At 41.0% G+C, this 231,021-nt stretch overlaps 15 protein-coding genes and 1 long non-coding RNA gene across 22 annotated transcripts; 8 read left to right on the top strand and 8 right to left on the bottom strand.

The window, feature by feature from the left end:
• Positions 1–1,674: 1,674 nt before the first annotated feature.
• On the bottom strand, positions 1,675–21,513 carry LOC146669789 (SPRY domain-containing protein 3-like). 3 transcript variants are annotated; one of them, XM_085406361.1, is made up of 11 exons: positions 21,029–21,492; positions 19,499–19,645; positions 19,326–19,401; positions 14,253–14,377; positions 13,179–13,311; positions 12,892–13,080; positions 7,800–7,949; positions 6,006–6,063; positions 5,262–5,381; positions 5,051–5,175; positions 1,675–3,951 (listed from the first exon to the last, which is right to left on the bottom strand). In XM_085406361.1, exons 2-11 carry the CDS (start codon positions 19,624–19,626, stop codon positions 3,817–3,819), a joined length of 1,239 nt encoding a protein of 412 aa, XP_085262487.1. In that variant the 5' UTR covers positions 19,627–19,645; positions 21,029–21,492; the 3' UTR covers positions 1,675–3,816. The 3 variants fall into 3 exon arrangements, with proteins under 3 accessions (XP_085262487.1, XP_085262486.1, XP_085262488.1); XM_085406360.1 differs by having other exon boundaries at positions 21,067–21,488; XM_085406362.1 differs by lacking the exon at positions 7,800–7,949 and having other exon boundaries at positions 21,067–21,513.
• Positions 21,514–23,449: 1,936 nt separating this feature from the next.
• Positions 23,450–26,844, top strand: LOC146669788 (insulin-like growth factor-binding protein 6). The gene is made up of 4 exons (XM_085406363.1): positions 23,450–25,292; positions 25,638–25,666; positions 25,794–25,913; positions 26,028–26,844. The coding sequence occupies exons 1-4, from the start codon at positions 24,983–24,985 to the stop codon at positions 26,133–26,135; spliced, it is 567 nt and encodes a 188-aa protein (XP_085262489.1). The 5' UTR covers positions 23,450–24,982; the 3' UTR covers positions 26,136–26,844.
• Positions 26,845–28,932: 2,088 nt separating this feature from the next.
• Positions 28,933–41,664, top strand: LOC146669787 (phosphatidylinositol 5-phosphate 4-kinase type-2 gamma-like). The gene is made up of 10 exons (XM_085406359.1): positions 28,933–29,364; positions 29,453–29,550; positions 30,277–30,373; positions 30,899–31,048; positions 36,243–36,389; positions 36,696–36,734; positions 40,505–40,618; positions 40,695–40,950; positions 41,088–41,191; positions 41,270–41,664. The coding sequence occupies exons 1-10, from the start codon at positions 29,215–29,217 to the stop codon at positions 41,348–41,350; spliced, it is 1,236 nt and encodes a 411-aa protein (XP_085262485.1). The 5' UTR covers positions 28,933–29,214; the 3' UTR covers positions 41,351–41,664.
• Positions 41,665–45,197: 3,533 nt separating this feature from the next.
• On the bottom strand, positions 45,198–73,048 carry LOC146669786 (arf-GAP with GTPase, ANK repeat and PH domain-containing protein 1-like). The gene is made up of 20 exons (XM_085406358.1): positions 72,228–73,048; positions 70,437–71,667; positions 63,939–63,997; positions 63,766–63,853; positions 63,365–63,450; positions 63,116–63,257; positions 62,902–63,036; positions 62,645–62,766; positions 62,282–62,440; positions 59,606–59,689; positions 52,332–52,436; positions 52,091–52,238; positions 51,377–51,505; positions 50,215–50,352; positions 50,023–50,082; positions 49,625–49,776; positions 49,230–49,320; positions 48,367–48,589; positions 47,885–48,185; positions 45,198–47,458 (listed from the first exon to the last, which is right to left on the bottom strand). The coding sequence occupies exons 2-20, from the start codon at positions 71,581–71,583 to the stop codon at positions 47,177–47,179; spliced, it is 3,651 nt and encodes a 1,216-aa protein (XP_085262484.1). The 5' UTR covers positions 71,584–71,667; positions 72,228–73,048; the 3' UTR covers positions 45,198–47,176.
• A 2,747-nt stretch (positions 73,049–75,795) lies between these two features.
• cdk4 (cyclin dependent kinase 4) lies at positions 75,796–92,753 on the bottom strand. The gene is made up of 8 exons (XM_085406357.1): positions 92,508–92,753; positions 82,092–82,326; positions 81,881–82,016; positions 81,539–81,706; positions 79,489–79,598; positions 78,235–78,285; positions 78,014–78,149; positions 75,796–76,587 (listed from the first exon to the last, which is right to left on the bottom strand). The coding sequence occupies exons 2-8, from the start codon at positions 82,307–82,309 to the stop codon at positions 76,486–76,488; spliced, it is 921 nt and encodes a 306-aa protein (XP_085262483.1). The 5' UTR covers positions 82,310–82,326; positions 92,508–92,753; the 3' UTR covers positions 75,796–76,485.
• Positions 92,754–94,975: 2,222 nt separating this feature from the next.
• On the bottom strand, positions 94,976–113,533 carry LOC146669783 (uncharacterized). The gene is made up of 3 exons (XR_014911731.1): positions 113,400–113,533; positions 107,816–107,924; positions 94,976–96,182 (listed from the first exon to the last, which is right to left on the bottom strand). It is a non-coding gene; the product is annotated as an uncharacterized LOC146669783 (long non-coding RNA).
• LOC146669784 (E3 ubiquitin-protein ligase MARCHF9-like) lies at positions 101,667–111,924 on the top strand. The gene is made up of 4 exons (XM_085406355.1): positions 101,667–103,284; positions 106,701–106,856; positions 108,142–108,334; positions 111,010–111,924. The coding sequence occupies exons 1-4, from the start codon at positions 102,937–102,939 to the stop codon at positions 111,327–111,329; spliced, it is 1,017 nt and encodes a 338-aa protein (XP_085262481.1). The 5' UTR covers positions 101,667–102,936; the 3' UTR covers positions 111,330–111,924.
• A 94-nt stretch (positions 113,534–113,627) lies between the features above and the next one.
• mettl1 (methyltransferase 1, tRNA methylguanosine) lies at positions 113,628–120,616 on the top strand. Its single transcript, XM_085406354.1, has 6 exons — positions 113,628–113,767; positions 113,988–114,115; positions 114,211–114,395; positions 117,407–117,520; positions 119,698–119,799; positions 120,125–120,616. The coding sequence occupies exons 1-6, from the start codon at positions 113,688–113,690 to the stop codon at positions 120,248–120,250; spliced, it is 735 nt and encodes a 244-aa protein (XP_085262480.1). The 5' UTR covers positions 113,628–113,687; the 3' UTR covers positions 120,251–120,616.
• A 17,950-nt stretch (positions 120,617–138,566) lies between these two features.
• Positions 138,567–144,821, top strand: cyp27b1 (cytochrome P450, family 27, subfamily B, polypeptide 1). The gene is made up of 9 exons (XM_085406353.1): positions 138,567–139,032; positions 139,578–139,768; positions 140,053–140,243; positions 140,801–141,001; positions 141,715–141,878; positions 141,969–142,135; positions 142,241–142,322; positions 142,423–142,620; positions 143,293–144,821. Exons 1-9 carry the CDS (start codon positions 138,805–138,807, stop codon positions 143,404–143,406), a joined length of 1,536 nt encoding a protein of 511 aa, XP_085262479.1. The 5' UTR covers positions 138,567–138,804; the 3' UTR covers positions 143,407–144,821.
• Positions 144,822–145,644: 823 nt separating this feature from the next.
• On the top strand, positions 145,645–153,922 carry mcrs1 (microspherule protein 1). The gene is made up of 14 exons (XM_085406352.1): positions 145,645–145,804; positions 146,441–146,595; positions 146,781–146,919; positions 147,043–147,207; positions 147,357–147,466; positions 147,606–147,714; positions 147,912–148,050; positions 148,393–148,468; positions 148,632–148,660; positions 150,182–150,274; positions 150,391–150,473; positions 150,633–150,720; positions 153,271–153,398; positions 153,493–153,922. The coding sequence occupies exons 2-14, from the start codon at positions 146,441–146,443 to the stop codon at positions 153,577–153,579; spliced, it is 1,401 nt and encodes a 466-aa protein (XP_085262478.1). The 5' UTR covers positions 145,645–145,804; the 3' UTR covers positions 153,580–153,922.
• Positions 153,923–159,772: 5,850 nt separating this feature from the next.
• Positions 159,773–171,006, top strand: suox (sulfite oxidase). Of its 2 annotated transcripts, none has more exons than XM_085406350.1 (5): positions 159,773–159,830; positions 166,212–166,282; positions 167,098–167,263; positions 167,910–168,152; positions 168,920–171,006. In XM_085406350.1, exons 1-5 carry the CDS (start codon positions 159,798–159,800, stop codon positions 170,138–170,140), a joined length of 1,734 nt encoding a protein of 577 aa, XP_085262476.1. In that variant the 5' UTR covers positions 159,773–159,797; the 3' UTR covers positions 170,141–171,006. The 2 variants fall into 2 exon arrangements, with proteins under 2 accessions (XP_085262476.1, XP_085262477.1); XM_085406351.1 differs by lacking the exon at positions 159,773–159,830 and adding an exon at positions 161,539–161,620.
• Positions 171,007–173,231: 2,225 nt separating this feature from the next.
• On the top strand, positions 173,232–179,047 carry mmp19 (matrix metallopeptidase 19). The gene is made up of 9 exons (XM_085406345.1): positions 173,232–175,485; positions 175,666–175,751; positions 175,909–176,039; positions 176,523–176,735; positions 176,823–177,068; positions 177,237–177,362; positions 177,541–177,705; positions 177,800–177,927; positions 178,024–179,047. Exons 1-9 carry the CDS (start codon positions 175,378–175,380, stop codon positions 178,252–178,254), a joined length of 1,434 nt encoding a protein of 477 aa, XP_085262471.1. The 5' UTR covers positions 173,232–175,377; the 3' UTR covers positions 178,255–179,047.
• Positions 179,033–192,000, bottom strand: LOC146669777 (transmembrane protein 198-like). 3 transcript variants are annotated; one of them, XM_085406347.1, is made up of 6 exons: positions 191,391–191,999; positions 188,011–188,093; positions 181,487–181,732; positions 180,726–181,301; positions 180,257–180,405; positions 179,033–180,139 (listed from the first exon to the last, which is right to left on the bottom strand). In XM_085406347.1, exons 3-6 carry the CDS (start codon positions 181,632–181,634, stop codon positions 179,990–179,992), a joined length of 1,023 nt encoding a protein of 340 aa, XP_085262473.1. In that variant the 5' UTR covers positions 181,635–181,732; positions 188,011–188,093; positions 191,391–191,999; the 3' UTR covers positions 179,033–179,989. The 3 variants fall into 3 exon arrangements, with proteins under 3 accessions (XP_085262473.1, XP_085262474.1, XP_085262472.1); XM_085406348.1 differs by lacking the exon at positions 188,011–188,093 and having other exon boundaries at positions 180,328–180,405; positions 191,391–192,000; XM_085406346.1 differs by lacking the exon at positions 188,011–188,093 and having other exon boundaries at positions 191,391–191,998.
• A 5,605-nt stretch (positions 192,001–197,605) lies between these two features.
• timeless (timeless circadian clock) lies at positions 197,606–211,563 on the bottom strand. 2 transcript variants are annotated; one of them, XM_085406343.1, is made up of 30 exons: positions 211,413–211,563; positions 210,213–210,354; positions 209,970–210,123; positions 209,525–209,639; positions 209,320–209,382; positions 209,104–209,205; positions 208,860–209,015; positions 208,620–208,753; positions 208,087–208,174; positions 207,811–207,987; positions 207,387–207,604; positions 207,203–207,306; positions 205,858–206,027; positions 205,479–205,604; positions 204,920–205,071; positions 204,536–204,633; positions 204,331–204,457; positions 204,006–204,207; positions 203,465–203,601; positions 203,099–203,178; positions 202,325–202,448; positions 202,155–202,237; positions 201,851–202,005; positions 201,445–201,673; positions 201,245–201,313; positions 200,956–201,074; positions 200,492–200,729; positions 198,627–198,678; positions 198,470–198,534; positions 197,614–198,362 (listed from the first exon to the last, which is right to left on the bottom strand). In XM_085406343.1, exons 2-30 carry the CDS (start codon positions 210,295–210,297, stop codon positions 198,235–198,237), a joined length of 3,750 nt encoding a protein of 1,249 aa, XP_085262469.1. In that variant the 5' UTR covers positions 210,298–210,354; positions 211,413–211,563; the 3' UTR covers positions 197,614–198,234. The 2 variants fall into 2 exon arrangements, with proteins under 2 accessions (XP_085262470.1, XP_085262469.1); XM_085406344.1 differs by lacking the exon at positions 211,413–211,563 and having other exon boundaries at positions 197,606–198,362; positions 210,213–210,303.
• A 616-nt stretch (positions 211,564–212,179) lies between these two features.
• Positions 212,180–217,796, bottom strand: prph (peripherin). Its single transcript, XM_085406342.1, has 9 exons — positions 217,152–217,796; positions 215,690–215,750; positions 215,288–215,383; positions 214,437–214,601; positions 214,227–214,352; positions 213,881–214,101; positions 213,671–213,717; positions 213,072–213,145; positions 212,180–212,939 (listed from the first exon to the last, which is right to left on the bottom strand). Exons 1-9 carry the CDS (start codon positions 217,766–217,768, stop codon positions 212,868–212,870), a joined length of 1,479 nt encoding a protein of 492 aa, XP_085262468.1. The 5' UTR covers positions 217,769–217,796; the 3' UTR covers positions 212,180–212,867.
• Positions 217,797–222,964: 5,168 nt separating this feature from the next.
• pmela (premelanosome protein a) lies at positions 222,965–230,556 on the bottom strand. Its single transcript, XM_085406338.1, has 12 exons — positions 230,399–230,556; positions 229,146–229,241; positions 228,915–229,061; positions 228,587–228,721; positions 227,076–227,237; positions 226,682–226,966; positions 225,883–226,599; positions 225,621–225,782; positions 225,211–225,313; positions 224,617–224,822; positions 224,442–224,532; positions 222,965–223,553 (listed from the first exon to the last, which is right to left on the bottom strand). The coding sequence occupies exons 1-12, from the start codon at positions 230,451–230,453 to the stop codon at positions 223,403–223,405; spliced, it is 2,310 nt and encodes a 769-aa protein (XP_085262464.1). The 5' UTR covers positions 230,454–230,556; the 3' UTR covers positions 222,965–223,402.
• Positions 230,557–231,021: the final 465 nt, after the last annotated feature.

Here is a 231,021-nt window from a genome sequence, read left to right as displayed (position 1 = left end):
CACTGGGAGCCGCAAATACTTTTTGACATCTAAAATGAAGATAACACTGTATATATTGAGGGGTTTGTTTTTTTTTGTTGTTTTTTGTTTTTTTTTACCTTTATGCTTTGTGTGAACAACTAAGGTGTGTTGCTTAAATCCATGAAGTGCTACAGAGAGAATTGCATTTTATTTATGTAATTAACACATTTTGAACTCTTAAAGAAATATAACCAAAGGAAAGACACCCAGCTGAACTAAAATGATCCATGTAGCAAACAAAAACTGTTGTGAGCCGCCACCCTTATATCACCTTTGGGCTTTTGGAGCCTTGACCTGACTTTTAAAAAAATAATTGGAAAAAAAGCACTATGCTGCTAAAAGATGAAAAATAGATATTTGCAAAAGTCTGCCTAAATATGTATTTTACCTGGTTAATGTGTGTGGCGGGGCGTGGCCGGGAGGCGGACGCGCCTGAGCGGCACCCGCGATCACGCCTCGCCGCCTTAACGTCTGTGCTATCTCTGCTGTTGTGTTGGTATGTGTCGGGCTGTGAGCTTTAACACCGGCTGTATGCGTACAGCAACCGTGTGTGAAAAGTGGTCAATAAAGAGATGCTGAAAAGCGTTTTCATGCAAACATCGTCGGGTCTGCCGTGATATGTTTACAATAGGACTTCTGCTCCTGAACCTCTGCGCACAGCGTCTGCAAATCGGAGTTGTACGAAGTCACTTTCATCTTTACACAGGACTGTAAGCTGTCATCTGTGAGGCGTGAGCGGCGTTTGTTTTGAACATAGTTCACGGTGGAGAACAGCTGCTGACATAATGTAGATCCGAAGATCGATAATTAGCCTACCTGGGGTTGAAAGTCTCGATAAATGCACGGCGTTTCGGCGGGTATATCGGCTTCCGCAAGTGTGACGCTTATTTTGAGCGATCAAAAACTAATAGAATATAATTTTATATTTATATTTCAATATCACAGTAATCTTCCAATTTAGAACTACAAGTTAAAAAAAAACTAACATAAATAAAATACACTTCAGCTAATTAAAAAAATAATTTATTTTCCCAAACCACGCGGAGCCGCACTAAAAGGATTAAAGAGCGGCATGCGCTCCGGAGCCGCAGGTTGCCGACCTGACCGTTGTGTCATGGTCTTTAATTTTATTCTGTTGCAGACCAGTCAGAATACATCATCGTTCTTAATTTATCTCGAAATGAGTGCTATTGATGCTGGCAAGGTCATTGATTTCCATTTGAGAACTGACAATCTGTGATTCACAGTGAGGCAAAGAAAGCTCTAATTTGTGATAAATATGAACTTTATCCCTTTATACTGAATGAATAACATCCAATGTTTACTGTCATCTTACAGCTTTGCTGTTATCTAACCAGTGTGCTTAGAAAGATATTTACCTTAATCATCCCGTAAATGTTGTGCTTATCTGAAAAACCTATTAATATGATCTCCATTTAAAAAAAAAAAAAAAAAAAAAAAAAAAAAAAAAAAAAAAAAAAAGCTGAATAAATTTTTTTTAAACCAGACAAACATTTCATCTACATGAAGAAACAACTTTTTTTTGCTGGCATTAAAAAAGTGAAGTTAGTCTTAAGATTTAAAGTTAGCAGCCAGAATGCTCATTAAAATTAAACCTGAAGGGAAGAGGAAAGAGAAGAATGTAGTCAGTAGTGTGATGACTTTAAATATTTTATTAACATTTTTGGCATATTTATCTGATTGCTTTAAGAGACGACAAGAAAATACAAAAAAGTGAATTTGATATGAAAGAAGAACATATATAAGAAGGGATGTGAGGGCAGGATAGGTCTGTTGCAACAGCTCCTGCTAGACATGGTCACCAAAATGGTTTACAGTACAGGCTGATGTGACAGTATGCTAAACGTTATGTCAGCACACAAGTAGCAGCAATGGAGCATAATTAAATATTTGCTGACCAAAAAGAAACAAAAACATCTGGGATGCACAAGATCCATAAGAAGTTTCTGCCTAAAAACATCTACATGAATCAATTCCAACACCCGCATGGAGGCACTTGTTTGATATCTAAATGTGATCAATATTCTACTGTAAGGTGTTTTGACTTCACTGATTGACGGTGCAACTGCAGCTGATAAAAAGACCTAATTTACAGAACTGGACATAAAATTAAAAACTTTAAATGGTGGCGTTATCAGCAAATGAAGACCCACTGCCATATTTTTATGAACATCTCACAACCTGTAACACAAATGCACCGTCTTCTGCTACAACTTAACTATCGGCAGAGGAAATGTAGAGATTTCTTAACAAAAGACTTTTGTAATAGATTATAGTGGAAAATAATGTGACGCAAGAAAAAAAAGGGTGAACATGAAAACGTTTGGCTGAATTCAAAGTACAGCCCAAGATAACATCACTGCAGAAAAAAAAGACAACATATCATTTTCAAATTTGATTTTCAAATATACCTGAGAGCAGCAAGTAGTATTACAGTATGGCTTCTTTTTACACATTCAGATCTATAGGCCAACAGTCCAACTAGTGAGAAATTCACTTTATGCAAATATAAGGCCTTAATTCTTGCCCTGACAGAGTTTGATAACTGAGAATTGCTCTTCAGAGTTTTCCTTTGGAGACATTTGATATGCATTTCTAAAACACTTAATGATGATCCATAGAAAACACACTCAATATGAGGATTACATAATTTTTTTCCCCCCTGAAAACATCAGAAGTCTCCAATGAGTTTGGCATTTCTTTTCATTGATATAAACATCTGTGATTTTCTTGGTTGGTTGATGGAAAAAAGTAAAGAACATGTATGTAGTTACACTTTGACACCAAGCACTCAAGCATTCAAGGGAAGTGAATAAACAGGACTATGAACCTCATACTGTCACCCAAATCTATTTGAGCTTCTTCCTCTCACATGGTTTTGATTTTAATCATAGCAGATTTTCAAAAAAGGTAAACAGCACAGAGAGTTACAGAAAATTTCTGCTTATTTAAACAGCTTTCAAAAACACAGCAATTAAAGGCCATTAAACAGTTTTGATGTAATTTCAACAAATTGCTATTAAATTTAATTATCTCATAACTGTCAAAGCATGTGGCTTGAACCGTTTCCACAAAATAGGCTGTAATGCCTCCATGTCAGAACAAGCACACATACCTACAAGGAATGGAGCAGCTAGTTTTTCCTGTAAACTCACTGTTCATTTAGTGCACAGCTGTTTCTTTGGAAGACTTTCTGAGGATTTTCTTTCTAAACTACGACTCTCACCACTGAGTGTCAGTAATTCACTGTAAGTAGGAAGAAGCAGCAGAGCTGTGAGGATAAACTCAGGATGGCTGCAGGCTGTGAGAGTGCCATTTGCTGACATGCATTATTGCTGATAAGTAATAGGGTTCATTTGTTAGCTCATGCTCTTTCTGGACTTTCACATTCATTATTCTGTTGAGCCTCTTTTTGACATTTTATGCCCTTTTTTAACTTTAAGATGTTTATGTATTATTGCTACAGCATTACTCCATATTCTTAAAAAATCTCAGATTATTTTAACAATTTTTTAAGATATACAATTTTTAAAAAAGCTATTTTTTAGGCACATATTTAATATTAACTCATAATTCTTATAAAAGTTTTTGCCAGCATATTAACTTATTCTTCCAGCACGAGGGAGCCACACTCAGCTTCTACACTGGAATGACTTTTCCGGGAACATTCTGGAATTTGTTGATTTTTACCATCGGATCTCCAAAATGCACACAAGCTCATTCCCTTGTCCTTGCTCTAATCTCACCATTCAGCTCTCATTTCCTCCACCCTGCTCATCCACTGAGGGGGTGCAGGTCCACTCTGACCTTCTCCCCAGTGCTCATCATGCCAATGGTAGGATAGAAGCCTCCTACAGGTAAGGCCACTTCCCTCCGGCCCACCACTTTTCCATTCCGGGTGAAGAACACCTGAACAACAAAGAAAATATATTAAGACTATCTGCTGGGAAGATGGCATATACAGTACTGTGCAAAAGTTTTGAGCCACCCCTTATTTTTTTATATTTTGCTTCCATATGAGCCAGACTTTACTGCAGTTTCTTAAAGTGCTCTCCAGGCTTTCCAGAGTCTTTCAAAGTTTTTCTTTTTCTACTCTTATTCACTCTAGTCCTCGCACCTCACCATTTTCAGACAAGTTCAAGCAATAAAAAAGTGACCCTAACTCAAGGGATGAACCAGGGTTGTGCCTACACATAACAGATAGCTTAGAAAATAAATAGTTTCAAATGGTATCCTTTTGCACAAGAAAACTCTCACAAAAACACAACTTTTGCTCCCATTTTAGTTGAATCTACATAAAAATGCCAAAGATAACACAGTCTAACAGACATAAAATTGTATATTTGCATTTTTGTACCTACAGTGGTGTTCCCAAAGTGCCATTAGCTGAAAACGTGGCATATGCACTGTGTGTAGTGTTTACTTAAAAAAATGAGCAGATTGTAGAGGATTAAAAAGGAAATAGCAGGTCTAAAAAATATCTACAGCAGATGACCAGTGTATGAAAGTCAAATCCTTAAGAAATAGGAGGAAAAAATCCAGTAAAGACCTGACACAGGACCTGAGAGATGCATCTGACCCTTCAACTGATCCATCTACTGTTCACTGAAACCTCAACAGAAACAGTCTCAGTGGAAGGGTCGCTGTCAAGAAGCCATTCTTAAGGAAGGGAAAAGGCTGGGGTATGCCAAATTACACAAGAACTGGACTGAAAATCGGTGGCAACAGGTCTGAAGGAGTGATGAATCCAGATCATTTTTCAGCATGATAATGATCCCAAACACACTGCCATCTTATCACACTGTGATAAGAAAGAGTGCAGTAAAAGGGGATCATACCAAATACTGACTTTCAAACTCATCAAAACTGTATAAATTCTGTTTTTTCCTTATATACTGTAAATTCATTTATGGCTTTATTGTTTTAATAAACTGCTGCACCTGTTTCCCATTTTCCTATCAAAACGTAAAGAAATGATTCGAATTTTCACACTGTGAAAGGATCTCACCATGACCTTCCTCCCCTCTAAACCTTCTCCCTCATCCTCATCCTCATCTTCATTGTTTGCATACAAATCATTGTGAACCTCAAAGGGCTTAGCAACCCCATCGAAGTCCCAGTCGTCGATCTCATCTGAAAGTACCCAGTAAGAAAGCAAGTCAGAGGCTGCACGTGTGAAGGCACTTTGAAAAACGTGCGAACAATATAAACACGTTCACCTCCGCCATCAATGCTGAAGTCACGCGGAAACATGATGCCGCAGCCCATGATGTCCCCTTCAAGGCAACGCGGCCCAAACGGGTCCCCGACCCCACTGCCGTGGAACAACTTCCCATCATCTATGAAGAACAACAAGGGATCTGATTACAACTTTATTCCACATTAACAGGAGTATTACATAATAAAGAAACAAATGCCGATATCAAGATATAAAACAACATCTCTCATCTGCCAACATGTAACAGTGAACAGTGTAAAGAAATATCCATCGTTCATTTTCCAAAGAAGTGATTCTGGACAAACACACGGCCACTCCAGCAAGCAATTTAGAGTTTCCATTTGACCTGATCTGCATGATTTAGACTGTGGGAGGAAATCAGAGCAACCAGAGGAAACAGACATAGACATAAGGGAGACCATGCACCATTTACACTGAAAAAATATCACTCTGAAGTTTACATCTTTTTCCAAGTGCTGGGAGTAAAATAGAGCTACTCAGGAATCAATCAGAAACATTACGTTAATACAACTTAAAGCAATGATCAGGAATAATAACCATTCAGCCCTTTTTAAGATCGCTGGAAACATTTGTTTGGTGCCATTTTCTGTGTCACTGATGGCAACACAATGATTGTGTCCACTACAAAAAACATTGTGACAATGGGACTCAAACATGGGCTTGATTGGAGTTCAGACAGTGACACCTAATCATCCACCATCAGGATCAGACTGAGCACTCTCACCTGCATGATAAGCTATGGACCCTCTGCTCCAACCCGGATGTCTGTTTTTTGGATAGTCCTGAAAATCAAAAAAGAAATTAGCTGTGGCTGATGATGGAATAAATTACTGCTAGGCTGATTGTTTTATTATATACATTTATTTCTCTAAGATGGGATGCTTATCATGACTTTTTTAGACATAATAGACGTCCTAAAGGTGCTGTTCAGAGATGCCCAGCAGAACTCTTGTACTGTTTACAATTATTCAAAGCTGCGAGGGATTCTTTTACCTGAAATAAAACCTGCCTGACGCTGATTTTATAGGTCTATGTTTAGCCTAAATTTAGGTGGTTAAAGTATCCGCACAAAGCCACGTACACAGAGCACTGGAGTGATTGTGTGCACAGTCACAGGTAGAGAAATCGCACGTTGCAGTGAAGAAGATAAGACTGGAACAATACCACAAGCAAGTAAATAGCAGACAGTGACACCAAAAGGAATGCACTATAAACAAGTGTTCCTTTATCCAACATAAGCAATGATTGAGCAACTAGTAACTTAAGCATTTGTTACCTTGAGATAGAGAGAGAGAGAGAGAGAGAGAGAAAGAGAGACCCTTGTTTTGATTTTTGCAGCAAGAGGTAATACTTCCCATCAGCAGACTGATGCATCTCGCAGGAGATGACGGGGGATGGAACTTAACCTCAGGAATGACCGTTTGATGGATTTATAATGCTCCACTAAAACCGCAGACACACTGAGAAAAACAATTCCTGGAAAACAATCAGCACAATGACAGAGCTCTATTCTCCACGACGTCTGACCCGAGGGCACGGCGTGCCCACACACAGTAACTAACAGCAGAGGAGTGAGGGGGAGCTTAATGTCAAGGGTGTCTGCAACAGCAATCCATTACCTCCCAAGCTGAGAGCACTATCCCAGCTGGCAAAGCAGTGGTGCGATTATGAAGAGTGACGCTCAATCAATTAGCGTCCAATAACTAAGAACAGCGAGCACGAGCGAGCTGGCGGAGAACAACGACATCTGAGCCAAACTTCATTTCATATCGCTCATTCAAATGATGCAATCGCTGCAGCCTGAGCAATTATTACAGTGTTTTATTTGTATTAAACAGGATGTGCACAGAGTTCACATGAGGCCAGAGGCAGTTTGTTTTATCTCTGATGTGTAAATATTTAACAGATCTAATTTAGTTTCAAAACACAGGACATCATTTTCCACTTATGTAGGATTTACTCCACATAAATGATCCTGGATGGATGGATGGATGGATGGATGGATGGATGGATGGATGGATGGATGGATGGATGGATGGATGGATGGATGGATGGATGGATGGATGGATGGATGGATGGATGGATAGATAGATAGATAGATAGATAGATAGATAGATAAGCCAGAGGAACTTGTGCAATCATTTTTTGCTAATCTACAATGATTGACTATTTGGAAATATAGAAGAAGTAGGACTAACTTTCCTATTCAGGAGGGCAGTCAGTAAACATGTTAGCATGCATATGGAACAACCTTCTATGGAAAACCAGATGTAGCGGTAAAATGAGACAATATTTATTCTGTTGTTAGCTTTTCCTCTTTCGGTCATCCATCACTTAGACTGGAAACAGTGAGAGCAGTGGGGCAAATGAGGGAGAGCGATGACGAGGTGTTAGAGGGGCAAAGAGAAGTTTTCTTTACTGACAGGTAACCACGGTGTGTGTATAGTAAATTAACCCTTGTATCAATGTCAGTGACATGTGATCATTATCGTGATGACTGTAACGAGGAGCCTCTTACCCTGCGTGCCAGCCCCAGTGCAATATAACACTTCTCTCCAGCATCTGTGATCTCCAGCTCATAGTAGTGGAAGCGTGTGTTCAGAGGCCGACGGGCTTGAGCCAAGCCCACATCCACGATGCTCTTCCCTTTCCCTACGTACTCCAGCAGCTGCAGACATGACCCATCAGACATGTTAAACATGCACAGCTAGTAGGAGAAGTCATATAATATTACATGCAGACATTACTTTGAAAACAGTATCAAGATGAATCTGATTAGGTAGCAAGGTACTTTATACCTTTAAATATGAAAAATGTGTCTATAGGTAATTTTAAAGGATAAAATAAACATGAAGTTGTATTTCACTCTTATACATAAATCCCCAAGCACCTAAACACAATTTCTGTCAATTCACCACATTCAGGATTTGGTGCTACAGCTGACTAGAGGCGAGTTACATTATCAAGCTTCCCTAGTGCTGCAGTTACATTATGTTTAAGCACATGGCATTATCTCAGAATCGAGTAACTAAAGTCCTGCCAGATTTCCAACGTAACTTCTGTTCTGCTAATCTCAAAAACACAGTGAGGTCCATATGTTTTTTAAACAAAGGCACAATGTTGGTGCAGACATTTAGATTTGATTCAACAAAAGTTGAATGGCTGTTTGGGAAACAGCCATTTTAATACACAGTCCCTCACTTTAAGATGATAAATATTAATTTAGCATATCAAAGCAACACAATTATGAATACAAGGATTTTTTTTTCGAGGATGAAACCTCTTTGCAGTCTTGGACTGCCAGAAGTCTAGAAGCCATGGACCAAATGCCGTTTCCTTTCTTGAAATGCTCTGCCAGGCCTGAACTGCAGCCGCCTCCAGTTGCTGCTTGTTGTCTCTGCATTAAGTTAATACATTTCTTTGCCTTATGAAACTTTTGGGTTACTTCTGCAGTATGGTCATTATCCGTATCCTTCAGAATTGATCCTTTTACTTCTATCAGCAGTCAGATCATCAATAAACCCTCTCTATTTACATTCAAGTGTCTCCTGACTGTAGACTTACGTCCTCGAAAGTGTTCTTCACTTGGCTAGATGTTGTTGTTGTTTTTCTTAAACATGGATATAATTCTGTCATCATGTACTTTAGTTATCTTTGGTGGCCTTTCAGGCTTTCTGGTGTTGCTGAGCTGGTCATTCCTTCTTTTTAAGAATGTACTGTTGATTTTGGCCTCTCCTGAAGTTTTTTTTCCCATTTCTCTGCCATCTATTTTGGATTTTCAACCCAACAATGGTCTCCCTCACTTGTGCTGCCATGTCCCTGGACCTTGTATTGAGAATTTCAGAGAACAGATACAAAATGCAAATTCATCTGCGTTATATATTTTGAATATTGAGTGAACAGACTTCACCCGGCCATAAAACGGTTTATCAGTCCAATTACTTTTGTGCCTCTGTAAATGAGGGACCATGTAGAAAATGGTATGGTTAATGCCACATTTTTGCTAAACCCCTTGAATTAAATCTGAAAATCTGCACTTCACAACATCTTGGTTGTTTTGTTTATAACAGTTGTTTGTTACAAAGACCAAAATTACATAACAAAAACGTGTTACTGTCCAAAAACATGGACCTACCTTTACATGAATCACTACTTTCAGAATTTATTGCAAAAGCTTTGGAAGCCTACAGAGATTACTGAGACGTTCCAAAATAATTTCTCCAATAGTTGAATTTAAACAGCGTTGCTTTAGTCAAGTGGGTGGTCAGTCAAATTGCATGTGTAACTCTGACAGCTTAAAAGACAAAACTGGAGAAAGAAAGTTTATCCGAATGATTATAACCACTACATTATATTTGACTGCTAGTGCAAGCATGTCTGATTCTGCACCAGCTTGATTACAGCTTCTGTTTCAGGTTGCTATAAACATTCGCTAAAGAGAGAGCATGTTTCCATCTAACATTAATGCAAGAAGAAACCAGTGTTACACGAACCAGTCAAGCTAAAGTTCATATCCATATCTAAGACCTTTGACCTTTTGGATATGAAACACTACCACTTATTTTATCTTGGAAATTTTGTTAGAATTACTGAGGCCAAGTGAACATCTATACCAAACTTCATGAAATTCCCAAAGGGTATTCAGAGCTGGCTGATGGACGAGCTGAAAACTTAACGCTTCGGTTGTCGCTGGTAAAACCCAGGCTGCAACGCTGTGCGTATCTTTCTTTCTATGACAGAAATTAATTTGTCATCTCTGCATTTAACTGTCTGGGTACGAAACATCAAATGTCATCAGAGCAGATGAGGACATGTGCACATAATATGACCATCTGAAGATACCTTCATTAGTTAAAAAAGCCAGAAGTGCTCTGCCTAAAATCTCATTAAAAATAAAACAGTTACCCAGTGAACTCCTTTTTTTTTTTGTCACAACGAACAAGTGGGATTAAATTTTTATTATGATGCCATTTTGCATTTTTAAATCTTATCTAATTTATTATTTGTTAAATCAGTATTTACCCCTGATTAAGTTCTGGAGAAGTTGAATTTTTTTTGTTCTTCTTTTTTTTCCCCTCACAGCTATCATCTGGATTACAGCTGCTAGTTAATCATTCAGTAACCTATAAATACCTGTGCCGATTTCAGCTCATGACAATATTGAACTTGATGATATAATATTGTTGTGAAAAACGAAAATGAGATTCAAGTAGATAAAGAAACCCAAACATCTGAGGAATTAGTTCTGATTGAATACAATCTTAAAAGTCCTGCGGCGTTCTTACTGATACCACTGGCAATGATCCACTGTTGCTGTTGTCAGTAGCAACAAAATAAAGTGAGTAACAGAATGATACTAACGTGACACATAATACCAACAACTCCATACCTACTGCAGTAAAGCAAAAGCAAGACCCAGCAGCAGACAGACATGTGCCACAGCGGATGTCTGTCTGCGTGCCCACACACAGCCATTCAACTTTTGTTGAATCAAATCTAAATGTCTGCACCAACATTGTGCCTTTGTTTAAAAAACATACGGACCTCACTGTGTTTTTGAGATTAGCAGAACAGAAGTTACGTTGGAAATCTGGCAGGACTTTAGTTACTCGATTCTGAGATAATGCCATGTGCTTAAACATAATGTAACTGCAGCACTAGGGAAGCTTGATAACTGCCCATCTGTATATGGAGATTCACATAGAATGGCTTTAATTTAAGATAAAGGTTGATCATCTCAGTCTTTTATAGTTAGTCTGACTAATGCATGCGCATGTTAACCCATTTAGGTATTTGCTAAGCAACATGAAGACATCGCAAGATATTGTTCATATTTTGATTTTTGTGGCTAAAATGAGAAATTACTGTCACTAAATAAAAATGATATGATGCTTTTAGAAGGTGTTGTAAGTACATAAATGCTACAAATGGGTCACTTTATCACACTGACAGATGGTTGCTAGGCTCTTTGATAACATCTGATATAGATAAGAATATTTAGGGACCTAAGCTGTGCCTGTGTGCTGATTCTGATTGCTCAACTATTGATTGTGTAAGAGAAGTTCACAAACATATATTATAGTCAGACTCTATAAAGCTAAAAAGTATTGCTATAGAGCTAGGATGCATAATCAAAACGATGAATCCTTGCAATGCTGTGTGTGAAATCCTCAAGAGGCTTAGCCTTTTGCCAAAGGACCATAACATTTTTTTTCTTAAAGACCTGTCTGGTTAAATAAATTAAAAAAGAACTTTAAAACTCGTTGTGCTTTTGGCATCCTAGTGCTATCCTTAACTTGTGTTCCTGAAGGTCAGGCTGGCTGTTCATGCTGCAGCTTGCAGGCCCTGCACTTACACAGGAGAGGGCCATGTTTTTAGAAATAATGGATAAACAAATGTGCGGGTGGCATGGAGGTTACTCTAAGAGTGCAGTTTTTGTGTGTATCAACTGCTGAGTCAAACAAAAACATTGCAGCCAAGCAGTCAAGGGGGGGTGGGGGGGGGGGTGGGGGGGGGGTGGCAAATGTAGAAAGCCAGAGTTGTCATTGAACAGCTTGGAGAAAATGTTGCTTATTTTTCTATTGCTTTGTTTCACTTTAGTACTTCTTGTCTTTACAATCTTGAGTATTGCAGTCACAATTTCTGTCACAACATCAACGTTTTGGTTGTAATGTGGGTGATGATGCACTAATTCCATCAATGATATTATACATGTGAGCACATTTCTTATGTTAACTCTTTAATTCAAAGCCCTCTTTTAAAGGAATATACATGCACTGAATAAATGGTTTATAGCACAGTATAGTTTAGCTGTACCCAGCCACATGGGCATAAACGTATAGTATTTGTCACCAGTTGCTACAGCTTCTTAAAGGTTTAGAGCCGGTATTTAACCACAAAGTGAAAGTCTTTTGATTTAGAATCTGTTTTGTGAAAGTGTCCTGGGTTAAGAGCATTAACTTGTTTTATGATGACAGAAGAAACCAGAGATCCTAGAGAAAACCAGCACAAGCCCAGGTGACTATTTGGTAACCACTGAGCCATCGTAATAGTTACAAACAGTTACTGTACTGCTATAAAGTTATATATTATCCTGTTTGCCTCTATTCATGATAATTAATTAATACTTAGATAAAGGCTTACACCACATAACATTATGTTATATTTTTTAATTGATTCTCTTACTTTAAATCACTTTAAGAAGACTCAGATGGTGTCTGAACATGCTGGATCTCGCAAGGGTTAGTTAGGGTTAGAGTCATGATTCTTCCTGATTTAGCAATAACATGATGGACAGTTTGAAAAGATTACCACATCCAGTTCAGCAGAACCAGACAACACGGTATGTTTGATCTACATTTTCTTTTTCCTACATTACTTACAATACAGCTCTGACAGTCTATTATACACTATTTTAGTGTATTATGCCATTAGCTGCCAATATAGCTCCAAGCTGCTATCCTCAAGAGACATATGAAGCTCCGTTCATTTTCTATTCCACACCACCTGATATTTTTCATTATCTACGCTGCTTTGTTGCTCAGTGAAGTGGCTCATGTTAGGCAATTTAGCATCACATCCTCAAGGCCAACCTGTTCCAAAGGACTTACCGTGCCAGTGACCTTGACATCATGGAGACGAGCCCAGTCCTCTTCGTGACTGTCAACTATCATCTGTCCATCATCCTCCTCCATTCCCCATTCAGCATTCAGGTCCAGCAGCACTTCTTCACCTAAAGAGTGCATCCCCACTGCAGGGTAGAGACCATCGGGAGATGCTGGGATCTCCACATTGCCAACCTGAGCACACAATCAGACAGTTTTTAAGAGATTAGCAGCGAGAATATATGAAATCTGTGTAAAGTGATACAAAGGCACTTATGGGGTGCACTACTTACTTCGTGACCATTCTTGGTGAAAAACACTGTTAACTGTCCATCTTCACCATCTAGTGATATTCCACAACCGATTCTGTCACCTCTGCAGCATTTTGGACCAAACTGCTGTCCTACAGTGTTGCCATTATACAGCCTGCAGAGAGACAAAAAGGAGAGGCCATTTACCTCGCTACAGTCACTGTTTCTATCTTTACAAAAAAATAAAAAAAATCAGATGAAAACGCCTTAAGTCATTGATCTAAGGATCTAAGGTACTGCATTATGTGCAACTGTAAAAGTAAGAAGTTGTGTCATAATCCAGCGGTCCCCAACCCCCGGGCCTCGGACCAGTACCGGTCCGTGAGTCGTTTGGTACCAGGCCGTGAGCGTTGAGGCTCAGGTGTGAAATGTATAGTTTTCAGGGTTTTTATCGGTTTTCAGCATTATTTTGTTATCGTTTTTATCGTTTACTCTGTTTTCCTGGGTCTTTTCACGTGTGTTATGAATAAATTTTATTTTTTTCGGTACCGGTAATAGTTTTATTTTGTTGTATTTATCCGCGACACCTTAAAGGCCGGTCCGTGAAAATATTGTCGAGCATAAACCGGTCCGTGGCGCAAAAAAGGTTGGGGACCGCTGTCATAATCTATGTCTCGCTCTCTTTCTCTTTCCAATCATTTACTGTCAAAGCTCAAACAAAAACACACGATATAAAACTGAAAACTAATGATCCAAAAAAACTAAAACATGCTTGTGTACAGCTGATGGCTTTCAGTTCCAGGTCAGTGTGCCCTTGGTAAGTTTTCATCACTTTGCACTTCATTCTTTTGAAGGGAACATACAGGAAACCTTCACAAAGTACATAACCACACCTGCTCAATAAATCCTGATGTACAGATCGACTATTCTTCGTCCAGTTGCTGAAAGCATTTTATTCTGCTCCTTCAGGCTGTTCCCAAAAGTATTCAAACGAAAGTGCTATGTTTCTGGTTCCTCAATCATGACTGACACATGAGCACACACTGCTAAAAGTGCTTTAATGTGGAGCATATCCATATCATGAATGTAACTGTAAAGAAAATAATTGTCACATACTTGCCATCATCAGCATGGAAAGCCACAGAATTTGGTAGCCAGCCTGGTTGATGATCCAGTTTGTAAAACTGAGGCACCAAACCGACAGCAATCATTCCCCTCACTCCTGTTTCGATTATAGTCACCTGAAAAGACCAAAAGCACTTTTACCATCTATTAAAATCACTTTTTAATGGCAATATGAAGAAAGTGTGTGGTCCTTCTAGCTGCTCCTAAATCCAAAAGCTTTGAAACAACCTGCAACAGAATCAGTGACTTTTGTTAAACTGCTTCCTGCAACACAATGATCTTGTCTTTTTTTAACTGAGAATTATTATCATTACTCATCTTGTACTATATTTCATATTAACTTGTTGAGCTTTGCATTTTTGTGTCCTATGTTCTTATCTTTAAACTTTATCTTAAATGTGACTTATATTTTTTAGTTTTGTCTTTTTTTGCCTTTTGAATTTTCAATTCCATTTTCAAATGTGATATAGAAACAAAGTTATTATACTTTGAAATGTAAAGATGCTTTTATAAAAAAAAGTGAGACAGTGTTTAGAAGAGCTGCAGTATGAGACCAAGCAGGGAGGTTAAAGGATGAATATGCATATCTTGTCTTATGGTGGCAGTTGGAGGACAAGGCCAATTTAATCACTAAGAAAAAGACACATGTTCAGAAATAACCAGGATTTAAGCTAATTCTTGCATAATGTATTATAATGCTGATGACTAAAAGAGATGTTAATGACTAGCATGTTTAGCATGTTAATATTTGTATAATATAATACATGTAAAATATTGTATTTAGAACCAATATGAACCTGGTTCTAATGGAACGTTAGTACTTTTGCGCCAACATAAACATCTTTTGTTTATGAGTCCTTATTGAGTCATAAAGTAAAGAACAGCACTAAAACAAATGCTGATGGATATCTGATCATGTATATCCTGTTGTTATTAATACATTTTATTCAACGTGGTTTTACCTACTAGTTAAGAGTTTTTAAGTATTTTATCACAGCACAGAAACTGATCTGAAAAACCAACTGCTAGGGTCCTGCAGGTTTGTTTGCCTCTACTGCAGATTTTTTACATGCTGTTACATGTTTTCTTTTGGACTTGCACTCTTCGTCTTTTCACTTCATAACGTTTCCAAACCAACTTGATCCCAGATCTTTGTACAACCCCACACGATGGTTCAAAGTGAATACTCTTAAGTAACGAGCTGGGCTGCACCACTGTTATGATAACTAAATGGTGACCATATGTCATCATCCCCGGGGAACTCTTAAAGGACACAATGCAACTGAAGCACTGCTGGCAAATCCAGGGCAAAGAGAAAAGGAAACTTTTTAAGTTTTTCCGATGACCTCAGCACTCATCTCCTGAGAGTAAGAAGCAATATTTATTTCTTTTTTTGTTCTACTGGAAAACATGTGGGTGAACCCTAAAATCTGCAATCAGGCCAACAATTAGCATCCACTTAATCATTAATTAGTTGAAAAGCCCATTTGTGCAAATTGTATTCTTCTTCCTCCTCCAAGGTAACTCCCTGTATGGGAGTGAGTCACTAGGGTGAAGCACATGAAAGTATCAGTCTTGAGGGCTGGTTACTTTTTCACTCTACGTCAGAGCAAGCAGGATGTGTGTGTGTTGGCAAGTTTGAACATGGCAGATTCTGATACATTCACTGTCCTGGGATTTTTATGTTGTACAGTATGTAGATTACCAGAAAATGTAAAATAAATACAGGGTGCATGACTTGAAATGAGCTGTGACTATTTGAACTATGAACTGATTTGTCAGGGATTAAGTGACTGAATCATCAGACTCAACAGCTCAAAAGTTACCACCGAAACTTAAACACTGAGTATCTGTTTTTCTTTTTTTAAATTACAAAACAAGTATAATGGAGACCCAACTGGGTACTTTTGCTGGTGCTGATTAAAGAAGTTTTCAAGTAAACGATCAGAATCAGAATCTATTGATGCTGACAGTAAAATCTGGCAGCCCTACGAAGAAAGAGGCATTTTGTAGCCTTCGAGTAAACAAACATATCCTTAAAAAACTGCATGCTGAAGATGGCAAATACTAGCCTACGTAGTTAGCTGGCAAAATTGACAATCATTTGCTAGAAATGTGAAGTTTGATTTTGCAAATATTTTTCTAGAATACTCACAATAATTAAAAAAATCAGTTTTTTAATTAAATGAAATGACACTAGCTACCTTTAGATAAAGTGCGTTTTCTTCTTTGTAGCATGAATTATGATTAAATGTGATTGCTATCATGTACTGAAGCTTCAAGAACAAATATTTTGAACCATGGGATCTTTCAAGGTCCTCCCTTGATTCAAAAACATAGGTTCAAAAGAAAAAATGAATCCTCAAGTGAAACCTGGTAAACTGAATGAGCTGTGGCTGAAAATTACAGCTACTGGAAATATGTACAGTGTTGTTTCAAAAACATGCAGGTATGACTTTGAGAATTTGGCTTCAACAGCACAGAATGTAAAAAAACAAAACAAAGGAAAAACCTGCCAAGTGATTCCACAAATCACCACTGCAAGCTGAAACATCTTCGTTTCTCAAAGGCATCATTTTTCCATGAAGTTTCATGATTCATCTCTCATCATGACTCCAAAAACGAAAGGGACCTGCCAAGTCTTCTTGTGTCACACAAAATAAAGAGGGAGTGCCAAGACTGAACTTCCTATTACACAGTTTCAAAATTAAATGTACAAGAAATTAATGTTTGTATTTTTCAGCCACACAGTGACTGTGGATGTTTGATCCTTTGACAACCACCAAAATGAATCATCCATCCAATCGTCTATCTATCTTCTGCTGATTTTCTGGGTTCGGGTTGTGGGGACAGCATTATAAACAGAGAAGCCCAGATTTCCCTTTCCCCAGCCATGTCTTCCAGCTCATCCGGGTGGGGACACCCATAGGTGTTCCCAAGCAGGCAAAGAGATATAATCTCGTCAGCGAGTCCTCAGACTGCACTGTGGGCTCCTTCCAGTAGGTTGTGCTCGAAACACCTCACCTAAGAGACATCCTACTCCAAGCCACTCATGGTGACCAACGACCAAGCTCCTCATAGAAGCTATAGAAACTCTATACAGTCCAGCCACCCTTAAAGGGAACTCATTCCCGCTGCTAATATCCATAACCTCATTCTTTCAGTCACTACCCAGACAATAGGTGATGGTAGGAATCTAACGCTAACCGATGGGTAAAACACAGCCTCACCTTTACACTCATAATAACACACAATTGATAATCAATTTTTTCTCACCTTTAGGAGTCTGTCTATTCTGTTTAACAGTTCATGCGTCACTCGTGAACTCATAATCTTTTCATATATATATATTAAAAAACGACTCATTGTTGAAACTCTGCATCATTGTGCTTTGAGCTTTTAGTGTCATCTTGTAGCATTAACACTTGAGAGAGTCGATACCTGGTAAAGCACCTAGCCACATGACTACACTATTTACAATAAAGCTATCAGATTACAATCACAGGCAACCTCATACTGTATGTAAGTAATACTTAATAAAATCCTATGACAATTACAAGGTTTTATTTCTTCTAGCTACTCTTTGTTTAATGTGTACAATTACACAATTGTGCAGTTGTAGGCTCAGTGTATAAATGAGCAGTTTATAAAATGTGCTGATAACTTCTTGCATTCCCAGAAACACTGCATGTTACTATATAGTGAGTGAGAGAAAGCCTTGCTGGCTGTAAACTCCCTCTGGCGCTAACAGTCCAACAACAGGTGCAAAGCATGGAAGAGGAGAGGAGAATATTTTTTACTTTTTTTTTTACATATTTGAAAAAATAAGAATAAATTACTGTAGCAACAACCAAATCGAAACAATTAAAAATTAAACAGAAATTATTATTAATTTGTACTGTTGTCAATGTATTTTTGTGCATTCATATTGATTGAGTGGCCTGAACACAGACAGACTCTGTATGAATACTGAGAGTTTTAAATATACTGCTGAATATTTTACAAGTGCCTGATGATTAGATTCAGTTACTTTCAGGCTCAGACGGGACCACCATTTCTGTTCCTTAACACCACACAAAAGAAGTTCTTCTGTGCACAATCACTTTCATTACTTGAACGTAACTTCCACATCAATTAAACTGCATACTACGGAATGAACACATAATATATTCAAGTCTTCTAAAATTGCACTGTCATGTGGAAACAGGCCCACGGCTTTTTTATTAACGCTGAACTACAATGACAGCGCAGTAAAAATACATTTAAAACATTTTTTGTTCAATACCCAATTGGGTTTTGTGAAATGTGAAAACCTCCATTCACAGAGGTCATAACTGAGAGAAGCCTACACTAGAGAAAGTCTACAGAAGTCTTCGATTTAAAAAAAACAAACAGTGAAAACAGTCCAGCTCAGAAATGAAGAGGGTGGCAGAAAACTTGTTGGACTTTCCAACATTACATCATCAACTAATCAACAGTAAGAGTGAACTCACAGCAGTAAGAGTGAACTCACAGCAGGCAATCCACACTGTGCCTGAGCATGTTTAACCCCCCTAAGATCAGTGTGAGTGTGAGAAAAACTGGGCACAGGTACAGTTCAGTTGGCAGGGAATTAGTGTATGAGCATGGGAATAATAGTTTTATTACAAAGAGCTTGTTAATTTCTAATTAACAGATGTACAGGTAAGGTGAGAGGACAGTGTGTGACCACTTTCAAAAGTCAATTAGAGAGAGAGAGAGCAAGTTTCTGAGACAAATTGAAGCGTACACACACCCGTTTCTTTAGGTGTAGTGTGAGTGTATGACAGCAGACGAGAGGGGAAATCCATGAAATGATGCCTGATGTGAATACACCCAAGAATGGTTCCCAACTGTGGCCATTAAAACCATATAGCTGGTCCCAATTTCAGTTCTTTAATGTGGCAATCAATCCAAGATATCATGGTTATGGACACGTACATTGTGTTGCAGAATAGGCAAGACAAGTGAAAACACAAACATCAGCGAGGTTACAAAAATGATCACAATGGTGTTTTAAGTAAACGCATAAGTTGGTGCACTTACTTCAAAATAGCGGTTTCTTTTCGACAGTGGCCTGGCCGCCACAAAGCAGCCAACTTCATCTGAATTCCCATGATACCTACAAAGAGATCCGTAATAATCAGCACTTAAGTGAAATCGGATGCCAAATCAGTAGAAAGGTTCTCTTCCATCTCCCAAAGTGGCATTGCTTTTACCTGAGTACGTCACCATCTCTCAACATCCTTTTGAGTCTCTCCCGGTAACGCACAGCTCGCACCTCACGAATTTCTCGTATTCGCCTCCTCCAGTTTAGAAAGCGATAATGAAGGTTTATGTCGTCCATGTCTGAAAACCATCACAATCTAGAACACAAAGAGCACATCTGAGATAAAATACTTGGTTTTAAAACACCAAAAGTTACTGTAAAAGTGGACCACTCCACCAAATTATGAACAAGAAGTGTTGTTATGCTGACTCTATCGTTTACAAGGCACAGAGGTTTAGTTACTATATAACTGACATGAGTTTATGAGGAAAAAATAAATATAAATGCAGTCACCAAAAGTATAAGTTTGGGAAATTCAGGGGCAGCACAGGACCTCCTTAATAAAACAGTAATGATTTCTGACCACAATATTGTGCAATCAAACAATACGAAGGACTTGGGATGAATCCTCAGGCCAAACCCTTCCTGTGAGGAGACTCTGTTTTTCCGTTCACATTTAATCCTACTTTCCAAAGACAAGCAAAGGCCTGGACAGGGACTTCACCCTGCCAACAGGCACGAACGTGAGCCCCCCCATTGTGTTGGCCCGTGACGGACAGGTTTTTCCCGTGGGCGACCTACACGCTAACCGAACTGGGGCTGACTCAAGAATAGACTGTCTCATCTCAAGATTCCCATGAATACATGACTCCCAGATTCACTTTGTCTCTTGCTCACTTTTCTTTATTACGTGCTGATAATATAAAGGCAAATCACTTACTAGTAAAAGGATGCGAGTACACATATTTTTTCCTAAACTATACTTTATTCTTATAATATTCAGATTACTATCAAACAAGACAAAAAACTGAAACTGAAAAGCTTAAAAAGCAGGAGTTGAAACAGAAAGTTTTGTATTATAAATGACAAATAGATTTGCACTTCACCTGTTAGTTACCCAATCGGCTGATGTCTCAGGTCTACCTCGGTGATACTACTTTCTAATATTATAAGAATATTATAAGAAAGTAATAATATCAAGTCTATAATCAAAGCCGTGCCGACTCACGTGACATTACACACAAAGTTATATTTTTCTTTTTTGAAATTCAAATTCACCCTTTACTATAGAGGTATATTTGTCGTGAACGGTGATGTGGATATTTTCTTTTCACTGAGTCAGAGGTGGGTCATTATACAGACATGCGCAGAGTTGAAAAAGTCTAAAAATGCTGCCATACACTACTGAAACCTTTGTAAAATACGAGTCACTATCATGCATATAATATATATGCGTGCGTTTTTTTGTTTTGCCAAAGAAAATAAATATGAAAGCCGTAAGGTCGTACTATCACTTTGTTTCCTGCCTTTTAACCACTACGATTTACTAATTTACGAGCCTTCCCCAAACACGACACTGCATTTCCCAAACTACAGACAGGACTCTGTTGGCCGGCTAGCTGCTTCAGCGCCACAACATTATGTCGCTTTGTGGCTGATTATATGACGTAAACATGGATACAATAGAGTTTATACCCACACTATTCAAAGTCCTCCTGTCTTATAATGATTCCTTACTGTTTTATAACTTGTAACGCGTCGTTCTTCGGCTTTTCTTCCAATTTTAAGGAGGTGAACTATGCCACTTTATGCAAAGCCAGCGCTGTCGGAAGTTCCGCCTCCTCGACCAATCAAACGTGAGGATGAATACGGAGAGAAATATTTAACCTGCGCAGTGCCGTGAGACAGCGATGCCGTTTGTAGTTTTTTTTATTTTCCCCCTTTTGATTTTACAGTTTGCGTTTTTTACGTCTACATCCAACTCTCTTTGCATATGATAAGAAAAGAAGTAGCGTGACCGACTCAACAATACTTTAAAAATAAAATAAAATATATGTTTTACTTTATAAATGGTTAGTTTTGCTTTATTTGACCAGGTAGGTAATTATTTTGCTCCTAGGAACGGACTCTGAAGTATTGGTTTTAGAGCATACAAAACGATGTTGGGATGTAGGCTGGGTACCCTGCTGAACATTCCCCTGCAGATACAAGTGGTCCTTGATATATATATATATATATATATATATATATATATATATATATATATATATATATATATATATATATATATATATATATATATATATATATATATATATATCAAAATACCATATATATTATTGTCTAAGGAGCTTGGAAAGAAAAGCATCTGGACCTCTTTTAGTTTCTTGAAACTTCTCATCTGAGAAGCTTCTTCAGATCTAAGAGCAATTGGTGGAGAATCCCAGCTTTTTAAGCCCTATTGAGAGTGTACCTAAGAGGGTCCGGGACCCTGGTAATTCTTAGTTTTAACACTAGGAGTCCCAGGCTTCTACCTTTCTACCTTTAAAACCCACCACCAGCCAAATGGCTGGTAGGCTTTTAGCTAGGCTTTAGCTTCAGCCAAGTGGAAGCTAAATTGGCTAGTCATTCATATGTAAATTAGGTTGTTAGCTGGGAATTCTGGAGGGAGGGGAGTGGGGGAGCTGCTAAAAGCTGTGAACTTCCTTTTGTGTTTCATCTTGATGCATTCTCAATCATCCAGGGAAATAAATCTCCAAAAGTCACCAACTTGGAGTGTTCCAGTTTGCCATCTTAGGGAGAAATCAACACACATGGGTGTAGGTCCTTTGTTGCTGAGATTTATTGATAAAAACAGTACAAAAAACCAACCATTTGTACACATATTTACAAATAATAATAAAAAGTGAGTGAGTACATTTCAACATTTTCAGCAATCACTCACAATCCTGGCACTGCCATGGTATCTGTAGTCTGCATTTACCACATGTGTATCTGTAGCAGTGAACACATCGCACAGTGGCATGATTGTTCTTGCATTTGTGTTTGACCTGACACATGGCTCTTTTTCCAGGACTAGGTGTGGAGGGTTGTGTCCGAAGCAACTGTTCTTTTCTTGCCTTCTTCTCAGCTACATGACAGTGAGCCAACTCTCTTGCAAGCTCCACCACATTTACATATGAATGACTAGCCAATCCACTAGTGGATTGAGGAATTTCCCTGCGAATCTTGTTGACTGTGCCGAGGATGGTGGTTTTCAGTCTAAGAAGTTTTTGCGCAAGTGAAAGCGATGTGAAAAAACTGTCCGTGGTAACATTTCTGCCCTTGTCTAGGAATGGTTCCATCAGCCTCATTACTACATTTTCAGAAAGTCTCTCCCCAGTGGGACGATTGGGGTCCTTGCCAAGATATGGGAAGACATTGCAAATGTACTTGGATTTTAGGTCGCAGGCCACCCAAAACTTGATCCCAAACTTGTCCGGTTTACTTGCAATATACTGCAGGAAACAGCACCGAGTCTTTGATGGGAAAAGCTGTTCATCAACGGTGATATGTAGACCAGGGTTGTAGCACGTGATGCAGTTGGTGACCAATGATCCCCACACACTGGAAATTGCAGCGAACTTATCAGTCTTTGCTCGATTTGCTCCATTGTGGCATCAATCAGACCACTGGTATAATGTTGAAATGTACTCACTCACTTTTTATTATTATTTGTAAATATGTGTACAAATGGTTGGTTTTTTGTACTGTTTTTATCAATAAATCTCAGCAACAAAGGACCTACACCCATGTGTGTTGATTTCTCCCTAAGATGGCAAACTGAAACACTCCAAGTTGGTGACTTTTGGAGATTTATTTCCCTGGATGATTGAGAATGCATCAAGATGAAACACAAAAGGAAGTTCACAGCTTTTAGCAGCTCCCCCACCCCCTCATCCACACACCCCCACTCCCCTCCCTCCAGAATTCCCAGCTAACAACCTAATATACATATGAATGACTAGCCAATTTAGCTTCCACTTGGCTGAAGCTAAAGCTTAGCTAAAAGCCATTTGGCTGCTCTCCGGGTTTTAAAGGTAGAAAAAGCCAAATGGCAGTCCGTGGTGATGTAAGTGTTAAATTGAATTTATTTTTATTCCACGTGTTTATGAATTTAGTTATACATATTTCATTTTCACTTTGTAACAGATATTTTAATATTTTAATCTAGTGGATTAGTGGCTCTGTGGTGTAATAGTCAACACATTCACCAAGATTCCCAATCCATTCGAACCTCAGGGGTTCAAAAGCTCCTAGTAGTCCCAAGGCTGGATAAATAGGAGGGTTGTATTAGGAAGTTCCTCTGGCATAAAATCCGTGCCAAATCAAACATGTGGATCCATCCGCTTTGGCAACCCTTTGGGAAATAAGGGAGCAGCTGAAAGTACCTTATTTATCTCTTTTTTGGATTATTTTCTTGATTTTGAAATTTCAAGCAAAACACTGCATCCCCCTCACAGCTTCTTATGAAGTTGAACGTCAGTTTGCGAGCTGGTTTACAATTGTATAAACCGGCATGGAAAAAAATTGACATAAACACTGAACTTAAGAGTAAGTTTGCTTCTGGTGGGGAAAATGAAAGCAGAAACCTACAAGTCCTAGCAACCATGAGATATTAAACGTATCAATTTTATGGCAAAATACTTTGATCCTGTCCTTTAATTTCATGTGTTTGTGATTCACAAATGCGGAATTTACAGGGCGGGACTTTTAGCTTGTGGCTATTGATGTCTTAATCATCTTGCCTTCAGCGGCACTCCTTCAACCTTCCGGTGTCAATCAGTGTCAGCTTCAGCCCTGAGAATCGGTAAACACACTCTGAGAACACACTGTCGATTTAGCAGATAGCGCTTAAAAAAAAAAGTAGTGACAATATCAATAAAAAGGTTGGAGGTGTTGGAGTGCCAAAATGCTTTTACTGTTGTTAACAGAGAAAAACTTCTATTATTTGGAGTGTTTTTTGAGGCTATAAAGCCAGATTTATTCCTAGTTTTAACTATTTTTACTTATTTTTTTATTATTTTTTTATATTCAAATCATTTTAATATTAAATTCTGCTAGAGATTTGAATGCCATTGAAAACCGTGGTGTAATGAAACTAAATTTATGCTGCAGAAAATAAAGTGTCTTTTTCATCTTTTAGCCCTACCATGATTGACTGGCCATAATAAAGCAGCACCTCCGTAAAAATATGACGATGATAAATGATCCTCTAAGTGGGGAAAAGGCAGAGCAATGGTGTAGCAAACGCAGCATCACTTGTGATTTATGTCAATGTAGGAAACATAGCTATCCAGTGGCATGACAGGCAACAAATGGCATGAGCGTGCGTGAGCACGTGTATGTGTCAGAGACAAGTCAAATGGGGTGTGCTCAGCTGTGTGGAAATGAGAGGAAAGCTAACATTCTCCATCACGTATCCCTCCCATACCTTTCCTCTTTAAAAGCTGCTGTCAGTGGCGTCTGTCAGCTGCATTATCACTTGCTGCTCTCAGCTGGAGCAAATTATCCAAAACTGGGAACAGAGTTAGAAAAGGGAATCTTGGAACCGTTTATTACTGCTACGAGGCTGCACTGGAACCATTTATTAGCAGACAACTTTTAGTGTAAGATGTTGCTGTGTTTAAACATCCTGGTGCTGGTCCTCCTGCAGCTGGCTTGTTCAAGCCCACTGACCACACCGTCCAGAGGATGTCCTACCTGCAGAGGAAAGCACTCACAGAGGCAGCCGTCTGTAGAGGTAAATGCCACAACTTTGGCTCTTGGAGAGCCGTGTGGCGTCTACACTCTGAGCTGCGCCCACGGTCTGCGTTGTGCACCTCCAGACGATGAGCCAAAGCCCCTGCGTGCCCTGCTGGAAGGCAGAGGAGTCTGCAGTAATGCCAGTAGCACCAGCCCGACTAAACCGGTCCATGTTGCTGGTAAGTTTCAGCTTACTTTTTTGGGAGAAGCTATGATTTAATCAGTGAGAGAGAAACATTATGGATTTAGGAGTAATTGAATACTTATTATTATTATTTTGCTGTTGTTGGCTGAGATACAATCTTAAATATCACATTTATCTCGAAAGTTAAATGCTTTTAACTCACTGCTTTTCAGGTTATTATCATGTTATAATGGAAATTGGAGTATGACTAGAGAAATCAACATGTGTTACCAAGCAAAAGATCTCAAAATGTGTGAAATCTTCCTCAATTTAATGGCATAAACGCTAAAATTTTAAAAACTGATGTTCTTGTTTGTTTTTATTTGCTTTCATACACTAGAAAGTACACCTACTGAGAATCCAGATGAGGTAAAAACGCTCATCCTGTACTGTATATCTATGTTTAAAAAACAAAACAAAACAAAAAGAGCACATTCCTGACAGTGAATTAAAGTAGGCATTACATATATCTGGTTAACTCTGTTCCTTCTCTCAGGCTCCATGCCGTCAGCTGCTAACGACAATCATCGAAGGTCTTAATGCCCATTTATTTACGTCAAACCATGATATCTACATGCCCAACTGTGACAAGCGTGGTTTCTTCAGAAAGAAGCAGGTGAGTCTCCAAATTAGATGATTTATAGGAAAAAGGGCTGATCTCACATTGATTCTATAGAGACCAGACATCTTTGCATTTAACTCTTTACTATGTCTGTTGTGTTTTCGGCAGTGTTGGTCATCTCGAGGTGGGCGGCGGCGAGGAAAGTGTTGGTGCGTTGACAAGAACGGCATGCCCCTGTCTACAAACACTAAACAGAAGGGTGGTCTGAGCTGTTAAATGCAACGAGGAGGCTGAAGCTTCAGTCCCTGTGTGAGATTACGATGAAGGCACACCAGACCAGTAAAGGGACCGAACACAGTGCCTCTTATGTGACTGTGCGCCAGCAGAGAGAAGGACATCGCTATTACAAGGCTGTTTAACAATCAGGTGAAACTTTAGTGTCCATGCGCCCTCTGCTGAACACATTAAAACTTTATTGGTTTGATGTCCTTTCATGTTAACCCTCATAACACGCGGCCATTTAAAAATGCTGTTTGCTTTTGAAGGGAAACCCCATTTGTTCTAACATGAAACTGATTCTAAGTATTGTAAATGACAGCTATTGATTATTGGATTGATTAACCATAAATCAGTTATGATTTTTTTCTTGAAAAGAATATCTATGTAAGCATAGAGAGGCACATTTTCGGCATCCACCAGTGGCACATCGTGTTATTAATGCAAGTTTAGAATTTTATAGACTGACTGATCACTAGAAAAAGTGTATTTATATATATTTTCCATATTTTTTTTAAACTTTGAAACCACTGTAATTGTACAACTATCAATGCTGTAAAATATCTCAACATGTAATCCTATTTATGTTACTTCGGATATGATATTCTATTTATGTTAACACTGATAGCGCCATTAGTGATTAAGGACTTGGGGGCATTTTTAATTTTCAAGACTGATATACGGCGAAACACAGTATTACAAAAATAAATGTAAGATTTTTATTGGTTATTATATTAAAGATTTTTTAAAATAAAACATGTTTTAGTTTTTTAATTTATCTGGCCCTTTAAACAGGAAGTCTCAGCTCTTTAGTCTAGTGGTTCCTGCAACCACAATAGAAAGAATATTATGATTTGCTGCAACAAGGGTGTCAAACATGTGGTCTGGAGGCCCGAACTGGCCCGTGGAATGGTCCAATACGGTCCACCTGGTGGTTTTGTGAAGTGTAAAAATTACAGCTCCCACTGTAATTTGCACCAGAAAGTACTGTGTTACAAGTCTTAGTGGTTAACAACCAAGCAGGAAGCATAGGGTTGCACTGGCCTCACAATGCTTATGCATGAATGAGACAGTGTATATGACTGTGAACAGGGCACTTCTGCATGTGCATCATGAGTATAACTACTATCAGGATAATTAATTTACTTAAAAATTGTTCATCACAAACCAACATTTAACCTCTTATGCAGTTCAAATAATATCATCCACACAAACTGGCCACTTTATTAGGTACACTTCTTTGGTACTGGGTTGGGTCCCCTTTTGAGTTCAGGACTGCCTTAATTCTGTAATTTCTATGTTGAACATTTCTCAGATATTTTGGTCTATATTGATGTGACAGCATCACACAGTTTTTGCAGAATTGTCAGCTGCACATGATGAAACTCTCCTGGTCCACAACATCCCAAAGGTGCTCTATTGGCTTCAAATCTGGTGAATGTGGAGGAGGCCATTTGAGCAACTGTGAACTCATTGTCATGTTCAATGACATGATGCACTATGCTGCTGTAAGCAGGAATCAGAAGATGGCTTTGTGGTCATAAATGGATGGGCATGGTCAGCGACAATAATCAGACTGTGGCATTTAAACAATGCTCCATTGGGCCTAATGGGCCTAAAGTGTGCCAAGAAAATATCCCTTACACCATTACACCACCAGCAGCCTGAAGTGCTGATCCACGGCATCGTGGATACGTGCTTTCATGTTGTTTATTCTGACACTATCACCTGAATGTCACAGCAGAGATCACTGAAGCTGAGGTCACTAATATTCAAACTTGTCCAAGATTTTTAGTAGACCCACATATTGTACCAATCTGAAAGTACCATCACTTCGTTCTCGAGTTATCGTGTTCACAAAGTTGGGTATCCATGCCATCTGCCCTGACGTCCTAAAGGGAGTATGGCCATTCTCCTCTGACCTCTGAAGTAGATAAAGCATTTTCACCCAGATAACAGCCATTCAAAACTATTCTCTGTAAACCTTGTTTGGGAAAATATCAGTAGATCAGCAGGTTCTGAAATAACCAGACTAGCCTGTCCGGCACCAGCAACCATGCAAATGGTCAAGTCCCTTAAATCATCTTTCTTCCCCATTCTGCTCAGTTTGAACTTCTGCAGGTCATACAGGCCATGTCTACACGCTCAAATGCCATGGTAATGCCATGACATATTTGCACGTACAGGTGTACCTAACAAAGTGGCACAGGCTCAGCATGACCCACTGAATTCTACATCAGTTTCTCACTATTGTATTTATTTATGATAAAATATTCTGATGAGCCTGACCACACCGCACTGAGTAAGATAGATGAATGACATCAACACGTGAATACAAAATGCATATATTCTTCTTTAGAGTATTTTTGAATAAAAAAAACAAACAAACAAAAAACTGATGCAATTTAAAATTATTTAAGTAAACGGAAACAAAACACATTTCCCTCACAGCATGTGCTATTATAAACATAAATTGCTACATTTTAAAGGTCACAAACAAACAAATATATATATATATATAATTATAAAATTAACTATAATTAACAAATCACCACTAAGAGCTGTAATAATAGAGGTGGGCCAGCAGAATATGATGGATACTTTGTTTCTATAGATTCCAGGTCTCCAGAAGAAACCACATTAAAAAATACACTTCTCTCCCCTACATACAAGTTAAAAGTTTCAGTATCGACATTGGTATCGGCAATACTAGCCCTTTATTTACTTGGTATCGGATGGATACCAAACTTTGCAGAATCGTACAGCACTGGTAATTTAGATGTAATTACTGCAGTTCTGCCTGTAAGCAAGCCTGCACGAAAATGATCATTAATGTGACAGCATGTCAAATTAACAAAGCTTAAAAATGAGCCACAAAATAAGATGATGAAGGCTCAGCCCGTGTTGGGGGAGGCTCTGCACCTGTTCGTTGCTGGACTGAAGGACCAAAAGGCGCTGGGCTCGCAGGGTGTTGGATCAAAGCGCTAATAGGCTGCTGCAGGGCGGACTTTAGCCTACTTTACATACAGAGACAACAAAACGCCTGTCCACAGACGGAGACGCGGATACCTGCCTGAAAATGTCTTCTCCCAGTGCTACCTCCAACCCTCTGAACACTCTGGCGCCAAAAAGGAAGACGAAGAAGAAACACTTTGTTCAACAGAAAGTGAAGGTTTTCCGAGCGAGTGACCCCGTGTTGAGCGTGCTGATGTGGGGAGTCAATCATTCGGTAGCTATAAGGCCGTTTAATGTGCACTTCTGTCTGCCTGGGTATGAAAATGTTCATTATTAACTATTTATCCACTGATCATGCGCAGATTAATGACCTGAGCCAGGTGCCCGTACCTGTCATGCTGCTCCCAGACGACTTCAAAGCCAGCACCAAGATCAAAGTCAACAACCACCTCTTCAATAAGTACTGTGCTCTGCTCATAGGCTCTACTCAGCTCTGTCTGCATGGTTGCAGGAGCCTCGTTTTGCTTCCTGTAAACTGCACAGATTTTTGTTCCTCTCAGGATTTATTTCTCGGTGTTATTGTCTCTGCTTATCAGAATATCCAGACCCCTTTAGAGAGCAACGGTGTTTTTCTTCACCAACACTATAGCTACAGTAATGAGCGCAGTGCAATATTGTCTCGAAAGAGAAAGAATGATGTTATGGGCTAAAGTTAGAAGTGCAGCATTAACTTGTGTTTTTTTTACTTGCTGTGCAACATAATTTAAAAGGCAAAAAAAGGTTAGCTTGATGGATTTATCTGAAATAGTGGTGGAAGAGTGTCAGTCAGAGTGTGCTACAGTATAATAATCATTTATAAAAGCTGTCCTATACAGTGTCTGTTGTTAGGTTCGGTTTCTATAAGCACTGAGTCTAGAAAAGTGAAAGGCTTTCAATAATCCTTTAATCCGTTCAGGAATCCGGGTTCAGTAAAGACTTATGAACAGAGGTTTGAGGACCAATAAAATATTTTCCCAAGGTTAAAGTGCCGTTACTGTAGTGAGATTTCTCTGAACTTGTTTTGATCTGGAAGCTGTTAAGCAGCAGGATCCCTAATATAATTCAGTCAGCTAATAGTCACGAGCATAGATCTTTTGTAAAATGTTGCTGCACACTAAATCTATGCGTTATTGTCATTATTCCTCAGGGAGACTCTTCCAGGACAGTTTAAATTCAAAGAGTACTGTCCTCAAGTGTTCAGAAACCTGCGAGAGCGCTTTGGCATTGAGGATCAAGATTTCCAGGTATGATTCACAGCAAGTCTGCGTTTCATTGTGCACTAAAATATAAATATGGATAAAATCTATCGTTTCACAAAAATGTAGAGGCCATTAGAAAAAAACATAGACTCGCACAAGCAGAGAACATCCAAGGCTCTGTGTGTTTTCCTTTGATCGAAACCATGAACTTTTATGTGCATATTGATCTGCTCGCTTCTACATTTGCATTTCTTTGTGTCGTATTTTGCATGCGCCAGGTGGCACACAGCCATCCTCCAGTCTGGGAAGTGCACATTTGCTTAGCACACAATTACGGGAAACATATTGTTGCTGATAAAAGTCACATTAGCTTACTGCAGACCTGCATTCAGATCAATGTAAGAAGCATGTTAAAACAAAGCTTTTTATGGTCCGATGCTGCGCAGCATTACATTTCTGGTATATGTAAGATATTTGCATTTGTTTCAACACTTTAAAATGTGAAAGGTTTCCCAGGGCAGGAGGCTTCTCCTTCTGATCTCATGATGCTGTTCTCTCACTCACCGGCAGGTTTCTCTGGCTCGGAGTCCTCCTCTCAGACACGACGAAGGGAAATATGCGGGCCTGCTGCTGACGTCGTACGACCGCACTTTGGTTATAAAAGAAATTTCCAGTGAGGAGGTTGCAGAAATGCATAATGCGCTCTCTGCATATCACCAGGTAGGACTGACACAAGTTTATATGTCCTTTAAAGGTCAGAGAGTAGGTTCAATTTTAAAATTGGAGACTCCAGCTTTCAGGCCCCTTTTCTGTGGAACCAGCTCCCAGTTTGGATACTGGAGAGAGGCACTCTCTCTGCTTTTACAATAAGGCTCAAAACTATACTTTCTGATAAAGGTTATAGTTAGGGCTGGATCAGGTGACCCAGAATCCTCCCTTAGTTACCCTGCATTTAGGGCTAAGCTGCTGGGCTCTTCCCATAGTGCACTGAGTGTTTCTTCTTCACCTCTTTTCACTGTCTGTGGTTGTTCACCACTTTGCATTTAATCATTAGTTATTATTAATCCCTGGCTCTCTTACACAGTGTGTCTTTTGTTGTGTCTCCCTCTCCTCACCCCTAACCGGTTGCAGCTGATGGCTGCCTCTCCTGGTTCTGCTGCAAGTTTTTTCCTGTTAAAAGGGAGTTTTTCCTTCCCACTGTCACCATATGCTTGCTCACGTGGGGTCATCTGATTGTTGTGGTTTTCTCTCTTTTACTCTTTTACCTTTTAGTATGAAGTGCCTTGATGTGACTGTTGCTGCGATTTGGAGCTAAATAAAATGAATTGAATTGAACTGAACTAAGAACATAGTATTTCTAGTGTGTGCATGGTTGCAATCCTTTTGTACATGCACACATCTACCAGTCTTTTCTCTTTCCTTGTGTCGTTTTTATACAAGAAAAAAATGTGCCCTTTTTACATTAACCATGGTTGCCATGGTAAAGGTTTTACAGCATCAAAGCTGAGACACGAGTGTTAGAATTTCATGGCTCCAGTTTTACATTTAAATTGAAGCATATTAAATAATTCACATTGAAGAATGATTCTGTCAGAGCTTTTTCTGGTTATACAGATACAAAAAAAAATAACACACCAAACAGAGAAAGCTAAGTCACATGACATATTAACAAGTAGCATGATGTTTGTTTGCTTGTACTGTATTTCTTTTCTGTAGTGCCACAAAAGGCCTTCACACAGCTTTTTGTTGTTGTTGTTGTTGTTGAAAGAGCACTGATGTTACCAATGACATTTAAAAGGGCTTGCAGTAAGCCATGATACTGTTGCATGAGCCTGTCAGTGTCACGGGTCTGGGTCCGTTGGACCCAGTATGTGGAGTTTCATGTTTTTGTTATTCCATGTTTGAGGTTATTATGTTTTGGTTTTAGTTTGCATCAGGGATTGTTTTCTTGTTCTCTTGTTGTGTTTATGATGATGATTATGATGTTTATTATTTGAGTTTCATGTTTAAGGATTTGTTCTCGGTTGTATCTCACGTTTAGTTTAGTTCAGGTTCCATGTGTCATTCTGTCTGTCTCTCAGTGTCAGGTCTGCGTCTTGGTGTGGTGTTCTCATTTCCTGTTTTATTGTGAAGGTCTGGGTCTCATGTGAGTGTGTTCAGTTTTACCTCTGTCTCGTCTTGTTGATCATTCCCAGCTGTGTCCACCACCTGTGTGTAATTCCCCTGTGTTTCTCTGGGTGTATTTAAGTCATGTCCTCCGTTGTTGTAGTTGCTGGTCCGTCTGTGTATTCCACCCTGCCTCATCTGTGTTTCTACCATGTCTCACCTGTGTGTTCTCCCTGCTGTCCATCATCAGTCTCCTCTGCTCATTCAGGTTTGTGCTTTGTAGTTTTAGTTGTTTCCCAGTATAGTTTAGCTCTCCGTGTTGCCGTTTGCCTCTCCTTTTGTGTTCAATAAATCACCTTTTACACCTTCACGACTGCCTGCGTGTGGATCCTCCTTTTCCTCCTCCACACGGCTCCTCTCACTCGCCGTGACAGTCAGTGAACATCACTCCCTAATCTCAGATCACTTTAATGCATTTCCACTGAAAAGACACTGGCCCTGGTGCCAAAAAATCAATAAAAATGCCCGAAGTTGGCACCACTGGTATCAATTGATATAGGAGGGGTTACCAAAAAAAAAAAAAATTCACTGATGACTCACAGATGTAGACCACAGATTCTGTGCAACATGATTTCCTTCCTACAGATATTACTTCTGAGGCATAACGATTTTTCGCAGACCTGTCAAAATGTTTCCTTCTCATAAATCACCAAGAGAGAATCAAATACGCATCAACCATCAGAGATTTATACTACAGACCCAGGATATCTTTGCGCTATCTGGATTCACTTACCCTAACACTGGCAATCAGGATAAGCGGTCACGTGTAGCTGGTAATCATCTTGCTAAGTTAACCCAGGGTTTCCCCTTTGTGGTCACATGAAAGTGGTGGCATTAGCACTAGAGCAGTAGAGCAGCTGATGTTACACAGGAAGGTGAGAGAATACTATGGGAAAAATATGAAGAAGTTAAACAGGTAATATGCCTGAAAGCAACGTAGCTGCTGCAGACAAAGCAGTATCAGGGTATGTAAGAGAAAAAGCGCTTAAGAGTAATATCGTATTAAAATTGTATGTGTTAAGGACTTTGGTTAATAATAACGCTTAGCCTTTCTGAAGCCTGAAAAGAAAGCCAGCAACATACTGACTGTGTAGGTTAACAGATTTATCATATCAAAATGCAAGAAGATATTGATATTAATTGAGTATTTCATTAAATTAATGTTTAAAGGGCATTTTTCATTCTTATTCTCTCATCTGCAGTCCCTGTGATGTTTCATGATCTGAGAATAAATAATTCATATAAAAACTCAATTCAAACGGAGGCTTAGTCTATGTCCAACAGACCTTAGAATAAGGTCAGCAGGTACAGTGCGGGGCTCTGTTTAAGATCATATATAAATGCTTATAGAGCAATAAGATTGTTACTGATAGTCATCAGGGAAAGATGAAAATTTTAGATGCTATTTAAAATCTAAATGTTGTAGTGATGCTGACCACAAGAGTTGTGTATGCTGTGTGAGCACAGTAGATTAGGACAGGTGTAGTGCTACTGTTAAACAAACTAGAATTGTTTCTAGCTTGTTCACAACGCTAATGTGAGCCAGTACTCTGCCAGTGTAGGTATATAATCGACAGCTCAGACACGCTGTGCATAAACTCAGCCGGTCATTCTTATCATTCTAGTAATTTGGAGGGGTTTGTTTTTGTTGTGCTATATGAGCTCATAGAGGTGTTCTGTGAAGCAAGATTATGGGGTTAGTGAGCTGTCTTGACCTTAAAGTCAGAGTTTTCAGTGTCATGAAAGCGGCTCTCTTTTTACCAGGATAAGTCATCATGATAACAGGTCACTGTTTGAAAACAGCATGTTTTTTAATGATTGCTTAATTTACAACATTTTAAGGTGTGATATAGATTTTCTGCCGGAGCTATATGTTTCATATGCAGCTTGTTAAGCCTACTACTATTACTTTACTAAAACCTCTTAATAATGGGGTCTATAAATGTACAGCTGTGAAAACGGTGCCACTAGAGTGTGTATATATTATTCTGGTGATGCAGAAAATGTTTAAATGTTGTTATGCCCGATTCTAATCTGCTGCCTCTTTTACACTGTTTGAACCGCAGCTGCAGGAAGACTGAACACACACCATGAACACCTATCAATCAGTTAAATCAGATTCACGTTGGTCTGCTGACAAACTAAAGTGATTTGCACTTGCCAGTTTAAAGTTTCAGAGGTCTAATGTGCAGCCACCATATTAAACATCAACAGCAGCGCTGAGCGCACACTTAGTGGTAACATAAATATATTAACTCAAATTAAAACGTTTACTTCACCACTCTGCCAAATCCCAAGATAAATGACTTTGCATTTCGCTGTTATATTTTTTTCATTTCTTTATAGGTTTTATGACCACTTTACATCATGATCATCTGATAATGGCTCTAACTGGAGCAGGCAACAGTCACAGGGATCATTTGTGTGAGAAGAATCACTTGACATGTGAAACACGCCTTTTTATGAGAGCTTGAACTTTCTTCTGGTTCCCAGTTCAGTTTCTTTGGAGTTTGGGGCTCTTGCTTAGAACCCCAACTTATTTTGAGTTTGATATTTCTTGTGTGTTTTGTTCCCTCGCTGTCTCCTTATCTTTTCCTCCCTCAGTTTCTGTGCTTGTGTTTTTGTCCTCCAATGTCCCCATGAGTCTGTTTTCATATTTAATTTGAGTCTTCTTGCCTCCATATTTAGCATATCTTCCTAACTTTCGTTTTCTTTCATTTTTACTTGATGTCTGATTGTTCTGACATATGTTAAGTGCATTCAGGTATGCCTTGCTCCCTCAGCGTACCCGGGGGTCGATTCACTTACTGTAACACTGGCACTCAAGATAAGCCGGTTTCCTCCAGGGCTTTCATTCCATGTTCACGTGAAAGGGGTGTTGTTGGCAGAATCTGCCACATTTATTAATAAGTTAATGACATCAGACTGTTCATACAAAGAGGTTAAACACGCAATACAGACTGAAAATCTCACAGCAGTTAACTAGCTTTGTAAGGTGATAGATTTACCAATATGACAACTCTAACAATAGGACACAGGAGAATCTGATGGATTTTAACAGAGTATTTTATTAAATGAATTTAGTTTTAATTCTCCATTTGTTTCATCCTAATTAAAGGTTTGACACAAATGTCATTCAGTATATTACCAACTCCAAGTCCATCAGAATTAGCTCAGTTTCACTTGTAGATGCTCCAGTGCACAAATGCAATGCAGACAACGCTGTGCTCAGTGGCTTTGACACTTATTGTTGCTCATCACAATGAACTGTTTTCATACTTGAGGTATAACAGACGTCTCAAAATACAAAGCTGATTAAAAAATGAAGTCGAGCATTGTGTAAATCCACGTTTACTTGCTGGGACTGTACATCCTCCCTGCCTTTCTTGACATTTCTTGCTATGATGCTATGAAATGACTTTATATTACCTGTGCATTGAATCATATCTGTTACAAGAAAAACCTTATCTTACTAGGAACTCTTTTATGTTATCATACTTTACCTCTTATGCAATGTCTTAACGACGCTGTAGAGTCATATAACAATGAAGCCATCTGTTTGAAATGCAGGCAGTGTTTTCAAATGGAGTTCGTCCTGTAAATTATTCCAAGTCTAAATTACATCTGCGGTGCTGATCAGATGCCACAGGAGGATCTTCAGGAAGAGCATTAACCACAACTTATTATATTCACGTGCAGATGTTTATTCTTCATGACTGAAAATCCATGTACTGATGGTCTCTTCCAGCATATTGTCACCTGCCACGGCAGTACGCTCCTCCCTCAGTTCCTGGCCATGTACAGAGTCACTGTGGAGAGTGAGGACACCTACCTGTTAGTAATGAGGAACATGTTCAGCCACCGACTTCACGTACACAGGAAGTATGACCTCAAGGTAATCCTCCAGAGGCAGTGTATCTCATATGATAGTGTCTTATTACTTTTATCAGCTATTGAAATGCTTAACTTACCAAAACATTTAAAGACAATAGTTTAAAAAACAGAGTGTTAAATGCTTGTGAATTAAAGTTATGCTTCACCCCAAACCATTTATTAATAGTAGACTGTTGGATTTATGGCCACACGTGTATCATCTCTGAGAACACATGAGTGATAATGACTATTCTAGCTTTGAAAGTAATGAGCAAATATGGATCTTTGGCTCAACAGTAACACCGGTCACTTTCTTCTCTTTCATCAGGGCTCGCTGGTGTCTCGTGAAGCCAGTTTTAAAGAAAAGGTGAGATCAGATTCAGGTAAAGTCAGTCTGTTGTCCACAAGAGTTCCAGTGACGTTTGTCTTTACTGGAAATAAAGCACACGTGTGGCCGTGGAGTGTTTAAGAGGCAGTGATCTATTACAGATGGTTATTTTTACGTCTTCTGACTCAGGCTCAATGAAAGAGTGGCTGAATACATTTGAGCTTGTTAATTTTAATTATGATAACCTTGCACTAACATCTCCAGTAAGAAAATGGTCAAAAAAAGCTCGGCTCCACTCGATTATTATACCTTTATTTGGCAATAGCTTTATTGCGATGTCTGATGTGTTTGGTTTCTTTTTTGTACCTGTTCAAATGAAGGACCAAAGGAAAAATATATAATCTATGAGGTGGTTATTTCCAAAACCAGTCAAGTGCCTTTCTGGTCTTTAGTTTTTGAAGTGATTTAGTTCTGTGCTCACATCAAGCTGGGAGACTCGTGAGAGAGAGAGAGATAAACACGAAACGTCAAAAACAGCAGCTGACCCTGACTGATAAACACTCGTCTTTCAACTCCACGCGTCAAGCTTGGAGAGGCCTTTGCGTTTAAAAAAAGCATCTCCACAGCAGTCGAAGCCATTACGCAGCTATATTTCCATAGGATTCATTTTCAGAATTTCTTTCTAATTTCTCCTTACCAGTGCTTCCCTTGTAAAACTGCGGGTGTCCTTTTTTAATATGTTTAAATGAAAGACATATATTGAGTCACAGAAACTTTTGAAAATGCTTTTTTTTAATCATTAACATTTTCTACAATATTTTTCTACAATATTTTGCTCTTTTCTTTTTCAGAAAAGAGACACTCCAATAAAAATGGTAGAAATATCTCAGTGAGGCAAAAAGAAAAACTGTTGGGGTCCAGAAAAGAGGTTCAGTAAATAGCTCAAACTGCCTGAAGACCAAACACAGTAAAGTTTTAGGGTTCATCAAGTCCATTAATTAATAGTGCCAGGTTGACTTTGTAAGCCATTAAAATAAGCGCTTTGCCTGTTGCACAGCGATTGAATTCATAGCTGGTGTGCAGATTACAATGTATCATCGGTTTATTTAGGTATGCATCTTTGATATGGTTCATTTATTTATTTATCTTGTAGTCAGCTCACATGATTATCTGCCATAATGAGCAGGATACAACAACCTATTTATATGGTACTGTGCAAAAGTTTCAAGCCCTCGATTTTGTCACGTTTTGTTTCCTGGACCAGATTTTGTTGTGATCTTTGAAATAGTCTTGAGCAGCCCAGGCTTTCTGAAGGTCTTTTTAAATTTTTCTATGAACATTGGCTGCTTTTTCATTCATTTTCAGTCCAATCCTTGTACCTGCCCATTTTCAAAGGAATATTGTTGTTGTTTGTTAAGCTACTTAACATTGACCTGTGAATCATTCAAGCATAAAAATGCACCTAACCCAAGGGATGATCCAGTGTTGTGTCTACACATAATACACATCTTTGTTAATAGCAGTCTGTCACAAAAACATATAATTTCTTCCCATTTCTTTAGTTGAATCTATGAAAACAATAACAGAGACAGGCATAACATAGCATTTCTGCACCAACAAGGTGATTCCAAAAAAGCTTTTACCTGAAAAACTGTGAGTCTTTCAGCCTAAACTTTGCCCGTGGCACTGACCTCCCACATCATGAAGACCCTGGAAAGGCTCATCCTGGACCAGCTGCGACCCATAGTAAGACCACATCTGGATCCCCTTCAGTTCGCTTATCAGCCTCGTCTCGGAACAGAGGACGCCATCATCTACCTGCTCAATCGTGTCTACACCCATCTGGACCAGCCGGCGAGCACTGTGAGGGTCATGTTTTTTGACTTTTCCAGTGCTTTCAACACCATCAGGCCGACCCTCCTGGGTGATAAGTTAGCAGCGATGCAGGTGGATGCTTCTCTGGTGTCCTGGATTGTTGATTACCTGACAGGAAGACCACAATATGTACGTCTCCCACAGTGTGTGTCTGACAAGGTGATTAGCAACACAGGGGCACCACAGGGGACTGTCCTCTCCCCCTTCCTCTTCACCCTCTACACCACAGACTTCAGCCACTGCACAGAGACCTGCCATCTTCAGAAGTTTTCTGATGACTCTGCGGTGGTTGGATGCATCAGCAGGGATGATGAGACAGAGTACCGGGCTGTGGTCGACTCCTTTGTCACGTGGTGTGAGCAGAATCATCTGCAGCTCAACGTGGCAAAGACCAAGGAACTGATCGTGGACTTCAGGAAGACCAGGAAACACTTGACCCCTGTTTCAATCCAGGGGGTCAGTGTTGACATTGTGGAGGACTATAAATACCTTGGAGTACACATTGACAATAAACTGGACTGGGCTAAAAACACCACAGCACTTTACAGGAAGGGCCAGAGTCGTCTCTATTTTTTGAGGCGACTGAGGTCCTTCAACATCTGCCAGAAAATGCTGAGGATTTTCTATGAGTCTGTGGTGGCCAGTGCGATCCTCTATGCTGTTGCATGCTGGGGGAGCAGGCTGAGGGTCGCAGATGCCAACAGACTTAATAAACTGATCCGTAAGGCCAGTAATGTTGTGGGGATGGAGCTGGACTCCCTCAAGGTGGTGTCGGAGAGGCGGATGCTGTCCAAGATAAAGACAATGTTGGATAACACCTCCCACCCACTCCATGACATGTTGGTCAGTCACAGGAGCTCGTTCAGTGAGAGACTGAGATTACCGAAAAGCACCACTGAACGACACAGGAAATCATTCCTGCCTGTGGCCATCTCCCTGTACAACGCATCCACTTAACACACTGTTTGCTGCTACAACTACACATGTTTCTTTTCCAAATATTTATTTATAAGTGACTTATGTATGTATGTATGTATATATATGTATATATTGTACTATTCTTAGTTAGCGTATTGTCTGTCTTGTCTTAATGTTGGTTTAAAATGGAGCACTGTAACAAAAAATAATTTCCCCCAGGGATCAATAAAGTATTCTGATTCTGATTCTGATTTTAGCTCACTGAGACTTGTGTAACCTGAAATTAACAAACAATTGTTCAGTACTTGGCATAATGATAATGATAATGATACGCCACTAAAAGGCAACATTTCTGTGAAAAAAACCCATCTGATTATTGCCTAACATTGTCTGACGTTTGGACTGATAGCTACATCAATCACCGACTGCAAGTAAAATGATAAAAGCTGAAGTGAGAAAGAAAAACTTAGCATACCTGAAGTGGCTGCACGTGTGCTACTGCCCCCACAGTCTGTCTGAAGATGTGGACGTGTTTAGTATTCTGGCTGCTCTCCCCGGTTTGACAGGCTACATCTAAGACTGCAAACCAAAAATGTATTTTTTTTCTCTTTGAAATGTGCGCCTGAGGGCAGAGTGTGGAATTATTTTCCTATGTGTAACTGTTATTGTTTGCGCATTGTGACAAATGTGATTTTAAGATTAGACTTTCTTGAATCTTCCCACAGAAAAATCACTTAGCAACAGGCTGTTTTAAACATCAGAAGCCCTCTGTTTGGCCTCCAGCGACGCTGACCTAGATAAAAAAGAAAAAGATGAAGAAATATCTGGTTTAATAGAGGAAGTTTGACTAGCTGCAGAGCTGCGGGAACCTTTGATATTTCCATCTGTACTGATTCAGAAAACAAAATTATGAAAATGTTATTTGGCTTTAATCATGAAAATGGAGAAGCTATAAATGTTTTGATGAAAAGAAAAATGCTGTTGAATGAATGTTGTAATTCTTTCTATATTTTCAGGTCAAGGAATTGCCCACTTATAAGGATGTGGACTTTATGAATAACATGCAGAAAGTTTATGTGAGTGATGAAGAGAAGGAGAAAATAATGGACAAGCTCAACAGAGACACTGAGGTAAGAGAGGCGTTGCTTTTTGTGGGGGATTTTTGTGTTTCTTGTCTCTGGTGTGTAATTATTTCTCTCACTGCAGTTTCTTGTACGTATGAGGATCATGGACTACAGCCTGCTGCTCGGTATCCACGATGTCGAAAGAGCCGAGATGGAGGAGGAGGAGGAGGAGATGGAGCTGTCCGATGAGGAGGAAGAGGATGATGAAAATGGCCTTGCTCCTGCTCCCCACTCCACCTCCCCTGAAGGCATTACCGGCTACATGAACTCCTTCAAACCCATGGGTCCCGGGGATTTCGACCCTTATGTGGATGTGTACGCTATTCAGAGCGCTGTGGGTGAGTCCCGACAGCCGAGATAGGAGCCCTGCGCTTTTTCACCCACCGAAACTTCCTCTCACACTGTGCTGCACAAGATAAGATCATATGCGCAGATCAATATCGCTCGCCAAACACTGTGAATCGCTCCCTTGTAGGTGCGCCCCGTAGGGAGGTGTATTTTATGGGTCTGATTGACGTGCTGACGCAGTACGACACCAAGAAGAAAGCCGCTCACGCTGCCAAGGCTGTCAAACACGGGGTGAGAGATCAGTGCTCTGCAAAGTGTAAAGGGCTGCTTCTACTTATTTCTGATCGACTGTGTGTCTGTGTTTTGTAGGCAGGAGCTGAGATCTCAACTGTTCATCCAGAGCAGTACGCTAAACGCTTCAAAGAGTTCATCGCCAAAATCTTTGCCTAGTTCAGGGATTCATTTAATACATGAAGAATTCAGCTTTGCAGTCATCAAAGCATCACCAATAAAGCACTAATAATTTAATAGCATCCTTTTGTTTCCCTTCCTTTTTAAAAAACATCTTTACTATTCATGGGATTCTACACAGCTGTGCATTTATTCCAAGTGAAGAATTTGCGAAAAGGACTTCTTGGCAGCTCAATGTTGTTAATGGGTTTATTTTCTTTTGACGTAAAGGTTTGGCAACACTACTGTTGAGTCTAAGTGACAGCAAGAAATAAAAGATTCCTGAAAGACATCTTTCAAGTTTACACCTGTAAACATCACTAATATGAAGGTATTTGTTTTACTGGCCAAAGATGATAAAATAAGCTTTACACCAGCCACATTATTAGGTACATCTTGCTTGTATTCGCTTGGACTGCCTTAACTCTTCATGGTGTAGATTCAACAAAGAAAACAAAGATTTTGGTCAATGTTGACGTGATAGCATCACTCAGAACATCCATGATTTGAATCTTCTGTTCTACCATACCCAATCTGGTGAGTGTGGAGGGCATTTGAATGCAGTCATGTTCAAAAAAACAGCCTGAGATGATTTGAACTTTGTGACATGGTGCGTTATCCTGCTGAAGCAACCATCAGAAGGTGGGTACACTGTGGTCATAAAGGGATGGACATAGTAACAGGACTCAGACTGTGGCATTAAAATGATGCTCAGTTGGGGCTAAGGGAACCAAAGTGCGCCAAGAAAAGATCTCCAACCATTACACCACCATCATCAGGCTGAACTGTTAACACAAGGGAGGATGGATCCATGCTTTCATGCTGTTTACGCAACATTTTGATCCTACCATCCCATCGGACCAGGCAACACTTTTTCCAATCTGCTATTGTCTAATTTTGGTGATTTTGCTTTTTGTAATCTCAGTTTCCCATTCTTAGCTGACAGGAGTGGCACCGGGTGGAGTTTTCTGCTGCTGAAGCCCATCTGCGTCAAGGTTTGAAGTGTTGTTGGAGATGCTCGTCTGCATAGCTTAGAGGTTGTGTAATAATATTGAGTCCAGCCCACTGGCACCAACAACCAACAGTCACCTTAGTTTAACGTCTGGGCTATAGTAACCATGGTAAGTTCAAGGTGTGCCATATGTACCAACTGTACCAAAGTTCTTTAATGGCCTAACTGCTTCTTATATTGTTACATTTTTCTTTGCCAACATCCTGTTGAGTAAAGTAGGAACCACTTAGGATGGATCTAAGTGTCATTAGTTACTGCAAGCTGAAGCAAACTGATGTGATCCTAGCTGTACATGTGTTCCTTTAAATTGTATTCTCAGTGGTACAGCATTAATTTTTGTCTTTATTTAGTTGTCCCAGTCCTCCTGGCACACATTCCTGAAAATCCTTCAGCAGGGTTTCCCTTTGGAATAGCAGCTGTGTGGACAAACAGGAGGGACAGAAAGATGAGAAATAAGAGGAAAAGACATTAAATGTTTTTTTAAATTTATTTTTTTATTTTTGTCTTTTAACCTAAAACAAAAAGAAGTATATTAATTATTTTATGCTACTTACTTTTTGGATATTTTTCTTTCAGCATTTGCAAAACACACTATAGGTTTGTTTACATGTACTATGTTCCAGAGCTTAAGTCTGGGTCCATCTGTTATGATTTCATTGTCATGTGAACATATATTAATTATACCTGTGCTAAAGACTGTGCATATCTACTCTTGAATCTATAAACCAGGAGATCTTGATAGCGTGCTACACAGATCTCTCTTATCTTTTTTAGAGAGACCCTAACTTATAGAGAAGTCTCATAGTGGTCATTTTTATTTTTGTCTCCAAATGTTTTCTGGGAAAAAAATGGGATTTGGTATATCATGCATCCAAGAAACTGAATCAGAGATGGATATATAAATAAGCCCATGACCTACAAAGAAGTAGGGCAGACTCAGTAGAGGCCTTTAACGAGGACTTTGTTGCGCCATAAGATCTTATGGTAGTTGCGTATTGAATGATTCTGCTGAATGCCAAAAGACTCCGGCTGTCAGGAAAAAAAGGCTCTCAGCTTGTTTGAAAACAGGAACCTTGTGTCTGACCATGTACTACAAAAGTTTGTAGTCGCTGACAAATGTCCCTGTTTTTAACGATGATACACGATATGGACAAAAGTGTTGGGCCACATTTCTTAATCTTTGAATTCATGTGATTTCAGTCTCCTCGTCACAGGTGTATAAACAGAAACACAGAGGATCCAGTTCAATTCAGTTTTATTTATATGGCACCAAATCATAATAACAGTTTCCTCAAGGTGCTTTATATTGAAAGTTAATATAATAATAGAGAGAAAACCCTAAAAATCACATGAAAAACTCCCTTTTAACAGGAAGAAACCTCTGGCAGAGCCATGCTCAGAGGGGCCGGGGAGGGAGACAGGACAAAAGACACTCTGTGAGAGCTTAATAATAACTTCATAATAATTAGTGATTAAATGCAAATTGGTGTAGCCATGCAGCCTGCCTTTACAAATATTTTTGAAACAGTGGGTTGCTCTGAAGAGAGTGGTACTGTAATAGGTTTCTGCCGTTGCAACGATGAGTTGTGAAATTCCACCATCAAATGTAAATGATATTAATGCAAAGTGGATGTTTGGTACAGCAAAATGCCGGATCACATAAAGTTCTACATCTGGGTTGCTGAGTGCTGAGGCACACAGTGCTATCAAAGCTCTGTTAACTCAGTTACTGCAGAGCTCCAAACCTCCTCTGGTATTAACATCAGCACAAAAACTGTGCACTGGGAGCTTCATAGCATGGTTTTCCATGGCTGAGCAGGTCCTGTAGGTGTAATGTGTAGGAGGCCCTGTAGTGTACCGTTGTATTCTCATAAAATAACTTTTTAATTGTTTCGAAATTTTAGATAATGGCATGTAGTATCATTAATCATCGCAATCACTAATTATATTTACTAGAATAGCTCCAGAGGTTAATTTTCAGCTACTGTTAGTCCTCCGTTGATACGCTGTGTCACTTATTGTAAAGCTGACTGATCATTACCAAGACCTTTTTACAGTTAGGTTGGCACTCTTCTGATTAGTAGAGAATTGGTTAGTTCTGTGTCTGGAGCATCAGCCTTGTGGGTTCAATGATAGTTTCAAATTGCCCCATTTAAAAATAAAAAACTTTCCTCTGAAGCTCGTTAGAGTGTTCTTGTTCTAAGAAGTGAAGGCTATTCCATGTGGGAAACTGCCAAGGAAAACTTAAAGACTTCAACAGCATGCACGTCTCCCCTCACAGAGCAGCAAAACTGGCTCTAACAAAGAACAGAAAGAGAAGTGGGAGGTCCCGGAGCACAGCTGAGCAAGAGGAGAAGTACATCAGAGTCTAGTCTGAAAAACAGATGCCTCAAAGGTCCTCAACCGGCAGCTTCATTATATGGTACCTACATGCATCAGTCTCAGTGTCGGCAGTATAGCGGGGGACTCCAGAATGCTGTCCTTCTGGGCAGAGTTGACAAGAAAAAGCCATAGATTCCTTTACTCAGTGTCTTTTCCTTATCCATCTTTATCGTTTCCTTGGCCATTCTCAGATTTTCGACTAGCCAAATTTATATCTTCTAAACCTGCATTAGGGCCACAGTGACACTGACTCTATGTAGAAGTGTTTTCGGGCTTATATGATTATTTACTTTCATTTACAGTGTAATTCTAATATGTTTAACGTTTTTGTTCGATAAAAACAAGTCTTTTTTTTCGAAAAACTAAAACATTTGTAAGCAACCCAACATTTTAGTAGTGTTTATAATGCTACTAAACTCCAAGGTGTAAATTATACTGTTTATTAATAAGGGGACAAAATAAGTCAATAACCCAAATCTGAACACACACACACACACACACACACACACACACACACACACACACACACACACACACACACACACACACACACACACACACACACACACACACACACACACACAACTCTAAGCAAAAACACCACAGCTTGGGCAGTAGCCTTAGTGTATTAATAATGAATACTCTGTGAATCATTGCATGAGTAAAAAAATACAAATGGAATACAAATGGAAGAAGATGTTTAAATCACAGACATGTATAGTCAGCTGAGCCTTCAGATAAACACAAGTTTATACGTACAGTACCGCAGGAGAGATGTTTTTATGCCGTTAAAAAAAGCTATTAAATCGGGGAACATTCCTCTGGTGCATGTTTACAAATATCGAATCGTTCAAAATCCAGGTTTTGTAGATGAGAGCCTACATCTGCATCTGGCAAACCCTACTTTCCCTTTCTATTAGACACAGCAGGAATAAAAAACAAAACACCCTGACAGTCCACCAAAAACAGCATTATCTGGAAAAACATGTTAGTATTTTAAAACAGTTAACTTATCTGTTTTTTTTTCTCTACATTCGACCAAAATCAAGGCATTTCACTTGTTCATTTGCACATCTAGTTTTACACTCGCCTTGATAATGAGCTACTGCTGGAGTCATAATGCATACATCCTATACATTATTTATGTCAGACACACCGATACAAATGTAACATAAAAACCTCCCGTTTTGGATGTCAAAGAGTTAATCAGGCGGTTATCAAAGAATAACTGGGCCGGGGCGCTGTACAGTAAATCTCTGAACAGAGTAACCCTTGGATTTTTATACACATAACCAACTGTACAAATCATACAATAACACTCTGGAAAATTAGGCTTTTTTTTTTTTTTTAGAATCATAGTATTTTATCAATGCTTTTCTATACACGTACTCTGTTTATCTCTAAAACAGCCCTCCCTTTTTCATGTCGGCTTACACATCGTTTATGAGCTGAATTAGCAGCTGTGTTAAGCATAAACACACATTCACAGTCCAAATGAAAAACTGTTGCGATCTTTAACGCTAGAAATTCAAGATGCCCCTCAAATCTTAAAATTTATTGCAGCTCTTTACGTCTGGCCTGGAGATACTCTGATAAGCTTCTTTGAGGCCATTTTTAATGGAGTGGAGAATAAAGTTGAACACTGACTGCATTCTGAAACGTGAATCATACAATCTGATATAACTATGGAGGACTATAAGTGCCAAAATAAAAAAAAGTAAGAATACATTTAAATAAATAAATTTAAATTTTATTTATTTTACATTTTTTCCCTTTGCAACCTAATCCCCCTTCTATTTATTTCTGTATATTTCCCTTATTTTGTATTTATTTCTACAATTGCCTCAGTTAAAGTGGGATCAGCTTTTTGTCAATTGGTTAATAAATGCCAGTCTGACAACAGAAAAAACTGCCTAGGGAGATCATTGAAGAACTGAAGATGCTATATCAGCCTGTCACATTTTATAAATTAACCTTTGCTTATATTAATTTTAATATAATTTTAATTGTATTTCATCTATATACATTTTGTCATTTATGCGCTTATTTTTATTTTGGCACTTTCAGTCCTCCATACAGGATAAATACATTCCTTTAAACCTGAATGCAGAGGCAGAGGATGTCGTATTCCTTTTACCTTACCGTCACTTGTAAAGCGTAATGAGAAGACTTTGCCTTTTTTTTTGGTTAAATCGTTCAAGCAGATTGCATGTGGCTGTGTGATTCACAGTTTACACTCCTGATACACACACAGACACCTTTTAGAACCTCATCTGGCTCTACGAGTGCAACATCTGGCAACATGTCCATCAGTCCCGCTGGCCTGTGTGGACGCGCAATGACACTATGAGGGTAAAGTGACAAACTCACACACACAAACATATACTCTAACACACTCTGACGCACAGGCTTTATGCCACACCACATTTCGGTTATGACACTGCTCTTCTGGAGGTGCTGTAACTCAAGCTTGTGCCGCCGCTCTTGTGCGAGATCTTGAGTGTCGTGGCAACCGTCAGGCTTGGTGTCATGGCAACAGGGAAGCTGGATGTGGCTGCCGCTGCGAAACCGACTGTCGCGGCGACGGATGGGGGCGGCTCGTTCGGGCATCCGTGCTGGAGCAAGATGTCGACACACTCTTGGCTGCCAGCGCTGTGAGCCAGAGCCAACGCTGTCTGGCCTTGAGCATCCCGATACCGAACATCGCAGCCATACTGCAGGCGGGAAAAGAGAAGAAAGCAAAGTGGATTAGATTATGTAATAATCCCATCCTCCACACTTCAAGGAAGTTTTAGAATGTGTAGGAAAAAAGTTAAGCCTGAACAGGATTGCCCTAAATGATGTCAGAAAGGTGCGATTAAGAGAGCTTTTGTACCTTTCAGACATTTAGATCACCTTCAGTTGTCTGCTGAGTCATCTATTTAGACCACTTTTGTTCTTTGCTGAGTGAACGACTCAGAGGAGGTAATTTTACCATTTTTGCACAGCTCTACAAAATGGTTTGCTGTGATGAAGAAATTTATAATCATTACCTAACCAAGTACCTCCACTGCAGCAACATCCCTATATATTTTTGAGAATACCTGCTTCGTAGCTGGACCAGTGTAAGATAAAAAAAAGAGAGACAAAGGGAAACAAACCCAAATTAGAAGCTGCGTCATCACCACATCAGCCTGCTGACAGGCAGCGTGCAGGGGGGAAGCGGGCAGCCGCAGAGCTAAGAGCGACCGGGAGGAGCGTGCCAGGCTGAGAGGGGCATTAATGTCCTCCTTAGTGCAGTGGGCCAAAAGTAGCAGCAGCTTGGGGAGATTGTGCTCCATCACTGCCAACAGAAGACGGCCAGATAGAGTGATGTCTGGGCCCTCGCTCGTAGGAGGAGGCAACGGCGCCACAAACAGTTTCTGCTCGTATTTGGCTCTTATCCACGATTCCCGCTCCTCTCTAGACAAGGACAGAGAAACAAGTGAGTCATCAGCATTTACAGCTGACAGATGACAGCACTGGACTTTCCAGTGGACTCAGAGAAAGAGCTGCACAGCTCATGTGTCCATACTGTAAAAAAAGAAAACTTGTGTATATATATATATATATATATATATATATAAAGATGATTTGTCCTTACCGTGTAGCATCGGGTGCTGGTTTACGGTGGCCCATTGTGCGTGCCTCCCATATACTGTTGACCATGTGGTTGCCGATAGCACTGAGAACCAGCGTCAGCTCTCGTGGCAAATCATCCAGCGCCAGAGAGCGAACCCGTGACAGGTGAGTCCCCAGGTTTCTGTGGATGCCGGAACACTCGATGCATATGAGAGCGCCCAGATTCAGACTGGCCCAGGTCGGATCTTGAAGAGGGAGCGTGCACACAACAAATTAACTTCATTTGAAACTGACAGTCTACCAATTTCATTTGGCTGCGTGCCACTAAAATGCGCCCGATCGGCCATGGTGCACAACAGAAGAGTCTGAGAAATCAGCATAAAAAAAACCTCAGCATTAAATTTAATTTAGATCTGATAAGTCATCAAAATTCTTTATCTGGCCCTCAAACAATACAGAGATCATATGAAAAATGTGGTACGTGTGGGATGTGAAAAATACCACACAAAGGCACATACAGTAAAAATATTTGCATTCACACTCCATTGTCTTATCTCATAGCATGCGGATGAATGACTGTTTTCAAATATGCTAAATACCAATTTAAAAGTTAAAAGTACCCCGCTTTGAACGCTCTAAGGCACGGAAAGCTATTTTCAGACTGTCAGATGGAGGAGGGTCATACCCATTTTCCACGGTGATTGTCCACATTTGTTCTAGAGTCCGAACACAAAGAAGTTCAAGTCCGCAGCAAATTATTTTCTCCTCGCTCTATGCAGCTTCTTACACCAACAACAAAAGAGGTCTCGGCTCTGATTAAAACTTCCAAACGTGAAAGCAAACAGAGCAGTCAAATTAGGGATGAAATAGGCAAGCATGACTTACTGGGAGCGTCACAGTCCACACAGAAGTTGTTGCCCTTTGCATTGCGTATCGCCTGCAGAGCCACTGCATCACTCTGGCTGTTCCTTCGAGCCTGTGAGAGGCAAACAGTAACCAGAATAAATGAACTTGTATGAACTCTCCTGTTTAAATCTATTTCTGCAAAGAAAAAAGTGATGAATGACCGCAGTCATTGTACTGACAGTAACAGAAAGAAAAAAAAAAACAACTTAGGGTGGATCTTTAAAAAAAAAATCACTGTTCTTGTTTTTTCTCAAGGAGCTTTTTATCTGCAGGAAGTCTGTAATATTTACCATTTGTCACTGGCAATAAAATGAATGAATGAAAAACTAGATTGCTGTGTGTCAGAGAGTGAATGTTTTCCTGTCGTTTCTTGCCTTGTTTTTGCTGCTTTCACACAGCTGCAGGCTGGCCAGGATCTGGTTCTCGATGGCTTGGACCCAGGAGTCCCTCTCTTCCACACTTTGTGCTTCAAAATGCCACGTCTGACCAGTGCTCGACACAACGAGGAAGTCAAAGTTATCCTCGTCTGAGACAAGAAAGACAATAACACAGAGCTCAGATTTTTTTTTTTTTAATGATTTCTGGATGCAGAAATTTGAGCAGTAGGTTATTAACATCACTTCAGGATCACAGTTGTGCATAAGCAAGGTTTAGTTTTATGCTGCTGATCTGCAGGATTTAATTGATTAATTGTCAATATTTTAAATTAGAAGCTTGACTCTTAATGTGATAGCCTGGCATGTGTGGAGGCAGCGCAGCTGATTTATATTACCTGTCTTGCTTACGTTTCTTAAGCTACCAAAGCTTTTGAGTTTCCACATTTTGCGCTTAGCTGCATAAGAGAAGAGAGAAAATATCAGCGAAAAACACAAAGTCTTCGTCATGTGTAGTAAAGCTGCAAATATCATTAGAAACATCCCGATCGGTGCCTATGAAAACATATTTGAAGCTTGTAATCATTTACCATCTGCTTGGCCGGCGGTGGCATCTCCTTTCTGATTCATGCTCTTCTTTCTGCGATGCTTTTTTCTGTCCGTGACAGGGGAGGCAGAACCTACGTCTTTGGTAGAGGAAGAGCTCGAGATGCCCTCAACTGCAGAGTCTTGTAACGAGCAGACAGGATAACAAACGTAAAATTACTACAACCCTGTTTCCGAAAAAGCAGGACACTGTATGACTTATACACAGAATGCAATCATTCACAAATTGGTGGAAATAGTAAAAAAAAAAAAAATCAAATGCTGAAACTGAGAGATTTTAAGGTTTTTCTATGTTGTTTTTTTTAATAGGTGCTCATTTTAAATTTGATATCAGCAACACCTTTTTAAAAGGTTGGTGCAGGGACATGTTTACCACTGTGTTGCATCAACTCTGGGCTTATGAGAACTAAGTGAAACAAATGTTGTTGTTGTTTTAAAAGAGAAATATTTTCCCATCCTAGCTCAAAATACTATTTCAGCTGCTCAATATTTCAGGGCCTCATTTGTCATGTTTTTCTTTTCATATTGTTAAATTCGCTTTCAATACTGCAGGCGGCACCTGAGCTCTTTTGCTGTGGAGCCACACAGCTGCAGATGGTGAGGAATGTTTTGTCACGCTGAAAAAAAAAAGCAAGACATTTCCCGAAAATGACATCATCTGCATGGGAACAAACCCTTTGTACGTCTTTCAGGCCAAATGCACAAATATCGTGCCACGCCTTTATGGATGCTGGCTTCTGGACTGTATGCTGATACCAAGCTGGATGGTCCCTCTTCTCTGTTGCTGGGAGGATGCGGTAACCATGCCACCCAAAAATAATTTCAAATTGTGACTGGATGGTCCACAGAATAGTTTCCTACTTTTTCTCAGTCTAGCCTAAATGAGCTTGTGGCCTGAAAAGGTGACAGCCTTCCTAATTTTTTTTAAAGAATGTTTTTCTTTCTCTGCAAAGTAAAGATTTTTCTTGCATTTGTGGAGGCGACGTTAATGACAGTGTGCTGTGAAGTGTTGCTGAACCCATGCAGTGAGGGCTCAAAGATCACAGCCACGCTGTCTTCGTAGTTTTGAAACATTTTCAATAACATTTTGTTTTTGTTACATTTCAGAAATTTCACTGTCTTACATGTTTTTAGTCCCATACTCACCAATGCTTTGAGCGTGGTTAGATAGTGTGGAAGGACATCGCTGCACACCTCTGTTACCCCTCAGGAACAGAGCACCACCCAGCCCCTCCATCTCCTCAACTTGCAGGAGACTGCTTGCACTCATTGGGACTACAGGAAGAGTAGCAACCATATAAACAACCACATACTTAATAATAAAGCAATTTAGTCAAACACTAAATGTGAAAACAAACAGTGACGCTTTCTGACACTTGCATGCATTACTGATTTAGTTTCCCCACACACTCTTAAAGCACTTGCAAAATTCCTTATGATGCTGTTTTGTAGTCTTGCAGAGGTTTCACAGCCTGCTGCAATTTCCCCCCGTTTGCACAAATGCTTGACCCCTCCATTTACAACCGTCTTAAAATACCAAGAACAATACGTACAAAGCAGTTCTGCAGCCTTCTTTTCTACATATCTACATTTTTTTTTTATCACTGTCTCTAATAGAAAAAGGTCATCAGGTAAAATATTTCATCTTATCAGCTCCACAGAGAAAAGTACCAGCATGGAGATTTAAAATCTTGAGCTTCTTAGATTAGCCAGACCAAAATCTGTTCAATATCACAGTAACTTTAGATGACATAATTAATTTACACGAGGTTTATTTAAATATACGGTATATAAGGTTTAGCTATTGTGAGACGTCTAAAGATTTTTCCCTCTTTTGTGTACCATAGAGAACATCTTTACCCTCAGCTCCTTGAACGTCTTTGACCCGTCCGTTAAGCCCAGCTGGGGGGGCGCAGGCAGGGATGGCGCGAGGCGGCCGCTTTCCCGGCACCTTCACTGTCACTCGCAGCAGGTCCATCTCTTTCCCGGGGGCATTCAGCATGTAGTCCTGCCAAACCAGACATCAGCCATTACCATCAAACATCAGTCGTGCTTTCAGCAGCATAATGCTCTGGAGCGCTCTGTTAACACGCCGACTCACATTGACACTGGAGTGATAGGACAGTATGCCATCATTGGACAATGTCACATACTTCTTCTTCCACTCTTTGTTGAGCGAGTTCCCACTGCGCTTCAGCAAGATGCCCTTACAGAGGCGACAACACAGAAGACTGTCAATTTATTGCTAATGTCTCAAGTGTTCATTTCCAGAGGTGTGGACTCGAGTCACATGACTTGGACTCGAGTCAGACTCGAGTCATTAATTTTATGACTTTAGACTTGACTTGAAAAAATGTTGTAAGACTTGTGACTTGACTTGGACTTTTACACCAATGACTTGGGACTTGAATTGGACTTGAACCGGTTTACTTGAAAAGACTTGATATTTTACCCCAAATATAAAATTTAACATGCATATTATATAGAGATTGAAAATGTGACGTCATTCACGGGTAGAACCGCAAAGGATTCTGGGAACTCGTGGCAAGCGGTACTAGCGCATGCAGGCTTTCAATTGAAATCAGTCACACAGCGATAAAAAGAAACACAAAAATGTCAAGAAGCTGTTGTATTATTAACTGCAATAGCCGGTCGCATGACAGCCACGGGAAGCCGACGGGTAAAGAGATCGGTTGTTATCGGATTACGTCGTTGAAGAGAAATTGTTCGAGCCATGTTTCCAAAGTAACAAAGAGGCGACGGATGGTCTGGATTGCAGCCATTCAAAGATCAAATATAACGTCCTAGAACACTCCAGCTCACAGGTTAGTCTGCTCCAAGCATTTCCACAAAGGTCAGTCTGCTGTTGTAGTTAATGCGTCATTTTTCTTAACATAATTGGTGATATAGGTTACAAGCAAGTCTGGCGCTGAACAGAAATTGTCGCGCTATGCTCCTTTATTTATTGTGCATAAATAGTGAATTGTCCTGACACAATATTGCGTTTCGCTTCTGTTATTATGGTACATTGACAAAAACATATACTTTTATTCACAGGATAAAACAGGTTTTTTGTATCACTAATTGCCCAGTACGATTACAGCATACAATATTATTGTCACTGCTACATTTCTGTGATGGGTACCAGAAATTATTTCCACTACTAAGTAATTACCGTTGAGCTCAAAGGTTATATTAATAAACGGTTAATGAATGTGTATTTATGACGACAATTTGTGAGACTGGTAAACTTATGATACGTACGATGGTCTTTCGTTCTACACGGTGCATTTCAAGGTCCTGCACCCATCCGTCGGTAAACTGTACCTGGGCTTGTTGCAGTGACCGGAAGTTACTAAACTTCATGAGTGTGTGCACTCACTCCAAGAACCGTATGATTATAAATATGCATATAAATATGCTACGATGAGATAGCTGACTTCATCTAACTAGCAAATGTTTTCCAGGCTACGTTGGTGATTCAGTTTTTTTTAATATGTATGATATTTTTGTCATGCGATTTTAAAGCCGGTCCTACAACCGCATCCAAGAATAACATGCAGCTTATCTCAGAACTGTCGGTGAAAATTATTCTTGGAGCTAGGTTTAATTGAGCTGCATTTTAAAGAGGTGCAATTTCACAATTTGTGTATATTGTAACGATGGTTAAGTGTTACTGGACAGTGACATGTTGGTTTTCTCTGCACACTGTTGTTGTTCCTTTAAGATTCATGTTTGGTTGGGCTGCAGGAAGTAGTGAGGGTGGTGTACAGGAAGGGGTGGGGGGACCTGGTTGTTCTGTCTGTGTGCCAGGCTGAAGAGAGGTGTAGTTCGAGAGCGCTTCCCCCTGAGTTAACAACCCGCTGGCTTATGTGCCGAATAAACGGACAAACTGAGACCCCAACCGTCTGGTTCTTGTGAACGTTACATTGGTGTCAGAAGTGAAGAAAGAAAAAAGAACCCCAGAACGCCCGAGACCCTGTTGCCGGCGACGCTTGCCGTTACGAGACGAGGATGTTGCCGGGCAGGATTAAGAAGGAGACGGAGGAGAGGGAGGTTCGTCCGCGCTCGCCCGCCCATGGAGTGAGGGAAACGGCGCTGCGGCTGTCTGCCGAGGCTGGATTTTCTCCAGGTTTGACTAGGCTCGGGAACTGTTCGCACAGCGGCCGCGATTCCGGCGGGAAGGAGTCGACCTCGCTTGGCGCGCCGTCACGTGATGTAAACAAACATGGCGGCGCCCAGCAAGCTGCAGCGAATATAAAAACGCCTAAGTTCAGCGGCAAGACGCCATGGGAAGTGTTTATCGCACAGTTCGAGCTGTTAGCTGTTGCAGCTGGCTGGTCTGAGGAACATTAAGCTCTCCAATTGGCTTTGTGCCTGTGTGAGGATGCAGCTGCATGCCTGCTGCTGCTGACCAAGGAGCAGAGGGGAGATTATAATGCTCTGGTCGGAGCACTTCAGAGGCGCTTCGGGCAGTATAACCAACCAGTGCTGCTGAGGTCGGAGTTCCACAACAGACGCAGATTGCCAGGTGAGCCCCTCCGCATTTTGGCCCATGAAGTCGAGTGCCTTTGCCGGAGGGCGTATGACAGCATGCCACCATCAGTGCAGGCGGAGTTAGCTCGGGACCAGTTCCTGCAGGCCCTGAGCCCTAAAGAGCTCCGCATGCAAACTCAGCTTGCTCGGCCGGCCACACTCAGTGCAGCCCTGGAGCTAGCGTTGGAGAGGGAGATGCTTGCAGGATCCTCTGGGGGCGCTGACGACGCACACGTGGTGAGGGCTGTGTCAGCACCTGTGGAACAGATGGAGACGCCAGCGGGCCTGTGCAGTTTGGTGCAGACAGCTTCGCTGCAGTCGCCTTCCCCTCGGGCTGGCCCACACCGCCGACCTCAGAGCTGCTGGGGATGTGGACAAGTCGGACACCTCATCAGGCAGTGCCCCAAGCTTGCAGCGGTTCAGGGAAACGCCCACGGGCCCGTGTAGGCGGGAGTACACGGGCCTGGGAGAACGACATCCCCACACCACCGCCACCTCCACCCGGTGCGGCCATCACTGTGGGCTGGACCCAGGTTGGCGGCTTTTGCCATGTTCCAGTGACGATTGCGGGGGTGTCCTGTACGGCCCTGCTGGACACGGGATCCAATGCAACGCTGGTCCGACCCGATATTGTCCCAACCGGAGCTGCTGTACAACCGACTAACGTGCAACTTAAGACTGTGACTGGTGATCTGGCCCCAATGAGAGGGAAGGGAGTGTTCCAGTTCAAGGTGGGGGACCTCGGTGTGTCTTATGCTGCCTGGGTGGCTGACGTGCAGGACGCCTGCATCCTTGGGCTGGATTTTTTACGAGCCATTGGTGGTGTACTGGACTTAGGCAAAGGCCTCCTCGTACTCCCTGATGGGAAGAAGGTGCCGCTTATTCCTCCCCCGGTCTGCACAGCATCTGCCGCGGCGTCCATCTCCACCGCAGAGACCCCTGCAGACCCGCCAGCAGAACAGCGAGCGGAGGAGGAGGAGGAGGAGGAGAGGCTCTCAGCAGTGAGGAGTATCTGGTCAAAGAACTGTGAGGGGCTGACTCCACAGCAGCAAGAGAGTCTATGGCAGGTACTAAAAGAGTTTAGTGACATTTTTGCCCTGAAAGAAAGTGATGTTGGCTTGACACACTTGGTAGAGCACGTCATTGAGACCGGGGATGCCCAGCCTATTAAAGTGCGCCCCCGCCGCCTGCCCCTGGCTCATCAGGAGGCTGCAGACAGGGAGCTGTGTGAAATGATGAAGGCGGGCATCATAGAACCATCTGATAGCCCGTGGGCCTCCGCGGTGGTGATGGTGCCTAAGAAAAAAAGTCCTAGGATGCGTTTCTGTGTGGACTACAGACCACTCAACAAAGTGACGAAGAAAGACTCTTACCCCCTTCCCAGGATTGATGAGTCCCTCGACTTAGTAGCCGGGTCCTCCTGGTTTTCCACCCTGGACCTGCGGAGTGGCTACTGGCAGGTGCCACTGTCCCCGGAATCCAGACCGAAGACAGCCTTCTGCACTAACAGGGGACTATGGCAGTTCAAAGTCCTGAGTTTTGGCCTTTGCAACGCTCCTGCGACCTTCGAGAGGCTCATGGACAGTGTGCTGGCTGGCGTCCCACGGCAACGGTGTCTGGTTTACCTGGATGATCTTCTAGTGCACGGGAGCTCCTTTGATGCTGCCCTGGATGCCCTGAGACAAGTGTTGGAGAGGGTGGCGGCTGCAGGCCTGAAGCTGCATCCCGACAAGTGCCACTTCATGAGGAGGGAGGTGGAGTTTCTGGGCCACAAGCTGGGTCGTGAGGGCATCAGCACTTTGGAGGAAAAAATTCACACCATTACCGAGTGGCCCACACCAGCAGACCAGAAACAGCTCAAAAGCTTCCTAGGACTGGCGTCTTATTACAGGAGGTTTGTGAAGGGCTTTTCCTCCATAGCCGCACCACTCTTCCACCTGCTGCAGAAGGACCGTGACTTCATCTGGACCCAGGACTGTCAGCAGGCGTTCGACACCCTCCGCAGATCGCTGACAGAGTCCCCAGTCCTTGCCCCCCCTGACCCCGCCCTGCCTTTTGTCCTGGACACTGACGCAAGTAATGTGGGGCTGGGAGCGGTGTTGTCGCAGGTTGGACCGGAAGGGGAGAAGGTGGTGGCGTACTTCAGCCGGGTCCTGAACAGGAGCGAGCGGCGCTACTGTGTCACACGACGAGAGCTGTTGGCTGTGGTGGCGGGGGTGAGACACTTTAAATACTACCTGTGCGGCACAGCATTTGTTGTCAGAACTGATCATGCTGCCCTTCAGTGGCTGATGTCTTTCAGGGAGCCAGAGGGACAGGTGGCTCGCTGGCTGGAGGAGCTCCAAGCCTTCAATTTCACCGTGGAGCACAGAGCAGGGACGCACCATTCTAACGCAGATGCCCTCTCTCGCCGCCCATGTGCTGCAGCTGGCTGCCGTTACTGTGAGAAGCGAGAGGAAATAGAGCGGGAACTCACGACAATAGACGGAGCAGCACAGCTCGCCTGCAGGGTTCTTCTGGTGGTGGATGCAGCGGAGTGGAGGGCACGGCAGGAACAAGACACAGACCTGCTGCCGGTCCTGCAGTGGCTGGAGAAGGGGGAGCAACCCCTTTGGGATGAGGTCACTGGGTTTTCCATCTGTACCAGGGGGCTGTGGGCCAAGTTTGCAGCTCTCAGGCTGAAGGAGGGGGTGTTGGAGCGTGCCTGGAAGGATCCTGCCACGGGGGAGGAGAGGTGGCAGGTTGTGGTGCCAAGGTCGCTGAGGTCAGCTGTGCTGGGAGCCTGCCATGGGAGCACTGGCTCTGGCCACTTTGGGGTCTCCAAGACTCTTCGCCGCCTCCGCCAGGGCTATTACTGGGGTCAACAGCGGAGGGATGTGGAGGACTTTTGCCGCAGCTGTGATGCATGTTCCTCACACAAAGGGCCACAAGACCAGTCCCGGGCTCAGCTTCAGCAGCAACCAGCAGGAGCCCCAATGGAGCGAGTAGCTGTGGACGTCATGGGCCCATTTCCTCGCACAGACAGAGGAAACCGCTATGTTCTTGTGGCCATGGACTATTTTACCAAGTGGCCGGAAGCATACGCCATCCCAGATCAGGAGGCTGAGACGGTCGCTGATGTATTAGTGGAGGGGATGTTCAGCCGCTTTGGAACAGCAGAGACCCTCCACAGTGACCAGGGGCGTAACTTTGAGTCCAAGGTATTTGCTGCCATGTGTGACCGCCTTGGGACTAAGAAAACCCGCACCACCCCACTTCACCCCCAAAGCGATGGGCTGGTGGAAAGGTTTAACAGGACGCTGGCCCAGCAGCTAGCCATCCTTACCTCAGAACACCAACGGGACTGGGATTACCATCTTCCCCTTACCCTCATGGCCTACAGGTCGGCAGTGCAGGACTCCACCCAATGTACGCCTGCCCTGCTCATGTTAGGGAGAGAGCTGAGAACTCCTGCAGAGTTGGCTTTTGGGAAACCCCCGGACGCGCCAGAGGCACCACCGGGCCGGGACTACGCAAGGAAGCTGCAGGACCGGCTGGATTCTGCACATTCCTACGCCCGAGAGCAGCTGGCGAAGGCAGGCCTGCGCCAAAAGAGGAATTACGACATCACCACTAAAGGGAGGCACTTCCGTGCTGGGGAGCTGGTGTGGGTCTACAGCCCAAAGAGGAAGAAGGGACGGTGTCCTAAACTGGATAGCAGCTGGGTGGGGCCTTGCAGTGTCCTAGAGCGAGTGGGGGAGGTTGTTTACAGGGTGCAGTTGCCTCCTAGGGGGAGGATAGTAGCGCTGCACAGAGACCGGATGGACCCCTACAGAGGACAGTCCCTCCCCTCCTTTCCAGAGGGACGTGTACAGAGCGTCCATGACCCTGCTCAGAGGGGCCCCCGACCGGGGCTGCGTTCCCCCCCCTCGGACTCTTCACCCCAAAGCCCCGAAGCTCCGCGTCCTCCTCAGGGGCTCAGGAGGTCAAGGAGGGAACGTAGGCTACCGCCCCGCCTCAGAGACTGTGTCGTTCCCTCGGGGACGAGGAACTTATTGCTGGGGGGGCAGTGTAACGATGGTTAAGTGTTACTGGACAGTGACATGTTGGTTTTCTCTGCACACTGTTGTTGTTCCTTTAAGATTCATGTTTGGTTGGGCTGCAGGAAGTAGTGAGGGTGGTGTACAGGAAGGGGTGGGGGGACCTGGTTGTTCTGTGTGTGTGCCAGGCTGAAGAGAGGTGTAGTTCGAGAGCGCTTCCCCCTGAGTTAACAACCCGCTGGCTTATGTGCCGAATAAACGGACAAACTGAGACCCCAACCGTCTGGTTCTTGTGAACGTTACAATATTTTCTAAGTTCACTATTTTGTCATGTGTTGAGAAAAACACAGATTAAAAAATTACATGGTCTAATATTTACATTTAGCATAACTGCAACATTATTTTTTCGTTTTTTTTTTTTAAAGACTCGAAAGGACTTGAAATTCAAAGTTTCAGACTTGTGACTTGACTCGGACTTTTACACCAGTGACTTGAGACTCGACTCTGACTTGCCTGACATTACTTGAGACTTGACTTGAGACTTGAGGATAAAGACTTGAGACTTACTTGAGACTTGCAAAACAATGACTTGGTCCCACCTCTGTTCATTTCACATATTACGGCAGCATAATGAAAGCTGGCTGCCAAAAACACCCACTAACTATTCATCAGGGCAGAATGGGAGCTCACAGCACTTCATCACGCCACACGATGAAATTGGCTTCACACGTCTGAAGTGACTGCTGGTGAGATGTCCTCTGCTGAGGGTCATCTGATACATCATATTTGTTTCTGTATCAAGTGCAAATCGGTGCCCTACCTGTTTGATGGGAATGGAGCGCCCGCTGCCCAGATCGCCCTTAAAGTCTGCGCTCCTTCTGTTTGAGTCGCTGCCTCTCCGGCCCTAAAGGAAGGGAAGGATGGACAATAACTGCATCAGGCAGGAATGGGCAGCTTACTGCTGATTTTAATTTATATTTCCCAGAGCTTCTGCTGGAAAGTTTCTGCTGGCTGTAAAAGCTGGCTTATAAGTGTGTATTTATAGCAACTGGTTCAGAATAATTGTCTGTAGCTTTACATGAAGCTGCATTAATCTGTATTTTTATGCAAGTGTCTAATCAAATGCTTACAGCTCTGGTCACTTATAGCAATAAACGCAGAGAGAATTACCACCCTAATTCTGTAGTTTTCCTCATCTGTATGGCGTCTGTAAGACCACTGTTTAGCTTTTCTGACCCACAGCTTTACTCTTCTGGTTCACTATAATCAACTTCAGCCCCAGACACAGGAGGCTGCTGTTCTGATAATCCTCTGAATAAACTGCCTGCCCAGTGTAAAAAAAACACTGACAAAATGAGTGAAGGATTTCTATATATGTGGTGCATTTAGCAGCTTAAAAGCCAGTATGATCCATGTGATTAAACATAAGCATTAATTATTAGATTCAAATGTTGAGTCAGCCAGATGAGTAGGTCTCCAAGGTGATGCAAATATTTGTTAATGCAGGTTTTTAATGACATTTCAGATTGTTTTTCCCATAAGGCTGAATTTTCACAGCATTCAACAAAACCCCAAGTGAATATAATATTATAATTACATTATAGACATAATAGACATTACAAATATGCAATGTTTGTAATGGATATTACAGTACATGTGTCAGAGTCTGGTGGAGGCAGACTGTATATATTGTGAAGAGTGGACCCAAAATGCAGACTCCAAGGAACAGGGAACAAAACTTGAATGTTAACAAAAAGCAAGTCATTTAACATGGCTGGTAAAAAAGGTACAAACAAAGGGCAAGGCAAACTAAAGTAAAACTAACATTAACCTAAACTGGGAGAACTAAACAAACAACAAGAAAAACCTAGACATGAAACTTGGAAGCATGGCATGGCATGGCATGGCATGGGATGGGATGGGATGGGATGGGATGGGATGGGATGGGAAGCATGGCGTGGACAACAGACGACCTGACAATGAGACACTGAAAACAGAGGACTTAAATACACAGGAGGTGATTAGGGGAAGTGTGAACACATGGAGGAACAGCTGACTGACATGAGCCTAATGACAGGACAGGGGAAGTGAAACATATATTGAAACATACAATGAACAAAGAACACACGACTCCTTCAAAATAAAACAGGAAACATGAGACAGACATGATAATACAAACTTGATAACATAAGACACGCAGCATGAAACACAAAGGGTGAGGGAAACTTAAATACAGGGGAAGAAAACACAAGGAGTCTAATAACCAAATGAACTTCGCTAATCTAATGAACTTAAACATAAACAACATCCAAATAAACTAAAACTTAAAACGCTGGGTCAACAGACCCAGGAACATGACAACATGTCTCTGCCAGTGTATTGTCTTTGACTGTTAGCCCCACCTATCTCTATATTACTCTGCTCTATATTATTGCAATGATGTGGAAAAGTGTTCAGCCATCCCTCATGTCTCTATATTTCAAAATAAAGGGTGGAAAATGAGAAAAAGATGCAGTGATATACAAACATAAATGGAAATATGGTATGGCATGATATGTATTCTTTAGCACAGTTTAAACTCTCTTAGGCAAGTTTTCTTCTAATTTCTATAAGTAGTCTTCAGGAATAGTTCTCCAGGCTTCTTGACGGACATTAAAAGCTCCCCGTTGGATGTTGGCTGCCTTTTGTTTTGTTGTCTGTCAGTTTGAGCTCACACTACTTTAATAATGTTCAGGTCTGGGCTCTGAATGATGGTGATCCATTGTGTGTTTGGGATCATTACTTTTTTGAAACAGCTTGTTAGTAACAAAGTGGCTAAAGATAAGTTTAAAATATGTACTAAGAAAGTGTCAAAAAACAAACAAAAAACACATTTCTCTGAAAATCCCTTGAGAAAAACTTCAGAAACCCTGGAGAACTATTACTCAAAGCAACTGCTACAAATCCTGGCTACTTGGAAGCAAAATATAAGGAAATGAGGAATGGCTCAAGACTTTTGCCCAGTACTTATCTAAAGCATGCAACAAACTTTCAGCATCATCAAAATTATATTTTGAACCACTAAGCTTTTCCAATGTGACCGAGCCGATGTCAAGTAATAATTTGCTGCATAGTTACCTGAATTTCTTAATTCCACAAACAGAAAAACGAAGAAGTCAGTGCTTCAGCTTTGATGAGGAAAACAATTTTACTGGAATTATTTTGCATCACTGGACGCAGCTTGTGCCTACAGTTAGCTGATAATTTAGCACGCTGTAGTTAATGTAGGGTCACTTCAGCTTAATTAGCTGTCTGTATTATATAACTTAAGACCACAAGTATGTTCCTGCATTGGGTTTGGTTTGTCCTGCCAAGTGTTTACAGCTCATTTTCTAAACATGGAAACCTACCGAAGGGTTGGCTTGGAGTAAGAAAAAAAGTGGAGGAAAGAAGATTGACAGTAAAAATGCAAAAGGGTCTCTAAGCATGATTGGAGCTTGCACTGAGTAAAGTTTACCGCAAATCTCGTGGTGCGTCTTCGGACGCTACGGACCAAGACAGGTGTAGTACCGTCCTGCTTCTCCCCTCTCAGTGTTCTGCCAATCTCTTTGTGACTGATCACAGGAGTGGAGGGAAGTGAGGACGAGTAGTCGCTGCTCTGCCCACCGTTACTCGCCTAAAGAGAGGGAGAGAGAGGGAAAAAAACAGGAACAGGAGGAGGACGGAGGAGATGAAGTGATAATTGAGCAGAAGGAGCAAATAGCTAAGCCTGATACAACAGCATGCACACTTTAAAAATAGCCTGACAGCAAAATGAAATACAGAAAATAGAGTAACAAAAGCTGCTTCTTATGGACAACAGGTAAGGTGCTGGTTTTACCTGTCCTGGAAAGACACCGGAGACTGGGGTGGAGCCTCCAGAGTGGCTGGGAGAATTGGGAAGAGATTTACAAGAAGCCAGTAGGGCAGCTTGTTTCTTAGCTGCCATGATCTTCTGAGCAGCTGTGGCAAAAAACAAACAAACAAACCCAGAAGTTAAATTAAAAAATGAAACATTAGTCCCCAATAAAATTCATATTTGTCCATCCTCTACAGCACCACACACCATATGGTTCTGGATATGACGGACGTACATACCATCCGTGAAGACTCTGTTCACATTGAGGCCGTACGTCGCACAGGTTTCATAGTAAGTGCAGCGCCGCACGTCTGAGCAGAGCTGTCTGGCCCTGGCATCATCTATCACTCTGGGGTTGGTGTTGCTGATCTTATCTGGAATAAGCAAAAATCACCCAACTACAACGAGAGTTCATTATAAAGGAAGCACAGATGCTGAGCGTGAGCATCTTACCCTGAGTGCCGACGACTATGAAAGCGATCTCAGTTACGGGCCGATGGATTGCAAGCTGGTGATAGATTTTGTAAACTTCCTGGAAGCTGGCCTCATTTTCCAAACTGAAGACCAAGATTACTGCGTCCACCCAACTTGCAAACTAACAAAAGGGAAAAATAATAGCAGTCAAAAAGTACAAGAGGGAAGAAATACTTACTCTTATTAAAAATAAGCCCTCAAACAAGTTCAGCTCGATTCTCCACCCACCTGAGGATCCGGGAGTTCTGTCTCTTCTCTGATTATCAGCAGATGGCTCTGACCATCAACTAGCACATCCTTAATATACTGGCGTCCTGGCAAATATTGGAACAAACAAATGTTTTTAAAGCTTTTACATAATAACTCATTTGATATTTACAGCACTAAAATTGTGATTAAAGTGATTAAAAGAATGATCCTGGATCATCTAAATCAGAAACAGCCAGCATCCATCTGCTGGAGGAGACTCAGGTGTCGCTTGTCGGAGATCTGACTTTAATAGTGTTCAGCCTTTACCTTACATTTTAGAGTTGAGATGACTGTTGTTGTCAACTATATAAGTTAAACCAAATCAATCTGAACTGAATTCACAAAGCTCTGCTCTTAATGGGTGGAGATGTTAAACCAACCTTCTGAGTTCTCCAGTGGGAGGTAACTTCCAGTTAAATGTCTGTGGACCAGAGCAGACTTCCCACTGCACAGACCACCCAAAACACCCTGAAGAGCAGAGACAGAGAGAGAAATGATAAATTCAATATTAAATCCACAAACTGATTTGTAAAAACTATAGTCTCCTGCTTACCAGATGTAGCTCTTGCACAGTTTGGCTCATCGTCCATTCTTGACTGCTGGTGCATACAACTGAGGGCAAACGTTCGGAGCAAAAACAGGGGAAGACGGGATTCATCGGTGAAAAGTTGAGTTGAAACACAGGAACAAAAACAAACAAATATATATAACGTGATATAGGACATAAAGCACTTGGGTATTCCTCTGCTTTGAGTCTATGTGCTATTTTGGGTGGTATTGCTCCTCACATTCATTTTTGAGGGGTTTGTGTGAGACGCAGGCAGCCCAGTGACTAATAAAAACTAGCCTAAAAACAGGCCCAATATTCTAAGTTGATAGTTTTTATAGGGGTGTATGTGCTGATCTGGAGTCAGTTCGGTAGGATTTAGTATAAATACATTATTCATCCACCCCTGACCTTTATCTTACCCAAGTCAGGGTTGCATGGGGGCTGGAGCCTATCCTAGCTGTCATCGGGCAAGAGGCAGGGTACACCGTGGACAGGCTGGCAGTATGTCACACGGTTATCATGGAGAGATCATGGAGGCAACCAGTACCGCTCATATTCACGCCCATGGCTAATTTAGAGTCGTTGGTAAACCTAACATTCTGGATCGCGAGAGGAAGCCGGAGTCTTCGGAGAAAACATTTAGACTCCACGCAGAGGGAGCACTCGGCTGGCTGATGGATTCAAAGCCAAGACCTTCTTGTTGTGAGGTGATGCTAACCACTGCATTACTGTACTGCCCCCTAAATAAATAATTTGACTTAAAATATAGATTTATATTTAAACATATTCTTGCTATTTTTATGCAAAATAGCTCTACTCAACCCTTTAACACAACAATTCAACCCTTGGTAACATTTTACAGCAGACTTAGCAACCATGAAGTTGCTTTTGATGATGAGTGAAAACCACAGTTAGTTAGCCTCATTTGAAATAAAAAAATAAAAAATAAAAATATGACTTTAAGTGTCTCCAGCATTGTTACGGTCTAAAACAGTCACTGGATTCAGTTCAGAGTCAGGATAAAGCAGAAAACTATAATAATAAACCTTGAGTTTCTAAAACACACACAATGTCCCAAAAACACTTAGCAGTAGTATGATTGCTGGCCAGGTTTGGCCTAACTATCTGTGGATCCAACACAGTGAGCAGCATTAATGTTCAAGCGCCCCCATCCACCCTCTGAGCTCAAAGAGGCTGTCACTCCCCCAACTGTGAGCACCCAGAAAATTAAATCAAGTGTACAAATGGGCAAGTCTATACGAGTTAGCCAGCATGGCAGGTATCTTTACTTTACCCTAACATTGTTAAACCACCTTCTTTTCTCCCTCTTACTGTGGTTAACTGGCAAAACCAACCTTAACGAGCCATTAATTCTTTTATTCACCCTCGAAGACTAAAAGAAGAAAAAGAAAAGAGATATGAGCCAGCTGGAGTGAGATAATTCATTTTATTCCCTGTGCAGTTCCCCTCATTTCATGAATTTTATAGAAGTCAGTGTCAACTGAAACAAGACCGAGTATGCCACTCGGTGCTCTGTGGTATCGAGAAGATGAAACCTGATTCAAAAGGCTTGTGATGGAAGATCGTTTGCATAAGAAAGTCAAATAACCTAAAGTGGGTTAAGATTTGAGTCAAATATAAGTCACAGTGTTTCAGAATTATTTGTAGAAACACGTATGCTCATGCAGCATTCTGCGAAATAATGTTTTGTTGAGTAATCCTCTAACACTGGACTCAAGGAACACACAGATTTACTGCACTGGAGATTTTCCTTGTATGAAAACAATCTTGAGGGCTGACTCTGGGTGTACACAGTTTGTTGAAATCAGTTTAGAGGAGGAGAGGAGACAGAAAGTAAATGTCTCTTTATGATAGCTAACTCATAATCAGCATCATTTTAAACTTGCGGCAGACGTCGGACTCTAGAGATGAGCGCACTAAATCCTCCGTCTGTTAACGTTGTTATTGTACAGAAAATGTGTTCACTTAGTTACTACTTAGTTACTAGGCATCTATTTTTGTTCAAAATGTTGATGAGCCACTGTGAATTATAATCTCAATTCCCTGTTCTTAGCTGACAGGATTGGCACCAGGTGTGTTCTTCTGCTGCTGTAGCCCATCTGCTTCAAGATTTGAGATGCTCTTCTGCATACCTCGGTTATGACAGTGGCTATTTGAGTCACTATTTACCTCCCATCCTATATTTCATTCCTGAAGGAACTGTCTGTGAAAAACTTTCATACACAACACACCTTCTTTCATTGCATTTTTAACAATATATTTGCTACATTAACCACACTTTGTGGAATGACTAGACCCTGCAAAAACAGCTGTTTGTGTTGCTTTCCTGTCACTGCCTCTTAGCGATATGAACATCACCAGAACATTATGAACATTAATTCTCAGTCAACTATGATGACTGAGAATTATTAAAAACTGTCACGGTGATAAATGATGGCGAGAGTATGGCCAAATGTACCTAGTACATTGGTTAACTGTCATCATAATACCAAATCCTGTACTGTGTAATTCTATCACTCAGTGTAACCTACAGTCACAGGCTGAAATAATATTTTGTAGAGTGGACAAATTACATGATAAAAACTCTTTACCAGCAGCACAGACAGCAGTATTAGTGTGGGAGGTAGAGTACCAAGGCAACTGTTAAAATGTATTCTTATTCTTATTTTTGTTCCTCTGTAGCTCAGCCTTTAATTTAATTCTGAGGTCATGGATATATTTCTTTTCCAGACTCTACAGAAGTATAAATCACAAGTCACTTAATCTGAGCTGCAACATTTGTCTTGAAAGAAATGCAAGATTCAGCAGGAATATTATATAATAACCTCAACTAGTTTCAGGCTTTATACCAGTGAGATAGATCTATCTATCTATCTATCTATCTATCTATCTATCTATCTATCTATCTATCTATCTATCTATCTATCTATCTATCTATCTATCTATCTATCTATCTATCTATATATATACACACATATATATATATATATCCCCATGGGCTGAGGAATTGGCAGCCAAAAGAATTCTTTAAAACAAAGAGATTTTTAAAAACTTTAATTCATTTACAATTTTATTATTATCTGCAGCTTTTCTTTTACCCTTTAAATGCCTTTATGCGCTGCATTATAAATAAAGCATATCTTTGTAGCGAACAGGCTCTGGATCTGGTTTTATGGCTGAATTTTCCTTTGTTTTATCTTTGACAGAAAGATGTCGGTGAATGGACATTGAAAAAGAGAGAAAAAGAGGGGCAGACAGACAGACAGAGCCACAGAGGACACATGTGCAAATATGAAGCTGAAGGAACAACACAAATCCCCATCAGCGGGGGCAAAAACAATGCGATAGTGCTTACAGATGTACAGTGATGAGGAAACTGTCTCACCAGAGACAATGACACAGACATTTCTTGCACACGCACACACGCGCGCGCGCACTCTCTGAAGCTGGCAGGTCACGCTGAGCTGGGTGGAGTGAGCTGCAGCGTCGTCCTGGTTCCACGGGGACACAGATACTAACTTTAAACCGACTCCACTCTCCCTCGTCCCCATCTTTGGGCAATCCCCCCCACCTGCACCCACACTCCCCTCCATCAAGAGCGTCACACCACAGACCAAATAGCACCTCTCGCGGCTTGCTGTTGCCATGGCAACTCCATTTTCCAGAAGCCTCCATCCAAGCCTGGGTCTCTATACGATAAACGGTCTCTCTTGGATACAGCGACGTGTGTGAGAGGCATGGAGACGTGATGTCCACCTGAAAACACGAAACTGCGCGCATCTCACATTCTGCCGGTGTTGGCCAATATTTTCTGCATCAAAATCACCGAGTTTGTCCGCCAGCAGAACGCTGACATTTTAAGCTGCAATTACAGACTCATCATGACACAACATAACGCTGACAAATGAATGGACTGCATTTGAAGGCTGATTAACTCCACGCACAGAGCAGGAAGTGGCGGGGACCCGCTCCCCTCGCTCCGCCGATGAACACAGCTCTGTGTATCCCAAACCTTAATTATTCATGTCCCACTTACTCCCGACAAATTATTCAGGGCTTACTCCAAATCCTACACACCCTGTCAAAGATTTTTTTTTAAAGAAAGAAAAAAAATGAAAAATTGATAGAGTTGCATCATGAACACTGAACACATTTCTGTTTGTTTGATATCCCAAACATAGAGTCAAAGCACTCAAGACACATGACAGCATTTTCACATGAAAAAACCCCATCTTTGCTATTTACTGCTGTGATGGCCTCAGCTTTACCAAAGAGGAACAGCTTGTACACATTTGAAACACTCTTACTTTAAAAATCTCTTTGAATCTCTTCCCCTTCTCTAAGAAAGTTTGCTGTAATTTCCCCCCTCTTGCCATAGGTTTATAAATTCACAGTGACCTGATATTCTAATCACCTCTCCATCAGATATCCTGCAGGCCTACATCAGATCCAGCTTCTATTTTTAACTAAGATATTAACTTGACATTTACTTTTTACACTGCAAATCTAATGATTACCAACAAGCTTGTTTTCATCATCTATTACCATCTTAAATAGATGATTGGTCAATAAAACAAGGTGATATATTTAAATTGCTTCTAAGGTCCAAAACCGCTAAACACAAAGAGAACAGCGAATAAAAATGTGAAATGGTTGCAATAACTATCAAAATTGTTCATTTTTACCAGTTTTTGGACAGCAAGTTTTCTATTAGCAGCACAAATTCATTACTGTAGCTGTGTTTTTCCCACTTGTGCCGTGAAAGAGTAATTGAATATTGAAAGGACATATACCACTTAACCTTAAAAACAAATACTCTTCATCCATAGAAAAACACTCAGGTATTTATTTTCTATGTCCAGATACAAAAACATCATTATTTGCTTTTCGTTGTAATTCTTATAAATTCTCAAAGGTATGCTATTTCCTCAGATGTTATTATGATTGCTTCTTCTTCTTCTTCTTCTTCTTCTTCTTCTTCTTCTTCTTCTTCTTCTAGCTACTCCCTTTAGAGGTCGCCACAGCGAATAATCTGCTTCATCTCCGTACCCCTAGCATCCTCCTCTGTCACACCAACCCTATGCATGTCCTCCCTTCACTGCATCCACGAATCTTCTCTGTGATCTTATTCTTTTCCTCATGCTCCTAGCAGCTCCGTATTCAACATCCTTTGTGCAGTGCACTATCCACTATCCCTCCTCTGCACATGTCAAAACCATCTCAGCCTTCCTCTCTAACTTTGTCTCCAAACTGCTCAACCTGAGCTGCCCCTCTGATGCACTCATTTCTAATCTTATCTCCCATGATCACCTCATATGTTTATGACTACATATTTATTATTATTCCACCCTAAAACTAATCTCAAATACACCAAGAGCCCACGAATAAGTGGAATTGTTTCATCTGATCTCACTAAATAGGAAAAGTTACCTATTAGCTTTAAGTAACTGGAACATTTCTAGCCCTTCGGGTGTTACCTACCATGCAATACAACAATAGTGACAAAGCTCACTTGTAAAGGTACCACATGTTCATGTTAGCTTTTTTTATTTTTTATTTTATTTACACAAGTCTTCTATTTCCCCAGAGAAACATGCAAAGGAAACAATTACAGAAGATGTTTCACACAAATCGTTAAGCCAAACTAAAGTAATGATAATGCATTTTTTTCCACTATACTTGTGTCTGCGTGGAACTTTCACCAAGTGCTTCACATAAATTAAACGTGTGAATAAATAAGCGAGCGCATTCGAGCATAACTAAGAGGGGGCGGTTTTGTTTTTTTGAGGGGTTTAGCTCCACACAAACTCCAGAGAAGGCAATATACATGGGTAATAAATACGGGACCCTACTTAATTACACAGAATAAACTAATCATCTTAATTGGCTAATTTTTTTCCTCCCAAGGGACTGCTGTTGGGTGAAACAAAATATATCTGAAATGATTTTTTTGTTGTTGCCACTTTTACACCAGAGATCTCATTCATATTGTTCGCCATGTACAACAAACTCTGATTCTTAAGCACGTGTTAATTTAGGTCTGGGTCTGTCAAAAGAGTCCAGAAGAGTGAGACTGTCAAATAAAGGGGTGCTGGTGTGCTACTGTTTACAGCATAGGTGTCAAACTCTGGCCCGCGGGCCAGATTTGGCCTGCAGACTAATTACATTTGGCCCGCGAAGCCATACCAAATTACTATTAGAGCTGGCCTACTGGTATTATACAGCTAATATATATATTGTTTAGTATTAAGCTTTGCTTGTTCCATATTCAGTTTTTCAGCAAACGTGTTTGAGTCCATAAGAAAAGATTCATTCTTATATCTGGAGGAATAAATATATTTCAATAAATATTAACGTTAGCCCGCGACTTTGTTTCAGTTTTGAATTTTGGCCCATTGTGTATTTGAGTTTGACACCCCTGGTTTACAGCCTTCATTTGCATTTGTATGAAGAGATAGTAGATTCATGAGGTTGCCTTACCTTCCTCCTCACTCGAACCTCTCTCCACAGGTGGATACAGCGGAGGTGGAGTGTTGACGCCGGCTGGCACGCCTGCACTTTTGGTAAAAATCCCACTAATGAACTTGAGCATCTTACGATCACGAGGGGGAGGAGGAGGAGCACGGTGGATTGTTCCTCCCTGTCCCTCCTTTCCCTTCTTCAGGTCCTCGGAGAGGCAATGTAGGTCGCTGTTGTCCAGGGTACGACTTGTGGGCTTTCTCTGAGCCCTGGACATGTCGGTAGCGGATAAGGAAACGGAAACTGTCTTAAATCTCTCCCCCTGAGGGCTGTCCCGGGTCATTATGCCTGAATATCCTCCACTGACGGGAGCTCCGGGACGGATGAGCGCCCCCCTGCCATCGCTGTCGGCCCAGGACGCCCTATAAGGCCCCATGGTTGTAGCTGCTGTTAAGGGGGACTGGTCCCCAAAGCGGTTATCCCTTCTGTCCAAAGTCTTTGCAGAGTGATACAAGGTTGTTGTGTTGGTCTCTCTGAACTCCCTCCATGCAGAGTTACCTCCTGCGTGGGATCTCATCAAGACTTCAGGACGTGGGCTGACCTGTGATGGGACAGAAAAGGGGAGGCTGCAACGTGAACGACCGCTCAAGTCCGCTCCATTTTCACCCTTTAAGAAGAGCATGGGGGGCTCCCGGTAGAGCTCAGTCTTAGGGCGCAAGGCATCTGAGCGAGGTCCCTCTCTGCGCGCAGTTCCCTCTGTGGTAGTTCCTCCGTATACTTTAACCATTTGCTTGACAGGTGGGTGTTCAAAAGAAGCGTCTTTGCTCTTACCAACCGATACAGTGTCTTTTTGGTGTCCATCCCTCCTCTCAGGCTTCCCTCTGTTCTCACTAGGGCTGCCATACTTGACCCGCACCTGTTCCACTTCCTCTTTTACTTCTGTGTTTTCTTTTTCTGCCACTTCCAAACACACAGGTTCTTCCTCCCTGTCAGGAGTAATGTTCAGCTCCTCCTTCTCCTCCTCTTCCTCCTTCTTAGGGCTCCCTTCCCCCTCTGGAAGAGCCTCCGTCTGGCTTCCTGCTACATCCTCTGGCAAAGCCTCAACCTTCACCAGAGTGAGGGATATGAGGTAGGTGGTGCGTCTCTGTGGGTTGGCCGCTTTGCTCATTGGGACAGCAGACCTCAGTGCAATGACACCTGCTCTCTGACCTCAAAAGACCTGCACACCTCGGTCATGGCAACCAGGATGAGACTGAAGACCAGAAGAAAAAACAAAATCAAATACAGATCTGATCAAATGATGTGTGGCAGATTTTGGCTGATGTCGGGCTAATGCACTTGACAGTAGTCCAAGTTTGCTCTTAAAACCTTAATAAAAACAGGAAGTCAGTAATAAAAAATAGAGGAACACTTGAATTGCAAATTTATGGAATATATTCAGAAGGCTGACCCACTGGTGAAACAAGTCTAGACTGTTTTTTTTTTTAAAATGCCTCCATTAATCCTCTTCAATGCACACCACTACTACTGGTCTCTACCACTGATTCATTCATAATCCTTCTCCCTCTCTGCCTTGCTTTCCTTCTTAAATTCATTTATTCAGAGCAAATCTGACACAGAGACACATGGATGGATCTAAATAAGGTATATCTTTCCACAGAGTAGGTGTCCCTGCCTCAGATTTCAGCCTGGAATTATGCAACAGTCTATACATTCATGACTGATCCATTTCTTGAATAGGGCTAATATTAATACTAGCTGTATAATGCCACCCTACTACAATATTTGTCTCGGCTTTTGCTCATATCATACCTTCTTTTTTTTCTCTCCCCACTGAAGAGTATCCATTCACGGCTTCGTGCACATTTGATCTGACGAAGAAATCATCCTGCCGCCGGATTACCATTCATATCAAATGGCACATCAAACAAGGCTGACAGAAAAGAGCTCCAACTGAAGATGAAAACAGGTGAAAGGGGAACAACAAAATGGAAATCATTCACTTGTCACGAAGCGTCTGGCAGCTGGAGCCTCCGATCGACAATGTCATGCATAAAATTATGTATGCACAGTGCGAGGGTCACTGAGAGATGCTGAAAAAACATCTGTTGTTATGTCTCGAGAAAAGCTAAAAAAAAAAAAAAAAGAAAAAAGAAAAAAGGAAAGAGGGATAAAGTAGCCCGATTTCCACAACCCAAGCAATGCTTTCTTCTGCATGTATGCCTCCTCTGGAGAGCAGCTCCTCTCGGTCACTGCATCCTCTCCTCCGAGTGCCTCATCCAATTAGCAAGTCAATAAAATGTGTCTGTGAGGCAGAGGAAGCCCACCAGCTCACCACAGCCCCTCCTCCTTTTTTTCCTCCTTCTTTCCTCCTCTTCTCACTGCCACAGAGCCATGGAGCCCCCCTGCTTACGCGCCGTTAGCCTGCCGCACAACCACATCCACGCTGGATACGGCTCGGGCAATCAGGCTGGGGAATGAGCAGCTTGCTGTGAGGCGGTGGTGGTCCTTGCCCACCTTCATCACATTTTCTTTTTATCTGTGCCGACACACACACACACACACACACACACACACACACACACACACACACACACACACACACACACACACACACACACACACACACACACACAAAGAGAGACAGGAAGGAGGGAAAAAAAAGCCTCAGCTCTACTCCTGCCAATGCATCTGCTCTGTCTCTAGCTCTTTCTCTCCGCTCTCCTTGTGAGCAGCTCCTGCTTTCTCTCTCTGCCTCACTGCATGTCCTCTTTGAGTGAGAAAGTAAGGATGTACAGGATGGATCGTTTCTAAAGGGGAAAAAAATTAGAAAGATATAGAAAATGTTAAACAGAAGATAGGTTTTTGAGGGAGGGAAGCTATCTACAGTAACAGCAGGAGAAATGGAGGGAAAACTCCAAATATTGATGATAAGTTAGGTGGAAGACATCAGAGAAGATACAAGATGCGGAAGGACAAAAACATACTTTAGAAGTAACGCAATGCACAACCTTCAGGTAGAAGGTCCTATTTTGTCTTGTCTCTTAATCATGAACCTGTCAGCATCAACAACATGACTCAGGGATCAAGCAAACGGCTTTCTTCTCACACTTACATTTAAACCTCAGAGTCACAGTTGTTGTTGTCTCGATTAAAAACAGAAGATCGAGCCGTAAAACCTATGGGCATCCGTATGTTATGTTAAAGCCTTTGTGGTTTTAAGATATTTACTAAACATATTGTGATTTATTAAGGCTGCTGAAATTATAATAGTAGCATCATAATCAGTTAATAATGAAAAGTAGAGTTTCTTTCAACAGCAGTACAATCACACACATTGAAGCTAACTCTGGGACTAATAAAGGCTCTCATCTCATCTCATCCTATCTTATCTCATCGACTTAAATCTTCGCTGGCATTTTTGTTGCTCATTTTTTGATATGTACTTTATAATTTACTTGTTAACCGTTCACTTTGCTTTCTGCACATATCTGGAATGATATCTATTCGTTTCCATACTTAACTAATACGTAAAAGTCAAAAATGGCTATTACTCATATACAGTATGTGTCAGATATTTCAGTTGTGCTAATAATGGCGCTATTTTCAAATGCCTGTTTAATTTTCAGGTTTTTTGAGTGTTTTCTTTGTAGCCACAGGTGGTTGCCATTTAGGTGGAAATCATGGAAAGTTAAAACCCACGTTTAAAAAGCAGAACAGTGTTTAATATGTGGTTTTGTGCTTACCTGCCAAAACATTACATTCATATGTCTTTACTTAATTCACATTTTTCAGCCTTGATAACATTTAGAGCTTTTTGCTAACAATGGGAATGCTGCAAAAGCACAAAGTTAACTGTTAATGTAAATGTATTCATCTAACCAAATCAAGATAGACCTGGGGATTTAAATATTGCTTTTAACAGTCTAAAACACTCTATAAACGCATTTCTTACTAGTGCCTATTGCTATTGTATAGTACTGTGAAAAAGTCTTTCAGCCAACTCTCATTTCTTTATAGTTCACATCCAAGCAGCTGGACTTTCTTGCAAAGTTTAAAATGCTTTTGAGCAATCTGTGCTTTCTGAAGGTCTTTCAAAGTTTTCTTTACTGTTTATTTGTTAAACTACTTCACACTGACCTATGAGTCATTCAAGCATTAAAAATGCGCCTAACTCACTGGATGCACTAATGTAATGTCTACATGAGACAAATAAAACTTCATTCAAATAAAAGAAAAATATAAAAAAGTATTTTTTCCCCAAATTTCTTTAGATATAACTACAAAAATGTCACAAACAGCACAGTTTGACAGGCATAAAAATCACATTTTTTCTCATGTAAGTTTACTCCCAAAGTAGAAAACATGGCACATCTCGGCATGCTGTGCAGCGTCTCCTTAAAAAATCTGAAGAAACTGAACACGTGCAGAACAAATGAAGAAGTGGCAGGCATAAAAAAAAAAGAAAAAACAGTATCTGAAAAACCCAAATCCTCTTCAGTTGATCCATCTACTGTTCTCTAAAGCTTCAATGGTCTCAGTGGAAAGGTGGGATTATTAAGGCATCCTTAAGAAAGTGAAGGAGGCAGAAAAATGCCAAAATACACAAGGACTCGACTAAAAATCAGTGGCAACAGGTCTGATGGCGTGATGGATCTGAGACATCTTTGGTTCAAATTGTCATCAACAGGTATGGAGGAGGTGAGGAGAGAGGTACAGCAGCCATGTGTAAAACACAGTGGAGGCTCTGTGATGGTTTCAGCCAGTGTGTTGGAGTTTGTGTCAAAACTGATGGAATTATGAGTGATTATGAATTTATCTACCATGTAATACTGGAAACCTTCACCCAGTAACTTTATTTTTGAAGCATACCTAAATAGAAAAAACACAGCAAAACACTATCAGTGACGGATCTGCTTCACCAGAGCCCAAACCTCAAAATTATTCAAGCAGCGAGAGATCATCTTGACCAAAAACAGAATAAAAAGCAGAAAACATCCAAAGAAGATCATTGAATGCCCCTCAAGAAGTCCAGAGAACTATTCCCAAGACACTACTTATAGCAATGATGACGAAGCTTGCCTAAGAGAGTTCAGGCTGTGTTGATGAATAAAGGTGGTCATACAAAATATTAAATATTACGAACTCTGTTTTGCCTTAAATACTCGCACTTGTTGCACTGAATCAGTCCCATTTACCTAACAAAAATAAAGAAGTGAGGGGGGGCTTTCACAGTACCGTCTAATTGAATATGCTAACGATGGCACGATTCACAATTTTATACCTCATGTTCATTCAAGAAACACATTTCAGTCCATTTTTCGGTTTCATTCATTCCACAGACCCCCAATCTGTGTAATAAAACACAATTAAGCCTCAGTGTGGTTGAAACATTTATTTATATTTGCAGTGATGACTGATTTCAGATGGTTGCAGCAACAGAAGACAAATGTTAAACACGAAATGAACTACACCCATTCAGTCTTTCAGCACATAGAAAAATACTTTTGTTTCTTGAGCTAATTCAAGGGCAATACCAGTATTTTTATAAGGTGTGTCGTTCTTGTGTGCTTATCCACTTCTACTTGTTCCTTTTCCTCACAAATTTAACACAGCTAGCTTAAATCATTTACATACAGCTCAATGCCTGTCACAGTCTTACAATGTTATTGTTCCTATTGTATTATATTAATACAGCTACAGTAAACTCACTATCTAATGGCTTTTCTAATCTGACACGTCCAGAAATGTCGCAGGAGGAACATTTTGTCGGCGATGACACGACTTTTGTGTTTATGAGTGCCAGCTGACGATACTGATACGTGAAAAAACACTGGTACTGTCCTTTAAGACGTGACACGTTATTACTCGTTACATTTACACATTGAGAACCATAGCAGCGATCCTCATTTCATTCCTCTTTCTCAGCCTTTTACCTTTTTTTTTGTGATGCGGGAATAACAAAATAATATTCCGAAGCAGACATCGTGAAAGGCAGAGCGGTGAATGACACTGATACGTCGAAACTTCCAACACTGTTACCTCTTGCTGCGCGCTTCCCTGGACGACTTCAGCTTTTTGTCTGAGTCGACGTCGCCTCGTCCCGAAAATATTCATGTTCTAGTGCGTTTAAGGCTGATATTCGTTTCAAGGGGTCAAAGGTCAGCATTTTCTGTGGAGGAAAGAGTAGCACGATGTTAGAAGTGTATCACTGTACGTTGTGAGCTCTTTAATGGACAGTTTGATGAACTGCCAAAGAATATCTAATCAGCCAGTCACATGACAGCAACTGGCATGTAGACATGGTCAAGACAAGCTGGGCATCAGAATCAGGAAGAAAGAGGATGTAAGTTTGAATGTGGCACGGTTGTAGTGTCAGAAAGGCCAGTCTGAGTATTTCTAAAACTACTGAGCTACTGGGATTTTCCCACACAACCATCTCTAGGGTTTCCAAAGAAAAAAAGAGAAAATGTCCAGTGGGCGGCAGTTCTGAGTTTAGAGGTCAGAGGGGAATGGGCAGACTTCTGAATGCATAGCACATCAAACCTCGAAGCAGACGTGCTACAGCAGCAGAAGACCACACCAGGTGCTCCTCCTGTCAGCTAAAAACAGGAACTGAGGCTACAATTCACACGACAGAAGACTGAAAAACGTCGACTGGTCTTTCGATTTCTGCTGTGACTTTCAGATGGTAGGGTCAGACTTTGGGGTAACCAACATGAAAAGATGGCTCCATCGTGTCTTGTATGGTTCAAGCTGCTGCTGCTGGTGGCTATTTTCTTGGCATATCTTGGACTCCTTAGAACCACTGAGCACCATTTAAATGCTACAGCCTACCAGCCTGCTGACCATGACCATCCCTTTATGACCACAGTGTACCCATCCAGCTGGATAACATGTCACAAAGCTCAGATCATCTCACACTGGTTCCTTGAACATGCCCATGAGTTCACTGTACTCGGATGGCCTCCACAGCACCTTTGGCATGTGGTTAAATGGGTGATTCACATCATGAATGTGCAGCAACTGTGTGATGCTATCATGTCAATATGGAGCAAAAAGATCTCGGAGGTATGTTTCCTGCACCAGAGAAGATTAACTGGCAGATTCAGTCCTATTTACCAATTCTGCAGTGAAACCGAGAAGTAAAAGCACTTGTGTTTCTATTATTTATCACATCATACAGGGAGACATGATAAAATCTTCTGTCTACTTTAAATAGTTAGGTAACGCCTTTAATCACAGGAGGAATGAACATTTACTGTAAATCTCCTTTAAATATTCCATTTAAAATGTCAATTTAAGTCATATTTCCTCTTTAACCAGCACTCTGTAAAGCATGCGAACAAAACCCTTTTCTTAAAAGGGCACTTCCTCTAACACAACCAGCTGAATAAGCAAAAGGAGTCACAGGAATTTGTCAGGATCGCAGCAGTTGAATTCCTGAGGCTCGTGTTTAAGGCAAATGAAATTCTTCTGGGATATGAGGTTGCTTAATCTGTTAATGCCCTGATTTTAACTCGGTATGTAGCTGAGACATAAATCAACTACCAGGCAGGATGCAAAGCCGCTCTAATGATTTAATTCACGAGCCTTACCAGCAACAGTTGCGCCCCATGCTCATTTATCTCTGGGACAAAGTCCGTGATTGGGCGAGCCGTGAGAGTGGGGAAGTTTTTCCTTGATAGTGTAACATCAGTCGGCCACTCCTCCTCTGGCGGCAAGCCGATAACCCTGAAATGACGTGTAAGTTTCAGTGACAAAGGAGTTGCGAGAATGATCAGTCGGGTTAATGTGACTGAAAGTGTTTGTTACTCACTCAAAAATCTTCCCAAGTTGGTCCATTTCTGATTCTCCACAGAACAAAGGTCTAACACGCAGACAGAACAAAGACGAGTTAAAAGCTGGAAGCTGATGGTTATTTTTGACCTTTGGCCTAAAAGCTACAACATCATAACACTGTGCATTTTTGATGAATCATAAGAATCTCACCATCTTCATAGGAACTGCTCACAAAGGGATCGTTTTTTAGGCATTCATCCTTTGATGCAATGTGTCATTTGTACCGCTAGGTGGAGCTGCTGTGTGCTTCTTAGCATTTCTGATTAAACTTAAAAGCTCCTCTAATACGTTCATAAAATTGCTGCTATCACAGGATCAGTCTCTTAAATTAAACTTCTAAATCACCAAACAAAATTAATACTGAGCTGAAGTCAGTTCTTAATATTAATATTAAGCTTATTGGTTAATTACCCACCCCTGCTCTATGGTAAATTTGTATCACCAAGCATCATCATTCCCTAAACAGCTATAAAAAAAATACAGTTTAACTCAATAAACCTTAATCTTAAGTTACAGCTATAAAATGTTTATGGCAAAGACCTTTTTTATTTACTCTTTAAACCAATTTACCCTTATTAAAACTCATTTTACTGATATATGTACTAATATATGAGAAACTAAAAACCGCCCGTGCCTCAGGACCAGAGAGCACACACTGACTGCAAATGTGCCGTGAATATTTTGGTTTCAGTCAGAAGCAGAATGCAGAAATGTTCATATATCTGTAAAATGTTCAGCCTCGTTGCACATTTGCACTGGATTTGCTATCATGTCCTGTCATCTTACTAAATATTTCTTGCACGTGATTAAAACGAAGAAATGATCCACATCTATGTCAAACATGAGAAAGTCAGCCTGACTTAAACCGAAAAAATGAACAACACTTTGTAAATATTTAACTTTCTCTAACCTTAGCCAACAGTTTCAGAACCTGAACAGCAAATAAAAAGCTAGACACGAGTCCCAGGCTTGTGCCTTTGTACACACTGCTTCCCTATCACAGGTGCAGTTAAAAGATGTCATGGTTATCGAGGCAGTGGTTTCACACAGAACCAGAGCAAATCAAACTTACTTGGCACGATGGAGATGATTTAAAATCGCAATCTAATCTGTTTTCAGGAATTTAATGAGAACCCAGAGCTCACGTCACACCTCGCAGAGGATGAGTAATCAGGCCTCTGCTACTTTTTAACTTAGTGACTCAGATCACAAAAATCGAATGCTGACTCACTTCCGTCTGAACATCTCTGCAAAGATACAGCCGGTGCTCCAGATATCCACGGGTGTGGCGTAACTGGACTGCAGCAGGACTTCCGGAGGTCGGTACCACAGGGTCACAACCTGGAAGACACAAACAGAACAGCTCAATGGATACATACCAAAAAAACCTTTTATCAATATGTATATGCTGATACTAATTCATCATGATCTGATGGGAATTTCTAACTTGGGGTTGGGCTCTAACAGAGTCGCAAACAGGTCAAATACTGTTGAAGAACAAAACACTCGCACATTAGCTGCTTTTCTGCAGATGTTTCCAGAGTGTGTCATTCAGGTTGAGGTGAGAAAAAATGCTTTACTGATGTCTGAAGATCACGTAAAAGAGTTTATTCGTAGTGCAAAGACAGTGTTTAGCAAAAAACTCCACAAAACATTATCTAGTAGCAGGGGCGGGGCAGTCGACCCCCCTTGATATTCAACTGGGCCCCCATGTTGCCCCTCCAAAATTGCGTAGTCATGTCACTCCAACCATGGGCGGAAATTACAGATAAGATAGGAAGACAAGAAAGTTTTGAGCCCCTTTTTCTGTTAAAAACTGTTTTGTCCCCCTCAATGCATCACTGCACGTAAATACCATTACGTGCAGTGACAGCTATAGGGTTAAATAGCATTGTTAAAAGATGTGCTCCCCCTCATACCCCCCCCCCCCAACTCTTGAATTTGCAAACTGTAAGCAAAACGATGTGTTTTTTTCTAGCACTCAGGAAAATTAAACATACTTACTGCTGTAACCACTCTTTATTTTATTGGCTCCATTACTTTGTCGCTAAATCTGAATCTGCAGCAAGGGTGCTTTATAATTATGGGGAAGCTACGTCTTCTAATGGAGGTCTAGTGAACATTAAGATCATTACAGCTACTAAATTTAAAAACACTTTTAAAGTGCTTTTGTTTTCCTACGTATTTAATTGAATATTTTTTAGCCTCCTCCAGTACTTCCACACTATATCAGTAAAACGTCTGTGGTTTAATCCCAGGAGGGAACATAAAGTCCTTTGGGGTCGTGTCAGGAAGGTTATCTGGTATAAAAAATCTACCAAAATAAGCATGTGGAGCTACTTCCTGTCCTTGTAATTAAGATAGCAACCAAAAATAACTCTATGAGCCTCCCTCCCTGACTCATTTGACTAATTGATGGGCCTCTCCTTTTAAAAGTCCTGGAAAAATGCCCCTGCCTGGCAAAGGTCTGCATCTTCAGCAGGTAATTTTCTTTCACTGTACTCATGCTAATGCAGAAGCTAGCATTTAGCTAAAGTTACAGACATACCAGCATGGCTCTAGCCTTTTATTGTTACTTTACTGTTCATTTTTTAAACCACTAAAACAATTTTTCAGAATTCAAATAAAACAAATAATAAGCGGACACAGCCACAATCACAGCATCTTTAATTATGGGGCAAATGTGCGTGACATTAAAAGCAAAACGCCAAAACAAGGCATAGCAGTTTAAACATGAGTAATAAAATGCTAGCCAGTGCAGTAAATCTGGATATTACGTCTTTTTTTTTTTTTATAAAAATGTAGTTTTGAGGCATCATGGTTTGTCCTGGAGTATTTCCTGGCAATCTGCTAACACTCCAGGAAGTTACTGCTCCCATCCAAGTCACGGCGTGAGATTTTACACAACATCTTTACACAAAAATGTGATATAATGCATTAATTACCGAGGCGTGGGGTTACTACTTGGCAGCTTTTGTTACTTTTGGATTGTTTACCCACCATTTCCAGTCCTGCCTTACGCTAAGCTAACCATCTGCTGGTTGTAGTGTTCTTATCTAACGCTAAGCAAGAAGGCAAATAAGCATATTTTCCAAAATGTTTATGCCTGGCACCAGAACGCTGAAGACTGGAAACTGTATGTTATTTTCACTGTCTAGCTGCCTAAAACACTTTGAAGTGCTGACTACAATGAAATGGTAGAAAATCGACAATAAGAATTAATCAAAGTTAGAAAAAAAAATTACAATATCCTTTGGAAAATTACTCTATACACGTCTTACCACAGGAGTGAGGGCCATGTGGCAGCTGTAGATCCTGGCAAGTCCAAAGTCAGCCAGCTTCACCTGGCCCTGGCTGGTTACCAGAATATTCTCTGGTTTCAGGTCTCTGTGCATCACGCGGTTAGAGTGAAGGAATGCAAGACCACACAGCAACTGCTTCATCAAATCCTGCAAAAACACAAGCAGAGCTTCACTGGAACTACATATTTTACAGCTTTCAGCTTGGGAACAGGGATTTAAATGAGTAATAAGCAGAACCGTCCATGCTTGGAATGTGGTATCAGCAATGTTATTTTACTTTAGCTAACTTTTAGTGTAGATATAGCTGGAGCCAGTTCTCACTTTAATGCGGTCTGGAGATAATCCTGGTGCTGGCGCTTTCTCTAGGTATGTCTTAAGGTCCTGGTCCACGTGCTCAAACACTAGAGTGACTTTGGTCTCCTGGTTTGCTCCCTTGGTGGCGCAGACATCCATAAGCCTGCAGAAGTAAGAAAATTCATGACTCCTGTGTGAAGCATTCATTTTAATCACAAGATGAAAAGACGACACCCACCTGACCACATTGGGGTGGTCGAACTGCTCCAGCCGTTTTAACAAAGCCACTTCTCTGACTGTGGAGACCGGGAGGCCGTTTTGGTCTGTCCTCACATGCACGCTCTTCAGAGCCACAAACTGCCCGCTCTCAATGTCCCGGGCTTTATAAACAGTCCCATAAGCACCTCCACCGATTTCTGCCACCGGGTCATACTGGATGCTGGTGCTGTGGGCCATGGCCAAGTTGAAAGAGCCTGACACATAAAGCAATAATGATATTACTGGCAATCGGTTAATGTCCTGTGGAAAGTGCACTGCTTCAAGTGACCGATCACAGTGGTTGAAGATGCAAATACATGATGAGGCTAGAAAAAAAGTAATGAAATCGTTAAAGTCAGCTGGATTCACCCTCTGGGCATGAAGACTGCCTGGACCCAAGTGGTTATCTGACCATCCACTTCAGAGAACAACAACACTGGCATTGCTTAAAAATGCAAAAAGAAAAAAAAACTTATAAAAACCCATCTAACAACAGTCAACCAGCATAATGAACTTTTTATGAACTCTCTACACCGAACAAGGAACATCATCTTCCCAAAGACATTCTGTGTGGGAGAAGCTGGTGACTGTTCAGTAATAAAGAGAGAAAAGTCCTCGGGCTAACACCAGGCAGAGGCTGAAATTCATTACCACATCTCTGCAAACCTGCCACATCCAAAATGAATTGATGCTCCTCAACAGCTCTTGTGCTTGAGGATCCATTTCTAAACGAGTACAAAGTCTATTTCCTGTCACACTGCCAGCAGTCCATCTTAGAAATAACTTCGAATTGGCGATAAAAAAGCACTTTTGTGTTAGAACTTCATGCGCTCTCAATGAAAGTCTTCCTGTTCGTGTTTTTTTTTTAAACTTTGCAAATGACCTTCTATAGCAACAGTATGCTTACTTTTATCTGTTTAACTACAGCGGGGGCTTTTATAGCAAATGTTTTTGGTAGCTACCAGTTTCTCTTTTATTCTTTGAGCTTTAGCCTGTTTTTGATGTGAAAAAGTTTCTAGCTTGCTAAAATTATTCAGTTGAACTTCTTCCACTACATTACATTTTTAAAACCTTTTCCCTAATACTCCAAAGACCCCCCCACTACAGAGATCCACTTCTATCAGCAGCTGTTGGCTTTTCCCCTCGTCTAGCAGACCTTACACTTTTGCCACCAGACCAAACATCTGTAAAAATGTCCTCGTCTGTTCATTTTGCTTTCAGTTTAGTGTCTGTTTGTGAATGAATTGCTCCAAAGACTCGTGTTGTTATAGGTTATAGTGCAAGTCTTTAGCAGCACTAGTCCTTTTGACTTCTTGAGATAATTAGCCCACTCACTACTGCTGTCAGTGTTGCTGTGCAAATACATTCGACTGTCTCAGCTGTAGTTTTCAATGATGTAGTACCCCTTTAATTTTGATTCAATTCAATTTTATTAATATAGCACCAAATCACACAAACAGTCAACTCGAGGCAGTTTATATTGTAAGGTAAAGATCCTACAAAAATAAGTGAGGCTGGGGGAGATCACCTCTGAAACCCGGTCCCTCAGTATTGGTGCCCCCCAAGGATGTGTCCTCTCACCACTACTGTTCTTGTCATGATCCTGGGTCCTTTTGACCCAGCGTTTTGTGTTTTCTCTTCGAGATTTTGGTTCTGTTCACCTCTAATTGGTGTTTACCCTGTTCCCCCCCCGTGTGTTCCTGTTTTATTGTGAAGGTCTGCGTCTTATGTGAGTGTTTTCAGTTTGCCTCCCTGGTCTCGTCATGTTAATCACTCCCAGCTGTGTCTCCCACCTGTGTGTAATCTCCCTGTGTTCTGAGTGTATTTAAGTTGTATTTTCTGTCTTAGTAATTGCTGGTTCGTCTGTGTTGTTTCCCCTCGGTCTCCCTGCGTCTCCCCGTATGTATTTCTCCGGACCTCCCTGCATCCTCATTCTGGTTTGTCTTATTAGTTTACCCAGTTTAGGTTTCCGGTTTCATGTTTTGTCGCCACCGCTGTTTGTACTTACACCCCTGTCAATAAACACTCACCTGCACCAGAGCTGCCGCCTTTTGGGTCCTTTTCTACATTCCACACGGCTTGCCCCGGCAATCCGTGACAGTTCTCCCTCTACACTAACGACTGCACCTCCAAGAACTCGGCTGTCAAACTCCTAAAGTTTGCAGATGACACCACTGTCATTGGCCTCATTCAGGATGGTGATGAGTCTGCATACCGGCAGGAAGTTGAGCGGCTGGTACTCTGGTGCAGTCAGCACAATCTGGAGCTGAACACTCTTAAGACTGTAGAGATGACAGTGGACTTCAGGAGACATCCCTCAACTCTGCTCCCCCTCACCATATCAGACAGCCCTGTGTCGACTGTGAAGACCTTCAAGTTCCTGGGTACAACCATCTCCCAGGACCTGAAGTGGGAGACCAACATCAACTCCATCCTCAAAAAGACCCAGCAGAGGATGTACTTCCTGAGACAACTGGGGAAGTACAGTCTTCCACAGGAGCTGCTGATCCAGTTCTACACTGCGGTCATTGAGTCTGTCCTGTGCTCCTCCATCACAGTCTGGTATGGAGCAGCCACTAAACAGGACAGGAGCAGACTGCAGCGGACTGTACGGGCAGCAGAAAGGATCATCGGCACGCCCCTGCCCTCCATCCAGGACCTGTACCTCTCAAGAACCAGTAAACGGGCAGGGAAAATCATCACAGACCCCTCACACCCTGGACACAGACTTTTTGATCTGCTGCTGGTACAGAAGCCTGCAGACCAGGACCACCCGACACAGGAACAGTTTCTTTCCCCTCGCCATCTCCCTTCTTAACAGTTGACCTGTCACACTGCTCCCACTGCCAGACTGCAGCTGCACCTTATGTACATTTTGTAGTATTCATTCCACCTCATTCATTTCTGTATTTTATGTATATAAGTTTAGATTCGTTATTTATAGTTGGTTTACACAGCTTTGTGTATGTATGTGTAATGTGTATATATAGACACGTGTGTGTGTGTGTGTGTGTGTGTGTGTGTGTGTGTGTGTGTGTGTGTGTGTGTGTGTGTGTGTGTGTGATTTACATTGCTGTGCTTGAGAGCCACCATCTACTGGAACCAAATTCCCTGTATGTGTCTGCACATATACTTGGCCAATAAACACGATTCTGATTCTGATAAAGAGAAAACCCCAAGCAAGCGCTTTGGCGACAGTGGGAAGGAAAAACTCCCTTTTAACAGGAAGAAACCTTCAGCAGACCCAGGCTCAGGGAGAGGCGGCCATCTGCCCCAACTGTCTGAGGGTGACGAGAGGAAGAAAGGCAAAAAACACACTGTGGGAAAGAGCCAGAGATTAATAATAAGTAACGATCAATGCAGAGCAGTGTATAAACACACGGAGAGTGAAGACCACTCAGTGGGAAGCCCCCAGCAGCCTAGGCCTATTGCAGTGTAACTAAGGTAGGATTCAAGGTCACCTGATCCAGCCTTAACTATAAACTTTGTCAAAAAGGGAAGTTTTAAGCCTGATCCTAAAAGTAGAGAAGGTGTCTGCTTCCTGGATCCAAACTGGGAGCTGGTTTCACAGGAGAGAGGCCTGAAAGCTGAAGCTTCTGTCTCCCATTCTACTTTTAAATATCCTGGGAACCACAAACCAGCAGTCTGAGAGCAGGATGCTCTACTGGGGTGATGTGGTACTATGAGGTCTTTATGGTAAGGTATGATGTGGTCTGTCTTTTTATTCCTTGTCAGTGAAGGTGTTTTTTTTTTCTTTTCAAAGCCAGTTTGTACCATTATCTCTACGATGCTCCCACTCCTACCATTTAATAACCTTAAAGAATAAAAAGTTATCAAAAACGATAAATTGTACTTCACTTGAATGTTTATAACAGGTAGACCTAGGATGCTTTTTAAAATTCTTCAATTCATATTTAGTGGTAAGACATAGGGCTGGGCGATATGACCCAAAATTCATATCTCGATATTTTTTTAAGCCATAAAATAAGAACAAAAAGAGAGTTCTTAGTCAAAGCTGTGTCCCAGATGTCACACAGGCACTTTTATTAACATACAGCACAGATGTACATGAAAAATTACTCAAAATTAAATTATGAGCATTTATTAAATAATAATGCTCCATAAATAAAAGAAAACAATTTTGTTTTTGTGCTAAACAAAGAGCTCACAATTGTGCAGTCAAAATGTAAACTAAAAGACACTGAGCGTAATAACAAAGACAGACAGATTTCACAGCTGCTCTGTTCCCGAGTTTTACTGTGTGACTGATAGCCTGGAGTTTGAAATCCGCTTCATAACCACGTCTCTTACAGGTGCCATTTATGGTCCTTATACACACACAATACGGTAATATTACGTTGAAGCACAGTACGTATCACTCCGCGAAGCTCCTCGGTAGCCGTAATGCGCCGACAATCTATCAAGCGGTGCAGCTCCGTAGCTTACCAAAGTCGTACTCAAACATTTTTGACAGATTGCTGAGCGCCGTGTACCACATAAAATCGGTTCGCGGCCATCAAGCACAACCAGAATTCATACATAAGGCGCGCTATCAACTTTTGAGAGAATGAAAGGATTTTAGGGTTAGCGCGGTTAGCTCGTTAGCGCGGTTAGCTCGTTAGCATGTTTAGCTCGTTAGCACGTTGACGCCGTCCAGCCCCACGCATAGGGCGATGCGCAGTAACTCGTTAACGGAGATTTGCCGTGTCCATCTTGTAGCTGCCTGCACGTGAAGCGATGGGGGAGGAGGGGGAGTTGTCTTCAGTGAAGGCGAGGCGGAGTAACGTTGCGTAGAGACAAAAGTGGACGAAAGAGAGGCAAACTTGCGGCTCCACAACTATAATTATAACGTAACATAGACTATATCGATATAAAGGATATTGTCACATCTTATATCTCGTATAAAATTATATCGATATGTTTTAAAAACTCGATATATCGCCCAGCTCTAGTAAGACAAACAAAATTCTGCCACAGACTGGTCTCCCTGTTGAAGAGGTGATAAGGTCCATACAGATATATACACACAGAAAGGCTGAGAAAGTTCTACTAAAATGCTTTAGGAGTAGAAAAATGTCCCACATCTTGACAAACTTATGGTAAAAATGTCACTCAGCTCGTTTAATGTAGCTCCTTAAAAATGTACACATGCTGTAAATACTTTACAATTTACACATTTGTTTTTTAACCCTCTCAGGCTCAAATTAAGTTTTTGTTGCTAATGCACAAAAGAACACCTGCAGTGGTACTTCTGAGTAAAACAAACTCATAAAATATGTATGTGGAGTAATCAGGTTGTTAGCTTTTACTTGTTGCAAATCTGCAACGCTTGCCTTGAGAGGGTTAAGATTTTTCAAACAAAAAGTTACTTTGATGTTATTTTAGTGTTATTTTATATTTTACCCAGCAGCATTATTAAAATTGACTTGTGCACATAACAGAATTAACTTTGCTTTTTTTCTCACTGTGTGTTTGTAATACAAAACTATGCTTGGAGCTGCAAAGCATTTGAAGGCTAGTTAAGCCAACATCGGTTAGAGCGGAGATATATTCATCAGTGCTCTATTATATACTTATCAAATGTGAAGTGTCTTATTTGCGAAATGGGTGAAACGCATGACACAAAAAACATCTTAAGCTTGATTCCAGCCAGGAATACGTGTTGCGTATCATACTCCCCTCCGGCCGCACCTGACTTCTCCACCTCCCATTTCCTGCCTGCCCCCAACTGTCAACTGCCACATAAAGACAACTGCTACCCCCACCCCACCCTTTACCCCCCACCCATCAAATAATTTTAGGTTTTTAATCCACAAGTGGCAGGAGTCATGTGACTCAACAAATGCGGCTCCACTTTAAAGTCGAGGTCCTTTGACGAGGGACTTCTGCCCACCACTCTGCAGCACAGGAAGCACCTTCAATCACTCGACCCAAAAAATCTTTCTGTGCCGTCGCTCCAGCCCTCAGTCTCCCGACAGGAAGCAGGTACACGGCCAGAGACAACATCATCCCTCTGCTTCCTTCTCTTTGTTAAAGCCTCGGCCTTTAATCTGTCAAGGCAGCTTGGTGCACTTCCTCCGCTCAGCCCATCCCCTAACTGATTTCCATCCATCCACACCCCTTTGACCTACTACACCTCTAATGCCTGATACGGATCTCTCTGCAAGCCCTGCTTTTGCATTCTGAGCTCGCTTACTCCTTGGTAGAAGTTCTCTTCTCTTTAAAGTGTGAAAACAAAACAATGTCCCATTCAGGGTCTCTTAAGAACCTGTTGATCTTGTTTAGACCAAGACTTGTCTGCCATTATGTCAAGTCACAGAGCGAGCGATGTGTTGCTGTCGAAGAAATAAAGAAAGACCTCAAACCAAACTAGACTCCAGTGTTTTGGATTCGGCACCACTTTCGTTTAACAGTATTTATTACCCACCACAGCACAGCAAAACCATCCGTTTGGTTCATGCCTTCTGAGTAAAAGGAGTAGAGGACAAAGCTGACTGTAACCTGACATCCCCAGGCTGATGTACTGCCACCAACAAAATCTATTTTCCCTATTTTCATGTGACTCAAACTGTTAATAAAAGTAGAGCAGAAACATCACCTGACTCTGTGCATTAACGATGATCAGAGAAAAGAAAGATGAAGTAGGCCTAGAACTTACATTTTTCTGAAGAAAGGCACAGCAACAAAGGACTAGAAACACAATCCACTCAAAGTCCAACACTTCAACAAGGAATTCATTCTCTTCTGGATTTGGCTGCTAATGTCATTTTCCAAAACAGGTAATCCAAAGTCCAACACTGTAAACGGCTGTGAGATATTTGGCTTACACAGTATGAAAGCATCTCTGTGTGTTTTATATGAGCCCAGAGATGGAAAACAAATAAATAGAGAGTGCACTTATGGGCTTATTGTCAGCATAGAGATAATTCAGTAAAAATCTTACAGTCCTCATCTTCCACGAGAAGAAAATGTCCATATGGAACGAAAGAAACCTGCCAAGTTCAGATTTGTTATTTGTTATCTCAAAGTGTTTAATGAATGAATAATCCACTGGATCACTGCATCGGCTAAAATACTGTATCAACCAGAGATGGGCAGTAACGCGTTACTTGTAACGCGTTACTGTAATCCGATTACTTTTTCAAGTAACGAGTAAAGTAAGGGATTACTATTGCAAAAACGGTAATTAGATTACCGTTACTTTGCCGTAGGAACGCTGCGTTACTGCGTTACTAAAACCGTGATTTTTTTGCGAGAATGTCTCATGACAGTGACGTAAGCAAGTGCTACGTTCGTGACAACAGCTGTGTGCAGATCAACAGTGGATAATATATGGAGTGCGGGAGAGAGTATGAGCGTACAGTGTTTAAAGCGTGGAAGTACTGACCTTATTTTGAGTTTGATTCCATAAAAAGTGACAAAAACATTAGTGTCCATTAGCATTGTGCGTGGGAAGAAAACTTCTTTTTACAGCGAAACCCCCCCCCCCCCAAACGTCCAAGCAAGCACTGAGTGCGCAACGACGTAATGGGAAACTCACAGAGAAACTCGCGGATTCTTCCACTGACCGCTGCGGCTCACCTGCACCAGGGTAAACCTCCGCCTACCCCGCTCCTGCTTTACAGGTGAAAATAGAGCAACAGGACCGCTGAGTCTTTGACTTTATTTATTTTCTGCTGTGTTTTACTTGCATCTATTTGAAAGACTGAGTGTAAACACACAAAAAAAATTATTTTATGTGCTGGAATGTGCAGAAAATAGGTTTAAATATTAAACAAATTTCTTCCAGTCAGAGAATGTTGCATATAATTAAATTTTTGCTTGATGCATAAAGTTAAAAGATTAAAACTAATAAAAGTTTTAAAAAGGGACTTTTCCATTTGATTACATTTTGTATGATGGATTATGCAGAAAAAGTAGAATTGGGCTGAAAGCTCTATCGCTTTATCACCTATTCAGGTTTTAAATCGTGTTTTTAAAAAGTAACTAAGTAACTAAGTAATTAATTACTTTTGAAAATAAGTAATCAGTAAAGTAACTGGATTACTTTTTGGGGGAAGTAATCAGTAATTAGTTACTAAGAATAAAAAATGACTAATATTGCCTACAGTTGTTTTTATATATCCAGACGTGCTCCCAAACCACAAACGGCAATTATAAACCACATGTAGTCAATATAAACTGTTGTTACTAAGAGGAAGAGGTATTGCTTTAATTTACCGCAACTCTTCCTCTTGTGCAAAGAAAACTGAGTCAGACTTGTCTGCTGACATGAATCCACCAAAATTTCTCTCGAAATTATTAAGAAATGAACCGACATACAGGATGCAAATAAAACTTTCTCGTCTGCAAAAAACAAAACAGAACTCACTTCTCTAAATAACACTGAGATCAATTTTGCCATCAAAATATATTTACATAAAAACCTTTTTGACAAAGCTTATAGTTGGGGCAGGATCAGGTGACCCTAAGTTATACTGCAATAGGCATAGGCTGCTGGAGGCATCCCATGATGCACCGAGTGTTTCTTCTTCACTGACATTTTTTCACTCACTATGTGTTTATATCATTTAATCATTTGTTATTATTAAACTCTGGCTCTCTCCCATCGTGTGCTTTTTGTCCGGTCTTCCTTGCTTCACCCCAGTCGAAGCAGATGGTCGCCCCTCCCTGAGCCTGGAGGCTTCTTCCTGTTAAACGGGAGTTATTCCTTCCCACTCTCGCCAAGTGTTTGATAATAGGGGATCATCTGATTGTTGGTGTATTGACCTTACAGTATAAAGTGCCTGGAGGTGACTGTTGTTGTGATTTGGTTTAATATATAAATATGAACATATGAGCATGTTTCATGTGCCTGGAAAGGGGAAAAGCAGTAAACTAGCTAGCAACATAATTTGACTCCAAGTTTATATTCACCTTTAACTCCTCATTTAAGTCGACACCTTTGTCAGTAACTTTGCATACAACACTTAAATTAAACCTTACATTTCAGAGGTTAAAAGAGCAACAACAACAAAAAAAATCAAGTTGTTAGCACTTCCATTTATCAGGCCGCAGTCAGTTCCTTTGTATTTGCTTCAAATTAATATCAGGGCAGGAAATTACTAACGCTTGATATGATAGGCCAAAACATTGCCCGTGATAACAAAGGCGTCATGATACAGCGGTACTCAACATGTGTCGAGATAATAAATGATATGCACTGCACTTGCCTCTTCACTGCATGCAACCTGGTTACTCCTTCACTTTATAATGAATGACCACGAACAGTCACAAAGCAGGCACTCTGTAATTCATGTTGGTTCTGCGGGTTCTCGGGGGTTTGGGAGTCAGGGAGGAAACCTTCCCATCACAATTCTAACACCAGTTTAACTGGTCTGGGCTAGGCTGCACTTGGTTGTGTGGGCTGACTTAAATATTTATCCCCGCTCCCCAGAACTGGTTTCAAATGTACGTTTTGCAGCAGGCAGATCAAATGTCTACATTTATTGACTCAAACAAACTGTGGGAAGCACAATTTTGTGACGGACATCAAATGAATCAAATGTGCGAAACCCTGTCATACATGTACTGATAATATCTGGCAGGAGGAACCAGTAGAGAGGATTACTGCATGTGCATTTTGTCCCATTCTTGGTTGACAGTGGTCAGAATAAATAATCCGTCGGGCTCTAGTGCCAGCAGTGTTTTCCCCTTGTCTTCACAGCAGGACACAACAGAACAGCCCTGTGGTTTTCAGTGAAACTACCACAGCCTGCCTGTAGAGCAATGACTCTCATAATGAATGATCAGCCTTTCTGTGGTCTCACTGTCTGAGCTGTGAGTCGTTCAGGAAGTGAACAACCCATGACTTGTCACCCTAAAAACATCTCCCGGTTTCCTTTTCCAGCATAGAACAGCTTGCACAACCAGGGGACACACTACAGCTGCACATCTGGAAGCTTCAGCGTCTGACAACACTGGGGTCACTGATCGCTGCCAGAACTGGTCGTGAAGCTCACAGTTACCTCCACACATTTCATTCATTTACTGATTCTTCTAAGCAAAATGCAAACCAGTGACACTGAAGGCCAGTGGGCGGAGGTAGAGAGAAAGCAGGCCAGGGCACACAGAAAGCCTGCTCTGTCCCGACACGTGGTGCTCCTCCATAGCGCTCCTTTGTTAATTACACTGGCAACAAAGTGCAGCAACAACAGGCCACATGGACTTTTTCCTCCTCACCTACATGTTCACTGACGTGGCAGGGAAAACAGCAAACTACAGCAAGCAGCGGATGAGGCAAATCGCCGCCTGCAACTTCCATTTCCACATCTGTGCCACATTACATAAATATCAGTGTCACACACTCTGATCGCAAGCGGCTTCGAGTAATCGTCAGCCCAGATACTGTACTCACCTCGCCCGTCTGTCTCTCTCTCTTCTGTGGCAGGTAAGCTCACTTTAGCTCTATAAGGAAGACATGCTCACTAATCTGCCACGTATAACTCGCATACAAACGGGTCACAAGTGGCAGGTCGGTAAGGTTTAAAGCCCAGCAGTGGATCTGCTGTGGAGAAGCCAATACACCGAGATGATTTCGGCCTCCACTGTGTTTTTTTCTTCAAGCCTGCACCCCTTTTGGGTTGTCTTCCTGTTGCTTCTAGCAAATCTCGGAGGCGGAGCCAAAAGAATTCACCAGCAAATGAATGAAAAACTCCCGAGCTCAGCTGTGCGTCTTAAACTTTTATAAAGTGTCCAGAATCTGCAGTTATTAGCAATATATGACAATCAGTCGGGAGGTAGTTAAGGATAATTGATATGTAGTAGTCAAATCTAATTTGTCCCATCAAAACTATTATTTAGAATATATATTTACATATTACCGTGTCTGAGTTTGTGCGTCGTGCAGGAGAATAACATAGCCTGCTTACGTCGCTTAGAAATATTTAACTACTGATAACAAGCAAACAAATAGTTTCTTGAGATTTCAGCTTATAAAACAAATCATTTCTTAGTTTGAACTGGCTTATTTTTTTAACGTTCAAAGATGAAAAAACTGCTGGTGGCATTGAAAAATAAATAAACAGACAAATAAATAACTTAAATTGATCAAATAATGCTAATTATGAGTTAATTAACACATCATCAAAATTTATATGAAGTACCTGATAGATTTTTAGATCCTCCCCAAAAATATGTTAAAAATCCGTCCATCCAGTCACTGAAGCAGTGTGGTTCGTCAAATGAGTTTTAACTCTAAGATTGAAATCACTCTTCTTTTTCTGCATTTCCTACAGCTAGACAGATACAGACAGACTGATGCAGATATAGATATGGTCTAGATATAGACCCACACTGGGGAAATCCACTTGTTACAGTAGCACGAGGGGCAGAAAGAAAAAGTGAATTAGAGATACTTCAGAAAACCATTAAAATACATGAATAAATAAGAAAAATGATTTACAAATAAACACTACACAAGACTGGTTTGTACAATACTATACACAGCAAAATACTCTAAAAGATAAATCAAAGTTTTTTTTTAAATACATAAATAAAGTGCAGCAGGAATGATAATATATACACGCATATTTTTCTCAGCAAGTATTTATCCTATGTGCCTATCGTACAGTCTGACTGCTGTTGGGATGTAGGGCCTGCAATGATGCTCCGTCCTACACAGTGGCTGTAATTGTTAACTGTTGAAAGAGCTGCTCCGAGTCTCCACAGTCTCATGCAGGGAGTGAGAGCTGTTGTCCATAATGGGCATTAGCTTGGCTAACATCCTCCTCTCACCCACCTCCTCTATGGAGGCTAGAGGACTAGCCAGTCTATTAAAAGTTGTACAACTTCTTTGAAATATGCATATATGTATTGTCCTCTGTTTACTGTGTACCAGTAACTATGTAATAGTTTATTTCATATCCTAAAATCACCCTTTACATAAATACCAAACTAAAGTTTGCAAACTTTATCTAGAGACATATGGACCTGCAAATTAATTTAACAGTTTTTCTTTAATCTCTCCATATGTTCAGTATTTAAAACATCACCTAATTTCAATTTCAAAACAGTTTTTTTTTTCAACAGTTAGTCTAAAAACAATTCAAAAGAGAAACAGGTGTCCTCTAAAAAGGAGAAAAAGACTACACCATGTAAACTAAACAGTGTAATTAGATTAGCAAAATGGCTAATTGTGTATTTATTTAAAAGATGCAAATGGAATAACATCAGGCTTCATTCATCTCTGACAGCTAATAGTCTGTCCATACTGTTATTTTGAATGCTTATCCAATATAGAGTAGCAGGTGGTGGATATCAAGTCTGTCATACTGATGTAGCGTACGAGGTGGAGTATCCTGGACAGATTATCAGACTGTTACAACAATTCAGTGTTGCATTATTAGATAATAATGAATTACACGTGGCTATTAGGTTGAATACTTTTGGCTGTGAATCTCTTGTTAACAATAATCTGATCTTATCGTCTGTCCACACTAATGGACATCCTGTCTGTCTCCGTGCCTTGAGGGAATTCTGCATCAGGCACCCAAAACAACATACAAGTGTTTAGTACTGGAAATAAAGGGGCTTTAATGGGGTGAATTCAATCCCAGACACATTCATTATATTTACTTAATGGATGCTTACTGGTTATGAACAAACTCCACAGTCAGTCTGCACTGATGCATGGGGTCAAAAAACAAAAGCATGAATGGTGGACGTAGTATTTTATAAATAAAATCCCATTAGGTCAGCTAAAATTTCTGTGCTCTGATATCCTGCACAACATATCCATTTGGCGCTCAGTCTTTCCCTGCTTTTACAGCTTTCTCTCCAGCCATCACTCATGCATTTATGTGCCTGCTGCCTGCTAGAGGGGAAGAAAGTAGACATTATCTACTTGTGACCAGAAATGGGAATATAGTACAGTGATAGTGACGTGCAGGCTGTCCCAGTAGCTGGGACAAACTCTAAATCAAGGCATTGCTTCTCTAAAGCTGCTCGAGGGCTTTTTGCCTACCAGGAGAACTGCTGAGAAAACACAGAGTCAGTTGCAGAGATTTATAAGGAAGTGATCTCGAACTATTTTAAGAACCTTCGATAGACTCTTCCCTTGCAGACACTTTACTTGCCTTATAAACACAGCTGTTAATAATAACATCAGTGATGGCTCAGTTGTATGAAAGTGACCCAGTAAGCCCTGATACTGTGTTTAATATCATGACTGTAGCTTATGATTGAACATATAATGGACCAAATTGTCTCCTTTCTGCATAAATTATGAAAATTTCTTTATTTTAAAAATCAGTTATCTAAAAGTTTCCGCCTCAACTTCACCTTTTCCAAGGTGCTTGGAGAAAAATAAAGAACTGGTGAGATAAAAACTACAGCAACACTTGAAACACTAGGGAACAACTTTATTACGTGTTTCGACTATATGTGAAAGCCATTTGGCTGATGGCTATTACTATAAAGTACTTGAATGAGAAAGAAAGTAAGATACAAAATGAAATATTAAAGAATGAACAGTACCTGGAAGTGTTGACAAGAGATAATAATGATGCACTAAAACAAATGGAGGAACCTGATATAAGACTAACAGAATGTGAAAAAGAAATAAAAGACCTAAAAAAAGCCAGAATTCCTCAGAGATTAGAACGACTATAAGGAGGGATTTATATATCCCTGGTCCAAAGACGCTCACAATTTAACCACCAATACTTCCACCATCACTGAACCACGCCCAACAGAACAGAAAGTTTGGTTTAATGACACACACATCCAAGCAAAGATTCCCTTCAACCACTCCAAACAAGAAAAAGACTCAATGTAAATTCTCCAGCCACCTTGGACATCCTTTTTTGGGCAAAATGTTTCATCCCCTGGAACCCCCATCTCCTGGATGATGGGGGAAAAGGAAAAGATCCATTCGACCGCCCATGGACCCGATCTCAATATTGGGGAAGAAGTCAGCTGTTGCCAACCCGAGCAGAACTGTATTGACTCGCGCTACACTATCAGTGTTTGAACTTCGTCTTTCTTTTGTGCCAACTCCTTCTGTAAGTCCATTTGAACTTGTTTTTAAGAGCTGTAAAAACGTCAGAGAATTTTTAATGAGAAGTGAGTCTTGTCAAAATGAAGTGATTTTAATATTAAAAGTAATTTTTGTCCCACTGAGAACAGAAATCACGTGATAGATACATACTGTAGACTCACAGAACTTGATTTCCCTTAAATAATTTAACAAATGATCAACAGAAAGCAGTAATAGAGCTTGGACAGGATAAATAATTGTATTTAAAGCCTTTAAGAAAGGAGGTGCCATTGTCACAATGGTCACAAGTAAATAAGCTGTAAACAGCTGTTCCTTGTTGACCTCTTCTATGGTGAAATTTCTCTGAAGGAAAAAACATTTTTACGCAGTAAACATCCTTTAAAAGCTTTTTGTATATATTTCCAAAAATCCACAGAAATCTAGTGAATATCAACTTTTGTAGGCTTCCATAGTGAGATTTCGTACCGACCTTGAACTCCTACATAAAAGACAGCTCTCATTTCCTGCTTCTTTTCAAATACCTCCCACCAATGAATGATGTTACATCCTTGTGAAAAAACAACAAAGCCTCAAAGACAAAGAGTCAGTCGAACATTTTCACCTACAGGCCTACAAAATCACCATCTACTTCCTTTTTAATTAAGCTGGCTGCTTTTGTTCTGAAGAGGAATGATTTCTTTTATAATGACACACTATGGCTTCAAATTTCTGGCACTTCAATGGGCACGAAAATGACACCTAGTTTTGCTTGTTTACTTGTTGTCCATCTGGAAGAATGAATTTTATACGACCACCAAAAAAAACCCTTTTCTACCATTCATCATGTCTTGGAAACGGTACATAGATGATGTATTTTTATTTTGGAAGGGATCGGTCTCCACAGTATTGGAGTTTGTACGATTTTTAAATGAACACTTTGCAGATTGATGTTTTACTCTTGTTCATGGTAGTAAAGAAATTAACCTTTTTGGCATAATAGTAACCAAAAAAGACAAATATCTGTCCACCTCTCTTTACTCCAAACCTATTGAAATACATTACTTCACGCTGCAAGTTTTCAGCCTCAAAAAAGGTTTACCTGTAAGCCAAGTCATTAGATTCAAATGCATTTGTGAAATTCCTGAACAATATAATTACAGCAAAGAAAAGATGTTATAAAAATGACAAAGAGGACTGGCTAAGATTTGCAGAAAATAAGGTGGACTCAAAAAACAGAAAGTTTTATCTGGTAACTAAGAAACCTCCAAAACCCAAATGAAATCTTGTTTTTTGCACAACCATTACAACAAAAACCAGGAACATTAAAGAAATAATTTTAAAATATTGGCACATCCTTCGAATTTACAGGAGATTTTTAAAGAACAGCCAATGATAAAAACATTAGGGATAGGGTTATTCGAGCTTTTTGTGATTCTAAACCCCAGAAACAACACCTGGCAACTCATAACCTACAAGGTCATTTTAAGTGTGGGTCTTCCATACATTGAGAATACTCAAAAATGTAAAACCAAGTGGCAAGATTATTGATGCAAAAAGCTTTATTACCAGCAAAACTAAAAATGTGGTCTACATGATACGGTGTCCATGCAACAAAACACCTGTGAAAGAATGAATTAACAAACACAGAAGTTCTATTAAGAGAAATGATTTAACCAGCCCTGTTGCAAGAAATTTTAATGAAAAACATTGTAGCTCATCTTTATTCTTTATAGGCATTGAAGCCATCAAGCTCAGTCAAAGAGCTGGTTATATCAATTTCATCAGAGAAAAGTGAGAGGCATTCTAGATATTCCATTTAAAGAGTTTATTTCCCAAAGGTATGAATGAAGATCTAGCTATTAATGAGTTTCTGTGATTCGATCTATTTTTGTCTCTGAAAAAATGTCTCTAAAAAAATTGTGATGCATATTGTTGTTGTTTAGTTCATGGAATTCATTTCTTAGAGTTCCTGTGATTGTTATGTATAATTTTTATCTTGTTTGCATTTTTTGTGCACCTGTGGGAATGACCCACTTTTACATGTATAAGGTGACATCCAGTCACTTATCCTGTAATGGTTCAGTCCAGAACATATTTGAACAATCATCATCCCCATTAATGATTATGTTTATGTGTGAGTGGCTGATTGGTTCATTAGTTTTTTTTATTTTCTGTTGTTTTACTTTAAATTAAGCACAAGCTGTTTGGTGTTTTGTAATAACCCCGATGAAGGCCACAAGCCGAAACACGTTTGTCTGACAATAAAGTTGTTCCTTAGGGTTTCAGGCATCTCTGGAGTTTTCATCTCACCACCCCTTTATTTTGAAAAACACAAAGCTCAGACACCAGGTAAATACTCCACACACAGACCACTACAGTATGATGCATTAGGTTTCTTATACATTCTGTATCTCTTTTTAAAAAGTACTTATTCTAAATGATTAAAGTTTAATATTATCACTGAAAAATGCAAGCGCTATTAATATCTGAGGACCTTTCTCCCCCACAATTCCCCTGAAAACCGTATCTCTACCTGACGTATATAACTTAATTATTCATTTCAAGATTTACACCTGTGTTTTCTGCAGTTAAGAAAATACATGAAAAGTAACACAAGTTGAATTCTACGTTGCTAAAAAAAATGTAGACAAAGTTAAATATGTTTTAGTGCGCCCCAGGGTGGCTGTGGCTACAATGTAGCTTGCCATCACCAATGTGTGTGTGAATGGGTGGATGACTGGATATGTAAAGCACTTTGGGGTCCTTAGGGACTAGTAAAGCGCTATATAAATACAGGCCATTTACCATATTTAGAAATTTCCCAAGCTGCCATTTTTTGACTCACTGAAAGCTCTATACACTCTGTATGACTAAAATATTTTAACCCGAGATGATTTTCACGTAAGTCTTGTTCAGATTGAAACTGAAAGAAGTTTCACATTGAAACTTCTTTCTTGTTTTTTTGGGCCATCAGGTACTCAGTACACAACAAATAACCTGTATAATAGGAAAAACAAGACCATCTTCAGCTCATTGTCATGATCCTGGGTCTTTTAACCCAGTGTTTTGAGTTTTAGTTTATTTTGATGTTTATGGGTCATGTTTAAGTTCATTGGGTTTTCTAAATTCATTTGTTTATTAGATTCCCCTTGTGGTTCTACCTTGAAACCGTTTCTTTTCTCTGATATTATTAATGATTTGAACCTTTATTTTTCTGCTAACTCTAAAACACAAATTATTCAGATAACAGTATTATATTTTAAAAAAGGTTTTACAAGTACAAGAAGCACTGCAATTCAGTTTTAATATTCTACAAATGTAGATTTGAGCAAACAAACTACTGCTTAATAAATACAAACCTTACTGAGTGCTCATTAGTAAGAGGCAGAACCTCAACCTCTAATCAAAATCTTTTGCTTTAACCAGTAATGGTGCTGGAACACTTTGAAAGGACAAAAAAAAAAATTTGGGTATCATAATCTACTCTAAACTGAATTTGTATTAATTGCATCTTGAAAAAAGCAAGTCATCAGTGTTTCTTTCATGTCTTCTCTGTATCTAAGTAAGATTTAAAAAAAAAAGAAGCTCTATCTCGTTGGAATAATTTGTCTAGTTGTTGATTTTTGTTTATTTGTTTTTGCTTTGTTTCATCACCTCAGACTAGACTTCTTATGTTTTTAAGAAGGATCACTTTTCTCTATATTCCTTCTTCAAATGATTGATTTACTTCTCAAGGAGGTTTATGTCATTTTCAATAAGAAGATCCTTTGTTCTATAAAATCAAAGGAACTGTCAAACTGTTCAGTATGACAGTCTGCTTTCACAAAATCCATTTTGACTTAAAGTAGTAGGTAAGCACAGATGTTACTAATCACATTAAAGATACTTCTGGACCTAAAAATAACTGAACCTTCATTAATGTGATTAGCAACACCCGTGCTTGCCTACTATTTCATGTCACAATGGCTGATGAAAGTTTGGTTACCAGCCTCAAATAGCCTATTACTAGCACCTCAGAGTACAGCCCAATGCTTCCCACAGTTCAAATAGCACACACTACCCAGGGAGCTCCATAATAAGAAGAAAATTGCTTGGGCCAAGAAACACAAGCTGAACTGAAGACCAAAGTATGTGCTTTGGTCCAATTAGATTTATGTTTCCAGCTACCATGGCTTTATGTATCACAGACCAGATGAACCTGTGGCCCTTGCACAGCCTCCAGGTGTTGTGGTGCATCAGACGACCTGGCCTCCACAATCAGCTGATGTAAATGAGATAGTTTGGTTAAACTGGAACACAAACGGTGCCAATTAAACTCCGAAGAAGCTCTTCTGTCACCTTACCAGGTAATGAAATCATGCATCTTTGCATCTTCGTGCGACGCTGTCAAAATGGGAAACAGTGGCTGCTTTAAGAAACACATAAAGCCATAAATTAAAAAATTATTTAATACCAAAATAAATAATGACAAATGCACATTTGCACGCACAGTTTCATGTAGTCTAAATAAATACCACAACATCTGCACCTACACAGAAGCCTTGCAGTTGTTTTAGGTGAGGTTTGGGTGAAAGTGTGGCAGCTGTGAGCTTGAATGTGCTAAAACAAACTTTGTGTCATAAAAATGTGATTTATAATAAATGTGAGTAATAATTCCTGATCTCACTACATGACCTCTTTATACTTAGGACATTACCGAGCAGTCTGACTGCATCTACTTGTTCAGGTCCAAGACCTATGGCTCAAAATATTCATTGCAATCCGTGCAAAACTGTCAAAACTCTTGGTCCCTGTCACATCGAATAGACGACACACTGATGTTCTCAGAGTCCATGCAGACATGCTTCAGTTCTCTCTACACGACTGTAAGAAAACAGTCTATCCCAGCTATCAGGGACACTGTGGACAGATCACCAATCCCTCCAGCCCCTGTGATTAAGTCTCATGAGAAAATAATAAATAAAGCTTTTTCATTCTAGTGAAACATTCCATCTTTTGAATCTGCCTTTTTGCTCTGGCCCAATCGCTGCTTCTTGTAATGGGAGAACAGAGAGCATGTTTATTTATTTAATAATAAACCGTACACTGTCTCCTCTGAAACAATTATCTGTGCTGTGTTGTTATGTTCCTGTGAATGATGAATCTGTTAAATCATCTTATATGCACACTTTCTACTGTTTCAACCCTGGAGAGCTTTTGTTCTGGTTGTTAGACACACACGCAAACTGTTGGGCTTCCATGATTTCTGCGGACATTTCATTACCTCCATGCAATTCAATGATTTTCCTTGAGGGGACTTTGTTTTTTGTCCCCAGAAGAAAGACACGTCCCTATAAATTGACTGTTTGAGTAGATTTAGGTCCCCACAACATGGGTAATACCAGACCAGCTCACAACCACACACGTACACTCACTCACTGGATTATTACAATAGTTGCTTTTTTTCTCAACCAGCAGACGAATAACAGCACGTGGCTTTAACGTCACATGAATATCAGCACCTTGGACAGCAGCCACAGTCAGCAGCTACACCACCAATGAAGGATGGAGATAATTTCTTCTTAGCTGCAAGAAGCAAAAGTCTTTTTTAAAAATAGGAAACTATACAGATAACGAAGTTTGGGTGGTTTGAGCTGACGTGCATGCGAAACTTCTGAAAATCGAATTTGAGCATCCTGGGATTATGATGAAGGAGACACTATACTACAGTCTGCCAGGTGAAGTGGCACTTCCTTGTCTCGCCTATTCTCCGGGGTCTTTATATGATTTGCTAAATAAGTGAGGAGGTGCAGTTTTTTTTTAGCAACCCGGAAGGGACAGTTGCGGTCTGCTCTTTTTGTGTTCACAGGAATCCATATCTGGCATCCTCTCGCTCCCCCTGATTTGTGGCGCAGAGATGGTCGGGAAAAGAAGTGGCATTACAAGTTGCTGTGAAAGGATTTTTTTTTCATGTGATGTTATTTTCTTCGCTTTCTCCGCTGAGATTGAACCCCGCTGGATTCTAACTTTATAATCTGGCTGTCGGACCTGCTTAAGGGGAGAAAGTGCGGGACGAGCTCCCCCACCGCCCGATGTAACAGCAGAGAACGAGAGAGAGGGGGGAAAGGGCTAAAGCGAACAGGAGGAAAGAGTGGCGAAGTGATGGATGCCACTGCCAGACAACAAAGGATGCACGCTTGTCACCTCGTGTAATTCTACCCGCTCTGTGGGTAAATGAGAAACTCAAATATAAATCGGATTGGACTTAGTTGGTAATAGGATTCTGCATCAACCCCACACCTCAGACACCCTCGCTGTTTCCGCACGAAGAAGAAAACATTCTGTGGCAAACCTCGGACAGCTCCTTGTGATTCACAACATCGAGATGACCCGTTTGAACCTTGCGATATCAGCGAGCGAGCGGGATGGAGACGTGTAAGAGGATGCTGCTGGACTACTCTGACTTTAATGTTTGTGCCTCACAGTTCGTGGCTCTCAGCCTCCATTGAATCCCGAAAGAAAACGCCTCTGTCCATGAAAAATAATCCTTCCCTATTGGCTGGATTGCGGTGCACATGCTATAACAACAGGATATGCAAAGAGCTATGGGCTGATCTAATAGCCTATCATGTTAGTCGCATGCTTTCTCAATTCAGATCTGAATTTTATTCAGTAAGATTTGAACTGTCTACTTGAATCAATTCAATACCTCAACAACAACAACAACAACAACAACAACAACAATAATAATAATAATAATAATGAAGGGACTGTGACAGTAAAGCTGAAGGTTGCTCTGTTTGTGGCTGTGTAGTAAAGCTGCTGAAGAATGTTTAAGTATCGCATCCGGATGTTCTTTAATGAACTCAAAGTGTTGCTACTGATGCGTTCTGGATCAAGCAGGAGGACGGACACTGACCCGAACACACAGACCACGATGAGAGGGCTCGCTATTGGAGGCTGTGGTTGGCCACAGCTGAGGTGCTCTCAGCGGGACGACGAGGAGGAGTACTATGGCTCTGACCTCCGGCCACGAAGCCTGGCGTTTGAGGATAAAGAAGGTGCCAAACCTCAGGGAGGAGGAGTAGGAAACATGGATGCTGCTTCACTCCCGAGTCTCTCAGAGAGCGGGACGCGATCACCGCAGTGCCGGATCTGCTTCCAGGGGCCAGAAAAGGTAAAGTTAGAAAAAAAGAAGGTATTGGTGCTGGAGGAACAAACACAACTGGAGCCTCTAGCAGTGGCTTGTTCGTGGTGCTTCTCTCTAATCACTTGAAGAAACTGTCTTAAGACAAGTTGCTCAGAAAAGTTTCCACCGGATACATGGAGAACGTTTGCTTAGAAAATTTACTCATTGTCCAAAAGAGTAAAGAAGTTGAAGCCAGATCTTTAAAGTTTACCACCAGCCTGAGCTGCATTTAGCCCAGTGTACTCAAGCTCTTTCTTTATGCACTCAAATGCTTTACTTGAGTGTGATTTACCTAGAGGCAGACTTAATGAATGGTCAAACCTGGAGCAGGTCTAATGGTTAACACATTTACATGAAATGTGAACAATTCCTGGTTCTCAAGAAGTCACAACAAGTGTACTTCTAATGCCCGTCCCAAGTCGTTATAAAGGTTGTGTCAAGAAATCAAACACATAGATCCATCTGCTTGGAAAATAAGGGAACAGCCGATAAAGCTGCAGAGGGTGAAATCTCCAGATTTTTACTTTACCAGTGAGGACTGAAACTCCAAAAGTGTTGCACATTACCCACAATGCAACTCAGTTAGAGATTTGGGTGTGTAATGCTAGGAGCAGGGGATAATTCCTGAAGCTGCTGAGGACTAGTAAGTAAGTGGTATCATCTGACACACACAAATAAAGCCCCTCAGCCTTTACTGGAGTCACATAAGAGTCAAGATTCAGCATAATAAACTGTCAATTCAGGTTTGCATAGTGAAACTGTACATATAGTCGCCTTGTGTTACTAAAAAGAGTGAACAAATAATCTAAGGCTATTTTTCATGCTCAGGTATGAAGGAGTTCAGTATTCCCACTGCCCCCAAAGTCTGAGAGTACATCAACAGACAATTCTGTATTGCTTGCCAGATATAACCTGTGATAACATCTTTTTTCACAAATGCAAAAGTGCTCCCGAGGACCTTTAAGGCAATCTTGATGTGTAAAACCAGTAAGGATTTCATTTATGTGCCATGGGTGTGGTAAGGATTCCATGTGTTTCCTTTGCAAACACATGGAGAACATGTCAGCTACTGTAGATCAGTTTCAACTTGTTTTCAGTATCTGGAAGACTGCATCACATCTGCTCTGAAGTTTAAAAAAGAGAGAGAGAACGAAGTCAGAGAGAGTAAGACTAAAATAGGGGAACTATCTATCAACAGCGATCTGAAAATAGCAGTGGGCAGACAAAGGGCATCAGTTAAGAATAGTCTCAGAGAAAAGGGAGGAGCTTTATATGTACTGTGTGAAGTAGTGAAGTCTTTAGGGAAACAGATTCAGCATCTGATGCACAAAATTAGGCTGTTTTAAAAAAGCAATAAAGAAAGGTTTTAAGAAGGATTTCTCAGCATGAAAATAAATCAATCTATGCTCATTGTTATTTTAAGGGATTCGAAGGGCAGTATCTGTTTAATAACTCTGACTCTGTAGCAGAAACCATTAATGAAGGGATCAAACCTTTGATCATGTGTTTTAGTTACAGGAAGGTCAAAGTACAGTGAAAGTGTCTCCCACAGACAGACTCTGCTGGAGGTGTCCGTAAAGTTTTTGGTTCGCCTCCAGAAATCCACATAATTAAAGGCCTCGCACGTCACCCAGAGTCAGACAGGAAATAAATGAAGATGTGCAAGAGTGTTGTCAGTCCAAAGCCTTAGGGAGTCATGCTGACAATGAAAACCTGCAACAGATATCCTGTGCTTTCTTTTAAGGGGAAAGTATAGAAAGGTATTCAGATAAAGGTCTTAGGAAGCATATAGTCAAAGAATATCACATAGTGTCATCGTGAATTCATGTTTGAAATCGCTTAAGCGCACGATATTAAGGCAGGCAGCACATATATACTATACACTGTGCAAAAATCTTGAGCCGCCTCTTGCTTCTTTAATTTTTTCTTCCAAGAAGCCAGACTTATTTGTCATTTTTAAAGTGGTCTTAAGCAATAGTTCTCCAGGCTTTCTTGGTCTTTCAAAGTTTGTCTTTTTCTCTTATTTTTTTGGACTTTGGCTGCTCCTTCACTCATTTTCAGACCAGTCCGTGTACCTGAATATTTTCAGAGGAATGTTGTTTGTGTGTGCTGAACCTTTTAACACTGACCTATAAATCATTCACTAATAAAAAAAAGGCTCAAAAAGGAGAGAAAGGTACAACAGTGAGTGTCTGCAGGCATTTGTAACACACAGCAGAGGCTCTTTCATGGTTTAGCTGGTGATGCTGGGGATTTGGTCAAAATTGATGGAATTATGAATGCAGTACCATCAGATTTTGACCAACCATGCAATACCAACTCTGTTTTTTAACCCTATGTACTGCATTTCCATTCCATTTCCATTGGTATATTTACCAAGGATAGATCAACATGCAGACTGGAGGAGCCAAAGTTCAAACCACAAACCTTCCCATAAGTAATAATTTCCTAGAAGTTCTTCAAAAACTCTCCTTTTTTAACAACAACAACAACAACAACAAAAAAAGCCTTACTGGCTATTGATTACTTCACCACAAAAAGAGAGTAGCAAAGCATCAGCAGCACAGCAGCAGGCTGAAAAAGCCAAATAATGTTCAGTATGAAATGCCAGCAAAGCTCGCCAAGTAAAGAATCACTCCAAGCTGTCAGAAAGAGTAGGAAGAGTCAACAAACTCTAAGATGGTTCCCAAAGGAGAGGCTGGAGTTACAGGATCCTGTTCACTACTGAGAGAGATAACACAACACTGTGAGGTTACATGTACAGGCAGTGCTTATCAGTCAAGGCAAAACAAGTGTAATTAGTTTTTAACTCCATATTAAAGCAGAACACAACTGTAAGTATCTTTACACGTTCTACATCGACAGGTCAGTGGATGTATATCTCAGTGGACATGCATCCAATTTGCAGTGACCACGATTGAGCCAGCACAACCACAACACTGCAGACTCGCTAACCGTGTACTCTTCCTGAAAGCAGACCTGTAGATAATATAGAATAACAATCCATCCACGGTGTCTGCAGCCGTCTGCAATGGAGTACGAGTCCAGTCTTGATTTAATTCACGGTATTTGTAACTACGCCACAACTTACCCTATAAAACCCACTGGCATAACTCAAACATTTACCACCCCCCTTCTTGCCAACCAGAAACAGTAAATTATTTTATTTGTTGGTACTTGCTCCAGACAGGTCTGTGACCCAGAGATGCCCTCAAACAATGTCTTCGTCAGGTAAAACACAATAGGAACATTGTTAAAGCTGTGAAAATCAAAATCAATGATAGAGATCTTTATTCCCATTTTTACTGTCAACTGTGTGACTCAAATCTTCATTCGGTGGGAGTTTTACCCTACAGGAGGCTCTGTGGAAGGCTATTTCATGCACTTAATGTTTCATCCTGCAGGGGGAGTTGCTGAGCCCTTGTCGCTGTGATGGCTCAGTGCGCTGTACCCACCAGTCCTGCCTTATCCGCTGGATCAGTGAGAGAGGCTCCTGGAGCTGTGAGCTCTGCTACTTTAAGTACCAGGTGTTGGCCATTAGAACCAAAAACCCACTGCAGGTATGGTCAATGTGGTTTTGTTCTACTCTTACTGTTTTAATGTTAACAGTGTAAAACCTTCCTATAGGATTTAGAATTGCTACAGGAATAAAGTCCTTGATGGCTTTATGGCCGAAAGCCATCAATAAAGGTTAATTTGCCAGATTTGAGTGACTGACTGGCAGAGGAGCACGATAATCACATTAGGGGTCACTGTAATCTAAGAATCAATGTGCTGGCACTGTGTAGAGGCCATGAAGTATTCACATTACCATCCCCTCAGGCTCCCAGTCATTTTGAACTCATGCTGTTCAGTAAACTTGCAACGGTTCCCAACAGGAAGCACAGTAGCTTTCCATACTTTTCACATAGCTATTTTTACGGTTTCTATGAACAAATGGAGAAGAAAACAGTGAGGATTGAGGGCTTGCAGGCGGAGGTTGCCAAGAACAATAAAATGAGGCACTGCACATTTGAAAGAGTTGAATGATTTGGTCTAAGTGATTTCAGCATCTTAATGCTAATAGCAGCAGCCATCTCAAGGAGCTTTCTAATCCAAGGTAAAGACCCTATAATTTTAGAAAGGAAACTCCAATAATCTGATGATCTCCTGTGAGCAAGCACTTGGCAGAGGCGGAAAGTAAGATCTCTTTTTTATCAGGATGAGACCTCCGGCAGGACCGGAGTGAGGGAGGGGCAGCCATCTGCCTTGACTGGTCTGGGGCCAGGGGAAGGAAATGACAGAACATATTCGACCTGTGTCCTTTTTCTGTGTGAGAGACGCCGTATGCTACGTTGGAGAATGTGCCATCATTACTGTTCTTCCATACTGGCTAATACATGACAAATTAATAAATGCCACAGTACCGTAGTTATGATTAGTTACAGTCAGAATCAGGAGTAGACATGCTTCCAATTTTGACAAATTTTGAGTTTTCTTTTGTAGCAGGACAAAAAAGAGAAGAGATAATGAAACTTACGAAGAATAATTTTGTTTCCAGTAATTTATTCTCTTTCAAAAAGGTGCAGCAGAGAAGAGTCTGTAGTTTCATTATGGAGATCGGATTATCCTCAAATCCACTTTCAAACCTGCAAAACACAATTGCTGTTATTGCCTGTGAGATTCAGTGATTATGCTCCAGAAATCACAGAAACCATCTGGGAAATATGTGCTGATAAAAAACCAGGGCCTCTTTAGATGTACAGCAACGATTCAAACTCTGTGCTATTATCTCACATAATCAAGAAGCAGTTTGCAGTTTCTATCTGAAAAACAATTTCATTCAGTTTTTGTGTCTGTATCCAGTGGCAGGCCATCTCTCTGACTGTGATTGAGAAGGTACAGATTGCAGCCATTATCCTCGGCTCTCTGTTCCTCATCGCAAGTATTTCCTGGTTGGTTTGGTCCTCTCTCAGCCCCTCAGCCAAATGGCAACGGCAGGACCTTCTCTTCCAGATATGCTACGGCATGTACGGCTTCATGGACATAGTTTGCATAGGTAAGACACAGATACTACGGCGGCCACATATTCGTTATTATATATTTCACACTTGGTGTAAATGTCATCAAACTGAGTGCCAGTCTTGCATAATCTGACTTTTTATCTTACAACTCTGCAATTTCCCAATAATTTATTAGAATTTATCTTTTGGTGATTATTCTAAGTAATTTGTCGTGAGTCCATATACACTGCAAGGTTCCCAAAAAAGGGCAACAGTTTGGTTTATCTAAGTAAATAGGTACTTTAGGAGTTTTCCATTGGATCATTACTACAGTGATTTATATGTTTGGGCTGGCAACAGGTTGCCGTTGTCGTGAAAAAGATGGGTTGAATTATTGGCCTGCATCAAGCTACTAAAATTTACTTACTATAACTACAGAAATCATATTAAGAACGGTGCACGGCATTACTACCATCAACTTCGAGGAACAAATATGGTCAGAAAAGAAAACTCGAATGATCAAACGGTCAGAGATTGTTTAAATATTTAGTGAAATCAAATTGTAAAGCAAATCAACAGTAGAACCTGCAGCTTTGTTTATGGTTACTGATGAAAGCAAGAGTGTGTTTCCAGAAGCAAAATGTGAAGAGAACTCAAGGGAATGGGACTAAACAGCTGTGCAGCCTTAAGAAGACCACATATCAGTGGAGAAAAAAAAGGCTTCTATTTGCCTATAGAGCATAAAGATTGGACTCTGGAGCAATGGAAAAGGGTCGTGTTGTCTCTTATTGCATCAGGATAAGAAGACAAGGGATGAAGTGATGCAACCATCATGCCTAATACCGTCCAAGCCTGTGGGGGCAGTGTAATGCCTGCCCAAGTGTTGCTGGGGTTTCTTGTGGACGAGTGGTGCAGGGAACATTAAATATCATTTTCACACATGGACTGGCCACCACGGATTCCAGGCTTTAACCCCACTGATCATGTTGTGTATGTGCTGGAGGACACTTTGCGCAGCGGTCCGACTCCCTCATAAGTACAAAATCTTGGCGAACAATTAACGGAACTCAGGATGAAAATTAATGTTGTGACACTGCATAAGCTTGTTGAAGCGATGCCAAGACAAATGAATGCATTACAGCTAAAGACGGTTCAGTGAAATATTAGAATGTGTGACTTTTTTGGCTAGAGTACATACAGAGTCTAATTCTAACTTGCACTGATTTTTAAGGTAGTTTCAAAACCTGCTACAGCTGCTGTTTAATAGCTTCATCTGTTGCAGTCTGGTGACTATTGTATCAAAAATTATCAAAAACCTTTGTACATGATTATACACAAAGAATCACTGATTTCCAAGCTATGTGAATGACAATCAGTTTTTTGAGGGGCTCAAAAAGTATATTCCCTATAATTACACAAAATTGCACTACATCCTGTAAGATACATTATTTTATGTTGGGGTTTTTTCAGTTACCATATCCAAACTTACCTTATAACAAGTAATTTAATATGGTTGCTTACTTCCTTTTTAAAGGGAAACCAATCATCCCCAATATTAAGATTGCTTCTTGTTAGGTTTGTAAATAAAACCAAATACATTTTGAATAGATGCTTTTGTGGCTTTAATATAAAAAAAGTTAGCGCTGTTAGATCTGAATTGTAGCAGAGCATGTCCCTGAATGGCTTTGGCCACATAGAATGAAGGTCTGATGGAGGGCCGGCAGACCAAAGAGGATCAGGGGCTTGCAGGGAGATGAAGCGAATCTGGAGCACAAAGAGGATGAAGTTAACACTAGGATTTCACACTGAAGAAAACTGAAAGAGTTTGCCTTAAAACTTTTTGTACTCAGACAATGGTGAGAGGAACGCTCTGGTCTGACACGCAGGTATTACACTGAGTGTGCTGCCTTTGTAATACAGCAGGGTTTATATCAGAGCCTGAATGATATAGAATTTTTGAGACAGAAACCAATACCAATATTTGGTGATATAAAATATTCTGATATATCCTCCTGAGAACCAAGGAAAAAGGGATCTTCCAAATTAATTTTTTTGTGTGTGATTTCCTTCCTCTTTGGAGCTAAAAGAGGCCCAAACACATGAGATATCAATGGAAGATGTCCTCTATTTAGTGCTTCAGGACTTAGTAGGGTAGCTCAAATAAGTCAAAAGATATCTAGACCAAAAACAAATGTCCATTACAGAGGACATAAATGAATAGGCTGGTTCTCAGCCCGCCTCTGCTCTGATCAGCTGGTTATTGTTGCTGGAAGTTGACAGGAAGTGCCTTCTAGTGGACAAACTATGCAACATTAACACTCATGACATAGTGGACTGGTGTTTCTCCTGTCACTTATTTACTCTTTAAATTTTTTATTTATCAGCTGTTATAAATTCAGACATTGATAGATCAGCATCGCCATATTGGCCAGAAATAACAGCCTGCTGCTAAGATTGGCCCTCTGATAAATCTTTCAGACTCCAATACATGGCACTGCCAATAGGATAACACTTTTTACACACACACCACATGAGAGCACACATATTTCAAAGCCTGTTGCCCACCGCTGCACACTATTCCAAGGAGACATGTCAGTTAACCTGGGAATTGTAGCACACATCGCACACCATGTTCTGGTTTGCACACAAACACAGATGAGGACAGAAACATTCTACATCCTTAAATGCCTACAGTAACATTTCTTTTCTTGCCTTTGAACTTCACATGCAGGCCTTATAATCCACGAAGGATCATCTGTCTACCGGATCTTTAAGCGCTGGCAGGCGGTGAACCAGAAGTGGAAAGTGCTGAATTATGACAAAGCAAAGGACTTAGGGGATCCCATCAGTTCCAGCAGCAAAAGCACTGTTCGAGTAGAGAGGAACTCTTCTCACACTGTCACAGACAGCAGCCGGAGGGCAAACCGCCATATCAGGACTATTCTCAACCACCACTGTGGCTACACTGTTTTACATTTCCTTAGCCAGCTAAGACCCAACAACTTGCACAGCAGCAACCATGAGGTGGTCATGAGAGTGACCACCGTATGAAGCTGACTAAAGTGCTGTAATGTTTAAGGAGGAGAAAAGTGTTGATTGGGGTTTAATTAAATAAAATCCCAATCTGCCATATAAACACTGCCGTGAACTTCCACTTTCATATTTCCTTCTCAGATTCTGCTGGAGTTAAGGATGAGTATTACCTATTTTGTGAGAAACTTGAAGTTTTTATTTGAGACTTTAAATGTGAAGCCTGTGAATTGAGAAAAAAAATGATTTTGAACAGATTCTTTCTTAAAGCAAGTAACCATTTTTAACACTAGAACTAAGGTTTCAAAATGTAACCAAACAAGTTTGTTTTACTTAGAAAAGAAAAGAAAAAGTTGGATTTGGATTTGTTTTTAAGGTTGATTAGGATTTGACCACGTAAGTGAGAGTTTGATGGCGATAATGATTGTGCTTCTACGTATGACCACTGTAGCAGTTCCCCTTCTAATGTTTCTGTGTATGTCTGAGAGTTTGCCATGATCTTGGTAACTTGTGCTGTTTTCACTTAAAGTTGAACTGATGGATAAGTCAAGAAAATGACCAATAAAACTTTAGGATGTGTTAAAAGTGCATAGAATGTCACATTTTATTTTCTAGGTTTTGTCTCGTCTCAATTTAGGAAACAAAGATCTGACTGTTTGATGCTTTAAACGTTCAATTGTCAGTAAAAATCCTAATATTAAAAAAATGTGCTAACCAAACTGAGTAAACTGAGTAGGCACATGAGTCAATACATGAGCACAGCTCAGCAAGGCATTGGAAATAACACCAGAGGGCCAAAATGGAATTCATTGGGACTGTGGAAAACAACACTCCAAGGCAAATCGCACCAGTCCCTTGTCCAGCCCACCAGGATCCACAGTAAAGTCATTCTGACTGAATACATGTGGCCCCTAAGAATCAGATCTATAAAGGCAGGGGTCTACCACAGCCAGCTGCACCCAAGTTTCAGATTGTACAAAGGTGCTGTGTGGCTGAGATAGTGTACAAGAACATCTCTGCCACATACGGGAGACACCACCAAAGGTGCTAGTTCCTGTGGGACTTCCAGACAGACAAGCAGCTGCTGGCGAGTCAACCAGGCACAGTGGTGGCTGACAAGGAGCAGAAGATCACAGCTGTGATAGATGTGGCCATCCCAGTGGACAGCATAGAGAACAGAGAAGTACTAGGGGCTTGAAGGAACCACTGATGCAGATGTAGAAGACAAAGTCAAAAGTGGTCCCAGTAGTAATGGGAGCACTAGGAGATCAAACCCAGAAACTGGAAGATAAGATTCTAAAAGATTCCACGCACAACATCCGAGGTTTCTGTGCAGAAGACAGCAGACCAAGGAACAGCTAAGATACTGAGGAACGTTTAAAATTCCAAGATTGAGGATCAGCTCCCATTGGGTCAGAGGCAGAATTTTCTGATACCCTATTGTCAATGGAAAATTGTATTTAGTAGTCAGTATAATCTTTTAGTGATATAAGTTTGCATATGGTAGAATGCTGCATGTAATCATTTGTGTGTAGAAGTATATAGTTGGTGGCATATTGAAAGAATGTCTCATCCTAGGAGGTCTGTAACATTCTAGGGTGCATCCTAGAAGCATGGGAGAGGTCGTACCTTGTCTTATTGTTTTACGGTAGGATTAACGTAGCTATGTCTGTTTTAGTTTAAGTGCTTCTTTACATATAGATGAACTGCTGGACTTCCTCACCATGTTATTTAGGGTGAAACATTTAGGGTGAGGGGGAGACTACCCTTTTCCTGACCAAGGATGTACCTTTTGTGCTTTCATGTTATATGACCCTTTGATCAGCAGGACACACACACACACACACACTGAAGTATAAATAAAGACCGGGGCAGTTTCTCAGCGCGAGTCTCTCAGTCTGGAGACTGCCCTTGCTAGCAAGAAGTTCTGTGTGTTTCTCTTCTCTGAGTCTTTACTGAAGAAGTGTTTTAGAACATATTTCTTAACACCTATATATAGCCACATAACTGCAGAATGCATGAAGAGAAACAGAACTTTAAGGTAATTTCATCCATCCTACAACTAGGGAGGAGTTGTAATTTTACACTTACCTTTATCGGTAAAATTTGTTTACATATTTTTGTGGTTTCTGTAATAGATCAGTAAACATTAAAAACAACACAAATCACTTGAAAACAAAGAAACTGTAATGTTGAGTTTTTCAGCCGGTATCAGCAAACCTGGCAACCCCGAGCGGACGCTTGGTGATGACGAAAGAACCCTGCGACTAACAAACTGAGTGGAAACAAGCGTGAGCGAGCGCAGATTCCGGCAGTTTGTTCATAACTGGGTGAACATCCTGAATATCGTCAGCATTAACATCTTTCCTTTGATCCATCATGGCTTCGTCCATGCCGCAGAAGCGTTACTACAGACAGCGAGCCCATTCAAACCCGATGGCGCACCACACCTTTGATTAGTGAGTGAGCTCCATGTGCACGGCTCTCTGTGAGCACGATTAGGTGTTTCTGAGTGTTTGGATTGGTATGAGAATAAAACAAACAGATAACATAAAAGAAACAGGAAATAGAGGATCGCTGCTGATGGATCCTTTATTTTCAAAAGGGGTCTGTCTTCCGCAGAATACGATTTAATTGAAAACTATTTATAGTGATGTACTTTCTCCTACTCCTCTTCAGCCCTGTGTGTCCTGATAAAATGGACTGGTCCAAGCTGTATCCAGACTTATTCACTGGCAGCCTGAGTGAGACAGAGCCCCCTCGAGTCGAGTTTGCTGACATTGGATGTGGATATGGGGGGCTTTTAGGTACTACACACAGCCTGTGTATAAAGACCACATTCAGCCTTTTATTGCTCCGTAATCTACATCATGTTTGTGTCTTTATTTTCTCTGCACTCCAGTGGAGTTATCTCCACTCTTCCCAGATAAGCTCATCCTGGGTATGGAGATCCGGGTGAAAGTGTCAGATTATGTTCAGGATCGTATCCAGTCGCTGCGTGCCTCAAATCCAGCGAGCTACCAGAACATCGCCTGCATTCGTAGCAATGCCATGAAGTACCTCCCCAACTTCTTTTGTAAAGGACAGGTGGGTTACTGCTGTTTAATGAATCAGCACGGCAGAGGTGTCTTTTGGCTTAACTCGCTCAGTAATTCCTGCAGAAATATTTCGCTTTGAGCTCACAAAAATGCTGCAGATTAGTCCCCTAAAAAATGTTCTTGGTCTCTTACCCGCATAAAATGGATTAGTGAAAAAGGTTAAGTATGAGGGCATTATAAGGCAGCAGTGTGATTTAAGAAATTAAAAAGGGAACATTATTAATTTGGTTTAATTAAGCTTTTTGTTGGAATTCGTATTAGAACTCTTAAATTTCCAAAGCTGGCTCAGGCTGGCTTCAATCAAACATAATGCAAAATGTTAGAAATCACTTCTGGATCAGTCGCAGTTTTTCACTTTTGTTTTTAAAGAAATTAAAAGCATTTCAAACACATTTGACATATCAAATTAGAATACCTTTCCCCAAATATCAAACACATTTAAAATGAAATGTTCAGTTCTTGAATAAGATAATAACACTGGATGTCGGTGTCTGCGGTGCGGCATTCATCTATAACACAGTTTATATGTAGTTCTTACACTTAAATCAGACCATCAAGATGTGAATGAAGTGCAGATTTTTAAGGTTTAACAAAAAGTTTGCATTAACTGTTTAGGAGTTACACGTATGTATGCGTCATCCTCATTTTCAGACACTTAAAATAAACTGAACAAACTAGCGTGACTTTAAATGGGATTTTTGAAGTGTAAAACTCTCAGACATGACCAAATTCTGTGTTCTCTCCCTTGAGATGCTCTGCTATGAGTTCATCCTGCTGGTTCTGTCAGCAGTCACGTCATCAAGAAACACTAGACTGATATGCTTCGGATCATGAGCTGTTTCTCTCAATCTCCGTACGTTTCTCCTTCCATCATTCTGGGAAGTTGTTTTTCTAAACCATGGAAATAATTCTGTCCTCATGAGCTTTAGTCGTCTTCTGTGGTCTTTCATTGTTGCTGACCTTGTCCAGTGCATTCAGTCTTTTTAAGAATGCACCAGATTGTTGATTTGGCCACTCCTGAAGTTTATCTCTATCTTTCTGATGGGTTTATTTTAGCTTTTCAGCCTAATGATAACCTCCCTCACTGGTATTTCTTTAGCGCTCATAAAAATTCAACACTTTGAATCAACTTAAGATATTCTGTCTGCTTCACTTGTCACAAAATAACAGGGAAAACAGGCCTCACATAGAAATTAAGCTGCTCATCAGCCAATTATTTTTGAGTCTCTGTGTATATAAATAAATGTAATTCCTATTTTTGTTAAATCCCTTAAATTAAAGCTGAAACACTGCACTTCAGTCACATATCGGTTGCCTTATTTAAATTTGTGGTGGTGTACAGAGGCAAAAATAGAAAAACTTTCTTTCTTTCTTTCTTTCTTTCTTTCTTTCTTTCTTTCTTTCTTTCTTTCTTTCTTTCTTTCTTTCTTTCTTTCTTTCTTTCTTTCTTTCTTTCTTTCTTTCTTTCTTTCTTTCTTTTTTCCTTTGTGTGGATATTTACCAGCTGGCATATAAATACTCCCAAAAAATTGATATCAGCTGCAAAAATCTACTACAGGTTCTGTTGCGCTTCAATGCTTGCGGCTCATTTTAGCTTCTACAATTCTCTAGCAAACCTAAAGAATATGACTGCGGCACCATTTTGTGGCACTAATGCATTTTATGAATAGAGGAAAAACCACATGCACCTACCTGATATATAGGGCCAGCATTGATATGATTATGTGCAGGTTATTGAATTAGAGCACATATACAAACCTGACCTTTTTAAATGGCTCAGCCAACGTGGGCTTTAAAAACGTTAAACTGACGTCTGTGCTGGACATGCCAAGGTAATAAGAATATGCACGTGTTCAACATATGGACTGAATTAATTTATACAAGGTCCAATAAATCCAGGGATTTCACAACAATGGGGTCATTGACTGACATCACATCAGCTGAGCGAGACGCCTTTTATCCGGCCTAATTAGCTGCAGCGCTCTGACTTGTTGAAACCCGCATTAGACTGCTCAGTGGGCTTAGTGTACCAGGGTTCATTCAGGTATCCTGCATAAAAAAATTCACCTCAAATGCCATGTGTGGGTATCAACTAAAGGAGGAAAAAGAGGCGTAACAGTGACACGTTTATGGAGCACAAATCATGAAGGTGTTTCATATAGAAACATGCACATTTGTTTAATGTATTTATATTTTAGTGTGCAATTTCAGGTCATTTAAAATAATAGGACATGCTGGAAAGAGTTGGGGCTTTGAACAGTGCTAAGAGCAACCTTGCAGAGCTTCAGTGCCTCTAAGCATTAATACCTCTTGGCTCATATTTTTTTTCCCAGAGCTGAACAGTGCAGCTGCATCCTCCTTTAACGTTGGGTGTCTACTTTTTCTTACAATAGGCTCAAAATCATTCAAATTTTAAAGTGACAGTATTAAGTGAAGACCACCCAGACTAGAAATGGAAATTTAGCCACAATCCTTCCCACATGCACGCCGTGTTTCAAGTGTCGGAACAGTGTATTCTAAAAGATTCAATCTCTTTGTTTCCTCCCTCTTGTTGGTGTGTTTTGTAACCCAAAAATAATTCAGTTCTTTGAAGGTTTTTCCACCTTCTGTCAGCACTGAAGGAGCCCCTGAGGCTGTAGCCGTCCCCGGTGATTATCCCCACAACTCGCTGTCTGTACCTGATGTTATTTATTTTAACTAATAAAAAGTGACTGGAAGTATTTTTAATATATCAGCCAGACAAATATGAACAGAGCCTGCACTTGTACACTTGTCAAGGACGGAGACACGGGGAACTTTGTGGGAAGAAAAGGAAAAAAAAAAATCAAGGAGGGAAATTCCACTTTGCAATTCTCAGTGTAAAATTCAACAGCAAATTATGGGGGCCAGATTTGCTCACCTTTTGTTGTGTTGCATGGCTAAATATAGTTGAATAAAACTGCCTACACTTTGTTTGGTCCTTGCTTGTGTGACTGTTACCGTGTTGTTTCTGTCTCTCAGCTCACTAAGATGTTCTTCCTCTTCCCTGACCCTCACTTTAAGAAGACCAAGCACAAATGGAGGATCATTAGTCCCACTCTGTTGGCAGAATACGCCTACACGCTCAGAGTAGGGGTATGTATTTGAGTTATGCTTATTCCAAGTTTTTAGTGAACATTAATGCATCATTTATCAGACAAAAATGTAAAACATTGTCCTTCTTCCAGTTTTCTTTCAATGTAATTAAAACCTGACCGATATCGGATATTTAAGACAAATACCGATATTTAGGGATGTAAGAGAATCTGATATAACAGCTAATGCTTGTTTTGTTTTTTTGCTTTTAGACATAACAGATTTGTTATATGTAGTTATTTATAAATTCTTATTAAGATGATATGATAATTGCATTTAAACATAATCTTTTTTTATTGCTACAATAAGTTGGATTGCTCACTGACGCTCTGCTCGACACTGCTTGGATCAGCAGGTTGTCGTGTATGTGGCGTTCCGAAAACGTGTTGCCAACAGGGAATTTGTAGAGTGCCCTTAGGTGGGCAACAGGCCATTATAAATGCAGATACCAATGAATCAACAAATAGAAACTATCAACTTGGATATCGGTCGGACTCTAAAGATAAAATCTATGCTTTTTTAATTGAGTGGAAAAAATACATAGCTTAGGGTTCTGTGCTGAGCTTTGCATTACATTTCTCACTTGTACTGGATAATAAATTATAAAATAACTATTCAGTTTTCTTGCTTATCATTTAAAATTGGAAATGCACAAATAATTTTATCGCTTCAGATAAACTATGAACAACAAAGTAACATTTTCTTCAGTGCTGCAGTATGGTTCACGTATGTCTTTGGATAAACACAACAGCTGTTCAGAGACCAGCGTAGTTGTGCGTTGATCCTACGGTGAGCTGCACAGCTTTGCAGACCGCCATCTCCATGTTGTACTGTGTTACTGTCACCGGGGGGCAGTGTCAAAAATGTGTAAATAAAGACGTCTGTGGGCTACTCTTGCTTCCTGTTGGTCCTTCCGCGTGCCCTGGAGTGTTAACAATGTTGAAAACATCTCTCTCTGCGGTAAACTCTACTGTTGCTGCCCTTTCTGTTCAAGCCCACTTAGGCTCTGTATATGTTTTGTAGGTTGTATACCCATAATCCTTCACTCTGTATATCCAAACACCAACGCAAACCTATACAAATGCACTACCATGAATTCTGCTTTAATAGGCTGAGTTCACTGATGGTTTGGAGCTTTTAATGGAATTTGTTGACAGTGGAAATTGATAGTGTATCACTACAATAACCACTTAAAACAGTGTGGTTTAGCTTGTCTCATTACTGTAAGTGTTTTTCCATATATGCAATAATATTTTTTCCCTACTATGGGTCACAGTTGAGAGTTAAACTACCATTTCTTCTAGTTTCCTACATAATTGAACTGTGTACAAACCTGTGAGTTCACAGGAAATAAAATGTGGGAACCGGTGTGGCCTACAACTGGTTTATACACCCAAGTCCTGCCTCTCAGAGCTGTCAAGGCAGCAGTGGGACACTGGGGGTGAACGCTGATGGAGGTTGTGGGGAACAATGGAAGGCTTGTGTCTAAATTTATCCTTTTTCCTCCGTTGTGTGTGTGTGCGCATTGATGCACGTGTGCATACATACGTTGTGTGTGCGCAGGTGTGCGTGCAAACTCTACAAGGGCCTTCAGCGTTGGCTCGCAGCCAGAACTGCCGGTGGGAGCGGAGGCTGTCAAGTGTGCGCTCATTTGTAGAGGCAGTTTCAAACCAAAACAAGTCTAATTTTAAGTTGTGACTAAGTTTTAAATCTTGGGTATTGTCAGAACGGCAGGATAAAACGGCGTCCCTCACCCTGCTTTTTTTTCTTTTTTCTGGAGATTAAGACACATACGTGCTGACATGCACTGGTGTGGAAATCTGTGCCTTTTCAAAGTGTTCAAAGAAATCCAAGTTCTAGTAATTTTATCAGCACGGTCTCCAAAGTAAACTACCTTGACACAGGTGATTCACCTCTGTGTTGGCATTAGGTTATTTTTATCTTTAGAGATAAATTGCTCTCCAAAGGTGATGAAACCATATAACTAACTGCAGGTCTGAAATGTCTGACAGTGTCAAAAAAAAGAGACTCGTATATGTGTTTGTTATTTTTTCATCAGTGCAGTAGTGAGTGTGTTTGTTTTTTGATAAATGGGTTCATATCAGTAAATAGCAAAGTTTTAGTATTTTTCTCAGAGCTGTGTTAATGGTCTCTGTGTGTTTGTCTGTTTGTGTCAGGGTTTGGTATATACCATCACAGATGTGGAGGAAGTCCACCTCTGGATGGTGAAGCACTTCAGTGAACATCCACTGTTCACGCGGGTCGTCGATGAAGAACTGGTACGTTGACATGCTTTGCATCGCTGTGTTTGCAGGTCATGACATCAGCATTTGGTGTTCAGCTGCTCACTCGAGCAAAGTAGTCAAAAGTAGGATATGAAATAGGAAATAGTTTTTCGGGGGGAGGAATAGAAAATATTGCACTGTTTCCTTAAATAAGAAACGTAAATTTTCTATTATTGATCAGAAAAGCGCAGAATGGTGGTAAGTTGATTTGTATGTTAGAATAAGTTGCTAAAAAAAGTTACTGAACAGTGTCAGAAAGTGCACGTTTTGGTCTGCTGTACCATTAGATGTGATTCAATCCTAAATCCTCTTTTGGCAGGCTGATGATGTCATCATAAGTCGTCTGGGTACCTGCACAGAGGAAGGAAAGAAAGTGCAGAGAAATGGAGGAAAGAATTTTCTTGCAGTTTTCCGGAGGATTGAGGATCCACATGAGATTTCCTGAAATAAAGGCCTTATGCAGTCATCTGTGCGTGGGTTCAGCTGCTCTGCTGATGGATTTTTCACCAACCAGATGAATGCTGATTTTTTTTTTCTTTTATTAATGGACCCTTTTAATATTAGCAGATTTTTAAAAAACAATTTTTGGGGGGGCTTTTTCACATAATTTATGTTTTTTTTTTTTTTTATTTTCTCAGACTGTAAAAGAGACGTAGCACATGATAGGATCTGACGTGTTTGGTTACACTTTCTAATTTTTTGCCTCTCTTGTTCTTTAGTTTCTCTCGCCAAATGTCAGCGTGCTGGTTTTGGATGTCATGTAAAGATGTACAGTATTTCAATTAAAAAAAACTACTAACAAAATTTTAAATGCATTTAATGACTCGATTTCTATATTCATAATTTGTTTACTAACATTATTTTTAGAATAATAATGAAAATGGACAGGTTAAATATTGTTATCTAAAACCACAAACCTATCAAACTGTGCTGCAGACTTCGCTGATAACTGTGCTGCGAAAACCCTTCCCAGGTTTTTTAACTTTGGATTACAAGCAAATATTTGAAAAGGCACATAGTTTTCACTCTTAGACTGTATATAAATGATTGTCACCCACTGTAAACTCCTGTTTGGAAACCTCAAGGCTCAAGTGACCATTGCCATCTTGGTATTTTGGAGCCAATAATTACTTTAGCAGTTTCTCATGTGCTTTCGCATGAATGCCTTCAATACTTGGATGAGGTGTTGGAGTGCTAACTTATCAACTTCTTCTATGTACGTGTATCCATAGACTGTATGGCTGTATCATACCAACACAAAATAAGACTAGCATTTTACTCCCTTTAACTAAAACACAGAACTGTTAGACTGGCTGTTGTACCTCACTGCACAGCATGCCATACTTTTGGAGTGGATTACATTACAAATGCAGTGCATGTTCCATTATAAAGTCCAATTATATAATCAGTGAAAATGCTAACTTTGTGTTCATTTAAACATTTTAACTCAGCATTCCAAGTTGCTAGATAGTCAGGAGTCTGGAAAGGGAGCTGGGCAGATTTGAATCCCATTTGCTGCTGCAGGCTGCGGTGATTACAAAAACAGGACAGCACATGCCTTCATGTTTGAAACCCAGACACTGGAAAACTTGAGCTGAAAGCAAAGAGAAGCTCTCAAAATACATGTCGTCATCACAATTAGAAATCTTTCCACTTTTGTATCCTTTGTTCACCACATTTGGCAGTATGTATGGAGTGCAAATTCTCAAGCCTCTCCACATTTCTTTATATTTTGATTCCAAGGAGCCAGGCTTTCTTGGAATTTTATTATAGTGGTCTTAAGCAATAGTTCTCCAGGGTTTCTGGAGGTCTTTCAAACGTTTTCCTTGGACATTGGCTGCTTTTACAGTCATTTTCAGTCCTTGTATCTCCGCCTTTTTTAGTCAATTTTCTTTTTTGTAAAGCCATTTAACACTGTCGTATGAGTCTTTCAGTAATGGAAAAAAAATGCACATTGAGCATTGTGTTTACAGATAACAGACAACTTTGCACTTTAAATTGTATCTTTAGGCACTTTGTTAATTGCAGCCTGTCACGTAAACGCATGATTTGTTCCCATTTCTTTAGTTGCCAAAGATAACAGTTTGGCATAAAATAGTATTTTTGCACCAACAGCTTGATTTCCAAAGAGTTATTGGCCAAAGACTTGGCATATGACAGCATGGTGCACAGTATGTTCTTAAAACATTGGAGGAAACTGGATAAGTGAAGGACAGAAGGACAAAATGCAGCAGAAACCTGACACAGGACCTGAGAGATGCATCTGGATCTGCAGTTCATCCATCTAATGTTCACTGAAGCCAAATCAGAAATACACACAATGGACGGGTGGCTGGCTCAGATGGGTTTGTTGCCATGTGGCTAAGATTTGTCATAATTGTGTGATTTGCGATTTCCAAAGGAAAAGGCTGAGTTATGACATTTACTCAAGAACTGGACTGAAAATCAGCAGCAACAGGTCTGATGAATCCAAATTTGACATAAACAAGTCTTTATCAGGATGTATGGAGAACATCAGGAGAGAGGTACAACAGTGAGTGTCTACGGTCATCTGTAAAACATGGTGGAGGCTCTGTATTGGTTTGGGGCTGTATTTTAGCCAGTGGTGTTGGGGGAATAGTCAAAATGAATAGAATCAGAATCAGAATCAGAATGGGGTTTATTGCCAAATGTTGAGCAGGTTTACAACATTAGGAAATTGCTGCGGTGCTTCAGTGCAAACATGCTGTCATAAATAGCACTTAAATAGACATGGAAAAAAATAAAAGTAGGGATAAGAATTAAAAGTGCTACGTGGAAAGATATGTGCATGAGATATACATGAGATATATACATGAGAATAAGAATTAAGAGTGCTACGTTGAAAGATATATACATGAGTGCAGGTGGTGATCAGAGCCAAACATAGAATGATGCAGTGACACAGCGTAGGGTCATGTGTTAGTGGCGGGTACAGTCATATGGTTATTGTTCATGTGTCCAACAGCAGAGGGGAAGAAACTGTTCTTATGGCGAGAGGTTCTGGTGCGAATGGACCGGAGCCTCCTGCCTGAGGGGAGCAGGTCAAACAGACTGTGTCCAGGGTGAGAAGGGTCAGCTGAGATCCGAGCTGCACGCCGCAATGTCCTGGAGGTGTACAGGTCCTGCAAAGATGGGAGTCTGCAGCCAATCACCTTCTCAGCAGAGCGCACAACACGCTGCAGTCTCTGTTTGTCCCTGATAGTGGCTCCAGCGTACCACATGGTGATGGAGGAGGTGAGGATGGACTCGATGATTGCAGTGTAGAACTGCATCATCGTCCGTGTTGGCAGGTTGAATTTCTTCAGCTGCCTCAGGAAGTACATCCTCTGCTGGGCTTTCTTGATGACGGAGGTGATGGTGGGCTCCCACTTCAGGTCCTGGGTGATGGTGGTACCCAGGAAGCGGAATGAGTCCACAGAGGTGATGGGGGTGTCAGTCAGGATGATGGGGGGGAGTGGGGCTGTGTGCTTCCTGAAGTCCACAATAATCTCCACTGTCTTCTGGGCATTCAGCACCAGGTTGTTGTAGCTGCACCAGGACACCAGACGTTCAACCTCACTCCTGTAGGCAGACTCGTCGAATAGAATTACGAATGCAGAAAAAATACAGTCAGATGTTGATCCACCATGCAATATCCTCTGTAAAATGTTTTAGTGGCTTTAATTTTAGCATGAAAGTGACCTCAAACACACTGCCAATGCTGTAAAAGCATACCTGGGTAGAATAACACACAATGGAGCACTATGCCTGGACCTCAACTTTATTGTTTCAGTGTGGGATCATATAAGACTGGCTGGCTGGGAGAATTCAGGATGTGCTGAAGAGTAAAGGGGATCATGGCAAATACCGACTTTCAAGCTTATTAGTATTGTACAGTTTACTTGATCCATTTTTAAAATAGTTAATCCAGTTTACCAAGTAATGTGATTGTTGTTCATGAATTTCTTTTCTTTTTCTTTGCTAAATACAGGAAGTATTACCAGCTTTTTTTATGGTGTGAACGTTAATCAGTCCATCAAATGTGTGACGATGGGGAGCCGCTCTTCTGTTGACACTTATTTTAGCCATATGGCAACAAACCCATCTGAGCCAGCCAAATCAATGCATCATGCAACATTTTTATGCTATCAGGTCATCAAATAAGAGTTTTATTAAATGCTCTCCATGGGAATCCAGGAAAGGGAAACTTAATGATTTGCATTTGGCAGGACTAATAAAGTGTGGATTTACTTTTGTTTCACCCAAAAAGAATTTGTGACATCCAGATATTGGAATGTTACTGGGGTCAAAGATAAATCCCCCTGAACGTCTTTACAGAGGCAGGTGCTCGACTTATTTTGTCATAACATAATCGACAACTTAAAGCTACAGTTCTGGCACTACACAGGGATAAAACAATATCTTTAAACCAGATGAAAGATTGATGGCGCTCTTTTGTGTGTACTGTATCTTAGTTATGAAAACACCTCCAGCAGCTGACTAGCTTTGTTTAGCGCAGACATGGATAGGGCTGGAGACAAACCCTAGCCACAAGCAAACTATATATAGACTGATGAATTTTGTGCCAGACTACTTTTTAGCCTGAAATAATAACTTTTTTATTTTTTGTTGACACTGGAAGAATGCCAGACAACCATTATGCTCTAAAGAAGTTACTGTCCCGGCTAAGAAAAATTCAGACACATGACTCCACAAGCCCTCTCTGATAAACCACAAACTGCTTAGGATTTTGGCAAATTAGGAAGAAATCTGGAACAGGTTCATAAGTGACCTTTTTCGTGTTTCTCTCCATTTTCAAACTTGATCTTGAGCTAAAATAACCAGCTACAATTTACTAGCTAAAACCTTAAACAATCATATGAAAAAGTATTTTCCACTTACTTAAAATCCTTTAGTTTTTCTCAAAAACTGACTGTGCGCCGGTGTGCCTTAAGTATGAATTCTGGTTGTGCTTAGTGACCTCGAACTGATTTTATGTGGTACACGCTGCTCAAAAATCTGTCAAAAAATGTCTTAGTACGACTTTGGTAAGCTACGAAGCCGCAACGCTCGATGAATTATGGCTACCGTAGTCAGTTATGTTATGTTATGTCTTTAACTTCTGTCATCACAGTCATCCGTCAGCTCGATAGCCGCTCTTCACCGAGCCAAACTGCTCAGTGGAGCCACCTTGTGTTGTACCTTGTTCCTCTCCTTCAGGGAACAGAAGTTATAGACATAACTATTCGTTCCCTTTCAGTCAATTCACTCGGTACAACACATAAGTATGGGACATATATACACACCCCGCAGAGCAGCCACCGAACCGGAATCAGACCACCACCACCTTAGTGTGCGGTAGACCCAGCAGAAAGGATAGCTTGAGCCACCAAAGGGGCTGTAACGATAAAACCACACAAAAGTCTGCGGTGATGCCAGACTAGCTGCTGTACAAATATCAGCTACAGGCACCCCTTTAAAAAGAGCCCATGAGGTTGCCATCCCCCTGGTGGAATGAGCTCTCACTCCCTGGAGCAAAGTAAGACCTTTGGTGCTTTACGCCAGTGAGATAGGTTCTATAATCCAGCAGGACAGCCTCTGTTTAGACAGAGCTCTACCTCTAGTTGGATTAGCGAAGCAGACAAACAGCTGGTCACATAAACGCACATTCTGAGTACGCTCAATGTAGGTGCGTAGCACATGAACTGGACAAAGAGAATGCATCCTCCTCTGCTCCTCAGATGCAAAAGGATGGATCTCAACCACTTAGAGCTTCAGGCATGATCTTGGGAAAATAGGTAGCATTTGGACGCAATACGAGAATTGTGTGCAGGAGGGATGCACATGGATGCGCATGAAGAACATCCACTCGCTTTGCCGAAGCAAGAAGTAATGCAGTCTTATATGAAAGAAATTTCATATCCACAGACTCAATGGGTTCAAACGGGGGGCTACAAAGGGCCTCTAGCACCAAAGACAAGTCCCAAGCAGGGACACTGAACTTAAGCATGGATCTCAGCCGGCGAATCCCTTTCAGAAAATGTATGGCAATGGGATGTGCACCTGGTGTCACCCTGTCAAAGTCAATATGACAAGCAGATATAGCTGCTAAATAAACCTTAATTGTCGAAAATGAAAGGCCCTTATCCAGCAGCTCCTGCAGGAATGTCAAAACATCCACAATAGAGCACTGAAATGGGAGAGTGTGGCGGTCCTGGCACCATTGCTCGAAAGCTCGCCATTTGTAAGCACACAAGCCTCTAGTAGATGAGGCCCGTAGCGCTCTGAGTTGTCGCTATCACACTGGGTGGGCAAACCCTTAGCAATCAAGTTTAACCTCTCAGCAGGTAAGCATGAAGGCGCCACAGATCCGGGCACGGATGAATCACTTCTCCTCCTGCCTGAGAGGAGATCCCTGTGGAGAGGAAACTGCCAAGGACTCGCTGCTAGCAGGCTGATTATCTCTGCATACCACGACCTTGTGGGCCACCAAAGGGCCACTAGAATCAGAGAGAGAGAGAGAGACTGCCGACGCACTCTCTCTAGAACTGGAGATATCATTTCCACTGGGGGAAATGCATACAGGAGCATGTCTGGCCATTGGTGCACTAGTGCATCCATGCCCAAGTGCATTGTGGTCAATTATGGAGAAGAACAGGGGGCGGTAAGTATTTACCCTGGAGGCAAAGAAATCTACTTGCGCCTTGCCAAATAGATCCCAAATCTGAGCCACTATTAAAGGATGTAACCTCCATTCTCTCACCAGAGGACCCCACTGGGGAGAAGGTCCAGCCCCAAGTTCAGGTGGCCTTGAACGCGGGTGAACACTGCACCATAACAGCAGAGAGCGAGACAGCTTCAACAGGGGAAGAGAGCGTATTCCTCCCTGCCTGTTTATGTAAGACACCACTGTTGAATTGTCCGTCCTGACTAAGACATGTTGGCCCTCCAGGACTGGACGGAAATGCTTTAGAGCTAAGAACACTGCTAACAGCTCTAAGTGGTTGATGTGCAGCTGGTGCTGGGCTGCGGACCAGATCCCTCTCACTGATGCACCCTCGCACAGCGCTCCCCACCCTCTTAGGGAAGCATCTGTGGACACCACCTTGCGAAACAACACCCTCCCAATCCGAGAGTGCTGATGCAGCAGCCCGGGCTCCCTCCAAGGACTGAGAGCTAGCATGCAAGACACGGTTACCGTCAGCCTCCTCCGGAGGTGACCCGATGCGCACAGGTGAGAGAGAGTCCAGCGTTGAAACTCTCATCTTTAACAGTCCAAGTGGCACTACGGCGATCATAGATGCCATCATGCCCAACAAATGTAATATCGTCTGGAAACGCAGTCTGTGTCCCAGCTGAAACTGAGTGAGGCAGCAATGAAACGCGGCCACTCTGTGCTCCGACAAACGTGTGTGGCTGGAAAGCGAGTATATTTCCAAACCAAGAAAAGTAATCTGCTGACTCGGGATTAGCGAGTTCTTTTGAAAGTTCACAGAGAACCCCAGTGTCTGAATGTGTGACAGAACCAGTGACAGCTGTGTCTCCGCCTTTTGTCCTTGTTACGACCCGGCTCAAAAAACGCAACATAAATAAGGAGACCAGAAGACACGAGATTGTAGGTGAGAAGAGGTTTTAATCCTAAAATGCATAGCAGGTTGGCTAACATGGCTGGTACCACCAAGGTACGGCTAGTGAAGCTTCCTGAAAGCCTGCCTCAGGTATGCTTTTATCAACACCTGACTAGGTGTGGCCAATTAGCACCAGCTGAACAGTTTAGGGGCTGCAGAGGGATGTAACACCTCCCTCAAAGGGTTCCTCTAGGACCCCTAAACAAATTAAAAGCTCCTCTGAAGCCTTCAGGTACTTCAGGTACAACAAATAACAACAACCAAGTGATCTGTTGTCTCCACTACACAAATGGTCACATACAAGTGGCCTTATACCACAACAAGTTACTTTAATCCACAAGGTTCAGTAAAGCAAGCGTACTAGTGACCAACCACAAAATGGAGAGCTATGGCCACACAATGATCACATCGAGGGTGGCTCACCCCCCCCTCAGCGTTATTGCCATCACCTGGCCAACAACACTCACAAGTGACCTAACCAAAGTAGCCAAATCCTCCACAACACCAAAGGTCACAGCATAAAACATTCACCCCATGAGGATCTCATTTGGCATCCACCAACACTGACATATTAGATGCACACACGGTGTACACACTATGCCAACTTAAAAACAGCCTACCTGCCTCAGCTACAAGACCATAATTAATGAATGGTCTCAAACCTCTTGCCAAGTTTGGTCCCACTGATTTACTATGTGCAACTCCCAGCCTAAAACGCTAAAAACAATAAAACCCTAACTTTACCTACCTAGTCTTCAGTTGTGTACCAGGATCTAGGCGACTTTAAACGCAAACTCAAGGGTAGGCAGCAGACCAGGGGTACAGTCTCCCACCAAACCCTGAAGCATACACCCACCCAGGATAACCACCAAACACAACAAATTAAAACAAAGCAAAACAACAAACAAGTGCTCCGATGGAAGGGCAGCACAGCTACCCAGCTGAAACACACTTACTAAAGGGACGTTGCTCAATCACAGTGAACACCTTCACTCACCCACTTAAAAGAGAAAAACTGATATTCAGTCGCCACAAAAATGTCCAAACAATCCCGGATGAGCCCCCACTTATGTTACGACCCGGCTCAAAAGCCGCAACATAAAAAAAGGAGACGAATAACAGAGTGTTAGTGAGAAGAGGTTTTATCTTAAAATGGCATAGCAGGCTGGCTGAAATGGCTGGTGCCACCAAGGCAAAGACTAGTGAGCTCCTGAAAGCTTCTTCTCTCTCTCTTCTTCGTGTTTAACGGCAGTTGGCACCCAACGTAAAGGAGCATTACCGCCTCCTACTGTTCCGGAGTATGGGTCAGACAGTGAGTTTAGCTCCTGAAAGCCTGCCTCGTGTATGCTTTTATCAACACCTGACTAGGTGTGTCCAATTAGCACCAGCTGAACACACTGAGGAGATTAGGGGATGCAGAGGGACGTAACAGTCCTAATCTTCTTTCTACACTCACAATGATGTATCATAAAATTTCCTTCTTCTTGTGCCAAGTCACTAGCACTCACCTGTCTCTTTTCCTTCCTAATACTCAGGTTGAGACATGAACCTCTGCTGCCTCATTAACATCCCACCCTGCCACCTCAGGCTCACCCTAAATCAGACCGAGGTGCTATGTTTCTAGAGCAAAATCCTGACACGTTCCCATAAAAAAAAAATGTATTCTGATGGGGCTTTACGCAGCCACAAAAGAGAAACTCATCCTGCAAGTTTGACTTCAGAATCAGATCCTTGCTCATTTGGGATTCTTAGATCTAAGCTAATGAGAAGCTTCTCTCTATTGACCTAAGTGTCCGATAAAATCTTTCCCTGGCTTTCAACTCAACAAAGAAAAACTGCTCACTTTGTATTAAGCTTCACATGCTGTCTTTTAGCCCATTCTTGCAACTCTTCATTTCAAAACAAAAAAAAATCACAAAATAACTTTTCCAACTGTTTTCATCTTTCATTTGTTTTTATTCACAGACTGACATAAAGTCAGCATCAGGGTTCAGTCTGACCCTCCACTGTAGACACAGTGGTGGTGATGTTTTATTGTTATTTTTTTCGTGACTGAAATAAATGGCAGAAAAGTGTCCCACGTTTGATTTGATAAGGCCATAGATGAAGCTGGAAATCCAAAGCCACAGATGTTGGAAATGTATGTGTAAAGTACGGTTATCAATCCACTCTACTCAGGAAAAAACATCTTAAACGGGCGATCGTGGCTCAAGAGTTGGGAGTTCGCCTTGTAATTGGAAGGTTGCCGGTTTGAGACCCAGCTTGGACAGTCTTGGTCGTTGTGTCCTTGGGCAAGACACTTCATCCGTTGCCTACTGGTGGTGGTCAGAGGGCCCGGTGGCGCCAGTGTCCGGCAGCCTCGCCTCTGTCAGTGCGCCTCAGGGTGGCTGTGGCTACACTGTAGCTTGCCATCACCAGTGTGTGAATGTGTGTGTGAATGGGTGGGTGACTGGATGTGTAAAGCGCTTTGGGGTCCACTAGTAAGGCGCTATACAAATACAGGCCATTTACAATTACTCAAACTGTCTAAGCAAATGTCTCACAGTTTTACCAAACAACGCAGTTTATTCCATGCTTTCATTCTCTTTCCTTTTTATTTTTGTCCAGCCAGCATATGTCAGTGATAAATAGAAGGAAATGTGATCTGTTCAAACCTTTAAGAGTAAACTTTGGCGTTGATGGACACCGGTAATTATTTTTGAAGCCGAGTGCAGCTGCAGCCCTTTCAGTAATTGTTTACACCTGCCGGTCATGACATCACGACCGCCTCATTATTCAAGTCAGCTTGCACTGGATCGCCCCAATATATGTGCTGAGAGATCATTAATCATGTCGGAGCTGCTACATAAGGGTCATGGGTTAGTCTGAATCTGTACTTTTTATGCTGGGTAAATATTTTTCTTGGTTTGTATTAGAGATGGACTGATCCGATATTAGTATCGGTATCGTCCGATACTGACGTAAATTACTGGATCGGATATCGGAGAGAAATAAAAAATGTAATCCGATCCATTAAATATCAAAAGTTCGTCTCTGAATGTTTGTAAAGCATTCCCATGTTAAGCTTAACAACCGATATATGGAGCGACTGCCTCTTCTCTCTCTCTCTCCTGCTGCTACTTCAATCATGAAACTGCTTAACGATCAGCTGATCGGCTTTTCTGTTGCGAGTCCGTCTCTCTTCTTTGTTTTTGGCCCACTTTGCACCAGAAAGAGGAAACCAGTGGCTGAATAACAGCAGCACGTTTAAGCTTGATCAGCTGTTGTTAGAATGTATTTAATATTACTTTCTACACCAGGATCCTTTTCTATGCAGCTGACGGCTGGTAACTGTGCAGGAGCGGATCTAGCAAAGTTTAGCCAGGGGGGCCGATAGGGCATTAACAGGGAAAAGGGGGCACAAAGACATACTTTTCTTTCTTATTCTCATTTAAAATGTCGAGCTTTTAATAAATAATTATCTGAATCTTACACCCAAAGTTTTAATCTGATGTAAAATGTATAGAAGTCCATTACTGTATATACACTGAAATGCCACAGATGCCACAAGCAATGAGGGAGCGTGCAATTGGCATGCTGACAGCAGGAATGTCAACCAGATCTGTCGCCCATGCATTGAATGTTCATTTCTCAACCATAAGCCGTCTCCACAGGCGTTTCAGAGAATATGGCAGCACATCCAACCGGCCTCACAACCGCAGACCTCGTGTAACCACACCAGCCCAGGACCTCCACATCCAGCAGGTTCACCTCCAAGATCGTCTGAGACCAGCCACCCAGACAGCTGCTGGAACAATTGGTTTGCACAACCAAACAATTTCTGCACAAACTGTCAGAAACCGTCTCAGGGACGCTCAACTGCATGCCCGTCGTCCTCATCGGGGTCTTGACCTGACTCCAGCTCGTCGCCGTAACAGACTTGTGTGGGCAAATGCTCACATTCGATGGCGTCTGGCACGTTGGAGAGGTGTGCGCTTCACGGATGAATCATGGTTCACATTGTTCAGGGCAGATGGCAGCTGAGAATGTCCCAGTTCTTGCATGGCCAGCATACTCACCGGACATGTCACCCATTGAGCATGTTCGGGATGTGCTTGACCGGCGTATACGACAGCGTGTACCAGTTCCCACGAATATCCAACAACCTCGCACAGCCATTGAAGTGGAGTGGACCAACATTCCACAGGCCACAATTGACAATCTGATAGACTCCATGCGACGATGTGTTGCACTGCATGAGGCAAATGGTGGTCACACCAGATACTGACCGGTTCTGGGTCCCCAGACCCCCAATAGCGCAAAAAACTGCACATTCCAGGGTGGCCTTTTGTTGTGGGCAGTCTGAGGTACACCTGTGCACTACTCATGATGTCAGATCAGCATCCTGATGTGGCACACCTGTGAGGTGGGATGGATTATCTCAATATAGCAGATGTGCCCACTACCACACAGTTGGACTGATTTGTGACCACTGTTTGGGAGGGATGGTTATATTGTGTATCTGGAATGAATTTTAGGTCTCTACGTCCATCCCATGGGGAATGGGAGCAAAAACAAAAGTGTTGCGTTTATATTTTTGTTCAGTGTAGTAACTGTTAAGTCTAATATACCCTAGTAAGCTATACTACTTTTTCCTTTGGGAAGGTACCATCTGTGAATTCTGCAATTCTGTTGAAGAAAGATGTTGAATCTATTTAATTATTCTTGAAAAATAATTTAATTCTGTGCATTTTCTTTTCACACTGCATCAAATTAAAGTTCATTCATTCCATTCCGCTTATCCTTTTCAGGGTCGCGGGGGGCACTGGAGCCTATCCCAGCTGTCATAGGGTGAGAGGCAGGTTACACCCTGGACAGGTCGCCAGTCTGTCGCAGGGCCAACACACAGAGACAGACAACCATTCGCACTCACATTCACACCTAGTGGCAATTTGGATTATCCAATTAACCTATCCCCACAAGCTGCATGTCTTTGGACGGTGGGAGGAAGCCGGAATACCCGGAGGGAACCCACGCAAACACGGGGAGAACAAACTCCACACGGAAAGACCCGGCCTGATGGTGGAATTGAACGCAGGACCTTCTTGCTGTGCGGCAACAGTGCTAACCACCGTGCCACCGTGCTGCCCCAAATTAAAGTTGATTATGTCAATTAAGCATCATGAGGTGGAGGGTGGTTCCCTATTTATTTTTTTTTTTTGCTGGGAGTTTGCAACCCTATTAGTTAGGTTGCTTAATATTTCTGCTAAGTACTCTTTAAAATACCAGAATAGGAAGGATGGAGCAGGTTTAAGTTTATTAGATTGATCAGTATTGCTGAACTATGAAATATTTTGGCTGCAGTGTATTTCTTACATACAGGTATAACAGAATAGCTTTAGTGTTATTGTTTATTTAAACTTGAGTATGAACTTATACAAAATGCAGCAAGATATTAAAAAACAGTTTTATTGATTAAAAAACACTATATCGGATTCATATCGGTATCGGCAGATATCCAAATTTATGATATCGGTATCGGACATAAAAAAAAGTGGTATCGTGCCATCTCTAGTTCGTATCACTGTCAGATTTGGATGAGATAAATTCATCTACAGCTAGTTACATTGCTCTTTGATTTGTTCAGTTTAAGGTGAATTTTTTTTTCTTTCATGCTTGTAGAACTGCAAGGTTGGTAATTTGGTTCAATCGGTCCATCTATTTGACACCTAGATAGGATTTTGGCGGTTTTGTTATTTGCAATATTTCAGCAAATTCCTACTCAAGAAAAATCCCTCCATCCTTCTATTCATCCATCCACCCCATTCTAAATTGGGTAGCCGGAGCCAGTCATACTTAGATCCACAGGTCAATTTAAAACGAACCATCAAACATGTATGTCTTTGGAATCTGGGAGGACTCCAGCCAACAAGCAGGTTTGAGAGCAAACCAATGTCTCTGTGCAGCAACTGTGCAAAACACAAAAAAACCCCATTATAAACAAAAAAACATTGAGTATAATTTAGTTTCTTACTCATTTGACTTATTTGTTTTTTCTTACTTATTTTATGTATGTCAGGATGGGATCTTACAGATTTTGGAAACTTTTCATAAATAGCATAAATTCATTTTGCACACATGATTTTTATCAATTTAAGGCAGAGTGCAAATTAAATTTGTCCACCTCATTCATAAAGGGATTTCTGAGCAACCATACCTTACTTTGTAAGACAAATTTGTGTTTTAGTGCCACTCCTAAACACATGATACAAATGCAAGGGAAAAGTGATTTGAGTTTTTTCATCCATCCATTGTGCTTTCTAATATTTTATTGAAGAACGAAAAGTTATTGTGGCTCTGAAGACTGTTGCTCAATTGTGTTCAAATTGACAACCACTGATCAATGTATGACACAATAAATTCAATACATAGAGTCAAAAGAGCAAAGTAGAACAAAAAGGAGATGCACTACTCTGAAAATCTAGCAACACACACTGAAAACCTCTTTTAAACACTGCAATGCTGCATGTTGCCTGTTGGAAGCCGACCACAGAACATGTAGATCAAACCTGCAGAGATCCTGCAGATTTCTTATTATATATTATAGTTATTATAGAGAATTCGTTTTTCCCTGTGATCAGTCTTTACATGCAGCCCAGAAACATGTCATTATCCATTGCATGCATGCAGTCACTGTGGTGGACATCCCTCATAACCAGCCAGAGTGAAAAACGTTTTCTCATACCTCAAGCACACTTGCTATATTTTTAGTCTTCATTACCACATCTTCATAGCTGTTGTGCTCTCAAGCAACTGTTGGGCATTTGACAGACACTCTGAGTCACTCCAAGCACACTTTGACTTTTTTGCAGAGTCAGAGTGTACACTGTGTTGCCCAAGCATGTCGGAAGCAGTATAAATACATACTGAATCTCACACACTGAAGACATTGAGATATGAAAACCATGTGTGAGATATAAGCACACAAATGTGAGCAGCATGTAAAACATGATAAGGTAGTAATAATAGTTTAATAATAATGATCCAGCAAAGAACGGACTAATCACACATTAAGTATGTCCCCTCTCTGTGATATAAAGATCCAAGAATAGAAAAAAACCTTTAATACAAGCATAAACAGCCATGTGAGAAAGAACTGTTTTCTCTATGACTTTTTTCGGTCTCTCACATCATTGAGGAGGAATTTTGGCCCACTTGTCTTTACAGCTTTGTTACAGTTCATTGAGGTTTGCAGGCATTTGTTTATGCACACATCTCTTAAAGTCCCACCACAGCATTTCAATCAGGTTGAGGTCTGGAGTTTGGGACATTATAACACCTTAATTTGTTTCTTTACAGCCATTCTGTTGTAGATTTGATGCCGTGTACTTGGAATCATTTTCCTTTTGTAATGGCAAGAGTTTATACAGTTTGTTAGACAGACGGCCTCGCATTTGACTCTAGAATACTTTGGTATACAGAGGAATTCATGGTCAACTCAACTGCAAGGGTCCCCAGGACCTGTGGCCCAAATCACCACCCCTCCCCCACCTTGTTTGACTGTAAAGTGTTTGTGCTGATATGCTGTATTTGGGTTGCGGCAAACATGGTGGCGTGCATTACCGTCAAACATCTCCACTTTGTAGTCTTGTGTTCTGTTCAGATGCAACTTTGCAAGCCTAACCTGTGCTGCCATGTTCATGTTCTATGGAGAAGAGGCCTTTTTTGTTACCTGATGACTATATTTGAAATAGGGATACATTCAACAAAACAATGAAACACAGCCGACAACAGGTCATGTCTGTCCATGATCATTCAAATATCGAAAGCAGTGGTTTGGTGTCCCCGGGGAGACCCATCACCATATATAAATTATACTAACAGCTTTCAGAGTGAAGAAAAACAGTGAGACACATTCTCATTCATGCACGCTTAGGCACACATACTGGTACATACTTTCAAACACACTGTGTGTGTTTGAAAGTGTGTACAAAGGCACTCTTCTGATGCCACCCAGACAGGCAGACTGCAGATGTGAACTTTGACACACTAGTCTGGGAGTATAACTACCTCCTTTCTGGGCATTTGGCCAATACAATAAGGGAAAATACCTCTGAGGGTACCCCCTCTGTGCTCTATAGCATGATCTACATTTGAGCCACGACACTTTACACCTTACGCCTTACGCCAGCACAAAGAAGCCATTCTTTCTATTAGGTTTTTCATAATCAGTATTAATCCCCTGCTTCTGAGGCGAGCACAGATTAATTGAAATTCGTTCCTTTTGTGGTCTTAAGTTACCAGCCAGCTGAACAAGAAAGGGAGGATGTGCGTCCAATTGACACCAGTGCAAAAATGTGTCCATCTTTCTTACAAAGAGTTAGAATATTTAATTCCATGCAATAAAAATGACATCAGTCTGACATCATCATAGCTTTACATAGCACCAAATGATTGCTGAGATCCAGCGTTGGTTTGGTTTATATGTTGCTGTTGTCTCTCAGGTGGCTGCCTATCCATTGGACAGGGAGCTTCAGCAGACCAGCAAAAAAAATAACACGTTTGCACTGCGTTGTGTAAGACTGAGACTTATCAAGGCACGAGTGGCCGTGTCTAATAAGTTATTAGTGTTGATGAAAATTTCAGAGGTCACTCTTTATCTATCACCCTTCAAGATAGCTATGCATCTTCGATTCAGGAAGTCTGGTGTCATTGCCTCATGTCCTGCTCCATGGTGCACTTTTATCTTCGTTAGTCAAAGTTAGTTTGTTTGCAGCTTCTAATTCAGAAGTCACTTCACATGGTCTAGTCAGATGGATGTCAGATGTACGAGGATTGCTGCAATGCGTAAAAATGGTCTCCTGACAATATCCTCCACCTACCCTGAGGAGTTCTTCAATACAATTGGAGCTGTTATCAAATGCCTGCATCGATCCACCATGCAAGCACTTGATTCACTATCATCATTGTGCAATCAAATCTAACTTTATTATGTCACAGTCGTGCTGCTTTTATTTGTAATGTTCGCACTTCCGTCTCCTTGGACCAGCACTACGCTTTGGAAAAATAACTGATTCAGAAGAACTAATCTCCATGTTCAGCTTGACTATCAAGGGTGTATTTTTGATTATACTGAACAGTTTATGTAAGTGTGTGGGGGGAAGGGCCAGAAGCACAGAAAGTGATCCTCATAAGACTGAATCCTCCCCTGAGCCAAAAAAGATAAACAAACAATTAAAAAAAAAAATCACACCATATCTGGCCTTTGTAGAGAGATTGGACCATAAAATAAAGACAATTCATCTAAAGGGTTGGGGTGTTCTCCACATTATCCCAAACATCATCTAAGTGCTTAAAGTCTGAATATCTTGCATGATGTCAGCAGGGGTTAAGTAACCCACCAGCAGGCTCACTGGACATGTGATGTTGCAGTGGCAAGGAAAAAAAATTCTCCTAATCACAGTTTTAATCAGCAAAAGACCCCACACTGTTTGCTCATGACAGAGTCCGATCATCTGAGGGTAACAGGCTTTTAACACTGCAATAACTCTAATGAATACTTCTGCATGTATAACATTCATGTCTGTGTCACTCTGTGTTTCACTGCATGAAAACAAATGTAATATATCATTTCTGAAAGAAGCCTTTGTAGGCAGCAGAGTTAATTTTCTGGTACCAACCCATAATTCTTCCTCCCTTAGGCAGCACATATTTATATATTAAGGTTTGTAATGCTTGGCTGGCATATTATGAGCATAATGTATGATTTAAAAAGATTAAGTCCTGGGTTTGAGGGGAGTATGCAGCTTAAAGAGGGCTTTCTTTTTGATGATCATATAGTACACACACACACGCACACACACACACACACACACACACACACACACACACACACACACACACACACACACACACACACACACACACACACACATATATATATATATATATATATAACATGTTTGGAATCATGCATGATTTTCGTTCCACTTCTCACGTGTACACCACTTTGTGTTGGTCTTTCATGTGGAATTCCAATAAAATTGATTCATGTTTGTGGCTGTAATGTGACAAAATGTGGGAAAGTTCAAGGGGGCCGAATACTTTTGCAAGCCACTGTATTATTTGTAGACACAACGCAGGTTAACAGTTAAGTACCTTTTTATGCTTGAATGATTCATACATCAGTGTTAAGTGGCTTAAACAAAACTCGTGTTTCTTTGAAAATGGTCAGGTACAAGGGTACAAGGACAGGACTGGAAATGAGTGAAAAAGCAGCCAGGGCCAAACCTTTGAAAGACCTTCAGAAACCCTGGAGAACTATTGCTAAAGAGCAGTTTAATGAGGGGTGTGTGGCACAAGGGTTTTTCACAGTACTATATAATATAGCACTTAGAAATGCTTTCTTCCTGTAGCTCCCTTGGTATGAAATAACACACTTTGTGCATTTTTCCTGCACTGCAGTGCCAAAAACATGCATGCAAAACATGTTTTCAGGCTTGCCCTGTAAACATTCAACATGTTTGAATGTGCCATAGCGAATATGAAAAACGAAGAAAGCTGCATGAGCTGAGATATTGCACCCTCATCCAACCTTTGGGTGTGTTTCTGCCTGAAAATGCCGGTCATTCCTCTGCGTTTCTGTGAAAGTGGGTGATCTAAGATGGGAGCAAATGTCAAAGCAGATTCTGAGTACAGCCCCAGGGTTGTTACTTCACAGTCCACACACATGGTGCTTTGGACAGCTTCCAGTATGAAATCAGGTCAGGATTTTCTGCTAGAAAACCCACCAAGTCAGCAAAAGAACTGGCCATAGCTGTATAAACAAAGCTTGGGCAGGACACAGACTAGCTCTACCTATTTTCTCCCTCAGTTTTATTACAGAAATTTGTCTAGTGTTTCTAAAGGTTTTTAGTTATTGGATCAACGGGCTGCCTGTCATGTTTATTTAAGGCGAACCTAACCTTCAGCACTGTTATCACTGTTAAATAGACCGTATCCCCTTTCAGATAATTTGGATTTACCATAGCATTGGCCGTGGGTGGGCGATGGTGGTGGGGGACTATCGGAGACCAAAGTGCTTCTCGGGACTAGAACCTCAACAGTAACACAAGTATCTTGGGATTCCACGTGTGCCGCCGCTGGGATGGTCTGAGTTCAGCCTTCTGATTGGACACACCTTTTTCTTGGTACACGCCTTCCCCATTTCCATCCATGTGGGGCGGGACCTGAGCTGCCTTTGCACCCATGATTGGCCCAGACTAAGCAAATTTACAGCTTTTGCTCGCCTGGTTCGAGGAGCAGGTCATAAAGACAGTTATAAATAGGACGCTCAACCGGTAAAACAAAATGAGCGTCGACATCCGAGAGGCCCGCGTTCCGTCACCGCTCCATGATCTTAGTGAGAAGGATGTTGCAGCAAGCGCTCAGAGTATCCGGCCGGAGCTCATTCCCGCTGGTCAAATTGATGGAGAGGTGGACTGAGGGTGCAGCAGCCGGTTCGGAGGGCACCAAGATGCAGGGAGTGAAGACGCTGAACGAGATGCCCGGGCCGTCGGTCACCAGCTTCGCCTGGGACTTGTTTGCCAAACGCGGTCTGTCACGCCTGCATGAGTTACAGGTAAGAAGATAAACACGAAAAAAACAAAAAACCTGTATGAGATATTTACAATTATTGCACTTTTACTAAAAATATCCAAAGTGCACGTGTCGTCATTGTAGACTAAAAACGTGAGTGTATTATTCTGTGCAGGTGGTTCTTTTTACATAGAACAATGCAAGAACTTTGACTCCCCTCTCAATGTGACATTTATAAAATATCCTCTTAAATTATTTTGCTTTGTGAGACAGCGAAGTTTCGCTGTCTCACAAAAGCACATCCAGTCTATACCTCCTGCTTCAAGCTGTCTCTCACTTCAGTTTAAAATCTCTGTATCTACTGAGAGCTTTGCACTTCACTCTAAGCTGAATGAACTGTCCTTTGTCAACGTGACAGAGCGTGCCTATGTGAAGTGAATGCATCCTTAAAACAAATAACTAATAACTAGTGCATTAAAACGCCTGCAAGGCAAATACATCTCTGCAGTGAGCTCTAAACTGGAGGGAGGAGGGTGCCTCCAAAGGTGATGATTGCAGTGCCTTTACAACCTTTGTCTCATCTCCTAGCTGGAGGGAGTCCAGCGGTATGGACCTATGTGGAAGGCAAGCTTTGGTCCCATCCTGACAGTTCATGTGGCTGATCCATCACTCATTGAGCAGATCCTGAGGCAGGAAGGCGAGCACCCAATGCGCTCCGATCTTTCCTCCTGGAAGGACTACAGGAAGCTGAGAGGTCATCACTATGGACTTTTGACAGCGTAAGCTTGCAGGAAAATCTTTCTGCTTTACTTCCTCCTCTTTTCCATTTTGTTTCTCATCAGATGATAAAGCTGAAGTAAATGTAATATTTGGCCATGCTCATTCAGTTCAAAAACTTTATACCACTCTTCTTTCAGCTTTCCTTCACTTACAGATAGAAAGAGCCACAACTTTAGCGTATGCAATCAGTATACAATGCAATACAGCAGTTAACTGAATTGTGTGCACAGCTGGAGCCACTGTATCAGTTTTTACATTAATGTGTGTGCGCGCGTGTGTCTAGTGAGGGGGAGGAGTGGCAGACAGTGAGGAGTCTCCTGGGGAAACACATGCTGCGGCCGAAGGCAGTGGAAGCTTATGATAAAACCCTGAACAGTGTCGTCAGTGATCTCATTGCCAAACTTCGCCTCAGAAGACATCCTCAGGGCCTCGTCACCGACATCGCCAGCGAGTTCTATCGCTTCGGCCTCGAGGGTAAGGTTTCATGCCGTCTTAAGCATCTTCACAGGATGTACCATGCCACGTAAACGCTGTAATCAAATCCATCTGTATGCACAAATATTATGTCACATTGTTAACATTTTAAACACACATTCCATGCAGGCATGCCTTAATAACTCATGCTCATGTGCAGTTTACCATTCTGTCATCATTGTTATTGTACAGCTGGAGGGGAAAAAAAGCATGTAACCATGTTTTGATGAGAAATGATGCATTGTTGATCTTACGCAATGATATAAATAGCTACACTGAAGCTCTTTTATAGTCACTTTTGCAGGAGTTAAATATAAATGCTGGATACTTGGAGCTGATGAAAGCTGCCAATATTTAAGTTTTCACTTTGCATGCAGACAGTATTATTTATTTAACTGTAACACCTTTAGTTAATAGGCATTTCTGATAAAGAGGCTAAAAACCTGGCAAATAAATGTCATGCATGGTCACCTCGGAAGCTTTCAGTAAAAAAGAAAAAAGCCGCTAGTCATCGTTTCTTGCCTTCGTCATGAGCTTGGTTTTATTTGCTTTGGCAGGCATTTCTTCGGTCTTGTTCGAATCCAGAATTGGTTGCCTGGATCAGGTTGTTCCCGAAGACACAGAGCGTTTCATCCAATCTATCAACACCATGTTTGTGATGACGCTTCTTACCATGGCCATGCCCAGCTGGTTGCACCAGTTGTTCCCCAAACCCTGGAATATCTTTTGCCAGTGCTGGGACTACATGTTTGAGTTTGGTAAGCTATTTCTCACAGCACAACATTTTAAGCTTGGACAGAAAAATGTTTAGAGATGATTGTAGTGGTACTTTAAAATTAAAAGTGATAACAGAAACTACAAGCAGGCTGCAGTCTCCAAAAAAGCACTCGGTAAAATATTATATAAAATGCACAAGTAAAAACTAAATATAAGTCATATACCAGAGATGAGACTACAGGATATTATAAAGATGCTTCTGGCTGTACTCAAGCTGGAGATACGTTACACAAGCTGGCACTGCAATGTGGAACCAAGACAAACATGATGTTTCCACACTTGATGTTATTATTTTCCTTCTGCTCTCCTCTCTTGTCATTGGCTGCCGCCGGTTTCCACTTAGCCCTGGGTTGACATCCCACGCTCTCTCACACAGTACATTAAGACTCACAGAAGATCTGAGACATCAGACATGTTTTGACGTAATCGCACTGGTTCGAGCTAGATCGGCAAGAGGGAGATTAAAGTCTTTAACCTTCACGCACTTCAAGATCATCTGCGCTGAAACACGTGTAAATGTTAGTCATGAAATTGATACGTGGTTCTAGGGATTTTTTTTTTTTTTTTTTTTTTAAGAAGGGGAATTTGACCTCACTTTATTGAACCTGACACTGGAAAGTTAAAGACTTAACGCTCTGTGTCATCATCGCCATCGAGGGATAAATGTGTCATGGCTTATCTCATGTATCTGCAGCAAAAGGTCACATTGACCAGCGTCTGACTGCCGAAGCAGATAAGGTTGCCCGAGGAGAGAAAATAGAGGGCCGTTATCTCACCTACTTCCTGTCGCAGATGGGGCTGCCCATGAAGACAGTCTACAGCAACGTCACGGAGCTGCTCCTTGCAGGAGTTGACACAGTGAGAGTGGCTCCTTTGCCGTCTTCCTTTATCAGTTCCTGATTTTAGGCCAGCAAATGGTTAAAACCATCCGTCGCTCTGTTGTTTCAGATCTCCAGCACCATGTCCTGGTCTTTGTACGAGCTGTCCCGTCATCCAGATGTACAGGCCACTCTCCGGGCGGAGGTGTTGACTGTACTTGAAGGTCGAAAGATACCAGAGGCTGCCGATGTAGCTCAAATGCCTTTCCTGAAGGCCATAGTCAAAGAAGTGCTCAGGTATAACTCAAAAGGTTTCAGATATTTGAAGATGTTTTGAGATTTGAAATCAAATTTAGCTTACACTATTGTGTTTTGTTTTGTTTTCCTTATTTTTTTTTTTAGGTTATACCCTGTTATTCCTGCTAATGCAAGGGTCATTCCAGAAAGAGACATCCAGGTTGGAGGCTACCTCATCCCAAAAAATGTGAGTTCACCATCTGACTCTAGCCAGTATCAAGTTGTAATGCTTCAGTTTTTCCATTATAGTCAAAAACCTATCTGACCAAAATAAAATTCCCTTTCAGACTTTGATTACCCTGTGCCACTTTGCAACATCGCGGGATCCAGGAGTGTTTGCAAACCCAAATCATTTCAATCCCTATCGATGGCTGAACAAAGACCTGACTTATCACCCATATGCCTCTGTGCCCTTCGGTGTGGGAAAACGCAGCTGCATAGGTCGCCGTATTGCTGAGCTGGAGCTCTACCTTGCTCTTGCCAGGGTGAGTTACAGCAATTTTTGTCTTTTTCTTGGTTTTTTCTGTGTGTTTTTTCTTTTTTCATTTGCAATTAAACTCCGACTAAAATAAACAAACAAAAAAACCCTAAAAGCATTCTTAAAGAATATACAACCCCATTTACCCCCAAAATATTAGGAAACTGTAATAAAGACAACATGTCAAATATAGTATTGTAGTATTTCCAGTCCTTTCTGAAAACTTGTTACTTGCATCTGAATTTAAACTGAACATATTATATCACATATTTTAAAATTTTCACATTTGATATTTTGTCTTTGTACTATTTTAATTAATTATGGGGTAGAAAAGCCTTTCAAGTCTTTACTTTATTTTGTTTTTTACTTACATGTTACACTGCATCCCAACTTTTTGGGGGAAATTAGGTTGTACAGTGTATGTCAGCTTTTGGGAATGTATTTAATTAAGAAAAACACATTCTGTTACTTGGTGTTTGAACACAGTTTGTGTTGCAAGTAATTTACACAGCGTAGGATTTTGATAAATGTGTTAGAAGTTGTTCCCGCAAATCTTCTTACTCTATTATTTCTCTGAGTCATGTAAGGAATTGTAGATTTCAGGGTCACTACGCAGCACTTGATTGCTTTTCATTTCAGGCGCCCTGCGCTTAATCTGCTCTGTTTCTGATTTCATTAGATCATTTCAGAGTTCGAGGTGAAGCCGAACACAGAGGGAGCTTCTGTGAAGCCCATGACACGGACACTTCTAGTTCCTGAAAATGTCATCAGCCTGCAGTTTATTGAACGGTGACCTAATCTCCTGGAACTGATCAGTTACGTGCCTGTGAGCGGCAACAAGCAGGACAGAACAAGCAGGCGCCGTTATCGCGGTGTTATATTTCAGAGCGGGCCTTCAGCCTTCATCCCAACTAACCAAAGCCCTTCTCACCTGCAGCCTGCAGGCGGACATGTGGAGAAGGACAGATGGATGAAGGGTAAGGGCTGATGGATTATTACAGAGGCATTATCAACTGGGAGAAGGGTAACGTCCAGTTTTATCAAAAGGTGCTCATTTGTGCAAAGGCCAGACCCAAAGAAGGGATCTTCTGTCTGTCGTCTGTTCCGTCTGCTGTGTGGTACAATTCATGCAAACTTTGGGCAAAATCTGGGCCGGTGTGGAAAACGGATTGAGAAAGGAGGAGTGGGGAGAGAGTTGAAAGATAGACAGTAAGGAAATGAAATCTGACATTTGCGCCTCGCCTGACGTGTGTGCCCTCGCTACTCGTCCTTCATTTGATCTTTTTAGTCATTGCCGCATTTCTTGGAATTTGACAGAAATTAGTTTCCCTGAATTTGGTAACCGTCTCTTAAATCTGATTATGAACTGTGATCGTGCACGCTCGTAGATACGTGGTATCTGCAGTTTCCTGCGTGTCCTGATTGTGCAAATATTTCAAGAGTTTCTATGTACGTCCAGAACATCATGAGTCGCAGAGAGTCTTGCACACGGAAGAAAGAAAAATCTACAGAGGTGTCCGTAAACATGATTGTCAGTATGTTGATTGAACTGTGTTTTTAAAGGTGCTTTTATGGTGCAAAAACCTCTAGTGATGGGTTCCTTAAAAAAAGGCAGCTGCTAAGATTATGCTTGTGTATGAATATATAATGCCACTAAAATCCAAAAATAGGCCACTCTGTACTGTTTTAAAATTCTTCAATACTGTCTTTAGTTCACTGGCAAAGCTTATCTATTTTTTTATTTTATTTTTTTATACATCTAAACATGAAAGATATTACATCATTTTGTAAGTAATAAGCTTCATGATCTGAACTTTGTATTTATTCTAATTTATCGCATTTGGAAACTGTCACTGTAAATGTCAATAAACGGTTTCACGATGAATCTCTGCCTACTGTTTACACCATGTGTTTCTTTATGTGATGCCTTTGTGTCTCGTTAAAGAAAATATCTCCCTCCATCATCATCCACAGCACCATCAGACTAGGGCTCAGGTCAACCAAGCATGTTTTACATGGACCACACGTTTTCTACAAATGTTTGCATAAAATAATGCTGGGTATCAAAGTTCCTGTGTGACATGACAGTGTAAACTGCTGTGCAGCTGCTGTGACTCAATAGCTTGGACCACATTGCTGCCAAGCACAACCTCAACCACTGTCATGTGTTTTATAGGTATGTGCTTCAGTTATTACAGTTGTGGTCACAGGTTTAGTCATCATGGGCATGAGCTGTTCTTTTTCCATAATTCCACCATAATCAAAAATGAATGGGGCTGTACATGTATATTTGAGCGTGCATGTATATTTTTGACCTTGTGGGTATTAGAGAGAATCCAAAATAAATCCAAACTTGTACACAGTGTTCTTGTTTTTAAACAACATGTACGATGATGATTCCACCCAGGAAAAAGAACAATTCAAAGAAATCATTGGCCCCAAATAACCATGACATTCAAGTGTGTTCTTGACCTCAAATCTATATTTTGCTATAGATAAATGGATATGGAAGAATCTGTGTGAATACTGTGATACAGTATCTGTTCTGCCAGGCCATGCAGATGACATAAATGCTGCAACTTATACCCTGTAGTGAGTACATTTGCAAAAGTGCCAGAAATACCATAAAACTCTTCTGGAAACGTTTTAAAGTGTCTGCTGGGAAAAGGACCAATGAGGCGTGGTGTATTAGATACAAAAGTATCAAATTACAATATTAAAACTGCTGGGCTGGTCACTACATTTACCTGGTGGACAAGATGTTTTTTCATGAAGCTGCATAATTACATTCAAATGTGGATTTTATTCACTTTTACACATATGGGGATTCACTTTGCCGGTTACATCTATAATAGAGAAGAAGTTTTAAAAAAAGTTACGTTTCAAATACTTACGACGTGCATTGTTCTGACAGATGAATATTCAGAGTTAGGCACTGTAATACAATATGTTAAAGATAACGGAGGCCACTGTTACTTTAGCCCGGATGGCGGCGGTGTTGCGAACAGCGGGTGAGCTAGACAGGAAGAAAACAACTGTCTAGCCAAACGGCTATTGCTAACGAGGCAAGCGTCAAGTAAGCGAGTTAGCCATGTAGCCGAAGCAACGAGGGATTTACAAAGAGAAATACTGGACTATAATAACTTAATCTTTTCCTTTAAAGACACAACGAAGGGGGACAGTGTGGGAAGGTGAGTGGCAAAACAGCGTAACGTGTTACTTTAACTCGTTAAAAATCAAAGCTAGCAGTTAGCTTAGCTAATGTTAGCTAGCCAACACAAACCAACGGTCATTTAAATCAAATTACGCTTGTTAGCTAAACAGACCTTAGTGTGTTGCTTTCTGAGAGAGAGGTTTGTTATAGATATCAAATTGTTATTTAATATAACGTTCTGAAGGCAGCAATAGATGGCATTTGTTTACATGTCAACAAAGGCCCCTCAAAGCTAGCTAACTTGTTAGTCGTTAATTCCCCTGACTCCTATAAGCAACAACAAAAACAGCAATAATAATATTAGTCAGTTTTATACACAATTGTGAATTTAAACTATTAATAAAACATTTATCCTGTAATCTGTGTGCCCGGAGTAACTTTCGGTTTACGTCTGGAGTTATACTTTTATTGTTATTCCAGTGTTAATAAAATGCTTAATATCATGGCGTTTGAATTTTGTGAAAACCTACCAGAGGAACCCGCAGTTCATCGCAAATGTAAAGAAACCTTTACAGACAACAGCATATTTAAAGTTTAGCGACTCTGTGAAACAAAGTGTTGCTGAGAAACGTTTTAACTCTTTCTTGCTTTGTTTCCTGACGCATTTGAACAGATGCAGGCTGGTGACCCTGTGGTTGGCACCTCGATGGGAGTAGGTGGTGCTCAGAGTCGGTCAGAGGATGAAGAGTCACTTGGAGTAAAAGACCTGAAAAGGACAGCAACACAAGCATTTGGCAGTGGTGTTCCCAAACGCAGAAGTTCATCCAGGTTTGATATCTACTAATGTATATTTCATTATTTCAGTCAGGGTGGTATTCCAGCATAATTAGCAGGAAGAAATGAACCTTCGTTTTCTATGCTGATGGTGTTTCAGTACTGTGTTTTGTTTTGTTTTTTTCCCTGGTTAATCTTTAAATTTTTAAAGAACCACTTTATTATCACAATTTGTTTAGGTCAATAAAGCGAAAAAAGTTTGACGATGAGCTAGTGGAAAGCAGTCTTGTGAAGTCATCCAGTAGAGTCAAAGGTCCACCCGTAATGGAGCCTGTGCGCTGTTCGGGGAGTGAGCCTTCCTCAAGTGAGAAAAAAAAGGTAAATAAGACCAACAAATCCACAGATTATTGAGTGAATTCACATTAAAGATGATAAATATGCACATTTTTTATGATTCTCTCTCTTTTCTTATTCCCCCCCCCCCTTATGATGCTTTTTCAGGTAACAAAATCAGGAGCAACTCTTACACCATCTCTGACAATGGTACTAAACCCTGCACCTTTAACCAAAAGAGTTAAGAAAAGCAAGCAGCCTTTACATATTACTAAAGACTTGGGCCGATGGAAACCCACAGATGATCTGCTGCTTATAAATGCAGTGTTGCAGGTGAGCTACCAAAAAGAAGATTATTGTCAAAAAGGTTGTCCTGAATTAGCTCAAAGGATCTGCTTTGTTTAATGGCTTTGACTGTCAGTGTATGATCTAATGTGTATTGATTCATGGTATCTTGTGTGGTATTCTGTGTTTGTCTGTAGACCACTGACTTAACTTCTGTTCATCTGGGGGTCAAGTTCAGCTGTCGTTTCACTTTGCGTGAAATTAAAGAGCGGTGGTACGCTTTGCTCTACGATCCCGTCATCTCAAAGTAAGACGCCTAGCATCTGTTGTTGACTCTGACTGGGTTTTTACAGTCTCCCAGTCCTGCATATCTCCATATGCTTTATTACACTTGTGTGTTTGAGTCATCTTTTAAGCACATTCTTGGTTTTGTGTGTCTTATTTAGGCTGGCATGGCAGGCCATGCGGCAGCTTCACCCAGAAGCAATTGCAGCAATCCAAAGCAAAGCTCTCTTCAGTCAGGCTGAGGAGGCACTGCTGGCCAAGATTGGTTCAGTAAGTTATATTGAGTGGGCTATCATGTATATTCTATTATAAGTGCTCCACAGGGAAAATGCATTCCCAGTTAAGGTCACTTTTTAATGGCTCATAATTGTGAGATTTCACCTGGATTGGAATGAAACTCATTATTACTGTACATATTGGACTGTTGTATTCACACACAGTGTTGTGTTATGTTTCTCTCTAAACAGACCAGTCAGCCTAAACTGGACGTGTTTCAGGAGCTTTTAAGCAAGCACCCTAATGTCTTTCACCCATCTCGCAGTCCCAAGAGCCTACTGGTGCACTGGCAGCTGCTCAAGCAGTACTACCTACTGGACGACCAGAGTGGTGAGTTTAGTTTCCCGGAGGATCCATTCAAATTCCTGTTGACAGTTTGAGTATTGAGCAGCTGGAAAACCATACAAGTATAACTCATGTCAACATTGGATGCATTGATCATCTTTGTGGCTTTGTGAGATTTGCAATGTAAACATTTTAATAGAGGAGAGGAGGTTGTTTGGACATAAGATAGCAAGCAGTTACTCAAACAGTGTTTTGAAAGATGAATGTTATAATTTCCTCCCAATAAAACTACTGAGAATTAACTTGACATACCTGGTTGTTCTCTAAAATATGTATGAAAGAAAAAAAAACTGTTAAAAACATCTTACCTGTGACTATGTTTTGCAGTACAGCCCCTCCCGAAAGGTGACCAAGTTCTCAACTTCTCCGACGCCGAGCAGATGGTTGATGATGTAAAATTAAAGTAAGTCAGACATTCACTTCAGCGTTCAGCAAATTTTTACTGCTTGTAACATTTCCGGTCATGCTAAAGGACATTACATGCTATATTTTTCCAAATTTTTAAAAAGCATTGCATTTCCATGACTTCAGGGCACCTATAAGTTGTTCTGTTGCTTTTCACACAGGGACAGCAGAGATGAAGTGTTGGAACATGGTAAGTAATTTGCTTACGACGGAAATTCAGTTAATCTTGCACATCACACATCACCTTTATTCACATTAAAAGAAGAAGAGACAGGAGAGGTCACTGTGGATTACTGTGATTTAGGAAATAGTGGATTTTCTAATGTTCTTCTGGGTTCAAAGTGGTCCATATGTCAGTTTGTCCATGAGATGATACTGAACAGTAGACTGACCCTGATGCACCCATTGAAGTGTGAGTGTGTCTGTGATAGTTGGAAAGCACTGAAAAGCATGAGACAGCACTGTAAATGGGTGTATTTGGGTTGTAATGAAAAGTGCATTGAGTGTTCACTTCAGAAAGAAATGTACTATAAAAGCACCGGTCCATTTACAATTTACCAACCCATTTAATCTGTGAATGTCAAAAGAAGCTCAGATCACTTATTATCAATGTGAGCTGAAGTCAAATTCCAGATCAGATGCGTTTTGTTTCAGTAGTTCTTTATTGCAGATAATTTGTTTTTCCTTGTTAATTACCTGGAATTAAAATGTCTTAATGTATCCGTCTGTAGATGACATGGACGTAAACCTCTGGTTATATTAATATTTACATGAACGTCCTTTCTCCTGAAACCTGTTAAACCTAAGCAGGTTTAGCAAACACTGATGTCTGATTTGGCAACCAAAGGTTGTGAACAACAATGTCATTGTTAAAGAGCTAGACTAAATATTTATTCAGCTGTAAATTAAGAACAGAGATGGCAATATAGATCAAACTGATAAGACAGATAGGTAATGTGCAGAGGAAAAAAACAGCATCATGTAATTAATTAATCTAAACACACTGCAGAGTTTGAATGGTGTAACTTAAATGCTCTTAAAACTAGATCAATAAAGACTCTGGTTCAAACTACATTTAGTCAAGTATTCAAATGTTCAAAAGTCTTTTTTTAGCTGCACTAAGCATGCACTAAAACACTAAAAACAGTCAGCCAAAGTCTGAAATATTACATAATCTGAACCATTTACATAATCTTCTTGATATCTAGGACAGGAATGTTCCATCAGTATGCCCTGCCAGAGCATGAGAAATTATCATTCATGTATTTTGCTCTTTTTCATTCAGACTTTTTAATTATTCATTGATTGTGCTGATGTGCAGCAAATGTAAAAAGTTAAGGGGAACTCATTGGCTCATTAGTCAACCTGGCTGTTCACTTAATGCGCTTGGATGCATTGGGGCATTACAAAAGCCATTGTGTAGATTTATTCTGAATCCACAATGTGTATCTTTGAATGTCAGGACATTGCTATGTTCTGACCAGGGATCCTAAAAGCTGCGTCATTACTATGAGTAGGCATTGGATAAGAAACTGATGTCTAAAAGGAACTAAAAGGAATTCTGCTGTTGACATCTGTTTGTTTTAATGTCCTCTGTATGGATGGGGAAGTTCACACTGCTGCGTCAGGGGTTGAGTTTAAGTTCACAGTGACTCACTGGAAACTGACTCAGAGTAATCTCAGTTGCTCACCACACTTTTTTTTCTTTCAGAGCTGATGATTTCAGACCGTCACCAGAAAAGAGAAATCAGACAGCTGGAGCAGGAGTTGCCTCGTTGGCAGGTTCTTGTGGACAGTATCACAGGTTACTTAAGCTTTCATTCATAAAGTGCAAATGAAAGCCTTTATATTTGTTTATGTTCTGAGGAATGCAGAACTTATTTGTGTGCATATGTTTTTATTTTGTTTTCGGGGTTTCAGGGATGAGCATGCCTGACTTTGACAACCAGACACTTGCAGCATTACGTGGAAGAATGGTACGCTACCTTATGAGATCAAGAGAGGTAAGTAATCTTTCAATAATAGAAACAAGGGCTAAAGAGAAAATATGCTTAAGGAAGATGTTTGTTAGAAAATGTCAAGTAACTGTAAAAGAAAATCTTTTTTTTCTTTTTGTTGGAGTATGATACATTTTTTTTTTTGTTTAACCCGTATTCACACAGATTACATTAGGCAGAGCAACCAAGGACAAACAGATCGATGTAGATCTGTCGCTAGAGGGGCCTGCTTGGAAAATCTCAAGAAAACAAGGTAACTTAGCATTTTCTTGAACAACACCATGTCGTTTCATCATTTTCTTTCTTTTTTTCCTAAGTCCAGTCACGCACACATCACTGTTAGTCCCTTCATTTGGATTTTGGCCAAATGCATGCATAAAGAAAGCAATGACAAGTATAGCTTGTCTTCATGGCTTATCCAGTAACCATTTAGAGACTCTGAAATCGCACCATTCCTTCTTGTTGGAAGTTGTCATGGACAGATTAATAGATAAGGTCAGGCAGGATTTTCCATGGATTATGATGTTTACAGATAACACTGTGATCTGTAGTGGGAGCAGTTGGAAGAGAGCCTGAAAAGGTAGAGGAGAAAAGCAGAATGAAAGTCGGTAGAAACAAAACAGAAAATGTGTGTAAATGACAGGGAGAGAGTTGGAAAGGTGAAGATGCAACGAGTAGAGAGTGCGAAGGTAGATGAGTATAAATACCTGAGGTCAACCATCCAAAGCAACAGACAGTAGGGCTGCTCGATTATGGCAAAAATGATAATCACGATTATTTTCACTGAAATTGAGATCACGATTATTTGACGATATTTATTTAACCCTTTAAGACCTACTATAGAACCAAGTCCACCAGAGCTTTTTTTTTTTTTTTTTTACATGCTGTAGTGCCATTTGTGGGAGCATTTCAAGTTGCTATACATCAATACAACTGTTATAGCCCATATTTTAATAATATGTATGCATTAAGTCCATAGTAATTACATAAATTGCAAAAAAGTGCAATAAACTACAAAAACAATTGAAAATCGCTTTTGTTTTGTTTACATATATTTCTACTTGGAGAAATTTAAGAGGCTTATCCCTCAAAACTTTAAATACAATAAAGTTGCAAAAAATAGTTTCCCACCACAGGAAATTTATTTTGAGTGTCTTCATAGTTTTATTTTGGAGATACAGCAATTTTTATATACTGCAGGAAAAACAAAAAACAATCCTATGATGCAAATTTGCAAAGAAAACAGCATGTGCATCATTTCACTGTGGGAAGTGTTACGAACAGCTGATAGGAACGGCAAAGCGTGTTTCTGGAATATTATGTTTTTGTTCCTGCAAGCGCTTTTTATGCAATTTTTGCAAAGCTATATGTGGAACGAAACCGTGACCGAGGACAAGCTGATGGCATCAGATGTAAGTACAACTCCTCCGGTTTCATATGCAAAACAAATTATTGCGCTAGCTTACACGGTTCAGGTTCTACAGGGATTTAACAATAGTTACGCAAAACGGAGCGTGCTGCTCTGACCGGCTTTAAAGGGTTAACAATGACTTTAAAATAATAATATAAAATAGTGTGCAACACCACTGAAGTTTTTTTTTTTAAACTCTCTTTTCAACCAACGGCAGTCACTCTCCAAATAACTTCTGCTTAGCTTTCCGAGCTTCCCTCGGGTCCTCTTAATCAGCGGTCTCCAACCTTTTTTGCGCCACGGACCGGTTTATGCCCAACAATATTTTCACGGACCGGCCTTTAAGGTGTCGCAGATAAATTAGGGAGGGGCTAATAATCGGCTCAGTCATTTTTAATGATCGTTGAAAGCCCAGATCGTAATCGTGATTAAAATTCGATTAATTGAGCAGCCCTAACAGACAGTGCAGAAGAGAGTGCAGGCAGAGTGGAATGGGTAGAAACTAGTATCAGGTTATTTGTGACAGATGGATGGCAGCAAGAGTGCAAGGGAAGATTTACATCATGGTACTGAGACCTGTTGGGATGTATGGTAACAGGAGGTCAGTTTGGAGGTGGCAGAGTTGAAGATGTTAAGATTGTTATTCGTCGTGACCATGCTGCTGCTCGGTTCCTCACAGGCACCTGAAAAAGACATCAGGTCTCACCTGTTTTAGCTGCTTGGCAGTAAGGTTCAGAATCTATTTCAGATCATCTTGTTTGCCTACAAAAGCCATAGTGATTTGACTCACTCATTAAATCTCTGACCTCTTACATCCCCGATCAGCTTCCAGGTCATTCTTGTCTGCTGATCCGATGCTTCTGACTGTCCCTTGCTCTGGAGTTAAACTCAGAGGAGACTGTTCTCTGTGCTTCTCTGTGCTGTGGAACAGCATTTCTCTCACAGTCAAATCTGCTCCCTTCCCTCTGTCTGATTGCTCATTGTGTCTCCTGTGCTTTTTACAGCCATGATTATTGATGTTTCTCACCCACATGTATCTATTTATTGGACATGGACATGTGCAGAGGAAGGATTATAGATGTATTGGTCAAAGGATATTGAATATGGAGCTGCCAGGTAGAAGGAAAAGAGGAGGAGCACAAAAGATTCATGGATTTAATGAACTAGGACATGCAGAGGGTTCGTGTGACAGAGAAGGATGTTAGGGAACGGGTGAGATGGAAGCAGATAATATACTTCTGTGACCCTTAAAGGGAGCAGCTGAAAACAGAAGAAGAAGAACTGAATCATTCTTTTGACAAATGGAAGCATCAGTTTGTCTGGTTAAATTTTAGTGTTTCAGCTTGCAGAGGTCGATCAGATGTACTTGATGTTTACTGTTTGTTTTGCCAGGAATTATTAAGTTGAAGAACAATGGAGACTTCTTCATTGCCAATGAGGGCAGGCGGCCTATTTACATAGATGGCAGACCGGTCCTGTCAGGCAACAAGTGGAAATTAAATAATAACTCAGTGGTGGAGGTAATGTCAGAATCTTAACCAAGTTGTTTATTATTCATATTAAACGGCTGTTTAATCTTTTATTCTTGCTTAAATAACCTGTCTGTTTCTTCAGATTGCAGGTCTTCGCTTCGTGTTTCTTATTAATCTGGATCTCATCTCTCTAATAAAAGCTGAAGCAGCCAAGATGACACAACAGTGATCGTCAGCCTTGCAGCTGCAGAATCGGCCTATGGCAGCAGAGCATGTCATATCAGGCAGTCTGCTCAACACTGGTTACAGGTGCTCTTGTGAGGCATTGTAGTGCTTCGAGGGGATAGGACTGACAATGGCCTTCTCACCCCTCAGCCTGAAATGTGATTTTCACACAGGCTTCAGCTAAATCCTGGAGCACGACAGCAACAGGTTTTTACTTGGTGTGTGGATATTTTATGTTGTATGTAATGTAGACATTCTCACAGAGCCTCGCTTTTTCCAGCTTTTCACAATATTGTATTTAAATTCTGTAGTAAAACTTTTTCAAATTAATAAACTTGTATACACAATGAATGTCTGGCTGTTTGAATATTAAATTTTGCATGTTCCCAAAAAAGAAAAAAACAGTTTTGGACGAAACAAACTTGCAAAGAAATCTGTTTGTAAATAAGAAGTTAATAGAAAAACATCTGAAAACACTGAATATTGACTTTACACAAGATGACTCGAGGTATAAGTCCACTATATCTTTTGACTGAGACTCTTTATATGCTTATTTAGCATGCATGCATGCATGATGAAGCATACTGACGGAAAATGAACTCCCTGTTTAACTTAGACACTTTAAGTGCTGAACACCACTAAAGTGTCTGAGAGCACCAGTGATCGCTAGTTCGGCTTTTCAAATTAAAAAGGTAATGCATGTGAGCAAAACTGAGTGTATTACGTTGTTCCTCTTGGGCTGAGTGCCTTTAACTTAAGTTTAATCAGTTTTATTCCATCATCTCAACAGTAAGAAAGATTTTACTAAACTATAACAGTGAGGTCAATGCACGGATTGGGAGAATTTGAGGGGAAAATTATTTATGGCCTTTGCTTTTCCTGTGTGATATTAGTCTGTTAGTCTGCAACAGCTTTATTTGTTGTATAAGAGGCGCCCTGCAGGCCTTTGCCCTGTTCTTCTGTTTAACTAAGCTTAATATGCCTTAATTAGGCTAAAATATTGTTTGCTCACAAAACTAATTTCATTCTCTATTATTAATTTATTAATCCTAGAGGAAGTTATCTTGCCTAACATTCAGTTACTGTAGGATGGAGTAGAGTCATTAACTTTTACATTAAACTTTATTTTCACCATAGAGCTTTGTTGAATGACAACGAGTAATGAGGCATGAATAGTCAATGGTCTTCCCAAAATACATACCAAGTGCATTTAAAGGACTGACAAAATAACACATTTCATTAAACTGACAGCATGTCAGTACAGGTTTAACCATCCTGCTCTGATTTGTTCGAGATGAATTTTAAAGAACCAGAAAATCCAGATTCCTCTCAAGTGTCACCCTTTTTGTTACCAAAGTGCTGAAGTATTAAGACACGAGGAGTACATTTGACCAGTAGATGGCACTAGAAAGCCAACCAGTTAACAAAACAACAGGATCACTATTCTAGGTGTTATTATGCACATATGTGACAGAATTTTCCTACAGAGACATAAAAACACTTACACACTCTTCCCACCTCTTTCACTGCTCAGAGAATAAATTCTATAAGCTGTTGAAAATCTATATGAACTCCACAGCAATAAGAACATAATCCATTCAATTTTTTCACCTGAACTGAACCCTACAGGGATCTTTACAACTCTTGTAAATTAGTACATTCCACCGAATTGCAACAACCTACACACCACTGGCAGACTGTTAGTATTACATAAGTAACTCTTAAATATTTATATAAGGTGTGTGTAAAGTTTGAATGTAACCTGGTGGCTCTCTTTCCATGTGGAATCTGTCATTAACCAGGTTTTGTCTGTGAAATGTTAAAATACACAACATGAGTACCTGTTTCACGGGCTACCTAGCAACAACATGAAGAAACAAAAGAAAAGGCAATGTATCACTACTTGGATACGAAAATATATATTTTGATTTACAAGAAGACTATGTGTGCAAATGTAAATGGCCTGTATTTGTATAGCGCTTTACTTAGTCCCTATGGACCCCAAAGCGCTTTACACTATATTCAGTCATCCACCCAATCACACACACATTCACAAATGTACCAGGAGATTGCCAAAATAAAGATAGGGCAGTCCACTAAATCTGCTGTTGACATAGCAACCCTGTCCTCAGACCAGTTTTGACTGGATTACTCAAACATGGCAAAGCTCACATATTGGCCAAGTTTAAACAAAGGAAAGGGGCAACACTCTGACACATCAAACACAAGAGTGGACCAATGTGGGCACACTGCTAAGTTCTTCCAAAATGTGAGTCACTGCAGGGTTTTCCATTTGAATGTGTAAAGGAAAGTGAAACTGCGGGCGTGACCTCAAAATGAAACTGAAAAGATGGGATTAAAAGAGAAAACAGGTTGCCATGCCATCATAAAAAAGGCATTTTGTCTTCATTTTGCAGTTTCATTCACCTCTTCCTGCTGAGATGCACAGAATAAAAACGTTTCTGAGTTCAATTCCATTTCCATTGCACGTTCTCCCTGTGTTTGTGTGGGTTCCCTCCAGGTACTCTGGCTTCCTCCCACCGTCCAAAGACATGCAGTTTGTGGGAATAGGTTAACTGATTAATCCAAATTGCCCAATGGTTGTCTGTCTCTGTGTGTCAGGGCGTATCTCGCCCTGAAAAGGATAAGTGGAAGCGAATGGATAAGGATCTATGTGTCTGGGAGCAATAATGCTCAATCATAATAATATCTGCACTAATTTGAGAAGGTATTGTAACCGTGTTGCCAACCTGTCAGAGCTATCACAACCTCTACAAATATGAATGCAGATGGATAAATGTCATGCTACTGGTCCAAATTTTGGGATTCACTTCAAATTCCTTGCATTTGAAAAGAAAGTACAAGGTCTTTTGTGCTCTCTTCCTCCCCTCACCCCCTCCCTGTGCCCGCTTCTATTAAATGTTTGTTCCTGTTAAAAAGGAGTTTTTCCTTTCCACTGTGATGATTAATCAAACGACCAGATATAAATTTTTAGCAGAACATCTGCAAAAGTGTAGAGTAAGGCGGCAGCCACCATTTCTGCAAGTTTACCATGCATAAAGACTAGTGAGTGTAACAAGTGTCACCTGGCAGTTTGTTGCCTTCTGCCAGGTGATTGGCTGAAGAGCTGAGAAAAGGTAGTGGGTGTGTGGGGTGAAGTCAGCGCTCTTCTGTGGAAAAAACCAGAGGCAATTAATTCACTCAGGTGCGAGTGGGTATACTGTCGGTAAGAGACTTTTGCCATCTTTGTTTGGATCATTTGCTATTGCATGTGTCTATTTTTAATGTGTCATTGGACTTTTTTAGTGTGACCCAGGGGCGGAGCGTGGGGGTGGCTTACTGGGCTTAAGCCCGGGTCTTTTTGTCAGAAGCCCGGGGTCTTTTGGAGTGTAATTTTTTCATAGTTGGATGCCTGGCTGACAACTGTATAAAACAAAAAGTACACACAATATTCGAAGCACATAGTGCACACTGTGGGAATTTACGACTGTGCGTGAATCCCCCCTGATATTGGTATGATTCAAGACACTTCACCCGCTGCCTACTGGTGGTGGTCAGGGGGCCCGGTGGCGCCAGTGTCCGGCAGCCTCGCCTCTGTCAGTGCGCCCCAGGGTGGCTGTGGCTACAATGTAGCTTGCCATCACCAGTGTGTGAATGGGTGGATGACTGGATATGTAAAGTGCTTTGGGGTCCTTAGGGACTAGTAAAGCGCTATACAAATACAGGCCATTTAAGATCCAAGCTCAGGCACTAAGCGACTGAGCGAGGGGGCAGGGCAGCTGCCGCCTGTGAGTGCGCTGTTGGAGAAACGGAGCCAGCCATACTAGGAGAGCTTAAGTTTGACCAGGTACCAAAGCAAATCATTCGTACCGTACAAATAATGTAAATATGACTGTGCATCACGAAAGATTGATATCAAACTGATCACTTGACCAATATTACATTACTCGCTCTTCAAGTGAATCAACAAATGGCGAAATGAAAAGCCGAACAAATGCTATTTTTTTTAGAGAGTCTTAGCTTACGTGTGTTTATTTCATATTTTCAGTTCTTACCCTCCCCGACTAAATCGGTTTCAGTAATGCACTGAAATATAAGAATGGACATTAGAGGGTTCTTTCAAAGAAAAAACTCAGGTAAATGTTATTTTATATATTATGCTTTGTATGGTGTTCAGTATATTTCTATGCAAAACAAGAGGGATTTCAGTACACAGCAGGATATTCACATTTGTAACCAGATATTTACATACACTTTAGGGAGAAAACGTAAAACATTTTTACTGTACAACATCAATTTAGAGTAAACTTTTGTTTTAGATAAATATTGAAATATATTTTGAATTAGTTAAATGTCAGAATAAAAAGAGACAGAGCTTTTATTTTTATCACTTTCATCAAATTTAGGAGTACATATACACTAAGTTTATTGTTAATTAATAAGAAAACTCCAGACGATTCCATTCTGAGCTGAAGAAGCTTCTGATTGGTTAGTAGAGTCCATGTGAGTAAATTGGTGGCACACCTGTGGATGCATATAAGGCAAAACACAGAGCCTGTTTCTTTGAAATGGGAAAATCAAGAGATATCAACCAAAACACCAGGAAAAGAATTGTGGAGCTCCATAAGTGTGGCTCAAGTTTGAATACAATTTGGTGCCATTTACAATTAAGAAATACAGATAGTTTCTCTCTTTACTCTTAAAGTTAACAAATATGTTTTTTATATTTATCAATATAAAAAAAACAAAACATTTAGTCTGATTTGATGTTACAATTAAAAAAAGTGTTTTGATCTGAAGAGTTCGTAAATATCTGGTTTCAACTGTAGATTTGATGATTGTCAGCACAAAGAGGGAGAGAGAGGAACAGAGAGGGAGAGAGAGGGAGAGGAGAATGGGAACAGAACAGAGATGAACAAGAGCAGGTAGACACACATGTTAGTCAAATGGTCGTTTACCACAAGTATCACCGTATCATAGGTACTCATGTATCTCGTACCTAGTGTTTCTTTTTAGGTTTGTTATTTTTCAAATTCTGTATTTATTAAGTTATGCAGCTTGTTTGCACAACAAGGCTAAATAATTATATAAACTTTTCTCAATCTAAATATTGTACTTTGGTAGAATTAAAAAAATAAGTGTAGTGCAGGTCTATGATGATTTTTAGTGCTACTATCATCTAGTTCTGATTCTGGTTCGGTCTTGGTTAAGTCCCAAGTAGCCCTGATTTTGAACTGTTGTAGTCCTGTTTTAATTCAGGATCAGTTCTGGGTCTGGTTGAATTGGGGTTTAGTCCTCGTGTCTTGATACAGCCAGACTTTGTTCTGCCTTGCTGCTTAATTAAAAAACTAGTTTAAGGTGTCCTGCACATGTGATATATATTTTTCCCTATATGAAGTCATTCTTTTTTGAACAAAACTCAAAACAAAGCCAATTAATCTTTCGGTCATTTCTAACCCCCCCCCCCCCCCAAAAAAAAAAAAAAAAATCCCAAATGTTTCAAAGTCTGGCTCCGCCTCTGGTGTGACCACGAATTTTAATAGAAGAATTGATCAAGCCCTAGATCGACTGCGCGCAGGGAAACTGATCAATATTGTAGGTATATTGAGTGTTTGTTTTAGCTTCATGATTTTGAATGGTTTCATAAAATTTATATTTTATTGGTAATATTTTAATTGATAATGTTGTTTGTTTTTCAGCTGTGCTGTCTCTGCTGTCCTTTTTTCGTCCTTTTTTCGTTCTTTTGATTGATTTGTAATTTTGTTTTGGTTAGTCCGTCCAGCCGTAAAGGCGGTTATTGATTGAGAGTAAGTTGTGTAAGGGCGGACTAATCCCCCTTTTTGTTTTTTAATTGTTTGTGCCACTTCCCTTTATCTCCCAGATCGCAGGCCATGCATAGCACTGATTCCCAGCTGCGCTGAGACCCGAATAGCTAGGTTTCATTTGACGTAGACGTGACGTCGACGTAAAGCGCGAAATTTGACTGGCGGTCGGAAGTGAAAAAGATAAGCGCAAAATCACAGACAGACAGTACGCAAAATGCCTATGTCCTGTTGTGTTTACGGATGCTCCAGTAGGTCGACCAGAGAAACTGATAAACGGTATTTTAGGGTACCAAAAATAGACCAACGAAGAGGAGAAAAATGGAAAATTCTAACCGAAAAACGTAGGAAAAATGGATTTTAAATTTACGTTTACAGTCGGGAGGAGCAGAGTCTGCCAATGCCCGTGTCTGCAGCGACCACTTCGTCAGAGGTAATGTTATGTTTGCAAACGAACTTATTAGCATTAGGTTGTCGTTAAATTCTCGTTTACTTAGTGCTTTTAAGTTAGTAGTCTAATATTGACTTGATTGGGACTATAGGCTGCCCAAGTGCTTTGGATGACGAAGAGTCGGAGGACTGGGCTCCGACGGTCAATCTCGGCTACGAACGAAAACCCAGATCGGAATCAGTTCTCAAACGAGAGAAAAGAATGAAGCTTAAGGCAGAACAGCATCGATGTGCAGAGGCGATTTTGGATATGCAACAGACGGCTGAGAATGGTTTACCTTGAAACAAACAACTGTCACTCTAACGAAGTCCTAAGGATGTGGCATGTTTGTTGACGTTAAAGCCGCTACCGCTAACTGTTAGCGTGTTTAAGATAAAGCAATATAAGAACAAACACTCACCCTTGCAAACACCAAACTGTATCCATCACGGGGACGTTTTGTTCCAAGGTTGTGGACCCACCCGCTGACAAAAAAATTGTACGCCTCCAGACTCTTGAAAGCTTTCATTTGCTGCCTAGTGTAGTAAGAAGTCTGGAGGACCAAGTAGTTGGTGATATCCACAGCCTCGATAGTAGGCAAATCCTTTACTTCTGTGGTGTATTCGGACATTTTCAAAGAATACGGATCACGTCCGATATATTTTTTAACTATCTGTTTATATCTCTCCCGAGAAACGGGGTCTAAAGTTGCACAATAGCTGCTCTCCTGACTCTCCACAGTGTCCTCCATGTTTACTTCCGCCCTCCACTCAAAAATCGCGCTGCCTCCGCACGTCATCAGAACCACGTGACCGCAACCCAACTATTTGTATGTCTAACTCATGTAATAAATAAATGATCAATTTATTTCTTTGCCCCGTTTACTCATCCCTTGTCCTCGGTTACATGAGCAAAGCGGAAAACTGCTGTGCTGATTGAAGAAACAATACATTCAGTTAGTCTTGTGTCTGGAACATTAGCAGCTCCTTCAGAGCTTTCTTGTCTCTGTGAAAGTGAGGCTGTTCCCATTCATTATATTTGCTCGTTTTAGCAGCGCATGAAGGCTTTTCGTGGCTTCTACATTTGTGCATTTGTTCAGGGTGTGGTCTCTGTGTTTTCTGTTCTCTTGCTCTATCTCAATTTTTGGTGTGGAGGACAAGCTGTATTTTGCATACCAGTTAGTATTTAACCTGTCAGGTGCGTTCAGGATTATCTGGTCATTTAACTAGAGCTGAGCGTGTTAAAGTCACTGCTGGCACAGTCAATTTAGCAAATTGTTTATAATGCCTGTTATGTAAAATTCTGCCATAGATGTTGATATCACATTAATAACTATATGATAACACGCTAATGTTTTATATTTTGCAGCAAAAAAATAATAACGAGGTGTACATGGTTAATTAAAGGTATAAAAAGGTGTTTTATTTGTTAGACAGTTAGTAGTGAAGTTGTTTTATTTTTAAGACAGAATATTCAAAATTTAGTTTTATTATTAATTATTTCGGCGGATGAAGCGTGCCCTGTGCTGTCATTACGTGGATGAAGTAGTAGCTTTCTTGAACGTTCCTCGTTCACTGTGTGTGTGTGTGTGTGTGTGTGTGTGTGTGTGTGTGTGTGTGTGTGTGTGTGTGTGTGTGTGTGTGTGTGTGTGTGTGTGTGTGTGTGTGTGTGTGTGTGTGTGTGTGTGTGTGTGTGTGTGTGTGTGTGTGTGGGTAAGTTCAGAGATCCACAGGGTAGCTGTCCTTCGGGCATCTTGAGCAACACAGAACACTGCACACAGAAACACAAGAGAGGTGAGTGCGCTGCGGTTTGGACCAAAAAGCGGGAGAAAACTGATTTCTTCTGTTCATGAAGACTTATTTACAAGTTGGGTGAGGAAGGGCTACAAGAAGCATGCTTGCTAACTGAAATGTTAGCTAGGTTAGCCGTGAGGATGGTGATGAAGCGCAACGCCGGCATGTTTGTTACGTAGACATTGAAGTGCTGCCATTTTTAAAAAAATAAAATAAAATTTAAATTAAAACTGTGCTTGTGTTGAATTCGTTAGGATTATTGCCGCCTTGGTTCGCTGTGGTTAATATAAAATAGTCAGTGAAGATTTTTAATAGATTTTTCCCTCGCTTGTCATCAGAAGCCTCTAACCGGTTTAGCTAATGTGTACTCAGCGTGAACCAGCAGGGACCTGGAGCTTCTGTGCCCTCATACTCCTTTTTTGGTATTATTATTATGATGATGTTGTCCATGCTGGTTGTTTTGCCAGGTTTGACCAAACTAAAAAGGACATTCCTCTGTATTTTATTTCTGTCTTGGTTGTTTTGAAAGTACATATTGTCCTTTTAGTTTACTTTTTCTGAAATGCAGGATTTTATATTGTTTTCATTTTAGTTTCATACATTTTATATAAGTCTGCTAATACATGTAATTTACTTTATGAAGTGTAACATATGAAGTGTAAGTATGTCCTGTCCATAGTGTTAGTTTTGAGGAACACCATGCAGATACTAGCAGATACTACAGAAACAAGGTGATTTAGCACTTTACAAAAAATGTTGAACCCGACCAAATATGGGATTTTGCAGATTTTGTTGATTTGTAAATTCAGTATTCCAATATATTGGCCAATATTTTTTTTTTTTTCTTCGAGGCACATATTTACATAACATTTGTGTGTTGTTATTTACTCCTTTATGCTCTGCCCGACCTTGCTGGGATCAGTTGTTGTTGTTGTTGTTGTTGCTTTCCAAAGATTTTACCAAAGATGGTCAAATCCAAGCCAAGGCTGGACAAATTACGCAATGTTAACACTCATAACATGGGTGATTGGCGTTTATCCTATCCCTTTCTTTTTAAAATTCCATCTACTGGATGATATAAATGCTGATGGTGACTGATTAGATCAGTTGGTAAGGCTGTAACATACATTTATTCATTCGTCCTTTCACCATTCAGAGCTGCGACTGAGCTCTGCCCTGGCAGGCTGTGCTGGGGGAAGTTGTGTCTGTGGTTGTGGTTACTGATTGTGGTTGAATTTCAGAGGTGGGTCGAGTATCCAAAAATTGTACTCAAGCAAGAGTAGCATTACTTTAAAATATTATTACTCAAGTAAAAGTGAAAAGTAGTCTTCAAAAAAGTTACTCGAGTAAGAGTAAAAAAGTACTTGGTGAAAAGACTACGCAAGTAGCGAGTAACTGTTTGAAATGTCTGATTTTTATAAATAAATGCTATCAGACAAACAATAAATAAATATACAAATTTTAGTATTTTCAAAAGGAATATATGTAAAAATCAACAAAATAAGGCACAACAATTCTAATTTCAAGATTTCAGATTTTCACAACATTTTTCAAACAAGCTTTTTTCACCAATACCTACAGTAAATAATATAAATATATAAACAGTGCAAACAATTTCCAGTGACAAGATATGCTGTAAACTTTATATTCATTTTTGCTCCAAATGGCACAGCAGCCTCAGAGAAAACATTAGAACGAGGTATCTTCATCATATGTACATACAAGGCAGCTCAGTTTACCATAAGTTGTATGGGTGTGCATCTATTTCTGCATATTTAGCAAAAATGTGCCATTTCTTCACTCAGTGAGGTGATGGTAAGCTTCAGCAGCAGTTTGCTCTCAAGGTTCTTGCTGTGAAGCTGTCACTGTTTATCAGTGAACAGGAGTCCTGCATGACTGAGAAGTCCTTCACAAGCTCCAGATGCAGGAAGAGCTGTATTGATTTTGATCAACAGCTTCTTGATGTGAGGAACACCATGCAATAGAGCCACACCTCCAGTGAATGGACATGAAAGGTACCTCTCCAGCCCTGCTTCTGGCTTTCCTGACCCCATGGATCCATCATCTTAGTTGGTTAGGCTGCTTTTTGCGCTGGCCTCATCCAGCTCTGTCTAGGCGATGTCTGATGAAGTTGAGACCTGTGGAAAGATATAAGGTTTTCAAAAGAATTAGCTCTGGTCATTATAGTGCTGTATACACTGCAAAGCTGTGGATGTTTGGCAAGAAGATTCGATCACACTGGAGATGTTTTTTTACTAACTCTTGTAGAAAAACAAAATCTTGTCATTCATATCCCGCACAAACAGTTTGCAATGAATTCCAGATTAACCCATATGGAAAAGATATATATAAATCTTATAAAGTTTGTATCTGTCTTGTGTGAAACTTGTATGAAAAGCATATAAGAGTGAAAATGGATATAAGATCCCTTGAAAAATTATATAATGAAACTTATATGTTTTGGATACTTACTAAAATGTATGAAAGTAATGAGAAAATGGCCACTTTCATGAGTAAATCATGTAAGCCTTATATAATTTACTCATGAAAGTGGCCACTTTCATGAGTAATCGCATAAGTTTTTACTATTTCTTTTCCATATGGGTTAAGTTTAAAATAAGAATGCGTGCAAGGCTAAGCAGTGCTAGCCAATAGATCCTCCTGTTTGGCTGTTACTCTGGGAAAAGACGAGAAAGACATTGATGGAAGCGTGACTGGAGCTGCGATGTAGCCTATATAATATTTATATTGTACGAACGTGATAATTCTGTATATTGTAATAACGTGATATTATATTGATACGCTTCCGTATCCGAGGCTTTTCAATGTGGCCTCACAAAATTATCACAACTACAACAACCATGAAAAGAGCTGGATGGACATTGCTGCTCAATCACAGCTGCCTGGTCAATGTTTTTCATTAGTAATTTAGCAAAGTTGACGGTGGTGGTGTGTGTGCCTGTGTGAGTGAGTGAAAGACAGAGAGAGGGAGAGCGAGAGACAGATTTTGTATGATAAGCTTCATGTTATGAATGCACAGTTTGAGCACTCAGGTCGTATCAGGCCGTATAGTGTGAGACCCTGCATCGTGGCCTATGAACTTCTACCCATAAATTCATATGGATATTTCACCATCTATCACCATTCAGACACAAAGAGTCTGTGATACCTTATTTAACAGGATTTTATGCATTTTCTTGTTATTTCAAGCCTTTTGATGAACAAAAATCTGTTTTTCAAGATGGAGTAAATCATAAATACAAATCATAAATCAAGGTTTTATGTATTTATTTTCTATATCTATTTATCTTTTTCTTATCGCTGTGGGTGCCAACAAAAACCGCATCATTGTGCTTTTGTCACATGTTAGCATACTTGTAACAATACTGCTGCATGTCGCTCGTCTTACACCCATTCATAAAGTAATATGTTGCCAAGAATCATGATTGCTAGTATACATCCACATTTAAAACCAGAACCACTGTAAAAGCTGTGTCATCTTTTAAATACAGTCTGTCCAAATCAGGTTTGTAGTTGAAATCAACAGTGCAGAATCGTGCAGAGCGTTGTACCAAGTTTGGTCCCAATACTTTATATGATAAAATATAAGGTAAGCTTAACTCTACAGGTTAGACACACACACAGATGTTTTTCTGTAGCCCTGTTGTTATTTTACACCAATACAGTTGTGTTTATGGTGATATGCTCAGTTGTAACATCTCCGAAAGGTTAGATTTGGTGATGTTTCTGCTAAAAAGTGAAATTTTCAGTTGTCATTCTGAGTGAGACAGACTGAGGTCATGGCATTACTTCTGTTCAGCTTTGTGAACACATGACTCGGTGGTTGCACAACGCTTTCTGTTAAAAAAAAGAAAGTGGTTAGATTCAGGAGTTAATGACGTCATTCTTGAAAGTCTTTGAAAATCTGAATTTCCTCAGTGACTGTAACTGTGCTGCTTCTTTAAAAGCTGTCAGATAAGTCAAAGTAATGTTTATGGCTGTTGTGATAAGATATGTGTAATCACCTGATAAAGCACAGCTATGTCATGTGATATCTTCTGGTTTATCAGTGGTCTGTAAATGAGTTTTTGGTTGGTAGTTCTAGTTTAGTATGGTATTGTTCTCGATTCTCGGGTTAGTCAATCTTCTATTCCTCAGTTTTTATTGTTTGCTGGACAACATACAAGAGTGAATTGAACCCTTGGCCTCCTTGTTCCCCTCCTCCCTGCTCACTCCCCCTCAGCTGGTTGGCTATTTTTTTTTTTTTTTTTTGAAGGATGAAGTAACAGCTTGTTGGTCAGTTGATTAGAAATGGAAACATTTTAAAGTTCTGTTTGTCATTTACTCAAAACCCATTGGCTGTAAGTGTACACACAGTTTGGAGTTTCTCGAGGAGTGCAACAACATTGAATTATACAAGTAAAAATTGGGAACTCTGTTGAAATGTTTCACATTACTGACATTTTCAGAAGTACATTTATCTGCCCCTAAGACCTGCTAACAAAGTGTGGATGGAAAAATAATGATCAGCTACCAGATGATGCTCATGTGCTTTTTTATTTTTATTTTTTTATTTCTCTTTCTTTGTCAGAACGTCAATGCAATGCTGCTCCTCAGACGCTGCCACAGGCTGAATCCAATTGGCCCGCTCAGCATTGACAGGTACATTATTATAACAACGTATTTCTAATGTTTATTTCATATAATTTACTTCATTTTTACTTGTGATGTAGCTCAGTAGCTGAGCTCCACTAAGACAACTTTTTCTGGTTAACAGACTGTGTACCTGCAAATTAATTTAGTGTTACGAGTTTTTAGGTTACGTTTTTAGTGTACAATAAATCTAAAAGCTTGCACTTTATTTTGGTGCTACAGTAGCAATTAGCAACATATATTCCAGGTTTTTCCTGGTGAACATTTAAAACTGACAGAAAACTGACAACTACAGGATGTCTTAGTTGTTTTTTTTTTGTCTTGCATTGTGCACTTCTTCTTTCTGTCACAGGCATAATCTGTAAACAAATGATGGCTGTAGCTTCCAGTGAATAAAAAGTAAAGAAAATGCAGAAGTGCCTTAAACCTGGAAAGTGTCTGATTGACAAGAACATTTTTCAGCTTAACCCAAACACATTGCCAGTGCAGTAAAAGCATGCATCAGTCATGGATTGGCCATCCTGGAGCTCAGACCTCAACTTTACTGACCCAGTGTGGGATCATTATGACAGAGAACCGAACAAAGAGCAGCCATCTTCCAAAGAAGCGCTTTAAATGTCCTTCAAGAAGCCTAGCCTTCTGAAGACTAGTTAATGAAATGACAAGAAAGCTGCCTAAGAGAGTCAGACTGTGTTTAAGAATGAAGGTGGTCATACCAAACATTCACTTTCATTCTCATTAGAATTTTACTAGTAGGTTTTGCTGTGTGTGTGTGTGTATATATATATGTCAAAGTTATATTTCCATTTTTAAAATGTTCTCAGAAATCAGGTGGCACCTGTAGTTGCATCGTGTGCAGTTCGTCTCTGCAGCAGCAGCAATGACCAGAGGTTTCACCAATATGGCTTCAGTGCCAGCTGGAGACACGTCCTGGCAGGACTGCTGGCTGGCACAGGGGCTGTACTAGCATATGGTCTACACCGTCACAAGGTTACAAACGGACAATATCTGTCCATTTTTACTTTCTTTTTAAAGTTTAATGCACTTTTTTTTTGCCATAATTTGCTAAATTATGCTAACTACATATGTTTTTAACCACATCAGCAAATGAAAATTTAAAATTGCACCGTCTCAGCAAAAATCTTTATCAGCAGATTTTGTACCTTCAGAGTTTGTCAAGCAAAAACAGAGCACTGCCCTGCAAAGTCCACGGTCGTTACAGAAACCCTTTCTCAGCAGTACAACCAGATTAACAGCACCGACAGCATAATTTTCTCAAACTGCCAAGTCTGACATTTTCTAACTTTAACAGTTAAATGTCAACTGATGTCTTTCCAGGAATTAGGCTGTACCTAATGAAGCTCGTATGCAAGCAGTCAGTGCTAACTCTCAAGGAGCTGCTTACTGGTTGTTTATCTAGTCAAATAAAAAAGGCCACACGGTTTTATGTTAAGGTAGTAAGCAGCAGTAGCGCTTCAAATTTGAAAAGTTGAAAGCTCATATATTTTCTTCTTTTGACATCCCAGGGAACTTTTTGGTGTTTTTAATATAAGTAGGGAGTATATAGGTCTGTGCATGACCATTAGTTTATTGCTATTTTGATAGAAACTGATGCCTGATGCCTCTTTCTGTGCAGGCTATAGAGAAGAGCTCCCCGCTTCCTATCATCAGCCAGGAGGAAGTTACAAGGCATCGCTCCCTGAAAGATGGCGTTTGGGTCACCTACCAAGGCGGTGTCTATGACATTACCGAGTTTGTTTCCATACACCCTGGTGGGGAGAAAATCATGATGGCAGCAGGTGGTGCCATTGAGCCCTTCTGGTCGCTTTATGCGGTACACAATCAGGAGCATGTGCTGGAAATCCTCTCTGAGTATAAGGTGAGAAACCCGCTTGTTTCTGTTGATTTAACTAAAGCGCTGTTACATACTAAGGAGTTAAAATGTACTGCACTGGGGTTTGTTATTCAGTATTAAAAGATCAGGTGTAACCACTGAGCTTGGTTAGAGTTTAACATAATCACCCCTGTAGTAAGTTAGCTAAAGGGGAGCGTGGGTGTAAAAGCTTTAGCAACACTGCTATTCATAGAAATTTACCAGGAAAAAAAAACTTTCTTATGGGTGGAAATAGTTGTGTCAAACGGGATATTACAAAGTATAGCTGTGTGGAAATTTGCACTTAAACCAAACTGCAGACCTCAACACATGTGTGAGCCTTTCATTTGACATCAACACAGACATACCCACTGCTAAGCTTGCAGAGCTCTTTCTTTTAATAAGGTTCTCACTCAAAAGAAAAGCTGACATAATAATAAAACAGTAGATGCTGTTCATTAGATATTTTTGAAAAATTGCAACAGAGGTTGATGAGCTTTCGCAGCACATCGCTTGAATTTATCCTTAAATTAACTTTTTAAATGTATGCTGTTCATCTTGCCCTTCTGTTCAATGCAGACACATATGAAAAGGTCTGCTGCACACTATATACTGAGGAAAACCTCATGGCTGTAAGCTGAATGCTGGCACTCCCTCAAGTGGTCACTGAGGAAAAAATGTGTGGCTGATGTTTTTATTAGCTTCTTGAGCTGAAGAGAAGTTCAGTTGCAGTTTTGGTCTAATAAAATCTTTGTGTTTGTGGTTGATGCAAGATTGGTGAGCTGAAAGCGGAAGACCTGAAGAAGCAATCTACTTTTAAATCATCAGACCCCTACTCTTCTGACCCTGAGCGTCACCCTGCCCTGCGCACCAACAGCCTCAAGCCCTTCAATGCTGAACCTCCGCCTGAAATCCTCGCTGAGAGCTACATCACGCCCACTGTTTTCTTCTTCAAAAGAAACCACCTCCCGGTTCCTCAGGTGGACCCCGATTTATATCGCCTACATGTGGAGGGGCTACCCAGAGGAGTGCTCACACTGTCTTTAGAAGAGTTGAAGACTCGATTCCCCAAACACACCATCACAGCTACCCTGCAGTGTGCAGGAAACCGCCGTAGTGAGATGAATAAGACCCGGCAGGTTAAGGGACTGAACTGGGGCTTTGGTGCCATTGGTAATGCGACATGGAGCGGCGCCAAGCTCAGGGATGTCCTGCTGGCTGCAGGTTACGGGCCAGATGTAGCCCAGTGGGCTCGCCACGTTCAGTTTGAAGGACTGGATAAAGAAATAACAGGGAGTGCGTACGGTGCTTCAATCCCTATAAATAAGGCAGTTAGCGAGGAGGGTGATGTGCTGCTGGCCTATGAAATGAACGGCAAGGATATTCCAGCCGACCATGGCTTCCCCATTCGTGTGGTTGTACCAGGTGTAGTGGGCACACGCAACGTGAAGTGGCTGGGTAAAATAGTAGTCAGTGCACAGGAGAGCAGCAGCCACTGGCAGCAGAAAGATTACAAAGGTTTTGCCCCTGGAATAGACTGGGACACAGTGGACTACAAATCTGCTCCAGCCATCCAAGAGCTGCCTGTTCAATCTGCCATTACCACACCTGCAGAAGGCTCCGTGATCGATCGCAGCGAAGAAATGCTGACTGTGAAGGGCTACGCTTGGAGCGGCGGGGGCAGAGAGGTGATACGCGTCGATGTTTCTGTGGACGGAGGGAAGACGTGGAAGGAGGCCAAGTTGAAGAGCAGCGACAAGGAAGGAGATCAAACTTCTCCCCCACTAGGACGAGCTTGGGCATGGAAGCTGTGGGAGATAACGGTTCCTCTTCCTCCAGAGGCCCAAGAGCTGGAGCTCATTTGCAAGGCAGTGGACAACAGTTACAACACGCAGCCGGACACATTCGGTCCGATCTGGAATGTGAGGGGCTTGCTGAGTAACGCCTGGCACAGAGTGAAGGTGAAGATCAGCGAGGATGACGACGAAGAATAGGCTCAGCGGTTGAAGTACAGAAATCAAAAGACTTAGAGCTTAAACAGAGTCATCTCAGAGTGGGCTCTTTTTGTCTTTTTTAATTACATTTGTGTCATGGACTCAGCAAATGTAGGATCAACCAGGAGTAGCACTACATTTTGAAATATTTTTGACAAACAGCCTTAAAAATTTATTCATTTTGTTGCCTGGGAGATTTGCAGCGGTACACACATGGGATGAAGCTCAAGGCTGTGAACAGCCAAATTAAATTGTCTGGTTATCTCCATTTATTAGTCACTGTCTTTTATTCTTAAGCAAAACTGTGATTCAGTTTGACTCTGAAGCTCTGTGGTTTATAATGATGAAGCATTTATTTTTTATAATCCATATTTATAACACTGAAGATGAACTTAGAGCTATTCAAAGAAAATCTACCTGATGTTTGGCTTAGGTTAGCGCATCAGTGGTGGACTGTGGCCTCTGACTAATCATGCTGCTCTTTCAGAGGAGATATGAAATACAAAACTATAGTGTGAAGTTCCAGCTGAAGTCCAGCTGTGTACAGGACAACGCTACAGCGCAGCAGAGGTCCCTGTGTGGTAAGGAGAGGCCAGAAAAAATATACTGTTGAGAAGTGAGTGCTGACTCCTTACACTCAGAGAGAGGACGGGAGAATAATATGTAGGACCAGTAAAATGTAACGGTTAGTCATTTTAGCATTTGTTTGAAGAACTGGAGAAACTGCAGGTTTTATTTTTTTACAACATTATGAAAATATGCCAATGCACTGCTCTTAAGTCTTATTAACAGGTGGATTATATTTGAAAGTGTGAGAATCATGAAATGTATTTAACTGCTTACAGTGAATAAAGACTTGGACTTTACACTGGCCTATGTCTGGTTATTCAGCTTTTCCTGATTTTGGCCTTTCACACTATTTTTTTTTTTTTTTTTTTCTCAAATTAATGTACAAGGAATAATTACACCATGATGACAGATGGCTGTTGTTACAGATGGATTTCAGCAACTTTCAGTCCAGCTGGTACACACAACTCCTCCTGTCAGTCACGTAGCTCTGCTCTGTTTGCTTTAGATACTTACGTGTGTGTGTGTGTGTGTCTTATGATTTCAAAAGCAGCCCGATCCCAAAAAAAGAACACTTTGTACATACTAGTCTTACTCTTCCCTCCTTTTGTTCCTTTTTCCCTTTTAATTACATAACTAACTTTCACAACAATGACAAATGCAAATGGCAGGAAGCACAAAGCTGACGCCTGAGGTTTACTGCAAGGTCAGCAAACACGCAGAACTGTCACATTGATGGTAAATGGTAAGATTTTGCCAGTATGATGCGAGATTAACATAACTGAAGTCTGCAATACAGTTGTTTTCTTTGTAAAGTTTTATAAAAAGACAAATATTAAGAAAAGATGTTTCACCTCTCATTGAAGATGCTTCTTCATTTCTAAAAACAAATAGTGGAGAAAGAACAACGTATTTAAACCCTAGTGGGGTTTTGGAAGTAATCCTGAGGGTCCTCATATGAGCCAAGTTGTGGAAAAAAGGCGTGGGTCATTACCATCACCAGGGGTTAAGGGTGAAACCCCCTGTGAGACCTTGCCCCACTCTGCCATGTGAGGTCACCTAAGGAATAGTGTGAGTGTTCATTGAAGATCCTGGGAAGAGATCTCAAGACTGCATTTTAGGTGGCTAAAGCTGGTGTAAGTCACCGCCTCTGTTCAATGATGGTTGTTCACATTGGACATTGATAACCTCTTTCACTCCTGTTTCACACCATCTGTCTTCTCGGTCATTGATATGATGAGAAAGAGGTTTTTTTTTTAAGAACTAAAAGAACTGAAGAAGTCCTGTTAACTTTTCAGGCTCTCGCGCCTACCATGAACCTGGACAGCTGAGACATAAGTCATTCTTCTTAGCTTAGTACTACTATGTAAATCAGTGCTAGAACTGAATAATTATGAGCAAAGACACATCACGTTATAAAAGTTATTACTATAACCTAATAAAAAAATGTGGATTCAGACTCCTCTGCTGGTGTAACAGACTGCCTGTGTGGTACCTGTGAGGCTATACGATGCCAACCATGCACTCACATCTTGAGACCAGCTGTTTTACTGCCTTTAATGCTCCTGTACATTTATGCCACTTCAGTACACAGCGCTCTATTCCAATCATATCGCAGACATTTTCAAGAATACACATCAAAATACAATCTCAGCCTTCCATCATCTGCAATTTTTTCATTAGATGCCAAAGCAGGGTTGAACGAAATCAGGAAATCTTCAAAATGAGCTAAGCTCGTCAAAAGGTATGACTTGCTGGACTGGCCATCTGGCATACCGGTTTTGTGCCAAAAAAGTGATTGTCTGCCAAAAACTGATGTTTCTGTGTATTTTTTATGTGTAATATCTTTACGTATGTTCGTAAATAGACTTCGGTGAACAGGGGATACAAAGGGGTTACATAAAGAATAAAAAAAATTTCTTTTTTTTAAGTATCTTTACAACTTGTACTTACATTATAACCAATCCGGTCCTTTATCCTCACTTAAAATATTTTTACAGAACTATTGTAATATTTGCTGCCATTTCTGCTGTCCTGTTGGGCAACTTACTCTTACAAAATCCATTTTTAATGTTAATGAGATTTTTTTTACTGCATAAATAAAGGTTATATAAAAGTCACTGCCAAAAACTGATTGCGGCTTCTATCTTGTTACACGAATGTTGTTTGTGGCTCAAGATGACTTTATGTCATCCATGAGGGATGCATTTGACATATGTTTAACATATTATAGCCCAACAAGTTACTTATAGGGACGATCTGATTTCCTCGTGTCAGCATTGTTCCCACATCATCATAATTAATGTTGTTCCAGGTTCAACATTGCAAGTGACCAATCACCTTCTTGTGACGTCATTCCTTTGCGACTTCGAAATACCCGCCTTCGAGTATTTCGAAATAGAAGTGAAAAAGCGAAAAACCGGTCACTTGCAATGTTGAACCTGGAACAACATTAATTATGATGATGTGGGAACAATGCTGACACGAGGAAATCAGATCGTCCTACTTATAGCACTTTAAATATGAGCAATCGCTTTTTGGCAAATACCGGAAATCAGTTTTTGGCAGACAATCACTTTTTGGCACAACACCGGCTTCCCGACTTTTGGGAGAGAAATGTTGTCCCATTCACACAGCTGATTTGAATTTTAGCTGCTCGACAGTTCTGAGTCTTCTTGGTCATGGTTTTCATTTCATGGTGCTCCAGATGTTTGCAGTTGATGAAAGGTTTGCACTGCATGCAGGCCAGCACCCAGACTCTACTATTATGAAGCCATACTGTTTTAATAGTAATGCAGTATGTTGTTTAGCATTAGCTTCCTGAAAAAGACATCATATGAATAAATGAGCACATGTTGCTCTAAATCCTGTACATGGCTTTCAGCATTGACGGTGTCTTTCCAGATTTCCAGATGTAATCTGTCAATTCCAAAGGAACTAATGGACCCTTTTACCATCAGAGATGTAGGCTTTTGATGGAGGTCAAGAACCTTGTTATCAGCTAGACAGTCCCTCTTTTTTGAGATGTGTGTCTGCTATCAAATTAAAAATGAGCTCATGTTTTCTTGAAATCATAAATGTCTTATTTTAACCGTTTGATTTGTTTTCTAAGTTCTATTGTAGGTAAAATATGGATTTCTGAGATTTCCAAATCATTGCAATATGTTTTTATTTACATTTTATACACAATCTCAAGTTCTGTAGTTTGAAGTGGAGTTGTACAAAAAAACCTGAAAAAGATACACATGCAGCAGAAGAAATCGAAACCAAAGGCAAAACTAAACATGAGGACTTGATCATGAGGACTGGTTTTTATATCGCACCTTTCTGCCTTACTTGAACACTCAGAGCATTTTATTGTAAATGTCATGGTGCTGAGTCTGTGGACTCAGTGGTTTTGATTATTATCTTATGTTTCAGGTTAATTCTTGTTAGGATTTTCTTGTTCTGACGTTTGATATTTGTTTTGTATTTTTGAGCTCCTTTTGTTCTGTGTCTCTGTGCCTTTGCTGCTCCCACGTCTCTGTGTTCCCTCCCTGTTGCCATGTCTGATGTCTTGTGTTAAGCTCGTGTTTGTTCATACCTGTTGTATTTGCTGTTTTACTTTGATGGTCCCTGTCCTGTGTGTAGTGTGTCTGGTTTTGCTTCCCCTTGTCTTGTCAGTTCTGATTTCTCCCGGCTTTGTTTCCTTCCTGTCTCCCATTCCCTGATTGCTCCTGTGTGTATACAAGCCCTGTGTTTTCTTCTGCTTGTTACTGGTCCGTCTGTTTCCTCCGTGTTTCTTCCTGTGTCGTGTCATCCCGTGTTCCACCCTGTATGTTTTCCTGTCAGTTACGGATTCAGATTTGTTTGTTAGATTGTCCCAGTTTAGGTTTGTTCTTAGTTCCCGTCTGTCCCATCTCTGCTCTGTCTGTATTATCACCTCATGTAAATAAAGCTCACTCATTGCATCGTCAGTGCCCCCGATTGGGTCCCTTTCCCTTCAACCCCACACGACTGCCGCCGCAGCTGTGACAGTATATTTTTTCTTATTTGTGAAATTAAAGACAATAAGGAGAATCGCAAAACAACATTTTTAAAAAATGGGGAAAAAAATAAAATAAAATGCAGGTCCACTAAGAATACTGTTCCACAAATGGAAATACTAAAGCTTTTATCTGTTTGTGTATTAAAGATATCTGTTCCAGGTAATACAGGTGTGGGGGTGACAGGAATGTGAAAACAGAGGGCAGGGCAAATCCTGTGGTTTAGGCCCATACCTGAACTCCAGTCATGTGTTAAGGAATGAACAACTCTGCTGTAATCCTGGATAGTGATATATCAGTGTTGCTATGTTCAGGAAGAAGGCCCTCTCTCCACCAGCTCATAAAAAGACCAAACTAAACCCACACTACTGTAACATTTACTACATCTTATGTGTAGAGCATGCAGGCGGGGGGGCTTTCGGTCTTCCCTGACAGCTGTACAATTTAACAGCAGACATGTTGATAGTAGGTCAACTGGCTGCTCTTGTAATCCTCATTCTTCAGAGGTGGATCATCACAGCTGCGGGGCTGACTCATGCGCCGGACGAGTTAAAAACCGCTGGAGCGCCAAGAGAACAAAGAGTCTGCTGTGGGACTCCGCTGAGCACGTCTCCGGAGCACCGGCTGTGAAATCTAAATCTGAGGATGATTATGGAGCACAAAGGACTGCTGCTGGTGCTGCTGCTGCCGGTGTTCAGCCTCAAAGGAGTATTTTGCGCAGTGGTACCATGGACGGAGTTCAGTGAAGCAACGGTAAGATGGCAGGTCGTTTTGTGACTTGTTTGAAAACTTCTCTAAAAGCAGACCTTTTTACTTTATCTAATCAGAGAGTCCTTATGATGTGTTTATAGATGTCTCTTTATTTTCCTGCCAAATTAGTTGATTTATCGTGGTCGCACATGACAGCTTTGTTGTTTTCTCACACATGCACAGGCTTATTTGAGGCAGTACGGCTACCTGAATGAGCCCATCGATACATTGGACCCTCGTTACCTAGAGGAGGTCATTGAAGGCCTCAGGTAAAGTAGATTATTGCTATTTCTACAGAGAACACACTTCCAGTAACATCTGCTGTTAGATCAGGATCTGTTAGAGCGATACTCCCTACACAGGATGTGGGGTGGAGTGTTTTTTTTCCATTACTTTACAGATATTTGATTTCCTTGTATTCATCAGTGTCTTCCAGAGAGTGAATGATCTGCCACCTACTGGAGAGTTAGATGAAGCCACACTGGAAGTGATGAACCAGCCCCGCTGTGGTTTGGAGGATCCTTTCAACAAGAAATTTCACAAGTACAGAGTGATGGGTGAGAAGCAAATTGTGTACATCGGTGGTTTTAACATTTACTTGCAACTGTTATACAAAATACCCAGCCAGTGTCACAATTTCCTGATTATTTTGGTTTGTTTAGTTTTTTTAGTTTCATAAAACCACGAGCAGCAAGACATCAGTGTTTCTAGTATCCTGAGGCTTTACAGTTAAGAATATATGTATATTACACAAGACAAGCTGTCATGACCGGGTATAGTATGATTTAGTACTCGTTTGTTAACTTGTTACAGCTGCAGATTAGCATTAAAAAGCTGGATCTTTAAAGGCAACAGCTATGACGTTAGTTTAAACACACTCCTGAAACAGGCTTTTCCATGCAGTTTCAAATTCATCCACTCTACTTGAGGAGCTGACAAAATGCATTTTCAACCACCCAACTCTCCACGCATAAAGTACATAAAGTCTTGATTTCGGTTTCATTATGATGACTTAGAAACAAAATGTTCTTCTCTTTTAGGCCGCTGGAGGAAAAGGAGCTTAACCTATCGCATCTACAACTACACTCCTGACATGATCAAGTCAGACGTCAGGAACGCCGTCCGTTCTGCCTTCAAGTACTGGAGCGATGTGGCAGCTTTGACCTTCAGAGAGGTCGATTATGGCAGAGCCGACATAAAGATCTCCTTCCATAAGAAAGATGGATTCTGCTCTGTCCCATTTGATGGCCGTGGTAAGTCTTGTTTATAAATGCATGTGTCACTAGGTCGTCTGTGACTGGGTTGCTGGGACTGTGACTGTTTATTTGCTCTGGGTGCAGGTCATGTACTGGCCCATGCTGAGTCACCAGAATCGGGTATTGTCCACTTTGATGAGGATGAGTTCTGGACTGAGGGAACATATTATGGCACTAATCTGCGTATTGTAGCTGCTCATGAAATTGGCCATGCTCTCGGCCTGGGTCACTCTCAGTTCAGAAGCGCTCTGATGGCACCGATCTACTCTGGTTACCGTGTCAACTTCAGGCTGCACTCAGATGACGTGAATGGCATCCAGGCACTATACGGTGAGTGTGTCGAGGGGGTCCTGCAACATGATTGGTGCTGTTACTGGACCTGGGCTGTCGATGTTGCACATATACAACATTTGTCAGTTTAAGGGTGATGATTCTGGGCTCTGATTGCATATAAGAAAACATGCAATCGTCCTAAAATGTTTAACTTATCTGTTTAAGGCAAACGCATCATAAGCACTTTAGCCAGTCCCACAACTCCAGACAGTCTGGTTCCCACAGTGAGCAGCCAGGGGACTGAGAACATCCCTGATCCCTGCACAGCAACACTGGATGCGATTATATTAGGTAAGTTATCGATCAGTGTTTGCTAGACCAGCTAACTTTACATTAGGCCATCGAAATTAGTTTAAAGAATGAAACTTCAATATACCAAGATTACAAAGTCACCATGAGTTAAAAGGGTTAATAGATCTTGTTATTCAGATCGTTTCTCATGAATGGCTGTTATTATTTGTTCAATCAGGTCCCTGGGAGAAAACCTTTGCTTTTAGTGGTGATTATGTGTGGACTATCTCTGACCTGGGACACAACCCACCTATAAGAATTGACAGACTGTGGAGAGGCCTCCCAGGAAACCTAAATGCTGCTGTGTACTCTCAGCGAACCAACAAGACATATTTCTTAAAAGGTAATGTTAGTCCAGTCAAGCTACACTTCAGTTACCCACCGCTCTCTGGGTCGGAATAGTCAGCGTAAAAGGTTTGTGCTCTTTCTGGTCACAGGCAATAAAGTGTGGAGGTATACCAGTTTTGTTCTGGACTACGGCTACCCCAAAGGGCTGAAAAGGATTCCCCCTAATATCGATGCAGCCCTGTATCTGAAGAAGAACAAAAAGCTTGTCTTCATTAAGGTAGCTATGAAGAGAAGCACTTAAACATGCATCTACATCCACACCTTCTATTCCTCATTGCCTCATTTGTTTTTTTATTTCCGTCACCCTGTGTAGGGATCAGAGCACTGGCAGTGGGATGAGCTGAAATACAACGACCTAACTTTCTACCCCAAGCCGCTCAGCATGCTCTTCACTGGAGTGCCACCCGCTCCTCATGCAGCCTTCACCTGGACCAATGGCAAAATATACATATTCAAGGGAGACGACTACTGGCGAGTGAATGAGCAGCTGAAAGCAGAGAGAGGCTATCCACTGAGCAAGAAGAAACGCTGGATGCGATGCTAGTGCTCCACCATCAGGGGGCAGCAGGTACCAAAAGGTGTGAAGCACAGGGCATTTACAAGCCACCCTAACCTCAAGAGCAGCAATTCATCGTAAGTAATCACTGACCACATTAATGGAAAAGCTAGTGTGGGAACCTGTACCCTCGAGAGCAGGTTTGTGTTTGTGTGTCTCTGAATGCGGGATTGTGCAAACTTTTGTATTATATGATCCTTGAGAAAAATCAAAGCTGTTTTGTTTTTTGTTTTTTCCATTTAACATGTGTGTTGGATTAGCTGTCACTATACACTCAGTAAGACGTAATACGATGACGGGAACGTGCACTTTTTGGTCAGTTGTGTTTATGGACTTCATTGCGTTCAATGAGTAACACTGGTCTGCGAGAAAAGCACGAGACACTCACTCGTTCCCTTGTTTAAAGTGAAAATGTATCATTTTCTACGAATAAACAAGACATAACATCAACAATAAAACTGCGTCTCGGATTGCTCACAGCATCTTCACAACAGTTGCTCACACAGCCACATTGAAAGGACAGAAAAAAATATTTACTGTGATGAAAGGGCGGTCTGTCTCACATTGTGTCTGCAAAGAAAAAAAATCAGAAAACTGTGCGAGCGCCATGGCAACTCCAACCAATTGCAGAGTAGGAAATCCTCCCCATGACCTCTTTATTGCCTATGAGAAATCTGGTGAGTAATGCCGGCAGTGTTGCTAAGAGCCCGGAGAGACAAACAGTCTCAATAACTCCCCCCCGACTCAAGAGACGACTAAAAACTGCTTATTATTAAACACATTTATTAATCTTTGACACTTCTATCAACAGGTATTTACAGATTCGGGCAACACGTGTGTAGTCACTGCAAAAAAAGATCCCAACAACATCTGGATAATTATTTAAAAATCTACAGATCAACAACAAACATGCTTTGTTTTTGTTTAGTTTTTTCTTCTTTTTTTACTTAGCGCTACTAAGGTACTTGAACTTTATATAAATTAAATTATAAAAAGTGGACTCTAAATCACCGCCCATTTTATTCTGATGGGAGCTACATTGCAAAAACAGAAAGATCACAGAATTTGTTAGAGTTCTGCTAGAAGATCCCGCTAAAGGTCCCAGCAAAAGGTTTTTTCCTCTCTCACATCATTTAGTTTTCACTTCACTTTGTCTTACTCCACACAGCCAGGTCCTATACTTCACTTTTTCATCATACTCCATCTGAAGAAATACACAAAATAAAATTTACTGTGATGACAAGACCTCCCCCCCCCCAAAAAAAAAAAAATCCTACGACCGGACGGGAAAAGGGTAAAACAGGTAATAACACGACACTTGATTGCGATGACTAACTTCTGAAGTACAGTACATGTAATGTCAAGCATTGCTTTGTGATGTTCACTATCAGAACAGAAACACATCTGTCTTCGAGGCTCATTGGGCTGTTATGTGCTCAGTGAAGAGTGGAAATGGTCGACCTTTATTTTTGTTCGTGTCTGGGGTTTTTCTTGTGTTTCTCTGTGAAACACAGAAGTTGCAGTGGTTTTAGCCTCATCCTCTTACATTCTCCAGCAGCGCTGTGTTTTGCTGAACACCTGCGACCCACTGAGGAGAAAATCAGTTCAAGGGCGACAAACACCCCATGGATAGAAGAGCAGTTATTAACTTCTACTCTACATTAGGAAGACACAGTTGGAGAACCAGAGTGCATTAAGTAGTCCCTTCTTATGTTTGTGCTGCTCAGACCCTGACGACTGGCGTTGTGGCTGTGAGGGGCACCGTGGAGCCAGTGTCGTAGTCCAAGTCGATCGTGGTGTGGTTGGCGGTTCCCACGCTGCTAAGGGAAGTGCCGGTGCCCATCTGTCTGTCCCGCAGACTTTGCAGGTAGCTCTGAGGAGAAGAAGAAGAAGAAAAACAGAGAGATTAGCGAAGCGAACAAAGAGCTAGAAAAAAGTCCAGCGTCTAACGTCTAATCGCTACCGCACGCGGCATGTTTGTCACACTGACCGGTGCCAGTAGATCCCCAGCGTAACGTTTCACTGGGGTGGGTTTACGGCGGTAAGTGCCTTCCTGCCCACCTGCCTGCTGTCGCTTCTTGGCGTCTTTCTCTCGGATCCGCATCAGCTGGACTCTCTTCTGTCTCCGACTGATGACAACTATGAGGTGAAGGGAAAGTTCGAGAGCAACTTTTATCAATTGTGAATCGTGCTTGAAAAATGTGGGTCTATATTTATGAAAGTAATATGAGAAAAAAAATGTTAATTTTGTGAAAGTAAAAGTTTGCTATTTTCACTTCATGCGGGAAACCTAAGCTTGAAAAATTCCAGCAGTTCAGATTTAAATGATTTCACACAAAAAGGTCAGAAGATGTGATGTGATCGCCAAACTTTGCTTTCATACGGAGAGAATACTTTGATGCTAAGTTTAAGCCTTGGCTTGATTTGATTCATCGGAGGAATGAAAGCGCCACGCTTACCCTCTGTGTGTGAGAAGCTGTTGTCCGTCAGTTTCCACTGGACCAGCACTCCTATGAGGCTGAGAGCAGGCCAGATGCCCAGAATGACCCAGCTGTACCAGCAGAGCGCCTGTCCGGGTGTGAGGCGCAGGCATTCATACACGTACATTCCCAAAACCAGCATCTCCACAAAGTAATCGGCACACACTGTCATGATGGCCGCCCCAAACACAGCGGTGGACAGCATGGTGAACATCTTCTGCCACTGCAGTGTCAGCACGGCAAACAGCATGCCCGATCCCAGAAGAGCGCCCAGCGGCACCCACAGTGTGGTAGGTGTGTAGAACTGCTGAGTGACCAGCAGGGCGGCGAGAGCCAGGAGGAAGCCGAGCAGCAGGCCCGTCATGAAGAGGCCGACGCTTCGCACGAGCATAGTGACGAGGCCGCACAGGAGGCCTATACCGAGGCCGATGCCTGCGCTGGCCTCGACGCTCAGCTGCGTGTCCAGCACGTGCTCCTTGTGGCACAGCAAGAAAATGATGACCGAGCCAAACATCAGGCCAGACAGGAACATGACAGCTTTGAAACACCGGTAACCTGGCGGAGGAGGGCACACAGGAGAGACGTGTAGTGAGGAAATTAGAGAATGAAGAACTGGAAGGAAACTAAAAATGAAGTTAGGCCAATATATGACCAGAAGATAAAAACAGCAGACTGCACGTGCGCCTGCAGTCTCATGTTGCCCCAAGTTTCAAATTCTGTAAGCCAGCAGAGATCCTCACCAAAGAAGCAGTAGATGATTCCAAACAGGCAACACATGGAGCAGATGACAGTAGGGATGACATCATACTTCCTCTCTATCTCCAAACTACAGGCATCTGCCATGGCTGACCCTGCCCCCTCAGAGCTCAGTCCAGTGGGATCCGTCATCGTGTTGAACTTTGAGGCTCTGGGACAGGCTGAAAGTCAGGATAAGGAAGGCGGGGACCGCTGTGGGCGTTATCTGAAGTCCATCAGAGCAGGTGTGACTGCAAGAGAAGAGAAAAGTGCTCAATAAAACCCTAAATGTTGCAGTCAAACATCTCATTCACTCGCTCCGCTCATATGCAAGCTCAGATCTTCCTGAAAAGGAATTTTTATATGTCAACAAACTCTGGTTTCATGGTAAAGGAATTATGTTTCTTCACCACGTTTTACCGTCTCATGAAAACCACTCTTCTACACCCAATTTTTTTAACACTAACAGATTGTGTTTTTAATTTTCTCTCCCCTGAGTAATTCACCCTTTCCTTAAAATAAATAAATAAATCACCAATCGTTTCGTGGAAAACAAAGGCACAGATTTATCTATGGGCTAAATTGGCCCGAAGTCCACTTTTGTAACTGCAGGCGACTGTTAATATTTCCCCACCACCTTCTCTTCTACTCTGTTATAATCTCTTTTCAGAGGAAGGGCACCAACAAGCACTCTTAAAAGATTATATATGCTATTTAAGCTGGCAGGCCTGCAGATCGCCACAGAGGGCTGCAGTGGGGCTAAAGACTTATGGGTGGACTGCTCTTTCTGAGGCTGCTGGCAGGACTCCTGTATGAGCTCACCGCAGCTGAGATCCGATTACAACTAACTCACGTTTCTACTTGAGACACTCAGGAACATTCGGTGCTGCCTTTTCTCCTTAATAACCAGCTCCTCTCTTTCTGTCCATCTTTACCTCACCGTGTTTCACATCGAAGTTCCCCCACCTTGCAGCTGTTTTCTCTTTAACTCTACACACTTCTTCTATCTGTTCCTCAGACAGAAGAATGACTAATTTGGATGTCCTGCCTAAGAATGACTTTACATGGAAAAAATGAACTGGCCACTGGAAATTTCTCTTTTCTTTTGCAGTCTCTCACAGTTCTTCTGCCTTTTTCCCTCTCTGCCCCTCTTCTTTCTGTCACTGAAACTGCAAAGTCCCAATTGTGGGTCACAGAAGAAAAAATACATGATCAGTGCAAGTCTGCTGGGCTTCCCCTGCATTTTAAAACTGATTAATGACTTAAAGATATGCATATCTTACTTTTCTCATAATAAAAAACCTCATTCTCAGACTATAATGACTCCTATTTGTCAGTTTCTTCATTGGAACAGTAAACCAAAAGGAATAAGCTGTTGTGCAAATAGAAAGATTGCAAAAAAAATGTTTGTTTGTTTTTAAAAAGTAATGAAACCAAGCTGTGCTCTCTGTTGACTACAGCAGGACAAATAATAAAAAGGAGAAAAAAAACTTTTCTAACAAGAATGACTGCTGCGGGCCAGATCTCTGTTTACAATCATGACTATAATCTTCACATCAGCCCTTGCCAGCTTACAATGAAGGCCCATACTCAGCTCTGGGACGCAGCTATGCACAGAGGTCCGGGCAGCATTGGTGGATCAGTGCAAATATGACAGCTGGTGGGCAGAAAGGGTGGTAGTGTCTTTCTTCGACATTTTTGCATTCTTTGTATGATTAAGGGTTAATGCTACCTCCTAAAATTCAGAGTAAGCACTAAATTTCGAGCAGATGTTTGCGTCAGTGTGTTGTGAAAGAGGTTTAGAAGGGGAAAAAATCCCTTACTGTTAGAGGCTTTTGTTTACCTCCGGCTGGGGAAGTACTACGGTCTCCCTCCTCGTGTTACCAAAGGTGCAGTCATGTGAGAGAAGGGGAAGGTTTTGTATATGCGTGACTCTCTTTAGGTGTCAAATGAATTTGAATGAAGAAAGTTGGCTGATGCACTTTATTTATGAATAGAGCTGACTTTTAGTGTACACTCAACTCAATGTTAAACCCAGCTGGTTTGTGTCAAAGACTCTTTGCATTAGCTGGTGTTATTATGACACCTGGTCAGTGTTGATATGAAACAGCTGCTTCAATTTTGTCTTCTTTTTTTTTTAACAGTTTTTACAAGTTTGATGGCTTCTTCATATTCCAGGCATCGTTACTCCTTTAAATTAGTAGAAGACTAAAGTCCTGGGTAGGTAACTGGCTCTAAACAACTACAGCAACACCAACCTGAATAATGTTTACCACGAAGATTTGCGGGCCGTTATTAAATATTATTACTTTTATAGTAATTCCTGTTATTCCACATTAACAATATTCCACATTTACACTCACAGGCCCGACTCTGAATGAACACTTTGTCGTCTTCTAATTAGGTTTAGTTAAACAGCAGGAGGACGGCGGCGGCGCTAACACGAAATAACAACCCAGGCCTCTTCCTTTCTCTCACATATCTGGTTACTGTTGGATCTCATATCTTAACTGCTAAGATAATGACTTAATTCACTCTTAAACTAGAGATCAGCTCATATTTCAGCAGGATTTTAACAGTAATCTGCCTCAGCTTCACACACATATACACCCATGTTTTACTCCCATGCCTCTGCCTCATGCTCCCTTTTCGTCACAATGGTGTCTTATGTGTAGCAGCCTTGGGAGTCATTGCCGCTGTGGGAGAATAGAGCCATTATGGGGCAAAACAAAGACTCTGAGGCCCATGCTGTGACCTCTAGTGGCACTCGGAGGAAACCATGCGAATGAAAAACGAGACCGCATAAAGATGACTGAGCGCAGCAGCAAGGACGCTGCTACATCCCAAGTCGTTTGCTTTAAGAGGGGAGCCAAGTATTTGCCTTCAGACGGCTGGTAAGTGATGAAGGGTGGTCCTAAACTGGAAGACAGAGCTATCAGTCTTAACGCTTGAACTCCCTGGAGCCCCCCCACCAAAAAAAAAAACCTTACAATGCAGAATTTTCAACAAGCTGCCTGGCAACAGATTCATTAGAAGTCAACTAGACTTTGAGTCTGCAGCCACACAGGCAGCTCTCCGAGGCTGCACTTTGGCCTGGCAGCGCTTTGAGTCAGAAGGTAGCATCACTGGTTTTCCCCCATGCAGCAAAGTACTGCAAAAAGGTTAATGAATTCAATTCTGACGACTCAGTGGAAATTAAAGTGAAATTCGTTAGTTTTACAGCAGCTATTTGGGAAATTTTCAAAATATGACACCTAGATAAGCTAATAATAGACACCAACACATACACAGGACCACCAGCCAGGGGGAGCTTGGGTGTAGTTGGACAAAAATGGGCCTTTCTAAAAACCTTTCATAAGAAAAGCCTCTTTTTAAATTTTCCTTATTTTATTTATATAAAGACATAAAGAGGTCAAATAAAATTTTACCTTGTCTTCCTATAATGCAAAAAAAACAAACAAATCACCCGTAACCTTAAATCTACATTTAAGGTGAAGTATAACACCTACCCTTCCTCATGGAGGGTCTAACAACAGAGAAACGCATCAGGATTTTAGGGCATTCGTGCCCGTAGCCTGAGCAGAATAAGAATGAGTGAGGACGAGCTATTTACTATCCCCCCGCATGACAGGAAGAGCAAGCGGTGAATGGAAATTATTGCTGTGCTTACACGGTGGAAAACAAGGGCTTTAAGCAACAGGTTAAAAAGCTTGACGTCAGAGGTAGACAACAATTTTCAGTGTAATCATGCGACCGTGGTGTGCAGCGCTACAAGGTTAAGTTACTTTAGTAAGTGTTAAGTACATATTTTATAAGTTTACTTTACTAGATTTTCTGGGGGGGAAAACTACCCAAAGCTACTTCTGTGCTTACATTTGATATTCGCTGTATCACTGGATATAATGCTGCTGCTGCAGCTGCTGCTGGCACCTTGTTTACATACTTTGAATTAGGCCATGCGTCATCAATGAAAGTAACTCATTAGAAAACAAGGCCGGAAAATGCCCTTCATATAAGTATTCTTATAAATGCTTACCATGTGTCTCAAACTGCCACTCAAAAATAGGCCCATGCATCTGTTGCTTCTTAGATAAAACATCCCAAAAACTGCCAGAAGCTCCGCTGTGACAAACCATCAGCTAATCCAAAGTGTTGCAGTGTGAGTACAATGAGGAATTAGCAACATGAATCAGATTTCTGTAGCTTCCCTTCATTAGTTCACACAGTAAAGTCCACAATAGCTTTTAACCCTTTAAAGCACCTCAGAGTGCAGGTTTGTGGTTCCTTCAGTTTTAAAAAGTCTTACTGAGGCAGACAGTGTAGCTCCTTTTATGAACAGGCCTGAAAGTTTCTGTACTGATCACACTTACAGTTATTGCTCAATCAATTTAGTTTTTACTGGAGAATCTCATATCATGAATGCCCTGAGCTTTGCTTCTCTCTGGCTCCATAAATTTCTGCGCCTCTGCTGCATGTCGTCCCTCCCATAATTTTATCTTTTTCCTCTTTGTCTTCTCTCTCTGTTGTAGTCTCTATTGTATTTTCTCTAGTCTCTTCTGTTTTGTCTCCATTGAGCTGGATCGGCCGCTCCCAAGTCTGCTTTTGCTGCAGATTTCTTCCAGCTGAAAACAGAAAATAGTTCCATTTCTCTTTGGGATATTGCACCATTGGAAGGTTTATACTTTACAACATAAAGTGCCCTGAAATTACTGTGAAATGCAGCTTGTACAGTTTAATAACTCTTTTGCACTTCATTTCCCTCCCTTCTTTGTGTCCTGTCTACCTCTGCACTGTTAAAACACAATGAACAAGTAATAATTCAGATCCCTTCTACAAAGCTCACTGAGCTCACACTCAGTATCAGCTGCAGCGCTATTGGAATAACGTGTTGTCCTTGGGTATCCTCCCCTTGAACACACCCAGCGGGGTGCTGTCCTGAACAGCACAGATTTGAGTGCTCAGCTGCTGGAACAGACAAGGCTGACTAAAAGTTCCCCACATAGCTAATGCGGGTGTGTTTAATCAAGGGGGTGGGCGTGCGCGAGCACAGCCAAAGATTCTGGGAGCGTTTCTCCGACTTGACGGCCGGGGCCAGCTGAGAACTGAAAAACCTGCAGAGCTATGGCCTGGCCGTCTGACAGCTTCACTTGGAAGACCCTACCAAGAATGCGAGATGCACTGGGGTCTCAACAGTTGTTGGTATAAATTATGTCTCCTCAAGGTGAAGACCCCAACCAGCTGGAAGACTGAGTCAAGAAAATAAAAATGTGAATAAAGCGAACTAATGTCACAGCTGGGGTCTTTAAATATGATAATACATATTGTGCTAAGCACAAAACTTATCAAAATAACATCTGCTTTAACTCTAAAGCAGACAGAGCAAGACTTCAAATGACCCACTGCTGAGCTTCCTGCCTCGCCGTAGCAGGAAACTGAGGACCACATGAGGAAGTGGAACATCAGGTTTCAGCAGGAACTGACCCCCTGTGTTTGTGACATGGACCAAAAAGGCTATCAAAGAGCTGGATTATCAACACACAAAGCTGAGGAAAAACAACTACCTGGAAGTCAAAAAACTAGCAGTGTCTTTAGAAACCATTTCACCTGAGAAATTTGACCATTAGGAAGTTGCAGGATAGGCAACCTTATGATGCAGCGTTAATAAGCTGGTAATCTGTCTGGCTCATGGGCTAAGCTACACATAACACTTTCAATTATGTCATAATGCCCCAGCTTACGTGATTGTGGCTACTTTCAGAAGGGTTTTTTGCATAGCAGCTACTGCCATGTTTGTATGCTAAGAACTTACATAACGAACAAAGCACCACATGACAGTCAGTTTTCACTTTGACCAGACTTTGAGTCCCTGCGGGCTTTGCATTTCTTCTTCATATGCATCCGTGTATGAAAACAGATTAGTAGCTGTCACAAACTCTTGGCTGTGGTCCTTTTATTTATTCATTCTGATTACTAAGTGCCAAAAAACTAAACACACAATACACACAGAGATTTATAAACTGAGCTATAAAACTAGGGGCAAGCTATTTGGTTCAAAACCTTTAAAAAGCAGCATTTTTCAAAGCTGTTGAGGCGTAGGTAACTCAGGTCTCTCTGTGTTTTTTCACTCCATTGTACATGAATTAACAACAACTTGTTTTTAACAACTTTCCACATATCAATCCAAACTTTCAAGAGCCGTTTTAGGGCCGCATGTGAACTACGACATCAACACAAACCTAATTTTTCACTGCACAAATCTGACCTGCAACTCCCCCCCTCACTTTAAAGTTCTTCATGTGTTCTCTGCCTCGTGGTCCTGATCTATACTAAAGAGATACCTACACACGCAGGGATCCGTACATCTGTCTATAAAGAAATGTCACAAAACTCAGTGCAATCGATGCCTTTAACCAAACAGTTCAGAGGGGATAATAAACTGCCTTGTGACCACAGTCTCTTAAATGCTGAGTTCAAGTTAAACAATTTCTTCTATTTGCCTCCCAAAACTGACCCAGGTCAAAAAACCAACCTCATTTTCCACAGTGGGAGGTCCCTGAATTAGGTCATCACCCTGAGGTATGGAAATGCACATTGGCAGTATTTTCGTGTACTCTGCAAGACAATAAGAGAGCCACTAGTTGAATTTCTAATTCAGTCAAGTTTATATTTTCACTGCAAAATCATTTCCCCTGTAGTCCTGGGTCCCAATTACATCCACTTATGGCTCCCTTTTTTTTATATGAGCAGCAATCTAACTTTTTTCCTGCTCTTTAATCTCTCCATTTCATGCTTGCCTGATTTTCACCTCAATAAAAGAGATCCTTAGAGAGCTATTCATAAAGAGGCATAAAAAAATCTGATATACAATGAGCAGCCTTTTGAAGAGAGTCACATGTCAGTGGTGCATGAGTGTATACTGTACCTCAGAGAAAAAGGTCATTAACACAGTGAAAATATACTAACGTGTAATGTACATTCATCAACTGTGCTGTGGTAAGTTACCACTGTGAGTGCACCGTATGTGCTGTAAGGAGGGGCGGGTTCACAAACGCTCTATTAACGTCTGTGGTGGGGGAGCAGCGTTTAGCAGGCTGTGTGGTGGAGTCTGATGTCCATATGTTAGCGCCAGCGTGGCAGTGTATGAGATAATATAAGCGGCTGATGAACAATGACATCCAGGCCGGAGTCTAAATATAACCTCCAATCATGAAACTTTGAAAAAAGGCCACTCACTGAAATGTAAAGAAAGCCCAGTACAGAGGAAGGGACGTCAGAGCGTAACACAGCAGTGGTTCGGACCTCTAGTGCTGTGTCTATATACAGTACGTCTGCAGCACTTCCATTGCAGCTCTGTCATTTAGAGCAGGCCTTTAACCCTCTCTGTATAATTCCAGCCTGCAATAATTGTACCCCCTACAGCGCCGTCACAAGCCGAAAATATCACACGTCCTTCATTTCCCCCCCAACCCAGCACCACCCTCATGTCACAGCTATAGCACAGAGTACTTTAAATAGTTTTTGGATGTTAGAGAATTCAGTTCAATTCAATTCAAACTATACAGCTCCGAGTTACAATAATGGCTGCCTCAAGGCACTTTATATTAAAAGATAGAGACCCTACGATACGATAATACAGGGAAAACCCCAACCATCCAATGAGCACCTATGAGCAAGCACTTGAAGACTGTGGGAAAGAAAATCTCCTTTTTAACAGGAAGAAGAACCCCCTTCAAAATTATGGTCTTTACTTCTTTAAAAGCTACATGTAACACTCAGTTTAGCTTCGTATCAGTACAAAGGACAACGGTTAGAGTGAAAGAAAATTGATGAAAACGTGATGAAATGCAGTTTTTTTTTCTGCACTGTAGCAAAGACACAATATATACCGAGCCCTGGGTTGCCCCTCATTCATCGGAGTGTAAGTGTGTGTGTGTGTGTGAATGTTAGATAAGGCGCCTAGCCATAGAATAAAAAGCTTGGTGAATGTGTATGTGAATGGGTGAATGAGGCTTGTAGCTTCAAGTGCTCATTCTTTGCCCTCGTAAATGTAAAGCAATAATTTTGAATAAAATCTAACTGAAATATATAAAATCGAGGGTTTATTTTCTCATATAATTAATCATTTAGGAAAACATGACTGACATAAACTAAATGTATACCAATCAGGTACATTTTATTTGACCTGATTCCATTGCATTTGATGTTTTACGTTGTCGTTATGTAACACAGTTGCATGGGAAAATGTACATGTTGTCAAATGATTTAAATCAGCATTTTGGCCATAAATATTTGTGTGCGTGTAAAGGTCCATTTAGCCCACATCTATTTAAATTGCACTCTGCATTTTTGCCTTACTTTAGTACTGAAGTTTTCAGAAATACACCTTTGCTGTAGTTTCCTAGCAGCTGAGGGAGTCACGGGTACAGAGTACTGGGGTCAAGCATGTGGCCTGACACACTAACACATATGTCTTGAAAATTTCAGAGGTGAACTTTTCTAAATAATCATCATCCAACAGCATTTTGGATGTACAAGTGTATTTGTGTTTCTTGTTGCTTAAATGTTACTTGGCAATGTGCTGTAAGACATTGCATTTGGACATTTAACTTAGATATTCCATCTTTAGCAAAAACATGTCTCATATAGGTTTGAAACTGCAGATAAATAAAGACGGGCAGCAAGTCAATGCTTTAGTCAGAAGAATAAAAACCAGCCTGTGGTCACTTTGAGAGAAAAAATGTAACAACACAGACTGTAATCTACGTCCTACCGAGATGTCAAGTTAAAGATTTAAATGTGCATACACTCACTCCAAAGAGTGTTTGACATTTTTCTGAAATGTCACCTTGTGTTTCAGTGATTTTAGATGAGCAAGCATATTTTACTAACATCAAAAAGACAAAAACCGAGACCCATGCATCCACGCTGACATCTGCAGACTGACTTTCATCAGCCCCTGCGCTTCGCGCTTCCTTCTACTCCTTCCCCAAAGCAGGGAAGGGCTTCCTCTCAGCCTGTTCAAAGGAGTTTTTAAAACCATCTGGTGCAGGCTGAGGGAGAAGGTCGTGTAGATGGCGGGGGGTGCACGGAGGGGCTGTAACTGCAGACTGTGGTCCCCCAGTAAAGACGGGACCTGAAGGTTGTCATCATACTGCCCAGAAAAACCAAGAGGCACTCCTACCCTGGATCACACAGCAGAACCACAGGGCAGGGCTCTTTGCACGCCATCCACAGACATAAAAAGATGTAACTATATAGTTATTCTTGAATGCACGCTGGGTGGATACAAAAGAAGGTAGGGTGTTGTTACAAACCACCTGTGGCTCTCACATAAAACCCGGATTAAAAGCACAAATCAGCAGCGGTTGATAACTTCAACTAAGATCTTGACTTTTATTTCTCCCCCCACACACAACTTCAGCATAACTAACATTGAGTTGTTAGCCTCCACTGATTAAAGCACATTACTGTGGGACTTTGGTGTAAGTGTCCGGTTCAGTGCGCACACAAAAAGCCTGCATTATCCCGGATCATTACGTCTTTGCGCCCAAAGGCTCCGGGATAAGTTGCATTACGTGCCTCAAGTTTAAAAAACTTTAAAAGAGGAGCAGCTGTAGAGCTTGGCATCGATCAGTCAGGATCTGGATTCAACTATAATCAGCCATCAACAGCTCTATCAGTGGAATATATGCGGCTATTGTCTCCATACGGCTGTTAACTGAATTCAGATATCCACTGACACACTTAACACCGCAGATGACATCCAGAGTAGGCTGGCATTGTGGACGACACACACACACACACACACACACACACACACACACACACACACACACACACACACACACACACACACACACACACACAAATATGTTTTAAGTTAGCCTAAAGTTAAAGTTACAAACTTACCGACGCGCCCGTGAGCTGCTGAAGCCTCAAACTTTTCTGTGACACTCGGCCCTGTCAGGCAGGAAAGGCAGCTAACCATTCAAAAACACAAAAGCAGCGGCGGTAGGATTCAAGGGAAAACCGGTTTTCTCTCCTCAGGCTCTTCCTTTTTTCTTCCCCTAACTCACAAGCTCCACTAACCCGACAGCAGCGGCTGCATGGTCTTGCTCCCCGTCCCTGCCTTTCCTTATGCAAATCTCTTTAAAAAAAAGAAAGAAAGAAAGAAAGAAAGAAAAAGAAAAAGAAAGAAAAAGAAAGGCTCCGACTGCAGATGTGCGGACCTTCAGCTCGCTTCCATTCTCCGGGTAGAGCCTCGGTCACTCCGACCCAACTTTCAAACTAAAATGTTCAGTTTCCGTCTCAGTCCACCTCTCTGGAAAATCTTACCAGTCCTCCCTCTCTTTCACACACACAAACACACACACACCTCCCCTCTCCTTTTCTTCACACTGAAATAAACGACACTTAAAAAAACACAAAAGAGGGAAAAAAGTTCTCCCTCTATCCCCCACCCTGAGCTAATCCCCTCTCTATCTGCATCCAGCCTCGGCAGTTTGGCCGTTGAAAAGCGGGAGGGAGGGGGAAAGAGAGTGGGAGGGTAGTGGGGCCCAGCTCAACGTTTTACTGTGGCTGCACCTGAGGGGGGGTTCATGTGAATGTAAGAGAGACAACAGCGTACACGTACTGCATATAGATTACAGAGTAGTGGGTTTTAAAGGACACGCTAAACGGGAGTTCATATTTAGACAACCTTTGCAAAGGGTTTATAAGTGACAAAGAATGCCTAATAAATCATTTACTATGGATTTATGGGGCATTTAAACCAACTAACTAAACCAACTTAGCAGGACTATTTGTTTGAATTAGTTACAATTACAGGGGCGTATCCAGGATTTTTTCTTAATGAGATGACAGGGTGTGTGTGTGTGTGTGTGGGGGGGGGGGGGGGGGGGGGGGGCAAAAAACAAGACTAGGGGGGAGGGGTTTACTCTGAAATAACCTCAGTTTGGCCAGCACAGTGGTTGTTAGCACTGTCAGTGCACACTAGGTACTGAGTTCCAGTACAGCCTGGGGGCCTTGTGACTTTGCATGTTCTGCCCATTTGTGGTAGAGATGGGTGGAACGATCCAAATGTCGATAGTATCGGACTGATACTAGTGCTATAAGATCGATACTTGGTTTCTGTCCTCTAAGTCAGTGGTCCCCAACCTGTTTTGCGCCACGGCCCGACAATATTTTCACGGACCGGCCTTTAAGGTGTCGTGGATAAAGACAACAAAATAAAACTAGTACCGGTACCGAAAAAAAGAAGATTTATTCATAACACACGTGAAAAGACCCAGGAAAACCGAGTTAACGAAAAAAAACGATACCAACCCTGAAAACCATACATTTCACACCAAAGTCTCAACTCTCGCGGCCCGGTACCAAATGACTCACAGACCAGTAGCCGTCCGTGGCCCAGGGGTTGGGGACTGCTGCTCTAAGTTCAGCATGCAGCCCACTAAATGAAATGAAATGAAATGGGGTTTTTTTATGAAAAATATCAAAATATACTTCTGTACCAAATGCAAAAAAACCCCCAAAAAACGGCTGTGTATAAAAATATGTGGACAGCCATGTCTATTTTGTATAACCAATAGCAAATTTCAATTGCAAAAGCTGACCCAAAGACTGGAGCCCGTCTGAGTTTGCATGTTCTCCATGTGTCTGTATGAGTTCTCTCCAGGTACGCCAGCTTCTTTCCACAGTCCAAAGAAAAGTGTGGGATCAGGCTAATCGGTGATTCTACATTGCCTGTAGGTGTGAATGTAAGTGTCAGTGTTTGTCTGCCTTTCTGTGTTAGGGCCCAATAATAATATCCTGGTCAAAAACAATTCCAAGATTTCTCACACTATTACTGTACACATAGTTGAGATGACTGTGTCTACATGTTGAAGTCCAAAGTGAGCATCAGAATGATGAAGAAAGTTGATATAAGTCATTTTGAATCTGTCACAGTGGTTGATGACAGACGGGTTGGTCTGAGTGTTTCAGAAACTGCTGAACTACTGGGATTGTCCCACACAACCATCTCTAGGGTTTACAGAGAATGGTCTGAAGAGAAAAAACCCCAGTGAGCAGCAGTTCTCTGGGTGAAAATGCCTTCTTGAGAAGTCAGAGGAGAATAGCTAGACTGCACCAAGCTGATAGGAAGGCAACAATAACTCAAACAACCATTTGTTATAACCAAGCAATGAGGAAGAGAATCCTGAATGCACAAGACGTTGAACCTTGAAGCCGATGAGCTACAGCAGCAGAAGACCACACTGGGTGCCACTCCTAATAGCTAAAAACAGGAAACTGAAGCTACAATCCACACAGGCTCATCAAAATGAGACAATAGAAGATTGGAAAAGGGTTCACTGGTCTGATGAGTGTTTGAGCTACTGTGACATGCTGTAAGCAACCAGCATGTCACAGTTCAACCAGACTGCTGATTTCTGCTGCAGCATTCAGACGGTCGGATCAGAATTAGATGAAAACAACATAAAAGTGTAGATTCAATCTGCCTTGTTACAATGGCTCTGACTGTTGATGGTGTGATGGTGAGTGGGATATTTTCTTGCCACACTTTGGGTCCCTTAGTACCAAATGAGCATTGTTTAAATACCACAGTCTATTGTTGCTGATGATATCCATCCTTTTATCACCACAGTGTACCAGTGTGCCCATCTTCTGATGGTTGCTTACCATCAGTAGCTCAAATCATCTCAAACACTTTTCTGTAACATGACAGTGAGTTCACTGTACTCAAATGGCCTCCAGATTTCAAGAGCACCGTTGGGATGTGGTGGAACTGGAGATTCACATCATGGATTAGCAGTTCAAAACCTGCAGCAACTGTGTGACGCTGTCATGTCAGCATGGCCCAAAATGTCAGAGGAATGCTTCCAACACCTTGTTGAATTTATGCCACATAGAAATAATGCAGTCCTGAAGACAACCCAGTGTTAGCAAAGTGACTGATCAGTGCATATCTCTTTAGTATTACAGCTGCTGCTGATTTGAATTTCTTATATATTTGCTGGAAAGCTTGATCTGTGGGAATGCATTTTGTCAGCAATAAAATAAGTATGGATACTTTCAGCTGCTCCCTTATTTCCAGTGTGGTTGCCACAGCAGATGGATCCTCATGCTTGAGTTGGCACAGATTTGACACTGGATGTCCTTCCTGAAGGAACCCTCCCATTTATCTAGGCTTGGGACTGGCACTAGGAATACAATAGTTTGCGATCCACTGACGCTGAGTTTTGTGTCTATTTCCAGCCTCGAAATGCAGATCTTTTGCATATAAGGTGAATGTGTTAACCATTAAAGCTTTACAAAAATGGTACGGAATACAAACTACAATATTTGCATCCAAAATTTAGTAGAGTAAAAGCAGAAAGCAAAACACAGAAATACTTAAATAAAATACAAGTACATTAAACCTGTCCTTCAGTAAAGTAATAATTTTTTTTTACTTAGTTACAATCTTACTGGTTCTATCCATGCTCTAATCCAGTGGTTAGATTAATGGAACTGTAGTACAATGATATTGTTTGGAGGAGGGGCCCTGCAGGGGCCAATCATATCGGGGAGGTATGCGATACTGCAAATTTCACTAACAATCCAATACCAAGTAATCCAGGTCCAGTATTGCTGATACAAATACTGATACTTTTAAAATGTAAAGGTAGCTTATGGAGGGCAGAGCAGCGTGTCATGAGTTATGAAACGACCACATACCCCCTCTTCAGACATGCCATTGCTGCACCATATTTATTAACAATTCATCAACACAATTCATCCTGGGTCTGCCCCGGGGTCTCCTCCCAGTGGGACATACCCAGGAGGCATCCTTGTCAGATGCCCAAACCACCTCAACTGGCTCCTTTTGATGTGGAGGAGCAAGGGCTCTATTCTGTGTCCCTCCTGGATGGCTAAACTTCTCACCCTATCTCTAAGGGAGAGGCCAGGTACCCTTCAGAGGAAGCTCATTATCGCCGCTTGTATCCCGTTCCCTCCGCGAATCGCTACCTTATCGTGGTGGAGGGGTTTGTGTGTCCCAGGGGCTATGTTGTCCAGGGGCTCTTCTGGGATGATCTGATATCTTCTGTAGGGTCTCCCATGGTAAATTGGTCCTGGGTGAGGGACCAGACAAGAGTCATTCAGAAGACCCCTATGAGTAGAACATCAAAGGGACAGTTCACCCTGCCCGGGATAGGGGTACCAGGCCCCCGCCTTGGAGCCAGGCCCGGGGAGGGTGCCCAAGGGTGAGCGTCTGGTGGCCGGGCCTTAGTCCATGGGGCCCGGCCGGGCACAGCCTGAAAAAGGGACATGGGCCCATCCTCCTGCAGGCCCACCACCCACAGGAGGCGCCGTAAGGGTCTGGTGCATTCTGTGTCGGGCGGCGTCCAGGAGCGGAGGCCCTGGCTGACCGATCACCGGCCACCAAGACTACAACCACTGTTGCTGTTAATATTTCTATTAATTTGCTGGTTACCTTTGTTACTTAATTAACTTATTTGCAATAACTGAGAGGAGACTTTTCATAAATATCCCATCCTTTAAAAATGGGAAAACATAAAAAAATATGACTAATACATATATATATGAGGCCTGTCGAGCTCTGCGTGTTAAAACAGAGACAAGTGTTTAGATGTGTAGGTCAATTTGTTTACAGGCCAACTCATTTGTTTCTACTTCAGTGCTCACACAGGGAGTGACTTGGGTACAGAGAGTAACAACTGGTGACACAGGACCTCGAGGATTGCGCTGGTACATTCAGAAATGAGCTGCAGCTGTGAGCGCTGCTTGTAGGAGCACTTTTTTTCTTTCACAGTCAGATGAGTTGGTTGTGCATGAGTGTTGTTGAGCAATAGCCCCAGCCACGGCCCTGTCGGTTGAAACCAACACCCACACGTGTTGTTTACCACTCTCTCTGTGTCCCCCCCCATCCACATTTGCGTATGGAAATCATTGTTGGATGTGCTCAGTCACGCTTGAATCATGTATTGTAAATCATTGGTCTGACAAACCTTGTGCATTTTCTTATCATGCTGTGGCATGAAACTCAATTACACATGTATTCTGAGATAAACTGCAGTACGACAAAAATATCAGGAAGTTGTGTTTTTTCCCCCAGTCCTTACAATGGAATAGGCAGGTACATTTTCCAGAGAATCTACCCACAAACGCACAGCGCCCCAAGGCAATCTAAAGAAGGAGAATGACTAATTGCCTTATGCCCAATGTATGATTTAATAGTTTTCATGGATTTGAAATTGAATGGGTGCTGTCAGTGGGTTCAGTTTTGTAAGGCATTAAATCCTTAGAGGACCTGTTTGTTGCTGAACTACTTTTAAAAATTACAGCTTTCTTTAAACTACAAAAAGTCCCGAGAAATACAGGAAATAAAAAGCAACAGTTTCATATCTGCTGAGAAAAAGTGCCACAGTCACCTTGGGGCAACAACTAAACAACTGTTTATTAAAGGAAACAGTTGAGTACAAACATACACACTTTAAAAATCAAATGTCCTTTAATTTTTTTAATGAAAAGTCAACTTCCATTTGAGTTACCATTTGTTAGACTTCTAAATATTTAATCAATTGGGCAACACGATGCCTCATTCACATCAGACGAATGCTTCTGGTCACAAATCCTGAGTCACTGCTAACAACTAAAGTGTCTGACCCTTAAATTCATGTAGACCATTTTACTGTTCACAGGAAGTGATGTACCTTTAACCTCTCAGCTTTAAGGACTCCACCCACACATGCTTAACTCACAGCAGTGTCTGTAGATTGTCAGCTCTGCTTCTGGCTCTGTGGGATGGGGGCAGAGCAGATGCTGTGACAGGAAGTTACAAACGTGGTCCAGATGTGAGGACAAAGACCACCTCCAACCCAGCTGGAAAACGTGGACGACTAGAGGCGGTGACTGCAGACTAGATGCAAGATCCACACGTGGAAGGAAACCGAATCACACATTTATTCTTGGGATCTTTTTTTTTTTTTGCGTTTTTCACAAGTATGACTGAACCAAAGAAGAATTTTTATTTGTTCCGGCTGTCTTGTACATCTCTGTAACTGTAAAGCCATTTTTTTTCAAAAACTGAAAGCCACATTTGAAAGCAATAAAGAGAAAAAAAAAATGAGTCTGTGTTACTAATTCTATACTTAATTCTTAGTTAATAACATGTATACGCCCCCTAGTGGTGCAACACAGGCCAACGTACAACAACAACAAAAAAATCCTGCCAGGAAGCCATTTTTGTATTCTGTCAACAGTGTGGTTTTATTAATCAGTACACTTGAATAGAATTATCAAGTCCCAAGTCAACACTGACAAGAACTTGAAAATATACATAAGACTTGTATGGAACAGCATTCAGATAAAAAGTTTAATCTTAGAGTAAACATGATGCACAACCTTCCCAGCATTGATGGATATCTATTTGGGAACCTTTTAAGAACATATGTAGACTAACAAAATTAAAGACCAGCAGAACTTCTTTAGCAGGAAATGCCAATAAATTGTCCACTTGGAGAACAAAAAGAAGAAGATTTGTTTCTTCTCTTTTTTTCTTTTTTTTTTTTCTTTTTTTTTTTTTTTTACACAGGCTAATTTTCCATATGTTCTTTTGGGTTACTTTTTTTTAGTAATCCATTAATAGTTTATCCTGTCTGGACTTCAGGTCTCCAGCGGGCTGCGTGCAACATGCGGGACTTTTAATGCATCTCCCATCTGAAGTTTTACAGCCCATTAAAGGCCGTCTCTAATCCTCCTCTTCCTCTTCTTCAATTAAGACCACGCGTCTTCTCTTCACAGGAGCAGAGATGTCCTCCTTGTCTGAATCTTCATCGCCATTTGTATCCATAGCCGCTGCAGTAGCGGAGTCTTTGTCTGCAAAGACAGCAACGTGTGAGCAAAATGATGAAATGAAATGAATGAATCAAGCTCTGTCATAATCAAACACCAGTGAACCCTTCAAACAAGCAGGAGCACAATACCGTTCTCCTCGTCATCGTCCAAAACTCTGCTTCTGTTTCTTTTAGTTGAGGTGCTGTCCTGGGAACTGATGTAAACATGGATATTTAAAGAGTTAATCCTCTGAGGATTTTCGCCTTATGTTTACTAGTTAATAAAAATCATAGGATGAGACCTCACCTTTCATTTACATCATGTGTGTCATCGACAGGAGCGGCATCTGACTCAGGAGCTTAAAAAACCCCCCACAACAACAAAAAGCCCAGTATGAACACAAGTCACATCAGTGTAATTACTGCTCCATCCCCGATTAACGGTACACATGCAACTTCTTAATTTTACCAGCATTGCAGCCATTTCCCATCCTGATTCTAACGCAGCTGTACTGCTTTGCCCAAACTGGCACAGCAGAGGACTCTCATCATAACATGTGCTTTCTGACTTTATATTATGTGCACCCTGCTTTTTTCTAGCAATTTCAGATGCAACTACAACAAAAACATGTTTGGCATAACTTGCATAAATAAAATACAAGGCATAGCCAAAATATACCCAATACAACATAGCAGTGCTTCACAGACAGATGATAAAACTGCTAAATAGTATAGGAAGCACATTCAACATTAAAAATTAAACTGAGTTTTATATAGAGAGTAGAAAAGAAGTCCTCATCAGTGAAGCTCTGAGACCAGGATTCACCATGGCAACAGGTAAATAAAGAGCAAAGCCTCCATTTAAAATCTGGTGGATTTATCTTAAAAAAAAAACAACAACAAAAAAACCAAAAGAAAAACGAGGAAAGAAAAGTGTAATTTTAGTCAGTAATACCTGTTAAGTTGAATTTGTACTAGATGAAGCTGGAATCCTAATTTTACATTTATTTTGTTTTTGTAAATCAAATTATTCAAACATAACTTGACAGGGACAAAGTGTAGGCGACTCAAACTGAGGATACAAATCTGGAGAAACAGCTAAGACAACGTTTACCGTTTGATCTTTGACATTAGTTACCAAGAGAGCAACAGATAGATCCGCCCTCAAGTCCCTTGACCTTGAGATTCGGGGGTCACTGAAATGCAAACTTGTCTGAGATTTTTAGCAGATACAGGATCAAAATCTTTTCAGCCTCATCTTCACTCAAGTATTCACATTAAGTCTGAGATGCAGCTCTTTGACCGATTATAGTACGACACATTATAACCGACGATTGATCGGTTATAAACTTATGGTACAGTAAAAGTGTCCAGTGCAGGGAAACTGGCTGACAGTCTGACAGCTGCATTAATGTCCACAGTCACAAAGATGGAGACTATTTTATTCTGAGCTGATAATAAATCACTGTCTCCTTCTTTTTAGGTATTCTAACAACTAAACGATTAAAAAGCGCTCATGTGAGGGAGTCAGGGAAACTCCGTTTGTTGAAATAAACCTGCCAACAACCAGGTTTAGTTCACAGAGTCTGCTAAGTGACTCAGGGATGAACATAAAAGCCAAAATTTCCCTCATCTCACGGTTAATAAACTCAGAGTCGTTGGCCAAACCTGCTTCCTGGCATAAGGCCCAGCTTCCACTTCTTTGATTTGTTTTATATTCAGTTAAGTTTCCACTGTCTAGACTGCAGACCTCCAGAGGGCTGAATTCACCCCCCAAACCACTTTAGGGAGCTTTTGTTTTTCTCAGCTCCTGTCTATAGCTTTTACAGTATACTAAAGATGGCAGCTAATCCTAATCCTCAAACCATCTTCTGTCTTTGCTTCACAGGAGCAAAATGACCCTCGATTTAATCTACAACATCTGCATTAGGCAGCTGAATTCTTTTTTTCAAACTTAAAGCTTTGTTACTTTTTTCCTAAACTACAGATGCAAACAAACAGTGGTCAGTTCTTCACAACCTATGAGAACAATGCTATTGTAACAGATTAAACTACTACATTAATTATTACTCAAGGTTACTGCTACATTGTTGGCTATGTGACAAGCCAAAGTGCTGTAAGCTGTAATTAAATGGTTTCATCCTAGACAGAAAATAAATCTGCCACATATACCTGCATCCTCAGCGGTGTATCGTTTCCTCTTGCGTGCAAGCAGCAGAGCTCTCAGGGCCTGAGCTCTCTGTTCATGAGACGCGTCCTCCTCTTCCTCCCCACGGGGTTCCTCTGCTGGGCTCCTGGTCCCATCTTGCTCATCATCATTTTTAGGTTTGTCCTCCTCAGGGCTGAGAGCTGCAGCTGCACTCCGGAGCTGAGATACACTGATCTTTGCAGGGATTCTCCAGAAGGACTCCTAGTTACCAAAAAACAACAACAACAACAAAAACCCTTTTCAACAACACTCACCTCAAGTTTTTTCTTTTGTATTTAATGTAGTTCTGTGTCATTTCTAAATATAGATTTCTCTAATTCAGCCCAAACTACAGTCGCACAAAACAGATTAGGAGTAGGACTACAGCACAGAATAATGTCACATGACTCATTTGACAGTGAAATATCACTCGCATACAAGCACACACCTGTTCATTTGCAGGTGCTCGCATTCCCAATTTGCGCAACAGTCGTTGGAAGCTCTTGTTTTCCATGGCTTCTTCATTTGACTCTGTGAACGGGGCCAGTGGAACAGGCTGAGACAAACCTGGGAAACGGACCACAATCATTTCAATATCGCGCCAAATAAAAGTAATTACAACATGCTTTAAACGCACTGTGCAGCATGCATCCATATCTTCCTAAAATCACCAACAGCAGAAAAAAAAACAATGTCTGGAAAATGTTTGTTTTTTTTTTGTTGACAGATGCACTCACCGTCATTTTCACGATCATCTGCAGTTTTGTTCAGACAATTCTGTAGCCACAACAAAGGTCCAGACATGCCTATGGGGGGGAAAAAAATCCAGATTTTAATATCTTACTACAAACATTAAATCCACATCATCGCATTACATGTTATCCATTCATCCTCTCTGATCAGTGAGAACACAGGGGCAATCTGGCCTTTGTCTCACCTTCCTGTTTCAGAGCATACACCATTTTCTCTACATCAGGTCTCCTTCCTCCTGTAGAGTGCATGCCTCGGCTCCTCCTGCCACCATTTAGTGGTCTTTCACTTTCCTGCTCTTCAAGGTCCTCTGCCTCACTCTCCTCAGACTCATCCTCTTGCTCATATTCATCATCTCTGTCCACAGGATCATCCTGGGTGCCTTGTGTGAGTTCAGCCAAGAACTCTTCTTCAGTCTGCATCAAAAAATGAGTTTAAATTTATTAAGAAATTGACATTTCTTCAAATATAATTCACTTCAATTCAATTCAATAAAACTTTATTGATCCTGAAGGTTGACCCCGAAACAAATCTTATTTGTTCTGAAGTTTTTAATCTCTTATATTTTAAGTATAAAAGACTAAAGTAGCTACCATTCCTTTTCCAGTGCTCTTCCCGTGAGCACTCCGACTTCTCTTCTTATACAGTTCTCGTCTCTCAGACACCAGGCCCATGCTGAGCAGCTTGTCCACCACACGTGCTCGGGAGCGCTTAGCAGTGAGCTTCTTCATGATGCTACCCAGCACATCTGTGAAAGCAGAGGTTTTATCAGTCAAAACTGGACACACATACTGTGAAGCATTCATGCTTAATTTACTGAGATTGGAACAGAGGACAGATGAAAGGTAAAATTTAATTTTTCTGTCATGCGTTTAAAAATAAGAGAATATCTGTTACCATCAGAGTCTCTGTACTCCTCAAACAGCATCTGCAACTCCAGCTCTTGCTCTTCAGTCCACAGAACAATTCCAGTACCTTTCCTTTGAATATGACAAAAATTCTTTAACGGCAGCCTTGTATTATTAGTTTGCATTACATCCTTCATTGAAAATAAATCAAGTACATACTTGGGTTTCTTCAGTTCTTTAGCATTGCCCACCAGGCGCATATGTACCAGCTGCGTCACTACCTGACGCCGAGTGCGGTTGCTGTTGCTTAGTAATGGCAGGAGAGTCTCCACTATGTCTGGCACTATGCACAAGAGTCAGCAGTCAGAAGCTTCATGTACAAGTATATTTAGTAACTTATAACAAGTTTTGGGTGTAATATACTCTGAAGTAACACATTAATGTGGTCACATTACTTTTTCAGTAACACATCACTTACTTAACTCAGTAATCATGTCACAGTTAGAATTATGTTGTTATGGTGCTCCAATGGTTCAATTATTAATAAGCTGGTTTGACAGTCAAAAATGAATTAAAAAGCTATTTCTATGTGTACATATTTCTACAGTAGAACTGCAGTAACAACTGCTCTAAAGTTACTTTGGGTGATTTCTAAATTTGCTTTGATTTCAAGCAATAAAAGGTTTCATGCGTGTTATTATTAGGATGTTGATTTATGTGTGTGGGACTACAGAATAAGATTTATTTTAACTGGCAATTATTTAACTGTGTATTTCAGGCCAAGTTATAGAGTAACACAAAAGGATGTAACAAATACTGTAACAACTTAATTTCTACAGTCATTAAGTAACTCAATGCATTACCTAAAACAAAACAAAAGAAAAGCCCCAAAAGGAATAAGTAATATTTAACATGTTCCATTTTTTTGAGTAATGACCCCAACACTCCTTATAAGAGACAAGAAAAGATGTGCAAACAGCAAACAAAGCCAACCGTCAGAGTCACGGTGCTCCTCGTAGAGTCTGCGCAATTCCTCTTCCTCCTCTTCAGTCCATGCTGGTCTCTTTTCCTCTCTAACAGATTCACAACAATGACATGCAATACTTCAAATTATGGACATAAATACATATGCATGCTTTACATTGTTACACATATGATATGACACATGAACTGTTTTCACACATGAGCGACGAGAAAGTAATTGGGCACACAAGGGGCGCTGCCTAGAAACATGAGATTATTCTCTGTATTATAATGTCTATAATAGTTCAGGGCTGCAGTGCACATGTGAAAATGACTTTACATGAACACATGTATTAAGTCTATGTAAACAGAACCTGAAAAAAGAAAAGCACCCACTCTTTGGTGTAGCCTTCTGTCATCTCACGCACAGCTCCCACATTTTTCCAGAACAGCAGCTCCACATACGCTTTATTGTTCTGTGCTGCCAGTGAAACGAACCGCTTCACTAAATATTTGCCAAGAGTCACTAGTTCCTGTGATGGAGAAGAGGAAAAAAACATGTAAGCGATTGTGTAATATCTAAGCTTTATATCAACAGCTTGCAGAAGAAAGTGTTCTTTTTAATTGCTAGATATCTGACATGCCAGGTGCCCTCCGGTGTTATCAGTCACAGAAGCTTCCCTCACCTGAATGTAACAGCGTCCCCTCCCTTTAGTGCATGTTCTGGCTGCACACCAGGCAACCTTATTTTCTTCTACAAAGAGCGCTTCAGACATAACTGATTTATTATCCACCGTCAGGGTAGTCCCTGAATGTGGATATTCTGGTATCAGAATTTAGCATCGGTAGGAACCTCCCATAGTGAGCTATCTCACACAGATGTCAGAGAAACTTAACTAGGATTACCAAACGCCTTCCTCCAGTGTTGTTACCCTACCTGGTAAGCAGCTGCAGCAGGGTCATTTAAGATTTTGTTGAAAATGTGGAAAACTGACAACTGGAAGAGCAGGGCGTCCATTTTAAGGTCAACAGCCAGGCGGTGCAGCATTCGAGCAATGCAGTGGTTTGTGTGTGGGGTGTTTTTTGAATAGGATTTCAGCAGGAGAAGGTACGGATGAACAATACCGGGGTTGGCAAATCTGTAAAGACCAAGAGAAGGGGCAAACTTCCCATTAGGAAAGTCACAGAACTGTATGCAAACAGACTCTAAGGCAACATTTAGCATGGATTACAGCACAGATTTGCCACAAGTTACTTCTCACCTCTTGATGAAGTCTAGAAATTTGAACTCTGTTTCAGAAACCTGGACAGACTCCAGCTCTTCCTCTTCCATCTCTGGCCCATCCTCCTCCTCTTCCTCCTCCTCCACCACAGCAGTCTGAGATGACCCTGAAGTCAAAAGCAAAGGTTTGAATCCTGCATGGAGGCTTTTGCAAAAGAATGATAAATATACATTTCAATACTTACTTGGCAGTTTGGCATGGAGGATCTGCTTAAGGAGTTCCAGTTCCTCTTCAGGTTCCACATCAGCTGAACCAAACACATCTCCCTCTGGCCACACCTCTCTGAGCATGACAAGAAAGGAAAAAAAACACAAACATTTTCCTAACTACACATGCCTGCTTAGAAACTTAGGACAACTGAAAGAAAAGTCTAATTTAATAATTGAATAAACAAAGTAATTTTTAACCTTTAAAAACTTCTTCTAGAAAAGGCATTTTTCGTATCCACATGATTTCAAATTGAGTCTCTATTGTGGTTAACTTCAGAAACTGTAAATTTTAAACATTTTGCAGTGGCCACTATAAGATTTAAATAAAAAAATAAAAAATAATACTGAGTTTTACTGACCTGGCAGCACGCAGCAGCCCCAGAGCTTCTGGGCCCATTCGAGCCAGCAGAGCATCCTGCACTCTCACCATAGCCTCAGTACGCTGATCCTCAAGGGGAGTCTCAGACGTGGCATCAAACGGCACTAAGCTTTGAGTTAAAGATTCAGACAACTGCAAACAGAGGACAAGAGGAGACACTGAGCGTGAGCAAGTTTGTCACATCGATATGTTTTTGACATTTTTAAGACCTCTTGTCTAAAATCAGCTCTGAAACAAAGCTTTCTCTCTGCTACTCCTGATAATAATATTATAATATACTTACAATGCAACAATATTGGAGTGTGAGTGTGTGTGAATATAAAGCACGTAGACATAGATAAAACAGCTATATGGATGTGAGTGAGATCAGGTGCCTGAGAGCAGAAAGGACTCTGAATGCTCACATGGTGCAGAAAGGTGCTTTTTAACTACCAGTCAGGTCTATAAGTTTCTAGATAATGGTAAATTATTTTGTAACTTTCCAATTTCATGTTTCTACATAACCAAACAAACATCTCGAGGCTGAGCTTCACACCAACCTTAAACCCTGCACCCTTCAGCTCTTCCTCTACAATCTTCCAGGTCTCCTCCAGGGCCTCTGGACTAGTTTCTGGAGCTGCCTCCTTTTTCTTACCATGAGACTTTCTCCGCTTCACCCTCTTCCTCTGAAGAGTTAACAGAGCAAATGTTAACATTAAAAAAAACAAAAAACAAAAGCAAGTGAAAATAAAATAAAATAAACAATAAAAACAAAGGTGAATCAAATAGACCAATACGGCAAGGCCGGGACGGTTCATTTGGTAAAGTAAATCCGTTGTGCATCTTTCTTGGCCTTTAGACAATAATTCTGATGGCAAAAGAACCAAATGGGACAGGCGGAAAAAAAACAAACATTGCAAATTAAGCACAAGAACTTACCTGCACCATCAAGTTTCTGCGGCCTTTGCAGAAGCGCTCTAACATTCGCAAGAAGAGGTGAGTTGACTCTACCAGGTCTTTGAGGTAGGATTGAGGTTGCTTGGTTTCATCATACTTTCTCAGCAAGGTCAGGAAAATCTCTCTGTACTCCATCAGGTAGAATATGTTACCTAGAAAGTAAAAGTAAACAGATGAGACAAACTCAAACACTGGGGATTGTCTTAGTGGTATACACGGTTGTGGACAGAAGTTTACATCGGCTCATGATGGGCATGAATGTTGTGGTTATTTTTGGATTTTAACAATTTCTGTGAGTTGTTCTTGTTCCAGGTTGGAATAATTCTACAGTATGTCTTGGGTGAATAAGTATGAATTTATATTTCAAACATATACCACTAATATCTGGCTCATATTAGTAACGATCCTCTAGCTGCTGATTTGAGGGGAAGGTGAAAAATTTGGAGGTAGTCCTCCTTGTTAATTATTCCATCCACTTTGTGCAATGTACCAGTACCACTGGCAGCAAATTAAGTCAAGTTTGAAGACCTTACCTTCCCTCCTCCATACATACCTCTTGACAGCTCAATCTCTGTCTCATCTGACCCTAAAACTTTTATCCAGAAGGCATTTGGCTTGTCTCTCAATTGATGGTGATGTAAAATCCACTTCACTGTGGACAGTGATGCTGGTCTTTCAGCAGTTTCCAGTTTATGGCAGGCTTGAGCCTTGAGGTTCCTGGGTTGTTCCTGGGTTGTTCCTGACCAATTTCCTCTCATCTGAGGGTGACAGTTTGGGTCTTGTTCCAGACTTTGGCAAAGTCTGAATTACTGATCTTAGAATCTGCAGTTGTTTAGAAATGGCTCCAAGAAATCTTCCCAATTTGTGCAAATCTACAATTCTCCTTAGCACGTCTGTGAAGTTCTTGGGCTTCCCCATTGTACTTAACAATTGTCAATCCAATGAGTGCTATCAAGCAAATCCTTTTCATGCCAGTTGTACTCAATCATGACCATGAGCGAGAAATTAATAGGCCTTGGCGAGTTGAAAGTCACTGTAAAACCTTCAGCACCACTTGTTAAAAGAGTGTATTAGTGGTACATATTTGAGACTGTTTGTATACTTTGACCCTGCGTGGTTCAGAGAAAATCCAAAATAAATTAAAACTTGTGAACTAAAGTCTTCTTTTTTAAAATCATTTAAGATTTATGTTGTACAAAAGCCCAAATTTACCATGACATTCATGCCCAAATGTCTGATCATAACTATACATATGCTAGAAGACCATGTGAAAAACTGTTCACCTTGAACAAAAGTTATATATAAACTTTTAAACCTACAATCTTACTTTTAATGACGCTGGAACTCTGCCGGATGCTTTCATCCTGCGATCTGTCCATCTCATTCACAGTTAGCAGCAGTTCTTGATATGCCTTTAGTGCCAAGTGCATCCTAAAAGGAACAAATCGCAGCAGTGTTGGGCCGACTCAAGTATTCGATTCCATTAACCAGCTTCTAAACGATCGCCTTACCTGCGGGACCAAGAAGTGGCCTCTTTCCGGTCTGTGAGCAGCATCTCATAGTAGTTGGTAATGTTGCGCTCAATAAAATGAAACGCCCGGATTGACATGGTCTCAGAAACTAGGTCGGCACGGAAACAACTGCCTCTGTTGAAAGCCATGAAAAAGCTGAGTGCCCACAGGTAATAGGTCTCATCATGTTGCTGAGTCTGCTCACGAATGAGGCTTTCCTGTTGAGAAGACAAAGACAAAAATCTGGTGAAAACAAAAAACCTTAGATGCCCTTTTTGGATGTTTTCGATGGTTTTAGATGTCGAGGTAAGAAGCATCTTCCTGTTCACAAAAAACCATTTTAATAATTTAGCTGAGAAAAACTTGTGTTCAGCATGTCACTGTGCATCTATACAAAAAAATAAGACACATAACAGCAGCCGACCTTAACGAGGTACATGAGTCGATTGTAGCAGTTCTCCAAGAAGTCCACACAAAACTCTCGCAGGAAAAGTCGAACATTTAAGGCCGAACGTCGTTTCTCCCCACTTTCTTGGGCCTTTCGATGCCTCTTGGGAACACGTCTCACTGCTTTGCCAATGTCGTGAGTGTAATTTTTGAACTTAAAAAAAATAAATAAATAAAACAGACACAATAAATTATTTTCTCTTAACACGATCTCTTAATGGAAAGATTTCATAACGGAAATTGAACAGCTCACATTCTGAAGGTTCCTGTGATAGATCACATCTTTGTCCCCTATTGCCTTCAGTCCTTGAACAACAAAAGACCCTCCGAAGCGAGAGTGTCTAAGAGGAAAACAACAGCATATACATTGTGTCTCAGTACTCAGGATGCTATAGTGTTTTTGGGAACATTTTTGCAAGCATATAATGACATTTATCCATCCATCTGCGCTCATTCTAAACCAACTTGTTGCAACTCCACCATGTGTCTTAATGCTATGCTGACTTTTGCCATGAAACTATTTTTTTACTGCAACTCTTCTGTAGCTGCACCTCACCCAGAAGTATTCCTAGTTCACAGATACTTCTAATGTAATACACATTATTGTAAACAGTTCCGAATTGCAGCAAGGAAGTGATTTTGACTGAGAAGATCAGAGGTTCAAGTTGGAACCCTTGTTTACCCAGGACCTCTGGCCCATCACCACTTGAAAATCTATGTGCATTTAAACTCTTCTGTAATTGGCAACGGTAAACTTGGCACTAAAGAACATCTGTGTGTCTGCACCTGGTCCCTCTCTGTAAAGTGCGGGAATGTTTCTCTGCATGCTCCTTCTGCCTCAGTGCCTCCAGCTCATTAGAGTCCTTCTTCTTCTCTTCTGCTGAACGAGCATGGCCGGCACTCACCAAAGCTTCTGGAGTCTGTAAAGAAAGAAAACAACAACAACAAAAATAACAAAACCCACTGAAACAGAGAACAGCTAGAACATTTAGATGTGCACTCCCAAAATGGATCTTTCTGTCTAACCTGGTCTCTGAACATAAGGGAGATGATTTCCAACACATGCATACTCCACTGCTGCTCACTCTGTGCTGAGGCCAGGAACTTGATCAGGTCATCAAAGCCGCTCATGTGAATGGCCCACAGCACTTGATCATGGACACTGGCATCATCATCCACTTTCTGCAAATAAAGGATAAAAAGAGAGAGATTAGGGATGGGAAGAACTTGCACTTATATGGAATCAGCATAATTCTTTTTTAAGTCAAACCTTCTCTTCACTGGGGTTTGCAGGTACATGAAGCACATTTCTAACCAGCAGCAAAATCCTCTCTATCAGCAGGTTATCTTCTTCCTGTCTCTGCTCCCAGTCCTGAGTGACCAAAGGTGAGGATGCAGACAGAAAGGCATGAAGAATCAGAAGCATTTTTACTCTGAGTGGAAACTGCTCAATGAAAACAAAAATCTGAACAAGTGAAATACTCACAAGTTGTAGAAGGTTGTACAATGTCTCACTCAAGATACAAAACACACTCTCACTGGCAAATGCCTGAAAATTAAAGATAATGATAAAGTGGCAACAGTGATACTTTTATTGTGTGCTTTATAAAAACATTGTCTGCAAATATTTTGTTTGTAATTACATAAAAACCACTTTTTATAAAATCCTTGCTTTATTGCGCTTCAAATACCTCCTTATAAGCCTGCAAATGAGATGTCACTTGCAAAAAGTGATGCCTGAACACCGGGTCATCTGGGACTTTACCAAAACAGAGCATGGCAGGCTGCGTGAGGTTGACCATGAGTCTAGAAAAAAAAGAAAGAGAGATTTTAAGTAACAGATTGTTTTTTAAACCAACTGGTATTGACAGAGAATCAAATTTATTAATTTTCTAACAATAATGTGTCACCATAGTAACACATGTTACACGAATTGTATTAAAGGACAATATTACTATTTTTATTTGTCACTGTCACTTACCTATCAATCAATCTTTACTCCAGAATCACAAAACATATCACATAACACAAAAATAAGATAAAAAATATACCCAAACAACCTTCGCTAAAATACAGATGAGCATATTTATATATATACACATATATTTTATAGATGAGACTTCTCAGGATTGGTACCTGATGCAGGCATCAAATAAGGCTTTGTCCTGTCTGTGCTGAATGATAATAGGCAGAAGGTCATTCTGTACAATCTGGCTTTCACCCAACTGCTGCCGGACATCACGGGCGTCATCTTCATGGCGTAAATAGCGAATCAAGTCTTTCACGCTCTCTGTAACATAGAGACACGGCAGCTGTGAGAGGACTGTTCTGGATCAAAACAACAACTACATATATATTTACACTTCAAATAGGACTCACCTAAGCAATCAGCCTCCTTGTGATAGGTGTCTCCCTCCAGATAACCTAGAGCACTGCACGTTGCCAAAAGTTCACAGTTCATCATGAATAAGTCCACACACCATCAGGGTGCCTTGAGGTCCAGGGGATCAGCGTAAGTGACCTAAAATTGTCAGAATAATCACAAAAACTCAAGCTGAAATAATTACTCCTTACAAACAAGGTTAGCAAAAGAGCGTCTCAAACGTGTCCTTGAAGTAGATGGCCTACAGCAGCAGAGAACCACACTGGGTGCCACTCCTGTCAACTAGGAAAAGGAAACTGGAGCTACAATTACCACAAGCTCACCAAAATTGGGCAAAAGAAGACCTGAAAATGGTACCTGGTCTGATGAGCCTCAATTTCTGCTGCGACATTCAGACAGTAGAGTCATAATTTGGTGAAAACGTGGTTCAGGCTGCTGCTGCTTGTGTAATAGTGTAGAGGATATTTCCTTGGTATGCTTTGGACCCTTTAGTACAAACTGAGCATTGTTTAAACAACACATCCTACGGAGTTATTGCTACTGACCATACCTACAGTGAACCCACCTTCTGATGGATGATTACAAGCAGGATAACATCATGTCATAAAGCTCAATTATCTCTAACTAGTTTCTTAAACATGACACTGAGTTCACTTTCCTGAATCTAACACAGCATCTTTAGGTTGCGGTGAAACAGGAGATTCTCATCGTGGATGTAGTGCCACCAAATCTGCAGCAAATGTATGATGCTGTCATGTCAATAAAGACCAAAATCTCATAGGAATTTTTCCAGCAGCTTGTTGAATACTATGAATTAAGGCTGTTCTGAAGGCAAACGAAACTCCAACCAGGTACCAGCAATGAGTACCTAATAAATAAAGCGACACATTTTTCCATATACCTACTCAGCTGTGTTTGACTTGATGACCAACCTTGTTAAGTGTGTGTCGGTACAAACTGAGTGCAATCTAGCTTTACTACAATTACTACTACTTATTTACAGGACCTGCTGAAGAAAACTGACTTATGTTATTGGTGGCATATTTAGAGCTGTATACTATATACTTATAATACTACTATGCTACTATTTCTGCTAAGACTGCGGTCTTCCTTCAGATCGGTAACCTTGTGTCAGAGCAGCTACCTTAGGTTTTACGTTTCATACAGTATAAAGAAAGTAGAAACAACGTACTTACCTTCCAGGTCGTCCAAATATTGTTTCAGTCTCTCCTTTTAAACAACCACCAGCGCATTTGGCGCTGTCTTTTCTAACAATATACGGCTGTTTTCCACCTGCAGTCACACAACTGCGACAAACCGGACAAGTCTCGCGCCAAGACCGCGAGCGAAAACTCTGGAGGCGGATGTAGAATGTCGTCACGACGTAAAGTAGCTATGCCCTGATTTTTGCCTTTCAGGTAGCGCCTTTTTAAGTTGGGGACTGAAAAAATAATGTACACCGCTGACATGGCTGTGTTAAGTTTAAGTGAAGAAGCTTAATACAGAGATTTGAGGCAGCAGGAGTCAAGTATGGCGGAAGCAAAGTTCGCGAAATGTGTGGAAAACAGCTGCAGTCTGCGATGAAGGTTCGCCTGGGAGGTGTCACTCAGGGAAAAGGAAATATAACAAAGGGTCCTGTGTGATGGATATGACCGTGTGCAAAAATGCTAAGAGTTGCATAAACTAAACTATTAGAATTTATTTTAAGCTGTCATTGACTAATACCTTTGTGGTCTTGCTCCCAACTACACCTCAGCTCTCTTACTACCCGATTCACGTACATACTAAAAGTAGCCAGATCGATCCACATATCGATATCATGGATGCTAAATATTGGTATCGGAACTAGTATCGTAATAGGATCGATAGTTTGCATCTATCCTCTAATTTTATTATGCAACCCACTTCACACATGAAAATTGCAAAATGCAGGTTATGGAGAGACACACAACAACAACACTGATTTGCATGGATGGCGTTTATTTTCACGGATGACTTTTATTCTCACATACATATTTTTTCCTCAGTGCCAGATACACACGGCATTGCAAAGCAAAATTCATATTTTCACTGTCAGAATTTCCTATTGTATTTACTAATAATCCATGTATTTGGTCAATGGTGATTTGCACAGTAAGAGGACAGCAAAGCTTCTAAAACAAATGCAGACATCTTGATTTGTTCTCAGTCGGTTTTTAAGGTTTGTTGGCCAAAGGGCAGTGTCAAGCAGTTTGTTAGTAAGGCATTCATATATATAGAGAGAGATTTATACAACACAAACAACTAAAATGCTGTACATAAATGATGTAGTTTAGGGTGTGGTTTAATACTCTGCTACAAATGTGAGATCATCTTAGGATTGCACTGTAAACCAAGGCCTCTGCGGTTTGTTTATAAAGGGGTTTTACTGCTACAGAAAGCAAAAGTGTTTAGCAAAAATTTGGGTGGTTTAAATAGCACCAGATTGACACTGTCTAAAGGAATTCATCCATGGTTGCACCTATGCTGAAAGACAATTTGCTAAACAGTGAAACTCGTAACTAGTGAGAACGAGAACTACAGATCGGAGTTTGTTTTTCTATTTTTCATCAACATTTTCAGTTTTGTTTCTATCATGGCACTGGCCTTCATATTATGTAATGAGTTTCTGTCTACTCATCCCTGTCATCCTTGTCAATTGCACCAGAATCTCTATCTTTCTCCCTCCTGGATTCCTTCAGCACCTAAAGAGGAACATAATATCCAGGTTAGTATAACTTTTCTATGCGATGCATACTAATATTGTCGTTGTGTTACTTGCCAGTGATCAGTGTTGTGATCTTTGGTAAGCAACATTTTTCTATAAATTGCCTTACCTCTCCATCTCTAGTCTCCACTGTCTTTATCACGACAGTCCTCTTGCCCATGCTATCCGGAGCTTTTTCATAGTCTGCAAAAAGGTTCCATTAAAATGCTGCTTAGATTTCAACATTTAGATATATGTGCACTCACGAAAAGATGAGTTTTACTTTTGAGAGATTTATTAGAAAAGTTGAATCATCTTGATGAATGACTAAAAGAGTTTATTACTGGACAGTGATAAGAGGCAAAGTTCTGGGATTCTAGGCCCCCTTAATCCTAGAAGTAAAAGAACCCATTGTTTTAAATGAGAATCCTAGATTACTTTTACATCTGCACCCGGCATGAGCCTCTCCTGTTAGAATAATCAGTAAAAAGATGAGCTTTTCTTTTGGAAAATGTTTTCTGTGATAAAAGAAGTCACAACACATTTTTATTTCATTACAATTTGTGCCAGTGACTAAGCCAAAGAGAGCAGGTCAGAAACAAAATGGGAATTCTTACAATGCTGAAGAAAGTGAAGAGTAATCAAATGGTTACAGCTTTAATGGAAAGATGTGAGAGAATTTAATCTAATATTTGACTGTGAAAAAATCCCCCAACAACTGTAGCTTACCTCCAAGGTGATTGCTCATGCCAATATTGAGGATGGGAACAGAAATCCTAAACAGAAAAATAACATGATGGTGTTACAACGTGTAATAAAAAGCTAATTGTTTTGTTGCACTTGAGTTGTACCATTATCTGGGGCTAAGCTTTGAAGAAACAGATGATACTGACCATGTTGTTACTAATGAAGACATGGACGCAGCATGTTCTCGCTCACCTGCTCTCCTCCCCCTCCAGCAGTTTGCGGTAAGTGGCAATCTCAATGTCCAGAGCCATCTTGACATTGAGGAGATCCTGGTACTCGCGAAGGTGGCGAGCCATTTCTTCCTTCAGGTGGCGGATCTCATCCTCCAGCCTGCCTATATTATCTTGGTAGTTGGCTGCCTCATTGCCAAATTGATCCTCCATTTCACGCATCTGCCTCAGCAGAGCTTCATTCTGAGAAAACAAAAAACCCACATTTGGACATCATACTTTAGACGTCCATCCAAAAACATCTCGACTGCTGATACTTGTGTATAGTACATTATGATAGATTAATGCCATCTGGTACTCCAGCTTACCGTGTTCTTCAGTGCATCAATTTCACAGTTAAGAGACTGAATCTGCCTCCTGGACTCGTTAGCCTCCTGCTTGGCCTGCCTCAGTGCATCATTGTTGCGCTTTGCAGACTCAGTCAGATCAACAAACTGAAAAAAGCAAAAGATGAAGTACACACACAAAAAAATACTTATATACTTGTGTATGGCCCATGTGTCTTTCTCTCTGCCTACCTTGGACTTGTACCATTCCTCAGATTCTTGCATATTCTTTAAGGCAATGGTTTCATATTGGGCTCTGATTTCCCTCAGAGCACCAGTTAGATCAGGCCTGGAGCTGCTGTCCACCTCCATCTTCAGCTGCTGGGTTTGGACGCTCACTTGTACATCCTGGATTTCCTGATGACGAATAGAAGCACATAAAAATTGTGAAAACAGTTTTCCTTCTGCAAAGATGCTTTTCAAATTCTTTTCCTCAGTGAGAAACATCTGTGTAACCCTCCATTAATACCACACCGGAGGCCGGGTCTCACCGATAATGGCTAACTCTTAACTCTCAACACTAACAGGAACGTCTCTCACAAATCCTTGCATATCCAATCCTGGAGTGTATTTGCCGGTCATAGCATATGGCTGCCCCTCATTGAATCTGCTTCTTTCAGAGGTTTCTTTCCTGTAAAAAGGGAGTTTTTCCTCCCTACTGTCGCCAAGCGCTTGCTCAAAGGGGGTCGTTTGATTGTTGGGTTTTCTCTGTATTATTATAGGGTCTCTACCTTCAAATGCCTTGAGGCATCTAATGTTGTGAGTTGGAGCTATAGAAATAAAATTGAATTGAATTGTTTAGTGTTATATTCACTTAAGTCATTTAATCTGATTATGATGATTTAAATGCAAATTAAATCATCATAATCAGATTAAATGATTTAAATGACATTCAATCACAGAGGAATTACTTATTTGGAAAGAATGTTACAATTTTAGATCTCCAGAAAATATTCTGTACTTTGATAAGTGAACCCTGAAAGAAAGAGGGTTCACATTTTTACAAATAGAGAGAAGTGGGGTGCTGTGATAGGACCCCATACCTCATCGTGGATTTTCTTTAGGAATTCAATCTCATCCATCAGAGACTCAATCTTCCTCTCCAACTCCAGACGAGACAGTGTGGCATCATCCACATCCTATAAAACAATGGCAATGACAGACATAAATAAAATGCAATAGAAAACATTCACTGTATGTGTGTTTCAATTGTACAAACATCTGCACCCTGAGAGGATACAATTTTTATATAAAAACATGCATTAACTAAAAAATGTACACAGGCTCCTGTGTGCACTGGTGTGGATCAATGCCATTTTAGGAATCTGCCCTGTAATGTTACTGTGGCAGTATTACATAAGTATGGGAGGTGGAACAAAGCTTGTCCATTGTGACCTGAAAGGGGACACTATAATCAGTCACAGTCCACTGAGCCTGTTGTTTACCTTGCGGAAGGCAGTTAGGTTATTCTCAGCATCTGCCCTCTTCTGGGCTTCTTCATCCAACCTAAGAACAAAATACAATATTTTCAGTAATGATCGATGACAGGTGGACAATTCCCCCCCCCCCCCCCCAAGAATACTGTCTGAGTCAAAGGTTGCAGGAGGGCATCAGCTGGCAAAAAGCTTTCTGGATCAATTTGTTAATTTGTTGTGTTGTAAAAAGGATTTTTGGGAGTGCGCCCACTGGGATCAGCTGCTCTTCCTCTTGGCTAATGTGGCATCTCTGCAGTTCAATAAGGTCATGCACTCAGAAGGGTTATGCACACACACACTTATAATTTTTTAACATATTTTTTAAATCATTACACTAGTGAAGCTAGTTTACTGTGATAAAACATTAAAGAGTAGAATTTGCGTGATATCAGAAAACATTTAAATGAATTATAGGTTTCTGCTTATTCATTGGATTTCTTGTCGAACGTATGTTAAAGTTCTATAGTCCTTGACCTAAATGCAGAACATCTAAGTTTGCTTCTGCTAAGTTCTTCTGGGCTGTTAGTGTCTGGAAGTGCAGGTGAAGGCAGGCCCATCTATTATGTCAGACAGAGGTCTTACCCGGGCTGGACATAAAGTAGATTAGTGGGTCCTGCTCCCTCATCTTTAATTCATGTCGTGTTACACAGGGTCTTTTGTCCTAATGGGGTCTCTGGCACCGTCCCCTCAGCACACAGAGGGACACTGAAAATACACCTAATGGAGTCATTGAGTCACATTGATTTTTCCTGACGCTATCCTCACCACGCCTGACACCCAGCCTCTCTTCCTCTGGTCCCATTTCCCCTCTCTCTTTCCTCGCTGGTCCTCACCAGCCCCTCCCTGTGTCCGATTTCTCCATCCTTCTCCTCCCTCTTCTTGTCTCCCTGTCTGCATGAATTCTAATGTGCATTTGTAAAGCACTGTACAGATTTGGCATTCAAGAAAACTTGACATTATTTGGCATCAATCACAGTGTCACAGATTTTTTTTCCTTTGATCTCTTTGCTTTTGTTAATAGACATTTTCACCTTACTTTTAGTTACTCAGTCTTTCAAGACATTTATATATAACCAAATATGAATTGCAGATATGATACGATGCAGCCTCCTGTGTCCTCTGTGTCATGCTGCTGCTTTTGTGCCACGCCCAACCTCACCCTTTACACGAGTCAAGTAGCAGCACAGCAGATTCTCTGTCTCCTTTTCGCTTAAAATGGGAGGAAAGAAAACTAGATAATCCTATCTATCTATCTATCTATCTATCTATCTATCTATCTATCTATCTATCTATCTATCTATCTATCTATCTATCTATCTATCTATCTATCTATCTATCTATCTATCTATCTATCTATCTATCTATCTATCTATCTATCTATCTATCTAGCTATCTATCTGTCTGTCTGTCTGTCTGTCACCTTGGTACCAACCTTTGCTTGAGTAGGGCCAAGTCTTCTGCCAGGTTATCCCTCTCCAGCTGGTATTGGTCCCTCTCTTTACCAATAGCATCCATCTGGCGCCGCAGCTCCCTCAGCTCCTCCTGGAAGAGCTCAGATGCACGGTTGGGCTGCCCGTGCTGCTGCTGGCCCTTGAACTGGTTGAGCTCCTGCTGCAATGCACCATTCTGCTGTTCCAGGTATCGCACCTTCTCAATGAAGCTGGCAAAGCGGTCGTTGAGCTCCTGCAGCTCGGCCTTCTCATTGCTGCGGGTGGTGAGGAACTCCTGGTTGATGGCTTCAGCCAGAGTGAAGTCCACCTTGTCATAGGAGAGGCGAGGGGGCTGGGGGCTAGGGCGGGAACGCTGTTGGTGGAAGGTGGTGGATCGGGATGTCACCACAGGTGACATCGAACGCATGTAGCGTCCCGCAGAAACAGGCATTCGAGAGGACACGGGGGTGTAAGAGGACATGGAGTGTGGGCTTCCAAAGGTGCGCCTGTAGGAGGTATGCACTGAAGAGTGGCTCATGGTTGGGCTGGTTCTGCTCTCTGCCGCTGAGGATAGATGGAGTGATGTAGGCTTCAAGAAGCTTGTAAAGCAACAGGACATCAGACTGAAGAGATCTGAGGGTTTTTATGCACTCAGGCTAGTTGCCCTATGAGCATCACACCTCCCCCCTCACTCATTTTCCTCACCCCACCCACATGAAGCCTTCCTTACTCAATCAGTTATCAGCACACCAGCTTTGACCACTCCCTACCCTTCAGAGCCCAGCACAGAAAGACTGCCTCTTTCTGTGCTGTCACCAATCCTCTGCCTTGCTCTCTGTCTCGACGGTACCATCCTTTTAACCAGAGCATTTGGCAGAGAGCCACAGCAGCTTCCACAACACTACTTTAAAAACTAAGGTCTCCTCACTCCTGCCCTCCTCCCCTCTCTGATTTTTGCACTCGCTGACATCTTGAACTCGTGTTTTCTCTGTCAGTTTTAATTTCTTATATCTTGCCAGTAACAGTGCCAGCTGAGGATTTTGTTACCTGGTTCTCAGTATAAGAAAATGTGAAATTCTATTCTTAATTGAATCACATAGGTACATTGATCTGATTCTTTCCTTTCCATTTGTCTCCCTGCCTCTCTCCTCTTTGTCTCTCTCTCCTTTTATAGTAATGGGATACTTTATTGATATTCTGGGCTTCTGGGACAGAGCCATGACTCTGCAGTTATGCTATCCATTTGAAATGCACTAAACCCAGTAATCCCTGTTTGAGTATGTCAGAAAATCTGGATTTTTGTATCTCTGGATTGTAAGTTCATGGAAACACTGGTCTTGCAGATGGAACAGGTGACATACAGTGACTTTTGTTACAGCAAGCTCACAGAGTCTGTGATTTACCAAGAACAAATGATTTCTATTATACTCTAATGCACCAAGCCAATAAAGTGCAGCTTCCCAGAATTCTTCTCTTTACATTTGCTGTTTTTCCTCCAGGTGCAGACACAAAAATAAGCTACAATAGAACAAATATGTGTTGCAAGTATAAAGTGTAATTGCAAGGTTGCAAACTAAAAAGTCATGATATCCCACTGTGCCATTTAAGAATATTAGCTCAAACTGTGAAATCTAAGTTATAATTGAGGATTACATGATAAGCACATGGCACTGCAACAACTATAAAAAGTATGACTCAGTCTGGCGTAAATATTAAGCATTAAAAGAAGATTTGAGGTAATGCCTTCAGATCTCTCAGCAGTCTCTGTATGTGCCTGTTTGTGTAAAGCAATTTTAAGCGAGGTCTGCAGACAGTCCAGCATAAAGTTGATGTAATACAGAGCATGCTCTGTGTCGACTGGGTGTGGCACTCTTTGTGTCTCCGGTGATGCTCAATACCTCTGATAGAATCATAGCCATTCAAGTGATTACATATGTTACAACACACATGTGACACAGTCTATCATGTTATTTCCTCCTTCTAACACATATACCCACACGCCATTACAAATAAGTCAACAGCCTTTATTCAAACTCAGTATTTTCTGATTAGATTTAAATTTGGGTTTCCTCTTCCTGAAGGATCATCTGCAGCACCCTGTAGTGTAATTAGTCTAATCTCTTTTTTTTTACATCTTTCATTCACACTCACACAAACGCACTCAGTTTTGCTCTGCACTTCAGATCTGCAGCTACTGCCGAGGCCTGGCTCTCTGTGTAACAAATGGCCTGTTATCCTTGGCTCTGTAATCTAATCAACCTGCTGTATGATCAGTAATGCTTTCTTCTTTCCCTCCCCCTATTTGCACAGAGCTCATCTCACTTTCTATTGTTTCCAGATTCTGCTCCAACCAGCCAGAATGGCTTCTGTCAAAGTTTCTTATCCATCCTGAGACTACCTGCATTTTTACACTAGCTTTAACTGTGTTTATGTGAGGCACATGCACTTATGCCCACATTTAAAAAAACATCATAGTCAGTGATTTTTGAGGGCGACTGTATCAATAATACTAACCACCAGCCAGATGCTGCCATTAGCATTGATCCTTCTGGTTCTCTGAGTATTCCCGAGGGGGCATGCCCTCAATGCTTCTTCTTTGACACTGTCAGGATAGAATATCTTTTCCCATTTCAACCTGCTGAACTCAGTGTGTGCATCGTGTTTCAAATGAAAGCAGATATCACACTCATGTGGAAAAATAGGGAGTAAATATACTGTGCTGAGATTTCATTATCGGGGTGAAGGGAGTTCATGTATTGGGTGTGGTCTGGGATTAGATATCAGATCAAAGTTGAACAGCAGTGATCAGTGATAGCAGCACAGAGCACTACAGCATAAAAACCTAACTTATAGAAACATTTACAAATACGCATTTTTTTGTCATTTTGTCATTTTAATTTCACTTTTAACTTTTATATTTTGCACAGGAAAAAGTCAGAATTTCTGGATGATTCTGTTGAGCTCATTCTCCCTCAGAGTGGTCGTGTTACAAGCAATATCTGACTTAGAAATGTCCCAAATCAAATATGGTAACACTTTTGGAAGTTTCAGGGTGGCAAAAATCAAAATGTGAAGAACTTTCATACAAATCGAGATACATGTGTAGGTTTAAGAAGTGAAAAATGTAGTTGTGTGAAGAATCTGATAATATCAAATGCCTTCACAACTGGTTAGTCAGTAGTTAAAGGTTTAGTTCGTTTTTTAGGTTATTAAACAGAAAGTTGTTGTTGTACTCATACATATACGTTGATCGGAGTGATGCATTCTTATGAACCGATCCATTAAAAATACATAGGAACAGGTGTTGGTTTCTGGAAACATTAATCTGTTAATGTTATGCCAGCCAGTGTTTGGGTCGAGTGTCCCTGATTGCTCAATTCTAAATACAGTATGATTACATTTTGATATTATGTGAGAATTTATTTGCTAAGTCCAACAATGTTAGCTCTACTTCATAGAAAGTTTAGCTAACAATGGCTAACATTAACAAGTTAACAGCAGGAAAAGTAGCGCTTAATGACAGAAACTTTATGCACATCCTAAACAACTCACTTCACTATTACTGTCATCACATGGAAGTGAACTACACTGACTCCTTTCACAATGTTTTGCAGCCTCTTCCAAAAATATAGAATTCAGTTGACTGCAATCTGCAGTCTACTGACATCTAGTGGTTCAATTTCACACACTGTAACTTTAAAGCAGGCATGAATGTTTGGACTGTTAAAAGGTACAAAAAAGCATTAGAAAAGGTTCAAGCAGTTCTGAATAAAATAAGATGTGGTAATACTGTGTTGTTTAGGATAACATAATGGATGCTGAACATGTTGTTATGAATGCAAAACAGTGTGAAAAATATTTTCCATTAATATTTCCCATTAAACTGCTGGATGTGGTGGGCTGCAGCAGTGCTTATCATCATGTCCTTCTTGTAGAAGATTTTGCTGTGCTGAGGATGGATGAAGGAAACTACATCCATTTCTAGATCTGTTGCTAGGGAGTGGTGAGCAATAAAGAGTGTGTTAAATTAATCAGAGCCGTTTGGCTGCCTGGGTGGCGTCACCTCACTGACTCATCTCTGGTTTCACTGTCCGGAATAAAAGTTTGAGGCCATTAATCTAACAAAGAAAAAATGATATTGGACCTCCTGAATCTTTCAGTGGAGCTGGGTGACAGCACCAAATGTATCTTGCTTTGGGACAAGTGGTGAGATTGTAGTAACAGCTACAATGCTGTGAGGGCTGCGATATATATCATCAGTGAAAAACAATGGCCTCCCAGAAGGGCTATTGGGTCGTGTCTTGGCTGAGTAGCATGTCAGGAATGAATGGGAGTGATTGAACAGGACTGAGAACATGTGACCAGGAGACATGTTAATGGCTGAGCATGATTAATGGCTGCATTTGGTCATTAGTGTAATGGAGCAGCACAGTCGTGAGCAAGCTGTAGGAAGGATATTCATTTGGAATCTTGTTTATGCAATTTAAGTGAGACAGTTAAAGGACATGTGGAGCAGTGCACATATGCACATGCTGCATATGCATATTAACTCTTCCCCTTGGCTTCCCTTTCACGCCATGTCTTTCTTCTATATAAAGCCTCTTCCATTGAAGATTGCAGCCATGACGTCAGCCTTTTCTCCTTTACTGCAGCGTGTCATACATGAACCTTACTATCACCCTTGCTTTGTTCCTTCGGTGCCTGAGTGTAGCCTGCTGTGTTATAGTAAATCATTTTACTCCAGTGGAGAATGATATTGATAGTAATCATTTTTTCAGTGCACTCAGCTACAGCGTTATTACAACCACAGTACTTCCTGACCACACATTTCATAATGTTGTAGTCCAAACAAGGCATCCTGCGTATTTTGTCATAGATTTTTGAGTGCCATGTATTAGTTTCTACTTAAGAAAACTGCTGTTTGGTGTTGGGGAAAGTACTTTGAGTTGATTTTGCATTGTTCCAGGTACTTTACATGCGAGTACCATTTTCAATCAGGGCTTTTTCTTTCAAGCTTAACAGGATGTTTTTTTAATTGTGTGGATTGTAGATCTGCAAATTTAAGAAGCTTCTTATCTTTACACATGCAGCACGTATTCCAGCTCTTGAGCTATCGTCACTGTAGCTTTCCTGACCTACAGATTAATGTTATCACTTGAATTTTGTAAACTCACCTGCCACAACACACCTGTTCAGCTGCTTTTTACTGCAAATATCATTCAGTCATGTGGTAGCAACTCAGTGCACTTTGCCATGTAGACATGGTCAAGCAAATGACCTGTAAAGTTCAAACTGAGCACCTGGATGAGGAAGAAAGTTGATTTAAGTGACTTTGAACTTGGCCTGGTTGTTGGTACCAGGTGTCTGAGTATTTCAGAAACTGCTGATCTACTTGGATTTTCAACACAGCCATCTGGTCTGAAAAAGAAAAATATCCAGTGAGCGGCAGGTCTCTGGGTGAAAATGCCTTGTTGATGTCAGAGGTCAGAGGAGAATGGCTATGCTGTTTTGAACCACAATAGCAACCTAATTACAACCAAGATATACAGAAGAGCATCTGTGAATACACAAAATATCAAATCAGCGCCAGAAGATCAGACGGGTGCCACTGCTGTCAGCCAAGGACAGGAAACTGAAGTTATAATTCTCAAGGACTTAATAAAATTAGATAATAGAAGATTAGAAAAACCGTATTTGGTCCGAGTCCCAAATTCTGGTCATTATTCAGATGGTAAGGTCAAAAGTGGGTATAAACAATCTAAAAGCATCAAGCATCAGTTTCAGAATGACTGAAAAAAATCAGGCAAACAAACAATGGTGATAAAGTTCCATTTTATTAGTTTCAGGGTATCAAATGATGTTCAGTTATACATTTTTTCTCATTTATATTGTAAAGACATTGAATGGAAATGTGCTAGTATTGATTTTCCAATAGGTTTAGTATATGCAGGCCACAAATAAGAGAATATGTTATGACTTCTCTAAACTATCAGGTCCAATTAATACAAATATTATGGATCAAAATAAATATCAGTTTCCACTTCAAATGCTTGAACACCTTAAACACACTTTTACAGTTCCACAGGTACTCCTGGTTCCTACATATCTTGTACATGGGGCTTCTTTTCACCTCATTGGTTCTGGTTTAATGGCAGGGAGTTACAGTGTCAGAGACAGTACAGACAGTATTCTGTTTATAGGCGATATGTTAGCAAATATTGTTGATGTTGAGTGAATTTATTAACGACAGTATTCACACAATCCTTCCCTGAAGCAGTGGACGGCTCTCTCCTGGTGACTGTCTACTCAGCAAGTTCCACAAGAGCAAAGGCACTGATGTTACTGCAGAGATGCCTCCATTATTAGCACGGTCTTCTCTCAGTGGCTGGTACTGCTTGAAACGCCTGTTTAGAAAAATTGCACTTACAGCAATATCACTTAGACAATCAAAATCAACATCAATCAGGAGCAAGCTGACAACTGTCTTTTTACACTGTCGCTAACTTGGTTTACCCCCTCCAAAACAAAACAGGTGGTGGGTCTGACTGTTAAACTGATTGCTAATTGGCTAACAACTTGTAAACCAGACAGATATTCCTCGTTTTTGGAACATAGTGTAACTAAGATTTACAATTACAGATAATAATTTTATTAAATATGGCATGAGCAAAGAAGCCCATAAACTTGGCAAGAAAGTGTTTGCAGAGGTCAGAACAGGAAACTGTTTTCCCATAGACTTCTATAGGACTGGAAGTCTTTGTGTAACCACAGCTATCGCCATCTGGTGGCCTTCAGAGAGAATGCAGGTTTAAGGCACTTAAGCTTAAACCTGCTGTGGTTTCATTTTTCTGGTTTTATAATGCCTGTGGGCTGCTCTCAGTCTTTGTGTCAAACTCAGCTAACACACCAGGCTGGCTAAGACACTTAATGTAGGAGACAGAGGCCTAAAGTGGGTCGAATCAGTTTTCTTATCTAATTCTTGCAAAGAGAAACTGTAACTTATTGTATGATTCCACTGATGAAGGTAAAATTTATACTGGATGTCGTAATATATGATTTATAATGCAATAAGCAGCCACTTGTGATGTTCCAAAGGAATCTATCCTTGGCCCTTTACTCCACCTATAACTGTTTATGCAATATTTAAAATGTAATATGAATATTCAGTTTTCCTGGTCAGCTTGACGTGGCTTTTTAAATTAGGAATGCGTGGTCATTGCATGCACATTGATCTATGATTCCTGCGTAACATGCAAAGAATTGTTGACTGTAAGAATGTTTCCTAAGTTTACCTGTACATCAAACCAATACAGCAGACGACACAGGCGAGAACCATAACACCGAGCACCGTAGCAGCAGTTCCAGCTGGTGAACCACCGGAGGCTGAAAATGAAGCATGTAATGAGAAAAAAACCTCTGTAAATTAGCTCATTTTAGTTTCTGGTTGTTGTTTTTCCTTTTACTCACCTACTGACACACTGACTCTTGCACTTGCCATGGCAAGACTGACATCATTAGTCAGAGAGACATTAAGGCAGAATACTCCAGAGTCATTGAAGAACTGACGAAGGATCATCTGACAGTCTGGAGAGGGTGAGGCTGCATTACAGATGGTTTGCACCGGCGTGATACAGTCAGTGTCAGAGATAACAGTGCAGACCTCACTTGGCAGACTACAGGAAGGAGAGATTGAGGATGCAGAGATGTTGTTTCAAGGAAAAAAAAGATGACTTGATGTATTAACTCGATGTAGATAAACAAAAAAAATAACACATAACAGTATATTATGATAGTTTATGTTTGTTGGACTGTGTTGATACTATAATGTTGTTGTCTGTAAATTTGTACATTGATTCATTAAAGTGGTCGGTTCGAGTTCGACAGGTGTTTGGATCGCATGTGTCTCAAGTTTTAATGAGAAGTCACAATGATTAGAAACTTACCTCACTGAATGTTTTTGGATTGAGTGCAGTGTGAATAGAGATAGTCTTTAAAACTCCAGACTAAACTAAACTTCTATTGATTTAGCTTGTGCAGAGTCTTGATGAATGTTTTACTCACCTTCCCTGACAGGAAATAGTGACGTCCACAGCATTTTGATCCAACGCCGTCTCCAGTGACACAACGTTGGCCACTTGTACAATCTCGACACTTTCGATACCCTCTGCAGGTTTGAAACAGGATGAAAGAGAGATTTTAATATTACTAAAACTCTTTCTGTTAAAGCATTAGTGTCCTGTATATTATAGTATATATATCTGGACATGTGCAGAGGAGGGAAAGTGGACATACTGGGAAAAAGGTGTGGAATATGAGGCTACCAGGCAGAAGGAAAAGAGGAAGACCAAAGAGGAGGATCATGGATATAGTGATGGAGGACAAGCAGAGTGTTAGTATGACAAAGGAGGACGCTAAGGATAGGGACCCACTGTAAAGGGTGCAGGCTAAAGAAGAAGACTGTTGTGACTTACGAACAACATCGACAGATGTAGCGAGGGAGCCGTAGCGGTAGACCATACAGTCAGCTGTCAGCTCTGGTGCTTGTCGTTTAGCCACAACGAGGGCAACCTGAGCTGGATCTGCTTCCATTTCAATCTGAACTTCACCTTCGGCTGGCGCAGCCTCGTCTTCAACTGCTCGTGGAAAAAAAACAGAGGATTGTGTTAACAGTTCTGGTAGAAGAGGAATTGTTTCCTTTCTTTATGGGTGTTTGAATTTACAGTATGTGCTCACCTGCTGCAGTAGCTGCAACTTCATTCTCAGTTTCTACTGCTTCCACTTCTGCATTAACTACAGCTTCTTCTACAGCTGTGGGTTCAGTGGCAGCAGGCGCAACAACATTATCAGCAGGGGCTTGTGTTTCAGCTAGCGCAACCTCTGCAGCAGCAGTAGCCTCTACAGCTTCAACACCATCTGCAGCTTCTTCCTCTGTAGCTCCGTCTGTGATGGGAGCAACAGTGATGATGTCAGCCACCTCGACTTCTCCTTCTGCAACAGGGGCAACTGAGGCAGCAGCAGCATCAATCACAGCTACATCTTCAGTGGCAACTGTAACCCCTGCAGTATCATCTGCAGCAGCCGTATCAGCATCTGCTGGCTCTTCGGCTCCTGGTGCAACGGTGGCAGCAGGCACCTCTGCATCAGCTGCCTCCTGCTCTACCTCTGCAGCAGGAGCAGCAGTGTTGGTGGCAACAACGGCTGTATCTATTGCTGCAGGGGCCACCGAGGCAACTACCACGACCTCTGTGTCGGCATCAGCAGCCGCTTCTCCATCGTCTGTGTTTGCGTCTGCGTCTGCGGGCTGCACAGAAGCAGCCACTGGAGTGGCGTCTGTGGCGACAACATCCACAGCTATTGTATCTCCTCCTTCAACTGGGACAGCAGGGACAGCTGCCTGGCTGGAGGCCATAACAACTACTGCTGGGGCAGCAGAGGCATCAACAGGACCGGCTGAAAGAAAGCACAAAGCTACTGAGCGAAACAGCATACATGTAGAAGGTAAAGAGTAGACTGATGAGTTTTGAGATCTCACCAGCAGTGGGGTTTCCACAGTTATTGGGGATGCTCGCCATCAGAACCACCTGAGGCCTAAAGGTCCCGGCTTCAATGTATGTGTGTGTGACCATGTGCTCCCTGGAGATCAGAGTTCCACTGTTGTCACCAAAGTCCCAAGTGAAGCTGATCTCTGCATTGTTAAGGTACTGGCTGGGATCGTGGATGTTGACGGTGAAGCCAATAGCCTGGTTCTGGATGAAGTTCTGGTCGTTCTGATTTACATCATTGATTTGGGCCAGAGATATGGTAAATGGAACCTGGTCTAATGACGGAGCAAAAAACAAAGAGCTGTCATGATGAGAGCTCTGAAAAGAAAGAAATACAGGATCATTTCCCTCAAATCGGAGCTTAGAGACTGTTTCAGTGGTCACCTGTGATGGTGAAGACTGTAGAGGCATATCCGAGGGGGATAAACCTGTTTCTGCCACGGCAGTGATAGATGACGACTTCCATGTTGTAGGAGCCCAGGGGAATGTTGTCTGTACCAATGGTGAGTGAAGAGGACGGTCCATCTGCCACCTGCCAGTAACGCCCTAAAACACAGTCACATTAGGGTGATTTAGAGGACAGTAGCACAATAATCAGTGAAGCCTGACATACAGGGTGGGGTCGAGGTGATGCTCGCCACATAATCTGCACATGATGAACATGGAAAAATGGGAAGCACAAATATCTCTTGTTTCAAATAGTGTTAATATCACAACATCAATTTTGTTTTAATGAAAACATTTAAGCAACTTATTTTTCATGACCTGACTGATACAGATGAGATAAAGAATAGTCCCATACAGTGAAGATTTAATTTTTTACATCTATTAGTAATCATTTATACTTTCTAGCCATCACCTTCATCCCAAAGTTGTGAAAATCTTTGTTTACAACAGTTAAAAAATAAAGTTAAGCACAACAAACATTTAAGTAGCTCAAACAAGCAGGTATTATATGAGGTATATGACTGAATATGGTTTCACAACTCCATACACAGTTCCGTGTATGGAGTTGTGAAATCATGCAATGGTTGTGTAGCAGGCAGAGAGAGGACTCAAATGTAGGACTCTGCAGACAGACGTCAACTCACTGGCAAATGGCAGATATAACTAAAAGTAAAAATGTAAAGTTGGAGCAAGCCGACTGAAAAAAGCTAGGATGAAACAGTATAGTACTAGAACATAAATCACTTCATAAACCAGCGAAACCCCAAACACTGGTTCATCAACCCAGGAACCATGACACAGTTTCTTGAAAATTGCTTAAAACTTTCTGTTTTCATAGTAAAAGTTGCTGCATCTGTTCTTACTCTAACCATATGGAATCACATTATGCCATTTTTTTGTTTATTAAATTTTTCTCCCAAGTTTTGCTAATCAGAAAAAAAAGATAATAAAGATTCTGGGATACTGCAGCCTCGTCATTATGGACGGGCCTCGGGGGTCTGATAAAGTCCCTGTGCCCCCTCAGCAGAGTTCTGCTGATAGACTTCGACTGTAAGTTAAGTTAGCAAAAAAAAAAACCAAAACATATTGCTATAAGTTATTGCAGTGCAAGGAGGACACTGAGCAGATGGATGGAGGTCAGACTTTGGGATGCACCCCTTATGTTTCTTTGAAACTTCAAGCATGACCGTACTCAAAATTTCCAAAACGAGTCAATGCGTTGACGTTACTCCACGCTTACACTCAACAGTTCAACTGTGTGATGAATTCACTGAAGCGCTCTGGCACCCGAGGACCTAAGAAGTATATTTATGCACTTTTATAGCTGTGGCTACATCTCCTTATGAGTCTACTGTGCGTATTTGGTTGATCCCTGTGCCCCTCTGTCAGAGTTGGTAGCCCGGCCAGTTCATTCAGTCTTTTGCAGAGGCTGTGTAGTTGTAACTTACCCCATGTTTTCCACACAAACACATAGTGGGGCTTCCCGTTCTGGCTCCTGTTGAAAGGTGTGCCATCGGGGAAAACTCCAGTCCAATCAGTGTCCCGGTCTGGATACACACCCTGACCCTCCTCATACTGTTTACCTGACACAGACAGTAACCATTAATCAAACATGCAGCAGGAAGACATATCTGGTACATTACAACTATAAGACTTTAGTTTAACTATTGAAAAAACTACAAAATTGGTTCTGCAAAAGTTAAGTTGCTAATATTACATCTCTGGTACTGGCTAATGCCTCTACTTTAAACCCCCCTTGGTAAGAAGGTTTCCTACCATCGACGGTGCAGTTATTTGCCCAGACCACCTCTCCTCCTGGGAGCACCGTCTGGTTTGGTGGGAAATTCAGATTAATAGTGAAGCCTGCTTTTGCTCCAGTCAGGGTGGGGGCATCATTCTTGAGAGCGAAGGTTACGTTACCACCTGAAAAATAACATGTCTTGTGAGTTAGCATCTTATGATCTTAGTTTTTTTTTCTTTAATGAAAAGAAAAATCAGTGAGCTCACCCAACCAGCAGTTTCTGAATCTTGGGTCTCCATCACTCCACACCGGGTACATGCGGGAGTTCCATGATCGATAACGAGTGAAGTGACTTCTCTGCCCTGTAAGAATTCATTGAAACTCTTTAGAAAAAAAATAGCACCATGCACCAAGTGTTATTCTGCCAGCTCCCACAACTTTAATTATGCCCATTAAATGCAGATACACATTCAGCTCAACATTGTAATCAAGTTAAACTTTTACATTGTAGACATAATTCTAAGTATGTGTATATTTGTCAAGATAAGGTGCAGTCTGCTCATGTTTCTTGGTATTGTTAAGGTGGAGGGGTGTCAGGGTTCTTGGCAGTGTGAGTCACAGGACCTGCAATCCCCCTCAATCCCTTTCATGTGACTATCAGCTGAGCAGCAACATCAGTAATCCCAGTGAGAGGAATGAGGGCTCCCAGACACTGACTCACTGCCCTTTTCTCCCAGATAGTGATGTGTTAGTGAATATGAAAAAGACACTCTGATATCTTTTTTAGATATCAAAGCCTAAAATATACCCACTGTGACATGATTAATGATTTTCAGAACTTAGAAAATAAAAATACCATTTTAGACTTTATAAATCACCTTTGAAATCCTAGAAGTCTAAAGTCATTAATCAAAATTGGCATAAAACATAGTGTAATGGTATGAAATTGGACTGTGAAAATGTGTTTCGGGCACCTCCTTTTAACAGAGTGGAGAGTGTGCTGGCATGAAACAAGCGTTAAATAGCTATCCAAAGAAAAGCTAAGCTTAAACAAGCTTGTAATCGGTGGGCATGAAGAAATGCGTTGATTTACTTCAGTCACAGTAATCCAGAGTAATCACTTTGCCTCTGCTGGTACAAAGTTCATGCATCACACATAGCAAATCACCCTGTCTTAACACGAATTCATATTTAGCTCCCCAAATACTGTATTTTTTATCCCATCAGGTGAATAATATTTTTTTAATTTATTTGTAGTTTTCCTATTTTTCTCTTTCATAAAAGTGGGCAATGAAATCAGTATAATCCTGCAGGCTAAAAAAAAACAACAACATTAAAAAGGTGCTTTTAAAAGCCATTACCCTTTTTACCTCCTTATATGATCTTTTCTAAGAGTAAATATCAACGAAGTTACTTTTTTCTTGTTCAGAGGTATACCTTTAGAAGAAAGAGTTATAAAACACACATTAAACAACAATTTGGTGTTCGTTCTTGTCTGTAATTTTGGATGTATACTCACTGGTTGCAGATATTGTAGCAGCAAATGCTAAAACAAGCAGCACCAAAGTTTTCATCGTGTGTTTGGTTTTCTCTCCTCTCTGAGCCCTGATCCTCGCCCTGCAGTCCTGATCCCCAACTCAACTCCCAGAGACTTAACAAAAGTCTCCTTACCCTCTTTAAGAAGGGCCTGGACCTCAATTACCATAAAGTTTCTTCTACCCTCTGACATCACTCTGCAAATTGGCACCTCCCCCTCTTTAGGAAGAGTAAGTTGAGTTTTATTAGCTTCAGTTGTATTTGGCAAAACTGTGACTTTTATTCATAACTTTTGCTATTGATAAAGTTGTATTATTACATTTTTAATCTTACCTGAGCTAGCTGGTTTATTTCCTTTGAACTGTTGTCATTGGAGAACTTCATGTTAGCCATATTTCATCAGCCTTTTTTCAGATTCTGCTTGTTAGTGTCTGAAATCTCCAGAACTCAAGAAACTGTACAGAGAACATATTTGTGGATAAAGTGCATGTTAATAATTCACATCCTTAATAAGTGCATACTGGAAAAATCAATGGATCCTGTCTGGACATTGTAAATACAAATGTTTGCAATACTTGTTTCAGGATGGAGTGTGGAGAGCTGTGT

Source organism: Rhamphochromis longiceps, linkage group LG5, assembly GCF_057381845.1.
Source record: "Rhamphochromis longiceps isolate RC_006_pf linkage group LG5, R_longiceps_female_GT1.1, whole genome shotgun sequence".
Classification (NCBI taxonomy): domain Eukaryota; kingdom Metazoa; phylum Chordata; class Actinopteri; order Cichliformes; family Cichlidae; genus Rhamphochromis; species Rhamphochromis longiceps.
Note: the sequence above shows the minus strand (reverse complement) of the source record. Positions and strands in the feature narration are given on the sequence as shown.

What these genes read in the sequence shown, in the direction of transcription:
- LOC146669789 (XM_085406361.1), bottom strand. Translation starts at nt 19,626, where the DNA reads ATGGACGACATAAACCTTCATTATCGCTTTCTAAACTGGAGGAGGCGA. An exon ending in AGAGATGGTGACGTACTCAG is followed by an intron (nt 19,402 to 19,498) that starts GTAAAAGCAATG and finishes ATCTCTTTGTAG; the next exon opens with GTATCATGGGAATTCAGATG. An exon ending in TCACCAAGAATGGTCACGAA is followed by an intron (nt 13,081 to 13,178) that starts GTAAGTAGTGCA and finishes TTGTGTGCTCAG; the next exon opens with GTTGGCAATGTGGAGATCCC.
- LOC146669788 (XM_085406363.1), top strand. Translation starts at nt 24,983, where the DNA reads ATGTTGCTGTGTTTAAACATCCTGGTGCTGGTCCTCCTGCAGCTGGCT. An exon ending in CTACTGAGAATCCAGATGAG is followed by an intron (nt 25,667 to 25,793) that starts GTAAAAACGCTC and finishes TCCTTCTCTCAG; the next exon opens with GCTCCATGCCGTCAGCTGCT. An exon ending in GTTTCTTCAGAAAGAAGCAG is followed by an intron (nt 25,914 to 26,027) that starts GTGAGTCTCCAA and finishes TGTTTTCGGCAG; the next exon opens with TGTTGGTCATCTCGAGGTGG.
- LOC146669787 (XM_085406359.1), top strand. Translation starts at nt 29,215, where the DNA reads ATGTCTTCTCCCAGTGCTACCTCCAACCCTCTGAACACTCTGGCGCCA. An exon ending in AACAACCACCTCTTCAATAA is followed by an intron (nt 29,551 to 30,276) that starts GTACTGTGCTCT and finishes ATTATTCCTCAG; the next exon opens with GGAGACTCTTCCAGGACAGT. An exon ending in AAGCCAGTTTTAAAGAAAAG is followed by an intron (nt 36,735 to 40,504) that starts GTGAGATCAGAT and finishes CTATATTTTCAG; the next exon opens with GTCAAGGAATTGCCCACTTA.
- LOC146669786 (XM_085406358.1), bottom strand. Translation starts at nt 71,583, where the DNA reads ATGAGCAAAGCGGCCAACCCACAGAGACGCACCACCTACCTCATATCC. An exon ending in GAACAGAGTCTTCACGGATG is followed by an intron (nt 62,767 to 62,901) that starts GTATGTACGTCC and finishes TTTTTGCCACAG; the next exon opens with CTGCTCAGAAGATCATGGCA. An exon ending in AGACGTTCAAGGAGCTGAGG is followed by an intron (nt 51,506 to 52,090) that starts GTAAAGATGTTC and finishes CTCTTCCTGTAG; the next exon opens with TCCCAATGAGTGCAAGCAGT.
- cdk4 (XM_085406357.1), bottom strand. Translation starts at nt 82,309, where the DNA reads ATGGCCCACAGCACCAGCATCCAGTATGACCCGGTGGCAGAAATCGGT. An exon ending in CAACTTGGGAAGATTTTTGA is followed by an intron (nt 78,150 to 78,234) that starts GTGAGTAACAAA and finishes ACGTCATTTCAG; the next exon opens with GGTTATCGGCTTGCCGCCAG. An exon ending in ATGGGGCGCAACTGTTGCTG is followed by an intron (nt 76,588 to 78,013) that starts GTAAGGCTCGTG and finishes TTTCCTCCACAG; the next exon opens with AAAATGCTGACCTTTGACCC.
- LOC146669784 (XM_085406355.1), top strand. Translation starts at nt 102,937, where the DNA reads ATGTTTAAGTATCGCATCCGGATGTTCTTTAATGAACTCAAAGTGTTG. An exon ending in GCTTCCAGGGGCCAGAAAAG is followed by an intron (nt 103,285 to 106,700) that starts GTAAAGTTAGAA and finishes TTCATCCTGCAG; the next exon opens with GGGGAGTTGCTGAGCCCTTG. An exon ending in GAACCAAAAACCCACTGCAG is followed by an intron (nt 106,857 to 108,141) that starts GTATGGTCAATG and finishes GTCTGTATCCAG; the next exon opens with TGGCAGGCCATCTCTCTGAC.
- mettl1 (XM_085406354.1), top strand. Translation starts at nt 113,688, where the DNA reads ATGGCTTCGTCCATGCCGCAGAAGCGTTACTACAGACAGCGAGCCCAT. An exon ending in TGGATATGGGGGGCTTTTAG is followed by an intron (nt 114,116 to 114,210) that starts GTACTACACACA and finishes TCTGCACTCCAG; the next exon opens with TGGAGTTATCTCCACTCTTC. An exon ending in GGGTCGTCGATGAAGAACTG is followed by an intron (nt 119,800 to 120,124) that starts GTACGTTGACAT and finishes CTCTTTTGGCAG; the next exon opens with GCTGATGATGTCATCATAAG.
- cyp27b1 (XM_085406353.1), top strand. Translation starts at nt 138,805, where the DNA reads ATGATCTTAGTGAGAAGGATGTTGCAGCAAGCGCTCAGAGTATCCGGC. An exon ending in CACGCCTGCATGAGTTACAG is followed by an intron (nt 139,033 to 139,577) that starts GTAAGAAGATAA and finishes CTCATCTCCTAG; the next exon opens with CTGGAGGGAGTCCAGCGGTA. An exon ending in GGACTACATGTTTGAGTTTG is followed by an intron (nt 141,002 to 141,714) that starts GTAAGCTATTTC and finishes ATGTATCTGCAG; the next exon opens with CAAAAGGTCACATTGACCAG.
- mcrs1 (XM_085406352.1), top strand. Translation starts at nt 146,441, where the DNA reads ATGCAGGCTGGTGACCCTGTGGTTGGCACCTCGATGGGAGTAGGTGGT. An exon ending in AAACGCAGAAGTTCATCCAG is followed by an intron (nt 146,596 to 146,780) that starts GTTTGATATCTA and finishes CAATTTGTTTAG; the next exon opens with GTCAATAAAGCGAAAAAAGT. An exon ending in ACCTTATGAGATCAAGAGAG is followed by an intron (nt 150,474 to 150,632) that starts GTAAGTAATCTT and finishes GTATTCACACAG; the next exon opens with ATTACATTAGGCAGAGCAAC.
- suox (XM_085406350.1), top strand. Translation starts at nt 159,798, where the DNA reads ATGCCCGTGTCTGCAGCGACCACTTCGTCAGAG. An exon ending in CAGCGACCACTTCGTCAGAG is followed by an intron (nt 159,831 to 166,211) that starts GTAATGTTATGT and finishes TTTCTTTGTCAG; the next exon opens with AACGTCAATGCAATGCTGCT. An exon ending in ATGGTCTACACCGTCACAAG is followed by an intron (nt 167,264 to 167,909) that starts GTTACAAACGGA and finishes CTTTCTGTGCAG; the next exon opens with GCTATAGAGAAGAGCTCCCC.
- mmp19 (XM_085406345.1), top strand. Translation starts at nt 175,378, where the DNA reads ATGATTATGGAGCACAAAGGACTGCTGCTGGTGCTGCTGCTGCCGGTG. An exon ending in GAGGTCATTGAAGGCCTCAG is followed by an intron (nt 175,752 to 175,908) that starts GTAAAGTAGATT and finishes TGTATTCATCAG; the next exon opens with TGTCTTCCAGAGAGTGAATG. An exon ending in TCACAAGTACAGAGTGATGG is followed by an intron (nt 176,040 to 176,522) that starts GTGAGAAGCAAA and finishes CTTCTCTTTTAG; the next exon opens with GCCGCTGGAGGAAAAGGAGC.
- LOC146669777 (XM_085406347.1), bottom strand. Translation starts at nt 181,634, where the DNA reads ATGACGGATCCCACTGGACTGAGCTCTGAGGGGGCAGGGTCAGCCATG. An exon ending in AATCATCTACTGCTTCTTTG is followed by an intron (nt 181,302 to 181,486) that starts GTGAGGATCTCT and finishes CTCCTCCGCCAG; the next exon opens with GTTACCGGTGTTTCAAAGCT. An exon ending in CTGGGGATCTACTGGCACCG is followed by an intron (nt 180,140 to 180,256) that starts GTCAGTGTGACA and finishes TCTTCTCCTCAG; the next exon opens with AGCTACCTGCAAAGTCTGCG.
- timeless (XM_085406343.1), bottom strand. Translation starts at nt 210,297, where the DNA reads ATGATGAACTGTGAACTTTTGGCAACGTGCAGTGCTCTAGGTTATCTG. An exon ending in TTTCTAGACTTCATCAAGAG is followed by an intron (nt 204,208 to 204,330) that starts GTGAGAAGTAAC and finishes TGGTCTTTACAG; the next exon opens with ATTTGCCAACCCCGGTATTG. An exon ending in AGAGCACTGGAAAAGGAATG is followed by an intron (nt 201,674 to 201,850) that starts GTAGCTACTTTA and finishes TTTTTGATGCAG; the next exon opens with ACTGAAGAAGAGTTCTTGGC.
- prph (XM_085406342.1), bottom strand. Translation starts at nt 217,768, where the DNA reads ATGTCCTGTTGCTTTACAAGCTTCTTGAAGCCTACATCACTCCATCTA. An exon ending in AGGAATGGTACAAGTCCAAG is followed by an intron (nt 214,353 to 214,436) that starts GTAGGCAGAGAG and finishes TGCTTTTTTCAG; the next exon opens with TTTGTTGATCTGACTGAGTC. An exon ending in TGGAGACTAGAGATGGAGAG is followed by an intron (nt 212,940 to 213,071) that starts GTAAGGCAATTT and finishes GTTCCTCTTTAG; the next exon opens with GTGCTGAAGGAATCCAGGAG.
- pmela (XM_085406338.1), bottom strand. Translation starts at nt 230,453, where the DNA reads ATGAAAACTTTGGTGCTGCTTGTTTTAGCATTTGCTGCTACAATATCT. An exon ending in ATTCAGAAACTGCTGGTTGG is followed by an intron (nt 229,062 to 229,145) that starts GTGAGCTCACTG and finishes GTTATTTTTCAG; the next exon opens with GTGGTAACGTAACCTTCGCT. An exon ending in GTTTGTGTGGAAAACATGGG is followed by an intron (nt 227,238 to 228,586) that starts GTAAGTTACAAC and finishes ACTGTGTTTTAG; the next exon opens with GGCGTTACTGGCAGGTGGCA.